Source organism: Theropithecus gelada, chromosome 8, assembly GCF_003255815.1.
Source record: "Theropithecus gelada isolate Dixy chromosome 8, Tgel_1.0, whole genome shotgun sequence".
NCBI classification, from domain to species: Eukaryota; Metazoa; Chordata; class Mammalia; order Primates; family Cercopithecidae; genus Theropithecus; species Theropithecus gelada.
In genome coordinates, this window is record NC_037676.1 from 135,721,086 (window position 1) to 136,009,443 (window position 288,358).

The 288,358-nt window shown below is 47.0% G+C and overlaps 1 protein-coding gene, 1 long non-coding RNA gene and 1 other non-coding gene across 4 annotated transcripts; all 3 read right to left on the reverse strand.

Annotated features, from left to right (window-relative positions):
- Positions 1 to 33,484: 33,484 nt before the first annotated feature.
- ST3GAL1 (ST3 beta-galactoside alpha-2,3-sialyltransferase 1) lies at positions 33,485 to 149,850 on the reverse strand. The gene is made up of 10 exons (XM_025394447.1): positions 149,080 to 149,850; positions 124,262 to 124,414; positions 78,140 to 78,194; positions 55,104 to 55,426; positions 54,546 to 54,900; positions 44,834 to 45,030; positions 43,711 to 43,890; positions 42,054 to 42,099; positions 40,518 to 40,637; positions 33,485 to 38,587 (listed from the first exon to the last, which is right to left on the reverse strand). Exons 5-10 carry the CDS (start codon positions 54,849 to 54,851, stop codon positions 38,414 to 38,416), a joined length of 1,023 nt encoding a protein of 340 aa, XP_025250232.1. The 5' UTR covers positions 54,852 to 54,900; positions 55,104 to 55,426; positions 78,140 to 78,194; positions 124,262 to 124,414; positions 149,080 to 149,850; the 3' UTR covers positions 33,485 to 38,413.
- A 70,906-nt stretch (positions 149,851 to 220,756) lies between these two features.
- Positions 220,757 to 220,885, reverse strand: LOC112630877. The gene has a single exon (XR_003121005.1). It is a non-coding gene; the product is annotated as a small nucleolar RNA SNORA40 (small nucleolar RNA).
- A 19,639-nt stretch (positions 220,886 to 240,524) lies between these two features.
- On the reverse strand, positions 240,525 to 262,983 carry LOC112630577. 2 transcript variants are annotated; one of them, XR_003120894.1, is made up of 4 exons: positions 262,886 to 262,983; positions 262,127 to 262,207; positions 241,468 to 241,741; positions 240,525 to 240,698 (listed from the first exon to the last, which is right to left on the reverse strand). It is a non-coding gene; the product is annotated as an uncharacterized LOC112630577 (long non-coding RNA). The 2 variants fall into 2 exon arrangements; XR_003120895.1 differs by lacking the exon at positions 262,127 to 262,207.
- Positions 262,984 to 288,358: the final 25,375 nt, after the last annotated feature.

Sequence of the window (288,358 nt, forward strand, 5' to 3'; positions counted from 1 at the left end):
AGAATTTTTAAAGGCATTCCATTTATTAGTTAATATTCCCTGTGCCATATGAGCCAATGTGATGTTGGATGTTTAAAACGACCAAAACTCAGTTGCTCAATCTTAGGCCATTTTGCCAACTGTACAGTTTTTATTATACCACATCCACAATTTCTGGCAGCTAAATGCTGCATGTGAGAAGATGTTCACTAAATCTTCTGGAACAGCCAACAGTGATTGAAGCCTTTCTACATGCCTCCTATGTGCTCCACACATTGCGTTCAGCTCCTAGAGGCTGAAGGAAGTGATGTCACTGTCACCTGGATAGTAAGTGGCAGGTGGTGACTGGAACACAGGCAGTTTGGCTCAAGAACCCCAGCTCTTAGTCTTGTCCATGAATAAAAGAAAACTAAAAACCTGCATCTCTGTGATCCAGAGACTCACCGGCTGGCTATTTTAGTATCAATTCTGAAGGAGAATCTAGAATGCTCCTAGGTCCTTCCTTAATCCGGGCCCCAGAAGCAAGAATCTCTTTCTTCTCTTCCACATTTTTTCATCTTCTCTTCTCCTTCCTTCCTCACGAGGAAGCCATCAGCACTAAGGAAAACAGGCTTCGTGGGAGCCAAGTGAGCTGGGAGGCAGCTCCCTGAGCCAGCCAGACCACATGGCTGCCTCTTCTTCAAGGCTCCCCTTCTCCTGCCCCATCCAAGCCTCCCATGGAGGAAAGGAGGTGGTAGGGTGCCAAGTCAGCCTCAGGTTCTAGCCAGGTGGGCTGTGGCTTTTCCCAGAAACCTTTGTGCTGTGCCAGATTTTTCTGGAATCTGCCTGCCCACTCTGCCAGGTGAAGTTCCATGCTGCTGCAATGATCTGCCTCCCTGGAACAGGCAGCATGAGGCAGGGTGCTGAGCCCCAGCAGCTCGGGGCAGACTGTCCAGGCTCAGCGGCCAAGGCCCTCTCCAAAGTCAATGCTTGAGGTCTACATCCTTGGCTCCCACGGGCACAAAAGACAGCAAGAGAAAATGTGAATAGTTCATGAATAAATGGAAAAAGCATTTCCCCCACTAGCAGTCAAAGAGACACATTGCTTACCTAGCAAATTCCCAAAGTTAAAAAAAATGCTAATATTCTTCACTCTTGAAGTTCCCGGAACAAATTTCCTGTAATTCAACTTAGCCTTATGTATTCCTTTATAAACTTCTTACCCTCTGAGCCCCTAATTCTACTTCTAGGGACTCATAATAAAAAGAAAAAAACCCAGACATCTGGACAATTATTAATGTTGAAAAATCATGATTGTTGTGTTATTTATAAGAATAGAAAATAAGCAACAACACAAATGTCAAACATCGGGGTGAAATAAATACATGTTGGTAATTCTGTGTGATGCTATGTTAAAGAGACTGACTAGAAAATGAAAGTTTTATAATATGTTGTTAACATAATACATTTTTTCTGATAAAGGATTATGTGAAAATAAGAAGATTCAAATGTGTATATAATATGTGATTCAATAAGAATAGACACACGTGCACATACGTACATATACATGGGTGTACACACACATATTTTTTAAAGAATACATGAAATGTTAAGCATGGTTTTCTCTGTAACTGAGTTGTAATTTTTTTTTTTTTTTTGAGACGGAGTCTCGCTCTGTTGCCCAAGATGGAATGCAGTGATGTGATCTCAGCTCACTGCAAACTCTGCCTCCTGGGTTCAAGCAATTCTCTGCCTCAGCCTCCCGAGTAGCTGGGATTACAGGCGCCTGCCACCACGCCCAGCTAATTTTTGTATTTTTAGTAGAGATTTGGCCAGGCTGGTCTTGAACTCCTGACCTTGTGATCCACCCACCTTCACCTCTCACAGTGCTGGGATTACAGGAATGAGCCACCACGCCAAGCCTGGGTTGTAATTTTTAATTTTCTCCTTATAATTATCTATGTTTTCCAAAATAACATTACATTAAGTTTATGTTACATTTAAATCAGAATAAATATAGGTGTTCTTTGTTTTACCTGCATCTGAGCTATACTGTCTCACTCATTCATTATGTTGATCAAGTGCCTACTATGTGGTAAGCGCTCATAAAATTGGGAGTTACAGAGACAATTAAGGTCTGGTGTGAGTTCCTTCCAGGAGCTCTCAGATTTATGGAGGAGATGAAAGCCGTGGCTGGCCCAGTCACACAGAGCCCTTAGTGAATCAGCTTTTTAAGGAAAGGTCTTAGGATAAAAAACAGGTCTGTCTGTGGAGCTCTACCAACAGCTGCATCTTCAGCAGTCAGCTCCCAGTGTGGCACTGACCTCACCTCAGCACAGGTTTCCAACATGCCTTCCTGGGAAGGACTCCAGGCCTCTCAGGTGGATGGTTATAGTTTTGAAAACAAAGCTGACCAACAATTGGCAAAAGCATTTTCTGGCTCCACTTTTCAGGAGCCTGGTCCCAATTCTGGAGATTCAGATCTGACTCCACAATGGACCCTCACAAACCCCTCCCTTACAATCCACCCCAGGTTGGTCTGGCCTGGCCTCACAGGGCAGCCCCTAGTCTTCCAGGGCACCAGGCTCCTTCCTTCTTCCTTCCAGCCATGAAGACTGTGCTTTTCCAAAAGGTTGGGCCTCACACAGTTGAGAGCACAGTTTTGGAGCCAGAAACCTGAGTTTGAATTTCAGCTTCATCACTCACAAGTTACATGATTTAATAACTGTGCAGATTGCTAAGCTCCCTAAAGCTCAGTTTCCTAATTTGAAACAAGAAGGTAATGAAATGACTCTCAAAGCGCTGGATTGTGAGAGCATTCATCAGATGTGTATCACCAAGTTTTTTATGTGGGTGGGCCTGGTGCAGAGGGGAAGAGGCCGTGCTGGGAAACCACACTCTGCAAAAGAAGAAAAAATCCCTGATTTGTAGCCGTTGCCAATTCTCATGCTGTAAATACTCCCACTCAGGCCAATTTCAAGCTACTGAAGTTTAACTGGTTGGCAAGAGTCCTGTGTATTTGACAATCAGCTTTTGAGATCTCTATAAACATCAGCATACCATTTGACCCAAAAAGACAAGCTTGGTCCTGGTCTTCACGGAGTTCATGATTCAATAGGAGGAAACCAGTTTGTGCCATTTGTGTAATTACTTAATATATACCTGTCTTACCTCTAGCCTAGAAGCTCTGTGATAGCAGGGACAATTTATTTTTTTAAAACACATATTCTCACTATGTTATCCTCAGCCCTAAAAGATTGTATGTAACTTATAATATGTGTTGAATAAATGAATGCCTTTAGTAACAAACATAATGATCAGGAGTTGAGTTAAGAGCTGAGATGAAGAGCCGTATGGTTTGGCTGTGTCCCCACCCAAATCTCATCTTGAACCGTAGCTCCCATAATCCTACATATCAAGGGAGGGACCTGGTGGGAGGTAACTGAATCATGGGGGCAGGTTGTTCCCATGCTGTTCTTGTAATAGTGAATATGTCTCAGGAGATCTTACGGTTTTATAAAGGGAAGTTCCAGCTGGGTGCAGTGGGTCATACCTGTAATCCCAGCGTTTTGGGAGGCTGAGGCAGGTGGATCGCTTGAGGTCAGGAGTTTGAGACCATCCTGGCCAATATGACGAAACATGGTCTCTACTAAAAATACAAAAATTAGCCAGGCATGGTGGTGCATGCTTATACTCCCAGCTACTTGGGAGGCTGAGGTGGGAGAATAACGAATCTGGGAGGCAGATGTTGCAGTGAGCCTAGATAATGCCACTGCACTCCAGCCAGGGCAACAGAGTGAGACCCTGTCTGAATAAATAAATAAGTGAATAAATAGCAGTTCCCCTGCACATGCCGTCTTGCCTGCTGCCATGTAAGACATGCCTTTGCTCCTCCTTTGCCTTCTGCCATGAATGTGAGGCCTCCCCAGCCATGTGGAACTGTGAGTCCATTAAACCTCTTTTTCTTTGTAAAGTCCCCAGTCTCAGATATGTCCTTATAGCAGTATGAAAATGAACTAATACAAAAAGTAATAGGAATAACTATTTGAAATAGTTGGCCTCTTTAAGGAAGAGATATTTAAGGATTAAGTGACACCATATATTTAAAGGATGTAGCACAACGTCCACTATATGGAAAGTGCTTAAGAACTCAATACATGGTACTTAACATTTCCCTTGCTTTGTTCTTTGGACCAAATCTTACCACTATCTCAGCTCAAATGATTTGTCACTTTCTGGCACAGTACCCTCCTACTTCATATCCTCACAATCACCCCCTGTGGACACCCCCACAGTGGTTCTGCCATAGCTTCCTGGAGGTGTCGATGTCTTTTCCTGCCCTTGGCCTTGGTGGTTAAGTCAAGGTTTCTTCACATTCCCACATATGGGCTCTGGAATAATTCTGGCTGCCAGTGCCCAGCATGGACTATGGGGCCTTCTCTCCATCAGGGGTGTTTGGGGAGCCTGAAGACACTGGAGGGAAGACTGTTAGGTTAAAACTGGCATGGTTGAGGTTGCAGGTTGGCTCTGGTTATGAAGAACTGCTCAGATTCCTGGTTAATACCTTGGGCAAGTCCTCATCCCCTAAGGGCTCAGTTTCCTAGTCTGTAGGATGAGGGTTTAGACCCATTCCTGTCTGAGCCTTCTTCCAAGCTTTAACATGTTCCAATTATATGAGTGGATACTCTATGAAGTATCCTTGATGTTTTCAAACTCTCTGGACTTGAAGAATAAGCTGTGAGTCCTCATGACCCATCAGCTCCACTGCTCTCTTGCCCTCATGGCTCCTGGCTCCCCAGTGGTCAGCTGCCCTGGAGTATTCTGGTAGCTCCCTGTGGCTCAGTTGGACCTCGGGCCACTGAGGGTGGCCATCTTTGTCAATTTTTCTTAACATCAGAGGCATTTGAACAGAGTGACTCCATCTTGAATGGGGGCTGGGTAAAATAAGGCTGAGACCTACTGGGCTGCATTCCCAGTAAGTTAGGTATTCTAAGTCACAGGATGAGATTGGAGGTTAGCACAAGAAACAGGTCATAATGACCTTGCTAATAAAACAACTTGCAGTAAAGGAGCTGGCCAAAACCTGCCAAAACCAAGATGGCAAAAAGAGTGACCTCTGGTCATCCTCAGTGCTCACTATACACTAATTATAATGCATTAGCATGCTAAAAGACACTCCCACCAGCGCCATGACAGTTTACAAATGCCATGCAACATCAGGAAATTACCATATGTGGTCTAAAAATGGGGAGGAGCCCTCAATTCCAGGAGTTTCCCACCCCTTTCCCAGAAAACTCATGAATAACCCACCCCTTGTTTAGCATATAATCAAGAAGTAACAATAAGTATCCTTAGGCCAGCAGCTCAAGCTGCTGCTCTGCCTATGGAGTAGCCATTCTTTATTCCTTACTTTCTTAATAAACTTGCTTTCACTTTACTCCATGGACTTGCCCTGAATTCTTCCTTGCACAAGATCCAAAAACCCTCTCTTAGCGTCCAGATTGGGACCCCTTTTCTGGTACCATTAATGCTCCACATGCAGAAGTCCAATTTCTGCTGAGATGCTTCTGCTTATGGGGAGCTCCCTGCCATACAAAATAAAGCTTTCCTTTGTTGGGGGGTGCTCTGAGAGCATGGGCAAAGGCAATGAAGCTGGAGAGAAGAAAAGCGGGCTAACTTCTCACTAAACCCTTAGGAGGTGCCAGTCACCCTGGACACAGCTCTCTGCAAGTCATCTCACCAAATCTTCCTAACAATCTTGGTGTCAGAGGCATTTGAAACAGAGCAACTCCATCTTGAATAGGGGCTGGGTAAAATGAGGCTGAGACCTCCTTGGCTACATTCCCAGACAGTTAAGGCATTCTAAATCACAGGATGAGTGAGATAGGAGGTAGGCACGAGATACAGGTCTTAAAGACCTTGCTGATAAAACAGACTACAGCAAAGTAACCAGCTAAATCCCATCAAAACCAAGAAGGCAATGAGAATGACCTCTGCTTATCCTCACTGCTACATTCCCACCAGTTCCATGACAGTTTACAAATGCCATGGCAACATCAAGAAGTTACCCTATATATATAATAAAAAAAAACCCATAAATATGGGCAACAGCAGCCCTCAGGGCTGCTCTGACTATGGAGCAATGCTTCCTTATTCCTTTTTCTTTTTTCTGAGGTGCAGTTTCACTCTGTTCCCCAAGCTAAAGTGCAGTGGTGCCATCTCCACTCACTGCAACATCTGCCTCCCAGGTTCAAGCGATTCTCCTGCCTCAGCCTCTGGAGTAGCTGGGACTACAGGCTCACACCACCAACTTTTGTATTTTTAGTAGAGATGGGGTCTCACTGTGTTGGCCAGGCTGGCCTCAAACTCCTGACCTCAGGTGATCCGCCCACCTTGGCCTCGCAAAGTGCTGGGATTACAGATGTGAACCACCGCTTTCACTTTCCTCGTCAGACTTGCCCTGAATTCTGTCTTGAGCGAGATCCAAGAACCTTCTCTTGGGGTCTGGATCTGGACCCCTTTCTGGTAACACTGGGAGGCATAACTAATCATCCTCCTTTTAGAGATGAGAACATTGAGGCTCGGAGACACTGGGTCACTTGCTGGAGGATGTACATCAGGGATGCCTGAGCCTGAGCACCTTGCCTCGTGCCACATGCTGATCGGGACGCAAAGCCCAACCTGATCTCACTGGGAATGCACTACTACTCTCACCTTCAGCATGCCCCCAGCCACTCTACACTTCTCTGTTAGAGGCCCTGTGTCTCTGGGAGCCCTTGGGAGAAAACTCTCACCACCTTCATCTACACCCACAGACTCAGAGGAAGATTTTCAATTATTGAATACTTAACTAGTGCTAAAAAAAAAAGAGAAAATCTCTCATGTACTTTGCTCCATTATATCATATATCCCTTAACACAGGTTGTAGAGTTTATGGTTAATAAGTATTCACTGAGTGGACAAAGGCACGTCTCTTGCAGAGATGGAAGTGGAGGCGCTAAGAGGCTGGTTGACATTTCCACCCCACAGCAGATAAGGAAAGCTGGGACTTGAATCCAAGGCTAGCTGGCTCAGGGCTCAGGACCCTGTCCCCAGAGGAAACTACAAGTCCTCAATCATGTCGAATTTACCCCTGCACCCCCATCCCCAACCCTGAGCTCAAAGTCCCCAGGGAGATTAAGGCTAATCAGCTGTGTTTATAAAAGGCAGGTATAGAAGCCTCCAGACCCTGGTTACTCATTACATTGTACTAAATGCTGATATCGCAAACTCTCATATATAGGCCAAAGGGTGGTAAGTCACCAAAAGGCCAAGCCAGACAAACAAGAGCCTTGCTGATTAACCAAGGCCCTGCCTTCTGGGCTTACCAGCTGCCCAGCAGCCATGGAGGGGCCAAAACAACCCCTCTGCCAAGGTGGCCAAGCATCAAAGGCTGGGCTTGTTTGCTAGGCCTCACTCATCAGGAATCTGAAAACCTGGCAGTGGAAAGGAGCCCTTGACGTTGGTGCCAACTCCGAGAGCCTCTTAAAGGCCCCATTGCTGGAGGATTTTAGGAAAGCTGTCCCTGAGTACTGCTTCCTCTGACCCCATGTGGCTTACTGAGGGGAAATGGGGAAATGCGCTTTCCTCCTGCCTTCCTCAGGGACATCTAGAGGGCTTGACTCTCTTCTCTCCCACTGGACTCAGGGTTTCAGCTACCACCACTGCTTTGGTCCTCAGGCTGGATCAAAGTCAGGGGCACTGGTGACATTCTTTGGCACCCCCAAGATAAGCCCACTAGTGTTCTTGGCTTCAAAATTTCCATGAATAATTTTTGTGGAGAAACAGAGACAGGGGAAGAAGAATGACTGCCAGAGGAAACAAACAGCAACTAAAAAAAGCTCTGGATTTTCCCCCAGTCACTGTCTTGGTTGGTGGGTGTGTGAGTTTGCTATGGGGATTGTTGCAAATAACCGCAAACTCGGTGGCTTAAAACAACAAGAATTTGTTATTGTAAAGTTCTGGAGGTCAGAAACCGAAAATGCATCTCCATGGGCTTAAATTGAGGCAGGACTGCATTTGTTCTGGAGGTGCCAGAGGGGAATCCATTTCCTTGCTCCTTCCAGCTTCTGGGGGCTGCCATCATTCTTTGACTCGGGCCCCACATCACTCCATCATTACATCTCCTTATCTGCCTCCCTCTGATAAGGACCCTTGTGATGACATTGGGCCCACTCAGGTAATCGAGGGTAGCATCTCCACCTTGAGATCCTTAATTTAATCACATCTGCAAAACCCCTTTTGCTATGTAGGGTAACCTATTCCCAGGTTCTGGAGATTAGGACATGGGGGCCATTATTTAGCAAATCACAGTGGCTGGAGCTCTCTCTGCAGTGATCATGGACAGACCCTTTGTCCCAAAGGTCACCCAGCTTCCCAATGACCTAAAAGCACAGGCATCCCAGACTTCTTGCTTGGGGCTCTCTCCCCATGGCTCAGGGAGTACGCACTGGAGACCCCTCCTTCAGGAAGGCAGGGTGCACCTTTGGGCCTCCAGGTGGGGAGGTTCTCATGCTGCCAGCCTTTGGGTCTTCAGCAATACCCCTGTGGGCATTTCTCCACCCTTGGATCCTGATGGAGCTTTGGTTTCTGTTCTCAACCACATTTCCTCTCTTGGGCTTGGATCTGAAATCAGACTTGGCTGTGCCAAGGTCATGTGTGATTATAGTCTCCTTCTAACCCTCCATGTCTTCATAGTCATGAAAAAGCCCAGTATTATCTCTTTTTAAGCTGTTGTGAGGATGGATTGAAATGGTGGCCATATAACTCAGATACCTGTGAAGGTTTCCTTGACCCTCAGAATCAGGATATTTGAAAAACACAGCTCAGATACTAGTACTCCCTTGCTTTAAATCCTGCAGTGGCTTCCCATAGCACTTAAAATTAAGACCTAAATGCCCCTCCTGGAGCCTGTGGGAACCTGCATGATCTGACCACTGCCTGCCTCTCTGATCTCACCTCAAATCACCCTCTCTTTGGCTTACCAGACACCAGTCACACTGACCTATTTCTTGTTCCCTGAACACACCAAACTATGATTGTCTTACTCAAGTTTCTGTTGCTATAAAAGAATACCACGGACTGGATAATTTATAAGGAAAAGAGGTTTATTTCTTACAGTTCTGGAGGCTGGGAAGTCCAAGGGCATTGCGCTGGGATCTGGTGAGGGTTATTCCAAAGTAGAAGGCAGAAGGCAGAAGGCAGAAGGGAGATAGGAGGCAAGACAGAGAAAAACAAGGGCCAAACTTTTACACTTACTTCCATGATAGCAACATTAACCTATTCATGAGGGCTAACACTGTCACAGTGGCATCATGTTCCCAACGTAGGAGCTCCTGAGGGACACATTTAAACCATAGCAAAGTCCCACTGCTGAGGTTTGTCCTTGTTTTCCATTGATTCTAGAACACTCTTCCCCAGAAATTTGAATAGCTGTCTAATTCCTCTTCAGATCTCAGCCCAAATCCCACGTCCTCAAACAGTCTTGACCTGGCCACTCAATATGAATTAGTTATCCCAATATGAATTAGTACTCCCAGTCTTGATACCGCCTTTATTTCCTTGATAGCATTTGTCTCATTCCTCCTCCTCCTCCTCCTCCTGGGCACCCTACTGGACCACATTTCAATACTTGTTTGCAGTGAGGTGTTGGTGCCTTTATGAAGATGCCCCAGTCAATGGTATGTGGGTGAGAGTAGTGTGGTGTGTTTTGAGTCCTGGTTTGAAAAAATCTTCCACATTGTCCTCTGTGCTCTCCCTACTCCTGTCTGTAAGGGGCAGGCACAGAGAATTCCGTGAGGACAAAATGTCCTTAGCCAATGGTGGAGTCATGAGATAGTGGAGCCTGTACCCCCACATCAAGCAAGACTTCCTAATAAACCCCCATATTGAGTTTCTGTCTGAGGAAAAAAATACATTTTCATTGTATTAAGCCACTGAGATGTTGCGGGTGTCAGCCAACCTGACATTTTCATTTGTATTATATTTTCTTACTTGTTTATTGCCTGTCTTTTCCTGCTAAAGCAGAACCTCCATGAAGCCAGTCCCTGGCTATTTCTGCCCCTATTGTTGCCTCAGCAACTAACACAGTCTCTGGTGCACAACCAAAGCTTCTTGAATGAATGAATAAACAAAACAGGCTTGACTTCTCTTTCTATATTCTATGGAGATCCAAAGCCCACCCCAAGTGTCTGCTCATTTCTAAGGACTTGGGTTCAAGGGCTCAGGGTTCTGGCACTTTGCTTTTCTTCTTGTCAAATTCATTAATTTTCAGTGTCATTATTCCATCTTTATTTACATTATGATAAGTCAGGCATGAGGCGCCATCCCTTTCTGTGACACACACACACACACACACGCACACGCACACACTGTCACAGCAGCCCAAGGCCTTTGTGTGTGTGCAGGATCCTTGGCTAAAGGTGGAAGGCAGAGGAGAGCCTTCACTCCATAGCTATGTCTACACCTGCAACAACCTATTTCTTGAAATTTGTTTATGTATTTATTTACTGAGACAGGGTCTCACTCTATTACCCAGGCTGGAGTGCAGTGATACCATCACCACTCACTGCGGCCTCAACCTCCTGGGCTCAAGCAATTCTCCCATTTCAGCCTCCTGAGTAGCTGGGACCTCAGGTGTGCACCACCACACCTGGCTAATTTTTTTTTTTCCTTTTGGAGATAGAGTCTCACCACGTTCCCCAGGCTGGTCTCAAACTCCTGGGCTTAAGCAATCCTCCTGTCTCAGCCTCCCAAAGTGTTGGGGTCCTAGGCATGAACAACGATGCTCAGCAATGACCCATTCTTAAATGTCTAGGGCCACCTCTTATCTCGCCCAGGCCGTTTTCACTGTCATTCCTTCCACATTTTGTTCTAATGGTATGCTAGTTTTTTGGTTCTCCTCTTCTTTTTCTGCCTGTCCTCTATCCCAGATTATGCTTTTTGACTCAGCAAAGGTTGCAACCATATATCCCATCTCACATGCTCTTCTACCATATAACCCTGCCCTGTTCCCAACCAGAGTGGCAGTTTCTGCCCCGTCCCTGGGCTATTCAGCCTGAGATGGCTCCACCCAAGCAGGGCATGGAGAGAGTAATTATGTTCCCTGCAAAGCAGCTTCTGCCTCCTCCACTGGACGCTGCTTTTGGAAACCTGAGTTGACAGGTGAGAGGTTCCACTCCCCTGAGCCACAGTCCTGTGAGGAAGTCCTGATCACATGGAGAGGTTGTGATGGATGCTCTAGTCACCAGCCCTGACTGAAGTCCCATCTGTAAAAACTGAAAGTGCCTTTTGATGGCCCGAGCTGCCTGTTGTTGAGTCACCCCAATCGGTTGAGTCTTCCCAGTTGAGGTCCCAGACATCCTGGAGCAGAGGTGAGCCACCTCTGCCATGCACTGTCCCGGTTCTTGACCCACAGAATTCGTGAGCACAATAAAATCGTTGTTTTATGTCACTAAGTTCTAGGGCCTTTGCTCTACAGCAATATAGCAACAGGAATATCTCTTCTCTGCTCTCTGAGAGGCAAAGAAGAAATTCCCTTTATTTTCCTCAGCAGAGCTGTGCAGTCAGTCCTTTCTTTGTCTCAGTCCCTGCCCTCAGGGTCTCACATTCTACCCCAAGTGACTTGTGAAGGTATTTTCTTAAACAAAGCTCAGAGGTGCTCTGATGCCAGCAATTAAGATAGCAAAGTGTTTTATCTCTGCCAAGTTTTTTAGTACTTGGCACATAAGATGCTTAATGAATGTTGGTTTTAAATTCCATATTCTTCTTTGAACTCATGGGGAGTGGGAAGGTGAGTAGAAGGCTGGAATAGGGAATAATGTCAGGATTCCAGAAATATGCATTGGCTCACATTGAACTCAACATCTGTACCAAGTGGGATCCAGCAATCAAAGAGCTTCTACTGAAAGTTTAATGGAGGAAATTTAATCCAGAGAATTAGGTTCAATGGTATTGGAAGAACTGAGAAGCCTTTTATGTAGGGTTGCCAGATAAAATACAGAATTGCCAGTTACATTTGCATTTCAGATAAACAATGATTTTTTTTTACATGAAATTGTATGTCCCATGTAATATTTGGAAATAGGTTTGTTGTTTATCTGAAATGCAAATTTAACTGGACTTCCCATGTTTTTATTTGCTAATTTTGGTAACCCTACTCACAAGGAGGACATTGAGACAACTGAGAGGTTAGAACAGCAGGAAGCTTCCTTTGCTGGGGCTGGAGGATGGGGTGTTAGCATCCCAGGGTTAGTGGAGCTAGAACCCTGCCAGGGGCTGCCTGGCAGAGGCTGGGACCAGGGAGGAGGTGCAGCCACTGCAGAGATGCTGCCTGAAGACCAGCAGGAGGGGAAAATGCCCAAACTCTTTCCTTCCTCCTGCCCTCACCACCCTGTCAGTGTCTCCTGTTGGTTGAACCCAGCCACAAGCCATTGACAGGGAGCTTGGGAAATATAGTTTGCAGAAGTCAGACCTCTGGGACCCAGGCAGAGCAGGACCAGGGCACAGTGTCCATCCTGTAAGTGTCACTATATTTACCAAAAATGTGATATCAGATTTCTATAGTTGTTTATTGAGCTCTCTCAATATTTGTGGCTCCATATTAAGCAAACTCTATTACTTCTCTCAAACCTTAACCAAATGAGGAAGGCACTATTTTTTTTTTTCCATATTTTACAGGTAAGGATGTTGAGTCTCAGATAAACTAAGAAATGTGCCCCAAGGCCGGAAGCAGTGGCTCATGCCTGTAATTCTAGCACTTTGGGAGGCCAGGTCAGGAGTTTGATACCAACCTTGCCAACATGGTGAAACCCTGTCTCTACTAAAAATATAAAAATTAGCTGGGTGTGGTGGCAGGCCCCTGTAATCCCAGCTACTCGGGAAGCTGAAGCAGGAGAATCACTTGAATCCAGGAGGCAGGGGTTGCAGTGAGCCGAGATCACGCCATTGCACTCCAACCTGGGAGACAAGAGTGAAACTCCATCTCAAAAAATAAAAAATAAATAAATAAAAGAAATTTGCCCCAAATCTCACACAAAATGTATATGGTGGGGTCAGGTCTTTGCTGCACCAGCAGGGGGTGCTTCAGCCTGGTGGGCAGGCCAGGGAAGGTCAGAAGTCAGAGAACCGTGGAAAGCATCCATTCATCATAGGCTGCTGGGTCTACAAATGACACTGCCCTGATCCACGGTGCCCATGTGCTTTGGCTGATGCTGTACCTGAAATGCCATCTAACGCTCTCCCTTGTTAAAGGTATTACATTCATTGGCTCTTTCTTTCCAACATTCAAATCATACACGTTGGCAGCCAAGCACGGTAGAAAACGGCAAACTATAGTAAAATAGTTAATAGTTTGAACTCTAGAGTCAGATGTCCAGGTCAAATCTGGATCTATCATTTACTACTACTACTACACTGTCATCACAGAGCAGGGCTCTGTGACACTGAGGGAGGTGGTGAGGGCAGGAGGAAGGAAGGAGTTTGGGCATTTTTCCCTCTTGCTGGTTATTTACTAGCTCTGTGACTCTGGAAAAGATCCTAAAGCTTTCTGGGCCTCTTTTTTTTTTTTTTTTTTTTTTGTTTGTGAGATGGATTATCGCTTTGTCCCCCAGGCTCGAGTTCAGTGGCGCGATGTTGGTTCACTGTAACCTCTGCCTCCTGGGTTCACGCAATTCTCTTGTCTCAGCTTCCAGAGTAGCTGGGATTACAGGCGTACGCCAAAACATCTGGATAATTTTTGTATTTTTGGTAGAGACGGGGCTTCACCATGTTGGCCAGGCTGGCCTCGAACTCCTGACCTCAAGTGATCTGCCTGCCTAGGCCTTCCAAAGTGTTAGGATTACAGGCATGAGTCACCTCACCTGGCCCTTTCTGGGTGTCTTATTCCTCATTTTTTACAGTGCAACTGGTGATGCCAACTATAGTGTCAATGACAATAATGATGATTATGTCTATATGACAGGTAGGCCTGCCAAGGACAGTCACGTAGGTTGATCACCATTCAAGGGTGCCTCTGAATGTCTGGGGCTAGCCACAGCCCTGTCTATAGATGTAAAGGTTCAATAAATTCTTCCATATGAAGTCCTGGCCCAGTGCCTAGTCTGCACCCAACACATATTGGCTATTACGCATGTTACAGAATAATCTAAGTGCAGGATAATGTGTTAAGCATGGGGACACAAAGCTAAAAGTCCTCGTGTGTTGTGTCATGGGGAGATAAGAGGTGGCAGGTACCACACTACTTTAGTGTCTTATACTGAGTTCTAACTTGGGCACTGTCATTAGTCTCAAGGTGGACAGAGGATAGAAGGAACCAGCTGTGACTGAGGGACGAACTGGCATTTCTATTATATTTCAACAAGGAGGAGTTGATCTTGTAGGGAGTGTGGGGAAGGGCATTAGAGGCAGGGAATAGTCAGGACAAAGGCACGCGGCACGGCAGGGACACAAGTAGAGAGAATGGTGAGATGTGGGGCACAACAGGGGTGAGATGAGAAAAGCTGGCAATGTGAGCCACGGAGCTGGGAGAGGTTAGCAAGAGGCAAATATTGTGGATCTCACTAGGCTTATCTGCAGTGGCAGGAAAGAATTCAAAGGTGAGAAGTTGCTTGTGCAGTGGTAGGAAGGGCAGGAGGGAGGAGGCTGGAAGGAATGACTCTGCTGATGCTTTTCTTTACCCCTGGGTACCAACCCTGTTTTCCTCCTACTGCCCCACGCCCTCGTCCACCCTCATCCTTCACTTTGCCACTCCTTGGACCCCTTGCCTTCAGATAGCACCCAAACTGGCAGGTCACTGCATTCTGGAGCTTCCCAGCCCAGCCTGACCCCTTCAAAACGTATGTGAACTCTATTCTCAACCCTCCGTGCCCTGCTGGGGCTCAGGAGAGCATGCTAGGTAATTTAAACAAAGGGGTCCTGGGCATGCGGACTTACTGAGCTCCTTCTCCTACATCAGTTTTGCATTTCAACAGATACCTTCAAAGTCCAACGAAGGACAGCAGTGTTATTTTGTTGGGAGCCCTTGGGTAAGTAACTGCACATCCCTAAATGTGGAGCCGGTGGCCCCTGCTCCCTGGCTCTCTGCAAGAGTCAAAGAAAGCACATACGATGGTGGACACTAAAGTATAAGGGAGAGTCAGAATTCAAGTCTGAAGCAAAGAACCCCAGGGATCTAGGTTGATCCTCCTCCCTACCCCAGGTGGACCTGTCCATGGAAGGCAACTGTCCAAAATTCCCTGACAGGAGCCTTTGGCCTTGGTAGGGTCCCCTCCATCCCACAGAGGAACATGGGCTCCAAATCTTATAGAGGATCAGAACAGGAAAGGCTTTGGGGGACCATGCTGCCCAAACCCCGTATCTTATAAATGGGAGACTTGGGGTCTGAGGAGAAACAGGGTGGTCCTATGGCTTCCCAGTGAGTTGGGATCGATGTGGGAAGGGGTCTCTGAGCTTGACCCCTAGTCCCCTTTTGTTTGCACTCAGCTCCAATCCTTCCATTTATCCATCTACCTTTCCATCCAACTTTAAAAAAGCGATGCCCTTTTCAATTCAACCAACCCTTACTGAGCTCCTACCAGATGCCAGGCACTATGTCAGGCACTGAGAACACAAAGAAAACACACATCTCTAACTAAAAACTCCCCATCACAGGAGGTAGACAGAAACAGAGAAACATTTCTGATGAAATGAGAGCAATAGTTGTCCTGGCAGCTCTGGAAGCCTGATCAGGGATAGAAAGAGGTGACTGGTGCTCCAGCCAAGGCTGGAACAGGCAGGGGATGATTTTCCAATAGACCGGAAGCCTGCTCCCATCCTGGACGAACTAGTCCAGCAGCAGAAATGGAGACAATTGCTGGCAGCAACTAGCTCAGCAGGGCTGGGGGACAGGGCCCTGGGGGAGAAGTTAGGGCCTTTTCACTACAGCTTGGACTTGATTTTGCAGGGGGTTGGGAACTCTGGGAAGAATTCAGCCAGAGGGATAACCTGATCAGCCCTGCTTTTTCCAACACTCCCACCCTCACTGTGTCTACGTGAGCCAGGGCAACGAGACTCCCACTGTCCACGCAATCATGGCCCAGAGTGGCTGTGCACTCTGCATTTTCCACCTTACTTCGGAAAGTAAAGGGAAGCCACATTTATGTAACAGGAAGCCTGATTTCCAGGACGTGCAATACAATCAAAGCTCTATTTGTGGAACAATTCTGTGGGCTCCGATTTCCTTAGAAACTCAAATGGAACCTCTGCCAATGGACAATGGAAGGGCTCAGCTTTTCTCTTTCCCTGTTCCTGTTCTGACCCTTCCTCCTTATTTTCCTCTGATCCTTTCTATTCTAAAGGCCTGCTGCTGGGAATGTGTAACCTGTATCCCCTAGAAGAATTCCCACCCATCGAGAATTCCCATTCCCTGGACAGCTGCCCTGAAACTCAGCCTGCAACAGGCTCCTATCTCCCCAACCTCTGGCCCTGAGGCCCAGCAATGGAGATGCTTGGCCCCTGCATTCTCCCCAAAAGCAGTAAGGGGGCTAGATTTATGTAAGCTTTCTACTGTTACTAATGCCCTGTGAGATTCTGAGCACGTCTTTTAACCACCCTGGGCCAAGGTTTTGACATCCATGAAAAGGGATTATTAACACATCCTCTGCCTGTCTCATAGGGCTCGTTATCAAATCAGAAAATGTATAAAGTTTTAATATAATATTTATATTCATAATATGAATATTATAATAACAGATTCATATTTAATATAATAAATACAAATATCTATTTATTTTTAGTTGTTTTTTAAGTTGAGGTGAAATGTGTATAACATACCATTAGCCATTTGGAAGTGCAGTACTTAGTGGCATTTAGTACATTCACAACGTATAATCACTACTTCTATCTAGCTCCAAAATATCTTCATCCACCCCAAGTATAACCCTGTCCCCACTAAGCAGTCACTCCTCATTCTCCCCACACCCTTCGCTCCCCCAACCCTGGCAACCACTGGTCTGCTTTTTGTCACTATAGATTTATGGATTTTTCATATAAATGGAATCATATGACATGTGACTTTTCCTACCCGGCTTCTTACACTCTGCATAATGTTCTTGAGGCTCCTCCACACTGCAGCGTGCACCAGTACTTCATTCCTGTTTACGGCTGAATAATATTCCGTCTTATGGTACAGTCAGTCCTAAGTATTTGTAGATCCTGTATCTATGGATTCAACCAACCACCGATTGAAAATATTTGAAAAATTTGCATCTGTGCTAAATATGTACAGATGTATTTTCTTGTCATTATGCCCTAAACAATATAGTATAGCAGCTATTTAAATGATATTTACATTGTATTAGGTATTATAAGTAACATAGAGATGATTTAAAGTATACAAGAGGATGTGCATAGGCTACAATATATGCAAATACTACAGCTGTTTATATCAGGGAGTCAAGAATTTGCTAATTTGAGTATCCATGGATTTTGTTTTTATGGATTTTCGTATCCTAGAAGCACTTCCCCACAGAAACTGGGTGATAACTGTATATGCCATAATTTGTTTGTCCATTCTTCTATTGGCCATTTTGATTGTTGCCACATTTTGGCTATTGTGAAAAGAGTACGCGTTTATTTAAGTACCTGTTTCCTATTATTTGGGGTATATGCCTAGGAGTAGAATTGCTGGGTCATATGGGTAACTCTCTGTTTAATGGTCAAACAGAAGCTGCACCATTTTAAATTACCACCAGCAGTGCACCAAGACTCCAATTTCTCCACATCCTCACCAACATTTGTTAGTTTCCGTCTTTTTCACTATAGCTATTTTAGTGGGTGGGAAGCATTACCTCAGTGTAGTTTTGATTTGTATTTTCCTAATGATTAATAATGTTGGACCTCTTTTCAATTGCTTATCAGCCATTTATATATCGTTTTTGGTGAAATGTTTGTTCACACCTTTTGCCCATTTTGAATTTTCTTCTTGTTGTTGAGCTGCAAGAGTTCTTTATGTATTCAGGATATTGGGCCCTTATTAAGTATATGATCTGCAAATATTTTCTCCCATTCTGCAGGTTGACTTTTAAAAATTATTTGTAATAGTAGGTAGAAATAATTTTTTTTTAAGTTGTGTAGTAGTAACTTTTGCATTGCCTCACTTGCTGTTTATTATTTATTTATTTAGGACACTAGCTATGTTCTAGCAACTGTGCTAAGAGCTTTATGTGCCCTTCCCTTCCCTCCCTCCCTCTCTCTCTCTCTCTCTTTCTTGTCTTTCTTTCTATTTCTTTTTCTTTTTTTTGAGACAGCGTCTCACTTTGTCACCCAGGCTGGAGCGCAGTGGCATGATCACGGCTCACTGCAGCCTCAGCCTCCCGGGATCAAGTGATCCTCCTGCTTCAGCCTCCCAAAACACTTACATGCATTTTATAATTTATTCTGGAGGTACAGTCATTTCTACTTTGAAGATGAGGAAATGAAGGAGCAGAAGGGCTTTGCATGTGTTTTTCTGCCTATCTGGACATCCTTCTCTGGCCTCTTCACTTGGCTAACTACTGCTGTCTTCCCATCTCGCCCAGCCCTTCTGTCTCCTTCCCTCAGCCCGGGCTTCCTCTAGCAGCGAGAGGTGCCTTCTGGATCCCTGAGGCATCCTGCCCCTTCCTATCAGGCTTGTTCATTTAATGATATTGTTCCCCCACTAAGCACCCACCAACCCCCCCGCTCCCTGACTGCCAGGACCAAGGGCCTCTCTCTGTGTTCCATAACACCACATTTAGTGCACAGTGGATGTTCAATAAGGTGTATCTCCTAGATAAAAGTGCTCACTGCTGTTGAAGTGGGGATTGGGAAATGTTTCAGTGGGGAGAGTAATGGTTATGAATAACAAGCCAATAAATAAAACCCAAAAAACTGATTACCCTCTATTATTGCAACTCTATTAAAATACACTTGCATATATAAGGAGGGGGGAGGAAGGAACCATCTACTGGTTCCTTCTTAACTCTTAACTCTCCCTCCCTCCAGCCTTTCCCTCCCTTCCCCTCCCATTCCCTCCTCTCCCCTCTCCTCCCCTCCTCTCCTTTTCTCTCCTCTTCTCTTCTCTCTTCTCTCTTTCCTTTCCTTCTTTCCTTTCCTTTCCTTTCCATTCCATTCCCTCCCCTCCCCTTCCCTTCCCTTTTCTCTCTCTCTCTCTCCTTCCTTCCTCTTTTCTTTCTTTCTTTCTTTCTTTCTTTCTTTCTTTCTTTCTTTCTTTCTTTCTTTCTTTCTTTCTTTCTTTCTTCTTTTCTTTCTTTCTCTTTTTTCTTTCTTTTCTTTTCTTTCTTGCTTTCTCCTTCTTTCCTTCCTTTTTTTTTTTTTTTGAGACAGGGTCTCACTCTGTCACCCAGACTGGAGTGCAATGGGATGATCTCAGCTCACCAAAACCTCCGCCTCCTGATTTCAAGTGGTTTTCCTGCCTCAGCCTCCCAAGTCGCTGGGATTCCAGGCATGTGCCACCATGCCCAGCTAATTTTTGTATTTTTAGTAGAGACAGGGTTTCATCATGTTGGCCAGGCTGATCTCGAACTCCTGACCTCAAATGATCCACTTGTCTCAGCCTCCCAAACTGCTGGGATTACAGGTGTGAGAGACCGCGCCTGGCCAGGCCTTTCTATTACAAATTCATTCAGTCCAAACCAGTTCCATTCCTCACACACATTATGCGCCTGAACCAGGCTCTCCCCTCACCTCTGGAGATCCAGGGTGGTCCTGGTTCTGTGGGATCTCCAGGCCATTTGGGGAGATGCAAGCCTCCTCCCTTAATCCCAATACGAGTCAAACTGTCTGGAGAGTGTGAACTGGATAGAACATCATCTGCCTTGTGATTGTGCCCTAATCTCGGTGCTGGGACTTCACAGTGCTCTTCCCTCTGCCTGGCACACTCTCTTCCCTCTTCCGTGCTTGGCTAACTCTTATCTCTCATGTCTCAGCCTAATGGCCTCTTCCTCCTGGAAGTCCTCCATGACTTCTCTAGGCAAGCTCAGGCTCTGTACTCTTCCTTGGTCACTTGTCACACTGTCTTCTGGTGGCTGGTTTGGCCACCTCCATTGGGAGAATGCAAGGATTTTATCAGGGTAGTAAGAACCACCAACAGCTGTCACAGTGCTGAGACCAATGAACTTGGGTGGAATGAATAGCTGTGGTAGCTATCCTCACGTTCTTGTGGGGCATCTGAATCCTCAGGTAAGGGCCAAACCAACGGTTATCTCCTACAAATGTTGCAGCCAAGACTGAGGCACTCATGTGCAGGGAGGTAGTTGGTGGTTGCCAGAGGCAAGTCCCCTTCTTAGTTGACAGCTCTCCAGCCTCCTGTCCACTGTCCTCAAGCCAATGGACTCTTGTCCATCCAGCCCATTCACACAGGCCAGAGTTGAGATCACCTGAATACTGCTGCCCTCACCCCACCCCCTCCACCAGGCCCAGCTCAGGAATCATGCAGCCTATTTCCTCCTCTGCCTCTTCTGTTAGGGGGATGAAATGCTTGCCAACCTCCATGGCATCCCACTACCCTGGATTGCCAAGTCTGGTCACATGTGGGCTCCAGAGAGAAAGAGAAGATGCCAGCTATACCTCCATCCTCTGCTTCTGCCAGAGTTCCTCTATTCCGCTGGAAGACACCTGAGCTTTGAGATCCAGCAGACGTGGTCTTGCTCACAGCCCTGCCACACACTGGCTCTGTGAATTTGGGCAGTTATTGAGCCTTCTGAGTCTTGTTTTCATTTTTCATCTCATGAATAATATCACTGCTGCCACTGCCACCTCCACCACCACCACATTCAATGCTTGCTATGAACCTAGCACCAGCCATTCTTCACTTCATCCTCACAGCAACCCTCTGAGTTCCTATTTCCATCATCAAAGGGAAGGAACAGATATTCACCAAGAGCCTACTATGCACTAAGGCAAGGTACCAAGAACCTCATGCACCGGCACAGGACAGGTAAGACAGAAGATTGCAATGGGCTGGAACAGTGAGAGAAAACCACATGACCTCTTGTGGAGGATGATCTCATAGATTATAGGGATGGATTGAAGGTTGGGAGTTGGGGAAAGAAGGTGGACTCAAGGCAAGTCCCTGTGGCTTAAGCAACTAAGCAATGATGGAGTCTGACCTGGACTGAGATGGGGAGGGTCTGGGGATGTCTCGGCACACTTCCTTCTCCATGTGCAGTGCCGGAACCCTGGCACCTGTAGCCTTGCTCCATCATGGCCTCACTGTAGGATGAGGCGAACAATGCTCTTAGTTGCTATGGAGACTAGAGGTGGTTCCTGGAAGCACCCAGCTCAGTGCTTGGTGGAGCAAGTGCTCACTGGATATTTACGACTCCTGTTGCTCAAGTGTCCCTTCTGGTCCAAGCATGTGCCAAGTTCTGAGGACATCGTATGGAATACAAACTGGATTCGGGTCTTCAGGGGCCCCAGGCTAAGGTTAGAGATGGATGAATACAGAGATACTCCAACCATGTGATAAGAAAACTTGGGATCCTTTAGAAGGTCTCTGTGCTCCTATGAGGAAATCAAGGAAGACTTCCTGGAGGAAATGACATTGAAGCTCAGATCAGAAGGTTGGGCAAACCAATGAGAATGAGAAGAGCACTTTAAGAAATACTGATAGCAGACACTGAGTCCCAGAAGTGAAGCGCAACATGGGTCTCAGGGACTGTTGTGTCGCTGATGGGGCCTGTGGATGTGGTGAGGAAGAAGGTTGGCTGGAACCAGCTCCTGGCTCCCTTTGGAGTTTGGTTTTTACTTTTTCCTCAGTATTAGATAAGAAAGTAATGTCTATCAAGATAAGTAAATTCTTGCATACCTACTAAGTATACACACATTGCTTGTAATCAACCCTTTAAATATCCCTTGAATAAGTTTCCTTATTTTGTAGCTAAGAATATGAAGTATAAGAAAAGATAACAGGACTAACAAGTGATCTGCTGCAAAGCCTTTATATCTGCCACCATGTCACTGTCCTTTAATGAATGTACTGAAGACAGATAAATTCCACTGAAATGTAAGCTTCAAGAGGGCAGAATTTTTGTCTGTTTTATTCACTGCCATATTGCCAACCCTAAAATAGAACCTAGTACACACTCAATAAATATTTGTTGAAGGAATGGATTCGAGAAGTCCATTATCATCTTTTAAACATGTTTTTGTACCTGAGAAAATTATATGTATATTTATATACTTTTATATTTCTACATAAATATATGTATATACTTTTATCATATTTATATATAAATATATAAACATATATAGTGTATAGTTAACATATGCATTACCTCATATCTTTTTGTGTGTGGTGAGAAAAACTAATTCTCTTAGCAATTTTCAACAATACGATACTATGGTTTTTTTTTTTTGTTTTTTTTTTTTTTTTAGGCGGAGTCTCGCTCTGTTGCCCAGGCTGGAGTGCAGTGGCTGGATCTCAGCTCACTGCAAGCTCCGCCTCCCGGGTTTATGCCATTCTCCTGCCACAGCCTCCCGAGTAGCTGGGACTACAGGTGCCCGCCACCTCGCCTGGCTAGTTTTTTGTATTTTTTAGTAGAGACTGGGTTTCACCGTGTTAGCCAGGATGGTCTCGATCTCCTGACCTCGTGATCCGCCCGTCTCGGCCTCCCAAAGTGCTGGGATTACAGGCTTGAGCCACCGCACCCAGCCTATACTATGTTATTAACTATAGTCAGCATATTGTACAATAGATCTTGTAAACTTATTCCTTCTATTCAACAGAAATTTTGTATGTTTTGACCAACACCCCTAGTCAACCTCACCCCTAGTTTCTGATAACCATTCTACTCTTCTATGAATTCAACTTTTTTAGATTCTACATGTGAGTGAGATCATGTGGTATTTGTTTTTCTGTCCCTGGCTTATTTCACTTACCATAATATCCTCTATGTTTATCCATATTGCCATAAATTACAGGATTTCCTTCTTTTTCAAGGCTGACTAGTATTCCACTGTGAATATATACATTTTCTCTGCACATTCACCCACCAATGGACACTTAGGTTAATTCCATATCTTGGCTACTGTGAATAGTGCTGAAATAAAAATGGAAATGCAGATATCTCTTTGAGATCCTGGTTTCATTTCTTTTGGATATATACTCAGTAGTGGTATTTCTGGATCATATGGTAGTTCTATTTTTTGATTTTTTGGGGAACTGTCTTACTATTTTCCGTAATGGCTGTCCTAATTTACATTTCTACCAAGAGTGGGCAAGTCTTGGTCTTTTTCTTGGTGGGGGAGCCAGTGAAAGTTTGAGCGTATGAACAACATAGTCACCGCAGTAAATTAAGTGAGTAGCCCCAGTGTTTAACTCCCTTGTAATGGGGTACAGCTATACCCTTGCCATGGCTTCCTAGTGCAAAGAGAGTCTTTCCTCATCATTGACATTGGGCTTAGCTATCTTTTCTAGTTATCCATTGCTATGTAACAAACTACTCCAAATCTTAGTGGTTCAAAAAAAGAACAAACTAAACCAAAACAAAAAACCAATTGACCCAGCTCACAAACTTGCAATTAGGATAGGTCTTGGTGGGCATGATTCATCTCTGTTCCACATGATAGCAGTTGGAGCAGCTCAACGGGAACTGGAGAATACTCTTCCAACATGGCACCCTCACATGGTTGGTGAGTTGGTATTGGCCTTGATTCCTGTCCATATGGTCCTCTCTGTGGGGCTGCTGGAGTTTCCTTGCACTGTCATGGCCAGGTCTCAAGAGTAAGTGTCCCCAGAAATAGAAGTTGGAAGCTTCCAGACTCTTAAGGCCTGAACCCATAACTGGCATAGGGTTCTCTGCCATTAGTTGAAGGAGTCAAAGGAGCTTGTGCAGATTCAAGGGAATCTGCAGGAGCACTCTTGAGAGGAATGCCAGAGAAGTTATGGCCATCTTTAATCTGTCTCCTCATGTGATTTTCTTCAGCTCCTCTGATTTTAGAGGACATAACATAAAGGCTTAAATGTGCTTTAGCAGTGGGACTTGTCTCCCTGTGCTCCTGCCTTCTGCCGATGTTCTGGACCAAGAGTGATGAGTGGACAAGACCTGGATACCCTTGCAGGCTAAAGGCAAGTGGAAGTGAGCTAAAACCTGGAGCAGAGCCTTCTCAGGTAACTAGTCTCATAGTTTGTTATGCAGCATTACCATGGCAAATAGCTGACAGGTACAATCAGATTTGGGTTTTAGATAGATTCGTTTGTACACTGTGTAGAGAATGGATTGGAATGTGGTAAGATAAGTAGCAGAAAAGGGAATCTGTAGTTAGTAGGTTCTTGATATCATCTCATTGGAAGATAAAAACCTAAGCTAGAGCTGAGGGAAGGGGGTTGGGCAGAAGACTGGGTTTGAGCAATGGAGATTACAGAAGCAGAATGGACAGAGTTTGGCGATGGGACAGCCGTGGGGGAGGAGAGAGAGGGAGCATCCGGGATGGTGAGCTGGCCTCTGCCTGGCATACCAGGGAGGCCAATGTGCCTGAAACAGACACCCATGGAGCAGGAGCAAGGGAGAGGGGAAAACGAGGATGGTGGTGTGGGCCTGTGGTTGTTGAGCACTTTCAGACATCCAAGGGAAGCTATTCAGAAGATTATGGATGTGGGGACTCGAGTAAGGAAAGAGGAAAGTGGGGAGCTGTGGCACCCATGGCCAGGATGAGTGTGGTGTGACTGTGGTTTGTAGAAGTGGGACAAGGATGGAGCCTTGGGGAGTGCAGCTAGTTGAAGGCAGTGTTGAGGGCGGGGGACCTACAAAGTGCTTGAGAAGGAATCGGAGAAGAAAATGGCAAACAAGGACAGAGGCATGTCCTGGAAGTCAATGGAGGACACCTAGCCTCTCCCCTTTTTCTCTCTTTGGTAAACTCCTATTGCACCCTCAGCACCCAGCTTGGTGTGACCACACTCTCTTCTCTGAGCTGCATGAGCACTCGCACTGCTGCCTGCTACACTCCCACCTGGGGCTGCTCAGTGCTCTTGGCCAAAAGAATCTTCTGGCATCTCCTGGTATTCCCTGGACAGGGCTGGCTCCTTGGTGATGAACCAGCTGACGGGGCCACCACTGAAGGGCCTTTGGAGCAAAGCTGAAAGTCTCTGTCCCTACGGCCTTGAGGGGGATGGAGTGCAAATCATCACTAGCCAGGCCTCATATCATTTCAGGCATGTTTCCTCTCCAGGAGCTCGATCTCTGCTTTGGCTAACACAGCATCAGGTATCTTGAAGGCACGTGTAATGGCCGTTTCAGGGATGCTGCAAGGGAATGGTTTGGAATGCAAGCTTTGAGCCTGACTGCCGGGTTCGCATTCGGGGTGACGGCTGCTCAGCCGTGCACGCTGGGCGAGGTGGTCCACCTCTCAGAGCACTTGTTTTCTCTTCTGTAAAACATGCATGTCAGTGAGGCTCCCTGTCCCCACGGTCATGTGAGAAGCAGATGGGTGAGCTCATGCAAACACCGAGAATGGGCTGAAACATGGGACCCACTCAGCAAATGTTAGGTCTCCTTCTATTCAAATAGAATAAACTCTCAAAGGCCTACTAGTCAATCAACAGGATTTTTATTTGCATGCCTACTATGTGCCTGGCATTGTGTTAGGTGCTGGACATTCAGAAGGGAAAAAGAGCACCATTCCATCCTCAGTGAACTTCTTCATAACTATCCTGGGAAGTGAGCAATTAGGCAAAACATTGTAAGACACATTGATTTTTTCCAAGCCCTCCAATGTACAGATTTGGAAACGGAGGCACCAGAAGCCAGTGTAGGTAGGGAAGCAGCCACTTGTCTGCAAGATAGCAAATGGCCTGGATTCATTAGCAGAACCCGCTCTCTTTCCATTATCTCTTCTCTGATGCCCAAGTTGCTGCATAGCATCTCCAAAAAGCAGTTCTCCAGCCTTCGCCTGTGTGGCTCTGAGGACAGAGCTCACTTTCCCATGAGACAGCAGCCCAGCCATCACAGCCTGCAGTGTGAACAGGCTTTTGCAGAAGGAGCCAGAGGTCAGGAGCACACCCAGCTCCTCTCCAGCACACCAGCCTTTCAGACAGCAGGAGGCAGGGATTGAGACTGGGGTGAACAGCCTTGATCCCAGCGCTCCTGTCGCGTGGAGTCTCTGCCGTGGGTCTGCCCTGGCCTGTCCATCCCACTGAGCCTGCAGAATGGAGCACTCAGCCTGTGTTCACTCAGCACTGACAAGGGCAGCACCAGGAGCCTCTCACCAGCTGGCTCCATGGCCAGGCCTGTGACATCGAGGAGAGGCATGAGGAGAACTGGTTAGTGCCCCTCCACTGTTCCAGGGGCTCCGAGGCACCTTCCAGTTTTCTTGCAGCTTTGATTGGACAATGTAGCTGGTTTTGGCTCCAGAGCTGGAATGAAAGCTACAAGTATCGACTCCATGTGGAGAGTTAGGAGCCAACAAGCCACCTTTATGTCCTTTTCCCCTTGTGCAGTGACCTTGAAGGGCACATGCTGAAGTCGAAGTTGGCGCTGTCCCAAGATGAAGACAGCTGGGTGGCCTGAGCCGCCACATGCAGGGCTCATGTAGGATACTGCAGCTTCCATCAGACTTTGACCTGGCAATAAAGAAACCTTTGTTGTTCCATCTTAGGTCGTTGGATTGGGGGGTTTGTCAGTATTGTAGCGGCAGCCTCTTCTGTCCCGGCTGAGGCAGACTCAGACCTGGTTTTTAATCCTGGTTGATCAGTTATGAACTGTGGCTACGGGCGCGTAACTAACAGTCTCTGTGCCTCAGATCTTCCATGCGGACACCACCCCCGTGTCATTCACGGGGGCTGTTGCGAGAATTAAAGGAGAAAATGCGTGTGAAATGTGTGGCACACAGAAAGGACTCAGAAAAGGCTGCCTGCTCTCTTTTCTTAATATACACTATGTCACCTTATACCCATTTATAAATTAAGAAACCGACGTTCAAAGAAGTCAGGTTTTCCCCATTGGTCACACAGCTAAGAAATCACTGGAGAGTCAAGGAGAAGGGGTGGGAGAGGGAGGCCAGGTAGAAACGCCAAGGCGTGGAGGTCTGGACGGGCAGGAGCCGGTCGCCCTTTGAAGCCCTGGGCCGCTGGTCAGACACTCACCCTAGATTGGGGCTTTGACATTTTCCAACTGGACACAGACTTCTTCTCAATCTATTTTCTTAGCTGGATGACAGAGATACAATCTCCTCATCTGGAATGTGTTGTCCTTGTTACTATCTAAGATCAAGTTCTTTTAAGTTTCGGCCTTACACGTGGGCGTGTGGCTTTTCCCTTGAGGTTTTCAGTTTGTGGCTGTTCCCGACCAAACCCCATGTTGAATCCGGTGGAAGGTGGGTCCGTTGCGCCCTCTGGTGGCCACCGTCACCAGGCGCTCTTGGCCCAGGTCCGGATGAACAAACCTGGCCGTCGGGCTGGGCCAGCTCTGTCGCCATGAGCCAGCCATGGGCACTCATCCCCAAAGTGCTTTGCTCTGGAGCAACACCGTCCTCTGTCCCCACACCCCTGGGGAGTATGGCGCACTTGCAATCTTTACCCAGGACTCAGGAACCCTAGCCCTCGCGATTTAAGTTCTGGCTACATCCCTAACTTCTTGGCAAGTCACTTAACCTCCTTGAGTGAGGCTCAGTTTCCTCTTTAAATTCCCCTCTCGGGAGACCAATGGCTCTTGGCAGGATTGTTGCAGGATTAAATGAGCTTAATGGAGGTAAAGCACTCAGCCCACGTTGCTGGCGTGTGAAAGGGAGCCAGCTGCGGTCATTATTCACAAGCCCCTTTTTTTCATGGGAGTTGCGGCTGTCTGGCTGCCTGCCCGTCCCCCCGTTAACTCTCACCCTCTGGTGGCAGAGACCTTCTCTTGCCCATCTCTGTATCTCCAGCCCCCGTGGCCCTCAGTGCGTATTTGCCAAGTGAAATATACACATAAAGCACGTTCGCTTATCACAGTCCTGTGAGGCAGATACACCCGGAATCACTGTTCCTGGTTTGCAGAGAGGGTCTGTCCGTGAACCCCGGTCTTTGACTGCTGGGGCCCGTGGCTGTCCATGGGTGTCCATGACCCAGTCATACCCTCCCCTTGGGTGGCCGACAAAGGGAAGAAATCTTCCAGCCACCTGCAAATCTATGCAAGCGATTGTTCCCTATTTTGGACACAGCTTCAGGAAAGCCCATCCCAAACTTACAAAAGTGGGAGGAAAGTTCTCAGAGCGTTTAGGTGCCCATCGGAAGCTGGGCCTGGATATCTGAATGTGAAAAAGTCCGCAGGACATACCACTTCCCATGGCAATTGGCTCTACGGAGACACCCTCCCCAGGGCTCAGAAGAGAGCGTTCTGATATCTGCCTAGGGTACCCTGTATGCCAGGAGGTGACCAGCACCATGGCATCCCAGGGAGTCACCAGCCTGTGAAGGGGCAGGCTCTTGCCTGACCAGCGCAATGAACCTGGGGGCTCTGTCCCCTGCCAACATCCCAGCCCACAGCTCTCTTATTCGGCTCCGGCAGCAGTGCTGGGGCGAGATCTGCATCTTCCGGGGCCTACGTGGGTGTTTAGGACCTTTCTTTGCCACACGCTGCTCTGAATTTCCTGTTGCCAGCACCCACCATCTTGCTGCCTGCATTCCCTCACTCATGGCGGGCTTTGCACATCAGTGAGGGTTTTTCTTCCCAACCTGTGCCCTTATCTGGCATGACTCTGGTGTCCCTGTGGAGCTCACGTGCAGCCCCTGCCCTCCGAGACCCTGGATGTCTTGCACCGCCTCTCCCTGGGCCCCGCTTCATCACTAGGAACTGCGCCATCTTGAAACCGCTGTTCGCACTCCTTGTGCCCAGGTTGCCCAGACTCTCAGCCCCCAGGTGGTTCCTGGGAAGACCCTGTGTCCTAACACCCACAGGAATCCGCTCACGGGGTCTGCATCTTCTCCTGCCTTTCCTCTTTCACTCAGCTTCCACCCCCACATGCAGGCCAGCAGCCCACCTCCATCCCTGCACCCAGGCAGCAGCTGAGTAAAGGCACCTGACTGCACAGGTGGGGCCCTCTAGACGCATCCTCTCTAGCATCAACCCAGCCCTCCACGCCAGCTGCCTGTCCTCATAGTCATTTACTCTGATGACCCACAGTCCATGGGAAAACGTGCCTCAATTGTTCTCTCCTCCTGTCTTCGCCTCAGCTCAGCATTTAATCTCCCCAACTCTAGGGGAAAAGGAAGCTATCAGATGGCAATGACCTCAGCTTTGTGCCGCTAAAGCTGTCTGCCTCTGCCTGGGTCCCCACCCCGGCACCTCACCATCCTCTTGTGATGGAGGCGGGGGTCCCTCCATGCCATGTCCCTCTCGAGAGCCCTGCTCCCTCCTTCTCTCTGCTGCATCTTCCTCTCTCTACTGGCTCCTTCTGGACAGCATTTAAGTCCGCTGCAGTCTCTGCTGCTAGTCAAAACATCCTCCCTCAAATATGTGACCTTCTCCTTTAACCCTGTGCCCGCCCTGCACGGCCCTTCCCTCTTGGCACACTGCTAGAGTGCCCTACTCGCTACTTATACACGGGTCTTCGTAGCTCTTAGGCGATTCCCGCCTAGTTTCCACCTCCATCCCAAAGAGAGCCTGCTCTCACCCAGGTCATGCATGGTGACACTTCACCACCTCTGGGGACAGGCATCACCAGGGCGAGGCCTCAGTCTCCTTGAAGTGACCTTGCTATAGCCTCAGAGGCACCGCGATGCCACAGACCTGTGGCCTCCCTGGCTGCTGCTTCTAACCTCCTTTCCTGTATTTTGCTCCTTGGACCATCTCATTCAATTCCCTGCAGGCCACATCCAAACCCAGGGCTTCGTGATCTATAGCCTGACGAGGCCCAGAGTTCTGTCTCCAAGTGGCTGGGGTCTTAGGGCCTCAATCCCATTACCCTCAGTATGGGCTCTGAGCTAATGGAGGGATTGATTCGGGAACCACCTGCAGCTGTGTTCTGAGTCAAGCTGAATTGGAACATGTGGCTTAGAATTGCAGCAAAATATCCCTCTTCATTATCTCATCCAATTGAACTGACTTTCTGTATCCAAACACAGCCTCCCCTTTGTGGCAGCCCCATCAGCCTGGAAGGTGAGCCACGTGCAGCCAGGTGGGGGCCCAGAAAACAGGAAGTCTCTGCTTTTCAGAGCTCAGCTGAGAGGTGGCTGCGCTGAGGGCCCCAGGGTCCGATCAGTCAGCTGAGTCTTTTCCACCTGCAGGAGGTGCATGTCCGAGGGAAACAGAGGAGGGCAGAGCTGCCATCCTTGGAGGGCTTAGGGTGACACCTCTACAGGAGTCTTAGGCAGTTGGGGAGAGGGAGAAATTGGTTCCCTGCACCAAGCTCTTGACCACCATCTGCGGCCCGCTACTCCATGTCCCCTACTTGGCAGACATGGGTCATTAGTCTACCCCTTACAGCAACCTTTCAGGGCAGGTATTATTATTACTTCTATATTTTGAGGGAGGAAAGTAAGGCTCAGAGGCCAAGTCTCTTACCTGCCTGAGGTGCCTCACCCTATGAAATGGCGGCAGTGTTCGTGTGAGCAGGTGAATCAGCTTGGGCTACAATTAAAAAAATACCATAAGTCAGTGACTTAAACAGAAATGTACTTTCTTGCAGTTCTGGAGGTTGGAAGTCTGGGGTCAGGGAGCCAGCGTGGCGGGGTTCTCATGAGGCCCCTCCTCCTGGCCGCTGACAGCTGCCTTTCACTGCAGCCTCACATGGTAAAGAAGTCTGTGGGTCTCTTCTAGGGTGCAAACCTTATCATAAGAGCCCCCATCACTTCATCAAACCCTAATTACCTCCCAAAGGCCCCGTCTCCAAATACCACCCCAACAGGGTCTTAGGGCTTCAACATATGCATGGGTGGGGGTGACACAATTCCGTCTATAGCAGTAGGATTGGAGTCAAGCACTCACAAGATACTGGAGGATACGGGCACGTAACAGCCGGCATCTCTGAGAAGCAGGTAACCTGGAATATGCCGAATTATGGAGACCTCAAGTTTCAGCTGCAAATGACCAGGAGGTCTTTGACTCTGACACGTGGAGGAAGCTTCACCTGGTTCTTCAGGAAAGGATGGGCCCAGGGCAGGCATCAGACGGAGGGAGGGGGCAGGGCAGATAGCTGCATTGTTACCATCATTTCTATAGAGAATGTCATCAGGGTGATATCCCACAGGTGTTTGAACATGACCCCCAGAGTCCTTGAATGAAGCAACTGAAGCAGACAGGGGCTGGCCCTTCCCCAGCAGATGAGGAAGGTCTGGAGAATCACAGACATTTCCTGTCCAGGTCCGCTAGAGCATCGGCCTCCTGGACTTGCCTCAGATAGCCTCTGTCCCCTAGTAGGAGAGGAGCCTCTGAGGGTACAATTTCTTTTTGTGGCATGAGGAACTTCAGTGAATCCTGTGTGAATAAGCCAGCTGCCAGAGGCATTGGGAGGACAAGCGGGGAGGCCCCTATGACTGGACGCTGGAAGACAGGGCCCTCCCCACCCCCTACCCTGCTAGGTGATGCTGTGGTCAGGGAGGACGGCTGCACCTGGGAGGTGCTCACTCACAGTCAGGGGCAAAGTGGCAGCCTCTGAGGCTCACCCCTGGTCACTGTGGACCATCGACAACCAGAAAGAAAAGAAAAACGAGGGGGCATGGGTGGGAAATACCAGCCATGGCTGAATGTAGAGAATGAGCCAACAGGGCTACCACACTCTCCTTTCAATCCCTGTGCACATTAAACATCCTGGGAGAGTGAAGAGGAAGTGGAAAATTCCACCTAGGAACTTCTTTTTAGTCCCCTCGCTTTTTGTGGATGGCCAACCGTGCGTTTGGAGCAGCCTGGCGGGTATTCCTAGGACGTCCCAGGGCTTCCAGGCCAAATCCTGGGAGGATCTGCATTTGGGGGAGGGGTGGGAATGCAGGGGCAGATGGGCCTTGACTCTGCTCCCAGCATCCAGGCAGGTGCCGGGGCGTCCTGGAGGAATGCCTTTAGGCCCTCAGGGCTCTCCAAGGAGGGCCCTGACGATTTCTTTCCCTGGCCATGGGCTCTAGCCTGAGGCCAGGGTGTGATGTGCAGGACAGGGCGGCCAGGCACTGGAGTCCCGCAGAGCTGGTCTGGAAAAGTGGGCGGTGGGGCCGACTGCAGCATGGCACCACCTCGTGGCCACTGGTCCACATTGCAGCTGTGATGTGAGGCCAACCAGTAGCGAATTTGGGAGAGGCTGTATCTTCCATAGAATGGAGGGGTGGGAGCATGTATTAGCGCCAGGTGACAGCAGGGCCCTGCAGGGAGAGGACAGAGAAGTGATGGGACGAGGAGGAAAGGGAAGTCTAGAGTTGAGGAAACAATTTAGAGAAGATACAGGGGCAGCATGAAGGCCCGTGGCAGGGGGCAGGAGCAGGACAGAGGCATGGGGGGAGGGAGGGAATCAGACCGGGTTCCCCAGCAGAACCTTGCTGTTCATTTCAGTCTTGCAGACAGCTCCTTCTCTGCTCCTGTGTCTGATGTACTAATAACTAACATTTGTTGTTGTAAGCCTTTTGCGTAGGTTAACTCATTTAATTCTCTACGTGTATGTATACAGAGGTATTACATCATACCAAACTTACCCATCATGAGATCAGGCAGAGAGGTTAAGTTACTTGCTCAGACTCACACAGCTAATAGGTGGGACCCAGGGTGGCCTGGCTGCAGAGCCTCTGTGTGAATCTTTGCCCCATCCTTCCTCTGGGGACTGCCCTCAGAAGGTCCCCATAGACAGTGTCTCAAATATCTCAGGAAACATCCTTGCTAAGCACAGAGTGACAGGGAGGCAGCAGGGCAGACAGGAGGCCCAGAACTGGAGAGAGACGCCTTGCTGTGAACCCACCTCCGCCCTCAGTCATGCACCAGCCTGCAGGGCTGTTCTGAGAGTTAAAGATCACGCCTAGGGAGGTATTGTGTGCCATACAAACTGGGAGGCCTGGTTACTGTTTATACCGATTTTATCTTACAGGCTCCCAACACTGGGTTTCTGAATCTGTTTTTTTTTAAAGGGAGATTAGTGCCAACTTTGGACCAAACTCATGCCCACCCCTGGGTGTGCCTGTCTCTGTGGGGGAGGACAGACTCTAGGCCAGCCCATATCAGGCCCTGGCCAAGGTGAATTTACTCAGCAAACGTTCAAGCAGGTGGTGCATGTCTACTGGGCCTCTTGAGATGCTTTTGTTTTTAATCTCACATCCCCTCTGATGGCCAGTGTTGTCACGCCCATTTGACACATGCGGCAGGCAGCGGAGGTTCAGAGAAGGTAGGTGACTCGCCAGTCACACAGCAGGGCACGGCACTCCTGGGCTTGAGAAGAGGCCTCTCCAAGGCCTATGCTGGGGCTCTCCTCTGTATTCTGAAATCTGGCCATTCAGTAGTGGTGACGCCAACCCAGTAGGCCCTCTGAGCTGGAGGGTTGAAGGCAGCGCAAATGCCTGACCCTTGTAGAAAAACAACACACACCCCCAAACGATAAAATAGCTCTTTATTTATTCACTTTGATTTGGATCATTGGAAATATTAAACAATAAATAAAACAGAGCGGGGGCTGAGGAAAGCAGGATCTTGCTAACGTTATTTGAATGCATCCCAACCAGTGCTCAGCTGCGCAACGACATGGAGAGAGGCGAAGGGGAATAGAAAGCAAATTTTAAAACACCAACAGCCAAACACACAAGACTGCACACAAGAAAAAGTGCTCAAGAAACTTTGGCTTTGAAGGGAATTCAGTGAAGGGAAGCGATTGCGCAGGAGTAAGGGAAGGAACCCGCGATCACCCTAAGGGGCGGGGGGCTTAAGGGGGAAGCCCTGACACAGGCTAGGGTTAAAGCTGACGTCCCCCAGCTCAGGACGTGCAACCAATGGCAGTTTTGTACTAGGAAGAAGCTGAGTGATGAGGCTGGATGATGGGATCGCCTGATGGGCTGGGAGGGAGAATAGGAGGTGTAAAGGTGGCTCACCGCCCATAGGAAATTCAGTGCTCTTTTGGTAAGAAAAAAAAAAGTCGGTAATGCCCTGATCCTGAAAAGCTGTGAGATGCTGCCTTGCCTGTCTCTGCCTTTTCTTCTAAGTCTTCCTCTTTTTCTTTGCACAAGTGTCAGGGAGCACCCCAGAGGTGCAGGAGCTGGTGTTTTCATGACAAACAAAAATGGGGAGGCTGACTCTATCTCAAAACTGGCTAGCCCAGTTCACAGGGCAGGATAATCCTGATGGCATGTAGCCACATTTGCTGCAAACCAGATGTCCACGATGGATATAATGATACCCCTGGGGCTCTTCTCAGGGGCAAGGACAGGTGCTGGTTCCTGATGGCACATGGCTGGTGTGCAGTCATCTTTAGCTGGACAGTGGCCCCTTGAGGCTTGGGCTTCCCTGCACACAGCATTTTTGATCCTAGCCAGGGGAGGGAGAGAGAGTTCTTTTGGTTTCCTTTTTATTTATTTTCAGACTACTTCAAAGCAAACATACCAGTTCAAAATGTTCTTTGTGGTGTTAATCCACCTTTGCCAGGAGGCCAGAGTCACATCCAGGTAGGACTGGCCTCTAGCACCACCTTCTGGCCACGGCAGAGAATGGGATTCCATCAAAGCCTCCCAACCAGCCCTTTCCCTAAAGAATCACCCAGATCTTAACTGCCCTCTCTACCTTCTTTATGTTTTTTCCCCCTATTTTACGTTCTATTTTCTCATATCTGGCTTTTCTCTCTAAGCCTAACCAAATGCTTTGCTGAATGATGTTTGGAAAAGCCAGAGTTTTAAAAGGCATTCATCCATTTATGAACTTTCTTCCAGCCCAGGATCCCTGCAGAGAACCAGAGGTTATAACTGTGTCCTCCTTTCTCCCCTAAAAGGTGGCTGAGGGCAGGGGAGGTGCATGTAGCTCCAGCTAGAGCAAATCAGTGCCCTGACTCACTGGGGAGACCCAGGGGGCTGGGATGTTGCTGACACCTCATGGGCCACTTCGTCAGCCTATCTTTGCAGCTTCAGGTTCAGCGCTGGGTGCTGCAGGCAGGGACCCCTCTGTTCTCTGCTTGAACGCAGGGCCAGTCTCCAAGGAACTCTCTGTCTGCAGAGTAGAAAGAGTTGTGGGCTGGGATTCAGGGGCCTGCGGGAGCCCCCGGCACTACGTGCCTGCCACGAGTGCTCGTCGTACTCCTACTGACAGCATGCATACTGCCCTTTGGCTAATACACACTCTGTCTAATTCCCAGCCACCTTCACCCCAGGGATGAGTTCCAGTTGGTTTAAGCCAAACTGGTGCATTTAATTCTGGCTGCAACAACTGGCTTTTATTCCATTAAGTGCCCATTGCTAAGCCAATGAAACATAAGAGCTATCTGCTATGGGAAAGAGAAATGTGGTCTCCTGCACTGGAGGGCATGAGAGGCCACCCAGGCAGCCTGCGGACAGAGCTCGGTGCTGAGAGAGCCCAGGAGAGTCAGACGCCTCCATTCTGGTTACACTTTTTCCAGACGCTGAATGGAGACTTGCTGGGAAAGCCCGCCTCCGGACAATTTCAACATAGCGCCGGTAACACCCTTTTTCTGCTCAAACTCTGACTTGTGCTATCTGTCCCAGACAGTTCACGACTGCCCGTCACTTCCCTCCTTCACACTCCACCAGGAAAAGGCCACACCTCCCTACACAGCAGCAGCCTTTTAGGAAATGTGCTCAACAGGAAAAGTGGTTTTTCTGATTAAACATCAGTAACTAGAGTCAACAATCACTGTCCTCTCCCATGCCTGTCACACTCCACTCCCCACCCAGCTGCAATGTGGCCTTGATTTTCTCATCAGTATAATGGCAAAGCTGGATTTGGAGGCTGGAAGAGATCTCACAGCTTGACCATCCTAGTGGGAGACGGGGAGACCAGACGGAGACCAGGCCATCGACCCAGGCAGCATGTGGCTCAGACACAGACGCCTCTTCATGTTGAGGGACCTATTCCTGCACAGCAAAACCCAGAGAAGTTGATTGCTCAGCCCGAGCCTGCCATCCCTGTATAGACTCAGCTTTTAGGAGAAAGGGAAGAGTTCAGGAGATAGCAACACTCTCTGTTTCAGTGTCTGATGATCTGGAGTCTGCCCCTGGAGTCACTCAGCCACTCAACAAACATTTGCTGAGTTCTTCACCTCATATATGGCTGTGAACTCTGCCCTTCGAGGCTGTATGTTCTGAATGACGACTCAGCGATTTACCAGCCTTTCTCAGAAAAAAAAAAAATCTTAAAATTTTGGAGGATTTTAAAGCTGAAACAGGTTTTCTGTTTAACACATTCCCCATTCTGAACCTTTGAGAATCTGATAAAAGCTATAGACCCTCTCTCCAGAAAAATGCTCATAAGTAGAGATTCAGGGAAAAAACCAAACTTGGCATGCAACTTCCGGGGACTCTTGTGAATGGCCTGAAGCCACCTGTGACCCATCACTGATGTCCCCAAGCTCCTCCCTCCCTGTGTGCAGAGGGGGCTCCCCCGCGCCTGGGAGCACAGGCCCCACGCCTCCGTCACGCTCCACCAGGAAAAAGTCACGCCTCCTCAAAGCAGCAGCGGCCTTTTCAGGGATATCTTCAACAAGAAAAGTGGTTTTCCTGCTTAAACATTAGTAACTGGAGCCAACAATCACTGGTTCCCACATTTCTGTTACTCTCCACTCCCCACCCAGCAGCAGTAAGGTTTCACAGAGTTTTGGAGACTCCTAGCCTGAGAATAAATCCAAGTCCACAATGAGGAAGAAGGAAGGTTGGGTTGGAACGGGAGGATGCTGAGGACATTCCACAAACCATCCAAGCCCTAGATATCCCCAACATCCCACGTCTGAGGACTCCTACAGACCCCCCTTAAACACACCCCCGTTTCCCAGCTACTGGGTGAGGCAAGCTTCATTAAAACACCAGGACCACCAACAGAGCCAGGGTGCAACAATGTCAGTTGAATAAAAAAAGAATCAATAAATAATCAGGAAGGCTAACAAGGAAAGGAGAACAGCTGGGGAGTAAGAAGATGAGGTATGTGGCAGTCACCATTCCTGGGATATCCTTGGCCCAGACCCCCAGTGACAGCCCCAAGATGGCCAGCAGGGACTTGACCCTGAGCTCAGGCCCTCGGGGAAAATGCTGCTGGCAGCCTCCCGTGTGGCTTTGGAGGTTGCGGGCACCCTATTGAAGAGTCTGAGAATGAGAATGTACGTTCCATTCTGACGCGCTGCTGGGTGCTGTTGAATATCCTCAGAGCTTTGTTCCAATTCAGGTGCTGGCTCAGGAAACCAGAAAAGATGTTCCCAGCCAGAGAGCAAGCAGGGCCGCTGGTGGGGGTCCCTTTTCCCAAGTAAGGGCTTTTGTTTCATTTCAGCCCATGCATGCTTTTCTTTCCCAAATACAAAGGCACATGGAAGTGGTCAGATCCGCTCTTGCCACGATTAGAACCACGAGATGGACTACTCAAAGGAACATCTGCTTGGGAAGAGGTATCTGCAGGAGTCAGAAACACGGCGCCAAGTTTGGGGATTTTTTCTTTTCCTTTTTTTTTTTTTTGTCAGAGACAGGGTCTCACTCTGTTGCCCAGGCTGGAGTGCAGTGGTGTGATCACAGCTCACTGCAGCCTCAAACTTCTGGGCACAAGAGATCTTCCCTCCTCAACCTCCCTAGTAGCTGGGGCTACAAGTGTGTGCCACCATGCCTGGCTAATTTTTTTAAATCTTTAATTTTTGTAGAGACAGGAGTCTCACTATGTTGCTCAGACTGGTCTTGAACTCCTGGGCTCAAGTGATCCTCCTGCCTCGGCCTCCCAAAGTGTTGGGATTACAGGTGTGAGCCACGGCACCTGGCCTCCAGTTTCTGTGAAAATCTTTGGGGTAGGAGCCTCTGGTGGCTCATAAATGAGTTCTGGGAAGAAGATGACAGGGTTGTCACGCCAAGCGAGAGGCCGGGCTTCGTGCAAAGAAGGGCAGCATCTTGCCCCGGGTGCCAACAGCGCCTGGCATGTCTCTGTGCTAGACATAATCGCCACTCAAGTCTCTGCCCATCTTCCTGGGAAACTGTCCTGTCTCTCAGAATATAGGCGTCTTCCACATTTGTTCCCCAAGCTCGCTCCAGGAGCTAAAATGATTTTAGTGTGTGGAGGTTGAACCTTTCCCAGCGCCTCCCCAGCTCTGGGGCAGCGGTGGGGGGATGCTGTCCCCACTCAAGACAGGTTCCGAGACATGCTCTGCCACTCTGGCAGAGCTTAGTGACCTTGCTGAATAGATGCTGCCAATGGCTGGGTGCAAGAGGCTGCGAGCGGTGCCTGGGCACACACCTGAGGCTGCCCCTCCAAGCTCCGGGATGGAACGGCTCCGGCAAGATGCTGGGGCTGGAAACGCAGAGGTGTGACAGTGCGTCCATCCTCAACCCTTCACTGCGTCATCTCCCCTTGAAGATCCGGATTTTATTGATGGAGGCCAAGGTGGCCGTCACGTTAGACTCGAAGTCCGCATCGTGCACCCCCGTCTTGCGAAAAGCTCCCGCGGAAGGGTTGTTTTCCCAGTAGTGGTGCCAGTTCCCTTTGCTGTCTGCCCCGAAGCCGTACAGGTCCACCTGTGGGGGCAAAGCAAAGATGAGAACCAGACAGCAGGGCTGCTGGTGGCACCTCTGAGAAAGGAAGCCTGTAGGCGTTCCTGGAATCCCACAGGACCATAAACAGCATTTCCAAGGACTCAGACTAACCCTTCATTAAAACCCTTCTCTACATTCCTGGAACTCTCAGAGGCTTGGTGAAGCAAATGCAAGTTAAGTAAAGCTCAAGTCCAATGCCAGAAGCACCCTGAGAGATGACTGCATGTGGGTGGTCTCGGAGCCCGGGTCTTACCTCTGCAGCAAGGGCAACCTATTCTTCCAGAATCGAGGAGCTACAGAGGGAGGCAATAGGAAGGAGGCCATGGAATGGAAGAGAGTGGAAGGAAAGCAGGGCTTTGGGGCCAAGCAAACTGCCCCAAATCCCAGCTCTGCCACTCCATGATGCTCTGGGCATGTGAAATCACTTGTTTGAGCCTCACTTTCCTCATCTGGAAAATGGGTCCAAGAATCACAATTGCAATGAGGCAGAGGGCAGGGCTGATCCCTTTCTTCTCTGCGGCCAACATTCATCTGGACCAGGCGCCCTCGTGGCCACTAGGCCAGGCCTTTCACATACATGACAAACGCTGTGCATTTATTCTGAGCCCAGCACCCTACTGGCTGTGTTGAAGTTCAGGCAGAGCTTGATCAGATGCCAGCTAGGCAGCTGCTGGGGGAAGCAGCCTTGGGGCTTACAGCTTCTTGGAGTCACTGACTGAGCGATGCTTGTTGGAACTGGGGCTAAATTCAGGGCTCCCACAGCACAGAGGAGGGAGGGGCTGATGCCCTGAGAAGTCAGAGGAAGCTCTTCAGAGGAGGTGGCATGTGGGTCGAGTCTTAGAAAATCAGTACAAGATGACTGGAAGGAATCGCATGGAGGGGTTTCCAGGGAGAGGATGTGCTATATGCACTGCAGCGTGGAAGACAGATTGGAGGGGTGGGGACAAAGAGGGGACAGCGGACAGCTCCATGCCATATGTGGCTTTCTAAGGAAATGCAACATGGACGTGGGCCTGCTCCAGGGCAGGGACATTAGGGCCAAACAGGTGGGAATGATGGGAGAAAGGGCTCTGAGCAGAAACCCAAGCAAGGGTCTGGGACCAGCTGGCTGGAGGTGGGTGGGGTGCGGAAATGACAGGGGCACCCACGTTGCAACCTGGGAACACCAGGGCAGGGCTGAGCCTGGGGACCTGCCTTGCAGTGCCTCTGACCCCTTCCTGGGATTTCCACCAGGCACCAGGCAGGGTGGGGCTGGGGCTGGGCTGGACGAGACAAGAAGGGCCCTGCCTGAACCCAGGGTCAGGGAGGAAGTGGGGGCTGTGTGACCCGCCCTCCTGCTCCTCTTCCTGGGGCGGCAGCAAGCCTCTCAGAGCATCCGTGGAAACCCGAACACAGCCTGGTAGACGGCGAAGGACGTCAGAAGGGAAATGCATGCTTCTCGAGATCACTGGTTCTCAATGTCGGCAGACAGTGGAACCCATGGGGGCCTGGCTCCATTAATTCTGGAAAAATTGGGCCAGGATGTGGCCTGGGTGCTGGAACTTAGACCCACAGATGATTCTAAGGAGTAAGTGGGATTGAGAACCGCAGCCTTAGACAATTCTCACTATGAGAATCCGCTCCTGTATCCGGAATCTGCTGCTTGATCCAAGCTTCCACTGCCATGGTCCTGGGCACTCACACAGAATGTGCCAGAACTCTTGCTCCTGAGAACTTTCTCATAGAGCACTGTTACTCACTGCAACACCCTGGGAGACACACGTTGCAAGCCCTGACATAGAGACAGAATCCGAGCTTCTGGAAGAGGCAGGCTAGGTCTACCTGCCCTCCCTCTCCCTGCCCTCCCTCAGGAACACAGGACGGTGAGCTCTGTCCTCCGGGCAGCCCTGCGGGCAGGGGGAGGGTGGCATACCTCATCGCAGACATGCATTGAGAAGATGACCGAGAGGATGCCGGTAGATGGGTACCGCCCGTGCCCTTGCAGCCAGTTGTCAAACACATACTTGATGAAGGCTGGGTGGTAGATCAGGATCTGCGGGGATGGGAAGACATGGCCCTTAGTGAGTTCCGGTGGGCAAAGGACATGGAGTGCCTATCAGACACACACACTGTTGCGGCCATGGAGGCACAGCCATGAGCCTGACGGATACCCCTGCACTCGTGGGCTTCCACGCTCGTGGGAAAGATGGACACTCATCCACATGAGTAAGAGACAGAGGTGCTGAGCTAATAAGTGCTATGGACAGCAATGATGCAGAGGAGGGCCCTACAGGACGGTGTGAGGAGGATCGCTGAGCTGACACACAGAAAAACCCAAGGAGGCCAAGGAGTGAGACAGGAGACTGCTCAGGAGAAGGGGGCCCCAGGGAACAGCGTGAGGTGGGACCAGACACTGTCAATGAGTGAAGACGTAAGCACCAAGCCACCTGATGATGGCTGGAATCATCGCCAATCCTTAAAATGATCTCATGTCCCAGGTTTCCCTCTCCTCCTGCTACAGATAAGAAAACTGAAGCCCAGAGAGGCTAAGTGACCTGCCCCATGTCACGCAGCCGGCAGTAGCTGAGCTGGGAGGGGGCCGGTATCAGGCTTGGCCTTGGTTCCTCACCCAAAGCCGGCCTTGAGGATAATGAAAGGGACTTCTCAGGCAGGAGAGGGCGTGCATGTCCAGAAAGCCAAACTCCAGCCCCTTGGAATGGACTGGAAGGGTGGATTCTGTGGACCTCTGGTAAACCATTCACCTCTCAGTGTGGCCTCCTACCATCTCTAGGAGGCTGTCCTTTCCACCAACGCCACCCTGTAGAGACCCATAAGTGGCCTTTTCCCTGAGGCAGCACAGCCCACTGCAAAGGGCAAGATGCTGGAGGCACAGGAAGTCTTCAATTCTACCCTTATCCAGAACTAGCTGTGTGTCTCTGGGCAAGTTTCCTGACCTCTCTGAGCCTATCTAAGTTTGATAGCGTATGCAAAAGGCCAGTGTGGTAGGCACCTCACTTCCCTCCTTCTTCTGCCCTTTGCCCATCTCTTGACCAGCCTCATGCCAGGGGCCTGCTGGGGAAGATGCAGACATGGAAAGAGACGAGAGGCAGGAGGTGAGGCCTGGCTTTGAGAGGAATTCACAAACCACAGCGTGCATAGGGGTCCCTGGAGAACATGTTAAAACCAGAATGCGGGGCGGCCAGGGTTTCTGATCAGTAGGTTCGAGACGGGCCTGAGGATGTGCATCTGTGACAAGTTCCCGGGTGATGCTGCTGGCCCGGGGGACCCCGCTTTGAGAATCTCTCCCAGTGTTTGACCTCTTCCCCCAGGGGGCTAGCTAAGTGGGAGATGCTACCTCCAGCAGCCTGGGGATCTGGGGGCTGTCTTGCAACTCAATGCTGTACCTGAGAGCAGAGCCTTAGATGAGGAAACCTGAACTTAGAACAAAGGGGCTGGGGCTTCCACTCACCTTATCCTGTTTCACTCTGATCTTTGCAGGAACCGGGACATAGGTGCTGCAGTTGGAGAAAGAGAAGCTGGTTAACGGGGCAGGGGACAGGCCCAGGAACCTGGGCACGCAGCTCTGGGGGTAGTGACTAGAGAATGAAGCAGGCGTAGCCTCTCCTGCCCCCCACACCTTCCCTCAGGGACCCCCACCTCCCTACCCCAGCCACAGAAACCCCCTGCCCACAGCAATCCCCGATAGACACCAGAGAGCGGCCTTGTCTAATTTGAGGACATTCTGCTGGGTTTTGACCCCTATTCCCCAAAAAGGTGAGGAGGACTTGCTCCAAGCACAGCCTTAAGGAATGGAGTGGGGGCCGTGGTGCCTCCACCTCTCAGGGCCAGGGCACCCCTGCTGAGCTGGGGCACTGGCTGGTGAGACCCGCGGCTGCCCCTTCCTCAGCTGGGCGGTTGCATGTACCCCGAGTGCAGAGGTGTCAAAGCTGGTCCCACGGGTGCGATTCCTGCTCCCAGAGGAGACTGCAGCTGAGCCACATCCAGACCTGGCTCCCACCCCGCCCCACCCTGGTCTGCCTCCCTCACCCCTAGTCTCCTGCACCCACATCCCGGGGCTGGCTCTGTTCCTAGAAAACCTGGCCGAAGACAAGACGGCTTGTGGAAATCTGGACATCAAAGCACTTCCCTTCAGTCAGGGTTAGAGGAAAGCACAGGCTCTGTGTGGGGTTCAACCCCGGGCAAGGTGCTTGGCCGAGCTCCAGAGTCCTCACTGGGAGAATGGAGCAAACGATAACGGCTATTGTGAGGATTAATTGAGATAACATGTGCCAAGTGCCATGTGCGGTGCCTGCTCAGAAAACTAGGTTCCTGATTGTCAGGGAAGCCACAGCTGCCTTGCTCAGCACTGCCTGCCCTGGGGAGGGGCCCAGGTTGCACCTGTACTCCCCATCCCTCATATCTTTTTTTTTTTTTTTTTTTTTTTTTTGAGACAGAGTCTTGCTCTGTTGCCCAGGCTGGAGTGCAGTGGCGTAATCTCGGCTCACTGCAAGCTCCGCCTCCCGGGTTCACGCCATTCTCCTGCCTCAGCCTCCCGAGTAGCTGGGACTACAGGCGCCCGCCGCTGCGCCCGGCTAATTTTTTCTATTTTTAGTAGAGACGGGGTTTCACCATGGTCTCGATCTCCTGACCTTGTGATCCACCCGCCTCAGCCTCCCAAAGTGCTGGGATTACAGGCGTGAGCCACCGCGCCCGGCCACCATCCCTCATATCTTAGGAACCCTCACCTGGCCAGGCTCACGTAAGTTTGAAAAGCAAGGTGCTGTTATTTGTCAGGCTGCACTTCAGAAATAAAGGGAGGCAGAACTCATATGTACCGACCCTTTCTAGTGGCGGCCCCTCTTCCCGAAGAGTCTCCGGGGTGCGTGGGGGTCCCTCCGGGCATTGTTAGCAAGAGGACACTAAAGCTTGTGGTTCGTTAAGTGATGGGGAAGGAAGAGTTGGAACAGTCGGGGAGGCAGCCACAGGAACTGGGCTTGTGTGTGCCAAAGGAAGCTGGGGGAGGGGAGGCACCCCGGTGGAGGCACAGCAGGACCACGGCAGGGCTGGGGGACAGGGTGTCACTGCAGGGGGCGGAGCAGTGAGGCGGGGCCACAGGGGGGACTCACTGGGAAATGGTGCCCGTGGTGGTGGCGCTCACCACCCACTCCAAGTCGATGGTCTTGAAGGGCACCAGGATCATGCTGACATTATCTCCCAGCTCCCGGAAGCTCTCAGGGTACACCAGATGGTGGGTGGTCTTCGTCCCAACATCAGCCTCAAATCCTGCCGTGGGCGCCTTGTTCATCCTGGGAGAGAAGGGGAGAAAGTTGAGTCTTGTAGCATGGGCACATGTTCTCAGCGAGCCTGAGCTCTCCGAGAGAGACAGTGAGCCTCCAGTGTGACCTCAGGGGTGTCATCTGCCTTCCCCGGGCCTCCTCCTTTTCATCTGTAAAATAGAGACAATGAAGACACAGCGAGAAGGCTTCTGCTATTTTTCTCTCTTTTGTGACCTCAAGGGAGTCTAACCATCACCACCGCTGCCCGCCTGTCACAGACAATCTCATCCAAAGGCTATTTCCACAGCCCTAGTTTTGCAGTCAAGGAAAACTGACTCTGATCCTTACCATGGACTTTCCCATGGGACACCTGGTACACTGAGGCTCCGAGAGGCAGGTAAGTGGTCTAAGGACTAAAGTCAGGAATCACAGACAGCAGAGACTATTCTAGAAGGCTGCTGGGGACGGCCAGCCCCCACCCCCGCACTTCTCAGCATGCAGCACTTATGAGTGGTGTGGTGGGAACGGCAAGAGACCCAGGACAGACTTGGGGTATCTTCCTGGAATATCTATTTCACTTGGGGACAGGGAAAAACACATTTTACATAAAAGATGTGGTTTTATTATGGCCTAGATTACAAAATGGGGATGAATTTTAAAGATTTAAGAGTCCTCACATTAATTTTGCTCTCTCCCCAGGCCTCCATGTGGCAAGCTTCCAACAACGGGGGAACTCCTGTGTATGGCTTCCTCTGCACGCAGAGGCCCTTCTAGTCCATTCCCGTCCTGCAATAATGCAGAGGTGGGGAATCTGAGGCCTAGGGGGTGCAGTGTGGAGCCTGGGGTCCCTAGGTAAGTCCAGAGACACCAGGACTGAACCTTGCCTTCCTGAACCTGAGCCAAGATGCTTCCTATAGCTCCAAGGGGCCTCTGGGTGCAGCACAGTGGGCTTGGGAGAGGGTGTGGCACTCACCGGAGCACAAAGTCGTGCCTGTCTATCTCAGGCCCATAAGAAGACTCCCTCAGGTTGCCTGAGTTGCCCACGACGGCACAGCGCCGGCAGCCCACCGACCTCTTCTCCAGCATGGGGTCCACATTCCCAGGCACCACTCTGAATAGCTCCTTGATGGTGTCGTTCAAGTTATTAGGCTTCTTCTCCCGCTGGAGCCTCTGTGGGCGGAGGACAGAAGGTGGTCAACCTGGCTTTGTGGCCCCAGCTTCCTGGCAGCAGAGCCCTTGAGCTACCTGCTGTTGTTTACTGGGGCCTCCTGTTCACCCTTCTCTCTGCTGGGTCCCTGGAGATGGAGGCGGCTCACACACAGACACCTCCACTTCCTCCTTCAAGGAGACTAAGGGTTACTCTGGAAGTAAAGAGATTATTCATGTATTCTGCAAGTGTTTACTGAGCACCTACTATGTGCCAGGTACTGCTGAAGCCACTTGGGTGATCCAACCACACCTGGCCTCAGAGGCCCCTCCAACTCCACATGCCATCAGCGTTTCTCCAACCTGCTCTTCCCTGGGGGCTCCCCTCTCTCTAAAAGGCCCTCCATCCCTCTACGTGTCACCGCTGCTTGAAAGATAGAAAAATAGCAGGAGTCTTCTAGCTGTGTCTTACTCCCACCCTGCTCAGACACCAGGGCCCAGGGGCTATGTGCTCTCGCTCAAACCTTAACAAGAAGAGCGAGGAGTAGGTGGAAATGCCAGTTCTCCAGCCCCAGCCAGGGATGAGGGACAGAGCAGTAGGGACGTCTGCCATCTCTCCTGCCTGACCCTCAGTTCCCCTGGCCCCAGGACTGTTGGGTTCCAGTCAGACTGAAGAATCAGCAGTTTGCTGGATGCACAAGGCCTCTGTGATCTGCCTAGCAAATCATTTTCATCTTCTTTTAAAGACCTAGCCCAGGCCAGGTGCAGTGGCTCAAGCCTGGAATCCCAGCACTTTGGGAGACCAAGGCAGGTGGGTTGTGAAGTTAGGAGTTTGAGACCAGCCTGGCCAATATGGTGAAACCCCATCTCTACTAAAAATACAAAAAAGCCAGGCATGGTGGTGCACGCCTGTAGTCCCAGCTACTTGGGAGGCTGAGGAGAGAGAATTGCTTGAACCCGGAAGGCGGAGGTTGCAGTGAGCCAAGATCGCGCCACTGCACTCCAGCCTGGGTGACAGAGAGAGACTCCAACTCAAAAAAAAAAAAAAAGAAAGAAAGAAAAAAGAAAAAAGACCTAGCTCGAGGGTCAGCTGCTCGCAGGCTGAACACTAGTTTTATTCCCAGGGTGACTAAATATCCTTATTTGCCCAGGTTAAGGGGTTTCTCTAGATGCAGGACTCTCAGTGCTAAAACCAGGATGACTTGGTTTCCCTGTTGGCCCACGCTGCACGCCCAGGCTGGCCCACCGCCTCAGGTGGAGCTCTGGCCACACTGTGTAGTGATGCCTGTTGGTGCCTCAGCCTTCCTCACCTGTCCCCATGCCACAGTGCTGTGTCATTTCACTGTGGGCGAGGTGGGATGCTCTGCGGCCAGAGAGGTAAGCAACACATCCCAGATACAAACCAGGATTTGAACCCAGGCTACTAGAAACCCACCTGCAGGTTTCTCCCACAACACAACCCTGACTCTGGCTCTTGGAATCTTAGCCTTTGGAAAGCCTGGACCCTGGGTTTTTTGGTAGGGGTGGTAAGCTGTGGGGCGGTTCCCATCAGCTACTCCAGGCCCCAGAGGCAAGGAGTGGCTGGGAGAGGAGGAAGTGACCAGCAGTGGCTTTGGCCACTATCCAGAAGATAAGTGACCTGGGCATATGTAGGGAGATCCCGGGGCACCCAGTCCCCACTGCAATGGAAGGAATCAGATGCCCCAAGGGGAGGCACGCAAGCAGAACCAGATTGCTCTTCCAGTTAAACCCAGGCAGCCTCTCCTCTGGCTTAAGACCATTAAACACGTCATGGGAAGCAGCACAATCTGGACCACACTTCACACCCACTGCTACAGTTATAAGTAAAAGTGCAAAACAACAAGTCGGTGAGAATGTGGAGAAAATGGAACTCCTGCATTGCTGGTGGGGATGTAAAACCGTGCAGCTGAGGTAAAAAAACAGGTGGTCTTTCAAAAGGTAAGACAGAACAGCCATGTGGCCTGCCAGCTCCACTCCTACGTATACACCCCCAGAAACTGAAAGCAGGGTCTCAAGCAGATATTGGTATACCCATGTTCAAAGCAGCATTATTCATAATAGATAAAAGGTGGGAGCAACCCAGTCTCCAGTGATGGATGAATAAACAAACATAAGATGTTCTAGACACATGATGGGACATTATTAGCTATAAAAAGAAAAAAGTTCAAAATAGTTACAACATGGATGGACCCTGAAAATACTAATATTATGATTAGGGAAAGAAGCCAGACACAGAAAGACAAAGATTATCTGATTCCACTTATGTGAGTTACCTGGAGTAATCAAATTCATAGAGACAGAGAGTGGCAGGGTGGCTGTCAGGTGCTGGGAGGAGGAGGTGGTGGTAAGGGGAAGTTACCATTTAATGGGGACAGAGTTTTTGCTTGGGATGACAAAAATCTGCTAGTTATGGTTATAGATAGTGGTGATGGTTACACACGCTGTGAATGTATTTAATGCCACTGAATTGTACACATACAAGTGGTTAAAATAAATATTATGAATACGTTGTCAACACACACAAATGCGATATCCAGATAAAATGCCTGCTTCTGATGGAACTGCCCAGGGCGGCCCCATGATCCTGAATGTGCGGAAAACGCCCCAGGAGGCTTGCTAAGGCACAGATCTGACTCAGGAGGTTTGAGCTGGCCCCGAAATCCTGCATTTCTAACAGACTCCTGGGCGATGCTGCGCCAGGGCTGGTGGGGGGACCACACTCAGAGCCCCAGGGTACAGGACCACAGCCAGACTCCCCTGCAGGAAACTCCACGGAGGTCTCCAACCAGCAAGGGCTGCTGTGCCCCCCAGACTTGTGAGGATGTGCCCAGGCCCACAGGATGGCCTTCCATCATGCCGCTACTTTGATTTGGGAGCCTGGCACCGTGTATCCATCATGCAGTGACATTTACTGAGTGCCTACGGGGTGCCACAGAGGTCCGAGAAGCCAGGACTCAAGGTCGGCCGTGGATGTGTGTGAGGAGCATGTTGCATGCTTCACACAGCACCACATCATCTCGCTGGACTCTTACTGACTGACTTTAATGACTCATTTAAGAAAAATTTATTTATTTATTTATTTGAGATGGAGTCTCACTCTATCGCCCAGGCTGGAATGCAGTGGTACTATTTCGGCTCACTGCAACCTCCACCTCCTGGGTTCAAGGGATTCTCCTGCCTCAGCCTCCCAAGTAGCTGGGATTACAGGTGCATACCACTGTGCCTGGCTAATTTTTATATTTTTAGTAGAGACGGGGTTTCACCATGTTCACCAGGCTGGTCTCGAACTCCTGACCTCAGGTGATCCACCCGCCTCCGCCTCCCAAAGTGCTGGGATTACAGGTGTGAGCCACCACACCTGGCCAAAAAATAAAAATAAATTTATTTGAAAAGGAAACCTCTCATCTCTACCACAAGTAGAAAGCAAGAATTACCTGGCAGAAGTAAAATGGTAGTTGTACAATGCAATGAAAACTAAGCTACTGTATTCGGTTCCAGCTCTACCCTGCTGCCTGCCCAGGCAAACTCTCCTCTCCCTTAGAACAAGGCTCACAAGCCCTGACAAGGTGCAAAGTAAGACACCAGGCCAAACTGAAGCCCCAGCACTGCAGAGACAGGCGGAAAGGAGGGACGGCAGGAATGACCTCCGGGCTCTGTGATGCGACTTTCTCTAATGCCCTGCCTCACCTAACATCACAAGCCCCACACTTCAGAAATCTTGGATCCGTTCCAATCTTTCACTGGCAAAAGGGGAAACGGAGGCCCAGGCCCTGGAAAGGGCTCACCTGAGGTCATCGAGTGAGTGCAGGGCCAGGTAGAACTCAGATGGGAAACTGGCTCTTTCTCTAGATTATCATCCTAAGTCCTCCCCGTACCAGCTGAGATGGAGCGGCAGGTTACTCCATGTAGCGTCACTGTTTTGGGAAAGAAAGATTCTGGTTTTCTCTGCCTTTTGTCAGTGACAATAAAAGTATGACAGTGCTGGCCAGGCGCAGTGGCTCACGCCTGTAATCCCAACACTTTGGGAGGCCAAGGCGGGCGGGTCACCTGAGGTCGGGAGTTCGAGACCGGCCTGACCAACATGGAGAAACCTGGTCTCTACTAAAACTACAAAATTAGTTGGGGGTGGTGGCGCATGCCTGTAATCCCAGCTACTCGGGAGACTGAGGCAGGAGAATCACTTGAACCTGGGAGGCAGAAGTTGTGGCGAGCCGAGATCACGCCATTGCACTCCAGCCTGGGCAACAAGAGTGAAACTCCATGTCAAAAAAAAAAAAAAAAAAAAAGGTATGACAGTGCTACTGATATGAACACAGGACAGAGTGTTTGGAAGTTCAGAGACACGCCCTCCCCAGCCTTCCTGGCTAATTTCCAAGTATATGTCTCTGTATACAATCAGCGCTCAATCAATGCCTGCCGCCTGGTGGTCTGAGCTCCTTAGGGAAGCATGGGGCCTCGGGTCGGCTTCCCTGGAAGCAGGGACTGAGGTGCGGATGCAGGTGTCCATGGTGGGTGCCATCTGGAGAGGGATGAGGAGTAAGGCAGGAGAAGGAAGGAGGATTTCCATGGAGTCAAGCACTACAGGCTGGGGGCGAGGGTGGGCGAGGCGAGTGAGGAGTCAGGCAAGTGGGGTAAGAAAGCCCACTCATGCCCAGGGGCATAGCCCAAGAGCGGGCATCTCCGTGAAGCTGGAGCCCTGGGTGCCTCAACTCACCCTGCACTTGGGCATGATCCATGGGAACTCTGGAGCGTGCACTGTGGCAGAGTTTGTCCTGTCTTGAGGCACGATGGCTGGAAGTCGTCCCTATCCACAGGCCACACCTGTCCCGAGAGTGTTGGGAAGAGGTACCCGCACTCCCTTCCCACCCTCCTTCCTCCTTCCATGGCCAATGAACGATGCATCACCTTCTGAGAAGCCTCCCTTGGACCCTGGAAATATCAGTCTCTGGCCTTCCACACATGGCTGGCACCACTGGCGCCTCACCGCAGGCCTCGTTCCAATCCCCAGCTGCTGTTGGTTTCCCTGGCCCCTTTGGCATTCAAGCAGCAGACACAAGCATGCCAGGTAGTACAGGCTCAAGATATGTCTACTGAATAAGTGAATGACAGCTGCTAAAGCTAACACACATTCATTCATTCAGCTCATCACAACAGAGCCCCTACCACATCCTTGGTGCCGTGTGGATGGACAGGTTAGCGCAGGGACAGGCGGTGCTTAGAAAGGGCTCGTGCAGGACTCCGATGGCTCACCCTGGGTGGAAGCGTGTGTTCTATGGTTGCTCTATGCAGGGCTCTGTGCTGAGAACCTGATAATTCTCACTGAGTTGCTATAATGGTTCTATGAGAAAGGTGATCTTATAGACCCATTTTATGGGTGAGGAAACTGAAGCTTACAGAGGTGAAGTGAGTTTCCCAGGACGAAGACAGTTTGAATATCCTGCGTCTGACCCCAGACCACCATGTCCTTTAATTAGAAGGGGATCTGACTGTGCCCTTCGACAGTGGGTGACCCAGTAAGTGCAAAGTGAGGACAATGAAATAGCTACACCCTCGTGGCGGTGGGGGTGGTGACGGCGAGGCAGTGGTACCTGGATAGCTGGGTCCAGGACCTGGCCAGAGTTGGTGCTAGGTGCCAGGTGGACAGTATGATGGTATTATTTTGCATTTGGGCACTGAGCATGGATGTCTGGGATGGGAAGATGCCTTAGGAGGGCAGGGGGTGGAAACCAGGGGAGGATCGCACTCTTTCTGTCCCTTGAGAATGTTCCCTGTGTATCACAGAATGGTTTCCCAAGTTGGGAGCAAGTAGAGAAGGCAGAGTCAGAATTCAACATAGCTTGTCTCCGAATTGGACATGGGGACTGGGGAAGAAGGGATCCCTGTTCCTGGATATCTGGGACAGAGACCCGAGGAGAGGGTCACAGGGGTCAGTAGGTCCAGCCTGGGATGGTGGTGTAGTCTCTTCACTTGCAGGGCAGGGCACAGGGCTGATTTGTAAACTCAACTCAACTCAACTCAACTCAACTCAACTCAACTCAAAGAGTGAGCCCCGGTGACTGCTCCTGTGTCCCTCTTCCTGCCAGGGCTGGGACGAGGTGGAATTGTGATGCCCACTTGACTGATGAGGACTATGAAGCTCAGGGCAGGATGGGAGCTCGGGACCTCACATTCTCACCTAAGACTCTTCCAGCTCCCTCAACAGTATGGGGGGAAACCGCCCCTATGATTAATTATCTCCCACCGGGTCCCTCCCAAAACATGTGGGATTTGTGGGAGCTACAATTCAAGATGAGATTTGGGTGAGGACACAGCCAAACCATATCAGGACCCAAGTCCAGTTCTGTTCATGAACTGGTCCTGCCTGCAGGGGGGCCTTTAAGCAAAGCAATGGCGCAGCCAGGAACTCCCAGGATGGCTTTGATGTCAAATATTCCCTGCCTCTATCCCGATTCTTTATTCAAAGCATGTAGTCTCTGTATTATCTGTACATTTTTTAGAATCCCAAAGCTCTAAAGCCCCGCTCCTTTCTGTTGATTTCCAGAGGATGAAGCCCCATTCCTTCCAAGTGGCTACCCTGGGATCAGTCACCAGAGGCTAAACTTCAGAAAAAGACTGCAGAGAAGGGCTGCAGGTAGGGGAGGACATCTGGTAAACAGGGAACAACTAAGTGGAAATATATTCAGCCTTAATTAATACTGAAAACAAAACAAAACACGTAAGTTCAGTAATACTTGCCCATTAAACCAACAAAAGTAAATACAATTGTTAAAACTAATGATTGCAGGGTTGTAGAGAACCTGGTGAAATAGCTTATTCCTCCATGTAACAGGAAGGAACCTGAGACGCAGTGAGATGAAGAGCTTCTTCACAGTCACTCCTGATGGGACCTACAAAGTCTGGGACAAAACCCAGGAACCCTGATGCCAGGCCTCAGTTCCTAAGTCTACATGATAGCCTGTGTTCTTTGAAGACACATAGGTTATATCCAAAAGCTGATGTTTTTCCCTTATGCCTTTTTAACCCCCCTGGGCCACATCAGCCTAAGTTTTAGAAACCGCCCTCCCCAAGAAGAAAGATCCATACTGTCTTGGTGATGCTCTCTAATGACAGTTTTTAATACGGTACTTCCAGAGGCTGGATTTGATGTTCTCTTTTGCAAAAGTCACCTAACTTTTCTGAGTTTGTTTCCTTATCTGTAAAATGAGGACAAAGGCCTCCAAGTTTCTCCTTTACCTGCCGATGTGTAAGGTCCCTTCCTGTTTGGTTTATATCCAGGCTGTGTGGCACCCTGTTTGTCCCCAAAGGCCTTTGTAAACAGAATCCCATGGTGACACTGAGTATCACAGACTCCAGGCTCTGAAGAGGAAGTTTGGACTTAATGTGGTCCCAGCAACGCTGCTACAGGGGGAATCAGATCCAGAGAGGACATGGGATGTACGTGAAGCCACCTCTGCCATCAATGTGTCATTTTCCCAACCCTGCTGGTTCTCAAGGGAGGGCAATTTTGTGCATGCATGTGCCCCCCCCGCCTCCAACACACACCCCACCTGGGACACCTGACAATGTCTGGAGACTTCTGGCTATCACAACTTGGGGATGGGGCACTCCTAGCATTTAGCAGGTAGAGGCCAGGGATGCTGCTAAACATCCTGCAATGCACGGGGCAGCCCGTGTGGCTAAGGCTGATCCAGGCCCACAAGTCCATAGCGCCGAGGCTGAGAGTAGACCCTAATCCTTACCATGCCTGGCTCACCACCTCCTTCCCTAGAGCCTTGGATCTCTGAAAGGAAAAGGCCCTACCTGCCTGGTTCTCTGTCACCTCCCCAGAGCCCACCCCAGGACCTGCACACAGTGGTGCTCAACACAGATCAGCAAACCGGGACTCAGCCAGGTCTTCAGAAGCACAGCCCAGGACTTTCGACCCTTCTCAGTCTCACGCATGTTTTCTGTTCATTTCAAATAGACCTTCCTCCAGAATCTACCTGGATAACCTCTCTGAATCCTTCATGATGAGCCTGGCCATCACCTCCTGTGGGAAGCCGTCTGTGATAACCCCAGGCTTCAAGGGGAGTTGGACACGGAGACCACAGCTCCTGCGCCCACTTCCTGTGCAGCACCTATCACCCTGGCTTGAGTGTGTCTGTTTTCCCTTCTCTCCCCATCACTCCTGCAACCCAAGAAAGGACTCTACCTTTTCCATCTCCATGTAGTGATGCTTGGCATATAGTAGATGCTCAATAAATAAGACATGAACACCTATATCTTGCTCTTCTTCAATCTATTTTGCATTGAACAATGGGAATGACCTTTCAAATGACACGATCAGATCATGAAACTCCCTGATAAAAATTCTACAGTGACTTCCTGTTGCACTTACAAGAAATCCCAGAGTCCTCTCCCGGGTCTTGCCGACTCTCAGGCCTCGTCTCACTGCACCTCGCAAATTCACAGTCCCCCAGCCTCCACTCCCCAACACATCCAGCAGAGGCCACCCTGGGGCTCCTGCACCCGCTGTCCCAGACATCTGCAGTGCATGGTCCTGCTCTTCTCATAGCTGCTGCCTTCTCTGCCTGTGGGTCTCAACTTGAGTCCTGCTGTCTCAGAGACCTCCCTGGCGACCCCATTGACAGAAGCCCCCTCTAAGTTTCTATGATAAACCTCATTTGCTCTCTCTTCAAAGCACTGCTATGTGAGCCTACCTTGTTTATTTCCTATCTTCCCCTCCCAGTCAGAATAAAATTCCATGAGAATAAGGATCTCTCTCTCTTTTTGCATTTCAATAGCTGTAGTGGGTGAAATAGTGGCTCCCAAAGAGAGATGTTCAAGTGCAAGTCACTGGAATCTGTGAGCATGACATTTGGAGAAAGGGCCTCTGCGGGTGAAATTGTTGAGGATCTCTGCATGAGATCATCCTGGATTAGGGTGGGCCCTAAACCTGATGACAGGTGTCCTCATAGGAAAAGGAGAGGGACATGTGAGATATAAGGCGACACAGGGAGGAAGGCCCTATGGAAGTGGAGGCAGAGGCTGGACTGTTGCAGCTCTGAGCCCAGGAACACTCAGCACTGCCAGCAGCCGGCAGGAGCCAGGAGCGAGCCTGGGGCGGCTTCCCCCTCAGAGCCTTCAGGAAGAGCCAAGCCTGCCCATAATTTGATTTCAGATTTCTGGCCTCCAGAGCAGCGAGAGGATGCACTTCTGGTGTTTTGAGCCATGAAGCATGCAGAAATTTTCTATGGCAGCCACAGGAAACTAAAGCCGTGCTTCCTGCTCCTAGATATAATAGATCCTCAATAAATACTGTTGGACAATAATCTGAATCCTACTAACTGCCTCGCAGGGCCCCAGGTGTACACGGGGACTGAGCATTAACTCTGGGAGCACCTCACTCTCATTACCAGACCCCTACCCTCAGCCCAGACACCCACTCTCAGCCCAGGCCCCCTACCCTCATCCAGATCCCCACTCTCAGTCCACACCCCAACTCTCAGCCCAGACCCCACTCTCAGGCAGCATCTCACCAGCCACCATCGGTAGGTGTCGTCCTCCAGGAGCGCATTCTGGGCGGTCAGCAGCGGCTGCACAGTCTGGTTGAACCTCTCGTCGAACCAGACCGAGAGCTTGCGCTGCCCGATGCAGTGGGTGCAGGTGCAGGGCCTGTGCTTGATCAGCCTCTTCAGGTTCTCGGAGAGCTCCAGGACCATCTGCTTGGGGAACCAGGTGGTGGCCACCATGGTGTGGGAGTAGTTCAGGAAGAAGGAGGTGAGGAAGATGAAGAGCACGAGGAAGGTGAGCACCTTCAGGGTCCTCTTCCGCAGGGTCACCATCTTCGCAGCCCTGATGGCGGCCTCCCACGATGGGTAGCAGAACTCCCTCCTAAGAGAGGAGAAAAATGGAAGAAAAATCCCAGAGGTGGAGGCTCAATCAGAAGGGATGGCGGGAATTCCAAGGGAGGACACAAGGGCCGCTAAGGTCGACTTCACTCCCGCTGGGGGATGACCCCCCACTGTGTCCCAGACACCGCTGTGTGGTAGACCAAGGCCATTCGTGACATGTTGGCTTTGCTTGCATATATTTACCTTTTCAGAAAATAAAGTAGCCTATTCTTCTGCGATCCTTAAAGAGCTGATAATGTCTCCTGATCAAGCTTTAACCAGTGATTTCCTTTCCCATCCAAACAAGATAAGGGGTCATTAATCGCTGTGACAGTCCAGGGTCCCTCAGGAGCAAGGACCTCGAAGGAAGGGTCTTGGTATAGCGGGGAGGGAAGCTGTCTCTGCTGTCCTCCTCCAACTGTGGTTTCTGATGATCCTTAATTAGGGCTTTTTCTTTCTCATGCTGTCGCCAGAGACACGGTGGGTAGGCAACCAGCTTGATGAAGGCACAGAAGGTTGTCTGTCATCTGCAAAGAAAAGGAGGAAGAAAACAGGGTGAGATTCTGTGATCCTGCTATAAAAAATGTTTCTCTCCACATCTCCACCAGGATGCATTCCGTGGTCTTCCTTCTGGTGTCATGCCAACCTGGCAGGTGGCTCCGGATGGTTTATCTACCTTTGTGAGCCTCAGTGCGTGCATACAATGGATGTTATCATCTCTTTGCAAGGTTACTATGGGATGCAGAAAGTGTCCCCTCCATACTTCCAACAACAAGAACCTAGCACACGGACACACTCAACAAACGTTTGTAAAAGAGCTCATGACGCATGTAGGTACAATATACCCAGGGATTGTTAAATACATGTTATTTGCTTTCTCTCTACTTCATTCTCTTCCAGATTTTGGATTTCAGCAACAAGCACAACAACAATGGTATGCTTAGAGAGTGACCCAGGGTTCCTTTTACCCGGGCCATTCAAGCTCTGCCAACTGGCCTTACTTCCATAGAAGGGGCTTTAGACGGTCCAAGTTCAAGCTCTGATTTCCCATCTGTGGAGCCTTGGGAAAGTTATTCAACCTTCCTGACCCTCAGTTTCTTCTTTTGTAAAGTGGGATATTAACACCCCTACTTATAGAATGGTTATGAAGATAAGATAATATGATGTATGCTGGGCTTCTGGTATCTATTAGGCCATTGCTGAACTTTAATTTTCCTTCTTCAGTCGGGCGCGGTGGCTCACGCCTGTAATCCCAGCACTCTGGGAGGCCGAGGCAGGCGGATCAGAGGTCAGGAGATCGAGACCATCCTGGTTAACACGGTGAAACCCTATCCCTACTAAAAAAAAAAGCAAAAATTATCCGGGCATGGTGGCGAGTACCTGCAGTCCCAGCTACTTGGGAGGCTGAGGCAGGAGAATCCCTTGAACCTGGGAGGCAGAGCTTGCAGTGAGCCGAGATTGCACCACTGCACTCCAGCCTGGGCAACAGTGCAAGACTCCATCTCAAAAAAAAAAAAATTCCTTCTTCAGCACATGAATGAATCAATATTCTTTGATGATCCACTAAGAGCTGAGAGCATGAGATACTCATGCATACATATCTCTTCAGATAATCCTCGGAATATACTGCCAGCTAGATACTAGTTTCCCTTTTTGTCTTGAAGAAACTCTCAGAGTTTCTCAGAAGAAACTGAGACTCTCCCAAAGGAGAGTGTCTCAGAAGAAACTGAGACTCAAAGAGGTTAGATGACTTGCCTAAAGAAAGGAAGGAGCAGGATCTGAGTCCAAATCCACAGTCCTCTGATTCCTTGCATCTGGAGGGGTTAGGGTTAGGGTTACTATGGTCCCCTCTTAAGGGACCAAGAACAGGGGGTTAGAGGGCTCTACCCTGGAGCAGACACCTGTCTTGTTAATTGTTCTTCAGATTACTACAGCTGGAGGGATATAGAGCAAGGGGGGAATATTCTTTTGAGGAAAGTAAACGGGTACCTCTCAAATGCCCATCAGAGACCCCCCTGGCTCTCACTGACACCCTGGGATTTCTGTATGATACAACTGCGGTTACACCTCTGCCCTGGAGCATGGTCTCTTTGGTCTTTGCTTGGAATGCTGAAGAATGGAAGGAATCTGATCAATTCCTCCCCATCCTCAAGGTGTAGATCGCCAATAAGCAGGGTATTTTTTTTTTTCCAGGAAAATTAAAGAGTTGAAAGGAGATTGATAACCTTTTGGTAGAAAGGGGGGCACCTCAAAAAACCATATTAAATCCACAGTGCCTTTCTGGAGACATCCAGGGTCCAAGATACATAGGGTGCAACCCTCTACAGCTTCCAGAAGTAGAAGCCCAACGTACGGAGGATAAGGTCAGAGCTCTGCAGCTCAGTTGGCAATGTCATTTTTATCCGGCCCCTGCTCCAATTTTCACTTTTCATGAGAATCTAGATTTTGTTTATAACCTAGTGGTGTCCACAGGTGTCCCATCCAATTCTCTCCCCACCTGCCCCCATCAAGGAGCAGTCCTGTAATTTGAGTAAGAAAAACTTCTGCACCATCACAGGTAGGCTCACAATTCACTTGACTGGCAGAGGGTTCCCACCTCTTACCCCAGTAATTGATCCAGGGATGGGCATATGCCTTAATTCATCCAGTCCAGCTTCTGTAGTGAGGGAAGAAACTCTTTTGCTCTGGTTGGCTTGTTGTTGACATGTGGAACATCCTGCTGGCTATTTTGCTAGCTTGTGTAGAAGAGACTAGAGCTGAACAACCTGAACAAATGGTGCTAAATCCTTGATCCTGCTCAACCTGCAGCCCCACCCTCATCTTGACTTTTCAGATACATGAGGGGATGCGTCCCCTTCATGGGATAAAGGAGATTATTTGTAACGTCAAGCAACATGACTGACCCACAGGTCACAGTTGCTCCTACCTCTGTGCCCCCGCTCAGGCTGTTCCCACTGCCCAGAAAACCACCCCCACCCTGCATGGCCCATGGTTCTTACTTATTCTCTAGGGCTCAGCTGGTGCCGACTCCTGGAGGAAGCCCTGTCCACTCCTGGAGTGAGTTAGGGGCCTCTCCTGGCTCCCCAGGGTCCTGGCTGCACTCTGTCTGCACTCTTCACACATATGTCTCCTCCCTGGACGGGGAGCAACGTGAGGATGGAAACTCAGCCTCACGATGGCAGTGACCCTGTCACCCGTGCACACACTCAATGCTCAGTGGAGGCTTGGGTCATGAAGGAACCCAGAAATGAATGGAGGGAAACAAAACAGCCAACAGTCCAGAGGGAGATCTGAGAAAGAAAGCACAGACTCCGAGTCAGATTTCCATTCTCAGCAGCCTGTCCCACTCTACTCACTGTGTGACCACGAACAAGTCACCTAGCCCTTCCGAACCATCCCTTCAATGGGAAAAAGGGATTGATAACACAAATTCTGCTAATTTCTCAGGGCTGCCAGCCCGTCAAGGTTGTCCATTCATCTCATTCATCGACTGCATATTTGCTGGTCCTTGCATTCTCCAGGCCCTGGACAAGGTGGCTGGGGTACATCGTAAAGGGATCTAAGGTAGGGGCCTCCCAGGCATCAATAGGGCCCCAGATCCTTTGGAACAAAGGAGGCCAGTATGCCTGGATCAGACACAGGCTGGAGGAGAGGAGTGGGTGGGGGGTGAAAGGGAATCTGGGCATGCAGCTGGGGTGAGAGTGCGTTGGGCCAGAGAAGCCACAGTCAAGACTAAGTTTTCTCTGGGTTAGCAGGTTTCTCTGGAAACCCGCTGGTGGGGCTGAGCAGAGGAATGCCATGGTCTTATTACATTAGCCTTTACAATGAACAGGGCCTAGGGCACCCTCGCCCTTAGTGTTTCTGCACCCCTAATGCCAGGGCAGAGATGAGTTCCCTGAAATAGATGACTGTTGAACCGTGTTGATCAAACAAGGCTATGGATGAGAGGTCATGTTTCCTACAATGCCCTGCCTCTGCATGAGAGATATGAATGCTCTAGGCTGCTGCTAGGGGTTGGATGAGAGGCAGGGCAGAGAGCAAGGTTGTGCTGCACAGGCTGTGGGACTGTGACAGCCTCCTCTCCTCTGGGGCATCCTGCAGCCACACCTCCAAGGCCAGGGTACTCCCCATAACCATCAGAGGCTTCCGAGCTGGTATCATTTAGTGCTTTCCAAAGCCCTAGATAAAACTGCAATGGAAAAGCAAGAACGCCGCCCCACCCCTTCCCTGGCTGCAGGGAAGAAACAGGACTGCATGTCTTCTCTGTGCTCTAGCAAGTGTGGGGCAGCCCGCAGGCATGGGGGAATGCCAGCCCTGGCTCCCAGAAATGAAACCTGGGTCAAGACGCCACAGACCAAAGATCTGTGCATGCCAAGTGTGTGGTGAGGGAGGCCTGGCCTCCCAGAACAAGGAGAAAGAAGAGAGGGAGCAGGGAAGGATGGGGAAGGAGGGAAGCTGGCTTCCTGTCCTCTGCCAAATGGCAGTCATTTCCCAGCCACATGCTCAATACGAGGAGGCATGAAGCACCTGCACACAACAGAGCTTAGTGGGGTCACCAGCACAAGACTGACAAATGTCAGCACACTTTTGAGGACTGGAAAGTAAGAATTTCCATACGGAGAGTACCTAATGAAAATAAACTCCTCTGGCAATGGGGAGTTGAGGGGCAATGACCAGAGACTGAGAGAATTGTGTGGAACTCCTGCAAACACGGATGAATGAACCGCATGGAGTTTTGAACCTGTAGTAAATACCCGCTGAACGAGATGGTAGTAAATACCCATCACAGGCTGGGATGCCCTCCCAGCCCTTCACACAGCCCCTGGTACTATGGTCACCAGAGAACAGGTATGCCTGAGTGAACTGTGCAGGCTGTTGGCAAAGTTGACACTTTCAATGCAGAGTGGCCACAACTTTCCCCATGTAATCCCCAAGCCACCTACCTACGGGAAAGGTGGGTAACCCTTAGGCTTGTCTCCCTGAAACCGAGAGAAGGCAAGTGACTTATCCAAGGTCACACAGCAAAATGGTGGCAAAGCCAGACTCCTGCCTTCTCCTGTGGCTTTCTATGTAGCCATGGCTCATCGTTCAATTCCATCAATACCTGCTCTTATCTGCCCTATCTCCCCCATTCCCTTTCTGATAACTTCTTTGGACTTGGTTTACTGTCGTCCCTCCAGCCTCTTATGTTGGGTACTACCTTGTTTACCTTCCCTTCTTGCTGTGCCTACTGTATTTGAATTATGTATTCAGTTCTTCATTTCAGTGGTGTCTTTTAGTTCTGGAATTTCCACCTAATTTTTTGACAGGTTCTACTTTGCTGGTGAATTTTTCCATCTTGTCATCTATCTTTGTGCAATTATTCACCACAGCCATCTTAAAGCCCACATTGGATATCCTGTGATACTTGGATAACATGGGTCTATTTCTATTGTCTATTTTCTCGGTTGCTCTGTCTTTCTTTGGTTATTTGGTTCTGTCCTTGGCAGGCCTGGTTGCTGTTTGTATTGTATATGACAAAAATGTAGAGGCTCTGGATGAGGCTGTCCTCCTTCAAAGAGGACTGGTTGTCTCCTGACCAGCAGGTACAGAAGGGGCACATTACTCTGTTCTAACTGTGGCTGTGTTTCACTTTTCATGAAGACTGGTCTACTTCTGGTTTACTCTTACCCCTGGGGCATAGCCATTCTCAACAGGTAAACTGAGATGCTTATCAGGGTGACTCTTCCTTACAGGCTCCTATCTCCAATTTCTGTCTCCCCTGTAATATGGGATCACCATAAGCTTAGCTTAACTTTTTAGCCTTCCATTTTTGTTGTTGTTGTTGTTGTTACTGTGTTTTTGGTTTTGAGATAGAGTCTCACTCTGTTGCCCAGGCTGGAGTGCAGTGGTGTGATCTTGGCTCACTATAACCTCTACCTCCTGGGTTCAAGTGATTCTCCTGCCTCAGCCTCCTAAGTAGCTGGGACTATGGGCACACGCCACTGTGCCTGGCTAATTTTTGTATTTTTAGTAGAGGCGAGGTTTCTCCATGTTGGTCAGGCTGGTCTTGAACTCTCGACCTCAGGTGATCCACCTACCTTGGCCTCCCAAAGTGCTGGGATTATAGGCATGAGCCACCATGGCCAGCCTTTTCAGCTTTTCATCTGCTGTTTTCTGCTTGGTTTCTTAGACTCTGGACCCATGAAACTTAAGTGCTGGCAAATGCCTTGAAAGGAAAATTTTAAAAGGCACAGAGCACACGTTCTTTTCTTTGTGGTTCTTTTTGCTCTAGGTTCTTGGTTCCCTGGGTTTTGGTTGACTTAGTAGTCCTGAACTCACTGACTCCCTCTACCTACCTACCTATCTCTGTTTTGCTTCCCCACCTTGTGAGACTGCCAAACACTCTGAACTGTTGCTCTTTGCTCGTCCTCTGAACCCTCTGCAAAAATCAGCACACCTTGTGCAGGAAAGGAACAGGGAATATTGGGTTTCCCCCAACTTATTTCCTTTCTCTTGGGGGTCTTCACACCTCAAGTCCTGGCTGCTTTAGTTGTTCTCTAATGCCTTCAAAGAGCTGGATTTCAAGTTTTTCCAGCTTTTATAGTTCTCAGTGGGAGAAAAGATCTGGTACAAGCTTCTGCCATTGCCCAAAGTAGAAGTACAGCATCTTTCCTTTGCCTTTCCATGTTCCTGTTCTTGGATTGGTTGCCTGTATGTGTCAGCGGCTTGGCAAATTCAGAGAAGAGGGTGGGGCCAGAGAGGCCTCAGAGGTGCTGAGGCAAACCTCCTCACACCAGCCAAGTGCACAGATGGTGGGAGGAAGAGGCAGATTTGCAGGCTGGAAAGTTGCAACTGCAGCCGTGGCAGCCACCACCCCCTTGCCCCACCCAAGGGGCCCCACTGCATCTGCTTTCACTTTATGTCAGAACATCCTGCTCCCAGGCCAGCTCTGCACGGACAGCGAGGATGACTTCCAGTGCAACACATCCGGGGACTTGCCATTATTGAAAAACAGATCCTCCCGTGGGCTTTGGGATCCTGGCCGGCTGGCTTCATGTATGGGCACAGGGTGGGACCAAGTAAGACCTAACCAGTAAATCTTGGATACTTAAAGGCCCTCAAACCTTCCAGTAAGAAGAATGACTCCTTTCTGAACTGCTCTCTGGCCCCGGCCTGGTCACTGGATGCTTGGAACCCATTTATTCTTGTTTTGTGAAGAATTTCCTAGTGGATCATGGCCAACAGTTGTCTGAACAACAAAAACAACAACAACAAAGGCACAGACAGACCTGCATTCAAATCCTGACTCTTCCCATTCCTGGATGTGTGTTCATGGGCAAGGCACTTGCCCTCTCTGATCCTCAATTCCTGAATCTACAAAATAGGATTAAAAATGCTCACACAGGCCAGGCATGGTGGCTCACGCCTGTAATCCCAGCACTTTGGGAGGCCGAGGTGGGTGGATCACCTGAGGTCAGGAGTTCGAGACCAGGCTGGCCAACATGGTGAAACTCTGTGTCTACTAAAAATACAAAAATTAGCCGGGTGTGGTGGGTGCCTGTAATCCCAGCTACTTGGGAGGCTGAGGCAGGACAATCACTTGAACCTGAGAAGTGAAGGTTGTAGTAAGCCCAGATCGCACCACTGCACTCCAGCCTGGCTGACAAAGTAAGACTTCGTCTCAAACAAACAAACAAAACTGCTAACACGAAGGGTTGCTGTGAGATAAAAGGCCTTGCACAAAAGTGACCAGCTCAGTTCCTGCCACAGCGTAGATGACCACAAAGGTCAATTCTGTCTCTCCCCACTAAGCTTCAAGGTCCTCATTTGTAAACAAAAAGGAGAAAGTCCAGCAGAACCCTTAGTCCGTCCCACTGGCAGGGTTATTTAAAACCAAATGAAATCAGGCATCAAATCATGCAAACCAGTGGTATTACACAAATGATGATTCTCGCTGAATTCATTATTTGTGTGAATTCCTTGATGTGCTGAACAGCTAAATCTTCATGCTTTCTACTCCTGTGGCCAAGACCTCCCAGGACCGGCAGGAAGGAGCTCCTAACATACTAGGGGAAAGGTCAGGGTTCCCAGGGGCTCCCAGACCCAGAGGACTCTGCAAAAGCCATGCCTCAGGTCAGGAGGCAGCTGTCCCAGAGCCCTATGTACAGAGTCAGGCCCACCTGAGTTTGCAACCAGCTTTGACCTTCCCGAGGAAAAGGTTCCTCAAAGTTGCTCTGATATCTCCAATTTTCCACTCTCCAATCAGTCTTTTTTCCCACATGCTTGGAAACGCAGATGCATTGTCTTCTAAAGCATCCACGATTTACACATCCGCAGGAAAGCCTGGCCACCCTCACAGCCTCCGACTGCCAGTCTTGAATTGGGGGTCATCTCATTTGTTTTGCATTGTTTTTTATAGTTTGCCAAAACAGTCACAGCTGCCATCCATTTGACCCTTTCAGCAGCCCCACTCACTGGGTGGTGAACAGAATACGGGTATTGGGGGGTCAGCCAGATCTGGGTTTGAATCCTGAATCTCCGACCTCCTAGCCGAGAGGTCTTGGGTAGGGACTTCATCTACCTCATCGGGCTCAGGGCCTGCACCAGCAAGATGGGGGAAAATCACATCTCTTCAAAGGGACACATGAGGATTAAGTACATAAATGCTTCACATTTAACAGATGCTCAATACATGGGAGTTACCTTCACTGTCAACTTGCAGACAAGGAAACTGAGGCTGACAGAGGGCAGGTGCCTGGATTGAGTTAAAACAACCAGATGGCAGAGCCAACTTGGACCAGGTCTTTTGTATCTTTGGGATCAATGTCTAAACGTTTCTTTCCTCCCTCCTTCCTTCCCTCCTTTCCTACATACTCTGTGCTCAGCACGGGTCCCCAGGAAGAAGATGCAGTCCCTGGAAGCTGAGTGTGTGGAACTTCCATATGGAACTCTCCCAGTGCAGTCCCTTGTGCCCCTGTGTTATTACAAGGGGGTGTGTCTGACCTCCACTTTAATCCCTCATTCAGAGAATCCGCCTAATAAGAAACCTGGGCCAAGTGAGTCAGAGCTAGAGGCGCCTGGTTAGAAGCCTTGCTGGGCTTTAGCAAGCCCATCCCTGCCCCAGGATTCCTGCCACCTGTCCATCCCCCTGCAGCTAAGGGGTACTCCTGGCCTGATACCGCTGACCCTGGGTGATGAGGCCTTCTCTTTGCTGATATCCTTAACCCTCCCTGCTCCCTGGGTATTACACACAGGGAATTGTGATGGGAGACTGTTCAGAAACATTTAAGAACTCAGCAAACTTGTAGCTATCATCAACGAATAAGGCTAGAAACTAGAGTGGTATCTGCAAGCCACACGGCTCAAATACCCTATTGAGAGTTGCATCAATCCTGCCTGCATTTGAGGGTTCTCAGGGCACCCTGTTTCTTGTTGCAGCAGGGGTTCCTATGCTGGCCACTGTCTACAGGAGTGAGGGCTTGTTCCCACCCGCTGTGTGCTTCCCCTGACTGCAGGAGCTGGAAGCCTGGGAACTACATTTCCCAGCATCCCTGTCCACAGCGCTCTGGAAATGGTTGAGATCTGAGCAGTGATAGTTGGGATGGCAGGTGGGCGAGGCAAGAGCCTTCCTCCCTCCAGCAGTGGTAGAAGCTGCTGTGTGGCTGCCCCAGAATCTGGACTCCAGAACCTGCCTTCTTCCACTTCCAGGCAGTGGGGCAGCTGCAGATTCTGTCCTGACTTCCTGAAGTTTCGTGGCCTATGGGCCTCAACCTGAAGCATTGCAGCCCAAACCCTGGAGGGCCCCCATTCTCACTGCCCTTCTCAGAACTTTATAAGCACTTGGATCCCTGAATCAAATCCTTACGCTTCAAGCTGCTGCCTCACTTCATTCCACAGATGTGGAAGCTGAGCTCAGAAATGGGAAGGGACTTTTCCAAGGATACACGGGAAAAGTGCACCAGGGCTAAAGAAAACCAGATGCCCAAGTCCTAAGACACGCTTGACTCCTTAGATAGAACCTGCTGTATTCTGCAGGCCAGCTGCCCTGGGGTGGGTGTTCTTCCCATTCCCAGGGCCAGGATCTTAGGAGGTGTCATGGGATGCAACTGAAAAGAGAGAGAGGGTGGAGCTTTGGGGAGGAGAGAAGGTCAGGAGTTGGTTTAGCTGTTGCCACAAGGGGTCGAGGTCTGTTTGCGGTGACCCCCAGGAAGTTACATGGGCTGCTGAGCTTCAAGTTCCTCATCTATAAAGCGGGGGTTAGAAACCATCCCTACTTGAGGTGACTGCATAGAGCAGTAATGTGTCAACACTGAGGACACCTACCATCACCTTTGTCTTTTCTACACCCTGTTCTAAGCACAATACCGGTGCACATTGGCTGGGCCCACAACAAGCTCCCGATGAGGGTACTGGGTATTATCTCCAGCTTTCAGAGCTGGGACAGAGGCCTGCAGTGGTCAAGCCACCTACCCAAGGCCCTCGGCCGGTAGGTGTAAAGTCAGGATTATGGCCAGTGCAGAATCCCAACTTCACACCTGCTGGTATGAAGTGGATGGTGCCAGGCTGAGGTCCGCCCCTGCCCTGGGCCTCCTTGGTGTCTGAGCTGTGGAAGAGGGACCAGCCTATCCCCACTCCATGGTGGCAGTGCGAGTACTGGGCGGGCTTTGCGTGTGACGCAGCTCAGGACCTGGCAGGGGCAAGCGTGAGCCTTCCTTTCCCTTGTTTTGTTTTCTCCTTGCAGCTCAGCTCCACCCGCTGAGTCATCCCCTGAAGCTGGCAGCTGTGCTCTCATGGCCGAGCCAGGCCTGGACCCACTCGATGCCGCTCTCCTCCCCCGGGTCAGGAAGGATCAGCCGTGAGGGAAGCCAGACCCATTTCCCTCCAGAGAACATCATCCAAGAGAAACAGGACCACAGTAAGGTGAGGCCTGAGAGCAGGCCCTGGCCACTGCAAGGTAAACAGGTGATGACAAGCTCCCTGTCAATGGCAGGACTGGCGTAGACATTCCTCTCTTTCTATCGATTAAAAAAATCAGTCTCAAATGAAGCCAGTCAGCAACTGTGCTGCCCTGAGGCTGCCTGCGCCTCCCAGGAGAGGAGGGAACACCCACCCCAAGCCCCTGGGGACAGCAGCCATGGAGCACAGCGTGACTGGGGCCACCTCAGGAGCCAAGGCCAGTCAGCTCTTCATCTGTAAAATGCGACAATGATCCCAGCCCCTGCTCACCTAGACTCGGCTAATTGAACAAATTAATGAATATTGGTTAGTCCTGAGAGTCCCTGTCTTTCTTTCTTTCTTTTTTCTTTTTCTTTTTTTTTTTTTTTGAGATGGAGTCTCGTTCTGTCACCCAGACTGGAGTACAGTGGCGTGATCTCGGCTCACCATAACCTCTGCCTCCCGGGTTCAAGCGATTCTCCTGCCTCGCCCTCCCGCGTAGCTGGAAGTACAGATGTACACCACTGTGCCTGGCTCATTTTTGTATTTTCAGCAGAGACGTGGTTTCACTATGTTGGCCAGGCTGGTCTCGAACTCCTGACCTTGTGATCTGTCCACCTCTGCCTCCCAAAGTGCTGGGATTACAGGCGTGAGCCACCGTGCCGTACAATCATGTTACTAATAATCTTGAATATTTAACACACATTGGAAACAATACTATTGGGGGGTGTGTGTATATATATGTATATATATATATATATATGTATATATATATATATATATATATATATATGGTGCTTAGAACAATTCCCGACCATCACAAAAGAATATTCAACATTAATATTAATATTAGGAAAATGTCACCTACCCGGGATCATCATTCCTCTGAGAAATTCAGAACTGCATATGTGTGTGTGTGGATAGTGGCTGGCGGGGTTGAAAATGAAGAAGAAATGGCATGTGTGAGTTTCACACCTACTACATGCAGACACTTGACATACAGCATCTCACTTTGTCTTGGCAACATCTCTGACCTGGACACTGCCAAGCCCCTTTGTGGATTCTCTCTCTTGCTTTCATTCTTTCATTTGACAGTTACTCACTGGGCACCAGCTGTCTAGCAGTTACTGTTAAGTGCTGAACAAAACAATGGTTAGACAAAGTAGAATGGCCAGGTGCGGTGGCTCATGCCTGTAATCCCAGCACTTTGGGAGGCTGAGGAGTGTGGATCCCTTGAGGTGAGGAGTTTGAGACCAGCCTGGTCAATATGGTGAAACTCCATCTCTAAAACTAAAAAAAATTAGCTGGGTGTGGTGGCGGATGCCTGTAGTCCCAGCTACTCAGGAGGCTGAGGCAGAAGAATTGCTTGAACCCGGGAGGCAAAGGTTGCAGTGAGCCGAGATTGTGCCACTGCATTCTAGCCTGGGCAACAGAGCGAGACTTGGTTGAAAAAAAAAAACAAGAGAGAGAAAAATAGAATGATTTTCATCCTTGCTCACTGAAAACAACATCACAGGGGAGGACAGAGGCTGAGATTATTAAGGAATCACACAAAAGACTAGCTGTGATGGTTAGATTTATCAGCAGGCATGTGGCTTGTACCTGTCATCCCAGCTATGTGGAGCCTGAGGCAGGAGGATCACTTGAGCCCGGGAATTCAAGGCTGCAATGAGCTATGATCATACTCCAGCCTGGGGGAGTGAGACTTATCTCTAAGCAAATAAATAAATGTAATGAGCCAGCTTGGCTAGGCCATGGTGTCCAGGAGTTTGGTCAGACACTCTAGGTGTTTCAGGGAAGGTAGCATGCAGATGTGGTTAAGCTCCACAATCAGTTAACTTTAAGTAAAGGAGATGAATGTAGGTGGGCCTCATCCAGTCAGTTGAAGGCCTGAAGGGCAAAAACTGAGGTTCCCTGGAAAAGAAGAAATTCTGCCTCAAGATTGTAACAGAGAAATCAAGTCCTGCCTGAGATTCCAGCCCTCTGGCTTGCCCACCAGGTTTTGAACCTGGCAGCCTCCACAGCTGCCTGAGCCAGTTCCGAAAGTTGAATCTCTTAACATGCATACACAAATATGGGATAGGCTCTGCTCTCCTGGAGAGCCCTGACTGGCAGCCTTCAGTGCCACAAAGCAGAGGGCATGGGACGGACAGGCGGGTGTCTGGGGGAAGTGGTAGTGACTGAGGGTCCACAGGGTGGACAGGTGATTGGGCAGTGAGTGTGACAGCCTGCCAGGCAGGGGAAGCTACAGGTGTGAAGGGCTGTGGGGACAGTAGGTGAGTCCAAGGAACTGAAAGAAACAAAGTCAAGTGGATTTGTAAGACTGCAACAGCGCTGGCAGGCAGGGGTGGGCCAGGCAAGATCTGGTGGCCCGATGAGGTCTGGACAACCTTCTGGGAGCCACATGAAGCCCTGGAGGAAGGCCAGAGGGAGAGACGGGACTGGGGACAGGCAGTGACTGCCTTGGTGCCCTCCCTGTTGGACAACCAAGGGCTGGTGGTCTCTTGCTTCTGTCGAATGGCCCCATCCACACATTAGCTGTGTCCTGGGGGTTTCAGTAAGTCTCTGTCCTCTTGTCCCTTCAGCCCTAGGGTTGGAAACAGCCCCACCATTTCCAGTCCCAGGGATTGCACCATATTTGCTGTTTCCCACACCACACTATGACTTTGTGAATAACCTTTCAACTCAGCTCCCCTCCACTGCCCACTTTTAATGCACCATCTGTGTCCTGCCAGCACCGTGACCAGTCCAGGTGACCCCACAGACCTAACTCCAAGGGGCACAGCTGACAATGTTCTCTAAGCAATGAGTGCCCCAGGAGCTGTGCTCTACAGAAAGCCATGCCTCCAGCCCCACCCCGGAGACCCCTCTGAGGCGCTGGCCACCTCAGAGGATTTGCAAGAAGCGCATGAGTCAGCTGGATGCCCTGAGCTCTGGCCTCGCCTCCACCTTGGGTAGCTGCTCTCGCTAGAATCTGCCCAAACTCTGCTCCAGCTGCTGCTGGGGCACTCACCCATGGGGAGATTTCATCATCAGGCTCATGACACTGATAGGGTCTTTGGCAGGGATGGCACCAGGGGAACCATTGCACCACTCAGCCAAGCTCAACACATTCCAGGTCCGACCAGGGGGACACCCCAAGCACCCTGTCCCCTAGGCTCCCTGATGACAGCACCAGGCCCTCCCACAGAAATGTAGTCAACACCAGTAGAGCCAGAGGGCAAGGTCCCCTTAGCCCACCCAACGCTGCTCCAATCAGTGCCTGTGGCTTGACCACTGCCCACTCCCTGCCCACTCCCAGGCCCCTCTGGGAGTTTGATCTGCTGGGTCCTCTCCTGTTGTTCTCCGACTGCTGCCGGGCTTAAATATCAAAGAATCCTCATTGTTTGATAATTCTGCAGACAAAAGCCCATGGAATATCTCTAACTCGATCTAGCGGCCTCTGGTCCGCTCTCCTTCTCCCTATCTCCTGCCTCCCCACCTTATCTGTGCGTGCCTGACCCATCCGTAGCTAACACATTTCTTTTGTGCGGATGCCTGGCTAAAGTCCCCAGGGGCTCTTTGGGCAGGCATTTGTTCTTTGGGCAGAGAAGGAAGTTGGGCTTTGAGAGACTACGCAGTATTTTAGGGACTAGCTAGAGTACAGTTCCAGGTCCTATGAGGGAGGTGACGCCATAATCCCATTTTACAGAAGGGGATGATGAGGCCCTTGGGCATCAGTAGCTTACTCCAAGTCATGTGGGTAGGAAGGGGTGAGGGCTGATTCCTGAGCCTGCTCTTCCATGCTTCACTTCTGTACCTCTCACCCAGCTATCCAAGCATGCTTGCGATGCTGCAAGAACATAGCTGGCGGCATGCGTATCTTCACTGCTAGATAGCGAAGCCACAGACTAGGCCGGCTCCAGGATCCAGCCCAGGGCAGTTCACACATAGAAATCTGCTCGTGAGGGACCAGTGCCTCCCAGGACATGACGCCAAGGGCCGTAGCGATCCACAAGTGGCAGGTGAATGACAACCAAAGGGACAAGGAAGGCTGTGTAAGGCAGGTGGCCATGGAGGCAGGAGGCTTAGCACTGACAGAGGAGGGCAGAAGGGGAGGGTAAACCAGGCCTGTGCCCAAAAAAGCACATGGTGGTGATGATGGAGACATCGGTATGTTTCAGCAAACAGGATGCCCTTCAGAGTGGCTGCTGTGGGTGGAGTTGGATCATGGAAGTCCTGAGGAACACGGACTTGGGGACTGAAGGCAAGGGGGAGCCCGGCTGGCTTGTGAGCAACAGACAGCAGTGACTGCAACTGGCACATGGTGGCTGAACTGGAGAGGGGTGCACGGGACACCCTGTGGGAGTTGAGAGAGTGGCCCAGTCTCCATGGCAGTGACTTGGGAAGCCTGTTTCCTTTGGAGCCTCTGTTTCCCTGCTCCTTTCTGCATCGACGCCTGCCCATTTCCCCCACAGCCCAGCAGTGCCAGCAGGTTGGGAGAACCCTTCGATGTGCTTCCAAATCTTCCTCTTTGCACCTTGGTGCCTCCTGTTTGTTCCTTTGCTGGGGAACTTGGGGGAAATAAAAAGATTCCCCTGAAGCACAAATAGTGGCTCAGAGTAGGCAGTGTGGAGAAGTGCCCCAGAGAAACACGATTAACCAGGATTAGGATCACATGAGAAGGAGGCGAATATGTTTTCATATTCACAGCCTCACAAAAAGAATTTAAATCCACAAATCTTCTTATGTGTGTGGATTGAGGAGTGCTAAATTTGGAGTCCCAGGACATCCAAATGACATTAGAAGCGTGTAATGTGGCTAGGAATTCAAGCGGTTGCACCATAGGGCACTCAGGCTCACACCTGTCCCAGAACAAAGGATTTCTCCCCATTTGGGTGGTGCAGGAGGCTGATAAAAAAGAGACAATTCAGAGCTCCTAATGCCCCTTGCACCTGCCCTCAGGCATCTGTCGCTGGTTCTCAAACCCTCAGCATAAAGGAAGGGCTGGGGGTGTGGCCGCTCTGGAGCTGAGATTCACAGTCTGACATGTGGCTTAAAGAGGCCCCCTCCTCCCTAGTCCCTGACTTCGTGGAAATATTTTAACGCTACTGATTTTCAGGGGCATCCAGGAGGCGCCTGAGGGAGCCGAGGGGGGCAACCTCTAGCGGTGTTCACAACGGGGATTAAGATCACATTATAAACCCAGCTGCGGCGATGGCAAGGCGCGCAGCACCCTCCAGGGTTCTGGGATGGGTGGGAACGTCAGGCGACAGCAGGCATTTGGCATGAACCATCCCATCCCCAGACACTGAAGGTTGGAGGGGTGTCACGGTGTCCAGTTGGATCACAGGACTAACTGCCCTGGCCCAGGCCCAGCTGCACACCCATCCCTGGGCCTCAGAGGAGAGGAAGGGTAGCTCTCATCAGAAAGGGCCCAGCAGTCAGGAAAGGAGGGAGACCTTGCCCTCTTGACAAGGGACTGCCAAGCTGTCCACCGGGAGGACCGAGAGCTGTCCACGGGTGGCTGGAGCAGATGGGCAAGGATGGGCACCACGGGTCCAGGGCATGTTCATAGCAGCTGAAGCGTGGCAGTCCTGGTGAGGCTCGGGATGGAAGATACGAGAGGACACTGGGCAGCTTGGGCCTGCAGAGGCCCAGCAAGCAGGTGGGAGAGCAGGGGCCCGTTCTGAACAGGAGGCATTCCCAGAGCCTGTCCCTGGGGGACAGGAGGTGTGGACTATGGAGAGAGTGAGATACTAGTATTGATGTCTCCCCAAGTGTGGCCTCAGCTCACGAGTCCTGGAGATGGCTGGGGAAGAAAGCACTGGGTCCTGTCCCTAAAGTGCACCAAGTCTGCACCAGGCACCAAGTCAGCACTTCTCTCAGGTTGTTTGTTTGACCTCAACAGCTTTACCAAGGGGGTGATATGTTCTCTTTCAAAGTGAAGAAATGGGGCTAGGCGTGGTGGCTCATGCCTGTAATCCCAGCACTTTGGGAGGCTGCGGCGGGTGGATCACTTGAGGTCAGGAGTTCGAGACCAGGCTGGCCAACATGGTGAAACCCTGTCTCTACTAAAAATACAAAATTATCTGGGCGTGGTGGCACATGCCTATAATCTCAGATACTTGGGAGGCTGAGGCATGAGAATTGCTTGAACCCGGGAGGTGGAGGTTGCAGTGAGCCGAGATCGTAGCACTGCACTTCAGCCTGGGTGACAGAGTGCAACTCTGTCTCAAAAAAATAGAATAAGATAAAAGGTGATCCAAGCAGCCCGGCTCCAGAGGCCCAGCTCTTCATTCTAAGAATCTACCTTTCAGCCTCAGCTGGTCTCTCTGGATGGCGCCCATGCCCCACCTGGGGGAGCGTTCATGCGGCAGGGGGAGTTCACCTCCGCTCAGCCCTACTCTGCCCACCCTCCCCACAAAGTGATCACGAGTCCTCCTCACCCTCTGTCCAATGAGGAGGCAACTCTGGCAGGAGAGGTAAAGGGAGCTATGCTGAATGACTGCTGGGAATGTCCAAACACCCTCATGGCCAGAGGTGCAGGAGGCAGCTCTGTCCCAGTTCTATCTGAGCTGGTCACCAAGTGGGCATCCAACGCTGGGAGTGTGCCTCCCATCCCACGCTGCAGTCCCTTCCGGGACCTCCCGGGGGTGGGAGGACTGGACGCCTTGTCCCCAGCTGCCCATTAGAAGGCCTCCCACATAGGGAACACAGCATTTTAAAAACGTCTTGTTCTGCTCAACTTTAAAACACACAAGTGCCATTTTATCTCCTCCCACAATGCAGCGACAAGAGGCGGGCCTTGCCAAGGCCGGCTGTACTGCTTAGGTCTTTGGGAGAAATGAAGACTGGAAAGGCACAAGGTCTAGGGACGGGGATGGCAGAATGTGCCCAGCACTGGCTAGAGACTGCCATCTGAATTCCAGCTCTAAAGCTTGGCCAGCTGGCTGAGCATCCTGGGGTGGGTAGAGGGTGCACATGAGTTTGCACGTGGGGGACACTGCGTATAAGCCTCAGCTCCCTTCAGATGTACAGCATGGGGCAGGAGGAAGAAACGTGATCGAAAGAAAAACCACCCTGGCTGGGCGCGGTGGCTCACGCCTGTAATCCCAGCACTTTGGGAGGCCCAGGCAGGTGGACCACGAGGTCAGGAGTTTGAGACCAGCCTGGCCAATACGGTGAAACCCCATTTCTACTAGAAAAATAAAAAATTAGCTAGGCGTGGTGGCACACACCTGTAGTCCCACCTACTCGGGAGGCTGAGGCAGGAGAATCACTTGAACCTGGGAGGTGGAGGTTGCAGTGAGCTAAGATTACGCCACTACACACCAGCCTGGGCATCAGAGCAAGACTCTGTATCAGGAAAAAAAGAAAAAAAGAAAAAAAGAAAAAAAGAGGCCGCCCTGGCTATTTTCTCTTGCCCCTCTGGGTTCTGACTCTTTTCACCTTCTTCTCTCTGCTCGTCCCCTAAATGACCAACACCATCCTTTATCCAGGAAGATACTGGCAGGCAAACTTTGCAAGCATGTCTGAGAGTGGTGTGTTGTGCACCAGAGCTACATAGAAACATTAATAGCTTCTCAGTGAAGAAAGGGGATCATCAGAAACCTAGAAGGATAAATTATTAGGAAGAATTTGCTGTTTCTTATTAACTCAGAGAATAAGTCTTCAGATTCAATTTCTATTTACAAGGCCCCACAATATGCCTGGGAAGCAATGTTCTCCCTATTTTGCAGGTAAGACGTGGAGGCTGAGAGAGAATAAGAGCCTTCTGATACGCTGTGTTCTGGAATCTGTTCCAAGAATCTCATTCCTATTTGTTGACTGAGGCTCAGCTTCTGAAAGTATTGACTGAGCTATCATTCCCCTTCAAACTCAGAAGAGTTCGTTCTGAGCTCAGGCTTTGTGCACAAAAGCAGTCAGATCTTTCCCACTTTACAACACTCCAGACCCAGGAATCTCACATCTTCTGCCAGGATCCATGAAACACTAACAGGCTAACTTGTTAGTAGCAGCAGGATAAAAGCAAATCCCAGACCTTGCAGCCTCTCCCAGCCTCCTCTATGCCATTTTCTCCTCCTGCCCCCACCTACCTGAAGCCTCCAGTGGGTTCTCTCCATACCCACAATGCAATCCAAGGCTCTCATCAAGGCCTGCAAGATCCTACATGAACTGGTCCCTGCCTACTCTCTGATTCCATTTTCCATGCCTTTTCCTTATTCACTCTGCAGAGTTGCATCATCTTCCACGCTATCCCTCAAGCAGGCCAAGCATAGGACCTACACACAGGCTATCTGTTCTGCCCAGAATGCTCTTCCCACAGGTAGTAACGTCATTCCTTTACTCAATTCAGGATGCTGGGTCAAATGGCAAATCCTTGCAGAAACTGCCCCTGAACCATGATATGTATCGGTCTCTGCATTTTTCCCTCTATTCTTTTATTTTTTTTATTTTTTTGAGATAGAGTCTCGCTCCGTCGCCCAGGCTGGAGTGCAGTGGCATGATCTTGGCTCACTGCAACCTCCACCTCCTGGGTTCAAGCGATTTTCCTCCTTCAGCCTCCCGAGTAGCTGGGACTACAGGTGTGTCCCACCACGCCCAGCTAATTTTTTGTATTTTTAGTAGAGACAGGGTTTCACCATGTTAGCCAAGATGGTCTCCATCTCCTGACCTCGTGATCTGCCTGCCTCGGCCTCCCAAAGTGCTGGGATTACAGGCATGAGCCACACACATGACTGACATTGCATACTTACATATAGCTGAAAGGATTCCCCGAGCAACTAAGTTTCTTGAACTCAAGGGCTTTCTTAGTTCCCTACTGTATTCCCAGAGGAGTGACCCTACACTCTCTTTCACAATCACCTGGAAAGTAGGCATTATCCCCACTTTATAGAAGAGGAAACTGAGGCTGAGAAGTCCAGTGATTGCAATTTACCCAATTTAACACTTAGTTAAATTGTTAGAGGTAGGATTCAGATCCAGATATGTGCAATGCTAATGCATTGTTTGCAGACATTCCTCCATGAGTTTCTTGCATTCCTACACATCTTGCTGGGTAGACAAAGAATGCAAGGCTCTGACTGCTCTGTACCTGGCTTGCATTTGCAGCAACCAATCCTGAGACATGCGGTAATGTCTCCCTCTGGGACAAAAAGCTGGCTTGCTCGCTGTCTGTCACAAGATGGTGGATCCCCCAAGCTTGGTGTTCCTGTCCTATATCGTAACCCATTGCATGTGCAGGCATCTATATGGGCCCTCCGCATGCCCACTATGGCACTTAGGGGGTGAAGGGGAGCCGACACAAAAGCTCACGCCGCTTTTGAACTGCGAATAATAAAGTCAAGAACTCTCTGGGTTTTACCGAATAGAGAAAGTGGTCATGTTGCGCCTGAACTTCTGTGGAGGGCACGTGCTGTGTCTTATTTAGCCTTAGTACTCTCGGTATGTGCCCCTGGCCCCAGGCCCCTCTTAAGCACTTGTTTAATTGACAGGCAGACACATGGATTACCCAATGGTGCTGAATGATAATGGGCTTGCTGGTCAACCACTGAGCTGCCTGCTCCTTGGAGGGAAGCTGCAGGGCTGGGCTCCGAGTCACACAGCACAGGCGTTTCTTGAGCCTTCCTTACAAGGACTCTTCAGGAGCTTACAGGCCAGAAACCAGACAGAATTGCTTTCTGAGTATTATTTTTCCAGCTGAGTAAGATGCAGTTAATGGAAGGCTTAATAAATACTTCTGAGCCCTGTGGAAACAGAGACATTCTGCTGCTTCTGGAAATGAGTTTCTGGTTCTGCAGCCACAGGTCTCAGGTCAAGGAGAGGTGAGAATGGGCGGAAGCTCTGGTCTAAATGTCCAAGACAGGATCACCAACGTACTGCCCCCCTTTCTAGGACATCTCTTTGCTAAGAGCCAGAGGTCTACAGAATCAAAGGGGAGCTGACAGAAGCCCAGTTCCCATGCCTGGCTGCTACCTGCCTTAGAGGCAAAAAGGTTGGTTGTAGCGTTTCCAGACCACAGGAACATACAGATGACCACACCTTTCTGTTCCATTTTCAGAGTCTCCAGGAGGGGGCGAGACTTGCCCAAGGTTGTACACTGGCCGAGGTGGCACTCAGATGAAACTACAGCACATGAAGAGGCACCTGGCCCTGCTGTGGAGCCCAGGGGTCTGGTTCCTAGAGAGCCTGGAGCCTCAGAGCAACTTTCCTGGGACGGGGACCAGAGCCTCTGCCGGCCGTAATGGGCTCAATCCTGAACGCTGGTGTGTGGATGCTCTGGGATTGTCCAGGCCACGGCACCCAACGGGGATGGGGCTATTTTTCCCAAATACCACCCCTCTTTCGAGTTCTTGGACCCAGGAGCCCTTCTTTTTTATCAACTGATAAATCTATGTGAGCAAAATCAAAACAGAAAACAAAGTCAGAGAGAACCTGGGGCCCCTAACTCCTCAGCATGTCTCTTCCAGCACACCCAGCCCCACGAACCGCTCCCCCAGGAACTCGGCTGGTGCTAACACCACCCTGTGATGAAGGAGGGACCTGAGTCCGCACACAGGGGCCTAAGCCTAATGGCTGTGCCCAGACAGAGGTCCGGAGGTCTGTCAGCCACTGCACCCCCACCCAGCCACTGTCTGCCTGCTGCACCTCCCTCCCTGAGCTCAGCACAAGGTCGGCAGTGTAGTTTCCAAAACTATTTCTTCTCCTATTTCTGTGGTTTTTGAATCTGGGTTCCTGCTCTGCCTGGAAAGACAGGCCTGACATAGTGGACTGCAGTGTGCTGAGAACTCACAGCTCTAGTTAAAGAAGGTATTTTGAGAATACATACAAAGCAAGAAGATGAAACCATTGCAAGCTTCATCAAAGACAGAAATTGTGCAAAGAGGATTAAGGACTAAGACAAGTAGTTTCCTATTATACACCTTTCTTCTGCCCCATGCAATTTTGTTTGATTTTTCTTGCTACACAACCCCCATCCCACTGCCACACTCCTGCAGACACTTGGAGGTGACTAAGGAAGGGATACTAGAGGTGAGCAGCCGCTGTGATGGTGGTGGGGGGTGGGGTAGCAAACACCCAGAGAATCAAACTCAAAGAGCGTGATGGTACACCAAGCATACTCTCTGCCTCAGGGCCTTTGCACCTGCTGTTCCCTCTACCAATACTGTTCCTACCCCAGAATTCATATGGCTTGCTCACCCACTGCATTCACGGTTCTGTCCAAATGCTTCTCCTTGGAGAAGCCTAGCCTGATCACCCTAAAATAGCATCGCTGTCTGTGCCACTTGTTCTGTGGCATTCCCCTTCACAGCCTTCATGAGGAACTAGCACTTGACAGTGGACTGAATGTCTGTCTCTCTGTCTTCCCCCACCAGGAGGCAGGCAGTTCAACCGACTCCCTGACTGTTGTGTGCCTGCTGGGAGCAGCAGTAGGCCCTCAATGAGTATGTGTGGACTGCAGGGACAGCGAGCTGTGAAACAGCAAAGCACTCAGCACTCAGGGAGCAAAGATTCATTCTGATTTGTGCCTCCCAAGAGGTGAGGGTGTGGTTGGTTCTGGGCCTCAGTGTCCTCATCTGGAAAATGGGATGATTGTAACGGAACTTCCAATGAGCCCTGCCCATGAACAGCCAGTGCCACTGTCCGGCTAGGTCAGGTGCCCTCTGATCTGTGAACTTTGTGTTTGGAGGGTTTTTTTGTTTTGTTTTGTTTTTGTTTTTTCCCCTAGCTGAGCTCTGCTTGCCCCTGACTGAGCAGACCAACTATCCTCAAAGAAGGGAAGGTAGAACTCAGCCCACAGACTTCCTTTGGCTTTTGCAAAAACAACAAAACCAAAAATACTACAAACCACACCGTGTAACTATGCAACCATCCAGAGTGGTGCTGAGTGAGACTGAGTCCTGCCTGCCGGGCTCCTCTGTGGTTGAGGCAGAACGTGAGGCACACAGCACACGAAGAGGCACCTGGGCCCTGCTGTGGGGTTCCAGGGGTCTGGTTCCTAGAGATCCTGGGGCCTCGGAGCAACCCTCCTGGGAGAATGGACCCAGGACCCTGCTGGCCACAGTGGGCTCGATCCTGAACCCGGGTGTGCTGAAGCTCCGGGTTTGTCCCAGCCACGGCACCCACTGGGAATGGGACTGTTTTTCTCAAACACCACCACCCTTCTGAATTCTTGGACCCAGGGGCCCTCTCCTTTCAACCCAGGAATCTGTGTGAGCACCATCAAAACAGAAAACAAAGTCGCAGGTCTCCCCATTTTAAGGCAAAGAAAGCAAGGCAATTTAGAGCACAGGTTCTGGAGTGAAAGAGAGCTGGGTTTGAATCCCAGCTCTGCCACTTACCGGCTGTGTGACCTCAATGGAGTCTCTTAACTTCTCTGAGCCTCAGTTTCTTCATCTGAAAAATAGAAGAAAATACTCAGGACACTGAGCATGGGGAGAGGGCGTGAGGATCGGTGAGACAGTTTCTGTCCCTGCTTGGCTCAGATATACACAGTAAATGCTAAGTGCTCACATGAAGCCTCTGAGCCCTATCAAGGCACTCAGTGTGGGGAAAGAAGATAGTCACTTAAGGAGCACTGGACGGGAGCCAGGGGACCTTCGTGCAGAAGCTTCCTGTCCCAAACTGCAAACAGAAAGCTCTGAGCTGCATGAGCTCTAAGACCACTTCCTGTTGTAAAAATACTAAATTTGGAGAGCCTGCCCCAAAGAGTTTTAACCAACGTGCAAAACACCGAAATGGGGGAGGAATGAGTCAAAGAGGGCCAGGACAAGCGGATCTTGCTCAAACCCTGAAGGATAAGGACAGGTGGAGTAAACAGAAAGTGAGAGGATGGCACATCCTTTTTCTGGGACCTGCTGTGTGCCCGGCACTGGGTTAAGGCCTTTCACATCCATTATTTAGCCTCATGACAGTCCCTTGGGGTAGCTCCAGCCTCGCCATCACACCCAGAGTGAAACCAAAGCTCGGAGGTCGAGCAGCTTGGTGGACTAAGGGGGGCAAGGGCAGAATGGGGACTGGAACCCAGGTCTGCAGGTCAAAGGCTGTTTTCACCCACCCCCAACCCCAGGGAAGTGTGTGCACTCACAACAGGGCTGGGGGCAGCTCACAGATCTCACTGGGCCGGGGCGGGAGGTAGTTCTGAGTCTGGCATATTCTTCTAACTGGCAGGAAACAGACAGCTAGGCATTTTGTGAAGGAACAGAGAGACGTGAACCTAAGACTCAAGATCAGAGAAGTGGTGTTGCCATTGCTGTAATTTTTTTCCTAAATCCTGAATGAGAAGTGGGTGCTCAGTAGGGGGCAATAACAAATGATAATCATGCCCTACCCACGGCTGGCAGTAGCTTCGGTCACAGCTGCTTTTGCGCCTGTCACCTGTAATGCACTTTTCCACCAGGGACAGGGATAAAAAGAACTTCCTGAGCTGTTAAGACTGCCTGGGCCTCAATCTCACCCTCTCCCCACAGTGTGCCCATGCCCCATCAATAATGGATGAGTCGGAGGCCTTCAGACATTAATATCACACCGAGAGGCCCACGGGGGCCTGAAGGAGGGAGCAGGTGCCCAGGGAGGGGCTGCCTTGCCTCTGACTCTCTAGAGAAACAACACGAAAGGGATATTTTTAGTTTAATTAAAAGTAAGTACTTTTCAGAACAAGCAACACCTGCTCTTTGTGTCCTTTTCCCCAACAGTGCAGGGAAGGTTGTAGGGAGGAGACACAGCTTGACATAATTGATGTCACCTGGGTCTGAGGGCAGTGATGAGGGTCGGGGGCTATGGAGCAAGACAGCCTGGGTCCAATTCCCAGCCCTGTCATTCACTGGCGGTACATCCTGCCCGGAGTCACTTAACCTCGCTGTGCCTCAGTTTCCTCATCTGTAAAGAAAAAGAATAATAGCGCCCACCTCCTAGGGTTGCCAAGAAGATTAAGAGGGTCAATGAATATGAAGTGCTTAAAGCATTCCTGGCCTGTCAGCAATGCTCCCTAAGGGCTGAGCTATCATCATCTTCATCATCATCATCACCTTCTACTCTGGGCCAGATGCTGCACATCTCACAGAAGGTATCTTTGTTCCTGTTTCCCTGATGAGGAAGTTGAGACTGAGAGGGTCAAAAATGCACTGCATCAGTCATCATACAAATAACGAATTAGCAACGAGCTGGGAGGACGCCAAAACTTTCACCTGGTGCTCTCCTTCCCAACGCTGCCGGGCTGAGCCACACCAGGCAAGGGGACTTGGACAGGCTTGGCTGTCCCCACGGCCTTTAATCTGTCCCTCCTCAGCTAACAGAGCTCTCTACTAAACAAACAGCCTCAGACATCGTTCTTTCTAAGCAAGGCCAGATGTGGGAAAGGTAACACGAGCGAGGATAGAAAAATCCACGCAGGCTTTCTCAGTGTTGCCACGGAATCCCAAGAGGTCGCCCCAAGCCTGGGTGGTTCTGTGTCTGTGGGTAGCTACTCAAGAGCAGGAAAACACTCACTCAGTGAAGGATGAGGACGGGTGGGGTAAACAGAAAGTGAGAGGATGGCACATCTTTTTTCTGGGACCTGCTGTGTGCCTGGCACTGGGTTAAGGCCTTTCACATCCATTATTTAGCCCCATGGCAGTCCTTTGGGGTAGCTCCAGCCTCGCCATCACCCACAGAAGGAAACCGAAGCTCGGAGGTCGAGCAGCTCGGTGGACTAAGGGGAGCAAGGGCAGAATGGGGACTGGAACCCAGGTCTGCAGGTCAAAGGCTGTTCTCACCCACCCCCATTCCCAAGGAAGTGTGTGCACTTAGGCATAACCCAGAAACTGCCCCAGACACAGGCAGCGAGAGTAACTTCTCCTATGCCTGTCCAGCCTGGCCCTATCTGGCGGGGTCATTAGGTGCTGTCTTAAGGTGGGGAGCAGTAGCTGTGGGAGGGGGTTTGGAGAATTACTGTCCATTTGGAATCTATAAGAACATTTCTGTAAAAGAAACAATCTCTCTGGCTGAGTGCAGTGGCTCAGCCTGTAATCCCAGCACTTTGGAAGGTCAAGGTGGGCGGATCACTTGAGGTCAGGAGTTCAAAGACCAGCTTGGCCAATATGGTGAAACCCTGTCTCAACTAAAAATACAAAAATGAGCTAGGTGTGGTGGCAGGCACCTGTAATCCCAGCTACTTGGGAGGCTGAGGCAGGAGAATCGCTTGAACCTGGGAAGCAGAGGTTGCAGGGAGGCGAAGGTTGCAGAGAGCCAAGATTGCGCCACTGTGCTCCAACCTGGGTCATAAGAGCGAAACTCCATCTCAAGAAAACAACAACAACAACAACAACAAAAACCCAATCTCTAGCACTTTGGCTCTGAGCACTACCCAATACTTAGGAATAGCCACAAAAGGCATGGGGAAATGAAATCTGCTGAGATTTCGTGGACAAAACAAGCTTTGTCTTAATGAGATGCATCCTGGCTGGCAGAAGACGGTGGCTTGACCAAAGTCACCAAGCAGGTCAGCAACACAGCAGCGAGTGCAGCCCAGGGCACCTCAAACCCTGCGTGCCTTCTGTCAACTGCCTCAGGATTCGCTGGGGGACACAAGCATCCATTTCCTGGTCACCTCATTTATGCCAGGAATTGGGAGAGGTTGCAAAGGACAAAGAAAGCAAATGAGGCATTATCATTGCAGGGAATGCCCAATCATGATACTGTGGGGCCTGCTACCACCAGGGCACTAAGAGCAGCCTAGCTCTTATTCAGTGCTTGCCTGTAGGCCAGACACTATCCTAACCCATTTAAATCATCACAACAGCCCTGCAGAACTGGCCCTTGCTATGGACTGAACTGTCCCCCACACCCCCACCAAATTCATATGTTGATGCCTTAACCCTCAAGATGACTGTATTTGGAGATAAGACCTTTAGGAAGATAATAAGGTTAAATGAGATCATAATGGTGGGGCCACAATCTGCTAGAACTGATGTTCCTATTAAAAAAAAAAAAAAAAAAAAAAGAGGTGCCAGACAGCACTCTCACCATATGCACAGAAGAAAGTCATGTGAGGACAAATTAGAAGGCAGCCATTTGCAACAGAAAGAGAGCCCTCATCAGAAACCAACCCTGAAGACACCTTGATCTTGGGCTTCCAGCTTACAGATATGTGAGAAAATAAATTTCTGTCGTTTAAGCCACCAAGTTTGTGATATTTTGTTATGGTAGCTCTAGCAAATTAATGCAGGACTATAACTATCATCCCCATTTTGCGGATGAGAAAGCTGAGGCACAGTGTGGTCAAGCACTTTGCTGAAGGCCATATGACCACAACTATTAAGTGACAGAGATAGGAGTCAGACCCAGGCATCTGTCTGCAGAGCCCAGTGCGGCCCAGCCAACTGTATTATGCAACTATTTATTCCCCTTCTAGCACCCTCCACCTCTCACTGTGGGAGGACAGACAATATCCCTCCCTGCTCCACTGATATTGGGCTTGGCCACGTCACTTGCTTTGGTCGACAGAGTATGTGCGGTTCTAACATGTGCCATCTCTGAGCAGAAAGCTGAAATTTGACTACGTAGTTCTTTCAGTTCTGGTTAGAGGACAGCATGTCCTGGTTAGCGACTACCTTCACCCTTGACCTTAAACTGAGAAAATTCACAGAGCTTTGCTGAGCCACAGCTGACCTGCAGGTTACCCACAGCATTTTCACTTGTAATGAACAAGAAATAAACATTTGTTGCAAGTCACTGAGCTTGGAAGATTTTGTTACGCAGCAAAGCTGACAAACACAGAGTTCCTTTTGCAAGCATTCTATCTCCCCCCAACAAACGTTTGATTTGTAAGAACTGAGTAGATGGTGGGGAGATCCGACTCCCACTCAGGCTCTGCCATTTTGCAGCTCAGTGGCCATGGATAAGCCATTTCATCTCTGAACTTCAGTTTTCTCATCTGCAAAACAGGGATAATGAGCATACCCACGTCCTGGGGCTGCTGTAAGGATTCAGTGAGAGGTGGTAAGAGTTCTCAGCACAGTGCCTGTAATGATTAGGATCCACTGTCTGCTCCCTCTCTGCCCCATCCCTGACACCCCTCCTTGAAGACCCTCCCTCCCTCCTTTCCTTCCTCCCTCCGTCCAGCCCCCCACTCCCTGGTTGCCTGGAGAACCTCCACCCTAGCTGGGCCAATTGTTCTTCGATCAATTGTTTTTCTTTATCTGTGTCTTTAACCTGCAGGGACTCTTCTGCCTGGGTTTTACAAATGGAAAGTACATCGCAGCTCCACCCTAGGCCTTATCCTTAACAAGGACTTTCTGATTTCCTGAATCTCTCCAGATGTAGTGAAAGCAGGTAGATGTCAAGTGTATGGGAACTACATGGCATTTCCTAAAAATAACTGAATGAGAGTGCAGAGAAAAACATGCCCACCTTTCAAGGCAGCGATGGCGGCACTGTGAATTATGTTTATGATGAGGTAATGTATCAGGGCTGAAGATAGAGGAGTTTGGATTAGAATCAAATGCTGCTATTTCAGCACAGCCTTACAGTCGGTGCTCCCTCAGCCAGGCAGTGTGCAACGTCTACACTGTACATGGAGAGGAGGGAAGGCTGATCCTGCTCAGGGAGGTGGCAGGAAGTAGGCTGGGAGGAGCAGAACGTCACTGAGTTCCTGTGAAGTGAAGGCTGGGCTCTCCTGGCCCGGAGAGCCACTGAAGCCCAGAATGGAAGGTAGGGTGGGAGGGCAACTGGAGAGTCTGACTCCTCTCCCCCTCCTCCAGTCCTGCATCACAGATGAGAAACTAAGACCTGGAAAAGGGGAGTGTCTTCCCCAAGGTCATGTAGCCAGCCAGCCTCAGAATTTGGACTAGAACCCAGTCTCCTGAGACCTGCTCAGGCATCATTCCATCGCCTCCTGCTCAGTTAGAAGGAAATGAGATTCCTCCCTCTTGCTGGCTCGGAAGGCAAATGTCAAGTTTCTCTACTCTTGTGGGTGGATTTACCAAAACTCAATCCAATCCAATCAGCTTTTCTTTGAGTCATTTCAAAACATCTCCCCTTTCTGGGAAAGAATCAAGCCCATTCACCCACTCCCTGGGGCCTGGAATTGAAAGTGGGTAGTGAAGTGGGAAGTCAATCCCAGGCATAAAATAATAGCTGCTTGTTTCTGGTTTAGTTTTTTGAGTTCTTATTTGTTGGTTTGTTTTTCCCCCAACTCCTGAGATAGGCCATGTTGGGGAAGAGTGGCCATGGGAAGGTACAGACTCTGCCCTCAAGAGCTGTCAGTGAAGAGTATGAGATAGGACCTTCTATGATCGAGAAGAGACAGGGGAGTTCAGCACAGGTTGGGCTACGCAAGGAAGGCTTCGGGGAGGAGGTCAGCCTGGCAACTCTTCTGGAAAATCGGAAGAAGATGACAAGGCAGAAGAGAAAAGGAATTCCAGTTTTGGAGGGTAAAGTTTTGAAAAGGAGTGAGGAGGACACACATTCCAGGTTTCTGTTTTTTGGGGGAACAAGGGGGAAGTAGAAAGAGTTGGTATTGGGTAGGAGAATCCACGATCTCAAAGTTCAGGAAGCTGGGTGGGAGTGAGCCTCAATTTCTTCACCTGCTAAACAGAAAAGACAGGCTAACTCTGCAGACATCTGGGGGTGGTCAATGATGTAATACATGTGAAACATCCCAGAACAGTCACTGCAGACAATTGGGAGTTGCAGTATCCAATGCAGCATCATGGCTGACAGACAATTCTTTATGGGTCTCTTGCACTTCCGTGTGTCTTGCAAGCAGAAGCACAGGGAGGTTTCTTTTCTGAACTACCTTTTTAAGGAGGCACAGAGCATAGAACATAGAGACAGTGTCTCCTTCCAGAGCAGGGCTCAGATGTGCTCACCCTCCAGGATCATGAAGATAATGCCTCCCTCCAAGAGAAAAGTTGAGTAGGTTCACTTGCAGACCATTATTGTAAAAGATTGAGGTTCCTCATCTATGAAGCAAGCCCATGAGACTTGGGGTACAAGTAGAAATGATGCAAACGTGAAACTTAGGCTGCCTGCTGTGCTGGAGTAAAGTCTTTTGACTCTAATCCAGGAAGCTGCTATCTTTTGTCAGCATCTGCCAGCAAGCTAATCTGTTGGCTTGCAAATAGGGTGACATCTCAGATCTGTCACAGTTCTTTATGTCTACTAGCCTCATGTGGCTATTTCTTTTTTTTTCTTTTCTTTTCTTTTCTTTCTTTCTTTTTCTTTTTTTTTTTTTTTTTTGAGATGGAGTTTCACTCTTGTCGCCCAGGATGGAGTGCAGTGGTGCAATCTTGGCTCACTGCAATCTCCAACTCCTGGGTTCAAGCGATTCTCCTGCCTCAGTCTCCTGAGTAGCTGGGATTACAGGCACATGCCACCATGCCCGGCTAAGTTTTGTATTTTTAGTGCAGACAGGGTTTCGCCATGTTGGCCAGGCTAGCCTCGAACTCCTGACCTCGCAGCTCGCCCACCTCGGCCTCCCAAAGTGCTGGAATTACAGGTGTGAGCCACCGCGCTCACCCGCTATTTCTAATTAAACTTATATTTTAAATTTAAAATACAAGTCCTCAGTTGCACTCATTAATTAACTAATTAATGCCACTAATTAAATTAATTGAATTAATTAAAATTGAATATAATTTAAAGAACAGTTCCTCAGTTGCACCAGCTAAATTTTAAGTGCTTAACAGCCTCATGTGGCTAGCAGCTACTGACCTGGGCAGTACCAACATACAGCATTTCCATCACTGGGAAAGTTCTATTGGAGAGTGCTGACCGAGAAGTAGAGAGCACAGGGTCTGGGCCAGACTGACTTGCATTAATCCTTGTTCTATTCCTCACTGGCTTTGAGACTTTGAATAGGTTATTGTACCTCACTGAGTTCCAATTTTTCATCTGTAAGATGAGAACAACAGGACTGACCTGATGGGGTCCTCGTGAGGCTCACACAAGACAACACATACAAAGTGATCTGCCCATCTTGGGCATGTGGCATGGCTCCCTAAATAAGAACAAATATTTTTAGGTATTGAGCAAATAAATGGCAGACCTCCTTTGTATTACAGTGGGAGATGGTGATGGGCAACCTTGAAAGATAGGATTGGTTGGAAGAAACTTGGCAAACTGCGGCTGGGCACGGTGGCTCATGTCTGTAATCCCAACACTTTGGGAGGCTGAGGTGGGCAGATCACCTGAGGTCAGGAGTTTGAGACCAGCCTGTCCAACATGGTGAAACCCCCGTCTCTACTTAAAATACAAAAATTAGCTGGGCGTGGTGATATGCATCTGTAATCCCAGCTACTCAGGAGGCTGAGGCAGGAGAATTGCCGAACCTGGGAGGCGAAGGTTGCAGTGAGCCAAGATTGTGCCATTGCACTCCAGCTTGGGGGACAAGAGTGAGACTTGGTCTCAAAAAAAAAAAAAAAAAAAAAGAAACCTGGGCCAGGTACAGTGGCTCATGCCTTAATCCCAACACTTTGGGAGTCCGAGGTGGGTGGGTCACAAGATCAGAGGATGGAGACCATCCTGGCTAACATGGTGAAACCCTGTCTCTACTAAAAAAAAATTACAATAAATAAATAAATAAATAGAAATAAAGAAACTTGGCAAACTGCAGAGGGATCTCAAAACCCAGGCCTACAAGTTGGGCCTTGACCCAGAGATATTTGGGAGTCTCAGAAGATTATAGGCAGCGGGAAGGAAAGACGGGAATCCAAGAATTCCACATAAGAAACGTGTTCTAGACTCTGGAGTCCAGGTAATTTGGTGTTTGAATCAGATGCCAGGTGACAGTAGGGAAGACCAATGAGTGAGCTTCCTTGCTGTTGGGGAAAGATGCACATTCTCAAATCCACTACTCATCAGTAGGGGAAACCATAGGATAGGGTTCCTTAACTTCCCTCTTCGCTCCCTGAATTCCTGCAGTGCTTGCTGGGGCTGCCTGGAGAAAGAGAAAGAACAGGAAGGCACAGTCTCCTGATGCGTCCTCTCCCCGACCCACGCCCATGGAGATGGTGGGGAAGAGCACAGGCTTTGGCCCAGGAGGTTGGCTTTGAGTCCTGGCACTGCCATTCCTAGCTGTGCGGTGCCGGGAAGGGATTTCACCTCGGCCAGCCACGGCTTCCACCTTGCAGGCACGGGCATTACAAGGCCCATTTCTCGGGGTTGCTGGGAAAGTTAGACGAGATAATATAGGCCAAGTTTCTTGAAGAGTTCCTGGCACATTGTAGGGACATGAAGAAAAGAAGACTTATTGTGCGTTTCTTCTCCAGGCTGGCCCAGAGGACGAGCAGGAAACCTGAGCGGCGTGGAGGGCAGGGGATGGTAATCAAGAACCGCTGGACTTTCCTTAGGTAGCAAATTACGCCCAGTGACCCTCGGAGCCACTTCACCTGGAAAGGCAGGTTTCAGGTTTTCATTTCCTTAGCTGGGGTCAGGCTACCTGGAAGGTGCTGGGTCCCTGCAGGGTAGATGCTGCTGGCACTCTGCCCAGGGGCCTCTTCTGGCTGGGCCACCACCCCTCAGCTGCTGTGACTATTGGTTGCTGACAGCTTGCAGCTGTCCCTTGATCCAGAGAACTGCCTCTGGCCACACAGGAGCTGCCTCCCCTGGGAGGTGCCCACCCTCTCACCCCCCACACCCTAGGCAGCCCACAGACAATGACGGAGGGACACGGGGTTACACAAGATTGGCCTCCTTTGCCTTTTCCTTCGGTTTCCCCTGCTGATGGTCAGTACTAGAGTTGAAAAAAAATGCACCTTTCCCCAACAGCATGGAAGCATGCTCATTTCTCTTCCCTACTGCCACCTACAGTCTGAGTCAAACACCAAACCACCTGGACTCCAGAGTCCAGAACACGTTTTCTTATGTGGAATTCTCGGATTTCTGTCTTTCCTTCCTGCTGCCTATAATCTTCTGAGGCTCCCAAATGTCCCTGGGTCCAGGCCAAACTTTTAGGTTTGTGGGACAGTCTCATGGTGCAGTTTGTGCTCTGGGATTGGCCATAGGATCTAGCTGGGAGTATATCCCTGCTCAGCAGCTCCCCTGCATAGCCCTGTGTCCCCCATCCTTTCCCTAGAACACTTCCTCTGCAATCTGCGTGCACGGAGTCCCAGACTCAGGCTCTGCAGGGAGGAAACTGAGGGCCCTGTTTGAGGCTGTTCTCCGCAGTGACTGTGAGGAAGAGACAACCTCAGAAGCAGGGCACTCACTTAAATTCAGAGACCTTCTTCAAGAGCCGGGAGGATCCTCAATAACCACTGGGTCCAGACTCTTGGCTTTTGTGAGGAACCAGAGCTATTGGTCATTTAGTAGAGACTTGTTAGGTCCCTAGAATGTTCCAGGCTCTCTTTGGGATACTGAAGATACAATGAGGAGTGATATATATAGTCCCTCTCTCTGAAAGCTTGTGTATCATACAAAACAGTGCAGATAATGGTAAATGCTTTTGCACAAAACCCCATGGGACTTGGAGGCAAGCAGAAACGACACAAGTATGAAACTCAAGCCGGCTGCCCACTGTGCTGTGAGTAATGAAGTCCCTCGTCTCTGATCCAGGAAGCTCCTGTCTTCTGCCAGCATCTGTCAGCAGGCTAATTTGTCAGCTTGCAAATAGGGAGACATCTCAGGCTTGTCACAGTTCTTTACAGTTACCAGCCTCATGTGGCTATTTCCAATTAAAATTAAATTTTAAGTTTAAAATGCAGTTCCTCAGATGCACTCATTAATTAACTAATTAGTGTTCCTAACTAAATTAGCTAATCAATTAAAATAATTCGCTAATTAACTAAAATTGAATGAAATTTAAAGCACAGTTCTTCAGTGGCACCAGCCAAATTTCAAGTGCCTAGTAGTCTCATGCAGTGAGAGGCTACTGAACTGGACAGTACAGATATTGAACATTTCCATCACTGGGAAAGTTCTATCAGAGAATACTGGTTGTACAGTTGAGGCACAGGGTCTAGGGCCAGACAGAAGTGGGCTCTACCCTTGCGTTTCACTTGCTTCGAGACTCTGAGTGAACTATGGAGCCTCTCTAAGGTTCGTCGGTAAAATGAGAACAGGACTGACTTCACAAGGCTCCTGTGAGGATCACAGGACACCACTGCAAATGACAGGGCATGGGGCACCGGGGGACCGTGAGACTGAACTCCTGAGTGAGCTGCTTGCAAACACCAGGTGAGGAGAGTGGAGCTCAGGTGGAGGGACATGCCAGTGGGAGATCACAGGGTGGAAAGGAGCTGGTGGTATTCAGCCAGTGTGGGGAGTAAAAGGGATAATTTTACAGGATGAGGTCAGTGAGGGAAGCAGGGCAGATCATGTCCCTCTGGAGGGCAGTGACTGTAACCCAGCAAATTAGTGAAGGAGGGTCAGGCGCCGTGGCTCACGCCTGTAATCCCAGTCCTTTGGAAGGACAAGGCGGGTGGATCAACTGAGGTCTGGAGTTCGAGACCAGCCTGGCCAACATGGTGAAACTCCATCTCTACTAAAAATAAACAAAATTAGCTGGGCCTGGTGGCACATGCCTGTAATCCCAGCTACTCGGGTGGCTGAGGCAGGAGAATCACTTGAACCCAGAAGGCAGAGGTTGCAGTGAGCCAATATCACGCCATTGCACTCCAGCCTGGGCAGCAAGAGTGAAACTCCATCTCAAAAAAAAAAAAAAAAAAAAAAGCAATGGAGAATGGCTCTTCACACTTCTCGTCTCTGGAAACTTCCCCTGGTTTCCTGCTGTCCCTGAGAAACTGCATCACACACCTGTATTCAGTGGACTTCCCAGGTTAGGTCTTTCAAAAAAGAGATTTCAACACCTGAAGATGAATCCTCGGGAATAAGCCAATTAGTGACCTTTTGAACACCAGCTCCACTTCCCAAAGTGCTTCTCTGGGCACAATGTGCGGGCAACTATCAGATACGAGGCCAATAAATACGCCATCTCCCCTTCACCTCACACCTGCGGAACACAGGCTACAGGAGGCTCAGAGAATACCTGCTGAACATCGTTAGAGAGGAACTGCGGCAGAGAGACCTTTCAGAGATAGTCTGCACCTATCTGAAGAGAGCAGGTCCACTACGTACACACCGGGCAATTCTAAACCAGTGCTGAAGCATTTGGACCCTCAGACTTCTCCTCTGTAAAATAGGAATGCAAGTAAAAATGAGAGTGGATTGAAAATTTCAGTTTAAAATACAGTTCTTCAGTTGCACTAATTAACTAATTAATGCCACTAATTAAATTAGCTAATTAATTAAAATAATTAGCTAATTAATTAAAATGGAATAAAATTTAAAGCACCATTCCTCAGTTGCACCAGCCTAATTTCAAGTGGACTCACAAACTCCATGCACTCTGAGCAGTGTCTGGTCTTCTCATCATTACTGACAGTCTCACATGCCTGGACCCAGGGGTCCTCCTGTACCCCGTGGTGGCCACCACAAGCTGAGAATAGCAGAGACTCAGAGCAAACTCCATCATGGGGGAAGGACAGGGAATTAAGCAGGCGACTGCGACGGCCAATCTTTGGCTCTTTTTTCCTAAGTCCTCACACTGTATGATTCACGCAAATAACCAGTGACCTTTTCAAATAGGATTTAAATGATAAACAGAAGTGCTCATAGCCATAGCAGATAGAGGGCAAAGAAATGAAAACGTCGCCATTTTCCTTCTTTAAATCTCCAGCATTATTATCTAGCGCCTGAATTAAATCCTTGTGATACACTTGCACATTTTGGCAGTAAATATTCATCTCAGGGGTTTTAAAAGATCAACAAACACATTTTGAAAATTCTTATCAAGCCAAAGCTTGCTAAGGACAGAAAAGCAAGGTTATCTGGGCTTGGGGGCTTTAATTAACAGTGCTTATGGGGAGGTAGATAGGCATTAAATCTGCAGTTCTTACAAAAGTAGCAAAAGTTAGTGTAATGGAATTGTTCCAGCACATCTAATAACAGAAAGGTGGTTGTATTTATTGAACACCTACTATGTGACTGGCACTTGGCCTACAATAGCTAACATTTCCCAACTACGTAGATGTGCACTGTTTCAGACACCTGATGTGGATTAAGCCATTCGATCTTCCAAACAATCTATTATTAGGTGCCTTATCATCCCCCCATATTTACACAAGCACAAAGAAGTGAAGTCGCTTGTTCCAGGCTACACAGCTAGTAGGCAGCAAAGTCAGTCACCCAAACCTAGGTCACCAGGCTCTGGAGTGATGCCAACGTGTCACACCAATACATACTAGCTAAGTTGTCTCACTGCACCTTCACTAGAGACGCTTCCAGTCACATGTTTCCAGTCAGGGTTCTCTAGAGGGACAGGACTAATAGGATAGATGTATATATAAAAGGGAGTTTATTAAGGAGAAGGCCAGGCACGGTGGCTCACACCTGTAATCCCAGCACTTTGGGAGGCCGAGGTGGGTGGATCATGAGGCCAAGAGATTGAGACCATTCTGGCCAACATGGTGAAAGCCCATCTCTACTAAAAATACAAAACATTAGCCGAGTGTGGTGGCAGGTGCCTGTAATCCCAGCTACTTGGGAGGTTGAGGCAGGAGGATCGCTTGAACCTGGGAGGCAGAGGTTGCAGGGAGCTGAGAATGCACCACTGCACTCCAGCCTGGCGACAGAGTGGGACGCTGTCTCAAAACAAAAACAAAAACAAACATTAAGAATTGACTCACACCATCACAAGGTAAAGTCCCATGATAGGCCGTCTGCAAGTTGAAAAGCAAGGAAACTAGTGGCGGATCAGTATGAGTCCCAAAACCTCAAAAGGACGGAAGCCGACAGCACAGCCTTCAGTCTGTGGCCAAAGGCCCAAGAGTCCCTGGCAAACCACTGGTGTAAATCCAACAGTCCAAAAGCTGAAGACCTTGGAGTCCGATGTTCGAGGACAGGAAGCATCCCGCACAGGAGAAAGATGGGGGCGAGAAGACTCAGCCAATCTACCAGTCTAGTCCTTCCATGTTCCTCTGCCTGCTTTTATCCTGGCCACGCTGGCAGCTGATTAGAGGGTGCCCATTCAGATTGAGGGTGTGTCTGCCTCTCCCAGTCCACTGACTCAAAGGTTAATCTCCTTTGGGAACACTCTCAAAGACACATCCAGGAACAATACTTTTTATCATTCAATCAAATGAGTTGACATTCAATATTAAGTTAAGCATCACAGATACCATCATTTCGGAGGCCACTGAAAGGTGAAGGGCCTGTCCCAGGTCCCATGGCCAGCTGTGAGTCTGTGAGTCTACACAGGGTTGGTCCAGGCCCAAGCCTGTTTCTCCAGTATGTCATGAGAGCAACCAAGATAAGGGTTGGGAGGAGAAGGGGAGAACACCCATCTGACCCTCTCACACTCAGAAAACCCTTTGCAAAACCAGCTGGATGTTTTAGTTTATCATTCAAAGTTACAGGATAGGAAAGTTATATCTTAAATACAGCACTGGGTTTCAGAACATCTGTGAAACAGCATTAAAAGAAAAGGGTAGAGGAGCTAAGTGTAAAATTCACATGTGATTCCTTAAGATCAGACCTGACAATCCAGTCCCTGGGAGGGCCCAGATTAGAGGGGAGGAAGGGGCCTGATGGTTTCCATAGAAGGAAGCTGAGGGGTTTCACTTGGGGTCTCACTGGGACTAACAAAGACCAGGTGGTTGGCTGAACACGTCTCTCAAGACACAATTGAGCCCAGTGTCCTCTGAGAACACAGTCATCAAGGTCAGCAGAGAGAATAAGGATCAGAGGAGAGGCACAGGATCAGGGGACGCCCCTTGGAGTGCCACCCCCACCCCGACCCTGCTGAAGAGCTCCCCCAGGCCCGGATGCCTCGGCTTTCCCTCGTGACTTTGCCCCTGCCTGCAGCAGTGCTCACTCTCGCCTCTTCTCCTGGGGAGTAAAGACCTACGGAGATCCAAGGCGATGCTAGTACATCTTCTGTCAGCACTCATCACTGCTTATTACACTTATACCACTTTTGAGGACTTTTCCTCTTCTCTAGTTTTTTGTTTTTCTTTCATTTAATTTTGGAGTAGGGAAGTCCTCCCATATTTACATAGAAGAAAAGACTGAACACATAAGAAATGTGAACGTCTGTGTACACAGTGTCCACGGCTGCTTTCATGCTCCAATGGCACAGTCAAACAGATGGAAGTGAGAAGGCATGGCTCTCAAAGCCTAAAATATTTATTATCTGATTCTTTCTAGAAAAAGGTTTTGGCTGGGCGTGATGGCTCACACCTGTAATCCCAGTACTTTGGGAGGCTGAGGCGGGTGGATCACGACGTCAGGAGTTTAAGACCTGCCTGGCTAACATGGTGAAACCCCGTCTCTACTAAAAATACAAAAATAAAAATAGCCAGGCATGGTGGCTCGCACCTATAATCCCAGCTACTCGGGGGGCTGAGGTAGAAGAATTGCTTGAACCCGGGAGGTGGAGGTTGTAGTGAGCTGAGATCACACCACTGCACTCTAGCCTGGGTAACAGAGCAAGACCATCTCAGAAAAAAAAAGAAAAAATAAAAAAGAAAAAAAATTGGATTCCTGTGCTAAAAGACTAAATGCCCTGAATGACAGTGCAAAATAAATGGCAAACCAAGCGTCTTTTCAGCCCATGTCGGATGCCTGGCTAATATCCATAATAAACGCAAAGAGCTCTTGCAAAATGATCATCACAAATGCACACAACACAAATTTTTAAAAATAGTAGATAAAAGGCAAATCAATATTGAAGAAATGCACATGACCAATAGACTACAAAGAGTATTTCTACTTCACTAATAATCAAAGTGACACAGACAACAAAGATGTGTCCTTTCTTACTCATGGGGATCTAAGATTAACACCAACGACCCACCCCTAGTTCATTCTTCATAGGACCATTTCCCACCCAGCGCAGCGAGCTCCCTGGCCACAGGCAGTGGGCACTATTCATTTTGGCTTTAGGATCACTGCAGGAGCTCAGAGTGGACCAGTGTCACAGCTATTTGCTCCCGTCATATCTCCAGCAAGGAGCCTGGGGTGGGAACTCCTTCCATGCCATGGAAGAGAATGGAACAGGCAGGAATCAAGAGGGTGAGGGTGGGCTGGGGTTGCCCTGCTCCCAAAGGATCCTGTGCTCCCATCTCACCGCCACCAGTCCTTTCCTGGGGAGCACCTCTCCTCCACCGCATGCTCTCCTTGTGGGATGGTAAACACACAGGCCTCCCTCCCACAACAGAAGCAAGGGCTTCCTAGAAGCTCCTCATGCTCCTGCGTTCTCAGGCAATGAGATTCCATCCTGGGCCTTGACTTCTGAGCAAATGAGCAAGGCTACAAGGAAGGGGGTGTTCTGCAATCCTGGGGCACTAGGTGGGGAGGGTCAGGGTCCAGACATTATATGGGTCTGCCTGCTAAGACCCTTGAGATCTTCTGGGTTCCTGGTTTTTCCCATCCAGGGTTCTAGGCCTTCAATTCAATCCTGTGGGGCACTCACAGCTTCCAAAGCAGGAGGGAAGCAACACCACACAATTCCATGTGCCGTCCCCCAGCCCCCACTCCCCTGGCAGAGGCCAAGCCCTCTGGAAAGTCCATCTCCCTCTCACTGCCCAGACAAACTCTACTCGTATTTCACAGCCCAGATGACCTGCCCCTCCCTTCTTGATGGTGTCTTTGGAGTGATCCAACTCCCCCACCCTCTGCCAGCTTCTTCATTTTCTGGACCTCTCTGCTGTCCCATCATGGTCCTGGCCTTAGTGGAAAGGCCTGCCTCTGAGGACGAGGTCCCCATTGCCATCTTGCAGGAGAGCTCACTCCCATGCCATGCCAGGCAGCCAGGCCTCCTGGGTCCTCACCCTGCTCCTGGCAGGACTTTGGCCTCCCCTCTGCTTTGTCCTCCTGCTGTCTCCCTTACACTGTTTCAGTCATGTCAGCTCCTGATGTAGTCTGGATATTTGTCCCCTCCAAATCTCACCTTAAAATGTGATCCCCAGTATTGGAGGTGGGGCCCTGTGGGAGGCATCTGGGTCACGGGGAGCAAATCCTCATGAATGGCTTGGCGTTGTCCTTAGGGTAATGAGTGAGTTCTCACTCTGCTAGATCTCAAGGGTTATCATTGTTAAAAAGAGCCCCTACGAATGTAGTTTTGACCCAATACGCTCTGGCCACGTCCCCTTTTTCATAAAGTTTTCTCTAGTAGCCATGACATTTCTCCTCTTTGAAATCTTCCTACTATTACCCTTACCATGAGTTTTTCAGAGAGGCAACCTAAAATTAATAATTAGCGCAGCTCTTATACTAATTATTATTTTAATCCTAGGCCTAGCCTATGAGTGAGTCCAAAAGAGGTTAGAACGAATTGAATTGGTAATTAGTTAAACCAAAACAAATGATTTCAACCCATTAGATTATGATAAATCATAACTACCAAATGCCCTCTATTTATATAAATATATGTTAGCTTTTATTATGTCTTTTTTTGGGGGTGGGGGTGGGGGATGGTGTCTTGCTCTGTCACCCAGGCTGGAATGCAGTGCAGTGGTGCGATCTCGGCTCACTGCAACCTCCGCCTCCAGTCTCCCAGGTTTAAGTGATTCTCCTGCCTTAGTCTCCCAAGTAGCTGGGACTACAGGCACCCATCACCATGCCCAGCTAAATTTTGTACTTTTACTAGAGATGGAGTTTCTACTAAACCCACCAGGCTGGTCTTGAACTCCTGACCTCAGGTGATCCGCCCACCTTGGCCTCCCAAAGTGCTGGGATTATAGGCACGAGCCATTGCGTTGGGCCTTATTATGTCTTTAATGCGGGTAAGTCTACTGATCCTCCCTGCTATGCCTAGAAGGTATAATTTTATCAATATTTATTATGAGCACTCTTCCCTCTCTCTTGCCCCCTCTCCCTCCATGGGGCATGCCAGCTCCCCTTCTTCTTCTGCCACAACTTGAAGCTTCCTGAGGTCCTCACAAAAAGCAGATGCCAGTGCCATGCTTTTTGTACAGCCTGCAGAACTGTGAGCCAAATAAACCTCATTTATTTATAAATTAGTCACCCTCATGCATTCCTCTATAGCAACGCAAGAATGGACTAATAAATCCCCATCCGTTCTTCACTCTCCAAGCTCATTCTTGCCCCAGGGCCTCTGCACCTGCTGAATTTTCTGGCTCCCTCCTATCATTCCTGTTCCAGCGCAAATGTCATCCTTCAAGGAGGAGGAATATGAGGCCAAAACCAGTTTACATTTCTCTAGCTATTTTTTTTGGCAATTGAGATCCATCCATTCAACCAGAGTCTCACAATAGCTCTGTAAGGCTGGCAGGGCAGCAATGATAAAAGTGGCCAGCCCAATGTCACAGATAAGATACTGCCAGCTGGGAGTGTTTACGACCCTCATAACTCTAAGCCCAGGTTCGTTTCCTAAGTCATGTGCCCGATCACAAAGAAGAATCAACATCCCTCACTGATTATGAGATTTTATAGGCAGGCTCTCTAAGAACACCAAGTCAAGGGTAAGAGGAATGTCCTTCAATCAGACTCCAGGCATCCAGCTGGAAGGACCCTTCAGGAAGAGATAGAGTTGATCTCTGCTCACCGCAGCCTTTGCCTCCAGCCTCATGTTAGTTAAGCAAACACACAAACCACTTTCCCTGGGCAGAAGTAACACCTTGGCAGCTTCCTGCCTACTGGCATGACAGCTGTTTTCCTGCTGGTTGGCAGCAGGCTAGAATTTGCCCTGTGCCAAGTTCCTGGTTAGGACTTTACTGAAACCATTACGGGGACGTTTTCAGTAACACGGTGGCTGGACAGTCCCATGGATAAGGGCCAGCAAGCTCCAGTCCGTCTCTGGATTCTACTGTTCCAAGCTATGTGACCTTGAGCAAGTCCCTTTACTCCTCTAAGCTTTAGTCCCTGCCTTGAATAAAGGTGCTGGGGAAGAGCCCACCAAGCTGGTGGATAACTCACCCAGACTTGTGCACTTTTTTATTTTTATTTTTATTTTGAGAGAGTCTCATTCTGTTGCCCAGGCTGGAGTGCAGTGGTGCAATCTTGGTTCACTGCAACCTCTGCCTCCTGGGTTCAAGCAATTCTCCTGCCTCGGCCTCTCAAGTAGCTGGGACTACAGGTGCGTGCCAACCCGCTGGGCTAATTTTGTATTTTTAGTAAAGACAGGGTTTCACCACGTTGGTCAGGCTGGTCTTGAACGCCTGACCTCAAGTGATCTGCCTGCTTTGGCCTCCCCAAGTGCTGGGATTACAGGCGTGAGCCACCGCGCCTGGCCCAGACTTGTGTACTTTGTGTCCATCATGGTCACTAACTCCCTAGGGACTTCTGGAAAGTCCTTAACTGCTGAGCCTCAGTTTTCCAGCCTGTCAAGTATTGGGCTAAATCAGGTATGAAAACAGTTGCCCCACAGGCACATTCTGTCTGTACCGTAGAGCACAACGAAACTTTGAATTAGGTGCAACAATAATCAGAAAGTTTTACATAAAAATCTAGAGTTCTGGCTACCTTTGAAAAAGGAGGGGAAGATCCAGGAACCCTGGGCTCACATTACCCATAGAACCATCTCGCAGAGCTGAGCAGCAGCCATCTCCTTTGGCTGGCACCTAGTCAGTTTTACAATTCGCTGCAGACCCCACTGCTCTCTACTGTCTTGCCCAGATGTTTCAACCCATTTGTGTTACCCACGTGGCCCCTGGGGATATATGAAACTGATTCCTGGGCTGAGTGTTCCAACAGTCACCTCTGTTCCTACTGTGCATGACCTGTCTGATATTCACATACCACCAGATGCTGCCTGCCATCCCCTGGGGTAGTCAGTGGAGAGGTGACCAGCTTGAGGGTGGGTCCTGCAGGGCTGCCTTCCACTGCACTGCTAAGGGAGAGGACCTGCCTCTGTCAGGATTCCAATCCCCCAGTCAGAACAAAGATGGCAGCCTCCAAAATGCACCAATCAGCCACCAGCCGTGTGACGCTCTCTGCCGCAGCTGCAGCCTCCTGTAATTACCTGCCCCTTGTAATAATTAATTTCATTTAGAAATCTTAGAAAGGATCCTGCAAGGAGAATTTTTTCCTTGATAATTTCCTGATCAGAGAATTTCAGGGTTGGAAAAGACTTTTAAAAGGGCATCTGGACCAACCCCTCATTTGATGCTTACATCTCCTCCAGCGAGACTGACATACCAATTGGCCAAGGACTTCAGGTTTGCTCAGCGCTGCTGGAAGCTGGGAATACAAAAATGCAGCAAACACAGCCCCACCCAGGAGGCCTCCCTAGGCTTGGAGGCTGGTCAGGTAAACATAGTCACAAGGAAGGACTGCAAGGACTCTAAAACCCAAAAGCTACCATTTGCTCAGCCATACTATGCGCTAAACACTTTGAATAAATTATCCCACCTAATTCTCAAGAAAAGTCTTCCAGGAGGTGCTATTTTTAATCCCCAGCTTGCAAGTAAGGATCTGAGGCTCAGAGAGATTAAGGCCCTTGGTTAAGGCCACAGAGCCTGTAGGTGCTGGAGCAGACTCTGATCCCAGCAGTGCAAGGCTCTGGAGGAGAATTTGTAAACATGACCTCAGCCTGCTATTGACAGGGGCAGCCCGTGGAGGGAAGAGAGGAGGCTGAGATTACAGCCTCTTGGAGGTGCAAATGTCTATGTGAAATTCTGAAGGGTAAGCAGAAGAGACATGGAGGTCAGGGTGGGGTAGGGAAAGGGAGGACAGAGGGGCCTGGTGAGGGCAGGCAGGGCAGGCATGAAGGTCTAGGGCCTCAATAGCAATCAGAAATGCAAACGAAAATAGAATGAGACATCCTTGACACCTACTAGCCTGGCAAAAATTAGAAGGCACTGTGATGCCAAATGTTGATAGGCCATGTGCAGACACGCCCTGCCAGTGAAGTGTGGACTCATTAGCCACACTAGGTACCCCTGGTAGTACAGGGGCAAGTTACACACAGGCACACCCTAGGCCCCAGCAATTCCATTCCTGGGTAAATACTAGAGCTGTGCAAACTATTGAGCAAATTCCAGAATGTTCTTATGTATGTTAAAGGAAGATAAATTATGGTTCAGAAAGAATTTAAAATAGCATGGGGGAAATGCTCTATTATAATGTCAAGCTGGCATGAGTGAGGAAATAAATGGGACAACAGCGGTCACCTTATCCATAACAGAATTACCTGGGAGGTGTCCGAGAGATACATGCCAGGCACACATTAAGAACTCAGTAAAGCAGGCCGGGCTCGGGAGCTCACGCCTGTAATCCCAGCACTTTGGGAGGCCGAGATGGGTAGATCACTTGAGGTCAGGAGTTTGAGACCAACCTGACCAACATAGTGAAACCCCATGTCTACTAAAAAAAAAAAAAAAATACAAACATTAGGGGGGCATGATGGCACTTGCCTGTAATCTTAGCTACTAGGGAGGCTGAGGCATGAGAATCGCTGGAACCTAGGAGGCAGAAGCTGCAATGAGCTGAGATTGCACCACTGCACTCCAGCCTGAGTGAAAGAGTGAGACTCTGTCTCAAAAACAAAACAAAATAAACAAAAAGAACCCAGTAAAGGAATGCGGGCAAGTATTGTTACTTCCAAGCATCATATTTTGGGACTTCTGAGCAGGTCTTTACAATCTTCCCCACTCATCATTCTTTCAGCCCATGCATATTTATTGAGCAGCTGTAATGGACCAGGTAATGTTTTGGGGGGCTAAGGCTACAGCAGAGAACAAAACAGACGAAGAGAGCTGAAATTCTAGGGGAGGCAGAGACTATGCAAAGAAATGAGTGTGTAGAGCTCAGCTGATAGAGAGGAACGCAGAGGAGGGGCTGGAGCCGGGGACAGCTCGCAGCGGGGTGTGGTATGCACAGCCCCTGCCCACATGCTGCTTGGTATATACTCCATGGTGAATTCCATCTTGCTGGAGGCAGCCCCCCTTCTGGCACCACAGAAGTTTCTGCGTCTTGACACTTCTGCCTTCAAAATGCTCCTAGTTCCGCTTTCAAGTGAAACAGTTTAGATCATCAAGACTCCTAGAGCTTCTCACAAGTCACCATGAAAAGATGTTGGGTATGGGCCAACCTAGGACCTTTCCTGAGTCAGGAGCTCATGGGTTTGGACCCCTGTTCAGCAGAAACATGAGCCCTGGCAGGGAAGCGGGTCTCTGGCAGCCCACCCCACTACAGCCTCCAAGTCTAAAACAAAAGGACATTTGCTTGAGGCATCAAAAGCCTCAAAAAGTGCTCTCTGCTTCCACCGCATACATAATTCCCCTTTTAGGAATCTATTCCAGGAAATAGCTCAATGTGCAGTTTTGTGCCCAAAGATGTTTATCATGTTTTTTGTGGGTTTTTTTATTTTTATTTTTATTTTTTAGACAGATTCTCGCTTTGTCATCAAGGCTGAAGTGCTATGGTATGATCCCAGCTCACTGCAACCTCCGCCTCCCAGGTTCAGGCAGTTCTCTTGCCTCAGCCTCCTGAGTAGCTGGGATTACAGGTGTGTACCACCACACCCAGCTAATTTTTGTTTTTATGGGTTTTTTTTTGTTTTGAGACAGAGTCTTGCTCTGTCACCCACGCTAGAGTGCAGTGGTGTGATCTCGGCTCACTGCAACCTCCGCCTCTTGGGTTCAAGCGATTCTCTGCCTCAACCTCCCGAGTAGCTGGGATTACAGGCACCTGCCACCATGCCCAGCTAATTTTTGTATTTTTATTAGAGAAGGGGTTTCACCATGTTGGCCAGGCTTGTCTCGAACTCCTGACCTTGTGATCCACCCACCTCGGCCTCCCAAAGTGCTGGAATTACAGGTCTGAACTACTGCCCCGGCCTATCACGTTATTTTTAATAGCAAAATGTTAGAGAGCTCCTCCTGCATGCTCTACATTAAGGAAATCATTAGATAAATCATGATATGTTAAAATATCTGTTACAGGACAGAAATTTTCAATCATTAATAATGCTCATGAAGAATTTTAAATAACATGCAGGAATATCTACTACACTGTTAAATTGGAAACGAAAACAGAAAAGAATTTCAGAATCATAATTCCGATTTTAGTATACGTAAACCTAGAGGAATGAAAATCTCGTGAAAGAAAACAGTATGAACTACTGAGATAGGTACTTTCTGGGAGAGACGGTTTCGGTAGGTTTTTCTGTTTCTGTTTTGGGCCTTTATACTTTTCTCTGTTTTCAGGATTTGTTTCAATGGTCATGGGCTACTTTTCTGATTCTAAAATGAAACTTCCAAACTTCCAAACAAAACAAAACAAAAAACCTTAAAAATGGTGGTGCCTTTACAGTCTTCTCCAGCAACCTAACTCTGGGCGGAAGGCCTCCCAGAAGTCTGATGTGATCACTCCCCAGCGCTATACAGAATGGGGAAGCCATCTAAGATTTAAAATTCTATTTCTAAAGCCTATGCCCAAAGCAGAGAAAAAATAGGAAGCAATATAGAAAACTAGCAAGAAGGAAAGTTCAGAGGAGATAGAAAAACACAGACCCAGCAACATTTTTTAAAAATCTTTAAAAAAAAATTGCAAATGGCTTCCCTGGAATGGGGGCTCAGGACACTGCCCCTGGCTCCCCAGGCACAGAAGGTTCCCTGCCTTACTTCAGAGCCCCATCACAGGCACAGTGTGGTTTGACCTCTACCTCTCTGGAAATGTTTTCCAATTCTAAGTCATAGCTGAGGGTCTGAGGCTCAGAGAGGTCAACTCACTTGCCTGAGGCCGCACAGCCTGTGTGGGGCAGAACAGTAAGTGGGACCTTAAGCCTTCTGATCTGACTCTCAGAGTACTTTACCCTGTACCCCAGCTGGTCCAGGGTGCTGAGGTGCTGGCACAGAAAAGCCTACGTTCATATCCAGCAGAGTCACCTGGTGGCCACAGGGTCTTGCTAGTTAACCCTGAGAGCCTGGGTTGCATCCAAAAACTGAAGGCAAACATAACGCTGGCCTAAGGGGCAAAGTGTTAAGCACGTGGCACTCCACAAGCACACACTAATTACTGTTGTTATTTTGCTACCACTATCCTCCCTGGAGTACAATCCTTCTCTGGACTCCTGGTGTGCCCCCAACACCCTCACCAGGCAAGGGAAGGGGCTCGTCTCACTGTCTTTGTCCTCAGAGCCTAGGACAGAGAAGGTGCTGAGAGCACTGGGGGGAAGAGACAGGGATGAAATCCCTCAAGGAGAGACAGCCTTGCTGGGGGAAGACATTCAGCACCGTGTTTCTAAACTGCATGGAGTTTCTGGACAACTGTGCTCAATCACTTCTAACTTCAAACAGATGGGGCTGTGCTCTGTCACTCCCACCTGCCCCAGGGTGCTGGCGAGCAGCAAGGGGCCTCTCCCTTCTACCCTGCTGAGAGGGGAGCTGCATGGCTTCTGGGAGCAGGGGAAGTGGGTCCTCACTCTTTTGTGGGGGGTTGCTAAGTCTCCCAAACACCACAGAGCACATGGGAGACTGGAGGGTCCAGGTCTTGATTCACAGACACTGCCACACCCCCATGCATGCCTCTGTCCTAGCGTAAGTCACAGAGATGTGGAGCTGTTGCTTTCTCCACCCCCAGAAGCAGTACAAAGACTCCACAGCCAAACCACCTCAGCCTCAATCTGGCTCTGCCCACTCTTTGCTGGACACCCTCAGGCAAGTAACTCAACCTCTCTGTGCCTTCATTTCTTCCTCTGTAAAGTGAAGATGGTGATGCTTAAACTGGCAGCTACTTCAAAGGGGCACTGCAAGGATGCATCAGGAGTTCCTGCAGATCATTTAGAAGGGTCTTATTACAGATGGAATGGCCACTTGTCCTGCTCTGTGACAAAGCAAAGTCAACTCTCATGAGACTCTCAGGACCTCCCTGAAGGCCTGCAAGAGGTCAGCACCATCCCTAGGTAGCAGATTTATGACCAATTGAGAAATGTCTGTTGAGCTTCTTGCTGGCAAACAAGTACAAATGGGCTGGCAGAAGGCTGGGTATGGGAGCCACAGGAGATGAGGCTAGGGGTCTCTATCCCAGGTCCTCGTCTCTTGAAGTGGGAGTGTATTTTTTCACGCTCTGGATGTTGTGACATGCTTTAGCCAATAGAATGTGGGAAGAAGTGCCAAGGTGCCAGTTCACAACCATAACCATAAGAGCTTTGTGTACCTGTCCTTTGGGGAGCTTCTGACCTCCATTATGAGAAAAACATGCTTCAGGCAGCCTGTGACCCTCCAGTCAGGGCCAACTCAACTCACAGACTAAGCCAGAACCACCACATGTGACCCACAGACCCATGAGATCTAAATGAATGCTCTTATGCCATTTCATGGTTTCTTTACACAGCAAAAACTGACTGACACACTCTCACTGCTCAATTGCTCCTATACCTTGACTCTGGCTGGCCCTCTCAGCTCAAGCAAAGCCTGGAACAATAATTTAAAAACCTGCCTCTTAAGTTTTTAATGAAGACTGAATGAGCTATTATTACCCCAATTTTTCAGATGAAAATGTGAAACACAAAGGAGTTAAGAACTTGTCCAAGGTCTCCCAGCTAGAAAGTGGCAGAGCCAGGACACAAACCCAGGCATTGTCCCCTAGAGAGAGAGCTCTCAGCAACCAGGCAACACTACAGCCCCAGGTGAGACCAGCATTTTGCAGGTGAGCAGATTCTGATGTCACAGGATCCTTGGGTATCACTTTGCCAGCCAGAAACCTCTGTGGCTAGCAGCGCCTTCTACCTGAGTATTGCTCATGCCTGCTGGGCTCATTTCGCCCACTCGGCCCAGTAGGTTGTGCTTAGCTTATGCTACCAGCCTAGATCACACACCTGGTAAGGGCAAGCCAGGCATGGAGCAGCAAGGGGTGTTTGGGTAAGCTAGCAGAGGGTCCAGCCACTGTGCACAGCCAGGCATGCTGGTTGCTGCAACAGGCAGTTCTGGGTACTGGCACAGGTGCCAGCTCCGTGTGAGGCTGCGGCTGGACCAGATGTACCACACACGGCTTCTGCTGCAGGCACCCATTTCTGGACCCGTATCTGGATAAAGAAGCAAGAAAGCTGCCACATTCCTAAGTAACACATCTAGAAACGTTCCAGGGGAACATGGTGGCACCCAGAAGCTTGGAGACATCAGGAACTGTGGAGCCCCAAAGAGGTTGTCACAGCCCTGGCTTGGGGAGCCCCTAGATCTGGACTCCCCAAAGGGCCACAGCTCTTCTCTCCTTCTTGTCACCTGCAATGTGGTGAATTGGGGGAGGAGGGTGTGTTTCAGCCCTGTTTGTGTTACAGCACTTACAGTCCCACCATTTGGCGGATCCTGAGTTCTTGTCCCATGTCCAGGAAGAATGAGGCACGCAGACAACTGGAGGGTGAGCAAGGCAGAGAGGAGCGTCATTGAGTGACAGAACAGCTTTCAGGAGACCTGCAGTGGGTAGCTCCTTTCACAGGCAGGTTGTCCCAATGAATGTCTAGCTCTTGGCAGAGGAGACACATAGTGGGTAGTTCCTTTCTGCAGTTAGGTCATCCCAAAGAGTCAAGGAGACCGAGAGTGGGTAGCTTCTTCCTGCAGCTGGTATTCCTGACACCTGCATGTCTGGATGAGTCCAGGGTTTTTATGGGCTCAGATGGGCGGAAGTGCATGCCAACTGGTCCACGGGCGGCCATGGGTGGGCTTGGATAAAGCACCATAAGTTCTTACTCTAGGCCATGGACTCCCCCCAGAACTGGCAGCCTGACCCGCAGGCTTCAGACTGTCCCTGGGTTGAAGGTGGTGTTTCACCTGGGACCTGCCCCTTTCCACCCAGGAGCCTGTCTGCCTCCTGCCACCATCAACATGGCATCCAGAGCACCCAGGCTGTGTGTGCTGAGGGATGTCTGCCCTCAGTCTCCTCTTGGCTTCCCTCCTGTGCCTGTCGGTGACCAAAGTCTGGAGGGGGCCAAGGTGGCAGGGGTCTGGCATGTCAGCACCACCCAGTGTGCATGCACACCCAGCTGGGTTGCGACAGCACTCAGACTCAGCTTCAACTTTGTTCTAAAAATCAGAGTGGGCACTGGGAGTGGTGAGATGCCAGGGAGCAGGAGAAGGCAATTACAAGCCTTCACGACAGTGGGGCTTCCTGGGCCCCTGAGAGCAGCAGGATCCCTCAGTCCAGAGCTGTGGCTAGGTAGCTGCAGCTGTGCCTGGGAGCTCAGGGCTCCTGCCCTGCCAACTTGGTAGAAGGCGGGGTTGCCACCTGTTCCTGGCCCCTGCCAGCTCTGTGGAGCACGTAGCCCCAGCTACACCTCCCCTGCTGCAGCTGGCATCCCCACAGCAGCTGCTCCAGACAGGCCACCGCTGCCATCACTGACAATTCTTTCAGCTCACAAAGGGAGCCATGAATTAGGAAAGTTGGGTCAGGCTCCAGGCAGCCTGCATTCAGGCAAGCTCAAGAGCTGAGGATGCCCACCTTTGCAAACACGGCAACTCTACCCATCCCTGTGTCTCCTGGACACTAGAGCCCCCAACCTCTGCTATTATTCTACCACACTCATTCCCCAGCCAGAGTCTGGGGCCTGGGCTCCTGCAGATAATTCTATATCAAAAAGAGGGGAAGTAGAAAAGTTCATGAAGACTCCTAAGTCTCTCCAACCACCCAGGGCCACAAAATCCATGTAGAGGCCTCATGAAGGGTTTTGTCTATTCGAATAGTTTACTCTAACCAGCCAGCATCTTTCTTTTGATCTAGATGTCTGTCTCCATAGAAAAGGGCATCCATTGAGGGTCAGGGACCTAATGGCTTGTGGGTTCCTGAGATACAATTATGTGTAAGAGAGAAACAAAGAAAATGTTGAGACTTTTAGGCAACAGAGAAACCACTGTAAAAGCCTGTAATTACAGGGCAAGAAGAAAAAAGAGTGCTGCCACAGTGCCTGGGGTAGAAATAGCCCAACGTTCCTTCCTGGATGGACCTAGAATGTTGCACCAGGTGACGTCAGAGTGGTTGCTTAGAAGAGAGGTCATTGGATGCAGTTTTCCAGCTGAGTACAGTGGGTGGGGTACACTGTTGTTCCTGGGGCAGAATGGGCGAGAGAGCTGTGGGGAGAAATGAGGAAGCAGGACAGGAAACCACATTTGCTGAAGGCCAAGGGCTGTGACAGGCAGGCACTGAGACATATCACTGCACTCAGCTCTTGGAACAACTCAGCCAAGTCAGGCCTTGTACCCCTAGTCACCAAATGACAAAACAGAGGGTCAGAGAGGTGAGGAGACCTGCCCAAGCTCACCTGATTCCTGATCTGACTGATTCCAGGCCCAGGGCACCCATCCATGCTAACGAAGGTGCAAGTTTGTACTGTCACTTCTCTGTGAAGGGGCTGGTCTTTCACAAAGGATAAGATGAGAGGTTGTTCTGCTCTGTGGGGAGGGGAGGCAGAGAGAAAGAGAGGAGAGACTTGCCTCTGTTTGCCTACAGGTGCCAAGCCAAAAGAGGGGCTTGGGCTTGTGGAGAAAGCATTGAGTTGGAAATCGACTCACGTAGCTTCAACTCTTTCCTCTACTAATGCCATGTGATCTTGGGCCAGTTACTTTAGTTCTCTGTGCAACAGTGTTGGCATCGGGAGTAAAGGGGTTGAGGTGGTGGGGTGAGAAGTGTCCACTCTTGGTCCCTGCAGGTCTGAATCCTTTACACTGCATGTCAGTTTGAATAATGATGGTTATGAGCAAGGACCCTGGAATCAGATTGCTGGGTTCAAATCCCAACTTTGCCCTAAGCTACAGTGTGACCTCAGGCAAGTTGCATATTGTGACTCAGTTTACCCTGTGTAAAATGAGGATAATGATACTATTCACCACCCAGGTTGCCATGACAATTAAATGAGATCATGTGTGTGCAACCGTCAGAATAGCACTTGGCTCATCCTAGGCACGGGGGAAACGTATGCCAGGACTCAGCCCATGGCCCATGCAGAGCCAGAAAAGATCTGCAGGAAGCAAGGAATAGCTCGCTTGCTGGTAAGTCCCATGCTGCAAAGTCTCCACCTGCCCCAGCTCACATCATAGCTCCTTGAAGTCAATTCAGATGGGCTCTGGCGACCCCAGGGAACTGAGGCCACCCCCATTGAGAGCTCATTAAAATCACCAGAAATGGGCTGGGCGTGGTGGCTCATGCCTATAATCCCACCACTGTGGGAGGCCAAGGTGGGCAGATTGAGGTCAAGAGATTAAGAACATCTTGGCCAACATGGTGAAAACCCAACTCTACTTAAAAAACAACTACAACAACAAAAAGCAACAATTAGCTGGGTGTGGTGGCCCACACCTGTAGCACCAGCTACTCGGGAGGTTGAGGCAGGAGAATTGCTTGAACCTGGGAGGCAGAGGTTGAAGTGAGCCAAGATCGCGCCACTGCACTTCAGCCTGGTGACACAGCGAGACCCTGTCTCAAAAAAAAAAAAAAAAAAAAAAAAAAAAAAAAATTACCCAGAAATGGTGCACTTGGAGAAGCCTATTTAGTTTCACTTCCAGGGCCCCCAGAGACCACAGCAAGCCCTTTGCCAGCATTTTGTGCCTGCAGGGAAGGAGCAGGGCCTAGCCTAGATTGCTAAGCTCAGTACCCATAGAATTTCCATTCACTTGCTCATTGATTTATTCACACATCCTGGGTGCCTACTCTGTGTCAGGCGCTGTGCTAGGCATTGAGGACACAATGCTGACTGCAGGACAGTCTGTGCCCTGGAAGAGTCTCTGTTCAGTGATGGGAACACTAGTAATTAGTAATTAGTGAGTACATTGAGCTATACAAGCTGTTTCCCTCTATGGCCTACACTGAGTCAAGACCAGGGTCACTGAACGACAGCTCACGGGTCAAATCTGGCCTTGCCACCTATTTTTGTAAATGAAGTTTTATGGAACACAAATACATTCATTCATTTATGTTTTGTCTATGGCTGCTTTGTGCTACAACAGCAAATGTGAATAGTCATGAGAGATACGATTTGGCCCACAAAACTTAAAATAGTTACGACCTGGCCCTTTACGGAAAACATTTGCTGACCCTGGAGCTAGGGTATATTAGGGCTCCAAGGGCAGGACCACATTTCCCCTCTCCACCCCAGGGCCTAGCATTCACAGTCCAATGTATCCAGATGAAAACGTGTCACAAGACAGAGGGCATCAGCTTCCTAATGGAGATGGTCCTTCCAATGAGTTAGCAAGGGCCAGTAAATGCACTTGCTGGATGAATAAATAGAAAAGTGGCATTTCTGGTAAAGGAATCAGCCTGTGCTAAGACACATGGGGCTCTGCAACTAACAAGCTAGTACAGGAACGCAGCACGGGTGGGACAAAGCGAACCAGCGGTTGACCGAGCAGAGCGTACACGGGAGATTCACAGACAGCTAGGCAGGGCCAGGCATACAGGACTCGCTGGCAAACCCCTGTGGTGATGGGTCCTCCCACCGACGGGACAGGCTTTCTAGCCCTCTTGCCATAGTGCTCAAGGTGACGCAGATGGAGGCCGACTGGGTTCTCGCCCTGGGGAATTTGGCATCTAGTGGAGGAATGTGTCAGGCAAATGCCAGACAGAAAGTGGGCAACAGAGGATGCGGCAGTTCTAATGAAGGAGAGAGACAGGTCTTAGGAGCTTAGAGGTTGAAGGTGCTGCTACCAAACAAATGTACAAGGTCATAAAACTCAGGACCTGCCGGCTGTCCCTTATGGTGGGATGGAAAATTGAAAGGCCCAGCTAACAGGGGAGGCAGACAGGCAGACAGATGAACACCCACCTGAAGGTGAGGACGCTAGGCGAGAGCTGACATAGAACATCAGGGGACCCAGAAGAGGGGTTCCAGGACCCATGGTGGGCTCTAGGGTAGATGCCCAGAGAAGCCTAGGAAGTCAACAACAGGAAGTCACTGCAGTCCAGCAAGGGGCAGTGTCACCTTGGAGGCATGCCATATCACCAAAGGTCAACAAGAACCCCTCTGGTCTGGCCGCCCCTTTCGCATCTCACTTGACCACTAGCCCCTCATGCACTGCCCAGGCTCCCGGACTCTCAGTTCCCTGACTCACCAGGCACAGCTCTGTATCCCCCATTCGAGGGCTGTCCCCCAGACCCACGTGGACAAGGTTCTCGCCTTCCTCAAATCTGTTCATCTTTCTCTTCTCGGTGTTGCTGACCCCGGGCCCCTCTGCTGCCAGCGCTCCCCAGCCCCCTGCCCACTCTTTTCTAGTACCTGTCCTCCTACGCATCATGAAATCTCTAATTTGTGACCTTTGTTATTTATCAGGAGTCTCCCCGACTGAACCGTAGGTTTCGCAAGGAATGTTTGCTTGTGAGTTTATGGAAGTGTCTCCAGCACTCTGAACGCTGCCCGGCCCTTGTAGGCATTCCACTGACATTTGATAATTGAATTAATGAATAAACTAGAGCAGGGGGGTGACATGGTGGGTCTCGTCCTATTCAGAATGCCTTCCAGGTGAGCGTCACGCTGAGAACCTCGCCGCACAGCACGCACTCAGAGGAAAAGGAGCCGGTGTCCTGATGCCTTCTTTCATTTTATTTATTTATTTATTTATTTATTTATTTATTTATTTATTTATTTTCAAGACGGAGTTTTGCTCTTGCTGCCCAGGCTAAAGTGCAACGGCACCATCTCGGGTCACTGCAACCTCCCACCTCCTAGGTACAAGCAATTCTCCTGTCTCAGCCTCCCAAGTAGCTGGGATTATAGGCATGTGCCACCACGCTCACTTAATTTTGTTTAGTAGAGACAGGGTTTCACCATATTAGGCAGGCTGGTCGTGAACTCCTGACCTCAGGTGATCCACCCGCCTTGGCCTCCCAAAGTGCTGGGATCACAGGCATGTGCCACTGCTCCCAGTCCCCGATGCCTTCTTAGCATACTCCAATGCTGTGCTCAGATCACTGACGCCAAGGCTTTTTGTTGTTGTTGTTCTTGAACCTATGAGCATTTTCAAAGACTAAGGGAATGTACATGCCTTTGTAAAGCTCACATGGAGAGCTTCCAGACAAAAAGTATTTCGGGAAAAGCATCCCGTGTGAGAGGAGGAGCTGCCTGAGGTTTCTGGGGACTTCCTGGGGCCAGCATCATGGGTTCCTTCTTTGATTTCTGTGGTGCCTGGAGCCAGATGTTCTCCATCAGGCAGCCAAATGAAGACAGCTGCTTCATCAGACAAAGGGAAGGAAAGAAGATGAGGAGTGTGGTCCGGAGTTGTCAGAAAGCCCTTAATCCGGAGCTCTGGTGCCACAAAGAGGTGAGAGCAGGGGTCTGCAGACTCCTTGAGCCCCAACAGCTGACCTGGATCTGGACTCCCATGTTTATGATTATGCTCTGCAGCACCCCAAACAGGGCAGCGGCTGTCCCCCGCTCTTAGTAGGTGATAGAAAAGCTGCCTTAAGAAATGGCTCTTACATATTCATATTTTTAGAAATAATGTGAAATGGATGACTTGCTATAGTAACATCTGTGATTTTTCAGTTGGTTTTAGTATATGCAATAAATATATAGCATAAATATACATGAATATATAGTACACACACATATATACTCACATATATAGTATATACATGTTATGTATGTGTACATATATACATATGTATGTATATAGTATGTATGTATGTGATACGTGTGTGTAGCTATAGATACATAACCTGTATAGCATTTAATATGTACCTGACTGTTCTAAGAGCTTTAAAATATTAACTAAAGTAACTCTTACAATAATCCTATGAGTAGGTACTATTATCCCACTTTATAGAGGATGTGAGGTGCAGAGAAGTGAAATCTCTTGTCTATGGTAACTCAACGGGCTGCAAGTGGATCTGGGATGCAATTCCTCCCAAACACCTCCCTGACCCCAGGCAGCCTGCTTGAAAAGCCATGTTCTTCTCCAATGAAAACACATGGACACAGGGAGGGGAACAACACACACCAGGGCCAGTCAGGGGGTGAGGGGAGGGAGAGCATTAGGACAAATAACTAATGCATGCTTAAAACCTAGATGACAGGTTGACAGGTGCAGCAAACCACCATGTCACATGTATACCTATGTAACAAACCTACACATTCTGCCCTTGTATCCCAGAACTTAAAAATTAAAAAAAAAAAAAAAAAGGCATGTTCTTAACCACTGTACTGAGGTTCTTAAAACTATGTTTCAGGGATCTCTGTGGGTCATTGAGATCCTTCTGGGGAATTCACGATGTCAAAGCCATTTTCATAATGAGACGAAGGCTTCATTTACTCTTTCACTCTCATTCTCTCCTGCATGTACAGTAGAGCTCCCCAGAGACAAATGACATCTGATTTCACAAAAGACTGAATACAGAGGCAGAGATGAAAACCCAGCTGTTTTCCTTTAAGCCAGATAGTAAAGGGATCTGTAAAATAATACCACTCTTCTTATTTTTTGTTGTTGTTGTTTGTTTGGGTAAGTAGTTATTTTTTCATGAAAATGTCATTTATGGGATGGGCACAGTGGCTCACACCTGTAATCTCAGAACTCTGGGAGGCTGAGGCAGGTGGATCACCTGAAGTCAGGAGTTCGAGACCAGCCTGGCCAACATGGTGAAATCCCCATCTCTACTAAAAATACAAAAATTAGGCAGGTGCGGTGGCGGGCACCTGTAAGCCCAGTTATGGCAGGAGAATCGCTTGTACCTGGGAGGAGGAGGTTGCAGTGAGCCAAGATTGTGCCACTGCACTCCAGCCTGGGTAACAGCAACACTCTGTCTTAAAAAAATAAAAAAAAAAAAAAGTCATTTATGTTACCATAAGATAGATTCATTATTATTTTTCCAATGAAGTACTAAATAAATATTTAAATAATTCCTCAATTTTAATATCAAATATGACACATATTAACAGATAAAAGCCATGACATCAAAAGCTACTTGTGACCAATCAATAGTAATCGCGTGGAAGGATCATCCTCCAGAGTGAAAACTTTGGGGCGGCTCGTGTGACGCCATGCTCTGCTGTTCCTCAGTACTGAACGTCCAGTGGTGTTCTGAGGAGGACACGTTTAGCAATTTACCAGAACTGTTCTCTCTGCCCTTGTGCAGGAGCTAGAGCATCCTTAGAGTCCGCAGGACAGCCACATGCCCCTCCCCAGTGTGGAGGGGTGACATTTGAGGATGGGAAGCATAGCTTTGGAGGGCGATCTTCTGCTTCACTCCTTCTCTCACCCTTTCCCATAGTCATTCATTCAAACCACTAAGGCACTAATTAAGTGCTGGGCTGGAGCTGAAGGAGTAGCTGTAAATTAATTTGTCTTTCTTGACTATGTTTCCTTCAGAGGAATTACTCAGGGGCCATGGTTCTCTGAATTTCTACTGGATGCTGGAATTCCGGGAATCCCTGGATTTCCATGGAATGTGGGTCTTCTAGTCCCCCCCGCCACCCCCCACAGCCCAATGGCAGTCTGAATTCCATGGAGACCCATAGAATTCCAAACCTCAGAGTTGTGTAAAATTCCTTAAGTCTGTGGCACCCTGGGGACTACAGAGAATGACGTGCAGGTGTTGCAGACAGCCAGGATCTCTTGATCCTTGTCTGTGCTATTTTTCCCCTGTGAATTACCAACACTCTAATTTTTCAAAGGGACTTGATGTGACTCATGGGCTCCAGTGCAGGCATGGGCTCTAGAGCAGCCTACACACAGATGTTAAGAGCTCACCCCGCTCCCCACTGACTCACTGTACATTAGCCCCCAAGAAATGAGAGGCATGAGAGTGGGCTTTCTCTACTATCAGGAGCGAGTTCCTCTGTCTGAACTTCCTGTCTTTTCATCCTTGTGTCCATCCCTCCCAGCTCCTCATTCCTCCCTGACCTGCACTCTGCGCTCCACTGGAGGCAGACCCACATGCCCGTTGAACAATCCCACCGTGGCTGTATCCTGGCCTTTGCACTGGTCCCTGTCCCAGGCTCAATAGGGATCCCCTTCCAGCTCTTGTTCCCCCCATCTCCCTTCCACTCCTCATTTCACAGCAAAGTCACAATGAGTAATAGGTGGCAAGAACCTTCAAGGCATTTTCAGTATCTCTCTCCTGAGAACTTATTGCAAGGACATAGTTCAAACGACAGAAAATGCTAAAGGCGACACGGTGGTGTTTGTGATGATGATGATGACATACACTAATATGCAAATATGCAGCAACAGGGAGAGATGAGTACTCTTGATGAAATATTAACACAATACAACCATATAGCACAACTGTTGGGGAAATTCCGGAACACTCCCTGAGTGACCTCTCCTTTACCAAAGTACTGCGGATTCAATGGGGAAAAGGACAGGCCCCACCTCCAAGGAGGTTCCAGTTAGATGACTGACCATCTGTTGAGGTTGCAAAGTGCAGAAAGCCAATTCCACCCTATTCAACCAACAGAATAAGCAAATCATCTCAGACCCAAAGGCCTTCCCTTCTTCCTCTTTTTCTGACAGCCAATCCTCCAGCACAAAGGATATTTTTAGAGACTGTGAGAAAGTGTTTACATGAATGCCATTTCTTCATTGCCATTGAGCAAAACGGTGAACTGACTTCCCCACACAGGCACTGAATATAGGACATAGCACAAATGCTTGCCAAATGGATTTCAGACTCACTGGCTTTGGGTTCACTTGCGTCTTCTTCCTCCTCTACCCCGTGCCATCCATATCAGAAAGGGTGTAGGATATTTTGACAGGATGTGTCTGCATAAGTTAATTGGAGGCAGAGAGAGCTGCAAACAGCAGGTGTTCTGTATTCTGGCCTGCATGGAACGCAGATAAGGCGTGGACCGGAAAGTTAAAGGACCAGGAGCCTACAGATATGGGGTCCGCCCATTTCCAGTTCTCCAAAGGCTGGAGGCAAGTCGGAGGAGCTAAAGAAGAGACAAGTAATCCCCACGGGGGCCCAGGCATGTGTCCAGGCCAGTAGCATGGCCAGCTAGCTGGACATCATATCTATCAAACCAGCACCTGGGCTGGCTCTCTGTGGCTGAGACAAATGGACACACTACACCAGCCGTCAGAGCACCAGTCTCGGTGCTGGTGAGGGAAAGGCATGCCTGGCCCAGAGGGTGCTCTCTGAATCCAATGAAGAATGAAGCATAGACTACCACTGCTCAAGGGGCTTCCAGTGCAGCAGGGGAAACGCACAGGTACACGGGCCCTTCTTCACAAGACAGTGTGGTCAGTGAAAGGAAGGCAGACACAGGCAGGGGGTTTAAGGGCTGCCGAAGGACAAGCCCTACAGCTGAGAATGGAGTGGAAATAGGGGGGCGGAGTTCCAGAAGAGACAACTCTAGAGCTGAGTGTGAAGAAGGGAGGGCTCCCCAGGAAAGCAAGAGAAGGGCATTCCAGGTAGAGAAGAGCACATGCAAACCTCACAGACCAAGTCCTGCAGACATGGCAGGTATTTCATTTGGGGTGATGATCACAGACTAGAGCTACATTATATCTGTATCTATATCTATATCTATATCTATATCTATATCTATATCTATATCCATAGCCACATCTTTAGCTTCATATTCTCTATAGAATACTGGCCGTTAGAGATTGCTGCGTCTAGCAGGGTTCTAAGCACTTTCACGTACATAGGCATACTTCACTTCATCCTGCTTCACAGATGCTGCGTTGTTATTTTGTTGTTGTTGTCTTTACTAACTGGAGGTTTGTGGCAGCCCTGTGTTGAGCAAGTCTACTGGTGCCATTTTTCCAATAGCACGTGCTCATTCCATTAGCATTTTTTAGCAAGAAAGTATTTTTTAATTTGTTTTGTTTTTTTAGAAATAGGATCTCGCTCTGTCAAGCTCTGATCATAGCTCCCTGCAGGCTTGAACTTGTGGCCTCAGTTTCCCAAGTGACTAGGATTACAGATGCACATGCACCACCACTCCTGGCTAATGTTTTAACATTTTTTGTAAAGGGCAAATCTCGCTATGTTGCCCAAGCTGGTTTGGAACTCCTGGCCTCAAGCGATCTGCCCACCCCAGCCTCCCAAAGTGCTAGGAGTGTAAGCCAGCATGCCCGGCCAAAAAAGAATTTTTAAATTAAGGTATGTACATTGTTGTTTTAGGCATAATGCTACTGCACACTTCACAGACTACAGTACAGTATAGTATAAATATAACTTTTGTATGCACTGGGAATCCAAAACAATTTGTGTGACTTGCTTTACTACAATCCTCACTTTATTCCAGCGGCCTGGAACCAAGCCTGAAATATCTCCAAGGCACGCCTGAATTAACTCATGCAATCCTGGAGGTTGGTGCTGTTGTTATCTGTTATGTCCATTTTGCAGATGAGGAAACTGAGATCAAGAGAAGATACTGTATCCAGGGTTGCAAAAGAAGCAGAACCCAAGTCATCTGTATTCAGGGTCCACACTGTGAAGATGACTCTGTGATTAGCAGAAGGTGGGGTGGGACAGGGAGAGCACAGATGAGGCTGGGGATTTTGATGGGGCCCTGACCATGGTAAGCCTTGTCCTTCCTGCAATGTGGACTCTGTTCCAGGATAGTAAGGGTCATGGGTATTGAAAGGAGGAAGGACATACCCAGATGCCCTTCAGGAACAAAGGTTATCTGTAAATGCCCAAACGCTTATAGCTGGGCATGACTAGAAGAAAAATTAGCCTTTTGAGAAGGGATCAATCTAGAAGCACATAGAAAATTTCCATCCTTCTGATGGCCCTTCTCTTCTTGGGACATTGGTATTGTAAAGGCCTCTGGGCCTGGCCACAGTGGTTCACCATGGAAAGCCCCTTCTTTCTGGGAAGAGTGTCTCTGCTGCAGCCAGACAGCCTTCCGAGCCAGCAAGGTGGCAGGCCTGGCTCCTGTTCTTGCAGCTCACTCATGTCCTGCCACAGGCTCATTTATCACGGGCTCAGCGAGGAACCATAGTGATAAATGCACCTGTCAATTACTCAGCCTTCATGATGGGCCAGACACCGTACCCAGCTTTTTGAGTCCTCGTGTCATTTAGTCCTCACAGAACTCTCCCAAGTGGGTACTGTTAGTATTTCCTTTTTTTTACAGATGGGGAAACCAAGTCTCAGAAAGTGTTATTCCTACCTGTTTTGTAAAATCTCTCAAACCCTGCCTATCCTCTGCTCTCAAACCCTAACGGTCAACACAGAACCCTTCTGTGCCCACACGTATAGGAATTCTTCCCCACACACCACGCAGTGGACACCAGCTGGGTGTCCTCCAATTTAATTCCGACACCATCTACCTGGAGACAGTGTCAGATCCCACAGGTTGAGAGATCAGTTCCCCAGACTGACCCCCAACTCCTACCCCAAACACAAGTCTCAAGTCTGGTTTTCTGCAACTTCTGACCAACTGGCTTCAAATTGGGTTCCTATGACCCCCTTTCCAGGTTCGATTAATTTGCTGGAATTAATTTCCTGGAACTCAGGAAAACATATTTACTGGTGCAAATGATACACAGAGAGATGCGTGGGGGGATGTATGCGGGAAGGGGTGTGCTACCCTCCAGGAAGCTCCAGTGCTCAGCTATCTGGAAGCTCTTCCAACCCAGTCTTCTGGGGTTTTATGGAAGCTTCCTGATGTCAGCATTCCTTCTCCCAGGGTACAGGGCAGGACCCTCTCTGGGGAGGATCTCAAGACCCACAATCAGAAAGTCAGGGAAAGATTAGAGTCCTGTATTAGGGCAGGGGAAGGAAGGCAGGAGAACGTTGGAGAGATCCTGTGTCGTGAGGCCTGCCACACCCAATATTATCACAAAAGGCTGTAACAAGGGCTATAAAACAATCAGCCAGGAACTGTGGAGAAAACCCAATAATCATCCTAACACCACACCGCCCAAGCTCCAACGGCTGGAGAAAAGCAACCGGGAGGGGTGCCAGGCTTGCAGAACGCCAGGCCCATTCTCTGGAACCCTCTATAGCTTGCACATCCCTGCAGCATCCATCTCCCCTGGGGGCCGGGATTGGCCCCCACTGAATCAAGAAAACAAGGCCCTGCATGAATGAAGGTCACGAGGCTGGCAAGCAGCAGAGACATCTGGAATCTTGTTCCTACAAACACAGGGCCCGGCTGTCTTGGATCTTTGAGCGCCCAGGGAGGGCACTTCCTGGTGCTGGCTGCCATGGTTTCAGCTGTCCGGTGCCTGACCTTTCTAGAAGATGGTAATGATGAGAGTTGTGACTGCAAAGCCTCTAGCCAACAACTGAGAAGAGCTACACTCTGATGTCCGGAAGGTCTGTGCGTCTTCTGGTCCATTTTACCCATGAGACAATAGCAGCAGGGAGGGGCTGCATCTGAGGGCACGGGGGAACCATGGAGGGCTTCCGAAAGATCTCTCTAGTGAAAGCTGGAGGGAGAAAGTATAGGCAGAAAGAGCAAACAGCAGGCCAGACTAAGTTCCATGACAGCAGAAACCATGTTTTTGTTTTTTGCTGCTGTGTCCCCAGTACTCAGCATGTCAAAGGCATTGAATTAAAAGCTACTGAATGGCCGGGCATGCTGGCTCATGTCTGTAATCCCATCACTTCGGGAGGCCGAGGCGGGGGGATCCTGAGGTCAGGAGTTCAAGACTGGCCTGGCCAACATGGTGAAACCCCATCTCTACTACAAATATAAAAATTAGCCAGGTGTGGTGGCGGGAGCCTGTAATCCCAATTACTTGGGAGGCTGAGGCAGGGAGAATCGCTTGAACTGGAAGGCGGAGGTTGCAATGAGCTGAGATCACACCATTGCTCTCCAGCCTGGGAGACAGTGCAAGACTCCATCTCAAAAATAATAAATAAATAAAACCTACTGAATGCATGCGTGAGTAAGTGAGTCTGTTATAGCTGTCCAGGAGAGGATGCAAAAGGCTGAGGGAATTCAAGCACTGTTAGCACTTGGTATTCCTTTCTCTGTGCATATGTAATTAGACACCCCACCTTCACACCAGAAATCAGAGCATTCCACCGTGCTGGTTGTGTGGCTCAAATAAGTATTATTCCATTCTGCGGCTGTACTGGATTTAGCCTATCTCCTAATCTTGACATTGCAGGTATTTCCAGCATATTGCTTAAAAGCATTAGGCAGTGAGGATGATGGGGAGGCAGCAAGTGGACTGGGCTCTGGAGACACTGTAAGCCTTCAAAGCGCAGCCCTCCGACTTAGCTGTGTGATTGTAAGTTACTTAACTAGTCTGTGCCTGGGTTTCATCATCAGTAAAAAAGAGAAATGACAGCAGCTGGCTGCCAGGGAGGCTGTGGGGTGAATCTATGTGTGGGGGGTTGTTAGAAAGGCATAAGAGCCACAGTCAGCCCTGCGAAAGTGCTCACAAACACTCTACCAGCCCCAGGACTCCTGAGCTCAGCTGATTCCTAAGAATGCAGTCCCTGATGTGGGATCACAGGTCAGCCTGCAGAACTGCAAGGAAAGTGCCTTCGAAAACCCCAGCAGAAACAAGAAGAACAAAGTTCTTTAGCCCTATTCCCTGAGCCCAAGAACAAGGACTCAGAAGATCCAGAAGGCAAGTAAGTTCACTGTACCATGGAGCACCAGGATTCCCACCACCAGCTCCCCTTGTGGTCAGCTCATCCGGCAGGCAGCAGGTAACAGAAGGCACTCACTGACACTGTAGCTTGCAAACCAGGCAAAGACCCAGAGCACGAGCACGTCCAGGAAGCTGACGTGCCAGTCCCTGGGCTGCACCCCACTTATCTAGGACTTGCATTTTATTTTAACGTCCTAACTTTGTATTATTTTTCCTTAAAGAAAACTCCCAAATTGTATAAGCTTCAGGAACCAAAGAACCAGAACTGCACCTAAACATACCACTGATTTATTAATTGATCTGTTTCTCCCATTAAATTATTATCATCGGGCAGTTACGGTGGCTCATACGTGAAATCCCAACATGTTGGGAGGCTGAGGCTGGGGAATTGCTCGAGCCCAGTAGTTCCAGACCAGCCTGGGCGGCATAGCAAAACATCATCTCTACAAAAAATTAAAAAATTAGCCAGGCGTGGTGACGCACGCTCTTATTCCAGCAACCCAGGAGGCTGAGGCAGGAGGATCGCTTGATCCTAGAAGGTCAAGGCTGCAGTGAGTCGTGATGGCACAACTGTACTCCAGCCTGGGTGCCAGAGTGAGACTCTATCTCAAAATAAATACATAAATAAAATAAGGAAATAAATAAGTTATTAACATCTTGAGGATGTAGCTCTCATCTTATTGTTTTACCTCCAGTGCTCAGTCAAGTGCCAGTGAGCTGGAAGGCACTCAGTAAGTATTTGCTAAATGAATGAATGAGTAAGAAAAAAAGAAAAACAGCCTGAATGAGAACCTCCCTCCCTCTTCACTTCACTCATGCAACTTGGATCCATCCTCAAAATCACCCTCTACACATTCATCCGCTAATCCTTCTCTCCCCATCAGCCTTTCAGATACTCCAGAGTGCTCCCAAGTCTCCTCTCCCCTCCCACCCCAAACAACCCCCATTTCTGCCACTGTTGCTTTTAAAGGTTATCAGCAACGGAAATTCCAACAGCTCCTTGCTGCTGCCCATCAGAATATTGAATGACAGACAGGATGTCCTCTTATCTAATCAGAGTACCCTGGCCTACAGTTGGTCTCTGGGCCAGCTGATAACGTTTTTTTGTTGTTGGAGGAAATGCTTTAGCTCCCAGGGAGAGTGTCCCCCCATGTGGCACTGCCCAGAAGGAAAACAGGCCTGGTTCTCTGGGGGGAGGCCACAGTCCCCTGAAGAAAACTGAATCAGTCCCTGCGTGTCCTTTGATCAACAGCCCCTGTTCTCCTTCTCACCTCCCTATTTTTCTTTCCTGTCTGCCATGTGACTTGGTTCTAGAAACATTTCCTGGAAGAGACACTCCTTGACCACCACATCCATGCTGTGCCCTGCCCTGGGACCTCCTGCCCCTGCCCATACCATATATATATATATATATATATATATATATTTTTTTTTTTTTTTTACCCTGTATCTCTTCCTCTTTCTCACCCCTAGCTAGGATCTTTGTCTGATTAGAGCAGTGCCTGGCACAGAAGCAGCTCAGAAATGTTTGTCAATGCCTGCCTGAAACCAGCATTTATCTGGTGCACATTCTGCATCTTTGCTGGGAGCTAGAGACAAAAACGTGTTTAAGTTAAGGCTTCCACACTGAAGCAGCTCTCCCAAGAAACCACCCTGCAAGAGAAGAAATGTTCCCTCTGCAGAGAGGCCCGGTTCTGTAATCACATTCTCAACCTGATCAATGTCTTCACAAGGACAAGACAGCAGTCCTGCATCCCCCACAGAAACTCTCACTCCCACATGCAACACACACCACCACGTGCATCTACACACACCTCCTAACAGGACTCCATCTGAGAGATGCAGACCATACACATGGTCCACATGTTTGGCTGGCCTGCACTGTGACAAATGCTGTCAGCAGGGACAAATGCTACCCCAGTCTTCTGCTCTTGTTTTTGTCCTGAGACAAAGGTTTCTCCCTAGGCCCTTTGATCAAAAGCTGAGGGACAAACAGGTGCTCCCTATAAGCTTGCCACTTTACCAACTGGATAACTTTGCACAAGTTAATTAGCTTTTCAGAGTCTTGGTTTGCTCATCTGTACTTGGGTCACTGAGTTGATGTCAGAAGTAACAGAGAGGGAAAGGGTCTAAAACTGGGCCTGAACATGGTTTAATAAATGTAGCTGGTGGTAGCGTTGAGAGTGAAAGTAGAATGACTGTTCAGCATCATTCAGATAGACATGAATTTCCAGAATGTCCTAGCACCATTAGTGTGAACTCCTGGTGATTTTAATAGATAGATAGGTCAATTCGAAAATGATCTGAATGATGTGTGGATGTACATGTGGATGTGCATATGTATGTATAGAAATGTGCTTCTCTGTGTGATACACCCGCCCCCCCCCACCCCCCCCCCCCGTTATGTCTGCCCAGAGGGCCTAGGGGCAATGCTACCCCAGGAACAATAAGCACACCTAGTGGTAGATCTTGGTTTCTAAACACCATTTCCCACGAAAAGGAACCAAGGCTCCCATGTTGATTCCACCACTGAGGTGAGGAGAGTAGAAGATGAGGCTAGAATACCTTGCTGTGACAACAAGGCAGCAAGTGCTCAAATTATGATGGAGAAATGTTAGAGACACAGGAGCCAGGCCCTAGCGGACAGATTTGGGGCAATGTAAATATCAAAATAACTGATGATCACAAAAGACTGCAACCTATTGAATAAAATTAAAATCCATGAGTCCACACTGATATAAAGAAAGGAAGGGCTGGGCATGGTGGCTTACACCTGTAATCCCAGAACTTTGGGAGGCCAAGGCAGGCAGATCACTTGAGGTAAAGAGCTGGAGACCAGCCTGGCCAACATGGTGAAACCCCATCTCTACCAAAAGTACAAAAATTAGCTGGGCATGGTGGTGCATGCCCATAATCCCAGATACTCAGGAGGCAGACGCAGGAAAACTGCTTGAACCTGGGAGATAGAGGTTGCAGTGGGCAAAGACCAAGACTGCACCACTGCACTCCAGCCTGGGTGAGAGTGACTCCTCTGTCTCAAAAAATAAATAAATAAACAAATAAATGATGAACGGAGGAAGAAAATTTCTTCTTTATAGTAGGAAACCAACTAATAAATGAAAAAGAAACAGTGAAATTAGAAAAATCACCATTTGGCAACTATGATAATAATAAATCTATTCAGGCAAGAATCATCAAAAGATGCTAAAACTAATGACTGATAGACTGAGGACTAATCAGATATCTACACAATCTCAGAACTTCTCGCCATAAGATGCTTATTAATGGCAAAGGTGAAACAGTAACTTTGCAGTGGAGACACCTGGAAGACACCACCTTAACTGAGAGCTCCAAGCTAACATCACCAGTAATGGGAGACAGCCACACTGGTGCCTCTTGATACAATGCACTGAAAAGGACACATCAGCTGTGGGTTAGTCCTGCCAACCTAATCACAAGGAAACATCAGAAAAGCCAAAATTGAGCGCATTCTATCAAATAACTGGCCTGAACTTGTCAAAAAGGCTAACGTGCTGAAATACGAGATTAAGAAAGTTTTCCAAGAAAGACACACGCCAACGGGCTTTTCTTTTGCCATAAAGGAATTTATCGGGGGCAACTGGTGAAATCTGAATGAGAAATCAGAAGGTTAGATAATAGTCAAATTAACGTTAAGTTTCTGACTTAGAAAGTTGTATTCTAAGATACAAGTTTCTGATTTCAGAAAAAAATGTAGAGAAAAAAGAAAAAATGAACATGATAAAATGCGAACATTTGAAAACCTGGACAAAGGGAGTCCAGGAATTTGTTGGCTGTTCTTATAACTTTTCTATACATTTGCAATCATATAAAAATAAAACAATTGAAAAAAATTACAAATGGAAATGAATGCTCTGGTTTCACGAGATTGAGAAAAAATCAATATATTAGTGCATTGTATGTGCCCAATAATTTAAAGCTATAATAATTATTATTAGTAATAATGATAATAATTATTAGTAGAACAGTGCACCTGGCACATAATAAGCTGGAAATGGACAAAAAATATTATCACTGTTAACATCATCACCATCATCATCATTCTTGATATGCTTGATTCTAAGAAATAACTAAAAAATTAATACTATTATTTGTATTACTTATAATTACTTTGTATCTGCATTAAACTCCATGGTTTGAAGGTTTGTTATAGAAATGCCTGCTTAAAACGCATCCAGCACTCCTCTGTAATGGTGAGGTGTTTGAAGACCAACCAAAAGAAAGAGGCAGGAGGCCATTTTCAAATCTAGATGTGCAGAATACATATCAATTGGATCTTTTCTCATCAATGAGTCTCTGCTTTGTTCTTGCTTGTGCTTGGGTAACCCAAACATAAGAAAGCCCAACTTCTAAATGCCAAACGTGGGGCCTTTGCCCAGACCTGTTGGACATCTAAAGTCTCTTCTCTCTTCTTTCTTGGGTCCCTTCCATACAAACTGTGCATCTCAATGATCAGCCCTTGTTATCCCCACTTGCATTGGTTTACGCACCAAGCAGAACCTCCTGTTATGCCCCCAATCTTGTCCCATCTAAGATGGTGAGCTAGCTCCAGGTCCAAGGCTCTCCCCCACCTGTCTATCGTATAGAACTGTCTGTGTTCAGCACAATTCTGAGATGTGGTATATTCCCAAGCATCATTACTTTGTTCAACATGTTCTTTCAAAGTAAACCTATGACCATATCCAGGAACCATATTGTCTTTTGTCTCCATTCTTCCTCATTCTTCTAAGACTCACACATGCCACATTTTCCACTCATTTTCTTCCTCTCCTTGTTTCTTATCGCTCTTGCCCATACATTTACCCCTTGAGAATGTGGAAGCCATTGCTTCTTCCCCTTTAAAGGAGGCCCCACATGGCCCCTGACCTACCTGGGACCCCAGAAGGGCTCAAGCTCACATCCATATCTACTTGTGTAAATAAAACAAATAAACCCCAAGGCCCAAGTGGATTTGTTTTACATGGAGTCACAAACAGACACCACAAGATGCCTCCCAAAGAAATGTTAAAAGCTACTCCATTCTTATCTAGAGAGAAAGAGTGAGAGAGTGCACACGAGAGAGAGAGAGAGGCCCTTGCCAGTAATCATATAGAAAACAGCTATACACACTCATAGACATCAGCCTTCCTTCTCCTTCTGCAATGATTGCAATTATGCCCAAGCTGGGTTAGAGACCAGCAGAATGAAGTGACACATCCCAGGTGATCTCAATTTTTCCCAAGCTAACTCTGCACTGATAAAAATGTCCTCTATCTGCACTGTCCATGGGTACCCATAAGCAACGTGTGGCTACTAAGCACATGAAATGTGATGTGACTGTGCCCTGAATTCTTCATATTATTTCATTTTAATTAAAATTTCCATATCCCCATATGGAGTGGCTCTGTGTGGACAGCTCAGCTGTAGAACAGAGGTTGCAACACCTTTTCTGTTAAGGACCAGGGAACAAATACGTCAGACTTTGCAGCCACACAATCTCTATGGTAATGACTCAGTCAGGCTGCTGCAGTGTGAAAACAGCCGTACATGACACCTGAACAAATGAGCGTGGTGGGTCACCAGCGAAGCTTTATTTACAAAGGCAGGCTGGGCCAGGCTTGTCCCGTAGGCCACAGTTTGCTGACACTTGCTCTAGGACACACCAGAGTGTCGTGCCAGGCCTTCTTCGGGATGACAGGCACTTGTCATCAAAGGATGATCTGAATTCAGGTTTTTACTTACCAGTGTTCATGAGAGTTCAGAAAACTCTCCCTTTAAGAAAAAGAAAGGCTGCTAGATACTAACAATCTGCATCTTTCTCCTGAGGGATACTGTATTCCCCTGCCATGGGAACTCCTCTTAATGGCATGTTTCTGGACAAGCAGGACATGTTTCAGACACCAAGAAATAGGAGAACATCTTCCACATCCTCCATGTAACATAATCAATGGAAAACAAAACAAAACAGAAAAGGCAGCACATCTCACTTGTGCTGTGGACAGATTAGTCACTTACCTCCACAGGCTGAGTGACCGTCCATCTCTGGTCCCCAAATGGAATTGTCCTGACCCAAGCTCAATGGGTTTGCTCACTGCAGCTCTTGGGGATGTTAATTTCCTCTCATTCGCATTTCCAGTTCAGGAAGATGAAATCTGAAAATGGTACCGGCTGGAGGGGAAGAGGAGAAAAGTTTAGGTCAGTTTTGGCACTTAGTCCATCCTCTGCCTTTTTAGGATGACTCAAGATAATGAAAAGATATTCACCCACTTAATCTATTCACTCATCCAATTATTTATATAGCACTATCTGTTAAACAAACACCTATTCTGTTCCAGGCACAGAGCCACACACCAGGACAGGAAGGTGAGTAACTCACAACTCCTCTCCTCAGGGAGTTCAGACCGGGAGAAAACAGAAAAATACACAAACAACTCAGGAAAATGTAATACAGGGGGCTTGGGCACCTGTAATCTCAGCACTTTGGGAGACCAAGGCGGGCAGATCACTTGAAGTCAGGAGTTCGTGACCAGCCTGGCCAACATGGTGAAACCTCATCTCTACTAAAAATACAAAAATTAGCTGGGCATGGCGTCGCACGCCTGTAGTCCCAGCTACTTGGGAGGCTGAGGCAGGAGAATCGCTTGAACCTGGGAGGTGGAGGTTACAGTGAACTGAGATCGCACCACTGCACTCCAGTCAGGGAGACGGAGAGAGACTCCATCAAAAAAAAAAAAGGACAAATGACCAACTCCGTCTGGAAGAAGAATTTGAAGAGGAGATGATATTTTTAGCTGCTCCCTGAACGAAGCACTAGTGAGGTGCTGTTTAGTAAAAACACAAAACATGGGGAAAGGAAAAATAAATATGTAAGATACGAATGTGAAAGTGTGACATCGGGGTTAGGATAAATCAGCCTGAGGCCAGATAGGAAAGGGCTTCTGAAGACTTCATCTGGCTGGGCGCGGTGGCTCATGCCTGTAATCCCAGCACTTTGGGAGGCCAAGGCGGGTGGATCACTTGAGGTCAGGAGTTCGAAACCAGCCTGGCCAACATGGTGAAACCTCGTCTCTACTAAAAATACAAAAATTAGCCAGGTGTGGTGGCACATGGCACATGCCTATAGTCCCAGAGACTCAGGAGTCTTAGGCAGGAGAATTGCTTGAACCTGAGAGATGAGGTTGCAGTGAGCTGAGATCACACCACTGTACTCCAGCCTGGGTGACAGCGAAACTCTGTCTCAAAAAAAAAAAAAGAAAGAAAGAAAAAGAAGACTTCATCTGACACTAAGAATAGCACAGAAACCCTCAACTCTTACTGGGCCCCAAGCACTGAGAGACGTGCAGACACTCAGTTTTCTCTTTAGATCCTCTCATGAAATCACTGAGGTGGTCCCAAGGATGATTCCCATTTTAAGGATGGGCAGCTGAGGCTTTGAGACCTGACGAGTAAACCTGTTCAGTAGGACAAAAGCAGTACGTGGCAGGGAACAGACCACACAGAAAACATCCCCATTCAGTCTGGTTGTGAAGTCTCCCTCATAACCATTGCTGTAGAAATGGCCCCAATTTGTGCAGGCCACCTGCATACACACTCTGCAGTGTGGCTTTGCCCCCCCGCCCCCCAGCATGAGGGGGAATCAAAGTTTGGCCACAAGACTTGCTTTAGCCAATGGCACAATAGCAAAGGTGACATAAATAAAGACTTTAAAAGTGCTTATGTCTGAAAGTTCCTCTCTCTTGCTGCTGGGAATCATTCTTTTTTTTTGCGGGGGAAGGGGGGGAGATGGATCTCACTCAGTTGCCCAGGCTGGAGGGGCCGTGGCATGACAACCACCCACTGCAGCCTTGACCTCCCAGGCTCAAGCGATCCTCCCTCTAAGCCTCCTGAGTAGCTGGAACTACAGTCTCATGCTACCACACCAGGCTAATTATTTTTATTTTTTGTAGGGTCTTGCTGTGTTGCCATGGTTGGTCTCAAGTTCCTGGGCATGAGTCATGCCATGCCAGCTGCTGCTGGAAATCATTCTGCTGTCACATTGGCAAGCCTGAGGTAGCCCCCGGAGGATAACAGACAATGTGTGGAGAGAGGCTGAGGCACCCCAGCTCAGCCTCCAGATGTGTGGATGGGCCAGCACAGGCAATCAGCCTAACACTCACTGTGCAGACCAGATCATCAACCCACAGAAATCATAAATGTCTGCTATTTTTAGGCACTGGGGTTTGGGGCTGTTTGTTATACAGAGAAAGCTGACTGATACAACCACTGAGGTATCTTTACACCCCTGGCAATGGCAACACATGAGGATAAACATGTGTGTTAGGAAGAAAGTTCAGTCCCTGTCGAGTTGGTGATTACGAAGAGATAATGAGGGCCAGAAGGCAGGGCCCTGGGCCAAAGGAGGAGTGGGAGATTCAAGAGCTCTTTTAGAGGGAGGAACAACAGCATTTAGTGACTGTCTAAGCCCAGAGTTGTCTAAAGGCATTTGCCTGGCTCTGGAAACCAACCATGTGTGGTGTTGACTATAAGCAGATTATATTTGGCACCTGCTGATGGGGGCAGGATGTTACATAGAAGATACATGAACGTGACCAGAGTCAGCACAGTTAGGGGTCAGGGTCTGGGAAAGCTACAGGAACGAAACTCTTTCTTTTCAGAAACGAGAATTAAGGCACAAAGATCACTGCCACAGCCTCCTAGCCAGTCTTAAAATAGCCATCGCCTCTAATGCCAACTCCCGCTCTTGGCAGCAGCCAGGGGGATCCTTGTAAATTGTAACTCAGGCCTCCCTCCCTTGCATCACTGGCTCACACCTTCCCCATTCCCTCTGTACTTTCTACTCACCCTTCAGATTTCAGTGTAAACACCACTTCCCAGAGACATCTTTGCTGACTCTGGGGACGAGGCTGGGCACAGCCCCTCTATATTTTCAGTGTTCCTTGCATTGTGACAAAGCATTATCACCAACATGTTAACTCCATAAGGGCAAGGGCATGTCTGCCCCACATACCACTGTGTCCTTGCCACCCGGCACACCACTTGGCATGTGGGAGAAAGTCTATTCCTATTTCTTGAAGGAGAGAGTGACCAAAACAATATAGGTATCACACTTTTAAGATGTTTTCTTGGCCACACCCCCTTCCAGTACCCATGGCTTCATTCTTGTGTTTCTTCATTCATTCCTTTTTTTTTTTTTTTTTTTTTGAGATGCAGTCTCACTCTGTCACCCAGGCTGAAGTGCAGTGGCGCAATCTCAGCTCACTGCAAGCTCTGCCTCCCGGGTTCATGCCATTCTCCTGCCTCAGCCTCCCAAATAGCTGGGACTACAGGCGCCCGCTACCACGCCAGGCTAATTTTTTGTATTTTTAGTAGAGACGGGGTTTTACCGTGGTCTTGATCTCCGGATCTCATGATCCACCTGCCTCAGCCTCCTAAAGTGCTGGGATTACAGGCATGAGCCACCACGCCCAGCCTTCATTCTTCCATTTAGCAAGAATTTACTAAGCACCAGGCATCACCTCAATCCCATCATTGGTTGCTCTCACTAGACCGAGCCGTCAGAGGTGGGGAAGGGGAGCTGTTATTTTACTTGACACTAGGTTTCCCCACTCTCACCCCCACTGGCTATCCTATGGGTGTAGGAGGCACTAAATAATGACCAGTGAATCCATGAATAAATGGGTGAACAGGCAGATCAGTCTCAGATAATCCAGCAGGGTGTGGCTGATTTATAAGTCTGCAGAAGCTCATTACTGAGTCTGGGCCTTCTGTATGTTACATCTTACTAAATAGTCGAGAATCCTTGTAATATAAAAATCTGCATGTATATATGCCTATGTCAGGATATACGCTGTAACTGTTCTACGCCGTAAGATATAAGGGGGTAATGCATGAATCAGATTAAACATGGAGCCCTGCTCTGAATGAAGTCTCTGACTCCACAGCCTGGCACCTGTGGCCAACTGTGATCTTCAATTAAAGCCTAAGACTCTACTTGAAGCAATGCATAACATCCTGAACCAAATCTTCCATCAGTCTTAGGTTGGCTTTGAAAAAAATACGTTGGCAATTGCATTGGATTCCAAATTCCAACGGACAAGTTTGCGACCTGGAGGCTTATCTTAAAAACTAGAATTCGCTGGGCACGGTGGCTCACGCCTGTAATCCCAACACTTTGGGAGGCTGAGGTGGGCAAATCATCTGAGGTCGGGAGTTCGAGACCAACCTGACCAACATGGAGAAACCCCGTCTCTACTAAAAATACAAAATTAGTTGGGCGTGGTGGTGTATGTCTGTAATCCCAGCTACTCAGGAGGCTGAGGCAGGAGAATCACTTGAACCGGGAGGCAGAGGTTGTGGTGAGCCGAGATCCTGCCACTGCACTTCAGCCTGGGCAACAAGAGTGAAACTCCATCTCAAAAAAAAAAAAAAAAAAAAAGGCAAAAACAAACAAACCAAAACTAGAACTGCATCCCATGGGGGACTCACCTTCCGCAGCCTCAGTTTTTCAGCTTCTCTAATATAGGACTAGGGTGTTAAATGCAGAGGAAAGGCAATTATTCCACTGTCTTTCTGCCCCAGATCCCAGGAACAGCCTGACAGCTCCTCAGAGTTTGCTTGCCTTTTGGTTTTAACAGGAGCCTTGGAAATCTTTTCTGAAAGCCATGTCCCAGTTCTCTTCTCACTCATGCTCTGCTGTCATGCCTCTTTCTATATTGAGTCCCTATTTCCCCACCCTTCCAAGATTGCTTCCAATTAAGAGCAAGAGCTAAACTCTTACCGCTGAAACATCTGTGAAGCATGTTCATACACACGAGCCATACAAGAAAGACAAATCAGAAAGTGTCCCCATTTTTGGAGAGGTTCAGAAAAGCTTATGTGACTCTCCAAGACCACAAATGAGGAAACCAAGGCCCAGAGAAGTGGCTCCTCCATGACACAGCTTGAGAGCTGTGCAGCTGGACAGTGGGCAGAGGGCCTTAGACCCAGGGTTCAGTGTTCTTCCCGATACCAGGCAAACTACTATCATCCTATTCCAGCCCATTTATCCCTTTCATTTCCATCCATCCAACTGGTAGCCACTAGCACCAATCTAGGAGCTAAGCAGGGAACTGCTGGGCTTAAACCAAGAGACCTGGAAGCAAGAAAAATGTCTACCTTCTCCAGCTACAGCACAGATTAGGACAAATTCCACTCCAACAAATCATGGTTATGTTCTCATTCCTCCTGTTCTGAACCCATAAATCATTATTTCTTGGCCCATATTCGTACTTCCACCATCCACAGCCCCCTCATGCCACCGGAGGCTCCTTTCTACTCTACAATATAATACAATAACTCTCACAAGAGAGTGTGTTCTCCAATTTTGTGTCTTCTTGGAGCAGAGCAGCAAACTAGAAGTAACGCTGGATATCACTCCTGGAGGAGCAGGCCCAGTTTGCTTAATAAATCATAGCTTTTCCTCTCCATGCAAACAATCATCTGGATAACTGTTACCACTGGGTCTGGCTGAATACTATTGCTGCATTTTTAAATTATAGGGATCTTTTCTGAGGCCTGTGGGCATGACATGTTCCATGCAAAACAGTGTGGCCTGCTTTTAGATGTGCCCCCAGGGGGAGACTGGTCAAGTCAAGCTGTGCAATTTTAGAAAAACAGCCTTTCGATGACTAACGCCTGTAATCAGAACACTTTGGGAGGCCGAGGCAGGTGGATCACGAGGCGAAGAGATCAAGACCATCCTGGCCAACATGGTGAAACCCCCTCTCTACTAAAAATACAAAAATTAGCTAGGTGTGATGGCCTGCACCTGTAGTCCCAGTTACTCAGGAGGCTGAGGCAGGAGAGTCGCTTGAACCTGGGAGGCAGAGGTTGCAGTGAGCTAAGATCCTGCCACTGCACTCCAGCCTGGTGACACAGTGAGACAGACAGAAGGAAGGAAGGAAGGAAGGAAGGAAGGAAGGAAGGAAGGAAGGAAGGGAGGGAGGAAGGAAAGGAAAGAAAGAGAAAGAAAGCCTTTCTCTGAGTTTTACTTTACTCATTGGTAAAACCGAACTGTCTCTGCTTCAACTACTTTGCAGGGCTCTGCTAAGAAGTAAGTGAATACAAAACAACATGAAATCACTTTGATACTAGTAGTAGCAATAACAGATAACACTTAAACTAGCATAACAGATAACATTTTTTAAGTACTTATGGGCATTTGCTAAACTAAGCCCTTTATACTCAAAAGCTCAGTTAATCTTCACAATGGTCCTTGGATGTGTGTACTATGATTTTCATCATTTTGAAGGTGAGTAAATGGAGGCTTGAGGAGATTAGGTAACTTGCTGAAGGTCATAAGACTGATAAAGGTTGGAGCCTGAATGATTAACTAATTCCTAACTCTACTGTAGTGTAAAGTCTGGGACTAACACAGTTTACTTCCCATCAGCATTTACTGAGCCTTGGCCTGGGCTGTGCCAAGCACTGTGTTCTGCCCTGCTGGGGACAACAGTACACTTTGGGCTCTGCCCTAGAAAAGCCCACTGCATGGGGAGAGAGAATACAGGTCCATCAGCCTGTGTGTCCAGGGAAGGCTCTGTGTTCCGGACCACTCTGTGTCCTGGGCAGGCTCATGAATGTGCAAGTAAGTGGTTTCTTAATCTAGATTCCCACCCAGGACATGATACTGACGGAGAATGAGATCAAGACGGAGACAGTTTAGCCAGATCAGTTGGCAAACGGGACAGTTGTCCCGGAAGTAGAAAAGTGCAAGAGCAGACACAGAAGCTGAGTGAGGAATGGTGAGAGGACCTAGAAACATCTGGTGTGAGTGCTGGAAGGCCCTCAGCAGAGCTGTTGGCTGGGCTGCATAATGATAACCAGGTTTCCGGTAGAAATTCTGGGTGTGTGAACCAGGAATGACATGGCTCATGCCAGCATGTGAGCAAACTGAGCAGGGAAGCTCAAAGGGTGGGTCCTCTTTGGGTGCGGTGGCACCTCCCACTGTGGAGACCCAGGGACTCCGGAGGCCAACTCGGCTGATCTGAAAGTAAGAATGAGAAGAAGTTTGGGCAGGAAGCGCATGCACTTGTTAGACTGGGAAAGCTGTTCTCACTTTTAACCTCTCTCTCTGAAAGGGGCTGAACACACGGGATCCCTCATAATGAAGTGCCTTTCTGAATTTGAAGGCTAACCACTGAGGTCTGGCTGCTTTGCTGGAAGAGCTATTATCATCAACAATAGCAACCATGGGTTGAATACGGACAATGAGGCCAATAGCATGCAAAGCATCTCATGTGCATGATTTCATTCAAGCTTCACAGCAGTCCTCTGGGGCTGGTAGTTTTACCCCCATTTCACAGATGTGGAAATTAAGATTCTGAAAGAGTATAATTTGCCCAGGGCCACACAGCTAGAAATTGGCAGAGATGAGACTCAAAGCCAGGTCTGTCTTGAACACAATATCCCTTTGTGCTCAAAGGGATATTGAGTTCAAATGCAGAGACGGCACCAGGATTGACATGACCTTGAAGCACACACTATCCAACCCCCTGCGCGCACCAGTTCATGACCCCCCTGTTTGCATAAAAAGCCCTCCCTGCTCCACTCTGCTCTGCTGTTAACAGCTCTTAGCACCACATGGGCTGTGAGCAGACTCAGTGGGGCCAGAATGTGAGCAGAACTGAGACAACCAACTTCTGGCTCTCTCCACCTTCAACCCCAGGGTGAGTTCCTGTACCCCAGCATCCAAATCCCTAGATCCCAGCTCCTGTTTCGCCAGCCTTGCCTGTGTGCCTCTGGAAGCCTCAGTTTCCTCATCTGTAATGTGGAAATGCTGATGATGATGGTCATGAAGAAGACAGATGAGGAAGAGCGGTTCACTTTGCCTGCTGTTCATAAGGGACAAACACAATAATGACTCGGCCAATGGCTATGCCATCGACTGACCAGAGTCTTGGACAAGTTATCTCATCACTCAGTACCTGAGTCTCCTCTTTTGGTGATGGGGATAATAAAAGTCCCTGACCTCATAGGGTTATGAGGTTATGAGACTGAATTAGAAAATGTACACAGGAGCTCAGAACAGTGCCTGGTATGCTTGTTGAGAAGTGGTAGCGAGTATCCTTTCTGTTATCATCATTTGAGGCACTTAGTAAAGCATGGAACACTCAGAAAACATCAGCTGTGATTAGGATCATGCAGTGAAAAGGTCCACAGGCAACCTGTGCCATCTTCGGGGATCTATCTTAGGACTAAATTAGAGATGGCCAACAGCCTGGACACCAGGTTCCTAGAACAAAGTTTGCAACATAGGTTGGGGAAATCTAAGAGGCCCCACAGTGAGGGTCCAGAAGGATCCAGTGAGCAGGGTGCTAAGGGGGCCAGGAGCAAGAGACACACGGGAGAAGAGTACAGGGAGGTACCTGGGGCCTTATTGCTTCTGCAGACTCCATGCACTGAGCCTCTGAAACTGGGGCCCGTCAACAAGATCCACCCAATCAGGGCTGTACAGCGGCTTCTGATTCTCATCAAAGGTGGAGGGTTTCTGTCTTTAGGGAATAGGGAACAATGCTCCTCCTTGTTGAGCTCCTACTATGTGCCAGGCACTATTCCAAAATTTAATTTTGCAACCTGAGCATGAGTCAAATGCTAGACCCATTTTCCAAATCTGCAATCACCTGCCCAAAGTCACCAGGCTACTCTGGAAGACACCTGAATGCACATGACCATCTGCTGCTCTCTGGCTGCCCCAATCCCATGCTCCCTTGCAGCAGATGACATGAATGAACCACGTTTACACTGCAGCGGTGGGGGTGGATCCATTCCAGTGACCCTCTGACAACGGCGTTCTAAAATTCTACACTCGACAGTGGGATGTAGGGGTGTAGGCAGATGAGGGGCTGAAGGCTGGAGAGTGAGAACTATGAATCAAAGGAGATGGCCCCTTTCCAAAGGGGCTGAGGATGTCAAGAAGGCTAGGACCGCACTGACTGCCCATGACCAGGTCAGCATGAGTGAGCTCTCCTGGGCCACCACCTCCTCCTCCTCTCCACACCTGCTACTGCCAGTCTGATTCAGATTGGAGAAACTTTAACTGAATACCTACTTTCCTCCCAAGTGCTGGTCCAGCCATCTACTTGGGGTTTTTTTTCTTTTCTTTTCTTTTCTTTTTCTTTTTCTTTCTTTTTTTTTTTTTTTTTTTTTGAGTTGGAGTCTTGCTCTGTCGCCAGGGCGGAGTGCAGTGGCACGATCTCGGCTCACTGCAACCTCCGCCTCCTGGATTCAAGCGATTCTCATGCCTCAGCCACCTGAGCACCTGGAATTACAGGCACACACCACCATATTCAGTCATATTTTTGTATTTTTAGTAGAGGCGGGGTTTCACCATGTTGGCCAGGATGGTCTCGATCTCCTGACCTCGTGATCTGCCAGTCACAGCCTCCCAAAGTGCTGGGATTACAGGTGTGAGCCACTGCACCTGGCCTGTTTTTTTTTTAAATCTCAACTCTCACCCGGGAAGAAGATGAGTTGGTGTCACCCCCAGAGCACAAGGGGTGACACTAAGCTCGGATGTGGAAGTCACTTGCCCCAGATCTCACCACTGATCAACAGCGGGCCTGGTGACTCCAGAGCCTGTCTTCTCCCCCTGGCCTGGGCCTCCTGGACAGGAGACACCCCCTTGGCCTTGCTCTTGGGTGGACTGAATTTGCTTTCAGAGGAGTGAGATGCTGGCAGGCTGTACAGCTGTCCTCTAGGCCAGAATGTATTATTCTGTCTGCTCAGAGTTGCGTTCCTTTCTCGGATCTGGGAGGAATTGTGAAACAGGGACCTGTTTGCCTTCTATACAACCTCAGCTAATGAAGGCTGCATAGCTATGTACTTTTGAACAAGATTTTTAGGATGAAGAAAAACAAGAAGGGAGGGAGAAAAAGAAGGAACAAAAACAGGAAGGAAGAGAAGGGAGAATGAAAACTATTAGCCATGGAAACCCTGGACCCAAGGACATGGCTGACATCATATAAAGTCTGTCCCTGGCAAATGTGACCCAGAGTGCCACCACTAACTGTCCTATTTATAGCCCTTTGAAATATGGTGTGGTGGAGGGGGGACATTTTGTTCTTTTGGCCTCTTAGATGATAAAACTAAGTGGAGGGAAGTGGGAGGGAGGTTGGCAGCAGTGCTATTAATGCAGGCAGGGAGACCAGATACACTGGGTCTCGAGCCTTTTACGATGTGCATGCGTGTGTTAGAAGGAAACATTGTGACACAGTGGAAAGGGGTACGTGACAACCCCCCAACTTGACCCTCCCAACCTGGGGGACCTTCAGGCAATGGCCAACTTCAGCGAGCCTGCCTTCTCAGCTGTAAAACACTGATGGCACTAGTGAGCTCAAAGCCTGATTAGACAGCGAATGGGTCTAGAATGACCAGTATGTGGTATTTCCTGGGCAGAACCTCAGGAAGAAAAAGAGGGAAGGCAGATGCCAGAATTCACAAAAGACAATACAAGCTTGCTCACAGGGAGGTCTAAAGGGAGAGAGGAGACTGTGCAGTGTAAACACAGTGGAAATCATCTAGCCAACCAAGGCCTGGCACAATGGGGTCCTCATAGGATACCTGGTACCCACGGTCCAGGCTGCTCTTCCTCCCTGTTCTAGTGCAGGAGGGCACAGGAGCATGTTCTCTGGGGTATCCTGAGCAGCCCAAGATGAGAGGAGAACTGAGAGGTAATATAGGTCTTGGCAGTATCGCCCCATGGGCTGGCCTCCCATCCAGGTTCTGCCTAATGATGGGCTGAGCCGTCGCACCAGCTAGGCCCCGTCTGAGCTATCTTCTCAGCTGTAAAATAAAGAGGCCAGGGTCTGACTCACACCTGTAATCCCAGCACTTTGGGAGGCCGAGGCAGGTGGATCACGAGGTCAAGAGTTTGAGACCAGCCTGACCAACATGGTGAAACTCCGTCTCTACTAAAAATACAAAACTTAGCCGGGTGTGGTGGGGCATGCCTGTAATCCCAGCTACTCAGGAGGCTGAGGCAGGAAAATCACTTGAACCCAGAAGGTGGAGGTTGTAATGAGCTCAGGAGGCTGAGGCAGGAGAATCGCTTGAACCCGGGAGGCAGAGGTTGCAGTGAGCTGAGATTGTGCCACTGCACTCCAGCCTGGGCAACAGAGTGAGACTTTGCCTTAAAAAAAAAAAAAAAAAAGAGGCTGGGGTCTTGAGGTCCCTCTCATGGCTAAAATCTTAGGTATGTCTCTTCTGCCTCTGATGTCCTGCAATGATACCCTAGCTTCAGAGCCCAACTTTCCCATCCTTAAATTCAGATAGCTCCTGAGAGCACCACTCTGCCACCTGCTCTAGGAAGCTCTCTTTGGTTGGAAGCTTTGAATGAGAAAGAGCCTTCTAAACCACAAAGCTGCCCAGAGGTCAAACGCCACTGTGTGAGGCAGAGAGCTCCCTACCACAGGGAGTGATCAAGCAGGTACAGGATAACCACCAGGTAGAGTCTCAGTGAGGAAAACCGCTGCTCGAGGGAGGTGGAACAAGAATGTAATTGATGATGATGATACGTTGCCCACAACATATCTTTAACAAGGACTCTTCTGAGCACGGTCCAAGTGTTAACTCATTGAATGTTTATTTACTACCTCCTGGGAGGTAGGTACTATTATTATCCAGATTTTATGGATGAGGAAAGGGAAGTACAGGGAGGTTCAGCAACTTGCTGAAGGACACGCACTTAGGCAGTGGCAGAGCTAATACATTTATTGAGTAAATCAAGGAATCAATGAATGACTCAGTAGATTGAAGAAGGTTGAACAAGGTCACTGCTAAGGCTCTTTGCAAATGCTAAGATTTTATAATTCTTTGACACTATTAAAGTGTGCAACCTCTGTAACTAATTATTCAACCAACATACCATACCCCCGCCCTCCCACAAATAATGGTGACTAAAGTTAATGACACCATGGCTCAGAGAAAAAGAGAAAACCTCCTTTACTCCATCCGGGGTAGGTTCCTGACAATACAGAAATATTCTGATATTCAAAACTGTCTCCACAGCCAGTATATTTTTTTCTCCTTATTTGGATTTCTGACATTGCATAAATATCAGTTTAATGCATAAAATCCTATACCGCAGGTCTTCCAATAATGCCATTTCATTCAACATCATTTCATTATAACATTGATGAGAAGAAGATGGATTCCTGGCTGGGACGACTGTGTATGTGGAGTTTGCAAGTTTTCCCCATGTCCTTGTAGGTCTTCTCCAGGTACTCCGGTTTCCCACACCCCAAAAAGCTGTGCATGTCAGGTGAACTGATGTCTTTATATGGTCCCAGGGCAAGAGAGTGTGGTTTTGTGTGTGTGTGCGCGCATGTCCTAAGCCACTGGGACAGGCTGTGGCCACCTGTGATGCTGTTTGGGGCCTTCATTTAGAAGTTTGGTGATGTTTTTATGAACAGAAATACACCAGAGAAACTGAACTCTGGTTTATATCAATTACCCTATGGTGAAATCAGGTTTCAGATGTCGTTTCCCTTAAACTCACGATTTCCAAGGACCTATCAATGTCATTAAGTGAGGACTCACTGTGGTCCAAGGATCATGTTTGCTGAGCTCAGTTTGTTCCAGGTCACAGGGAGAAACAGAAAAATAGCAGCAGGCCTTTGGTTGGAACCAATTCTTCAACGCATTCTGAAAGGTGTGTTTTCCATTCGAAGCTTCTATCAGGCGGTAAAAGAAAGAACAATGGTACTGTCTGCCTAATCTCTCCCTTTCATTTTAATTTTCTTTTTTTGCCAAAAGACTGAATTTTAAAACGTAAGATTATGTTTTAGAAACAACCAGTAATACACCTCACAAAGACATTCCTGTTCGTGGCAGCTAATATGTTTCCTGAGCAACGGTCTTTATTCATCAAATTCTCCACCAGGTGGTAGGATTAACAGCGTTTTCAAGTAAGAAGAACGACAACAAACCTTTCTCTCCATTGTGAAGATGTTATTAAAAGGGAATTTTCCAAGGTTGCAACAGCGACGCTGACCATTCCTTTTACGTGAAGCAGGCTGCCTCCAAGAGGCTCCCATCTAGCTAAGTGATTGCAAACTTCACACTCAGCCTTCCTGCTCAGTCCTTTCTCCAACCCCCCAGTAGGCTCAAAGTGGCTCACTGCCTCCCTCAATCCCCAAACACCTTGGGGCTCTTGGAATTCACTCTATACCAACAAGTCACAAAGATGAGTTCTTGCAAGCAGCCATGCAAGGACAGACGTGGAGCAGTTAAAAGGATACAAAAGTACAGATAGGAGGAATAGGTTCTAGTGTTCTGTGGCACTGCAGGGTGGCTACAGTTAACAAGAATTTATAGTATATTTTCAAATAGCTAGAAGAAAGGATTTTGAACGTTTCCAACACAAATGATGAATGTGTGAGGTGATGGATATGCAAATTACCTTGATTTGATCACTCTACATTGCATGTATGGAAACTCACTATGTACCCCATAAATATGTACAATTACTAGATGCCAGTTTTATTAAAAAAAACACACACACTGAAATACCATCACTCCCATCAGCATGACAACTTACAACAGAAAAAATATTTGCATTTCATGTGTATTATCTATTGCTGTGTAATAAATTATGACAAATTTAGCAGCTTACTGGAAAAAAAAGCCAGTCTGTAATAGGCTAAATAAACCCACGGACCCACCCCAGTGATGGTGAATCGGGGAGAAGACTCAGAGCCTCAGCCTTCGGGAGAATGAAGCTGCTGGTGTGAGACCTGGAAAGCACTAGGTGGAGAAAAGTCAGGAACTCCTGCCCAAAAGGATATTACAGGGCATAGGTTCATGGTCACCAGAGGACACACGTGGTCACAGCACATCTCATGGGCTGGGCTAGGGGCCAGGCAGCTGGTGTGACCAGTTTCCTATCTGAACCTTAGAGAAGCTGCCCTTCCCTTCCAGGGTCCCCACTGAGCCAGGGATATAGGATGACCTGGGAATTACATCGCATGGGGCCTGAGGTCTCAGGCTTCGGAAAGAAATGGTGCGCTTATAAATCCTGGTTCTGCCACTTTCTAGCTAAGTGACCTCTGTTAAGTGACTTAACCTCTCTAAACGTTGGTTTCCACACCTATAAACTGGGATTAGGGAAAAGTGGAAACATACACTTTACAGAGAGTCACTGTAAAGACTAGGCTCCCATATCAAACGAGTGAGAAACTCTAATGAAGTAAAGTAGGCAATCCAGCCCAGCCCAGGTGGAGGGCAGACAGCACCCAGACAGCCTGTCACGTAGAATGCATAAACTCTTAAAGTTTTCTAGAAAATACAATCAATTGAAATTATTTTCTGTGAAGCCTTACTCAAGGTTTGCCCAGAGCCATCTTTTTGCTTGCTGCCAGTTAATCAGTTTGCCCCAAAAAATATGCAAGCAAGATACCCTGTCACCAAACTGTCTGCAGGATTTTCCTCCCCTCTGGCCTCTGTTGCTTGACTTTGATTCCAACTCCTTAGAAGCTGATTTCCACCTCTGCAAGAACAGGATTTACGTGCAAAATAACTAAATAATGAGCAAACCACCCAACTACATGTCTCTGAGTGCCGTGAATTCCTTGAGCTTTGTGGAGGTTCCACTGAGACACACGTACCTGGGTCTCACCATCAGAACCCTCCACTGCCTTCCCTGTCTCACAGGTAGCAACTGAGCTCTCTGACTTCCTAATGCTAAAGCTGGTTCTTGGCCAAATGAGCTTCTGGTGCCGGTTCACTCCTATTTCACATGAACTGTAAATGGTGGTTGCAGTGGTTGTGTTATGTTAGATTGTTGTGATGATAATTTGGGCTCCATCAGCTGACTCTAGGATCTAATGAGGATGTAGAGACTTAGATTTATGTTGTTGTTTTTGCCACTGTTCTCACGCTCAGTCAAGGAGGGAGCACGGGGGTGAGGTGGAGGCTGTAAGGTACTGGGGTGCCGGGAATGAAGCGAGGTAGCTCTACCAGGGCTGGAGGCCTAGATCTGCCATTTCCCAGACACTCGAGCAGATGTTGATCAAGTCACCTCACTCCGCTGTGTGCCTCTCTACAGGTCAGAGTGGCAAGGGTGATTGATGGAGGTTCTAAAGGCATAAACTAAGGACAAGTGTGACAGAACTGCAAGGTTGGTGAAGGTCTGGGCTTATTCCTACCAAGAGTGATCCACAGTGGCATATACCTGTAGTCCCAGCTACTCAGGAGGCTGAGGTGGGAGCTCAGCAGGCGGAAGTTGCAGTGAGCCAAGATCACATACTGCACTCCAGCTTGGGCAACAGAGCGAGACCCTGTCTCCAAAAATAAAAATAAAAAAAAGAAAGACCCACCAAGTATAAATGATAATTTCAGACACACAGATCTGGAGGCAGGGCCCCATGTGACATTCGCCAGTAAGTCACTGCTCCCCTCTGAATCCACATCTTTTTTTTTTTTTTTTGAGACAGAGTCTCATTCTGTCACCAGGTTGGAGTGCAGTGGCAGGATCTCGGCTCACTGCAACCTCCACCTCTGGGGTTCAAGTGATTCTCCTAACTCAGCCTCCCAAGTAGCTGGGATTACAGGCACACACCACCATGCCCAGCTAATTTTTGTACTTTTAGTAGAGACGGGGTTTCACCACGTTGGCCAGGGTGGTCTTGATCTCTTGATCTCGTGATCTGGCCACCTCGGCCTCCCGAAGGGCTGGGATTACAGGCATGAGCTACCAGGCCTGGCCTGAATCCACATCTTTATCTACAAAATCAGGAAGACCCTCAGAAGAGCTGAACTGAGGGCCAACTCAGGTCAGGGCTGTAGATGCTGGTGTCTGTGAAGGTCGCTGGGTTGGTTCAGGTGTCTGAGCTCTTGACCACTGAGAGTTCTTTGCCCTTGTTAGGGCTCCAGTGCCTTAAAGGCAGGGAAGGAGAATAGAGTCGTTTAATACTTGGCCAAATTCAGGGGATTTATTTTGGGCTCCAGTCTAGTCTTCTAAGGATCTAACAAAAGGGTTTTGTTGTTGTTGGTTTTTTTCTTTTTTTTTTTTTCCCCACCGGGCCTTTTATTTCCAAAAAAGTAAATGCCCAATTAGATAGATTTTTGTTTTTTATGTGGAATTGTTTTAGGCTTTTTGAGCTTGAAACAATATTTTGGAGTCATTCCACCCTCTCAGCTAGAGAAAGTAGCTGGTTTGCTTTGGTTGGGGTTTACTGGTTGGGTTTTTCTCAAGAGCTCTGTGCTAAGTAAATATGCATGAAGGGACTTTTTAGCTACTCTGGTGTTTTAGTTCACTGTGGATTCAAATGGATTTTTTTTTTAATGTAGCAAAATCTATTACAGTGCTATCTATTGGGTTTGATCTTTTCTTTTTTTAATGTAGCTAATGAAATTCAGAGAAAGTACTTTATTTGCACACTCTAATGTGTACTTTCCAAAAGTCATTTGTAACCCTCTTTTTAATTCTGCCAAATACTTTGGAGCTAATGTTCTTTTCTTCTCAGCTTTTCTGAATTATTGCAAGTAATTTTTAAGTCATATTTTATACTCCCTTAAGGGCTATAGAATCATACATGATTAGATAGGCTTTGTTTAATAAAAATTATAGAAGGCCATTGTTTTGGATTAAGTTTCTGCACTAGGCCCCAACAGGGCACACTGAAAATCAAAATAGAGTTACCCACGCTAAAGTTCCTGGTCCCTAAACCCAAACTGAGGGGGGATAGGTAGTCAAAAACGGAACCATATCCTCGAGATGTGGCAACCATGGCACAGCAACCTCAGGGTCAACATGAGAAGCCACAGCATTCACACTATAGCCCAGTTTATTCAAGCCAAGTTAGCTCCAGTAAGGAATTTCCCCCGTAAGAGGATGCACATTTTGATTTTACCTGTCCTCAGACTGAATATTTGCTCATTATAATAGCAAAAAAACACACCCCTGGTTGGAGATTTCAGATGTTAATGAGACATGTGACATATGAGCAAGCACGTACGGCTGCCGCACACGTGCACCCCAAGGACCACCCAGAACATGCGTACTAGTAGCGCCTCTTCCCGCCTCCTTGTGAATAACCGCGTAAGGCTCTCATCAAGGGAGTCTCCCCAGTAAGTCAATCCTGTCCCGTCCTCACGAACAGCCCGCCCTGAATCCTCAGTCAGAGTGTACTGTCTGTTCTGCATGTCACTTTCAGAATACCCTGCCTCTTTTGCAATAGACGGCTCCATGCTGCATCTCCTTTGCCGTGTGTCTCTTGTTTAATTTCTTTTAAACTAAGGAGACAAGAACCGAGGTTTTACAACAGCCATCGACAAAACTAAGTTGTCATCTCACTTCCTGAGAAATCAGGAGACAGTCAATTTCCCAAATAGGCGGGATTAAACTGTCAACTGGTATGATCATGAAGTTCCCTCAGCTCTAATCCTTCTGCAGCCTAAAGTAACCGGATGTTAACTAATCAGTTATTTTTCTAGCGTTCTCTCTAAATGTAATGAATACACACTTTGTTGCTTCTGGTTTCTTCAGTCCTGTTTATAAAGCCAACCTCCTCTGCTCAGCTCACTGGAAAACTTATTCTGTTTTGTGGAACAAAGTGTTGCTCAATTCTAGAATCACAATAAAGCCAATTTAGGTCTTTAAATTTCTTGTCATTCTGTCCTTTGGCACTTTCATGTGTTTTAAAGAGAAAATACACACACACACACACACACACACACACACACTCACACACAGTCAGAAGAAACGACCCAAACATCGTCAGAATAATTGGAAGAAAGAAACTTTTAACCTAAAAATATTCAAATCATATTATTTGAATGCTGAATAGGTTAAAAGGCCATGTTGGAGTACCACTCACCCCCACACCACCCTGTCTAAATCTTGACCTTCTCAGGAATCAAAACTAACATTTGTTGAGAGACCTTTACTGAATAAACCTGTTTAGTTTTCACATCAACTGTACAAAGTGTGACCTCATGACAGAAGAGGAAGCTGAGACATAGAAAAGGTCAGTAATTCGATCATGAAGTAATAAACCTCTGATTGAAACCCAGGCAAACCTTAACACTTAAACTATTCTGCTTCTCATTAAGATGCTACTGATAACAATTTAAAGGTCTTCACAATGTCTTACAACGGATGTTCTTACTTTACTAGGGCTGATAAGATACAATGGGTTAAAATGTGGGTTCCCACCAGCTGTGTGACCTTAGGCAAGGGGGTTACCTTCCAGTTCCTGGGCATCCTACCTGCCAACTGGTAATCTTGTGACTACCCCCTCTCCACCCCCGGCTGTTGCAGATTCAAATGAGATGACAGCTCTGTGTGTGTGTGTGTGTGTGTGTGTGTGTGTGTCCTCAATCTGCCCTCCAGGCCTGCTCCTAATCCACCTCCACCTTGTCCTGACCTGGGGGGCTCCATCAAGGAGCTCCCTGCCTTTGGCCGTTGGGTAGGCTCAGAACTTGGTGCCACAGAATTGCACAGGGCAGGCCAGAGGAGAGCAAGATTGCAGGGTTGGTCTGCCTGGCTCCTGTCCTGCCAAGTTGAGGAGGGGGCCTGTGGTCTCTCTCTTCCAGAGGCTTCTGGCAACTACTGCGATGCTCTCCCGGTTCCCCTAGCCCATTCCCCGCCGCGCCACTTCTCCTGGGGGTGGTAACTGGGCCCAGGTGTTAGAGCATCCCTTGCTGACTTCTCTGAACCAGGGCACCATCTCTGTAGGCACACCTTTATTCAGACCCTCCATTCAATGCTTCCTGCCGAACTCCAGAATGATAAGATGTTCAAAATACTTGGCACTACTGGGTATACATTAAACTATAAAAAGTAGATGCTGCTAAAATTCTTATCAATAAGGCAGGTTCCTGTGCTTCATTTTGTGGGGTCCTCCTAACTCTCCTGTAATAGAGGGAGTGGGAATTTATACTACCATCTCCCAGCTGAGGAAACAGAGGGTCAAAGAGGTTAAACAATGTGCCCAAGGTCCCCAGCCTGGAGCAGATGGGACAGGGCCAGGGCCCAGGAGTTCTGTGTCCTTGGCCAGCAGTTTCCCTGCAGGAATTCCCCTGACTCTTTAGAAAACACCTCAACTGCAGAGCCCTCTCTAACAGTTGTCCCAGGTGGGAACCACAATAGCGTCCACTGCAGGTGCCTTGAACTTTGACACAAGTCCCATCCCTGCTGGCCAGCCAGGCCACACAGGAAGGGCTCCCGCCAGGTGGCCAGGGTTCATGATGCTGGGCACCTCAACCACCTTATGCTACCCCCTACCTCCCTCGTGTGTCCCTGCTCCTGGTAACAGTGCTTTGGGTGGCTTCTTAGGCCAGGGCTCTGGCTAACGAGTCATTCTGTGTCCTGCCCTAGGGACGAAGAAGCCAGAAGTTTGACATAACCCATAGGAATGAGAGGAGCATGCTGCCCCAACACAGTCATTAGGCCTTGCTGCTTCCAGGCGGATCATTCACAAACCATCTTACCTTAAAATCAGCCTCCTCCTACTTCAAAAGTGCTTTTCCAGGCGTTTTCCAGAACTTGCTGCCTTCAGTCAACTCCTCCATTTCCCGCAGGCTCTGTCCTGAGGAGTGCCCCAAGCGATCACTTTCTCTTATACACAGACTTAATGCAACTGGAGTCAGGGAGGCTCTGGGACTCCTGCACACACAACTCTCCCACAAGAATCCTCTCCCTTAATCCTCCTGGCGTCCCCTGCATCCCCTGCATTGCAGGGGGCGATCACCCACATGCACCTCAAACCTGGCTCACGGAAATGCAGGGACTTGCTCCATCTCACCCAGCCAGCCTGGATAGTAGCGTCCCCCTGAAAACCTGGGCGCTTTCTCCTACCTGCCACCCGCCATGCCATTTAAACCCACCCTCCCAAATCAGCTATGAAAATCTGAGATAAAGTACACGGACGAGCATTAAACATAAAGCACTAAGTTCTTTTTTTTTTTTTTTAAGGCTAATGCAAAGCAGCCACTCTCTGTTTTATACACGGGCATTCCAACGCTTGGAGGCTCTCGTGGTGTAGAAACTTGCAGCCTGGCTGCGAGGCAACAATTCCTCCCACACAAACAAACCAGAGATCAGGACCTACGGAGGGAAAAGAGGCCAAAGCATTGAACCTCTAAAATTCCCAATTCCCTTACCTCTTCAGAACCATGTGGAACAGGATTACAGCCAATCTATTTATTTTACTTTATTATTATTATTATTATTTTGCACACACAGGGTACATGACGCTTTGATATTCAATGTATTCAAGAAGATACCTTTGCTCTTTTGCAGTCTGACTCATCCATCTCTAGAACACCCTTCTGTGGGTCCCTCAAAGTGGAGGGACCCTTTCCCTTCTCCGTTCCCATTTTGCTTAGCACCTGTGTATTTCTACACGCAGCCTGACTGGGTATGTCCTTGTCCCCCTCCCCAGGGCACTGTGATCTCTGGGACAGCAAGGAACAAGGACCGAGTATTCTTTCCTCTCTGTATCTCAGCATTTTGCATGGTGCTCCTGGAAGGTAATAAGTTCCCAGTAAATGTTGGCTCAACTGAAATCAAAACCCAACCACCACCAATAACAAGACCAAATAAACAATAAAACCCCAGATTTTACAGTTCATTGACTTCCCCTCTGAGCCTCAATATTTTTGCATTAAAGCAAAAGGGTTGACCAAAGCGATTTCTAAGGTCATGTTCAGCTTGTAGATGGGAAGCAAAACAGGCGCTGGTGAGATTACTGGGGTTCTTTCTGCAATATGCACCAATTTGGGAGCCCCCACAAATGGCACCCTGGCTCTGTCAGGTTTCAGACCTCAGAGTCTGAAACTTCTGAGACTCCTTTCAAAAATCTAGTGTTGAGAACTGCTAGAAAATTACTTTGCCAAGGGGGTGTGGGCTCTGAATGGTCCTGGCCATTCTTTGAGAAGGGAGATGCCCTTGGCATGGGGTAGTAGACAGTCCAGCTGCCCCAAGCCAGGGCTGTCTGTGATACCAGGAGGGTTTTGAGGGTGATGCTGGCTGAAGCAAACATAAATGAGGTGGTGGCTGTCTTCACAAAGAGAAGCTTTTAATGGACCCACAGTGACGGGCAGCAGAACTCTAAAGCTTCGTTTTTTGTTTTTGTTTTTTTTTTTTTTGAGACGGAGTCTCGCTCTGTTGCCCAGGCTGGAGTGCCATGGCACGATCTCGGCTCACTGCAATCTCCACCTCCCGGGTTCAAACGATTCTCCTGCCTCAGCCTCCTGAGTAGCTGGGACTACAGGCACCCACCACTATGCCTGGCTAATTTTTGTATTTTTAGTAGAGGCAGGGTTTCATCATGTTGGCCAGCTGGTCTCAAACTTCTGATCTCAAATGATCCATCCACCTCGGCCTCTCAAAGTGCTGGGATTACAGGCATGAGCCAGTGCGCCCAGCCAAGCCTCTCATTTTGAGAGTGAAACTAAGATCCAGACCCGAGTTGCAAAGTAACTCAGCGCTGCCACTGGAACTCAAATGCAGGCTCTCACGGGGCCCCAGTCTGGGCTCCTGTGACCAAATTAGAGCAGAAGAGAGCTCTCAGCTCCTCAGGTGTGCCAGCAGGGATGCTGAAGTTTCCACACAGGCTACACAGCTGAACGAAGCTGCATGTAAGTCTTATTCTAGAATTCTTTGTGACCGGGCCAGCTCTTCCATCGGCCTGTGGAGTGTGTGCACACAGGCATGCAGAACTCACTGGAAAGCTTTACAAGATGACTGGCGGATTTTATTTTTCGCTTTCCTGGTTGCTTTTTGTGATGTAGGAGGGGCCTAGAGTGAGGGTTAATGTTTAGATCCCTGGCCAAAGCTCTACCCAAATATAAACCCTTTGAGTCAGCAACCTTCTACACAGGAACTGACTCAAGCAAGGTTAACTGATCAGAAGGCTCAGAGTCACACATGGGAGAGGGCTCCTCCTTGGGCAATGTCAACTGCCTGCCTTTGGGTGGTGTCCTGGCTTGGGGGCTGCTTGGTGGGGAGGGGAGACAGAGATCTACCTCAGCCCCAAAGACCCAGGACCTAGAAGGACTCTTTCCTGTCAAGCTCACAGACGACTTCATCCCCATAAGAAAGGCTTCCAGATCAGTGACAGCCAATTCTGTGAGTGCCATCAGGGAAGTGGGGCAGCACAGCCCTGTCCACAGTCATCAGGAAGGCTGCTCAGAAGGCAGTTTCCGCCTGCTGCTGCAGAGCTTCGAGGAACAGACTCCATACCCCCTAAGAAACCCTCTGCCATCACTTCTAGCAACACTTCCTGTTTTTCTCTCTCACCCTGGGTGGGGTGCTGTGGCCTCCCAGCCAGGGAGGTAGGCCACGAAGGCCCTGCTCAAGCCCAGGCCCTGGCCTTGCCCAATCGCACCCCAAACAGCAAATGCCGATCCAGAAAAATGCAGGGAAGGCAAATTTCACGGTTTGTGGGATTTTGAAAAGGCAGGAGAAGGAGCACTCTATTCATTCTTTATTTAGCAAAAAGCGTACGATGGAACTTTTTCCCCTAGACCTGAAGTCAAGGTATACACATACACACATATAGAGTATGAACTACCTATATATACACACATTCACTTAATTACATGTATTATAGCCACACGCTGTCTATTCTGCAGAACGTATTTTGGAGAATGTATTATTAGCCTCATTTTGCAGATATGGAAACTGAGACGCCGAGAGGTTAAGTCTGGTGACCAAAGAAAGAGAGACTGGAGACCAGAAGAGACCGCATGCTGTACCCAGACATTTGCAGAGGCGGGGGGACACGGAGTGGCAAACTCTGTCAGTCATTTCAGCCAACCATGGGATTTCAGAAAACAGCCGGCAGGGGTCCTAATGTTTGGGGCAGGAAGGGGAGGTGGGGGAAGGCACTGTGAGGGACTCCAGCACTGGGCGCCCCTTCCCCACCGCAGAGACAAGCGGCAGTTTCCATAGCAGCCGGCAGGGGGCAGTGCACCTTGCCTTTTCGAAGCCTCCGGGCGCTTGGGCAGCGCCCGGGAAAGAAAACCAGGAGGCTCCGCCCGCAGCTTCTAGGAACAGGCAAGTTGAGCCCCGCACGTAGTAGGTGCTCCAGGCACGTCTAGAAGCCCAAAGGGCTTGACAGATACATTTGAACTCCATTTTAGAGACTGGAAGGGAAGAAGGGGGCGTCCCGGCTCCTGCCAGCACCTTCCACCTTGGGGCCTTGTCAGTGAACACAGTGTTAGCACCTACGACGTGCCAGGCACCCTGGCTACTACTGGAAAACCCGGCTCCCCTCTCACCCCGTTTTCCTCGTTGGCGAGTCGGCCTCGCCTCCTCCTCCTATCTCTTCCTCTCACCACACACACCCAGCCGCAGAGCGGGGGTGGGCGCTCGCTGTCTCCCTGGAGAACCAGCTCGTCGCAAACTTGCGGGGCTTGGGGACCCGCGAGGGGGAGAAGTCGGGAGAGGCCAGGGGTGCCCGGAAACAATCACGAGAAAGCCGGGCGAATGCCTGATGCAGCGACGCGGCGAGCCAGTCACTGCCCCCAGGGTCACGGCTGTCTCCCTCTGCGGGACTCGCCCGGCCCACGGGACGCAGTGACCTGCCCAACCCCCACCCCCTTGCGCGCTTCTGGGCGCGCACGTGTCCCCTAGCGGAACGCACCACCGAGCCCCGCTTGTGGTACGGCCGGCGAGGACCCTCGCGTAGGAGGGAAGGGCGAGTCGGGGCTCCAGGCGACGAGCAGAGCCAGACGATACCCACACGCTTCCTGGGAGACCTGGCTGCAAGGCCACGCTAAGGCGCGCTCCGGAGTCTCTGTGCTAAGCCGGGGCGCAAGCTCAACCCCCATCTCAAGTTCAGCCGCGCTTCCTCCCGCAAGGTCACGCTTAAACACTCGCGCAGAGAAAGGAGGAGCGGAAAGTTGCGCCACCGTCCCCATTTCAAACTAACTGTACCCTGACCAGGGCGCCTCGCCCCAGTGTCACCGCTGTCCGTCCCCGCGCGCTCCCAGAAGGGGTGGCCCTGCCCCCACGCAGGTCACATACACGACAGACACAGGCAAGTTGCTAACTTTTGTCATATTATTTCTCGGGAGCTGCGGCGCCTCAGGGGGTTGGGGCGGATTCGGAGTTTCGAGTTTGCCACTAACACTACTTGGGCCGTGCTCCCCTTGGCCCACCGGCGTCCCCCACTGTCCGCCACGCCGCGTTCAGCTCTCTTGTCCCGGGTGCCAACTTCACCCCCAGATCCGGAGCAGTGTGCGCTGAAGGCGTCCCCGGGGCGCTACCCACCTCCCAGGTCTTCGCCTGCTCGCAGCGGATTGGGGGACTCGATCCGGATACTGTCCCACGGCCGCTCCTCCAGAACACTGGCGGCCTCCGCGGTGTCCCAGCCTGTGACCCCAAATCCGCTCGAGAGCGCCTGAGCCCGGCCACCCAGCGAGATCTCCTCCCACGGGCGGCCCCAGCGGGGGAGATTCCAGCCCGGTGCCGGGTGCAATGTCACTGGGGTTGCTTTCGGGAATCGCTGCCCGGGACTTGGCGTAGGTTCCCCGCAGAGCTCCAGGCAGCTCCTCCAGTGTCGGCCAAAGACCCCTAAGCCCGAACCTCAACCCCGACCTTCTTCCTCTCCCAAAGCCCCGGGTGGTCGCCGCGGCTAAGGAAGGAGTCTCACTATGAATCCTAGGGTCTTCAGTCCCAGCTCCGCAGTCACACCCTCCTAGTCCCCTCCCCATCCCTTCAGTTCCCGGGTCCAGACAATCAACCCTCCACTCCGAGAATCCACAGGAAACTGCCCGAGCCCCAACTCCGGCGGACGCAGCCCCCGCGCACCCCGAGCAGGGTTCGCCTCCGCGCGCGCACTCACCACGGCTGGAGACACGCTGGAGTTTCCGGGATTTGGGCATGAGGGGGTTCGGAGGAGAATAAAGGGGTGTGGGTGTCCCAGACACTCGCCCCCTTCCCAGCTCACATCGTCTCTTCCTTCTCTCTCCGCTCCTCTTCTTCCTCCTCCTCCTCCTCCCTCCGGTCTAGGGCTCTTTGTCTTTGCAAAGTGTCGAAACTGTCTGGCATAGTGGGTTCCGCCGGCGGAGGCTGGAGCCGGGGAAGCGAGGAGGCGGGGTGAGGGTGGGAGAGGGCTCGGGAACACCTTCCCCCGGGTGTAACGGGAGTGAAAGGCGGGGCGACCAAGGAGCGGCCGCCTTTCCAGGCCGGCCGGGGCCGGGAGCCAGGGCGCTCCAGAGCCCAGTCAGCGCCTCCCCTGAGCGCGGCCCTCCCCTTCCTCCGCCCAGTGCCCGCCCCTCCCGACCCGGCGCCTCCGTTCGGCCCCGCCCCCGCCCCCCCCGGCTCGGCTTTCCCTTAGCTCCGGGCTTCCTGCAAGCCGAATTTAGCTCTGCCAAGCCACGTGGACCGCAGCGGGCTCGGCAGAGGCCGAGCCTGGGAGACGCCGGAGGCGGCGGCGGCGGCGGCGGCGGCGCGGGGACCTGATCGGCGCCCCGAGAGGAGCCCCCCGCTCCCCGACGCCGCCCTCAAGCTGGCGGGGCTAAGGAAGAGCGCCCGGGCGGGCCGGGAGCCACTGGGGTCCGTTTCAGGAAGAAGACAGGCACGCACCGAGAGGATGGCACTGCCCAGAAGAATTCGAGTCGGGGGCACGGTGGGGAGAAGGGGCCGATCCCCTGCTGGCGACCTGGCAGAGCCACCCATTTCCTCTAAGGGCGCGGGACTCGAGGTGGGATTTAGGGAGGGGGAAGGGAGGAGCGTGGGCTGGAGGACTTTTGCGGCCAGAACCTCGTTCAGAGCCACAGAGCTGGGCGCTGCGGCCGGCCCTGGTCCCGGCCCCGACCTGCCACCGCTTTTTCCTTCCAGATGCGGAGGCTGCGGCTGGGGCTTCGGGTTTGCGGATTAAGCTTGCAGTTATTTAGCCCTCCCTTTTTTACAGGGAAGCGGGGGCGGTGGAGACTTATTTTGCTGAATGGCAGAGTGCAGGGCTTTGATGCTAAATGCTGTACACAAGTCATGTAAATCTGGTTTTACGGTTCTTAGCCGCTTACTGAGACTACCTCTTTCGCAACTTTTCGGAGGAATGTTAGAGGAAAGAGGCACAGTTGGCACAGTTTGGCTTTAGGGTCATTGCATCCTTCCAGCGCCCCTTGCTCCAGCTGGAGAGAGATCAGCCTTTTGCAGTGGAAGGGGAGAGTCCCTCGGCCTTTGTTTCATCAGAGGACTGCTGTAGTACAGGGATTCAGGCCAGGGCCCGCATGGCCAGACTTCTTGGTTCAAATCCTGCACTGCCACTCAACGTATGTTTGAGCTTGGGCTAGTGACTGAACCTCCCAGCCTAGGTGGCTCTGTGCCTCGGTGTCTTCATCTGTGAGAACCGACCTAAGAAGTGTCTGTCTGATAAAGCTGTTGTGATCAGTTAGTGAATTCGTACACATAGAACCTTTGGAACTGTCTTTGACATGTAGTAAGTCAACTGTGTAGATGGTGGGTTTCTCCAGTGCCAGGTCCCTGCCCATAGCAGGAAGATGACCTGCCTTAGAGGATGGGGGCTAGGGTGTTTGGGAAATCTTCAGGGACTTGGGAGAGAAAAGGAGAAATATTCAGGGATGAGAAAAGTAGAAGAGAAACCAGCTTTTAAAAGGAGGAGGAGAGAGAATGAGAAAAATAACTACTAGAAAGGAAAGGAAAAGATGAATAGCCTTTTAGGAGATTCTGGACCTGCTCGGAGACCTCTTGCGTGACGCCCTTGGTTTTTGATAGAATTCTAGAGAAGGGGTGAGCGCTTTTGTCTGCCTGGACACATCCTGTGGGCTTTTCTCTTTCTGAAACTCGGGTCAAGGTGTTCCCTGCATCTACAAACTGCTTGTGTGCATGGGAGGAGGAGAGCAGAGAGTTCTACTTGCATCAGCTACTGTCCCCTCCAGCAGCAGCGTCTTCCAGCAAGGAAGAGCTTCTAACATGCACCAGACTTTTAGCTTTGGCTGGAAATATCATCTGGGCCAATAAAGAGTTTTTGGATGAAATAACAAAAGTGTTGTTTATTGTATAGATCAAATAATGTATGGGAACATATTTGAAAAATAGAAAATGCTATACTCATATTAGACTACACTAGTATATCCTAGTAGATTCTATGGAAAGAGGATCAGATTTGGCAAGTAATGAGCCCCAGGTCATCCAGCTGTTTCACTTTGCAGCCAAGAACCAAAAGCAGCTCAGTTTTAGCTGAGTTCTTACTGTACGTATTATATGTGCAATACTGGCAGTGCAGTAGTTTTGTTTATACCAGCATCACCACAAACACGTGAGTAATGCATTGAGCTGATGTTCTGGTCACTAGGCACAGGAGTTTTTCAGCTACATTAGTGTATTGTGAGACCACTGTCTTTTATGCATGTGGTCCATCATTGACCGAAATGTCATCCAATGCATGACTATATATATGAATAGTGTAGATTGTATGGGTTCTGCCAAATAGTTCTGCTAACTCAAATGCCCACCAACATTCTCAGGGTTGGAGGGAGGCTTCAGGACCATGTCTTGGAAGTTCTCCTGGATGACTCTATAGTGAGATGGAAATTCCTTATTAATTGACATTATGGTGAAACACACATAAATCACCACCTTATTTGAATAAAAGGTTGTACATCAGATGCATCTTTAGCCGATCTCTGAAGGGTTAACCTGGGCAAGGCCTTTTCTGAAAGCCCCACTTTCTTTCTGTTATGTTTCTTCCCAGGTAACAGGGACAGCCTCTCCCTCTCCATTTTTTTTCCTGAGTTGTGACATTCCATGCAAGTAGCACTCTTAACACCCCCTTTTAAGACCCCTTCCAGGGGTTGTATGTCAGAAGTGTGTGCATGCATTTCTCTTTGTCACCCTGAGTGTATCTCCCATCACATCCTGCCAGAGAACAAGGAGTCACGGTCATTACTGGGAGTGTCTGCACAGCGGGTCCCTGGGGAGCCCTGACATTGATTTACTGCATGCTGCCACCTCCTACCTTTTTGGAGCACCAGCAAAGCTCTCAGTAATGATGGTTAAGGAAATTGATTTCATCCTTTCCCTACCCCCCTTTCTTGGCACAGCAGAGTGGAAAGATCCTAATGGGTTCTGATCCCATTCGGGTGATTGTGCAGAAAAGAAAAGGGCTGCCTCACTTGTGAGAGATGAGTTCAGAGGTGCTGGGCACAGCACATGGTGTTTTGTGTTTCAGACAGTGTTTTCCTTAGGGCTCTTGGGACTGTGAGGAACTCACTCAAGTTTCCTTAGAAAAAAGAGTTTTAATGTAGAGATGTGCCGACTGAAGCTGAAAACAAGCTGGAAGGAGAGAGAGCCCATCTCTGTGTCTCTGTCTCCCTCCTGGCCCCACCACTGCCCGCCCTCCCCCTCTCTGCTCTGTTCTCTCTCTGCCCACAGGCTTTCTCTGTTAAATCCTGGGGTCTGTTCTGGAGTTTTCTGCATGTTTATGGCCCCAGCCTTTCTGCATCCTGGCAATTGTGGAAACAATCTTTTCAGCTTCACTTCCCATGTGGTTCCACCAGGTGTTTTAGTTTTTCCAGGAGAGGAATCTCACTGACAGGCCTCATCTACAGAGTCATGAATCACCAATCCAACACTGAATGGACTGCCCAGGCAGGCTGAGCCCACCTCATGAATGACCATGCAGAAGGACAGTCCTCCAGGAGATGTTGCATTAGAGGGAATGTAGGAGACATGGTCCTGACTCTGAGAATCTTGGCAGACATTCGAGGTAGCAAAACTATTTGGCAGAACCCAGCTACATTTTTCACATGTACAGTTGTGCATTGCATAATGACGTTTTGGTCAACAAAGGAATGCGCATATGACGGTGGTCCCCTGTGATGGCACCGATAAATTCCTGTCACCTAGTGGTGTAGCTGGCATAACATCAACTCATCGCATTACTCATGTGTTTGTGGTGATGGTGGTATAAACAAACTTACTGCACCGCCAGTGTGGCGAGCACAATATGTACAGTACATAATACTTGATAATGATAATAAACAGCTATGTTACAGGCTTATATATTTACTGTACTATACTTTCAATCATTTTAGAGTGTGCTTCTTCTGCTTATAAAAACCAAGAGTTTACTGTAAAACAGTATTCTGTGTCATACCGGCAGTAGCCTTATTCATCTCATTTTTTTCCTGATTGCATCATTTTCTCTTGTGCTTGATTTAATCTCATGCTGTTTTGTTCCTCATGGTCCCTAAGCATACAGAATCCATAGCTAATGTTGCCAAAGAGAAGCCACATTGAGTGATTGTATTAGTCCATTGTCACACTGCTAAGAAGGACATGATTGACACTGGGTAGTTTACAAAGGAAAGAGGTTTAATAGACTTAGAGTTCAGCATGACTTGGGAGGCCTCAGGAAACTTACAATCACCACCGATGGGGAAGCAAACACATCCTTCTTCACAAGGCAGCAGGAGAGAAAAGAATGAGTGCCCGGTGAAGGGAGAAGCCCCTTATAAAACCAGATCTCATGAGAACTCACTATCATGAGAACAGGACGGAGGAAACTGCCCCTATGATTCAATTATCTCCACCTTGTCCTTCCCGTGACACATGGGGATTATGGGAACTAGCAATTCAAGATGAGATTTGGGTGGGGACACAACCAAACCATATCAGTGATTGAGCTGGAAATGAAATTAAAAGTGATTAAAGACCACGGAGGTGGAAAATTGGTGATGGTTATTGCTCGCCAGGCAGGTAGGTCGCATTCCATCGTAGCTACAATCTTGGAGAAAAAGAACAAAGTGACAAAAGTTGAAACTATCTGCTTCATTGAAGGCAATGGGACTATCAACAATTTAAGAAGGGCCTATACTAGATATAGAGACATTTCCTATGACCCAGATTGAAGACTAGACTGACACACAAGTGTATCCCACCCAGCCCCATGATGATCCCAGCCAAAACAGAAAGTTTGTGATGTTGAAAGAAAAGGCTGGATTTGACTAGGATGTTGAATTTACTGCTAGCTTTGGGTGGTTTAAACGACTGAAGAATCATTCTTTATTATATAATATGAAAGTGAGTGGTGAGTCTGTGAGTGCTGATGTGAAGGCAGCTGAAGAATTTTTGGAAACTGCAGATAAGCTGACTGGAGGAAATTTACTTGCCAGAGCAAATCTTCAATATGGATGAAACCTCCTTATTCTGGAAAGGGATGCCTGAAATGACTTTTATCTATAAGGAAGCCAAGTCAATGTCAGGTTTCAAGGCTTTGATGGACAGGGTAACAGTCTTGCATGGGGGAAATGGTACAGGCTACTAGTTGAATCCTTTGTGATCTGACCCAGTGAGAACCCCAGGGCCTTCAAGCATAGCACTAAGCATATACTGCTCGTGGGCTACAGGAGTAGTGAGAAGTCATAGTGGATGCAGCTCCTTTTCCAGGGTGCTGTCCTGCATTGCTGTACCAGTGAAAGGAAAAGCACTGTTTGAAGAATGATCCATCTTTCAAGATTTTACTTATTGTTGATAATGCTCCCACATGTCCTCTTTTTTACTGGTGATCTTCATCCCAATATCAAAGTGATATTTCTTCCTCCGGGTACCACCTCTTTCATCCACACAATGGATCAAGGAGTTATAGCAGCTTTTAAGTTCTACTACCTGAGGAGGGAGGACTTTTGCCTGGTGCTATACTGCAGTGGAGGAAGACACTGAGAAGACTGATGAAATTCTGAGCAGCATCAAGAACCTTGTTTAGGCTTGGAGGATGTCGCTAAGGACTGTAGGAATGGCACTTGGAAGATGACACGCAAGAGGTTTGTGAATAACTTCAAAGGATTTGCCAAGGATGAGGAAGTTGCAAAAATCAAGAAGGCTGTGGTTGAGATGGCCAACAACTTTAACCTGGGTATGGATGAGGATGACATTGAGTAATTCCTAGAGGGAGTTCCTGAGGAATTGACTAATGGGTTGCTTTTGGAACTGGAATAGGAGTGCATAGCTGAAGAAGAGGTAAAAGGAAAAGAAAGTGCAGGAGAAAGGAAAAAAGAACTCCGAAGAACAGTCACAGCGAAGGGTGTAGCAGAAGTTTTTTCAGACTCCAACAAGCTCCTTATGAAGTCTGAAAACATTGGCACCAAAACTGAAAGGTTTTCACTAATAGACAGGAAAGTTCATGGTGCATTATCTGCCTACAAGCAAATCCAGGATTCAAAAAACACCCTTTGAGGTGGAGCTTCAAAGCACAAAAAAAAAAAAAAAAAAAAGAAAAAAGAAGCAAACCAAGCAAACCACCATGGACATAGTAGTGAGTCTATTAGTGATGGGGATACATTCTGAAGAATGCATTGTTAGGCAATTTCATCCTCATCCCTGTGCCAGCGTCATAGTGTACTTACACAAATCTAGATGGTAAAACCTACTGCGCACCTGGGCTATATGGTTTAGCCCATTCCTCGAAGGCTGCAAACCTGTACAGCATGTTATTGTACTGAATACTGTAGGCAGTCGTCAAAACCTGTACAGCATGTTATTGTACTGAATACTGTAGGCAGTCGTCACTCCATGGTAGGTATGTATCTAAATGTATCTAGACATAGGAAAGGTACCATAGAAAAACGTCATAAAAGATAAAACCAGTATGCCTGTATAGGCCACTTACCACAAGTGGAGCATGTGTTACTGGAAGTCGTTCTAGGTTGAGTCAGTGAGTGAGTGGTGAGTGAATGTGAAAGCCTAGGACATTGCCATATACTATTGTAGACTTTATGAACACTGTACACTTGGGCTACACTGAATTTATAAAAATGTGTCTTTCTTCAATAGTAAATTAACTGTAGCTTATTGTTACTTTTTGTACTGTATACACTTTAACTTTTTTGACTTTTTTATAATAATGCTTAGCTTAAAATAAGACATTTTGAACAGCTGCACTAAAAATATTTTCATTTTCTTTCTTTTTTTTTTTTTTTCTGTGATGGAGTTTCGCTCCTTCGCCCAGGCTGGAGTGCAGTGGCATCATCTTGGCTCACTGCAAGATGAGGCATCTTCAATCACTTGAACCGTCCCCCAGGTTCAAGTGATTATCCTTCCTCAGCCTCCCGAGTAGCTGGGATTATAGGTGTACACCACCACAACTGGCTAATTTTTGTATTTTTAGTAGAGTCAAGGTTTTGCCATGTTGGCCAGGCTGGTCTTGAACTCCTGATTTCAGGTGATCCACCCGCCTCAGCCTCTCAAAGTGCTAGGATTACAAGCATGAGCCACTGCACCCGGCTTAAAACTATTTTCTTTATATCCTTATTTCACAAGCTTTTTCCTATTTACAGATTATTTATTTATTTACGTTTTAAACTTTTTTGTTAAAAATTAAAACACAAATACCCACTTCAGCTTAGGCCCACACAGCGTCAGTCTTCAATATCACTCTCTTTCACTGCATATCTTGAACCACAGGAAGGTCTTTAAGGGCAGTAACATGCATGGAGTTGCCATCCCCCAAGGTAACCGTGCCTTTCCCTGGAACACATCCTGAAGGTCCTGCCTGAGGCTGTATTACAGTGAACTCTGTGAGGTTTGCATAACCATGAAATTGCCTAATGACGCTTTTCTTTCTTTTTTTTTTTTTTTTTTTTTTGAGACGGAGTCTGGCTCTGTCACCCAGGCTGGAGTGCAGTGGCCGGATCTCAGCTCACTGTAAGCTCCAAGTAGCTGGGACTACAGGCGCCCACCACGTCGCCTGGCTAGTTTTTTGTACTTTTTTTAGTAGAGATGGGGTTTCACTGTGTTAGCCAGGATGGTCTCGATCTCCTGACCTCGTGATCCGCCCATCTCCGCCTCCCAAAGTGCTGGGATTACAGGCTTGAGCCACCGCGCCCGGCCATAATGACGCTTTTCTTGGAATGTATCTCTGTCATTAAGCCACTCCTGAGGGTCTTAGACCGGAAATCTATGCTAAGCCATCTGATTAGTTTCAGTCCATCCTACCCACCCTAATCTCTTTGTCAAAAATCAACTCATGAATGAGTAGCTTTAATCCCTACTTGGACCACCAAGATAAAGAGATAAATATATTGAGTCTCCTAGGAAAAAAGTTTCTAAGAGTAAGCCCTGAATATAGCTTATTTCTAAGTGGACATGAACAAAAGATCATTTTTAACACAGTTGCTCTAGGAGGCATCTTTGTGCCCATGAAGAAAGCCACATAAAATATTAGGTTCAGAGTCCTAATCACACAATACATGAAGTCTGTTCTGGACTTTCTGTTTCATGAGTCAATAAAATTATTATCTTACTCCACTTTAAGTCACAGTTCTGTTACTTGCAACAAAACACTTGATAATGACAGTCAGATTAATTTCCCTGAAGCCCCTCTCCTTCCCTCAAGTCATTTCCAAGCTCAAAACCCTTAAAACGTTTGTGACGTCCCATTGCCTAGGGATGTAAGTCTGAATTTCTGAGTCTAGCAATTAAGACCCTCCTTGGTGTGGTCCCAATGTATGTTTCTCACTTGTTTCTTTCCAATGCTCCTCTTTACAAACACTCTACTAGCAGGCATGACTCGGCCCAGAAGCTCTGGTTAACTTGTATGTTAAGTTCTTAAAATCAACATAGATCTCTATCTTGCTGGACTGGTGAAGCCCCCAAGATATACAGAAGTCCAGAGAGCTAATGCAGGGCCTGGTGTGAGGGAACTCTGACTCCTGGCAATCCTCACTGCTTCTGCAGTGCCTCCCACTGTCCTAGGCTGCGAGATCCATAAGAATCATGGTTCCTAAGCTTCCTCACGATAGGGTCCAGCTAGCCCAGATATATGTATTTCCTAGGATAGCCATAACCAACTACTACAAACTGTGTGGCCAGAAATAGCAGAAATATATTTTCTCACAGTTCAGGAGGCTACAATGAAGGTGTTGCAAAAGTTGGTTCCTACTGGAGACTCAGAGAGAAACTGTTCCATGCTTTTCTATATGACCTCATCTCAACTTGTTTAACCGATTACATCTGCAAAGACCCTATTTCCAAATAAGGTCAAAATCTGAAGATCCTGGTGAGCATGAATATTTCAGGGACATTATTCAACCCACTAAACCAGGGACACCGACATCTCCATGCCCACCTCTGGAGCAGATAGCTTCCATTCTCTGTAGCTCCAGCTGACGGCCAGCCCTGGAAACCCTTTTCATCCTTTTCTTTCTGGTGTTCTCAGAAGCAGACTCCTGTCCCCTTTTTTCATGTAAATGGATTTAAGTTTGATTTCCAAAAAGCTAGACCTTCAGTAACTTCTAATTTTCCCTAAGGTAGCAGTCCTTGAGGCAAGGAAACATTAAGGGCCTGACTGCAGGCTTGAAATGGGGGAAATGGGAATCTATAGTGGACAAAAACCACAAATGAATATTTGAAGTGTCCTGCCATACCTATTGCACCTGCATTCCACACATATCAGTTAATGGAACACCCATCATTCCTTCTAGAAGAGCCACCACCTGGCTTTGCATATGGACCACGAGTTCCCTGGAAGGCTGTCCACCACCTGAATCCCCTCCTGTCTAATGTGCACAGCTCTTCCTGAGGCAGCGGGGGCAGTGAGGGTGGGTAGTGGAAGGGCTGCCCCCACATGAGGCCTTTGCTATTGGCCCTGTACAGCCCTCATCCCTTCTGCTTATCCCTACTGGGTCTCCCTTAAAATCTGTCACCACTTTGCACCTTTGCAGTTACATGCTTATTAGGCTCTGTTTCCTGTTTGATGGACAGATCCTGAAGGAGAGGTGCAATCCTGCCTTCTTTCATTCATTCATTCAGCAGAAATTTTTTGAGCATCTACTCTGTGCCAGATACTGTGCTAAGTGCTGAAGCCATGCAGATGGACATGACATAGTTCCTTGTCTCAGGGAATCCACAGTGTGATGGGGGACTGACAAACTTCCAGTTAGTTCTCCACATTTGGGCAGTGCTGTGACACGGTAACAAGTGGGTGTGGTAAGACCTCTGGGGTCAGGTTCCCTGGGCTTTCGCTGAGAACTGACTGTGCAAGCCTAGTGTGTGTGGTGCCTCCCTAAGCCAGCAGAACCCTGAGAGCCAGAGTCTGGCTCTGTTTTGAGGGCAGTCAGAAGCTCTCAGAGAATTTTACATGGTGAGCGTTGGCAGATTTGCATGCTAGGCAGACACCTCAGGCAGCCTTGTGGCCATATGTCCAGACGAGAAGCAATGAGACCATAATTTCAATCATCTAAGAGCTGCCAGGGCTCTGACCTAAGGACGTGGCAGAGGCCTAAAAAGAGGTAGACGAGTTTCAAAGAAGGTGAAATAGATAGATCACAACCATTTCGATCAGGGGCAGGAGGAGAAGGAAAAAGCTTGTATTTCTGTTTTCCATGAGAGCAAGCAGTGGCATTGCTAATTACACTGCCCCCTAGCATCCATCTCTTACTTCTTTCTGGCGACAGAATTATTTTTGTTTTGTTTTTGTTTTGTTTTAAACATGCTTGTGGTATCTGGAGAGGTAGCATCCATCTAGTATGGCAAAACTAGCATGAGAAATATGGGGTTAAAAGATAGAAAGCTCTTTGATCCTTGAAGGCATTCTTGAGCATTGGAATTGATGCCAGCAGTATCCTATCTGGTGATCTTTTCTCTGTTTTGTGAAAGAAAACATGCAACAATGTCTGGGCTGGGTGGCTCATGCCTGTAATCCCAGCACTTTGGGAGGCCGAACGCGGGTGGATCACTTAAGGTCAGGAGTTCGAGACTAGCCTGGCCAACATGATGAAACCCCATCTCTACTAAAAATACAAAAATTAGCCAGGCATGGTGGCAGATGCCTGTAACCCCAGCTACTTGGGAGGCTGAGGCAGGAGATTCGCTTGAACCCAGGAGGTGGAGATTACAATGAGCTGAGATCCTGCCACTGCACTCCAGCTTGGGTGATAGAGCGAGACTCTGTCTAAAACAAAAAGAAAGAAAGAAAGAGAGAGAGAGAGAGACAGAAAGAGAAGGAAGGAAGGAAGGAAGGAAGGAAGGAAGGAAGGAAGGAAGGAAAGAAGGAAGGAAGGAAGGAGGGAGGGAAGGAAGGAAAGAAGGAAGGAAGGAAGGAAGGAAGGAAGGAAGGAAGGAAGGAAGGAAGGAAGGAAGGAAGGAAGAGCAAGCAAGCAACAATACTCAGCCCTAGTCCTAGTCCTTCAAGATATCATATGGAAGTTTCTTGTTACTTGCAACCCAAGTACAACCCTCACCGACACTCAGTGGATGGTGACAATCTCCAGAATGGGGCATCTGCCAGGATGGAGGAGAGGAGGCAGTATCATTTTTATTTGTCACAGTACTTTCTGTGCACCATTTAGTTGCAACTGGTTCTAGATACTAATCCTGCCTGACAAACCATCCCAAAATTCAGAGACATGTAACTAATATTTCATTATAATCATGGAATCTGTAGGTCATAAATTTGGATAATATTCAGCAGGGATAACATGTCTCTGCCCCACCATATCTGGGAAGACTTGAAGCTGAGGGTAACTCACAGGAGTCACCTAGAGGCTTCTTCACTCATGTATGTAGGATCAGGAATGAGCTGACTTGAGGGCTGGACGCAGCAGGGACTGCCCACTGGAGCATGTCCATGTGGCCTCTCCACATGCCTTGGGCTCTTTGCAGCAAGGGGGCTAGACTGTGAGAGTGAGATTCCCTGGGGAACCAGGGGGAAGCCACGTACCTCTTGTGGCCTAGCTCCAAAAGTAAGGTAGCTTCACTTCATTGAACTGTATTCCTTTTGATGGGGAGAATGGCAAGAGTCTGTGGCCACGTTTTAGAAAGTCACATACAGTTACAGGCAGCTGCATTTTCAGGAGTTGGGGGCCAGACTGTATTCACAGCCAACAGACGGAGGTGGAGCCAGATGTGGAGGAGATTGCCTGGGAATATTGCAGAAAACGAAAAGAGGGCCAAGGCTGGGGCCCTGCCGACATGGTGATTCACAGGAAAGGCTAATGGAATGAATAATTCATTCAAGAACATGACTTTATACAGCGAATTCTCCAGGTCAGTGATTCTTTAGTCAGACCCAAGTAAGAGGATCTCAGTTGGTTGAGTCTCTAGTTACCTTTTGGAGTCAGACAGAAAACCCTTAGAATTCTGCTTCTCAAAACTTAACGTGCACCAGAGCCACTTCAGGTGGCTTATTCTAAATATAAACCCCCGAACCCCTTTTCCAAGAAATTCTCATTCAGTGGATGTTGAGATCTGAATGTTTTTGTCCCACTGCAATTCATATGTTTACACCTGATTACCAGTGCAATAATATTAACGTGGAGCTTTTAGGAGTTGAGGAAATCGTGAGGGCAGAATGGAATTACTTCATATTACCTCATTAATTCATATTACCTCATACACGAGGCCCACGGAAGCTCTTTTACCCATTCCCGGTGTGAGGACACAGCTGGAAGGTGCCATCTATGAAGCAGAGAACAGGTATTCACCAGACACCAAATAAGTTGGCATCTTGACCTTGGACATCCCAGCCTCCAGAACTGCTGGCAGGACATTTCTGTTGTTTAGAAATTACCCAGTCTAAGGTAGTTTTTTTAGAGCAGCGCAAACAGACTAAAACAGGAGACCTGCAGTGCAGTCCAGGAATCTGTCTGTTTAAAACAAGTGCCTTCTGTCATGACTGAAGAGGCTGGGCCGACCACACTCACAGACAGTCCAGTCCTCAGCCACCCATGCATAAATCCCAAAGGGACAAGGCAGTCTTTTTGCTAAGATGTTCTGGCTTCAAGTCCTCTCTCTGCTGCTTTGCAGCCACCTGATTCTGACGGTTTCCCTCTCTGACATCAATGTTCTCATCAGTACAATGAGAAGGTTAAGTTAGATCAGGATTTTCCAACTATCCTCTATGGAACCTGAGGGGTTCCACATTGGACACCCATCTGCATCAATCAATTTAGCACGTATTCATTGAATGTTTGCTGGATGTCCGTCCCTGGACTAGATGGTGGGCATGAAGTGGCATACCAGATGGGCACTGCGTGTGCTTCAGAGGGCTGACATTGTAGGAGAGAAGTCCAGGAATTACAAAATCAATGAATAATTATCATTATGGGGCTGGGTGCAGTGGCACATGCCTGTAATCCTAGTACTTTGGGAGGCTGAGGCTGGTGGATCGCCTGAGGTCAGGAGTTCAAGACCAGCCTGGCCAACATGGTGAAACCCCGTCATTACAAAATACAAATATTAGCCAGGCATAGTGGCAGGCATCATAATCCCAGCTACTCAGGAGACTGTGGCAGGAGAATTACTTGAACCTGGGAGGTGGAGGCTGCAGTGAGCTAAGATTGTGCCACTGCACTCCAGCCTGGGTGACAGAATGAGACTCTGTCTCAAAATAATCATCATCATCATCATTATGAAAGATGCTTCAAAGGAGAAGCACTAGGAGCTATGAGAAAAGGTAAGAAAGGTGAGAGACAATGAATGTCTTCATTCATTTCTGCTGCTATAACGAAAGTATCCTAGACTGGGTCGTTTATAAACAACGTGTTTATTTTTCACAGTTCTGGAGGCTGCGAAGTACAAGATCCAGGTGATGACAAACTCATTGTCTGGCAAGGGGCTACTTTCTGGATCACAGAATGTGTCATCTAGGTGTCCTTACACAGTGGAAGAGATGAAAGAGACAGACTCTGGGTCCTCATATGGTGTAAGGGACATAGGGGCACACTCACTCTCTAAAGTCCTTTTGTAAGGGCACTGATCCCATCCAGGAGGCACCACCTTTATGGCCTATTCACGTTCCAGAGGCCCCACCTCATAGTACCATCACCTTGGGTTTCAAGTTCCGATGTGTGAAATTTACTAAGACACACATTCAAAGCAAAGTAGCAGATAAAGATAGCTGAAATTGTGTGTCTGGGTGTGTGTGTGTGATTCTGCTTGGGTTGCCATTTGGACAAACTGTTCTCAGGATGGAAAACACTGGCTTAGGTCCTCTCTAAGGGCTCTTACAACTGGAAATCTTGCAACTCAACATCATAGTCCTTCTGTGATTTTACCTCTAAGTAAAGTCATTTAGTCAGAATGTAATTACTGGATTTTAAATCTGTCTAAGACCCCAAGGTTACCACTTTCATTCTTGAAAATAAATTATGGGGCTCTTTAGGGATCAAAAATGTTCTATATCATACTTTGATGGCATTTGAAAATTAGCACTTTAACCTGGGAGATTGAGTGAGAGATCAGACAAGGAAAACTGAAATGCAGCCCTGCCTGGTGCAGGAAGCTGCAGAGCACAGAGGATGGGGATGAGGACTCTGGGCTCAGACATGTGTGGTTGAGCAGCTCACCAGATGTGCTAGTCAAGTGATTTACATTTTTTTTTTTTTTTTTGAGATGGAGTCTCCCTCTGTTACCCAGGCTGGAGGGCAGTGGCGCGATCTCAGCTCACTGAAACCTCTCCCTCCCAGGTTCAAGCAATTCTCCTGCCTCAGCCTCTTGAATAGCTAGAATTACAGGCATGCACCACCATGCCCAGCTAATTTTTGTGTTTTTAGTAGAGAGAGGGTTTCACCATGTTGGTCAGGCTGGTCTCAAATTCCTGACCACAAATGATCCATCTGCCTCGGTTTCCCAAAGTGGTTTATGCTTTTACAGGCATAAACCACCATGGCCCCCCCCCGAGTGATTTATATATATATTTTTTGAGATGGAGTTTCACTCTGTCACTCAGGCTAGAGTGCAGTGGTCTAATCTTGGCTCACTGCAACCTCCGCCTCCTGGGCCCAGTTGATTCTCTGGCCCCAGCCTCGTGAGTAGCTAGGATCACAGGCATGTGCCACCACGCCTGGCTAATTTTTGTATTTTTAGTGGAGATGGGTTTCACCATGTTGGACAGGCTGGTCTGGAGCTCCTGACCTCAAGTGATCCATCCACCTAAGCCTCCTAAAATGCTGGTATTATAGGTGTGAGTCACCGCGTCTGGTGGTGATTTACATTTCTGAGTCTTCGGATTTACAACTGCAGAATGGGCATCGTGGTACCGGCCTCAGTCATTTTAAGGAAGATTATATAGAAAAAGTTACTAGCTCAGTGCCAGACAGTAAGCGCTCAATAAAGGATGGTTATTACTAATTTTAGTATCTTTCTTATATGCATTATGCTTGTCAACATATCTGCAAATGTTTTATAAAGGAGAATGGAAAATTACATCATTTGAGAGTTGCCAAGTATCAGAAATCTGCCAGGCCAACTGCAAATCTCTGGGGAAGAAAGCCCTGTGATTCTTTTTAACGTATGTGCCCGGCTGGGTGTGGTGGCCCACGCCTGTAATCCCAGCACTTTGGGAGGCCAAGGTGGGCAGATCACGAGGTCAGAAGATCGAGACCATCCTGGCTAACATGGTGAAAGCCTGTCTCTACTAAAAGTACAAAATTACCTGGGCGTGGTGGCACACACCGGTAGTCCTAGCTACTCGGGAGGCTGAGGCAGGAGAATCATTGAACCTGGGAGTCAGAGGTTGCAGTGATCTGAGATCGTGCCACTGTACTCCAGCCTGGTGACAGAGCAAGACTCCGTCTCAAAAAAACAAAAAACAAAACAAAAACAATATGTGCCCATGGTGATAGCCTTAAAATTTTGAGCTTGTCCCGTCCCTTTATTTTTTGCAAGGGAGAGCAGGTTATTTTTCCCAGTTGAAACCAAGCATGAATATCCAAATTTTGGATATAAGATTTCCATGCTCAAAAAGAATGAAGTTGACATTCACATATGTTGTTGAAAAATAAAAGAGGGCTGGGCACGGTGACTCACACCTGTAATCCCAGCACTTTGGGAGGCTGAGGCAAGCAGATCACCCGAGGTCAGGAGTTTATGACTAGCCTGGACAACATGGTAAAACCCCGTCTCTACTAAAAATATAAAAATGAGCCAGGCGTGGTGGTGCGAGCCTGTAGGCTCAGCTGCTGAGGCAGTAGAATTGCTTGAACCCGGGAGGCGGAGGTTGCAGTGAGCCAAGGTCGTGCCACTGCACTCAAATCTGGGTGACAGAGTGAGACTCTGTCTCCAAAAAAGAAATAGAAAAGAAGCCTGGAAAAAGAATTATATGGATGTCTTATAGTTTAATAGGTTAACTTTCTTTGAGACTAAACCTTCAAATCTTTTCCTTTTCCTTTTTTTTTTTTTTTTTTGATAGTTAAAACCATACAGAGAAAGTCCAAGCCAAGCCAAGCCAAGGAGAACTTCTATCGCTTAGTGGTTTGTGGAATGAAGCTGCCTGTAGGAACTTGGGCAAGATGTTTAGCCTTAGCTTTCTTTTTTTCTTTTTTTTTTTTTTTGAGATGGAGTTTTGCTCTTTTTGCCCAGGCTGGAGTGCAATGGTGCCATCTTGGCTCACTGCAGCCTCTGCCTCCCAGGTTCAAGCGATTCTCCTGTCTCAGCCTCCCAAATAGCTGGAATTACAGGTGCCCACCGCCACGCCCAGCTAATTTTGTATTTTTAGCAGAGACGGGGTTTTACTGGGTTTCACTATGTTGGCCAGGCTGTTCTCAAATTCCTGATCTCAGGTTATCCGCCCGCTTCAGCCTCCCAAAGTGCTGGGATTACAGGTGTGAGCCACTGTGCCTGGCCTGTCTTAGCTTTCTTGTCTTTAAAATGGAGATGATGCTAGAATGAATCTTCTAAGACTGTTGCAAAATTCAATAAGGTGATGTATTAAATGAGCCAGGGACAAAGTAAGTGCTCAGTAAGTTAGTCAACTTACTGAAAATAGCTATTGCTATTTTTAAGTATATGATTTACCAAATATTCTGGTGTTGACTTACAAATTTTGAACTGCAAACTATATATGATATATAATAATGTTAGCTTCTTGCCTTGAATGATCTACATTTAATGATTCTGGAGGCAACTAAATCTATCTTGAAGTTACATTGGAAGCTATGTCCCCAGTTCTAGGAGATGTGATATCCTGCCACTGATTCTGGATATCAATAAGGTAAAACCATTTAAGTCATTAAGGTGCCTTAGGACTGTGTTCTATGGCCAGACATGGGGAGAAGGCTGAATTGTATCAAGCAGCCAAACAGCTCACTAGTGAACAATCCTGTGGGGAGTGGGAGCAAAGTCTCAGAATGTCATCTCTACAAATCATGTGCTAGTGTCTGCAGTCATTAGGATTAAGTTTTGCTGCAGAAAATTCAAAGTAAGAGTGGCTTAATTAGATAGAAGTTAATATAGTCCTTTTATAAGTCTTCGTGGACAAGGCTGGTATGGCATTCTACAGTTCCAGGGACCTAGGGTTCATCCACCTTGTTGTTTTGCAATAGTAAATAATAAATACTATTCATCCCCAAGTTTACCTCATAGTCCAAAGTTGGCTGCTGCAGCTCCAGCAATCAAATCTTTATTCCAGGCATTCAGAAAGAGAGAGAAGAACATGATCTTTACCTTTCATGGCAATTTTACATATTACTCACAACACTACTTCTTACAATTCATCCCTCAGTCTTCTTCTAGTTGCCTAGTTGCAAGCAATGCTGGTACATCTAGCCTTTATCCCGGGAACACATGTGCTGAGGGGAACTGGCATTTAGGGGACAATTAGCAGTCTGTGCTTCAGGGTAAAAGTAGTTGGCTTACTAAACTTAGATCAGGCCACGGATGCAAAAACTAGTTTCATCTATAATGTGTGGATTTGGAGTTTCTTGTTGCCATAGTAACTAGAAGTAACTAGAGAGAAGACTGAGTATGCCCAACTGTGATGAAGAAAAAGTTATTCTTACACCTTGGACCTTGTGTCCTAGCAGAAAATCTCAGCCTGATAGATCATGAGTTCAGAATGAAACTTTCTTGTGATGTTAAACACAACTTGTTTATCTTTTCATGCTGGGAAAGTTTAGAATTAATTATATAGAGAGATTAGAAAGTAAATCACAGAAATAACACTGTACAGGAAATCAGCTTATGTTTGGTATTTGAGTTCTGTGTAATTTTTTAGAAAAGTTTTTGACATATTTGTAACTGAGTAGTAATTTGATTTAGACATGTTTTTTCATTGAAAAAATTTAAGGAAAATATTAGAAAAATTACTATGTTTGATTGTTTAAAAGAACTCAAGAGTCTTTCTACCTGTAAGCCTAGTTATTACTTTACCAGATTTTGGCTGGGTGTGGTAGTGCATGCCTGTAATCCCAGCACTTTGGGAGGCTGATGTGGGAGGATCATCTGAGGTCAGGAGTTCGAGATCAGCCTGGCCAACACGGTGAAACCCTGTCTCTACTAAATATACAAAAATTAGCAAGGCATGGTGGCGTGCACCTGTAGCTACTCAGGAGGCTGAGGCACGAGAATTGCTTGGACCCGGGAGGCAGAGGTTGCAGTGAGCTGAGATTGTGCCACTGCACTCCAGCCTGGGTGAGAGAGTGAGACTTTGTCTCAAAAAAAAAACAAAACAAAAACAAAAGAAACCAAAAAACAAAACAAAAAACAGATACAGGGTCTCACTCTGTCTCCCAGGCTGGAGTGCAGTGGTGCAAACAAGGCTCGCCGAAGCCTTGAACTCCTGGGCTCAAGTGATCCTCCCATCTCAGCCTCCTGAGTAGCTGGGATCACAGGTGAGTGCCATCGTGCCCGGCTAATTTTGTAGAATTTTTTGTAGATGTGGGTCTTACCATGTTGCCCAGACTGGTCTTGAACTCATGGGCTCAAGCAATTCTCCCATCGTGACCTCCTAAAGTGTTGGAATTACAGGCATGAGCCACTGTGCCTATCTGTTGAACCAGATGTTTTGACTACCTTTGCTTGTTATATCATTTTAAACGTTGGGGGCAATTTAATGAATTTAGTTGTTACCTGAACTCATTGCATAAAGTTAGCTAAGTTTATTTCAACATTGACCAAGATACCTCTTGCAAGTAATGGTTAAAGCATCGTCTATGTTTAAATGAATTTGCAAATTGAAGTTAAAACCTGAGGAAAAGTGGATTTTTTATTATTTTCATGTTAATACATTTTTAGAAACCAACCTTAAATATTTTTTCTGTATGTAAAAGCTGCCCTCATAGATAATAATATATTTAAATTCACACTGACAACTTCACTTTTATCTTTATTTGTTTATAAACAAACTAAAAGGGCTCTGGAGATAATTTCTTTAGTCTCTATTAGGGGAACTCTTACTTCTTTATTTGTTTGTTGTTCCAAAATGAATCTAGGCTGGACATGGTAGCTCACACCTGTAATCCCAGCACTTTGAGAGGCCGAGGCAGGTGGATCATCTGAGGTCAGAAGTTCGAGACCAGCCTGGCCAACACGGTGAAACCCCCTCTCTACTGAAAATACGAAAATTATCAGGGAGTAGTGGTGACTGCTTGTAGTCTCAGCTACTCGGGAGGCTGAGGCAGGATAATCGCTTTAACCTAGGTGGTGGAGGTTGCAGCGAGCCAAGATTGCACCACTGCACTCCATTCTGGGTAACAGAGCAAGACTCCATCTCAAAAATAAATAAAGTACATCTAATGTGAAATATTGTGTTTAGCTTTTGTTTTGAGAAGTGACCCTCACCAATTCCAAGTAAATTTGGGAAACTTGTCAGGCAAGAGACTCACCTTCCTCAGTTGCAGGGTGGCAGGTGTCCCCAGCCAGGTACATCCCCCATGCCACTTTCTTGAAGAGCCTGTGCTTTATTTCTTTCTACCTAGATCACTAGTCTTTACCTTCTCGCTTCCAGTTTTTAGCATAGTAGTAAGAAGTACTGATTCAGAAACCAGATTTTGTGAGTTCAAATCACAGCTCTGCTGCTTCTTCACTGTGTGACCTTGGGTTTGTTACTTAACTTCTCTGAGTCTCAGTTTTCTCATCTATAAAATCGGGATCATAATAGTATCCTCTGTCTAGTATTTTTGTAAGAGTAAGTTAATACGTGTAAAACTCTTAGAGTAACAACTGGTACACAGGAGATGCTCAATATATGCTTATTATTATTGTTATTATTATTTATCATTACTTTTTTATTATTAAGACCTAGTTGCTGAGGTTTTCTTTCAATTCTGTAAATGAAACAACATCTTTCCATTGAATTCTTTTTGCATCTTTTTTTTTTTTTTAACTAGGGTTGATTTCTTTTCCTTGTAAGCAAAGTCTTCTGGGTGTAGCAAGCCTAGTATAAAAGAAGGTGTCCTCGGTGCAGGAAGGAAAAGCCCTGGCCTCACCTCATTGACCTCCCTTTACCTGCTGCAGTTTGAGATCACGGATTAGGGACCACCAACTAACACAGTTCAAGACCCACTGGCTTCAATTATGCTAAGAGGTCCTTCTTGGTTTACAGGCTCTGACTTCCTTCTCCAGTTACCTCTGTGGGCCTGGGCCACAGGGTCATGTGCAGAAGAGTGACTTCACACACTGGACAAATAGCCAAGGAGGACCTATGATGTTCACCAGAATTGCTTATTAAAACAAGGAACTAAACTCATAATTTTATAATATATTCAACAAGGGCCAATTTAAAAAGAAGGAAGGGGGAGACAAGGAGAACAGCACCAGCACCATCACCTCCTCCTCCGGACTACCTAGGAGCTGTGACGCAATCGCAGCTTATTGCAGCCTCAACCTTAGAGGCTGAAACGATCCTCCCACCTTAGCCTCCCCAGTAGCTGGGACCACAGCTAGTGTTGCAGTTTAACATGTTCTTGTATGACCCCTCTCGTCTGTGGACTGAAGCTGACAACTCCTCAGCAGGATGCTCACAGACCTCCATGGACTGCCCTTGCCACCTCTCCACCTCAAATCTTGCTCCTCTTCTCTCCTCCTCCCCTCAGATTTCATGTTCCAGCAACACCAGCCTCCTACTACATCCTATCGATTCCATGTTCTCTCATGCCTCCACATCTTATGCATTTCCTTCCCTTCTTGCTCTCTTGGCCAATTGACATTGCACACTTGTCCTCAAGCCTCAGCTTCCGTGCTATTTTTCCTGGAAACTATCCCTGACTTCTCCAGGCCTGCCATTGAACTGCTTCCTCTACTGCCCATTGCACCTGGTACATAACTCCATTTTTACAAGCAGTAGATGTGACGTCCTTGAGAACAGACTGCCAACCTAGTCCCTGACACAGACCCAGTGGTCTTGAATATTTCCTGAATGTAATCTTCCCCAGACCACACTGTTCCTCTCTGATGTGCTTTTCTTTCCTGGGCCTGGGTGGTAGAGCATTATTCTAGCTGACTTGCTTGTTGGTGTAAGTATTGGTTTGATTTCTGCATCTCCTCTTAAAGGGATGCTCCATGAGGACACAGACTGTCTTACTTTTTTTTAATAGCTGGTTCCCCAGTGCCTAACGTGAGTGACTTAAGAAGATGCTCAAATGAACCTGATTTAACTAGAATAGCAAATTTATCCACTCACATGTTTGCATATCTCTGTAAATGCAGGCCCACTGTGGCCTTCAATAAAAAGGCAATCTCAGCCAAATAGATGGGCTGTCATGTTCTGCTCGCCCCAGCATGAGGGGCTGTCTGAGCTATCCCTGGAAGTAGAAGCCTGTTACTTGAAATCTGTAGATGCCAGGGTTTGGTGTCAAGGTGAAATGATTCTGATACCCGTGAGCAATGTATCTGGTACTGTGATACCAAGGTGAAAAGAAAGCTTGTCAATGCCACCCTGGGGACAGTGTGACAGTGTCAAAACAAACTCACAGCAAATGCCATTAGCTTGGACTGAAGGAACATGATAGGATGCGCACAGAAACAGGGCCCGAGGCAGAGAGATGACATTATGGGTGTGCGGCTCTCTTGCTCAGTCCCCGCACCCGTGACCTCTCAGGATCTTCCCCTTCCAAACCGACAGAGGAAGTCAAAGGCTCTGAAATTCTCCCATGGCAGTTCTTCCATGAAGGTGACAAAATCAACCATAGATAGTTTATTTTATGCAATTGTTTCTCTAATAAAATATGAAGTTTTTATGATAACAGACAGCATCTTGCAAAAAACAAAACTAATTAAAAAATTCACTTATGTATCCAAAATCATTAGGGAAGCTGCAACAGTCACATGGAGTCCTGGCCTGGGTACCCACCATGTGTCACATTTAACACACAGCCTGGCAGGCAGGGAAACAAACAAGTGGATTCTAATCCAAATGGTATTTTCCCTCTGGCATTTGTGGGTTTTTTTGTTTTGTTTTGTTTTGTTTGGTTTTGATACAGTCTTGCCTGTCATGTGGGAAGATACGCAGTGGTTCGGTCATGACTACAGCCTCCAACTCCTGGGCTCAGGCAATCTTCCTGCCTCGGCCTCCTGAGTAGCTGGGACCACAGGCATTGCCACCATGCCAAACTCATTTTTGTATCTGATGCAGAGATGGGGTCTCCCTATGTTGTCCATGTTGGCTGGTCTCAAACTTCTGGCCTCAAGGGATCCTCCTGTCTCAGCCTCCCAAAGTGCTGATCTTACTTTGAGCCACTGCACCCAGCCTGTGTGTTATTCTTTATTCAGACCCTTACAACATAGCACAAATATTAATCCATCTCATTTCACACATCTGCCCCAGACCATTCGGTAATGGTCACCCTTTTTATTGTGATTTATCAAATATGCAGAAGGGTACCCTTTTCACGATCTAAAAATTACCAAGAATGCAACTAGCCTCGCTATTTACATCTTCAACACCAAAGCTTAGGTATCCCCAGTCTTACTTAATCATTGCACTCTGTGCTGCAAAAAGGGCTTTTGACTCAACCAGATACAAGTTTATATCCTAACCCTTCAGTTCACTCTGCACCATGGACAAGCCACTTTACCTCTCTGATCCTTCTTTTTCTCATCTGTAAATTACAGGAGAACGCACCACAATGTCACAGAGCTCTCGCGAGGATTAATTATAGCATAATATTTCTAACCTAGAGACCATTTGTATATAAGCTCTTCAGACTATTCCTGTGCCACAAAGGGGCTGAATTTATGTTTGTGCCTGGGTTATCCTTAGAATATCAAGGGTCAGAACTGACAGATACTTGAACACTACTAATTCAGACCTGTCATTTTATTGCTGAAGAAACTGTGGCCCAGAGAAACTCACTGACTTCCTCAGAGTACTGCCTATTAATTCAAGCGAGTTATTTGTTGATTTGTACATTTAATGAAGACATAGATAATACTTACAATGTATCAGACAGTGTTCTAGGTGTTTTACAAATATTAGCACTTTTAAAATGCACAGAAACCCTATGCCATTTAGGGTTATTATTCACACTTTGTCGATGAGGAAGCTGAATGTTAAGTAACTTGCCCAATTACAGGTTTGTAATTATTAAGAGGGATACACACCCAGGCAGTTGTCTCCAAATTCTGTGCATTGAACTGGTCTCCTCTCCTGTAATACTCACCATACCTCTTCAATATCCATTGACACAATCTCCCTGAAACAATCCTCCTGCTTTAGCTTCCTCAATAACTGGGACCACAGGTGTGCGCCACCACACTGCTATTTTTTAATTTTTTTATAGAGATGGGGTCTCCCTATATTGTCCAGGCTGACCTTAAACTCCTGGTCTCAAGCTATCCTCCTGCCTTGGTCTCCCTAAATGCTGGGATCACAAGCATGAGCCACCTCACCTGGCCATGTACTCAGTTTATAACCCAATGTCCCTGCTTGAAGATGGGATCAATGGATAATAAATACACCCTGCTTTGCCTTATTGTGAAAGAGGTTAACTAATTATTCAAGATATTAGGTAAGTTTTGATAAAATGTATTATAAGAATAATGGTCATTTATTAAGCACTTCTTAGTTCCCAGAGACTGTGCTAGGTGCTGTATCAGAATGGTTAGAATTTTTTATGCACTTCCTATATTCCAGGCATTTCTCAATGTGGGGCGGCATGTGTGACCCATGCAACCCTCGAGACAGTCCTGGGAGACGGATTTTCGTGAATATCTCCATTTTGCAGAGGAGATAAATGAGGACCAGAGAAGTTCAGTAACTTGCCCCACACCACACAACTGGTGGGAGGTGGAACTGTGGTTACAGACCAGGCACTTGCTCTAGAATTTGACTTCTATACTTCTCCTCCTTGCTTTTTAAGACTCATGAGGATCCAAATTTGGCCCCCGTGCTGTCAAGTTGCAATCCTGCCTGAAGGACAAAGTGCAAACTCTTTGTAGAATGTACTACCCAGCCAGCCTCCCCAGCCCCACCACCCCTGTCCACCTTCTGCCCCCTCTGCCTGTGTCAGAAAAATTGTAATCCAACTCCTGGATCTGCTACATTCTAATTCTATGACTCTGAACAGTCATTTTCACCTATCTGAGCCTCTGTCTCCTTATCTGCAGAAGGAGCAAAATCCCTTTCTTTACAAGGGTCTTTCGAAGAGCAACAGGCATTGTGTGGATAACCCCTAACTCAGTTCCAAGAACACAGAGGAGTTTAGCCAATACCCGTTTTCTTCCCTTTCCTCTCCTGAACTTCTGAACTTGCAGTGAGATTACTTTGTTGTAACGTATCTGTCTGCCTTCCAAATGCCCCCAGCCAAAATGCTTCTCTGCACTTTGCACATGCCAGGAAAGTGAGCACACTCTTATATTTATCAGGTTGTGTGTCTGTCCTTTACTAGGGTTATTTGAGGTGAAGCTTCCTGTTTTACCCCTTCGTGACTGACTGCCCCATAGCCAACATAGTTTCCAAGAGATACAGGAGCTTAATAGCTAATGCCTGTTGAATGAAGTAGGAAACAACTGAAGACAATATGTTCTAGTCCATAATAGCAGCTCAGTAATTACTTGGTGGCTGGGATTTGACTCGATTAGATGTGAGCATGCCTGGATTGATCTCTAGGAGAACACAGTTGAGATGGATTGTTTTTTAGCTTTTCCTTGCTCGGTTCAACAAACATGGTATTACCAACCACAATGAGGCTGAAGTGGGCACAGGCAGGGGCTGATGAATGACACGCAGTCCTGCTCTAATTTCTGCACTTATTGTACCAATTCTTCCAAACCCCTGCACAGATTAGCCACTTGAGGAGCATTTTAAATGAATACACATTTGTCCATGTCCTTTGACCAGACTAACAGCTCAGCAGAAAAAACAACCAGGCAGTCTCTAAGATAAAAGGGATTTGGGGCTGGGTGCAGTGGCTCACGCCTGTAATTCCAACACTTTGGGAGGCCGAGGCAGGCAGATTACCTGAGGTCAGGAGTTTGAGACCAGCCATGGCCAACATGGAGAAACTCTGTCTCTACTAAAAATACAAAATTAGCTGGACATGGTGGTGCATGCCTGTAATCCCAGCTACTCGGGAGGCTGAGGCAGGAGAATTGCTTGAACCCAGGAGGTGGAGGTTGCGGTGAGCCGAGATGATGCCATTGCACTCCAGCCTGGGCAACAAGAGCAAAACTCCATCTAAAAAACAACACCACCACCAACAAAAAGGTATTTGGGGTGTTTGCTTTTTGCATTAACCTCTCTCTCTCCTCTCTCTCTTCTCTCTCTCTCTCTCTCACACACACACACACACACGCAACACACACACGCAACACACAACACACGTAGTGGTTTTCCAGGTTGGAGTGAATGATCTCATTTCCTCTCTCTCACACACACACACACAAAATACACACACATGCAACACACACACACACAACACACACAGTGGTTTTCCAGGTTTAAGAGTGAATTATCTCATTTTAAGTAGCATGGAAACAGTAGGGCCTGCTTCAGCCTTCCAGCTAGGGTTTTTGAATAGTTTTATGACAGCTTAACAAAGGTGTGCAATGGAGTATTTTACAGGAAGCAGGAAGAAGGGGCCCTGCCCGTCCTTCCATGATGTGTTCAAGCAGCTGGCGCAGGGAGAAGTGGGACGTGAAGACTCTCTGGATGGAGTGCACCCTCCTGTTCCAACAGCCAGCCTGTCAACCCATTCATGAGCAGACAATGGCATCCACATCAATTAGCATGATGAGCAGGCGAGGCAGGGAGGGGGAGGAAGGTGACAGAGCCTGATGTACCCCCTCCATTGTGACCAATGGTGGACAGATGATTCCATGGAATGGAACTTCACTTGAATCAATTTCAGGTAAAGAAGTGGATTTTCCAGCAGACTGTCTGAGCTTGCATGTTCAAGTGGCAGAACTGAGTCCCCTCCTCTATGAAGCTGTCAATCATTCCACACAGGAGAGCATGGCGATGGGATCAGACAATGCGTGAAACGGCCTATGGTAGAAAGGCACATGGCAGGGACCTTTCTCCTTTGCATGACTGATGCAGCGTGCACAAATCTTCAGTGGAGAGCTCAATGCATTTTTACACGTGTCTGTATCTACATAAAGAAAAGTCTCCTCAATCACATTATGTGACGTTCCCAGCACTCTACGCCGCTCCACTCTAGAAATGCTGACCTCAAGTGATCCACCTCGGCCTCCCAAAGTGCTGGGATTACAGATGTGAGTCACCGCGCCCAGACACTCTGGGAATTCTTAATGTAGGTGTCCCTCTCTTTTTTCCCTTTCCCCCGTCTCTCCAATAAACATTACCCCCTTCCCTTATACTCTCTTTTTCTAACTCCTCACTTACAAGGATACAAAAGACCTTAACATGTAGCACTACATTAGAAAATAGAAGTTGACTAGAAAATTACCACAATGTGTTGCTGCTCTTGCTGCTATTGTTATTTTCATCAGGCCTGTGTTGAGTATAGTCGTAAATACTATGACTGCTGTTTATAAAGAACTTGGAAGTCTTCCGACCCCAAGGAATTTGAGTTTCCAAGGAGTCATAAAGACATGACACCATCTTGTGGCCCAGTCATTGTTTGTGATGCTGAGGACAGAGCCCTGGAGTCAGCTCTCCCTGTCCTGTTTCCTGTATTTCTAGGAACCCCCTCAGAGGCTGCAGGGCTGGGAGGGAGGACTGCCACGAGTAAGGGTTCTCTGAGCGATGCCACTAACAAACCGTGGGGCCTTGAACAGGTTGGTTTGCCTCCTGGAGTCTCAGCCTTCTCATCCATAAAACAGAGGGAGCAATGCTTGCTTTGTCTTTTTTGTGTGCTTTAAAGGTAAGATGCCTTATTTCTCCAGACCCTTTAGGCTTGGCTCCCTCTAAATCCTCAGTCAGAGAGTCTGAGCATTGCTGGCTTCTATAAATTCTTTAGGCATTTAGGAAAAGGTGCATCTGCTGGGTGGGGCACAACTTGGGATGCGGTGGCTATTTTCAGAGAAAAAAAGTCCCACTTGCTTTGGGCAGGTGTAGCGCTGCACCTACCAGGGCACACAATTTGATCACAAGAGAGTGGGCTGGGTTTTGCCCTTACTCATTGTCCCCTTTGTGTGGTGAGCACCCTGCAGAACTGTTTGCAATGACTCTGCACAGAGCTGGCTGTTGCCTCAGTACATTTGCATTTTTTGAGTCCTTGCTCTGACTGTGCCACTTTAAGATCCAGGTCAGATGGAACCTTGTTGGTAAAGTCTTATTGACTGTGCCTGGAAAGCTCTGTTGGAGGGCCTCCCCATCTGCCGGCCCCTCCAACTTCCCTGATGCCTGCACATGCCTCTGCCATGCTGTTGTGGACTTCTGCTCCATGCTTCTCCTCACCATCTCACGAGCTTGTGAGGATGAAGAATGTGCCTGCTGCTTCTTTATGTTTCCTTTTATACCAAGCACAGCACCTGGCTTTTGATCATGCTCAGAAAATATCAGAGAGATGAAGGAAGGAAAGAAGGAAGGGAGGGAGACAGGGAGAAAAGGCGGAAGGAAAGAAAGAAGGGATAGAGGGAGAGAGAGAAGAGAAAACGGAGACCCCAATGGACTCGCCTATGCTTCTTCTATCACATTTGAGCTGTAGCGTGTGATGCACAGGCCTGATCTCTGCAGCCTGTTCTCCAGCCACTAGCTTGACCTTGAAGGGCAGGGAGTAGATCTCCCTCATCCTGGCATTCTCATAGCACTTGGGACCACACCTAGCATGTGGGTGGGGCCCCACCAATGATAATTGAGTTGAGATCAATGGGGTTGAGGAAGTAAGCTGCAAAGCCTACTCCCCAGACCCTATTTGTCTTCCAGCATCCCAACGCGTGCCCCAGCCAGCACCAGGGCAGCGCACACTGGCAGCAGCCCCCAGTTCTCTCCCTGCTCTTAACTCCTGCCTTGACCCAGACAGACCATTTTCACTCCGGACCTGCCTGACCTCAGCCTCCCTGACAAGGCCACAGGTTTGGATCTCCTTCCGTGTGTAGAGTGGCCCCTTGGCATTTGTGGATATTCCTTTCTAGGTTTTGATTCTTTGTAGAATCAATTCAGAAGACATATAATAAGGTAATTTGTTTAGAGCACTGATACTCAATCCAGGCTCAGCAGGTCCTTAGTTTTGTGACCCTGATCAAGTTATTTACACTTCCTAAGGTTCAGTTTTTCTCATCTGCTATAAAATGGTATCTCATGGGGTTAGTGTGAAGACTAAACAACGTTATCCATAAAGGCTCCCAACATGTGTGCCTGTGATATGGATGGGCCCTTCCTATGTTTATTCTTTAACTTGGAGTCAGCAATAATTTTCCTCAATGGAAAGATAGTAATTTAGCCTTCGTTGTCCACATATGGTCTCTGCTTCACATATATATTCATATATAAACAATTCTTTAACAATGTAAAATTCATTCTCAGTTTGTGGATCATTAAAATATACATCTATGTCATGGGTAAATTTGGTTAGTGCACTGCTATTTGCCAACACTGCTGATGTCATGTGTTAGAAATTGCATCAACTGTTTACAGGAGTCATTTATTTTTTTATTTTTTTCAGTTGTCCTTTGTTGAATTTTATGCAGGAAGCACACTAACATTTTTTTTAATTGTTTTGTTTTTAAAAGTTGAGAGATTCATGGTATTTGTTGACATGATCCTCAGTGATTTGCTCTCTGATGAAAATACATGCTCCTTTTATTTAATATCTGTATGTGCCAGACATTGGTTTAGGTTGGGTACTATAACAGAAACACCATAGATGGGGTGGCTTAAACGACAAACATTTATTTCTCACAGTTCTGGAGACTGTGAAGTCCAAGATGAGGACGCCGGCAGATTTGGTGTCTGATGAGGGACTACATCCTGGTTCATATGTCTTCTTTGCCCCTATGTCCTTACGAGATGGAAGGTGCAGGAAAGCTCTCTGGGATCTCTTCTTATAAATGCACTAATGTCATTCATAAGCGCTCCACCCTCGTGACCTAATCACCTCCCAAAGATCCCACCGTTTAATAACATCATTTTGGAGGTTAGGATTTCAACATAAGAATTTGGGGGCAGAGCATGAACATTCAGTTCATAACAGGCATAGTGTCCAGTATTTTACTTGCATTACCTAATTTAACCCTCTGAAGCTGGCATCATATCCTCATTTTATAGATGAGGCCAGAAAGGCTCAGAGAGAATGAATAATTTACCCAATGTCACCTAATAACTGGCAGAGCTGATCTCATGGTTGGTCCTGACCTACCAGCTGGCCCACCCTATTCCCCATCTAGATATGAGAGGAAGATGCTGTTTAGTATTTCCTGCTTAGATTCGGAGCCAGGCACCTCTTCTCTCTATGAGTCTCAGCCCTGCAAAGCTGAGAACAAGGGTCTGAAAAGGAGCTTCATCAAGTCCAGAAAATCCTCAAAGAATAGAAAGCATCAAGGATTAAGCCAGTGCTGGATCCCAAAGTTGCCTAGGGAATCAGAGGCTGCACACAGCTGTCGTGCCTGTGGGATGAGGGCAGGGAGCCAAGGCCACTGCAGGGGGCAGAGAGGACTTTGGAGGAGATGCCATTTGGGTTGTTGCATAAGCTTCCACGTGGTTTAGGGTCAATGTAAGACAGAAATTCAAATAAACCAGTGATAGCGGAAAGAAGAGGGGCATTTTATGTAATACATGTCAGAAATGATAACTAAATAAATACAGTACCGCAAGTGTAATATTGATTTCGTTGGGAGAGCAGAACATTTTGTCTTGCCAGAGGTACTGAGATCAGCCATTGGCTGATAAGCAAAGCACTTTATAAGCTCTTCTCTTCAGATGATATTTTTAAAAGTCTGGAGTAGTCTGTGGATGGATCAGGATGCAAAGCTCAATTATGATGATCACTGTTATTATTATCTTTATTTCTAAAAACAAAAGTTCTTAAAAGTCTAAAATGACACCCCATAGATGCATGTTTCCTAAAATGTGTGTGCACATGGATCACCCAGGGATCTTGTTAAATGTAGTTGCTTATTCAGTTGACCTAGCATGGACCTGATTCTGCACTTCTTTTTCTTTTTTTTTTTTTTTTTGAGACGGAGTCTCACTCTGTCGCCCAGGCTGGAGTGCAGTGGCACTATCTCGGCTCACTGCAAGCTCCGCCTCCTGGATTTGCGCAGTTCTCCTGTCTCAGCCTCCCGAGTCGTGAGTAGCTGGGACTACAGGTGCCCGCCACCACGCCCGGCTAATTTTTTGTATTTTTAGTAGAGACGGAGTTTCACCGTGGAAGCTAGGATGGTCTCCATCTCCTGAATTCGTGATCTGCCCACCTCGTCTCCCAAAGTGCTGGGATTACAGGCGTGAGCCACCGCGCCCGGCCTGACTCTGCATTTCCAACCAGCTCCCAGGGCACACAGTGCAGCTGGTCCACAGATCACACTTTGAGTAACGAGGCTATCTTTTTTTTTTTCTTTTTGAGATGGAGTTATGCGCTGTCGCCTGTGTTGGAGTGCCGTGGCACAATCTTGGCTCACTGCAACCTTTGCCTCCCAGGTTCAAGCAATTTTCCTGCCTCAGCCTCCCGAGTAGCTGGGATACCAGACATGCACCACCACACCTGGCTAATTTTTTGTGTTTTTAGTACAGATGGGGTTTCACCATGTTGGCTAGGCTGGTCTCAAACTCCTGACCTCAGGTGATCTGCCTGCCTCGGCCTCCAAAAGTGCTAGAATTACAGGCTTGAGTCACCATGACTGGCCTCAGTAACACGACTTTCTAAGCCAATTGTACATGGAGGTTGCCCCTGCTTTTAAATAACTTCTAGGATTCACTGAGGGTCACTGTTGATTTGTCTGTGACTCTGTTGTAGCAGAAAGAATCCAAGGCTATGGGTCAGAGGAGTCCAAATCTTGGTCTGAATCCGTCCCTTAGTTATAACAGGGCCTTTGGCAAGTTATTTCAGCTCTGAGTCTCAGTTTACTCACCTGTAAAGTACAGGAGATAAATACTTATTCCACAGGGAATAAGCTGGGCAGGTTAAAGGAGATGATGTATGTGGAGACACCTGGCACCTGGTAGATGATCCAGACGTGCTCTTTATCCCTATATCTGCTCAAGACAAGCCCTCACTCCACATGTCACCAGGGCGCCCTGGGAGCCACAGGCTGGAGCCCTAAGCTGCCTGTGCTCCATTGTTTCTCCCGGATAGGCTTTTCAGTCTGTGCTTGAGTGTTGGGAAAAGCAGTTATTTTTCCAACATCTGTTCAAGTCCCTTCCTCAGCCCAAGACATTCCTCTCTTTCTCCCCCACCTTGTCCCTTCTCTCCTTTATCTTGCTGTCACCTGCATCCCACATGGTTGCCCCCAGTTCCCTGCCTCTAAGATTCTGTTTAGAGATTTGCCCTCTTTTTTTTTTTTTTTTTTTTGTTTATATATATATATATATATATATATATAACTTTAAGTTCTAGGGTACATATGCACAACGTGCAGGTTTGTTACATATGCATACTTGTGCCATGTTGGTGTGCTGCACCCATCATCACACACCGGGGCCTATTATGGGGAGGGGGGAAGGGGGAGGGATTGCATTGGGAGTTATACCTGATTTGCCCTCTTTTAAGAGCAGTGCCTTTCCAAGCCCCTCCTGTGCAGCTTCATAGAAGCATCTAGAATGGGGATCACCCCACTTCCCATCCTCCAGCTGAGAGGGAAGAAACAGCCGTGGGAGCCCCAATCCCTTGCCTGGGACTGTCTGTTCACCCAGGCCCAAGGCCTCATGACCCACTGCTCAGTGCTCATCAGGCACAAGCTCCTGCCGTGGCCCTGTCAGTGGCTGCTGGGTTATACCAGGAGTGACCTCGATCTGCTGCCAGAGGGCCTGAGTTTAAATATCAGCCCGGGGGACACCAAAGGCACACCAGCAACTAAGGAGACATAGACATAGTGGACTTCAAGATGAAAAACTTTGGGGCATCAAAAAACACTATCAAGAAAGTAAAAGACAACCCCCAGAAGGGGGGGTAATATTTGCAAATCATCTTTCTGGTAGATGTCTAGTATCCCAAATATATAAAGAACCCTTACAATTCAACAACAAAGAAAACAAACAATCATTTTTAAAAATGGGTAAAGGTCTTGAATTGACATTTCTCCAAAGCGGGTATGCAAATGGCCAATAATCGCATGAAAAGATGCTCAACATCCTTAGACATTAGGGAAATGCAAGTTAAAACCACAGTGACATCCCACTTCCCTTCCAATACTATGAACACACACACACACTCAGACATACACACACTCTCACACACACACACAATAGCAAGTGTTGGCATGAATCTGGAGAAACTGGAACCCTCATATGCTGCTGGTGGTAATGTAAAAGGGTGCAGCCAGTGTGGACAACTGTTTGGCAGTTCCTCAAAAAATTAAACATAAGATTATCCTGTGACCCAGCAATTCCACTCCAAATACATACTCAAAAGAACCAAAAACAGGTACTGAAAGAGACCCATGCACATCAATGCTCATGATAGCATAATTCACAATCCACAAAGGCAGAACACAGATTGCTGGTTGCCAGGGACTACAGGAGGAGGGAAGAGGCAGTCGCTGCTTAGTGGGTATGAGGTTTTATTTTGGGAGTGATGAAGGTATTTGGAACTAGATAGAGGTAGTGGTTGTACAACATTGTGAGTGTACTAAATACCATTTTCAAAAGGTTAATTTTATATTAACCAATTGTATACTTTCAAATGGCTAATTTTATATAAATCAATTATACTATACTTTCCAATGGTTAATTTTATATTAATCAATTGTATTATACTTTCAAATGGTTAATTTTTTTCCTTTTCTATTTTCTTCTTTCTCTCTTTCTTTCTCTCTCTCCCTCTCTTTCTTTCTTTCCTTCCTTCCTTCCTTCCTTCCTTCCTTCCTTCCTTCCTTCCTTCCTTCCTTCCTTCCTTCCTTCCTTCTTTGAGACGGAGTCTCACTCTGTCACTCAGGCTGGAGTGCAGTGGCTCCATTTTGGCTCACTGCAACCTCTGCCTCCTGGATTCAAGCAATTCTCCTGCCTCAGCCTTCCCAGTAGCTGGGACTACAGGTGTGTGCCACCACGCTTGGCTAATTTTTTTGTATTTTTAGTAGAGACAGTGTTCCACCATGTTGGCCAGGCTGGTCTCAAACTCCCTACCTCAGGTGATTGACCCACCTCGGCCTCCCAAAGTGCTGGGATCATAGGTATGAGCCACTGTGCCTGGCTGGTTAATTTTATATTATATGAATTTCATCTTAATGGAAAAAAATGTATCACAAGAACTAAAAGACACTCACAAATGCTCTTTTGTCATTAAAAAAAACTCTGAAAGTGTCTGACTGTGGTTTGGAGCGAGTCCCTTTGTTCCTCTGAGTCATGTGCCTTGTTGTGTAAGATGGAAATGCTTTTCCTCTGCCTAGCTGAACTGCTTTGACGATTAGATAAGGGAACACCTGATATCGGACCCTAAAACAAAATTTTCAATAAGAAAGTAAAAAGATGTCAAATGCCCACTAATATCAGTTGGAATTCAGCCCCCTCTCCTTTCTTTTAAAATATACCCTCCTTCTCCTTTGTTTTAAAATACATTTTGCTCACTCTCATGTATATCATCGCTTAATTATGCCTTCCCTGCCACTTGTGCTTTAAGCATTCATCCCTAACTATAAATCTTTATCACAAATCTTTATCATAAATCCCACAAAGAGAGAGAGAATCTTCATATTCTTCCTCCAAGCCTCTTGGTGCCTAACCCAGCACCAACCACACAATCATAATGGTATTGCCTTTTTTGGGTGCTTTTAGTGTGCTGGGTCCCACGCTAAGCACTTTATCCACAGTGTATTTTATTAAATTCTTGCAATCATCTATGAGGTAGGTATTCCCACGCCCAGTGTACTGATAGGAAAACAAGGTCAGAAGGTGAGGGGTTCCCCCAGAGTCCTGCAGCTGGTGGATGACAGAGCCAGCATCCACATTAACATCTGCCTGATTCCAAAGCCAGAATCCCCGGATCACATCACAAGGACTTAAAAAAATCAAGATTAAGAAATTTGTTTCCACAATTGGATATGAGCTTTGAGAGAATCTTGGTGGAAAGGAAAGTCAGCAGGATGACATAGAAAGACACTTGTCTGTTGGAAAATGTAGATTCTTTTTTTTTTTTTTTTTTATTTTGAGACAGGGGGTCTCACTCTGTTACTCAAGCTGAGTGTTGTGGCACAATCACCACTCACTTCAGCCTTGACTTCCTGGGCTCAGGCAATTCTCTTGCTTTAGCTTCCTGGGTAGTTGGGACTACAGGTGCACACCACCACACCCAGCAAATTTTTGGTTATTTGTAGAGACAGAGTCTCACTATGTTGCCCAGGTTGGTCTCAAACTTCTGAACTCAAGCAATCCTCCCACCTCAGCTTCCCAAAGTGCTGGGATTACAGGCGTGAGCAACAGCTCCTGGTCCCAGAAAATGTAGATTCGGATCCACAACTGCCATTTTGTTTTTTGGGCTTCAGTTTTCCCATGTGTTCAAAGGGAGGCTGGATTGGTCATTCAGTTGCTGTGATGGTATGAGGACCTGAAGGAGACTCACTACCTAAGAGTGACAATTTCAATCTTCCCTGTCTTTTTTTTTTTTTTTTTTTTGCAGGGGTCGGGAGAGGGATTCTCAATTTTTTTTTCAAGGGGAAACTATAGAAAGTCATTTCAGTCTTTGAGAAATGGCCCCACTCCCATACAGTCACCTAACTTGTCAGACAAGAATTATGATAAGATCTCCTCAATTCACAGTGGCTGGGTCTTCAGGGAGGTCCACATTTGTGCTCCACCCAGCAGGTTTGTAGTGGGTGTGGTGAGCTGCCCAAGGCCCCTTCAGGAAGACTCTTGGCCTTCAGCTGCTGAGAGAGTTGCCAGCCACAAACTCATAGCCGAATCCTCCCGACCAGGAATTCCTGGTGGTTGAAGGGAGCTGCCTCCCCTGAGGTCATGCTTCTGTCCCCAGGCTGTCTGAATGCAATGACAGGTCTGAGTAGGGGCGCAGAGCCAGGTCCCCTGTCCCCAATTCAGCCCAACCCCGCAGGACCATTCATACCCAGAGCTCCCCGAGGAGTTGACTTCGCAGCTCAGCTCTTCCTCCTACTTAACCTGACTTCCTCCCACCCTACAAACGCTGATGGGATCCACTCCCTCACACCTCTCTTCAACCCACATCTCTACCCATGCTTGCTTCCCAGGGAACCTGAGGTCGGACAGTGGTGTTCTGGTTCCTTCTGTGCTATGGATGAAGAAAGAGGGACCACACAGTGATTTCACTTGCCTCAGGTTACAGGTTTGTAAATACCCCTTCCCTGAGAGGTGTGGTTGCCCCTAGTTTAGGGGAAAGACAGGTGTTGAAGTCCATCAACATGGCTACCTACCCTTTATCAGACAGCTAGGGCACCCCTTTCTCATGATGTAGGGACCCCTACCCTATTGAGAGACAGGACTAGCTGGATTTCCTAGGCTGACTAAGAATCCCTAAGCCTAGCTGGGAAGGTTACCGCATCCACCTTTAAACACGGGGCTTGCAACTTAGCCCACATTGGACCAATCAGGTAGTGAAGAGAGCTCACTAAAATGCTAATTAGGCAAAAACAGGAGGTAAAGAAATAGCCAGTCATCTATTGCCTGAGAGCACAGCAGGAGGGACAATGACCAGGATATAAACCCAGGCATTTGAGTCGGCAAATGGCTACCCTCTTTGGGTTCCCTCCCTTTGTATGGGAGGTCTGTTTTCACTCTATTAAATCTTGCAACTGCACTCTCCTCTGGTTTGTATTTGTTACGGCTGGTCTTATAGCTCAAACTGGGCTTTTGCTCACAGTCCATCCCTGTTGTTTGCCGCCATTGCAGACCTGCCACTGACTTCCATCCCTCCGGATCTGGCAGGGTGTCTGCTGTGCTCCTGATCCAGGGAGGTGCCCATTGCTGCTCCCGATCGGGCTAAAGGCTTGCCATTGTTCCTGCACAGCTAAGTGCCCGGGTTCGTCCTAATAGAACTGAACACTAGTCACTGGGTTCCACGGTTCTCTTCTGTGACCCACGGCTTCTAATAGAGCTATAACACTCATCGCACGGCCCAAGATTCCATTCCTCGGAATCCATGAGGTCAGCGAACATGAGGTTTGCCTCCATCTTGGAAGTGGCCTGCCACCATTTTGGAAGTGGCCACTGCCATCTTGGGAGCTCTGGGAGCAAGGACCCCCGATAACACTATTGCTATCCATGTCTTCACAATGTGTTAACATTGTCAGTTTATGGATCAGTCTCCCTGGTCTGTGAGCGCAGGGACTGAGTTTTGTTCAGTCTAACCCATGCTCAACACATCTGGAACAACCTCCCAACACCTTCCCATGACACACAGGGCCATCTATGTCCTGGCCGTTGACCCCTCTTGAGTCTCGTTTCCTGACATTCCCTCTGCTGGGTCCGACCCACAGACCCTACCCCAACGAGGAATGAACAAATGCACTCAGACACAGTTATTCAGTGAAAGAGCGGGCTAGGGGACCGGGCCACTCACAGACACCGAGGAGGGTGCAGTAAAGAGTCAGAAGCCGTGACCCTGACAAGCCAGTGCTGCAGGCATTTATTCAGTATAGATTTAATGACAAAGACCCTGAGTCAACACACTTGTGGGCAATTCACATGGTCCCCTCCCCTCTGCCCCCTTCCAAGAGAGTAGTCCTGCACTTGGAGATTAAAGGCCAGGTTCCAAGGCCTAAGCAAACCAACTTATCTAGATCAGTTTCTTTACATCCCCTTGTTGTCTAACCTATGCTTTCAGGCGCCGAACAAGAGAATCTGGCTGCCTTCAGCCAAATCTTTTCCCGAAGCTTTTGTAAAACCTTCCAGCCTTCCAAGAAAAAAGGTTTACATCTTCCTACAATTTTTCCCACACCCTGGCTGATCTCCTACACCTCTGCTTTAGTCCCTGACCTCCACATTTGCACTACACAGAGTGACTTCCGTTGATGCCACCAACAACTTGTAACTACTGAGCCTCAACCACTGATCTTGGAGCAGAGGATGACCTAGGTCTTGTCCCAGAGCAGTTCACCACAGAGGGAGAGGTAGACACATGAACAGACAAGTACTCCAAACTGGTAGTGGATTCCATTGTGCGAGAAGGCATGGGGTGCTAGGAAACATAAAGGGGGTCATTTCACTGCATGTTGGGTCATTCTTGCCCTCACAGAACTTACACTACACAGGTGGAGCCCACTCACAAGGAAGTGGGTTAAGTCAAACAATCAGAAGATTTGCCGTAATACCTTAGGGTACAGAAGGAACATGGTGCTCCAAGGGTGACCCCAGGCTTCTGAGTTGCAGCATCCTTTCCAGCCCTGTTGCTTTGCATATACTGTTCCCCTCACATTAAGACTCTTTGCCCTTGACTTGGTGAACTCCTACTGACCTCTCAAGATCAATCAAAGTCATTTCCCATGTTGATCTTTCTCTGGGCCTCCCAGAAAGCATCCACCGCTCCTCTCTGGGTGACTCTTCATCTTGTTATAGAAACGTCTGGATTAAAGGCCTGGGAGTATTGCATTTGGTATTTCATTCTCTGTGAACTTCTCCAAGGGAGACTGGTCATCTCTGTTTTCGAAGCACTGAGCATATGTCCTAGTGCAGGGTTGAACTATGGGCCATGTCAGGCCCTTCGTCTGTTTTTATAAATGAAGCCTCATTGGAACATGGACACACCCTTATTGCCTGTGGCTACTTTCATGCTCAAACAGCAATGATGTTGAGCACTTACAACAGAGACCCTGTGACCCACAAAACCTAAAACATTAGACGGGCGTGGTGTCTCACTCCTTAATCCCAGCACTTTGGGAGGCTGAAGCAGGTGGATCACGAGGTCAAGAGATCAAGACTATCCTGGCCAACATAATGAAACCCCATCTCTACTAAAAATACAAAAAAAATTAGCCAGGTGTGGTGGCACACACCTGTAGTCCCAGCTACTTGGGAGGCTGAGGTAGGAGAATCACTTGAACCCGGGAGGCGGAGGTTGCAGTGAGCTGAGATTGAACCACTGCACTCCAGCCTGGTGACGAGCGAGACTCCGTCTCAAAAAAACAAAAACAAAAACAAAAAACAAAACAAAACAAAAAACACCCCAAATATTTGCTATTTGGCTCTGTTTTAGAAGAATAGTTTGCCAACCCCCGCCTTAGAACATTATAAATGGTCAGTTGATGTTCACTCAAATAAACACATAGGAATGGATAGATGAATAACAGAGACTACTGTTTTCCTGAATCAGATCAATGCATTCAAATGAAGAAGTAGAGTTGGTCGGGCAGTGGGTGGAAAATCAGATACAATCCTGCCAACTCTAGGGGAAAAAGTGCTTAACATCCTTCACCATCTCCTTCCTTATCTTCCTCATCTTCTGTTCAGCCTTCTTGAAGTAATATCAAGTTCCAAGGCACGAATGGTGATTTTAATCTATAAATCAGATCTAGCTTGGCTTAGAATTTCTCAAAAACACCTTTCTTTCCTTAGGCTTCAGGCCAGAGGCAGAGAGTGAGGGGTTGTTGATAGTTGCTCTTATAGCTAAGCATGGACAAGGGAAGGACAGTGGCATTCCCTGAGCATCTGCCACACACCTGGGATATTACATATGTCATTGCACATGGTCACAGTATTCCCAGGTGGCAGAAATGATAACTTCATATGAAAGCTGAGGCAGCTGAGGCTCAGAGGAGCAAGATGACTTTCCAAACACGATACTGCTAAACAGACCCAGATTTTCCTGAATTCAAAACCCGGCTTTTTGCACTGTAGTACTTTATGGTTGAGCAGGTATTACTCCAAGTATGTCCGGGGGTGCAGTTAGAGTGGATAGTTTGGGGTATGAGGGCAGCCTTCCCTGTACCCCACCTTTCTGCTACCTGGGTATAATAGAGCCCTGCTTCCTTGGATCCTAAGAGGCTGCCTCTGCTCTGGTTGAGAACAAGTTCAACTGATGCTTAGTTCATTGATATTTTAGCTGAGATGTAGCCCCCACTGTTGGGTCACATCGGTGACCACGGACTAGGCAGCGCAATCTGAGTAGAAGAAAGGAGGTGGGCTGGGTGTGGTGGCTCACGCCTATAATCTCAGCACTTTGGGAGGCCAAGGCAGGTGGATCAGGAGTTCAAGACCAGCCTGGCCAACATGGTGAAGCCCTATCTCTACTAAAAATACAAAAAGCAGCCGAGTGTGGTGGTGCACATCTGTAATCTCAGCTACTTGGGAGGCTGAGGCAGGAGAATCGCTTGAACCTAGGAAGGGGAGGTTGCAGTGAGCCAAGATCACTCCATTGCACTCTGGCCTGGGCAACTAGAGTGAAAACTACATCTAAAAAAAAAAAAGAGAAAAAAAAAAAGAAATGAGGTGGCACACGAGCTGTCAGAGGATGAGGAGCAGTGGGGAGACTCAGATCTCAACTGGAACATCTATGACACAGAGCAGGCACTAGATTTCCCTTGTTTGGAAGAGCTCTGCCTTCCAGTGTACTGCAGTCTTTCCCAGGTAGGGGTCGGGGAGGCTCTGGGAATGGGATGGAGTAGGCAGCTCAATGGCACAGGAAGCTGGCCACGTGAGTTTTCACACAAAATGTGATCTGACTGGGGCTTCTATTTGTTCAGCAAAAGTGTAAAAATAACAAATTGTGTTTGTAAAAAGCAATAATAAACAGAAAGAACAAGTGAGTGCCTATGATAGGGATATGCACCACCTCTGGGATGGCTGACCACACCTCCCCAGCTCCATAGCAGTCGCATTCTGACTCTGTCCACACTGTGCAGGACACTGGGCTGGAAAGCACATGTTTGCATGTTATCTGGGGAGTGGTTCTCAAACTTCTCTGTGCATTACAGTCACTTGGAAGGAGGGAAAAATCTAAAAATGTTCATCCCCAGATCCTACCTTAGATCAATTCAGCCCACATCTCAGGGCATGAACTTCTCGTTTGATTTCCACATGAGTCTACCAAGCAGCTGAACTTTGAGAATGAGTGATATTATATCAACTGGCTTTCATAACAGTCCTGAGATGGTTATTTTTATGTATCAACTTGACTAGGCCAAGGGGTGGCCAGATTAAACATTATTTCTTGTGTGTCAATGAGGGTGTTTCAGATGAGATCAGCATTTGGATTGGACTCTGTAAAGTAGATTGCCTTCCCTAATGTGGGCTTCATCGAATCTGTCGAGGGCCTGAGTAATTAAAGGTGAAGGAAGGAGGTACTTCCCTCTTTTTCAGCCACATTGCCTGAATTGGGTCATCTCTTTCATCGTCTTGTATCCTCAGACTGGCATATACACCATAAACTCCATTGGTTCTCCCGCCTTCAGACTTGGGCTGAATGACACCACTGTCTTTCTCGGGTCTCTACCTTGCAGATGGCAGACAGTGGGACTTCTCAGCCACCATAATTGTGTGAGTCAATTCTTCATAACACATCTCCACATATCCTATTGGTTCTGTGTTTCTGGAGAGCTGTGACTAACACACCCTCCAAGAACAGGTTTTCTTCTAATTTGGGAAGCTTGGTTGGATTCAGCCCTGGTAGCCTTTTTGCCCAGCTTGCCTCTGAAGTTGGGTTGAGGACATGGTGAGGACACTAGGTGACATTGATACAGTGTCAGAGTGGCTGGGGATGGTGGTGTCGTGGTGTCGTGTGAGTGAGCATGTCTTACACTGCAAAGTACGGCTGTGGCATGCCCAAGGCAGTAGGATGGGGATAATTTGGATTTCATAGGATGAAATGAGATCATGTGTGTATAGTGCCTAGGGTATTACCTGGAAAGTAGTAACAAAACAACAGTCATGAGAAGCACCACCACCATCATCACCACCACCACCCCAACATCTACTATTTTTCTCTGCTTACCACCTGGCTTTGTACTTTACCTGGATATTTTCATTTAATCCTCCCACCACCTTTAATCCTCCCACAACCCTAATAGTGCCCCAATTAGGCACTATTAGTCTTATTTTACAGATGAATAAGTGGAAGTGCAGACGCCGAAGGAGACCACCTGGTGCAGCTCCACTCTAGGGCTGTGCGCCAAACCCTGCCTCCCCAGGTAGCTACAAACCTGGGTCCAGTGGAAACAGCTGAAGTTGGACAATAAGTGCAATCCAGGAGAGAGTCAGGATCCCAAGTCTCCAGGATTACACTCTCCCTTTTCCTAGTAAGACTGAAAAGGGGAGAATAACATTCTCTGTTTTGGAGGGGACTCTCAGATGATTTCTATCCAGCAAGGAACATTTTAATATGAAGGACCAAACAGAGTCTTGAAGCAAGATCAAATGATGGAGGAAAATGAGAGGATGAAGTTTAAAGAGCAAGCTGAAGGTCTGGCACATCTCCTTAACTGGAAGACAAGCGGGAGAGATTTAATTTTAAAAATGTTACAATCGCCACGTATGTTGGCTCAAGCCTGTAATCCTAGCATTTTGGGAGGCCAAGATGGGGGTATTCCTGGAACTCAGGAGTTGGAGATTAGCCTAGGCAACATAATGAGACCCTGTCTCTACAAAATTTTGGTTAAAAAAAATTAGCTGGGCATAGTGGTGCATGCCTGTAGTCCTAGCTACTCAAGAGGCTGAGGTGGAAGGATCGCTTGAGCCAAGAGTTTTAGGATGCAGTGAGCAATGATCACACCACTGCACTCTAGCCTGGGCGATAGAGATGACACTGTCTCGAAAGAAAGATTACAATCATCTGTCCTGATAGATATCAGAATGAGAAAGCTCAGAAGGCCTTTCAGAGGATAAGATCTGGAGCAGTGGAGATGGCTGAGGACTGCGGAGGGGCTGAGGTGTGCAGATGGGTGGATTTGCAGGGACTTTTCACTTTGTTTTTTACTGGGGTGTGACCCTGTGCCAATGCCTTGGTCTCCCAGAGGAGGATGAGGTGAGATTACACACATGACCCTCATGGCACATAAATAAATGTCTATCAAATCTGAGTCCTCAGTCGTAGCTGATAGGATGGACTTAGCAGGGGAAAGGAGTAACTCTGAAAGGGTTCACTTGCAGAGTTGAGGATCTGCCAGGGTTGTCCTTTTGGGCACTTGTTCTATGTTAAGCATCTTTTGGAGTGTCATCTAATTCTCTTAACTTCTTGGATGAAAATTCCATTTGTATGCAATCAGTGCATGTGCATGCACACCCAAATTGGTAAATGCACACCCAAATTGGTAAAAGCACACCCAAATTGGTAGAGCCATGGTGAGGTGTGGAGGTGAGAATTAGAGGTAAATCCATTTCAACTATCCCATTTTATTGATGGGGAAATGAAGCCTGGAGAAGAGAGGTTTCCAGAGTGCCCCATAGCAGGATTAGGATTTAGGCTTTGTGATGCCTTTGTTTTGGCTAAGAGAAAGGGAAAAAAGGGAGGCAATGTTTGGTTCAGATCCATCCTACTCTTTCCTGGCTTTGTAACCTCAGGCAAGTTACTGAACCTCTCCGTGCCTCTGCTTTCTCATCCAATTCATAGAGAATAACAGTGTCAAATTAATGGAATCATGGTACGTTTAACTCTTGTACTTACACATTCAGAGACAGACACCACAAATCCATAGGTAAGTATAGAATGCATCTAACAATCCAAGTGTATCAGACTGTACACCAACTATACATCATGGTTATATACTTTTTAGAAGAAATGGTTAGGAGCAGAGCCCTTGGTATCAAAGTGACACAGATGCAAGCCCCAGCTGTGTAAACTTGAATAAAGACCTTCCTGTTTCTGACCTGCAGTTTCCTCAACTGTGGACTTCCTGATTGAGAAGAGTAAAGATGCAATCTGCTGATAGAGTCCCAGCACAGGGCCTTACGTGTTAGACAGCACTTGCTGCAATGACACGACTCAGCAGAGAAGTCATTGCTTGTCATGGCGATTCTGAGGGGGGCACATGCTTCTTTCTTGCATGTAAGGGAGGGGATGGGCAGCTCTGTCATACCAGCACCATTTGGTTTATTTGTTTGGTTTCAGCATTTTGCATTTTGGTTCAACATAGTTTTTAATTGCACAAAACATTACAAGTATTGCTTTATACAGTCAATATTTACTTGTCATCCCCAGTGTTCTTTTATCAAACTCTTATTTTCATGTTTCTCCCTGGGATTGCTTTCCTCTTATGTGGTGAACACTCTATTTTTTGTCTCTTTCTGTTTCAGTTTGCCCAAAAATATTTTGTCTTCTTCATTTTCAAAGGATACCTTTACTGCCTCTATAGGATTCTAGTTGGCAGTTATTTCCTTTTTTGCAACTGAAAGATGTCATTCCATTGTCTTCTAGCTCATATTGTTTCTGTTAAAAGTAAGCTATTAGTCCTATTGGTATTCCTTTGAAGGGAATCTCTCTGTTCATCTTCTTTTTCCCCTCTTCCTCCCTCAAGTTCACAGTTCACTGGCCCTTCTTTCCCTCCCTTCCACCCTCCCTCCCTCTCTCTCTTTCTTCCTCCCTCACTCCCTTCCTCCCTTCCTTTCTTTCTCTCTCTGTCTTTAAATAAAAATAAAGTATAATATACATACAGAAAAGTGCACCTAACCTGAGTGTATAAATAGCTTAATGAACTTTCACAAGCTGAACACACTCATGAAATCAGCAAACCAATAAATATACAGATGGTGACCCATGCCTCCAGAAGTACATTCCATCCTTAACTACCCCCAACACTCATTTTCAACACCATCACTACGGATTTATTTATTTCTTTTTCTGTACTTTATACACATTGAATCAGGCAGACTCTTGTGTTGGCTTCTTTTGCCATACATCATGTTTGTGAGGTTTCTTCACAAATCTGATGTGTATAGTTGCAGAGCTGTGTCCTCAGTGCTCTGTAATATTCCATGATGGGAAGGGTCCACAATTGATCCATTTGTCCATTCTACAGTGAATGGGCATTTGGATATTTCCACCAGAAGCTGTGCTGGTATGAGTATCTTAGTGCATGTCTTGGATAAACATAGCTAGGAGCAGAATTGCTGATCAAAGTTTACATGTGTATTCAACCTTTGTAGGTACTGCCAAACAGTTGCGGAAAGGGGTTATGGTTTCCATCTTCAGTTACCAACAGATCCATCTGTTTCTTACCTTCCTGAGACTAGGTAACTTTGTATTTTATATTTAAATCATTCTGGAGGGTGCAGCATCCTTTTCTGAGCTTAGCACAGACACCCTTATTGGACTGGAAACCACAAGTTCACAGACCATTGCAGACCAGAAACCAGAGGTGTGAGGCAGGAAGCAGAGGCAGGAAGAGCGCACCTGACAGCTGTAGACCCTGAGGCCAGATAAAGCATTATGATTTCCATTTTAAAGATGAAGAAAGAGAGGCCTAGAGAGCTGGAGTGACATGCCTAAGGCCACAATGCTGCTAGGAGACAGGATCTGGATTAGACTACATTTTTACCAGAAGTAAAGCCCCAGTCATACCTCACTGAACACTCACCTGCTCTCTTTGACTTCTGGTGCACACCCTGCTGTCTGCTGCTTCTGAACTCCTCTGCCTGTTTTGAAGATCTAGGCTCCTGGCTTTTTTTTTTTTTTTTTTTTTTTGAGACAGAGTCTCACTCTGCCACCCAGGTTGGAGTGCAGTGGCTCGATCTCGGCTCACTGCCACCTCTGCCATCCTGGTTCAAGTGATTCTCCTGCCTTAGCCTCCCAAGTAGCTGGGATTACAGGCTCCTGCCATCGTGCCTGGCGAATTTTTGTATTTTTAGTATGGACAGGGTTTCATCATCTTTGCCAGGCTGGTCTTGAACTCCTGACCTTGTGATCCACCCGCCTCGGCCTCCCAAAATGCTGGGATTACAGGCATGAGCCACTGTGCCCGGCTGCTCCTGGCCCCTTTGCACAAAAAAAATAAGTGACAGCAAGTAGGTAAAATGTGGTTGTCTATTTTATTCCTACACTAAATTGCATGTGAGAAGACTGAGGCTCAAAGGGATGAACTGATTTGCCCATGTTAATGTAGCTAGTGGGTGGCCAAGCAGACTCCAGGCCTATTAAGCTCCCTGCCACCTTGCCTGTTTACCTCAGTGGCTTCCAGGGCAGTTCTGAGAAAAGCAGAAGGCAGATTTCTGTTTTATTTTCTTGGCATGAGTTAATGTTTGTCTTGAGCCATAAGGTGAGGACTGTTTCCAAATGGGGTATACGTGCATACACACATGTGTTTGTGTATGTGGGTGTGCGTGTGTGTGTGTGTGTAAAGACAGCATTGTTGAAGTGGTCCCAGCATGTCAGACACAACTATTCATCTTTATTTTGCTGTCTAAACCGTCACCAAAGTAGGTTTTGACTACAGGACCCTGTTCCATGTTTTGCAAATGAACTGGTGATAGATATAAATAAATGTGTGTGTATTGGAGGGTGGGGAGGGGGGCGCACACACAAACACTCATGCAGGCTTTACCAATGGCCCTGTCTTGAGCATGAATAGGTTAAGAATAAAAGCATTCATTACTCAGGGTGCTGCCTGGAATTCTGGAATGTTAGGAAATATGTTTACAGTTTACTCCTAGGTCCTGGATAGAACCCAGAAATGGGGGCAGGCAAAGAAACCTGGCTTGTGGTGAATTTCTTTCCACTTACCCACCCATCCATCCTGCAAACATTCACTGAGTACTCATATTCACCATACACTGAGCTGGGTGCTGGGGTATGAAGATCAGTCATACATAGTCCTGGTCTTTGCAGAGATTTGGAGTGATGAATATCAAAACATCTGTGTGAGAAGTGCCCTGACTGTGTACATGCACAATGGAAACTCCACGAGGACAGGCAGGGGCCTTACCTTTCCGGCTCACCTGTGTCTCTCATACCTGGCATAGTCCTGGGGACACAGGAGGCCCTCATAAATTTGTTGTGTGGTGAGTGTGAGGATGGCACCGTGTTGACTTAGGGAATCAGGGAGTGGAGGGAAGTTAGCTAATACAGAAGCCTATGGGCTAATAAGCTTAAGTAATAAGAAGCTGGGTACTCATTCATTCATCTATCCATCCATTCATTCACTCTTCATACCCTCAGATATTAACTGAGCCATTTGCTCTTGTGGTGCTCCTCACCCAGCAGGGAGAATCAGTGATGACTAAATTGCAACACAACTTGGAAAATGCTGCACCAAGGACAGTGTGAGGTATGGAACTCCAGAGGAAGCAGGGCCAGAAGTCCAAGGGAGGGTGTAAGGCTCCCTAGAGCAGGTGGCATTTGAGCTGGCCTTTGAGGGCAATGGCAGTTTGTAGGTTTTCAAAGGGAGTGGTGTGAAGATGTCAGTGGGATTGGGGGACCATGGAAGGGGAGCTTCCTGAACCCTGAAGATCCCAAGTTTGGTGAAACTGACAGCACATCCCAACACTGCCGTATGTGTGGATGAGCTTTACAAACTGTGAAGCACCCTGTGAATAATCAATGCAGGCTAAGCAGAGTAATAATAATTTGAATACCTGTAAATTTTGGCACCATAAGGTGTTGGCTCTGAAAGGAAGCATTACCACTCTTGACACTGCAGCCAGACACAGAGCTTGATGTCAGGCAGTGGGAATGGGGCTGCAGTGCGGGGTAGGAGTGGGTGATTCATTGGATTTCAGTGGGAAGGAGGTGGCGTGAGGCAGAGCCTGAGGTATCTGACTGGATGGTTGTGGGAAACACAGATCCATGCCCTGAAAGACAGAGAGGGTGGGAGAAGGCTCATGGTGATGTGACCTGCCTGGGCTCCCAAGACCCTCCTGACTTGCATGGAAACACTGAAATTAATTTCCCACAAAGTCAGGCTTAATGCTTGTCACTTTATTTATTTTTTAATGTTTTCTTTGAAATGGAGTCTCACTTTGTCACCCAGGCTGGGGTACAATGGCACAATCTCGGTTCACCTGCAACTTTCGCCTCCCGGGTTCAAGCGATTCTCCTGCCTCAGCCTTCTGAGGAGCTGGAATTGCAGGCATGCACCACCATGCCTGGCTAATTTTTGTATTTTTAGTAGAGATGGAGTTTTACCATGTTGGTCAGGCTGGTCTCGAACTCCCGACTTCAGGTGATCTGCCCGCCTTGGCCTCCCAAAGTGCTGGGATGACAGGGGTGAGCCACTGTGCCCGGCCCGCTTGTCATCTTTAAAAGGAAAAACATACTGCGGTTAATGTTGCAGGGACTAATTTCAACTTTACTTGGAAGCATCAGCTCCTAAGATGTCAGAATTGACCCTCACAGAGCATCCTAATGAAAGACCACCCAAAAGAGGGCGTCCATGTGTTCGATGTCGGTGCCAGAAGGGCTTGCCTTTGAAGTTGTTTCTACCACCTCTTTTCCTGTGACAGTAGGCTGGCTACCTCATCTCCTCTTCCATATCTTGATGTGGAAAATGGGGAGGCTCACCCCAGTCTTTGTGGTAAGGATTTGATGAGATGGTAACTGTCATGTGTTTTAATAACATGGTCAGCTCGTCTTGGCTCAGAAAAATATTTCCTCTTCTAATTACTTATTGTGGTGGGTATTAGATTTCTGACCCATCCCTTCCCCCTCCTGAAGAGACCCAGAGGGAAAATAGAGTGGCTTTTCAAAGCTACGCAGCCTCTTAGTGGAAGAGTGAGGTTTTGGTCTCAGGTGACCCTGTTCCCAGCTCTAAATTCCTACTTCTCAGGTGCCTCCTTGGGTCTCCTTCCTAGCAGCTGCTTCCTTCTTCCAACTATATCCTTCCCATAAAGGATCAAAGCCTCCAAAGAAGCCCCTGGAGAAGGGAACAGTCTCCAGGTGGCCTTCAGGATTTCTGCAGTGGGTTTCTTTGTGGAATTTCAGAGCAGGAGATGTAAACAGCAGCAACACAACCAGCTTGACCAAGAGGCTGTTTGGGCCAGGGCGAGGATTGGTTTCACAAGGTCCTTCTACAAACACTACCAGTCAACACAAGAAAAAAAAATTAACTATTTGTTTTATTTACCCAGTAAAAATAGGCACTTTAAAAAGTCCCCCTTGGCCAGTGCAGAGGCTCACGCCTGTAATTCCAGCACTTTGGGACACCAAGGCAGGTGGATCACCTGAGGTCAGGAGTTCGAGACCAGCCTGGCCAACATGGCGAGACCCCGTATTTACTAAAAATACAAACAAACACTTAGCTGGGCGTGGTGGTACAGTAGCTATAGTCCCAGCTACTCGGGAGGCTGAGGGCAGGAGAAGTGCTTGAACCTGGGAGATGGAGGTTGTGGTGAGAGGAGATCATGCCATTGTACTCCAGCCTGGACGACAGAGTGAGACTCTGTCTTAAAAAAAAAAAAAAAGGTGGGGACACCTTGCTGAAAATTGCATTCACATCCAAGTCTCGACCCTCAGACAACAAGCATAGGGCTGAGTACACCCACATTCACCCACATTTGTGGTATAGGTACAGGGAAGTAGTAGTGAAGAGTGTAGCTTCCTAGACAGCCTGGGGTCAAGTCTAGACAGTGACCTTGAAGCAGTTGACTCAGTCTAGATTTCAATGTCCTAACCCGAAGGTAGGGACCTCATAGGTTATTCTGAGAATTAAATCAATGAAAATCATGGCTCTTAGGCTGACAGTAGAAGCCAGGAAGCAAGTAGAAGGAGGTGCTGGATTAGGTCATCCAGAATTTTAAGATAAAGATCAAGTCCTATTCACCAAAACACCAAAGTGATGCAGATCTGGACCAATTCCTACTGCACAGGGTTGCTGTGAGGGCAAGAAGTTAGTGCACAAGCATGCACTTTGCTAACTGTAAAATGCTCTACAAATACCGAAATAAGGTCAGAGCTTGTGCTTGGGACCATTTTTATGGAGTTGTTCTTCTTATTCTGGAGGCTGTGTTTCTGGTTCATGTTTTCTGGTTTCCAGGACCATCCTGACTTCTAACAGAAACCCAGTTTCCCCCAGGGCTTGGCCCAGTTTGTGGCATATTGATGAAGTTCCCCAAGGGTTTGCTGAATTTCATGTGTCTGCTGGGTGGGACTAGATTTTCTAGGACTCTGGGTCCTTCACACTCTATGTGGGGTGGAACTCCATTATGTTAATTGCTACTGTTTCTGCTAATGATATACACATGTGCACAATGCTTTGCCAGCTTCGGTATTTTTAAAATATTCACTAATATTATTATCTGCCAAGGGGATCCCAAATGTCATCTACCCTTTCTAGGGAAAGAAAATAGATGGTTATCTGTTTGCAATATTCTTCATCTAGCATTTTAAATACGCAGCTTGCCATGTTTTTGGAAGGAAATGCAAATGAAACCATCTCCAGGAATAATTTTCTCTCCCTAAATCTCCACATTTACACAAAGTCCTTCAATTAAACCTGAAATCAAATTATGTTCTCCTTGAGTGGTCATTTTAATATTTGCAGGTTTCCTGGGATAGGAGATTAGGAGGCAAACTGATTGTGTGAGCCGTCTTCTGCCTCCAGAGACTCTCTTGAACATCAGCACGGTTCCATCAGGGGCCTGGAGCAAAGCGTAGCCGCACGCTTGGTCCTTCTCCTTCCTGTGTCTCCTCCTGGCAACTCTGACCCAGACGCAGTCTCTTTCTTTAAATATTGTAGCCCAAACAGCAGCTGACTCCTAGAACGCACTCTATCTTTAACCTCTCTGCCCTTGTTTCCTGCCATTCCCTGTATCGGGGCCACTCTCTCCTCACCTGTCCGTTCATGCTCCTCTAGGACCCTGAGCAAGGCACCTCTCTCTCATCTCCCCAGGATCCATCCTTGGGTCTCTGATCAGAGGATCTTAATTTTCCCCTGGGGTGCCACCTCTCCCACGCTTTCTAAGGTGCCACATGCTCCGGCCCCGCCTTCCCACCCCCGTCTGACATGCTCTTCTCCTGGTCACTCACTTGGGTCAAGCTAGGGGACTCTTTGCTGCTCCTGAAAGCTGTCAGGCCCTTGCTCTCTCAGGACCTTAAAAATGGGTCTTCCTGGCCAGGTGCTGTGACTTACGTCTGTAATCCCAGCACCTTGGGAGGCCGAGGCAGGTGAATCACCTGAGGTCAGGAGTTTGAGACCAGCCTGGCCAACTTGGTGAAACCTTGTCTCAAATAAAAATGCAGAAATGAGCTAGGCATAGTGGTGGGCGCCTGTAGTCCCAGCTACTTGGGAGGCTGAGGCAGGAGAATTGCTTGAACCTAGGAGGCAGAGGTTGTGGTGAGCTGAGATGGTACCACTGCACTCCAGCCTTGGCCACAAGAGCAAAACTCCACCTTAAAAAACAAAACAAAACAAAACAAAAAACAAACAAAAAAACAACTTCCCTCCTCTGTTACATTTTCTCTTATCCCAGAGAGTCACTTGGCTCAGGCCTCAGCCCCTTCAGCTTCTGTACGAATGGTGTCTCCTTCTTAGTGAGACCATCCTCAACTCCCCTTGTTAATACAGCAGCCTAGGCCCCTCTCCCAGCACTGCACCCCCATTCCTTGGTTTATTTCCCCGAGTGCTTGTGCTTCGTGCATCCGCTCCAATATGTCTTTTACTCGTTTGTAAGCTCCCCGAGGGCAGAGAATTCTATTCTTTTTGTCCTGGTGCCCCCTCTTCTCTCATGGCAGTGGTTGGTTCACAATATTCCTTAATGAATGTTTGGGAATAAGTGTCACTAGGAAAGGTTGGCACAACCTCTTCCCCATTCCTCTGACTGCAAGGATGGGCGCATGGCCCAGGCCTACCCCAGCCAACACCTCCTACCCCTGCATGAAAGGAAAATATCTTGGCCCCTCAACATCACTAAGGAAAACTCAAGCTGGAAACTGCTTAGGACAAATCTGCCTCCCATTCTGTTCAAAGTCACTCCTCTGCTCACTGAGATAGATGCACATCTGATATGCCTGCTTTGAAAAGGCTAAACAGAAGCTCAAAAGAATGTAACAGTTTGTGTCTCTCCTATCTGTGACCTGAAGCTCCCTCCCGCTGTAAGTCTTCCTGCTTTCCTTTCAAGTTGTCCCGCCTTTCCAGACTGAACCAATGTAACCTTACATGTATAGATTGACGTCTCATGTCTCCCTCAGATGCAGAAAACCAGGCTTTGCCCTGACCACCCTGGGCACAGGTCATAGGGACTCCCTGAGGCTGTGTCACAGCTGCGTCCTCAGCCTTGGCAAAAATAAATTTTTTAAATTAACTGAGACCTGTCTCAGATTTTCTGGGTTCACACTTGCTAGTAGCAGGGATTGGCCCAGGGAGACACAAGACCTAAGCCAGGCCAAAGACAGTGGGCCCAGGACTACTCCTGGAGCTACTGGGAAATACGCTCTTTTCTTCTCTGGAGTTGCTGGAGGCTCTGGGGGCTGCTTGACCACTATTTAGGGAAATGTGCTCAAGCCTAAAGCTTGGTGAGAGCAAAAGCCAAGCCAGGAGGTGGAGAGAGAGCTGCCCCGGGGCCTGCGAATGAAGGGGCCTATCCCTTGGCCAGGTTCCCTGGGTCCATCCATGCCTGAGACTCTACCTTTGGACTTGTTTACTTGGGTCAATAAATTCCTTTTTTTCATTTAAGCCAAGTTGAGTCCGGATAAGTCCCTCGCAACAGAAAGGGTCTTGACTAGTTTCAGGTAAAATGCTTCCTCCCTGGGGGAAGCTCTTCTCCCTTCCTGGAATATGAGGAGCTCATTCTTCCTCCTCTGTCTTCCCACTGTGTATCTCTCCTTGAGGGCTCTCATTATCGTATTGTAGTTTATAATTGGCTGATTGTGCTGCAGTTTGTGATTGACCTATCTGACTCCCCACCAGTTTGGGCGTTCCTTGATGGCTGGAACCTTACGGGAGTCATTTCTAGATGTTTCATGTTTTGAGACAGTCAAGCTCATAGATGAAGCCCAATAAATATTTTTTGAACAGTTGAGTGAATGAAATCAACTTGTTCCATTCCTCAGGGCAAGCTTTATTCAGGGGTTCATCTATTTTCAAACATATCTGCCCCAAACACCTTCTTGGTGATGAGCCTCAGACTCCTCCAATCTTGATGTGTTCCCAAGTGTGTGGCCTCTTAAAGAGCTGATCAGAGCCAGCTGAGATAGCTGCTTAATTCTCTGCCTGATGCCAGCCCACGTCCTATAGAAAAGTGGCATTTCACACAGAGTAAGTTCAGCAAACTGAGCCCTGCAGTAAGTTAGACATTTCTTTTGATTAAAAAATACCTTTCATTACAAACACACAGAGGCCAGGGGTGAGTTTACGTTTTTAATAAGTTGTTCCATGTTCTGAATCTGATTTTATTTCTCAAAGTGGACTGAAAGGAAAATTGGGGATTGGGAAATAATCTATTAATATTTGTCCATGTGGCCAAAGGGGAGTAGGTGGGAGTGAGAGTGGGTAATGTTTGGTGGTTTGGTGGGTGCAGCATGCCCCTAAATCATAGATCAGTGAGCCCCCAGGGGAAGGGGATTGCTGGCTTATTTTGAACAATGGAGCAATGGGCAGCTTCTGGACTGGAAGCTGCCTGTGCCTTCTCTATTCTCCCACCATCCATTTTTCTTTAGTCACTAGGGTGCTTTGTGCAAATTCTGAACTTTATCACTCAATAATTCCCTGGTCCTGCAGGCAATCCAGCCCTATGTGTTTAATGTGGCCTGTATGGCCCTCACCACCTCTCCAGCCTCATGTTGCTCATCCTCTCTGGGTACCGGCTCTGTGCCTGAGCGTCCCCTGCTCCCTTCCACCTTAGGGTCCTAGCTCCGTCTGAAGATTTTCTCACTCCATTGACTAACACCTATTCATCTTTGGATTTCCTCTCAAACGTCTCTTTTGCAGAGAACCCTTCTGTCCTTCTAGACTCATGAAACACAGAGAACCCTTCCGTCCTTCTAGACTCATGAAACAGTTTTCTTTCTACAGCATTTGTAGAGTTACTGCAGCTAGTCATATACATTCGTGTATACATTGGTTGATTGTTATCAATCTCCCTCACTATGGGAACAGGGGGAGTGTCTGTTGAATTATTGTCATTGCTGTTTCTCTGCTGCGTCTGTCCCAGTGTTTATCACAGGACGTGACACGCAGTAGGTCCTGCCAAGTATTTGCTATGTGATGAGTGGATGCGGCCTGGAGCTCTGGGTCTGGGGCAGGGGTGGCCCACACCTGGATGGACAATCATCTGTGGGTACTCTCTGCCGGTGGACAGCGGCACAGGGATGGGATGAGCAGATGATGGTAAGGAAAATTCCCTCCGTTTTTGAAAAACACACAGACAATGAGGGTGAGAGTAGGGATAGGGCTGAGGTGGGGGTATCAAGCTGATTTCCACTTTTCTTTTCTTCTTTTCTGTTCTGTTCTTTCCTTTTTTTATTTTTATTTTTAATTTTTGAGGCAGATTCTTACTCTGTTGCTCAGCCTGCAGTGCAGTGGCACAATCTTGGCTCATTGCAGCCTCAGACTCCCCAGGTTCCAGCGATTCTGCTGCCTCAGCCACCTGAGTAGCTGGGATTATAGATATCCCCAACCACGCCTGGCTAATTTTTTTTTTTTTTTTTTTTTTTTTTTACGTAGTATTGCTCTGTCTCCCAGGCTGGAGTGCAGTGGCATGATCTTGACTCACTGCAGCCTCCACCTCCCAAGTTCCAGCAGTTCTCCTGCCTCAGCCTCCTGGGTAACTGGGATTACAGGCTTGTGCCCCTACACCTGGCTAATTTTTGTATATTTAGTAGAGACAGGGTTTCACCATGTTGGCCAGGCTGGTCTTGAACTCCTGGCCTCAGATGATCCACCTGCCTCAGTCTCCCAAAGTGCTGGATTGCAAGTATGAGCCACCACACCCGGCCTGATTTTTATATTTTTAGTAGAGATGGAGGTTTCACCATGTTGGCCAGGCTGGTCTTGAACTCCTGACCTCAGATGATCCACCAGCCTCGGCCTCCCAAAGTGCTGGGATAACAGGTGTGAGCCACTGCACTTGGCCAATTTTCACCTTTCTTTTTCTTTTTTTTTTTTTTTTGGAGGGGGGTGGGTGGGGAGGGTGGAGTTTCGCTCTTGTCACCCAGGCTAGAGTGCAATTGCTCGATCTCAGCTCACTGCAACCTCCGCCTCCTGGGTTCAAGGGATTCTCCTGCCTCAGCCTACCAAGTAGCTGGGATTACGGGCATGCACCACCACACCTGGCTAATTTGTGTATTTTTAGTAGAAACGGTTTCACCATGTTGGCCAGGCTGGTCTCAAACTCCTGACCTCAGGTGATCCACTTGTCTTGGCCTCCCAAAGTGCTCAGATTACAGGTGTGAGCCACTGTACCTGGCCAATTTTCACCTTTCTTAAGGACCCACATCCCAGAACCTGCTACATTACTGTGAGGAATCACACGGAATCATGCATGCACATAACTTAGAGTCAAATCTTTTTTTTTTTTTTTTTTTTTTTTTTGAGATAGAGTTTCACTCTTGTCACCCAGGCTGGAGTGCAATGGCACGATCTTGGCTCACTGCAACTTCTGCCTCCTGGGTTCAAGCAATTCTCCTGTCTCAGTCTCCCAAGTGGCTGGGATTACAGGCACCTGCCACCACACCCAGCTAATTTTTGTATTTTTTAGTAGAGACGGGTTTCAGCATGTTGGCCAGGCTGGTCCTGAACTCCTGACCTCAGGTGATCCACCTGCCTAGGCCTCCCAATGTGCTGAGATTGCAGGCGGGAGTCACCATGCCAAGCCGAGTCAAATCATTTGTATCCACTAACTCTAAATAAATATATAGGTAGAAATAATGCATATATGCATGCTTCTATAATTTATTTCTACTAACTAGACATAGACAGTATTTGCATCTGTTGAAAATAGGTAAATTATTTGTTTTCTTAAATTATAGATGGCATATTTATGACAAGCACATATAAATTGTGAGTGCACATTATAAATATATAATCCTGTCTGCAGACATTTACGAGCTGTATGCCGTGTGCCAAGCTTTGTGCTAAGCACTTTACAGTCATTATTTCATTTTATCTTCATTGCTGTCCCGTGGAGAAGATAAAATGCACTGGCTTTCAGCTTTCTCTTTTTAAAATAGAACCTATTTTAAAAATAAAATACAGCACAGAAACTTCAACATATAGAAGAGACAGAAGCTTTGCAGCATCCTGGAGATGCTCTCAGCATTCCTGCCTCCATCTCTACCCTACCCTCCAAGCCAAAGAGGCAGAGGCAAGAGGACTGGATTACTGGGCTAAGATGCTCACCCGTTTCCAGCTGTGTGACCTGGGGCAAGTTGCTTAAATCTCTGAGCCCCAGTTTCCTTGCCTCTAAAAATCCCCAAACATTAATTACGATAATACAATTAGATAATGTATTAAAAATAAGAAAAACCTTCTAACTCAGTGACTGGCACATAGTGAGTACAAAATATTTGTTATCTGAATTTCCTTCTACCTTAGGTTGGCTTCCCCAGAAGCAGATCCTGAAATAAGGAATGCGAAAGTGCTGCATTAGGAAGTGCGCACCTGAAAACACTGGTGTGGTTGTGGGGCAGTGGGCTTGTGTAGGGGAGGAGACCAAGCAAGGTTGTGATGTCAAGCAAAGGCCCATGGAGGGTGATTTTGGCTCAACCCCTCAGAGGAGCTCGGGAAACGGTGTAGGTCATACTTCAGAGCTGCCCTAGGCAGGGGCCAAGGAGCTGCAGCATTGATATTCCGCACCCATCAACTCAAGGCTGTTCCCAGGGACTCTGCCCATTGCACTGACCCCCAGAGCGGGTTCCAGCTGCTTCAGAGCAGCCTTTTATCAAAGTGAGGGAGTGATGTGGGTTCTGTTGGGAGTTAAATGCACTAGGAGCCACATGCCTTGGATGGTCAGATTTCCCTGGGTGAGGTGGACAGGGTTCTGACTAATGACCCCCACAGAGTCCTAATATATGATGATCTGCAGAAGTCTCTGGAACCATTTAGAAGAAGGGCTTTCTTCATCATCTCTGCCATTACTGGACCAAATCCAAGTGCCAAGTACAATCCGAGCCCTCCTTACTGTGGATTCGCCCCTTGGTGTCTGGCAGCTCCTTCTCATTGGAGGCTCATGTGGCAACACAGTGAAAGACCCAGTATCTCTGGGTACCAGGGTGCCTCTGCACAAAGCACTAGCCCTAGGGCACTGGAGATACGTCTGTACTTTTTGCTGTAGATTAGAATCAGGAGGGTGCATTTCTCCAAAGTTACCTGGAGGACAGTGACCAGACACACTCCAGGACTAAGCACATGGAGGCAGCCCTTTCCCAAGGGCTCACTTCATGCCTTTTCCTTGGATATCACTCAGTCCTCTCATCTTCACACTAGCTCCAGGAGGCATTTTGTTCTTTTCATTCCCATTTTCCAGATGGAGATACTGAGACTCAGAGGCTCTGCAACTTTAAGGTCTCAGAGTTAGTTACTGCTAGAACAAGAATTTCAACCCCAATCTTTCAGACTTCCCCTCACCACTCTGCCCTTCAATTAACCTAAGAGATTTGGGAGCCAGGAGGAAGACTCTGACATTGCTAATTAGAGAGATACTATAGGGACTATAACAAATCTGGAGAATGAACTCTAAGATCACCAAGTGGTGCCCCTGGAACTTGTCCAGCTGCCCAAATATGGAAGAGAATGAGACTTCAAGGAGGGATGATCCCTTCTGTCTATGGAATTAACCTATGTTAATTTATTTCCTGCTAAATTTCAAGCTGCAGTACAGAAGCTTTAATTAACACTCAGAACCAAGGATGTGTCCAATGGGACCGTCCTGAGAACGTGTGCACACAAGCTCATCTCTAAACTCATCCCTAATACTAATTAGCCCCACAAGTTCTCCAAGGGCCTTGTCTGCTAATTTGGAACCTGGCGATGAGCTCTATCTCTGCCTAGCCTTGGAGATCAAGGACACAAATCTCTTCATCTCCGTTATCAATGTCATGCCAATGGCCCAAGGGGACCATGGAATCATTAATGACTCCCCATTGGTTGGCAGAGCAACTTGAAGCCCTTCACAAAGCGACTCTGCCCGGTTTGCTCCTCCACATCCAACTGTGACATAATGGGGTTGGTTCCGTGGACAACACTGCTGTAGTCTGGTAAGGACATTGGTCTCACCCCCTAACATGCTGACCTTGGATGGAAATGTACGTTCTCGAGCCTTTGAACACAAAGATGAACACAAGAACACTTCAGAAGAGTGTGGGGCTGGCAGTTGGGAAGCCCAAGACCTTTTCCCAGCAGCACCAGATTTTTTCCTGTGGAGTTTGTCATTACTTCTCTGCATCCCAGTTGCCTTAGCTGTAAAAGGGGGCTGTAATTCTTACAAAACCCTTGTCCCAGGATCTACAACACTTAGAAAAGTGCCAGACACATCGTAAGCATAAAAAATAAAAATAAAAAATACTAAAGTTAACCCTTGATGTTAAGATTCTCCTATCTCGGCCTCCGAGTTCCCCCTCATCCCCACTGCAGGGACCACGACCAATGTTTGTGCACCAAGACATGCCGTGTCAATGCTCCCAGACCACAGTGGCCACTGCCTCAGAGGTCTTCTCTATCATCTCTTGCTGCCTGCCTCTCAAACTGCATTGTGATGTCTTTCAAAAATCAATCTAATAATGCCACTCTCATTACTTGGAAGTTTATCCCCGGTCCAGGTCTCCCTATAAGACTCAGCCTAACCTAACCTGTGACTGCCTCTCGCCTCATTTCTCTTTTTGTTTTTTGGAGATGGAGTCTTGCTCTGTGACCCAGGCTGCAGTGCAATGGTGCAATCTGGGCTCACTGCAACCTCAGCCTCCTGGGTTCAAGAGATTCTCCTGCCTCAGCCTCTGGAGTAGCTGGGATTACAGGTGCTCACCACCACAGCCGGCTATTTTTTTTGTATTTTTAGTAGAGATGGGGTTTTGCCAATTTGGCCAGGCTAGTCTCGAACTCCTAATCTCAAGTGATCTGCCTGCCTCTGCCTCCGAAAGTGCAGGGATTACAGGCATGAGCCACCATGCCCAGCCCTCTCACCTCATTTCTGATTGCACTCCGCTCGGCTCATGCTTCTGTTGCGGCACTGTGCTCCTTGCTCTTCTAGGAGCTGTGAGCATGCCTCTGCCTCAGGGTCTTGCCTCTGCCTTCCCCTCCTCCTGGAACCTTCTCACAGTTATAGCGTTGCTCATTCATTTCCTTCATCTCTCAGTTTAAAGCTGACTTCATTTGAGAGGGTACCTGAATCATGTTCACAAGACCGGACAGGATGAACAGGAGGTTCAAAATCATGGCTTAAAATAATAGTTGAAGGGCTGGGTATGGTGGCTTAGCCTGTAATTGCAGCACTTCAGGAGGCCAAGGTGGGAGGATCACGAGGTTAGGAGATCAAGACCATCCTAGATAACACAGTGAATCCCTATCTCTACTAAAAATACAGAAAATAAGCCAGGTGTGGTGGCGCGCACCTGTAGTCCCAGCTACTCGGAAGGCTTAGGCAAGAGAATCGCTTGAACCCAGGAGGCGGAGGTTGCAGCGAGCCGAGAATGCGTCACTGCACTCCAGCCTGGGCGACAGAGGGAGACACTGTCTCAAAAAAAATCAGAAAAGCAAAAAAAAAAAAAAACACAAACAAAACAAAAATGGTTGAAGAACAAGGGCAGTTTAGCCCAGGGAAGAGGCACTGGGGGATTGGGAGACAGGACTGAGTTGGAATCATCATGCTTCTTAGGGGCTGTCTTGGAAAAACAGCAGGCTTGCTTTGTGAGGAAATTTGGGGAGAACAAGGACGAAGAGTAGACACCACAGGGAGATAGTCACATCTTTAAGGTAACACTGGGAGAGAACATTATCCCCGTCAGACCTGTCTGCAGCTGGGTTGAACAGCTTCAGGATATTTGAAAGTGGAGGCTGAAGAACAACTGGGCGAGAGAATTCAGCTATTCTAGTTGGAGGATGGAGTGTTTGTACGTGGATGTAGGTACTGAATTTGGTAAAATTCCAAACTGGAGCTTCTGGGCTTCTTCACTGTTTTCCTAGGCATTTTGTCTCTGGAAGCCCTTGGTGAGACTGCCAATGACCCTGGGAGGGGGCAGGTTTCTTGGCCAGGATCAGACCTTTGAACTTCACATGCTGCTGAGACTGGGGAAGTGGGTGCAGCCTCCTTTATTCTCTAAGACAATGGCCCTTCTACACTTATTAAAAGGCATCAAAATATTTTGTTTCAGGTTTCTCAAACATGTCAAAGACAGGAAACCCTGTGATCTAGGGCACTGCACTGCCCCAGTCTGTCTCCCATGACCTCCCATGGCATTTTGCTTCGAGGTCTATCTGAGGAATTGGTGCAACGTACTGTAAGGATGTATTTGACCCCTCCAAAAAATGAGTTAATGAGTTTTTTATTTTTTGTTTTTATGAGATGGAGTCTCACTCTGTCACCCAGGCTGGAGTGCAGTGGTATGATCTCGGCTCACTGCAACCTCAGCCTCCTGGGTTCAAGTGATTCTCCTGCCTCAGCCTCCCTAGTAGCTAGGATTACAGGCGCCACTACCATGCCTGGCAATTTTTTTTGTATTTTTAGTAGAGATGGGGTTTTGCCAGTTTGGTTAGGCTGGTTTCGAACTCCTCACCTCAGGTGATCCACCTGCCTCTGCCTCTGAAAGTGCAGGGATTACAAGCATGAGCCACCACGCCCGGCCCTCTCACCTCATTTCTGATTGCACTCCGCTTGGCTCATGCTTCTGTTGCGGCACTGTGCTCCTTGCTGTTCTAGGAGCTGTGAGCATGCCTCTGCCTCAGGGTTTTGCCTCTGCCTTCCCCTCCTCCTGGAACCCTTCTCACAGTTATAGCGTTGCTCATTCAGTTCTTTCATCACTCAGTTTAAAGCTGACTTCATTTGAGAGGGTACCTGAAATATGTTCACAAGACAGGTTAGGTTGACCAGGAGGTTCAAAATCATGGTTTAAAAGAACAAGGGCAGTTTAGTCCAGGGAAGAGGCACCTGGGCATTGGGGGACAGGACTGAGTTGGAATCGTCATGCTTCTTAGGGGCTATCGTGGAAAAACAGCAGTCTTGCTTTGTGAGGAAGTTTGGGGAGAACAAGGACGAACAGCTAGACACCACAGGGAGATAGTCACATCTTTAAGGTAACAGTGGGAGAGAATATTATCCCCATCAGACCGGGCCAGAGCTGGGTTGAGCAGCCTTGAAAGTGGAGGCTGAGGAACCATCGGGCAAGAGAATTCAGCTATTCCAGTTGAAGGGCAGAGTGTTTGTACCCGGATGTAGGTACTGAATTTGGTAAAATTCCAAACTGGAGCTTCTGGGCTTCTTCACTGTTTTCCTAGGCATTTTGTCTCTGGAAGCCCTTGGTGAGACTGCCAATGACCCTGGGAGGGGGCAGGTTTCTTGGCCAGGATCAGACCTTTGAACTTCACATGCTGCTGAGACTGGGGAAGTGGGTGCAGCCTCCTTTATTCTCTAAGACAATGGCCCTTCTATACTTATTAAAAGGAATCAAAATATTTTGTTTCAGGTTTGTCAAACATGTCAAAGACAGGAAAACCTGTGATCTAGGGCACTGCACTGCCCCGGTCTCTCTCCCATGACCTCCCATGGCATTTTGCTTTGACGTCTATCTTGGTAATTGGTAGAATGTACTGTAAGGATGTATTTGACCCCTCCAAAAAACCAGTTAATGATTTTTTTAAATTTTTAAATTTTTAATTTTTTTTTGAGATGGAGTTTCACTCTGTTGCTCAGGCTATAGTGCAGTGGTATGATCTCACCTCAGCCTCCCGGGTTCAAGCAATTCTCCTGCCTAAGCCTCCCGAGCAGCTGGGATTACAGGTGCATGCCACCATGCCCGGCTAATGTTTTGTATTTTTAGTAGAGATGGGGTTTAACCACATTGGCCAGGCTGGTCTTGAACTCCTGACCTCAGGTGGTCCACCCATCTCGGCCTCCCAAAGTGCAGGTGTTGGGATTACAGGCATGAGCCACCGTGCCCAGCCCCCCAAATGAGTTTTTGTGTGTGTAGAGTTTATGTTGTCTTTATTTCTGTATCCCCAGTTGAGTTCAATGTGTGTGTGTATGTGTGTGTGTGTGTGTGAGAGAGAGAGAGAGAGAGAGAGTTGGGGGGTGAGGGGATGGTTTATTCAATCTGTGTGCAGATTGAATAAACCAGATGACATTTAAATGATAATCATGATGCAACTTTTCAACCTTAGACAGTTTTGGTTACTGTCCTCTGACTGTGGATGAAAATGATAGACCAATAATTTCTTTTTACTCAAAGGAAAATTAGCAGACATTCCTGCATTGCTTTAGTTTTTCACTTCGAAATTTGAGACTTCAAAATTTGAGAGTTGTGGTGATTCCAGTCACACATATTTACTAGAACTCTCAGCTGCCTTGGTGCTAAATCTTCTCTTTTCTCGTGGCTTGGGTTGGCTTTGGAGTGCAGCCTGCAGTGGCAAATGGGAGTGTGGTGACTTCTGCTTCTGTTCCATCTCTCTGCCTGGTCTGCTCTTTTCCTTCTCTATGGCTAGTTCTGATGTGCCATAGAAAGTACAAACAGACCTATCAAAAAAGTCTCCCTAGAGCCATCCTAGTTATAAACTAGCTTTGTCCACTCGGGCCTGGCTGTTGCTCCAAAGAACGGGCTCTTCCTCCTGTGGGCTCTGGACGGCCCTCCAGGACCTCCCTGCTCCCCCCTGAGCCAGGCAGATGGGCTCCTGAATCCCCTTCTTTGGCCACCAGGTGCTCACCTGCAGCTTCTTGTTCCTCCTCTTCCTACCCTCCACCGAGAAGGATCTGAGGCTATTCTAAGCTGCCTGCTATAGCCCACGTTTTGCAGAGTCACTGTCTGACCACGGTGTGCACTTAGGCCCCTGCCTGTCTATGAGCGAACATACTCCAAAGAAGCAGCACACTCATGGCCCCCAGGGCAGCTGGTCATCTTCTTCAATCACTTAGGCAGAAGTCAGACCTAGTTTATCTTATTCCACAGGATAGAATGGAACAGGTCCTTGCAAGCCCTCTTGAAGCCCCTCTTTCTGGAGCAGGGGTGGAAGGTAGCACCCTGCGCAGTGGAAGGGATAGGGGATCTCACCTTATGGACTCACATCACTCTCTCCAGAGGTTTCTCCACCACTCTCTTTTTAGTTTCTTTCTCACCTTGATGTTTCCCACTGAGGGATCCAAAGAGCAGTAGAACAGGCTTTCCTTCATTCTTTTTGTAAATTTTGCAGCCGCCTGTGTTGGTGTGGGCTTTTCCCCACACCTCCTGGGGGATTCTGTTGGCCTAGTCCAGGCACGGTGTTTAAATTGTGGCAGGAAGAGTACCATTGGAACAGCCTGTTGCTTGTATGATCCACCATGTGTCAGGCTCTGGGGAGTGAACAGGGCTGAAAAGGGGAATGAGGCCAGGCTTGTGCTCTGGAGGAGTGCTTAATCTGGTGGGTGGAGGGAGGGAGAGGGACAGAGAGAGACAGAGACAGAGTGCTTCCGTCAGCCCGTATTTACTGAGTGCCTACAGACGTCAGGTATGATGCTAGGTCCTCAACAAGCACAGGTGAAGAAAATGGGCATGGTCTTCGGCATTACATATAACATTGTAAGGTCCAGAGGGCATGCAAGGGAGAGCAGTAAAGCGGAGGGTAGAGAGGTGAGGGGGCTGGGGAGCAGAGCACTTATGTTCTTGTGGGTGATTGTCAAGGACTTTGGCTTTCACCATGATAGGGAGCCATTGGAGGGTTGAAAGGTGTATCATGATCTGATCTATAATTCAGAAGGGTCATTGTGGCCGCTGTGCCCTCATAGGGGCACAGGGCAGAAGCAGTGAGACCAGTTTGGGGGCTAATGGAGCAACACTGTGGAGCAACGTGTGAATGATAGGAATGATGAGAAGCGGTCAGCTACGGGGTTTATTTGAAAGTACAGCCAACATTTGCTAATGGATTCCATGTAAAGGGTGACTTCAGGTCTTTGGACCAAACTCCAAAAGAATGAAATTGTGGGAAGAGGAAGTTGGGAGAAGGATGGGAAATCAGAAATTTTTGGACAGGTAAAGTTTGAGATGTTTTTTATCCAGTCCAGTGGAGATATTTGTGTGCAAGAGAGATATCAGACCTCTCCACAATAAAGCTGGGGGAGTCATCAAGGGATAGATGATATTCTTTATTATCATTATCGGTCATTATCTTGAGGTGCTGACCTCAGAGGTGCACGTAGAAAGAGAAGAAGTCTGGGGAATAAGCCTTGGTCATTCCAGTGTTTGTTGGTGGCTGACATGGGGAAGAACTGGCAAGCGAGAAGTCAGTGGAGGAGGAGGACACACCAGAGCCATGTCCTAGAAGCCAAATGAAGAAAGGGTTTCACCAGGAAGCAGTGATTAATTTATCAAACGTGGCTGGTACAATGAAATATAACAAGCCTGAGGCATAACTGTTGGATATAGCAATGTGCAGGCGATTGGTGTCCTTGACAATGGTTCTTTTGTTGGATTAGTGGAGACAGAATTAGGGTTGGTTGGAGTTAAATAGAGAATGAAAAAATGGTGAATGTAGACAATTCTTTCCAAGAGGGGGAAGGGAGATGCATGGTCAAGAGAGAATATTTGAAAGATAAAAATATAATACAGCTGATTAAAATAATAATGCAAAAGAGAAAGATGAGAATGGAGAGAAGATAGGATGTAGGAGAAGAACTAGCTTTATATAGGAACATACAGAGTCGTAGAGTTTGGGAGTATAGGTGCAGGGAGGTACATGAGGTAGTGGAACTACGTGGAATTTATCTTCTAATTGCCAAACTTTCTCAGCAAAGTAGCAAGAAGAGGGTAAAAGTGGAGAGAATTTTTGGAAGTCTGAGAAGAGAGCAGCCATGGAGTAGTCTAAAATAGTAGGAGATTGGATTGATGCAAGAAAGGCAGAAAGATAGCTGCATAGCCTTAAAGACTCACTTGAGATTGGTGATCAGGTTGTGATTAATTTAAAATCAACATTGTTTTGGGTTTTCTTCCAGTGAAAGACTGTTGTTTGGGTTTAGGCAGAGAGTGGGAGTAGTGAGGATTTAACAAAAATTGGAGTTTTTCCAGGAAAGTACAACAACAAAGAAAAGGGCAGGGGAGATAAAGGTGTATGAAAGAGATGATTATAATGGTGCTCTGCGACATCTATGCTAGGCTGGAGGGAAGTGGCGGTGTGAGTGGGGTGGGGGACAACAAAAATATGGTAGAGTCAATGGATTACATGGTTGTGTTGAGGCCAAGGACTTATAGTTAATGTACTATATGGCAGATGGACTGCAAATAAGAGAGGTGGTGGTCTGAGAGAGAAATTCTTGAGGTTGGAATTCTGGAGGGGCTACAGTCACTATAATGGCAAGGTCTAGGAGTGAGTAGGAGGTAATAGAGGAAGTCAAGTTCAAAGGCCATAGCCATTGCCTGGGAAAACTGTGGTGGTGGCTTGAGTTGAAATGGCAAAAGAAGATGGAGAAAAGCATATGGTGATGAACATTTCAATATGATCACGGGACTCCACGCAGCACAGCATTTTCAAGAACTCCAGAGTCTGATCGCTTGGGTTCTTTTCCTGGCTCCATCATTTACAAGCTCTGTGATCTTGGGTAAATTATCTCCAAATGTGATGTAGGTGAACAATAACACCTACCTCATGCCCGTGTCATGAGAAGTAAATAAGTTTATACAGGCAAAGTACTTGGAGTAATTAATAGCTGGTAATAATCTGTAATTCCTAGGCCTGGCCCCCTATTGTGGATCTCCATGGCCTGGCCTATAGCAGAGGTTCTACAGGAGCACTACCTGTTCCCCTGGGGACTTATATCCTAAGAACGACTGGTATTTTAAGCAAAAAAATGACATGGGACGAGTTAGGTTTTATAAAGGTGACTATTCACTGCAAGGAGAATGGTTTATTTCAAATTTCAGATGAAAGAAGGGCTTGAGATTTCAATGTTCATTGAAGCGGGACAAGCATTGTAATGTGTGTAGAAATGGGCCTATAGGTAAGAGAAGGTGCTCCTTGTTACATTACTCAAGGTCCTTCAGAGTTGCCACCCTGCCACCCCGCTTTTCCTGGTAGCTGGATCTCCAGCCACTGCCTCTGCTCAGCATTAGGCACAATTCCCCGAGCCAAACTCACACCTTGGTTTATGGGAGACCTCTCAACCCTTTCGCTGGCCATACTCTTATTCATCCTTCAAAACTCAGTTCTCAGCCCATCTGTGTAGACTTCCCTCGTGTCCAAAGCTTGAATAGTTCCCACTTGCTCTCTTCGTTAGGATATCCAAACTGGTTATATTTGCTGTATTTATAAAGGTAGGTAGCATAAGACTTAAGATTTTCCTCTTTTAGGGATAAAATTGACCCCTAAAACTCACTGGCCACTTTACTCTTTAGCCTTGGAGGAATCAAGCTTCCATATTTGTTCAGAGAACACAATGGTTGATTCTTGTGGTGTACATACCCCATGGTCTTTTCGAGATCATGGCGGAAAATATTGACTCTCTTTTTGTTTCAGTGTTTTTCTCAGTCTTTGGAGGATTGAAGACAGTTAGTAGGCCAACAGCAGGGCTCTTATCTGGAAGCCTCTGTCAGATTTCCCACTGAGGCCTAAGGCTGAGAACCATTTTTTTTTCCTTCATGCTTCAAGTTGGGAGTGATTTGTGTCTGCTGTCTATAGCTCTCAAAGACCTGTGGGTACTGTTTCTCAAAAAATAAAAAAATCACGTTATTTCAACAGGGAGAACATGCAGAGCTGGCGCAGATTCAGCTAGATTATCTTCGAAATCTTATGCTAACCTGCTGTTGGCGTTTCCAAGAGAGAGTGTGGGAGTAGCCTGAGACCCGACCCTCTTCCCAGGAATATATTGCGGTTATGCTCAGACTTCAGGTCCCACTGCAGAAGCCCTGGGTAGCAAATGCCCAGTTGTAGATAAAACCCTAAGGGTCTTTCCTCCTTCAAATAGATGTGGTGGAGGAGTGGTGGTGGCTTGAGATTTACTAGGACTTTTGAAACCAAGGAACTTCCCTAAGCAGAGGGCTGGATTCTGGGGGTAATGTTTGAATGCTGTCTAGAGAGAATAGAGGGGCTGCAGGAGAACCTTTTGGGGACTCCTCATGGTTTTTTTTTTTTTTTTTCAGATGGAGTTTCGCTCTTGTTGCCCAGGCTGGGGTGCAACGGTGTAATCTTAGCTCACCGCAACCTCCGCCTCCTGGGTTCAAGCAGTTCTCCTGCCTCAGCCTCCCAAGTAGCTGGGATTACAGGCATGCTCCACCATGCCCGGCAAAGTTTTGTATTTTTAGTAGAGACGAGGTTTTACCATGTCGGTCAGGCTGGTCTTGAACTCCCGACCTCAGGTGATCTGCCCGCCTTGGCCTCCCAAAGTTCTGGGATTACAGGTGTGAGCCACTGCACCCGGCCCCTCATGTCTCTTTCTGCTTTATTCTTTATTTGTTAAATGCTAGCATTTAGAAAACTGTGGTAAAATCCACATAACACAAAATTTACCATCTTAACCATCTCTAAGTATCCAGTTCAGTGGTATTAAGTGCATCCACATTACTGTGCAACTGTCACCACCACCTTATATAAATGAAATCACATATTTGTCCTTTTGTGACTGGCTGATTCCACTTAGCATGATGTCCTCAAGGTTCATGCACGTTGTAGCAGGTGTCTGAACTTCCTTCCTTTTTGAAGGCTGAGTAATATTCCATTGTATATACATCCCACATTTTGTTTATTCATTCATCCATCCATGAACACTTGGGCTATGTTCACATTTTGGCCATTGTGAATAGTGCTGCTGTGAATACAGGCATATTTTACTCTTTATTATAAAAGAATAAAAATTAGACCTATTCCTAGTGGGGAGATACATCTGACTTTGCCAAATGTGTAAAACTGGCCTCTGAGAAGGACTCAACATGGAGGGTTGAGGATGGTTCTAATCCTAGAGCCTTCCTGCCCCAACCTGAGAGTGACCTTGGAAAAAATGGCTCCCTGCATGCTGTATGGGTGTGGGAGAGAGTTCTGGAAGGCTGGACCATGAGGGCTACAACGTGCAGTGAACTGTCCATGACCAAGCACAGTAAGCTGGAGGGAAGAACCCGTGACCACTCCAGTGCACTCCAGTAGCCCCCTGGGGACTCTGTGCTCCCTGCAGAGTGGCAGAGGAGGGTACTGGGCAGTGGCCAGATGGAAGACAGAGGTGTAGCCAGGCAGCCTGTGTCAGTGTCCTGGCTATGCTGTCTGCTGCCATCAGGACAGCTTGCTCACATGTTTAGCTCTCTTTTTCCTCATTTGTAAACAGGGATGATGATCTCAGTGCCCCACTCACCGGGTGGCTGTTAGAATGAAATGTGACAACATATGTAAGGTAATTAGCATAACGTCTGGGTCAGAGGACAATCTCAGTAAATATTCACTGTTTTTGTCATTATTATTTCCCTCTTCTTTGAAGCTGGAGACTCCAGGATTCGCTGTACCCTTTGGAAAGATTAATCAGCCCTGGCCTGTTAGGCATCTTCTAGGAGCTGGGGGAATAGACAGAGAGCCAAGTGGGTTTTTTCATGAGCAGCTTAGAACTACTGATTGACTAAGTCAACACTTTTCTAGCAGGCAGTGATGGGCATATTAGTGCACGCTGGTGGTGCTGCATCATCACTTTTTGCTAGTGTTTTTTTTTTTTTTTTTTTTTTTTTTTTTTTTTTTTTCACAGTGTCTCGCTCTTGTCACCCAGGGTGAAGTGCAGTGGTCCAAGCTCTGCTCACTGCAAACTCCGCCTCCCAGGTTCAAGAGATTCTCCTGTCTCAGCCTCCCAAGAAGGTGGGATTATAGATGTTTGCCACCACGCCTGGCTAATTTTTGTATTTTTAGTAGAGACAGGGTTTCACCATGTTGGCCAGGCTAGTCTAGATCTCCTGACATCAAGTAATCTGGCCTCCTAGGCCTCCCAAAGTGCTGGGATTACAGGTGTGAGCCACCGCACCTGGCTGCCTATGAGTGTTCCCCCCCCCAACGCCCCGACAGTGGTCCCTTGAGGGCAGGACCTGAATTTTATTCATCTTGTGCCCTTTGTGCCCAGGACAGAGCTGGCCACAAAATGGGCAGCAAGTTACGCTCAAGGACTTCGGGGTTTGGCCTTGTGCTTTCTGCGAGTCTTGCCCTCACCTGGATGTGGCCTCTGTGGGAAGAGCAGGCAGGCCCCAGTGAACATCAGCAGTGCGTTTTCCCAGAAGAAACTCCTCAGCTGCAGGCCTCTCATAAATGAGAGAGGAAGACTCCATGGGTTTAGAGATTGGGGCCTCGGGGATGATTTTACAAAATTCTGAAATGTTTCGGGGATGGAATCTTCTCAGGATGGTTCATGGGGTCGGGAACACCTGGAACAGGGCCTAGATCTGGACATCCCGTCGTGGAAGAGCCTGTTGCATTCTGTCCTGTCCATGCCCAGGGATTTCTGTGTCCCTCTCCTAGAAGCAGGGCCAGCCCCGGCTGCTGTCCAGCGAGGCCACTCCTGACACCTGTTGTGTTTGCCCAGCAGTGAGTGGGGAGCGACGGTTTTTGTTCTTAGGCAGACACAAATGGGCCCTGTGTGCAAGGCCAGATTGGCCTGAGGCCCGGGCTAACTTTCCAGCACCATTTCCCCCTCTGTCCACGTGTCTTAGAGTTAGGCCCAACCTGAGTTCAGTTCCCAGCTTTGTTTTCATCACAGGTCAACTAGCCTCTCTATACCTTATTCTTCACCTGAAAAAAAAAAAAAAAAAAAAACCCAAAGGCTTTTACTACCCTCCCAAGGCTGCTGTGAGGACCAGATGGGAGAAGCTAACCAAAGCACAGACCTCAGGGTCTACACCACAGACAAAGGGCTGGGTGGTTTCCTTCCCTTTCTCAGCTCCCAGCACAAAATGTGTCTCAGTACACAATCGGCTCTTGTGCGTCTCCTGCTGGACTCAAGCTGCTCCCTCCCTCCAGGACCTGCGTCTCCCATCTCCCCTAGAGAAACTGTGCTGAGTCTCAAGCTCCAGTCCCTCTGTACAGCCTTCTGTGCCCAGCCCAAGCAGAACTGATGGTTCCCTTCTTTGTGGCCTGGGCCTTTGGTAGACTCAACAGAATAAGATTTCCCTGCAGGTCTAAAATCTGGCATTTTCTGTATTGCTAGGATTTCCAGAGTTAAGGCATTTTTAACTGCCACACTGCCCAAGAGTACTAAAACCTTCTTTAAGCATATGAGATAGATATTTGCACACCAGTGTATACACACAAATGCAAGTCAATATTTTAAGACATTATTTCCAGTACGGGTTCTATAAATGACAAACATTCACCTCTCCTGGTGAGGAACACCCATCTGTACTATCAGACTGTTATTCGTAGCTCAGCAGAACACACACATCCTTGTGTGTCACTCATCAAAGCAAATTTCCTGTCCTTTCTTTTTTTCTGACATTACTAAACTATGATTTATGATAATAAAATACGCATTTTTCTATTGTGTAAGAATTTGGATGAAATCCCAGTGTGGAGAACAAAGATCAATCTGAACCCTGACGTTCAGAAGAGAAGTGCAGGCCCCACATATGGAAGGCAGAAGGGGCTGGTGCATGGCGGTACCTTCCTACAGTGCAGGTAGGAGGAGGCCAGTGACTCATGAAGGAAGTTCCAAGAGGTCAAGAGGTATTGGGGTGGGAGATCCAGAGTTGGGCTCTAAGAGAACTTCCCTAGAGATAGGAGGAGGAGGAGAAAGGCAGTTGAGCACCATCAGGGTGGATGCTTGTGAGCTTCTGTACACCGGGTTGTGAGAGCGTGGAGTACTGGAGAACCTGGCACATGTCCCAGGGTCCTGGGGCAAACATGGAACACAGGCAGCTGGCACCTCTCACCTGGAGAAGGGAGAGGTGGGAGGTAAGCGGAGCTGTGAGGAGACAAGGGGTGTGTTGTGTGAGCTGTATGAGGTAAGGACAGATAGATGGGTTTCCTGTGCAGCCTACTCAAAAGTGCTGCCCGCTAGGTGTGTGGAACCCACAGGAAGGTAGCTGCAGGCAGACTGGCCAAGTCAGAAGCTGAATGCAGGTTCTCAAGTGTCAGGACATGGTTTGGTGCAGGGATGCTTGTCAGCATCTCTAGAGAACCAGTTCAAAGGGCAGCAACTGTGAGTCTGACAAGCAGACACCCACTGCGCCAGCTAAGTGGAGAGACTTTTGTCTCTTCTGTCTTTCATCCTCGTTCCTCTTAGTTCCTGACACTGGAGGGCCCAGAGGCAGCAGACAGAGTGGGAGCCACAGCTAGGGGAGTGCCCAAACCCACTTGTCCCTGGCCTCTTGCTGCTGGTTCCCAAGGCAGAGGGCAGCCCGACCGATGCGATTTGCATGAGATAGAAGTTTAAGTATTACTCTTAAGTAATATTTTTTATCTTTTTTTTAAAATTTAAAGTCAATAACTTTTTACTGAAGGAATTCTATGTTGTGGTTTCTTCCACTGTACATCCAGGTCACTTTAGATCCTCTAAAGAACTGGAGTCAAAAGATTTATCTTCAAGTTAGCCCTTTTTAATGAAACTGAGGCTTACTTTAATCCAGTTGTCCTGTCAGTCCATAGTTCTTCTATTTTGGCTTCTTTCATCTCCTTTTAATATGGAAATACTGATGAAGACTTCAAAATTCATTAAGAATCTTTGGGATCTAATTTCTTCAACCAATTTACTTTAGAGTCATTTTTACTGTAGGTGGTGGATCTTCCTGGTTCTCAATTTGACACCCTCTCTTAACATGAATGAGTTCAAATCATATTCATTCCTAAGCGATCACATTCAAGAATAGTACAGATGTGTGGAATATGCCTATACCTTTAGCTCCAGACATCATGTTCTCAAGATTAAAGCCTTTAAAACAAAAAACCATCATATGTATCAAGTCAACAAGAAATTGGAATACAAAATTAACATAGCTGAGGAGTTCCCTTGTATCCCATGCTGTTTAACTATTTATTCTACAGTCCTAGAATCAATCTTTTTTTTTTTTTTTTTTTAAATTAAGAGACAGGGCCTGTCTTTGTTACTCAGACTTGAGAACAGTGGTGCCATCAAAGCTCTGTGCAGCCTCCAACTCCTGGGCTCAATCCTCTTGCCTCAGCCTCCCCTTCCTGAGTAGCTACAACTATAGGCACATGCCCTAATACCCAGATAATTTTTAAATTTTTGTGGAGATGAGGTGTTTGTTACTTTCTTGTCCAGGCTGTTTTTGAACTCCTGGCTTCAAGCAAAACTCCCACCTCGGTGTGGGGATTGCAGGCATGAGCCACTGTGCCTGTCCTGGAACCAACCTTTATTGCTATCAATACTCCCACCAGTTAACTGTGTCAGGTATCATAATTTCCCTTCTTATATGTATTAAAACTCATACTGAACAATGAGTTCTGGGTTGCAAAGAAGATTTATTTTTTGCTCTTATCAGTAAGTCTTTGTCCACATGTTAAACAAAAACAAATACATAAGTGTAGAAGTAATATTTAAATATTACTCATCAAAGTACATTTCCTGTCCTTTTTTCCTAAAATTACTAAAATATGATTTATGATAACAAAATACTATTTTTCTACTGTGTTAGAATTTGGATGAAATCCCAGTATGGAGAACAAAGATCGATCAGAACTCTGACATTCAGGCTGGGCACAGTGGCTTACGCCTGTAATCCCAGCACTTTGGGAGGCTGAGGTAGTCGAATCACTTGAGGTCAGGAGTTCAAAACCAGCCTAGCCAACATGGTGAAACCCCGTCTCTACTAAAAATACAAAAATTAGCTGGGTGTGGTGGACACATACCTGTAATCCCTGCTACCTGGGAGGCTAAGGCAGGAGAATTGTTTGAACCTGGGAGGAGGAGGTTGCAGTGAGCCAAGATTGCGCCACTGCACTCCTGCCTGGGTGACAGAGTGAGACACTGTCTAAAAAAAAAAAAAAAAAAGAGCCCTGACACCCTGACATTCAGAAGAAAAGTGCAGGCCCCACCCATGGAAGGCAGAAGGGTCTGTTCCCTGGTGGTGTCTTCCTATAGCACAGACAGGAGGAGAACAGTGACTCATGGGCGAGTCTCTGAAACATGACTCTTAAGTAATACTTAAACTTCCACCCCATGCAAATTGAGCCAAGTCAGTCAGGCTGCCCTCTGACTCAGATGTTGTTCCTGAAGGGGAGCTCGAAGCCATGGTTTCTGCTGGAGCTGTCACTCGTGGGTGGGGAGAGGAGTGATGACAGACTGCATCCGAAGAAGTCTATTTTGTAATTGTACCTTACCAAATTCAGCCATTCAACAGAATCATTACCAAAATGTAGACCAGAAGAGCGTCCACCCTGAGTGAGTCTACTCTTTGGATGCAGTTTTAGGCTCTGGGATATTCAAATATTATAAAGTATGCATTTTTTTTCATGCCCTCCTGAAACACGACTTTGGCGATTCCAGTGTGCTATGTGGATGTGAGAAGGACAAGTGAGCTGACAAGTGAGGGGGAGATGGGACCTCAAACAGCAGGAAGAGCTCCTGGATGCCGTCAGGGCAGAGGGCTCTGAGTCACAGAAGACAGGTCCCTAGTCAAACCTGGATTGGTCAGGGGAGGCTTCTTGGAAGAGTAGATTTCTAAGTTGATTTCCCTCCCACAGAAAGGATTTATTCAGGAAGAGAACAGAGCACACGCATAGACCTGGAGGTAAGAAAGCCACAGGGTTTGGGGGAAGTGTCCCACATGGCTGGAACGTGAAGTGAAAGTGGAAAGGAGTGGGAGGGGCAGGAGTGGTGAGCTGGGGGTGGGCTCCAGGTCTACCCAGTCCTTCTTCAGCATTCCACCTCCTGGTGGCAGGTCCTTTCTACTGGAGACAGACTGAAGAAGGTACTTGACAAGGCCAGATTGCATTGCCAAAAGAACACTCCAGCAACAATGGGTGGTGTGGGATGGGAAGCGAAGAGGCAGTGAGGCTAATTCTGGAGAGTGGAAAACAAGATAGGCCACAGCTGCAATAATCCAGGAAGGAGAAAGGGCCTGAACTAAGGAGGTAATAATGGGCACAGAATAGATGAGGTCGGGAAGTAGGCATTACTTATCGCATTTACAGAGAAGAAAAGTGGTTTTTGGAGAAAATAGCAAACTTATTCACAGTCACACCATTAAATTAGATTATTTTATTCTTATTCCTTTGGTCTTTGGAGAGAAGGGTGTAGAAAAAAATAATCAAAGAGGCAGAAAGGAACTGAAAGGAAAAATAAATACAATTTCATCAACAGAAGCGTGAATTCATCAGTACATCCACAGGTTTATTGAGAGACTTCTCTGTGTGTCATAACAAAATAGGGGAGATCAGTGCATGTAAAACTAAACCCAGTCTTTGGCTAATCCCATTTCTGACTCAATCTCCTCAACTACCTAAGATTTAATTATTATTTTTAAGTTGTCCTATTTCTGTCCTAATAAAGAGGGCAATGTTGTCTGTGCAAAGGATTTTTTTTTTTTTTTTTTTTGACAGAGTCTTGCTCTGTTACCCAGGTTGGAGAGCAATGGTACAATCTCAGCTCACTGCAACCTCCGCCTCCTGGGTTCAAGCAATTCTCTTGTCTCAGCCTCCTGAGTAGCTGGGACTACAGGTGGCTGCCACCATGCCTGGCTAATTTCCATACTTAGAGTAGAGACAGAGTTTCACCTTTTTGGTCAGGCTGGTCTTGAACTCCTGATCTCAGGTGATGCACCCGCCTCGGTCTCCCAAAGTGCTGGGATTACAGACGTGAGCCACCACACCCGGGCTGTGCAAAAGTTTAACATAAATGAGTTTCCCTGTAGAAATAGAAAGTCCCTCTCCCCAGGGGTCTTCAGATGATTATGAATTATAAAATTCTGATATTCCCTTGACTCTAGAATCTTTTTTTTTTTTTCCCTAGAGAGTAAGATATTTGGAGATAAGCTTCTGGAGTAGCAGGCTGGATGTAAGGATGGAAGCCGCTATTCATTTTGCTAGTCATTACTTTTTAATCTCAATATACTTGCACTTCTAATTGGCATCATAAAATGTCTCTGGAGACAGAGAAGCCCAAAACACTTACTAGCTATCATTGTCCTGGATACAAAATAATAAGCTGAAAAAAACTTGTTTAAAAAATATTCTTTTCTTTAAGTGGTAAAGTCCATTAAAATACATGGAAAGGAGCTGTCATTTAATACACACCATCTATGAGCCAGATGTATTGCATATATTGCTCTGAAAATGATTCTCAAAACAGGATTCTAAGGGAGACAATATTGCTCCCGTTTTGAAAGGACAAAATTGAGGCTCAAGAGATTTGAGTGACATACTCAGAGTCAAGCTGTTGTAAAGTAGACCAATGTGACCCCAGAGCAAATGCTCTACTCGTGACACTCTACTCATTTCCGACCAGGGCCACTGTCACATGGTAGGTTGTTGGTTTATGTGTTTAGCAGTACTGGAGAAATCTAGGTAGGATGCAAGGAAGGAGCCACTGGTCATTAAATGGTAGAATGGATAGATAAGTTATAGATGGTTAGTGTCATTTAGACATTCGTCTGCCAAGCCTCATGTTGAATTGTGATCCCTAGTATTGAAGGTGGGGCCTAAAGAGGTGTTTGGGTTGTGGGGGTGGATACCTCATGAATGTCTTGGTGCTGTCCTCTTGGTAATAAGTTGCTTTACTAGTTCCTGCAAGAGATGGTGGTTAAAAAGAGCCTGGCACCTCCGCATCCCTTGACCCTTGCTTCCTCTCTCACCATGTGATTTTTGCACAGCCAGCTCCCCTTCCTCTTCCACCATGAGTGGAAGCAGCTGGAGGCCCTCACCAGAAGCAGATGCCAGTGCCATGCTTCTTGTACAACCTGAAGAACTGAGTCAAATAAACCTCTTTTCTTTATCAATTATCCAGCCTCAAGTATTCCTTTATAGCAATGCAAAATGAACTAAGACAATAGCCTTTGCTTATTATTTTGATTATAACTACAGGTGTTTGCCACAGCTATTTCCTTGCTAAAAGTTTTGTACCGTTGTGTTGTTTTACTGGTATATCTCTATCATTATAATAATTAATAATGTGCTAGACATTGTAATATTAACAATTACAAAGATTTTTTTGTAATCTGGAAAAGACGGTCTCTTTCTATTGTAACAAACTCTTTAAAGCAGGTATTATAGTTTCATCGAAATAATAAGGAACCTGAATCTCAGAGATGCCAACTGATTTGGCCAGGGCCACACCGTTTGAATACAACTCTCTATTCTGGGAGCTTATGTCTTTTGCAATGTCAAAAGAAACTGAGTGTGAACTTTCCTCCCATGATGGCAGGAAGACGAATGAAATAACCCATTAGTTGTCCTTTAAGCCTTTGTTCTCTAAAAGTAAGATGGTGGCAGTCCAGTGACAGTTTCCAAATCATAAAATTATGTCTAAAGATCAGACATGGACCTGAGTTACCAGAGCAGAACCTGAGTGGGATACTGATGTTAGGAGTGAGAATCCAAGGAAGCAACTTCTTGTAACTTTTCTCCACTTAAAGATGACTCTTATAGCCTTCTCATAGAGGAACACCCTCTTCTGCAGGTCGGAAGGGCCTTCACCTCCCTCAGTGCTGGCCCAAGGTCCGTGGTCAACAAGAAGCCTCTCTTTTCCTGACTTCCCACCTCCTGCGGTGGCCAGCCCTATCAAGTCCAAGTTGAGATGACTGGGTCCAGCCTGCTCTTCTGCCCCTTGCCCCACCCCGTCACTGCCCTAGTTCAGCTTCATGTTCCTCCTTAAGCCTCTGACACACTAACTTATCTTCCCCAAGCTGCCACACTCATCCTTTTTAATAGAGTGTTTTTAGTCTTATATTCAATAAATACACACTCATTCTAGAAAATCTGGAAGGTACCCCAAAAATCATTTCAAAGGAAAAAACAAAATCAGATTTTGGATAATTTCCTTCCAATTATTATGACAGGAACATCGTTGTGATAGCTAGAATTATAAGTTATCAGTTGCTTCTAGGGCAGGAGGCCACTGGAGCCCAGAGAAATAGGAGCTAAGAGGAGGAAGGCAGATGAGAAACCGAGTCATCCTTCCCCACCTCCCCCACCCACAGGGAATCAAGACGTGAGGCATTATAGTTAAATGTTTTCTTCTATGTACAGCCAGAGTGTCCCTAAAACCAGAATAAACTCTCAGTGGAAGACTATTATTGGTTCAAAATATTTTCTTGAATCCATCCATGCAAGAAGACTGTACTTCCCACTGATACAACGTTTGACCATGTGATTTGCTTTGGCCAAGTCAAATTTAAGTGCAATTAGTATGTATCAACCCTAGTGGATATTTTAAAATTTTCTCTTTTTCTTCCCACTGTCATGAGGCAGGTTTGGGCTGGATAGGGGCTGCTCCTTAGTCCTGGAATAAAGAGGTATGGAGCAGAGATGTTGCCCATGTGCATGTTGAGATGAATGTGATTGCAAGCAAAAGACAAAATCTTAGTTGCTGCAATCCACCAAGCTTCTGGGGGTCATTTGTTCCTTCAGCATAAGCCTAAGCTAACTGATACACCTCTGTTGATGGCTGAGTCAGTCATGCAAAGTGGTTACCCTCAGAAGATCTAAAAGCCAAGGACTAAGAACATTAAAAATAAAACATTAGTATTATGCAGTTCAAGCAGACATGGTGGTGGTGGTGATGATACAGGAGTAAAACATGCTAGGAGAGAGCTGCTCTTATTAAAGAGGTGGTTACTTTAAAGAGGACTAAGAAGATGAGATACACCATTAACAATGTGAGCCACCATTTATATGGTGTTTCCCGTGTGCCAACAGCCCTGCACAGTGAGATTACAGGCACTATATCATTTGATCCTTCCCCAAGTTCTAGAAGGGGGATGTCCATGATGAGCAACATTTTAAAGCTCTGGAAATTGAAGCTTAGGGAAGTTAGTAACTGACACACTCATGTAACTCATACACAGTAGAGCAGTAATTTGTGTCCAGGTCTCTCTGACTCCAGCATCTACCTACTCATAAGGGTTGGATTCCTGGTCAGGTTACCTGCAGGGATGCCCATTAAATGGTAGCTCCTGACCAGGACCTTGTGGGGAAGGAGGTCACAGCGGGCAAGGTTTGTTAGAGCAAATTTCTCTACTGGCCTGCCCAGAAAGCACTGGTTGTCCATCTTTCATTCTGAGAGAAACCCCTCAAAGCAAAGTTTGGTGGGTTTGTCACAGTTGCCAAGGCCTAGCTCTGAACTACAGGAGAGGCAAGAAGCTCCAGAAATTTAAATGATATCCACTCATGTTCTCAAGATATTTTTGAGATTGTAAAAGGAAATCATATCTATGAATTATAATCAGTTGGAGTGTGAGTGGAAGGAATCCAACTGGAGCTTGCTTTTGCAAGAGAGAGAGAGAGAAAGAGAGAGAGAGAGAGAGTTACTGGGAAGCTACCGAGGCAGTTCCCAGAACCAGGGATGGGAATATGGCAGGACTTGGGAACAGGAACATCAGAAGCCAAAGCCTGAAAAACAGCGGGATTCTTTCTAACCTACTCTTGGCGCTGCTTCTTTGGAAAATAGCTTCTTTCTTTTCTGTTTCAGCCTCACCCAGCTGCCATCAGCTCTCAAACTCTCACACCTCATATTTCAACCACCTGGAAAGGGTGGTCTCAGTTTCTTTTCCAGAAACCCTGTGGAAAAGACTTCGATGTGGTGCAATCTGATTCAGGGGTCCATATCTACGTGGTGGACAGTAGCCTGGCATGTGGTCATGTTGCATACGTGGCAGTGTTTATGTTACTGAGCTCATGAAGTGGAAGGTTCCAAATGAATAGCTGAGGACGGGGCGGGCAACTCCATAAAGGTTCAATTGACATGTGCACCAGAGACTATTTGGACCAAACAGAAAATAATTTGAGCCAAACCCAAAGAATCCTGTCTTCCAGAGGCAACAAACTAGAATATCCTAGTATGTTTCTTTATTATTACTATTATTAATTTTTTATTATTTGAGGCTGAGTCTCGCTGTGTCTCCCAGGCTGGAGTACAGTGGTGCAATCTCAGCTCACTTGCAACCTCTGCCTCCTGGGCTCAAGCGATCCTGCCTCAGCCACCTGAGTAGCTGGGATTACAGGCGCCTGCCACCACGCCCAGCTAATTTTTGTATTTTTAGTTAGAGATGGGGTTTCCCGTATCGGTCAGGCTGGTCTCGAACTCCTGACCTCATGATCCATCCACTTCGGCCTCCCAAAGTGCTGGGATTACAGGGGTGAGCCACCGTGCCCGGACTATTATATTTTTTGAGTACAGTGTTGTACTACATGGTTGAAACTGTATGGCATATACTAAGTTAAAGCATAGTTAGCAGAGACAAATTCTAGGCCTTAGGTTGAAGATGACATGAAGAAGGTTTCACTGTCAGAGGCTATTCAGCACCAAGGGGTTCATTTGTTTTTCCAATTAAAAACCAGACTCAAAGCACAATGTAAAAACTCAGTACGTCAGTGATAAGTTTAAAGTCGCAGCGCATTGGCTTATGCCAAGGGATCACTTTAACACAATGAACTTAGCATGCTCTTCCCCTGGCCAATTCTTTGTTGCTCTCAGCTAAAATCCTAAGTTCTCGACACGGCAAACATGGTCTTTTGTCACCTTGCCCTTAAGCCCTGCTTTGGTCTGAAACTCTAGGCAGATTCATCTGACTGAAGCGTGCTCACTGATTCGTTGACTTACTTATTCATTCATCACACATTTATTAAGATAGGCAATGCAGATACAGAAATGAGTAAGACTTCTTTTTGCTTGAGAAGCTCACAGCCTAACAGGGAAGGAAAATGAGTAATCAGGAAATATCTGCAAGGTGACAAATACCAGGATAAAGGAAAGCCCAGGGTGCTTGCAGCCATGCAAACCCTTGAAGAACTTGCAGGGGTTTTCAGTGGGGAAGTGAAAAAGGTGTAATTGTAGTTGCCTCACAGAGCAATAGCTAGTATATATATCACAGTCTTTTGCTGTTCCAATTTTTCCAGGAAACTGGCACCAAAACTTTAGTGCCAACTCCCCTATGGGCTGGCCCTCCTCTTTGCTGTCCATTTCTACAGTGTCCTCAGTCCCCAGTAGAGGAAGTGTCATGGAAGAAAGGAGCATCTTTGCTTCATAGTCACTGTCACCCTCTGCTCTCCTGGGCCTGCTCCAGCTCGTGCTGCCCACAGGGTTGGCGTCAACCCGACTGTTTCCTTCAGCCCGCCCCTTGCAACCCTGCACCCCATTTTCAATGCTCACCAATATTGCTACATGTAATGAGTCAGGCCTGCCTGCCACACTCCTGGGCTGTTATGCCATTGTCAAAATTGACATCTCACATTTCCAGTTGTTGAGTTGGCTTCTGCGTGTGTAATTGCAAAAAAGATCTTCCTCCTTTTGGGTTCACTGCTGATTTAATCCTAGAGTCACAATAAGAAAATGAGTCCAGTCAGTGAAATTAATTTTGGAGAACATTTAGTGCCTCTGCCGAGGTGTTTGTGCAGAGATCTTTCTGAGTGTAGCAGAGAAAAGAGACTCCTGATTCTCAGATTGAGTGGTTAAGTCTCCGAGTCAGGCAGGTTCCTGGACTTCAGCATTAGGTGGGAGTGTGGGTGCATGGTCTATCTTTGGATGTGTGCACATCTCTTTGTGTCCATGCATGTGTGTGCAGGTATGCTTACATAGATACCTGTGGACCTGAGGACTGGCTTGCATGTAGGTGATTCTGCACGCACAAGGGATTTAGGAAGGCGAGAATTCATTCACTCATACATTTATTTACCAGCAGCAAAAGTATATTGGACGTCTACTCTGTACCAGGTTTTATGTTTAGGTGTTGGGGATTTAAAAATGAGTAACTTGAGATTTCTACCCTCAAGCAACACACAGTCAAGAGCAGGGTTTCTCAGCTTAGCACTATTGACATTTTGGATCAGTGAATCCTTTGTTGGGGACGGGGTTTGTTTTGGGCACTATAGGATGCTTACCAGCATTCCAACTCTCTACCCACTTCACACAAGTAGGAAACCAACCCCCTACCCTGCAGTTGTGACTATCAGAAATGCCCGTTAGAGAATCCCAAATGTCATCTAGGGGGCAAAATCACCCCCAGTTGTGAAGCACTGTTATAAAAAATGTTGAAGCAGGTAAGTTTGATAAGGTAAAGGGAGTCAGGTTTAAAGGAGATCTTCACTGATGCTTGGGAGCTAAGAGGAGAGGGGGTAAAGAAGCATGGGAAGGTTGAAAAGGAAGATAGTATCATCACAGGTGACTATAGCCAATTGGCAAGCCAAGCTCCAGACACAGGGTTCCTCTGTAGATGGTAGGACAGGACAAGATGGGATGGAACAGCGCTGGGCCTGAGTAAAGACAGAGCGGAGTTGCTCACTTGGCATAGGGTAGGGCCCATCTCATGGAAACTCAAATATCAGGTGTTCGCATCCAAGGTGGGTCCTGGAGTGGGGTGTGAGCGCAGGGCACATGGAGAAGAAGGGAATGAATTCACATTATGCAATCACAGGAGAAGGAAAACCAGAGAGGGAAGGGAACCCCGCTGTTCTTCTGAGATGGACTTCAAGTGAGCTTCAAGGGGATGGATAGGTATGCTTTTGGCCATCATCTGACAGTGTTGTCGCGCACAACACCTGCATGGCCTCCACTGATGAGTGGAAAGCACGTGGCTCTTAGGAGGTGGCCATTAAGCCAGAGGTGGGTGATATACTTTGGCTATTTGTCCCCACCCAAGTTTCTTGTTGAATTGTAATCTCCAGTATTGGAGGTGGATTCTGGTGTGAGGCGTTTGGGTCATGGGGGTGGATCCCTCATGAACGGCTTGAGCCATCCCTTTTGTGATAAGTGGGCTCTCACTCTGAGTTCACACGAGATCTGGTTGTTTAAGTCTGTGTCACCTTCCCCCACACTCTCTCTAGCTTGCTCCTGCTTCTGCCTTGTGACATGCCTATTCCCCCTTTGTCTTCCACCATGATTGAAAACTTGATGAGGCTTCACCAGAAACTGAACAGACACCAGCACCATGCTTCCTGTACAGCCTGCAGAGCCATGAACCAATTAAACTTCTTTTCTTTATAAATTACCCAGTTGCAGGTATAGCAATGTGAGAACAAACCAATACGATGGGGCTGAGCAGATTCCAAATCTCCCAGCCTGGATGCTGGTGGAGATTTCTGCTTCCATGTGCGAACTGTGAGATAAGGATTGCCTGATGACGGAGGGCTGGAGAATTGCCATCACGGCCTGCTGCGTATTCATCCTCTGCTTGGGGCCACAGAGTTGCTATTTTAGGTTCTCTGTCTGCCTCCCATCTGTTTCCACCCGGAAGGCTGCAGGGCGACCCCTCCCCATTGCTTCCTGAGAGTGCTTCCTGTTTTCTAAATGCTCTGGCAATGACATCACACCAGGGTGGTTTGATCTCAGGCCCATGAAGGTCACACCAATGGCAGAGGTCACATCAACTGGGGGCTGGGGCAGGTGTCACCTGTCAGTCACTGGGGGAAAAAGGTGGGTCCTTGGAAGGAGCCCAGCAGGCAGAAAGGACTGGATTTCCTCAGTTTTGATTTTTCTCTTTTTAACATGAAGATGTCTGTGGTTACAAAAAGAAGGTAATGCATGACTCCTCCCCGTGCCCCCAGTTGTGAGTGGGCCCCATCTACTTGAAACACCACTTTTGATTTATATTCCATAGATGGGTTTGGATGAGTGCAGGTGAATTCCTCAAGAAGATCCCACGGACTTAGAGGAAAAGTTCCCCTTCCTTATCCCAAAGTCCCAGTGCTCTTATGGGCAGGTGAGGTAGGTCTAAGGTCCGTGCTGGGGGCTCCGTGAGGGTTCTAGTGGGCGGTCGGTTCTGGGGAAAACTGCCCCCTTGGAGCTGCTAAGAGCTGCACAGTTCACTCTGCTCAGAGCAACAAAGCGGGAGGACCCCATAGGCCTGGGAGATATACACACAGTCTGTGCAGGGCAGAGGGCAATGTGGCCCCCATGTCTGTCTGCCTACCTGGGACCAAAACTGTGCCTGGCACATAGCAGATGCCCAGATGACGTGACAACGTTGCACTAGACAGAACCAACTGATCTAGTCTAATCCAAGTCACTAACCCCTTGTGTAGTCTTGGAAGAGCCTCATTGTTCCCAGCTGTAAAGTGGGGATCTTACTAACATCAACCTTGGACTGTTTTAAAGATTAAATGAGAAATGGACATAGACAATCTTTATGAACTTTAACAAAAGATTAGAAAGCTGCCTCTCAGTTGCTACTGTGCACCTCTTCCAAATGTTAATTTAGAGTCTGAACATGCCAGTTTCCCCACGGGAATTGCTCAATTCTAATAGTTTTCTCTGCTCTACAAACATACATTATCTGCCTAGGGCCTGGTAAAGCTATTTTCATCTTGAATGAAAAAAGTTAGAGCTTGTAAATATTTTAATTTTTTTCTGAAGTGGCCTTTGTGTTAATATGGGTTGTTCTGAATGTATTAGAATGTCAGTATCTGGAGACAACGTATGGAAAGGGAACAAGCTGGTAGGGAGGGAGCAGAATTTGTTTTTCGCAAGTCAGACTGTTTAGTTCCCTGGTATTCTCCTTAGTTATTGGCTAACAACATTTTCACATCTCCAGTATGTCCTAACAATACTTGAGGGAATCAGGGCTCTAGTTTTAGGCTCTCCTGAGGCTGAAATGCAGGTGGTTAAGGAGGGAATCAGAGGGTATATTGCAGCTTCTTCTTGCTGCTGTAACAAATGACCATGAACTTAGTGGTTTGAAAGACACAAATTCATCTTTTTACAGTCCTGCAGGGGAAAAATCTAAAATCATGGTGTGGGCAGAGCCACATTCCTCCTGGATGCTTTAGGGGCAAATCTGCTTCCTTCCTTTTTCCGGCCTCTAGGGGCAGCCTGTCTTCCTTGGCTCATGGCCACGTCACTCTAACTTTATTTCTGTTTCTCTGACTTTGGCCCTCCTGCTTCCTTCTTATAAGGTCCTTTGTGATGACACTGGGCCTATCCAGATAATCCAGGGTAATTTCCTATTTGCAAAGTCCCTTTGTGTTATGTACTGAACGCTTGTGCTCCCTCAATATCCGTATGTTGAAGCCGTAACCCTCAATGTGATGGTCTTTGGAGATGGGGCCTGTAGGAGGGTTAGTGTTTACACTGGATCATGAGAGTGGGCCCTCACAAGGGGATTAGTGGCCTTGTGATAGCAAGCACAGAAAGAAGACCACGTAAGGATGCAACAAGAGGAGAGCCAGCCATCTGCAAGCCAGGAACAGAGGGCTCTGGTGGGTGGTCAGTTACAGGGAAACCTGCCCTCTTGGAGTTGCTGAGAGATGGACAGTTCACTCCGCTCAGAGCAACAAAGAAGCAGGACCCCATAGGGCTGGGAGATACACGCAGTCTGTGCAGAGCAGAGGGCCACATGGTCTTTATATCTGTCCCCCTACGTGGGACCAGAACTGTGCCTGGCATATACCAGGTGCCTAGACAGCTTTGCATTAAATGGAGCCAGCCGATCTTGTCTAATCCAAGTCACTAACCCCTTGTGTAATCTTGGAAGAGCCTCACTGTTCCCATCTCTAAAGTGGGCATCTTTTTTTTTTTTTCCAATCGATATTTTATTTATAAGCTTTATAGTAAATGCATTGCCTAAATTCAGTTGAATTTCAATCCTTAAATGCTAAATATATATTTTTATTGGTATCTACTACAACCAACCTGAGGTCGATAAACCCAAAAAGCAGAACCTTATTTCTGTGAGTAAATAATCTTCAAAAGCTTCAGGGATACTGATTTTGCTGAAAAAAATCTTACAAAAAAGAAAAATAAAACAGGTTGATAGAATTAGTAAAAAATTGTATACAGACTTTTTAAAACTATAAAAGAGTATCATGAACAGCCATACACCAATAATTTTGAAACTTATATTAAACACATTAATTTTGGGAAAAAATGTGAAAAGCCAATACTGACACAAGAAACAAAAAACTTAAATGCATAAACCTATGAAATACATTGAAATTAAATATACAACATCCTCTCTCTCCCCTCTAAAAACAAAAAGTGGGCATCTTAATAACATCAACCTTGAACTATTGCTACGAGAAACTGAGTCAGCTGGCACCTTGACCTTGGACTTTCCAGGCTCCAGAACTAAGAAAAAACAAATTTGTTTTTAAGCCACCCAGTCCACAGTGTGTTGTTAAGGCAGCCTGAGCAGACTAAGACACCATGGAAAGCCACATAGTCACAGGTTCTGATGAGGCATTAGGACATGTACATCTTCAGGTGGCCTTTATTCAACCTCCCACGGGGCATCGCTTGGGCAGGTAGCCTGGCCCAGAGAAGCTTCTCCCAGCATTAAAGTGGGAGGTCTCAGGCTGATCCGCACTAACGGGGATCTCACTTCACCACATCTTGCTTCTATCCCTGGCCTCCATGTCTCTGCAAAGAGTCTCAGAGACAAAGAAGTCCTTGTTCATTCTTCTGCTCACTGAGGTGGAAACCCACATGCCTGGGAGATGCTTGGTTTGTGCGGGGCAGAGAGACACACGGTCTTCATCCCTGTGTCCTCTCCAACCCCAGGACCAAAACTGTGCCTGACACATACCAGGTTCTCAGACTCCCACCAGGTTGGAGTCAGGCACAGGCTATGAGGTGAATCCTCTGAGGGCTCCAGTGTAAAATTTGGGGGCCGGGTACTCTCATACTCCACCCCCACCCAGCTCTTGCCATCTTTCCATCGTTCACTTATTCATATATTTATCTGATGGATATCATTGGGTGCCTACTCTGTACTAAGCACTCTTCTAGGGGCTACAGATACATCAGTGAACTAACCAGGTGAATAATAAATGTCTGTGCCATAAGCACACGTATCAGTGACAGCCCCCACTTTGAAGTTCTTAGCTCCTCTCATCACCAAGAAATGGAGACTGATGAAAAAGGCACAAAAAAAAAAGAAAAAAAAAAGAAAAAAAGAAAGAAAAAGAAAAGAAAGAAAGAAAACATAAAAAGAAAAAAGCCAAACAGTTCTTTGTTTCCCAAGGTCTGCTTGCAACTCGGGCCACCAATCCTCTTCCACACAGACCCAGCTTCCTGAACCCTCAACGCTTCCTGCGGAGAGCTCATTCTAACCCACAAACCTGACCCTGCTGGATCCTTGCCTCAAAGGCTCCCCATCATGGGCAGCACAGAGTCTGCAGTCCTGGGTAAAGTCAAGGTCGCCATGGCTGAACCTCTGCTTCCCTCCTGAGGCCCCCACTTCTGACTCATTTTTCTGCATCCCCATGGCACCTCATATTTTATCTCCGCTATGGCACCTCTCCTTCAGCAACACCGGGACTCTGAACTGCTGATACAGAAAGAGCGCTCCAGGACTGTCCTCAGCATCTGTGCTCACATCCTCTGGCAGGTTTCTCCTACCAAGCTGCTGGGCTGTGGAAGGTTCACCTGACCCCCGAGTTAGGGTCCTGGTTTGCTGCATCATGGGCTTCATCAGGGGCTGAGTTTGCTGGTGAATAGTCCTTGATGCCATGGGGTCTGGAGTCAGCAAGACCTAATATGTAGACCAGATTCCATTCCTGACTGTCTCAGATGGACAAACCACTTCAACTTCTTCACCTAGGAAAAGGGAATGATGATCCCCATCTCTAATGAACCTTAGGGACACTGGATCCAGCCACGTTTTCTATTTTTAAGCAAATGAGGTCAATTTCCTCATCTCTGCAATGGGAAGCATGAAAGAGCTCTTGGGATGAAAGGAGCTAATATGAACACAAGGCGGGACACATGGAAGGTGCTCCATAGATGAAAGTTATGATTGCATAATTATGTTTGTTGATCTCATGGATGTTCTGTATTTTGCCATTTATCTGAGACTCTACAAGCAAAGTGTTCAGCGGCCACAGCAGAAACTACTCTGGTTGTGCCTGAAATAACAAGACAATCTCCCTGTGTCTGAGTTAGCACTGGTTATATGCATATTTGTCTTTTTATATTTCTGCAAACTCTGAGTGAAGAGACGGATTTCTTTCTCAGATAGCATCTAAACAACCACCTGGTAGCCAGAATTTGCCCAATTTGAGCTCATCAAACACATTCATTCTCAGGATCCTTTTCCATTTGAATTCAACTGTCATTTACAGACACCCTCCGGTGCTCGGGGCTCTTTGGTAGACTTTGCATGCCACGTGGATTTCACACTGATGACCGCCGGCGGGTCAGGTGTTAGTCTCATCATCTGACAGGGGAGGAAATGGAGCCATGGACAGATGCTCATTCCACCAGGGCTGGTCTTCCAGAGATGAGTGAGGGCAGAGACACGGCCCGGGGAGACTGCAGACAGGCATCGCTGGGTAAAATCCTTTGCTGCTCTTTGTCTGATGTCAGAAACACAGAAGCCTTCATCAGGGGCCAACAAGAGCATATTTTCCGGGTAGGAGAGTGATTTTGGTCTTCTCACTTCTACAACTGCATAAAATGCATCTGTTTCCTCACCTTGGTGATCGTGGTTTTCATTTCTTCTTTGAAAATTCTTCTGGAGCAATAGCTATTTGATAAGATTCATTGCTGAAATGAAAACTCCAAGGAGGTGAAATTAGAAAATATCTTCTGAGCTAGAGTGGAGTTTCTTGCAGTAGAGCTGGCCTGCTGGGGTTTAGTGGATGAGGATGAGGAAGGGACACGGTGGAGACCCCCAGCTCCATTCACAGCTGGCATTGGCACAGAGTCCTTGGCCTCCCTGCCACACACACACACACACACACACACGCACACACACACACAATCTTACGAAAGTTGCATTTTCATCCCTCCTATTCTCAGGCTTTTGTTTTGAGAGATGATGGGAGGCCATAGTTGTACACAGATAGCAACTGTCTTGAAACAAAGACACTGTAAAATCCTGAGCAGAGAAATGGTGGCTGACCTTTAGAAGAAGGGAAGAGGCATGAGCAGAGCGAAGCCTCTAGAAGTGGGTGGGTGGATAGATCAGTAGAAATTGAAGAGCATAGGCTCTCAAGCTGGACTTGCAGGTTTGGGTCCTGCTGCTCACCTCTCTAGAGGTATGACCTTGGGAAAGGTACTTACCTTTCTGTGTCTCAGTGAACTCATCTGTGAAATGGGGTTAACGATAATAGCATCTGACTCATCACATTACGGAGGACTGAATATGAGAAAGTTTAGAAAAAGGAACCTGTTTAAAGCAATGCCTGACATATAGCAAGTGTCAAGAAAATGTGAACTCTTATTACAAGTGAATTAACGTATCTAAGTAAAGCTGACAAGAGCAAAGAACACTGAGGCCTAGAAGGGTTTGTCGTTTGTGTAGTTTCAAGATGACTCTTGAAAGAATATCTATGATACATCTCCACTTCTGGACAGTCAGAGGGAGGATGTAGGAGGGGTATATTATTCTATTTCCATAATGCTGTAAAGAACTGTCAACGGCTGAATAATTTACAAAGAAAAGAGAGGTTTAATTGACTCACAGTTCAGCACGGCTGCGGAGGCCTCAGGAAACTTACAATCATGGTGGAAGGGGAAGAGGAAGCAAGGCACTTTCTTCATAAGGCGGCATAAAGGAGAAATGCCAAGCAAAACGGGGAAGAACCCCTTATAAAAACATCAGATCTCATGATAACTCACTCACTATCATGAGAAGAGCATGGGGGAAACCGCCCCCATGATTCTATTACCTCCACCTGGTCTTTCCCTTAACACAAGGGAATTATGGGAATTATGGAGGTTATAGGGATTATAATTCAAGATGAGATTTTGGGTGGGGACACAACTAAACCGTATCAAGGTGGGACGTGGAGTCTGCCTCCAGGGACTTTGCCTACATGAGAGGAAAGGTCAAGTGTAGCCCAGGTGGAGAGGATAAGGTGTCGAAGTTTTTTTAGCATACTCTAGACTGGTATAAAATGGGGCCCAAATCCTGGCATTCATAACAGTATGTTATTTAGAGTGGGAAGGGGCCTTTGCCAGCCTTTAATCCAGCTTCTTCTTGTTTTCTATTTTAGAGCTGAGGAGATAGACTCAGAGGTGCTAAGGGACTTGCGCAGAGACACAAAGCTTGTGGATGGTCACAGGCAGCATGTGGGCCCTGGGTATCTCCTCTCCCAGAGCACACGATTCTTGAGCTGAACCTCAGATTTTCCCTCCTCCATTACCAACCCCATGGGCTTTGGGGCACCTGCACCACAGGTGCAGAGGCAGTTCCCACAAGGCCTAAGGACCATATGCCTAATGAAGACATGGTGCTTGAAAAGTCAGTGATCTTTCCCTCCTCAACTAATTATGAATATCAGAAAAACTTAAGTACAGTCCTGGCTAGAAACCATAAATAAACCCATTTTCCTGATGCTCCTTCCCTCTGGGTTATTTTATTATTGAGATGCATTTGGTTACTGAGCAAGAAACAGACAAACAGAAAGACTTTCTTCTCTTCCATGAAGGCCCTTCCTGCTTTAATTCTCAAATTTGGTAGTGAATTCTCAGTGGGTGGGTTCTGAGAGTGGGTATTGCCGTGGTCAGGTAGGAGGGAGACACATGGTTTGGAGTGTGTGTGTTGGGGGTAGTCCTGCGTGGCCAGGTGAGGAGGACAAGTCTCTGCGCCACATTGCAGGGCGGATCCTTAGGCTGAGATGACCCTCCTGGTCCCCAGGTTGAACCTCAGATTCCTCCTTCACCACCAGCCCCACAGGCTTTGGGGCCCTGGCACCACAGTGTGTGGAGGTGGTCCCCCCGAGGCCTGAGGACCACATTCCGAAATTAAGACTCAAGCTGCGTGGGAAGGACTAGGGCTGCCTGGAAGGACAGCTCTGCATTTCTGAACAGCTCTTCTGCAGCTGCAATCCCCTGCAAGGCTGCCCTCTGAGCAGCCACCTCATGCGGCAAGGGCGTGGGACAGGTGGGCCCTCTACACATCACGCCCTGTCCCTCTCTGTCTTCATTCTGACCTTCTTGATTATTCTGACCTTCTTAGTTATCTGACCTTCTTGGTTATTTGATTTTTATTTCTCTCCCTCTCCTTTTCATGCTTATTTTTGCCCTTAATATGGGATGCTCCTCAATATTAGGACTGTGGAATTGGTTTTCTGTGATGGGGTTCCCCAAGCTCCAAAAAAGAGGTCATAAAGTTACTCAGAAGAGGCAAATATGTGATTCCAGAATGTAGGGCTTTATAGGAAAAAAGAACGAGGGTGGCTGAAGTCCTTGAATGCAAAGATGAATGCCTTCATATATAAATTAAATTACATTAAAAATAAAATAAATTTTAAATGTTACATTTAAATAGTTACATTTCTATGTAACTAAAATGTGATTACTTTAAAATTCATGGATATATATTAATAAAAATTTTTAAGACAATAACGATAGACTACAGGTAACCAGAGTGTCAATAGAATTTTCTGTGCCTGAAAATTGCAAGAAAAATAAAAAGCAATTACACATGGAATACCCATTTAGCATCCTTTGTGCCCCGAAAGTCCAGGAGCTTCCCCTTCTGAGGCCTGGAGGAGGTGTTCACAAATGCTGTTTGTAGAAATCAACATTGTTCTTTACCAAGTATTTCTGCCCTCTGGGAAGACTGTATTTTTTTTTTTTTTTTTGAAATAGGGTCTCACTTTGTCACCCAAGCTAGTGGGCAGTGGTGTCATCTTGGCTCACTGCAGCCTTGACCTCCAGGTTCAAGCGATCTTCCTGTCTTAGTCCCCCAAGTAGCTGGGACTACATGTGTATGCCACCACATCCGGCTAATTTTTGTATATTTTGTAGACATGGGGTTTCTCCATGTTGCCCAGGCTGGTCTCCAACTCCCGGGCTCAAGTGATCTGCCTGCCTTGGCCTCTCAAAGTGCTGGGATTACAGGCATGAGCCACCGTGCCAGGCCAGATTGTATTTTTTAACCTTTAGGTGTGGCCATGTGATGGGTGTTTGCCAATGACAAGCAAGCAAAAGTGAGATGTGTTACACCTGGCCGGTGAGCAATTTGCCAACTCTTCCCCCTGCAATCATGGTCATGAATCTGACAGGGGCTGCCCTATCAGCCTGGTCCTGGAGGGAAGACAGCATGGAGCACAGCCATTAATGGGCAGCCAACCTAAGCGGGAAGTAAAAGTCGGTGGCTTTAGGTCACTGAGATGTTGCATTATTTGTTACACAGCACAACCTCTTTTATTCAGACGGATACAAAATACTATGATGTTTGTGTAGACACAAGACTCTTATTTTATGTGTCTGGTTCTTGACCATATATCTGTCATCTTTTATCTGTCATCTTTTTGATTTCCCTCTGCTCTACCTTCTAGAGATCATTGCCTGTTCATGGTCTGGAGGCTCTCAACACAAATTTTCCTCCTTTCTGCAGCATTTCAGGGAAAGCAGGCTGCAGGATGAGAGTGTGTTTTGCTTCCTTTCTGTCCCAAGATCTCATTGCAAAAAATCTCTACTCTGGCTCTGGCCCCAATCCCCTCACTGCTATTGTGTCAGTATGTTTTGTGAGTGTCCTCCCCTCTAAACACTTGACCCACAGCATTGTTGAAAGTAAGTATGGAGAAGTAAAGGTGAATGGATTATAATTTCCTTGGATGGGAGTTTGAGGTTGCAAAGGGATTGCCGTCGTTTGGTCTCGTCTCGTCTCTTCTCTTCTCTTCTCTTCTCTTCTCTTCTCTTCTCTTCTCTTCTCTTCTTTTTTTTGAGATGGAGTCTCACTCTGTTGCCCAGGCTGGAGTGCAGTGGCACGATCTCAGCTCACTGCAACCTTCGCCTCCCGGGTTCACGCCATTCTCCTGCCTCAGCCCCCTGTGTAGCCGGGACTACAGGTGCCCGCCACCATGCCTGGCTAATTTTTGTATTTTCAGTAGAGACAGGGTTTCACCATATTAGCCAGGATGATCTCAATCTCCTGACCTTGTGATCCACCCACCTCAGTCTCCCAAAGTGCTGGGATTACAGGCGTGAGACACCGCGCCCAGCCTGTACCACTCAGTTTAAGTAGATACTTGCTTCTTCTTGAAATCATGTTCAAAATCACCTCGGCCTCCTGGGATTACCATAGTTTCTTAATTTCCTAGAGATATAAATTTTTCAGGGACCTGTTGTTTCCAGAGTTAAGTTGATTAATGCACCTTTTAACCAATCAATGTTGTTCTGGTTGAATCATGGATATAGAGAGTCAGCACCAACAATTCGGTAGGTTTCGTGCCAACACTGGGGCACTTTAGTGAGAGGGCACCATGGGTTCCAGAGATAGTGTCCTAGCTGGGGTCCTCCTGAAATCAGAAGGAGCTGGGATGAGGACTTCTACCTAGATGGTTTATTTGGCAGGTTATCAAGGAGTGAGGAAGCAGGGAAGAAGGGAACACCAGTGCCAGGTGTGTTACTGAGGATGCTGCTGTAGGCTGTGGAGTGTGGTTTCTCCAGGGCTGTCTGCGAAACACTCAGGATGCTGCTGGTAAGTGTCAGCAGGGAGGGAAGGAGGCTTTTGGTTCCCACCTTGCCTCCTTAATTGAGGGCAGCCCCAGGGCTGCTTACACCCCTGTAGGTCTGATCTATGCTTGTACATATAGGCTGGAGGAACATCACTGTAGGAGCAGCGCCCTTCCAATGGCAGAGAAAGCAGGGCCATGTTGTGCATGTTTGAGGTAAGATGCTACTAGCACCAGGGGAGCAGAAGCCTCCCAGAAACATCCACACCAGTGGCAACCATCGTCAAAGGTGAGGCAGAGAATGACAGTCACAGTCACAGTGACAGTCATGTCTGCTTCCACATTGTGATGTGATTTGCAATAAAACATGTGTACACGGTAGTATTGAACATGCTTGTATTCCTGGAAAAGCAAGCTGACTGTCAGTTCTGTTGCCAATGTGCATGGATATGGGTGAGGTGATGTGGGATGTGGGTGGGGTGATGCGTGCTATCTAGAAGGTGGCAAATCTACCTTACCTTTCATAAGGAAGTCATCAGATCCTGAATGTTTATGACTGGAGAAACTGAGGGAATGCAATAAACTTTCCAGGCACTATGTTCTTGGCACTTACCTGAGGACAACCCTGCTCCCATTTGGCCTGGATTTAGGGTCCCTTCCTCCTCCATGGTTCCTTTAGGCCGTGTTGTGCGTCAGTACGACCTGCACATGAACTCCAGAGGAAAGGCCTGCCCAGGATGTTGCTGCTGTTCTGGTACAGAAACAACTGGATGCCCTTAAACGCACATGCCTTTCCACGTAATGTCTTGGCAACACGGAAATGAGCGCTCAGAATTGCCGCTGGCAGGGGTGCTGCTGGGTTCGTGTTTCTTTATGCAATGTGCCATCTGTAGGAGAGAAATTGATTTTTTTAAAATAAACGGGCTTTGTGTAAAATGTATACATATGTATGGTGCCATTATTAGGCTTTGCAAATGCCTTTCTCCCACTGAAGAATTGCCAGCGCGCAGGGCTCCTCCACTGCGGATACACAGGCACTCACCACTGGGGTTTGCATGAGGAAGGAGGCAGGAAGTTTGTGACCCCTTTCACCACCTTCTGAACCCATGAGCCTTAGAGAAGGGAGGACGCTGGGTGGCCATCTTACCTGAGAAGCATTTAATGGGACTTTTCCAGGCAGGGAAAGAGCAGTGAATGCTGTTCTGCTCTTGGACAAAGGCAGACATAACCTGGAACATTGATACTGATATGGGCACTGGGCCGGGTGCAGTGGCTCATGCCTGTAATCCCAGCAGCTTGGGAGGCTGAGGCGGGAGGATCACTTGATGTCAGGGATTCGAGACTAGCCTGACCAACATGGTGAAACCTCATCTCTACTAAAAATGCAAAAAAATGTGGCGTGGTGCCACATGCCTGTAATCCCAGCTACTTGGGAGGCTGAGGCAGGAGAATCGCTTGAACCTGGGAGGCAGAGGTTGCAGTGAGCCAAGATCATGCCACTGCATTCCAGCCTGGGCAACAGATATCTATGTATCTATAGATATAGATATAGATATAGATATAGATATAGATATAGATATAGATATGGGCACTTGGGGCATCTGGGATCAAAACAGAAATGATACCTTAACATATTGGGGTCTTCATTGACCATAACTACAACATGGGTTATTAGCATGATGTGACTGCTTACAAAAGTGGAGTAGCAGAATTCTAAGATGACCCCTGTGATGGTGACTTTCATGTGTCCACTCAGCTAGGCTATATAGTACCCAGTCATTTAATTGAAACCTAATCCAGGTGCACTGGGCAGGTATTTTGCAGATGCGGTTGACTTTAAGGAATACAGATTACCCTTGATAATGAGGGTGGGCCTCATCCAATTCCTTGCAGGCCGTAAAAGCAAACACTGAGGTTTCCCAGAAAGAAAGAAATTCTGCCTCAAGACTTCAGCATCAACTCCTGCCTGAGTTCCTAGCCTGCTACCAAGCCCTGCAGACTTCAGATTTGCCAGGCCCATAGTCATGTGAGCCAATTCCTTAAAATAAATCTCTCAACATCTATATATCTATACATAGAAAAATAGAGTATATGTCTTAATAGATATATCTAAATCTATGTCTCTCTATATAATCCACACTCATTACTTCAAATCACTTTCCCTGAATATTTGTTTCCAGCCCAGACATCTATCTGATGCTCTCAATCAGGGGTCAGCACGCAGTGACCCTCTAGCCAAATCCAGCCTGTCACCACCTTGGTAAATCAGTTTGGCTGGAACACAGCCACATTCAATGGCTTACGCATCCTCTGTGACTGCGTTCTAGCTGCAACAGTGGAGGTGAGTAGTTGTAGCAAGGATTGTACAACCCACAAAACCAAAAACATCCTCTCCTTGGCCATTTTCACAGTTTGCTGACCTCTATTCTAGACCCAAATATCCAACTTCTCTGTGCAATTTACATGGCCTTCCCATAAGACCACAAACCTGTATAAGACCAACTAGCTTCTTTCTCTTTCTCGGTCTCAGGGACAGCATCTCCCTCCACCACTTGTCCAGACCTGAAGCCCTATAGTTGTCTTTGACTTTCTCTGCATCTCCCCACAACCCAACACCCAATACTACATACAGTCCAACAAATCCAGTCTCCTGAGTAGCCAGCCCTTGGATATCTTCCCCAGCACCCTGCACTCTCCCTAGGCCCTCTTGAACTGCCTGTGACAGCCTTCACAATATCTTCTGGCTCCTTCCTCAGCCTGGTCCCCTCTCGTACTGCCATCAGTGGCTCTTCCTGGAAACAAAACAAAACAACCAAGAGCATCTTCTTGTCTCATTACAAAAGACTTCGATGAGACATGGTTTAGAAGTCTAGCTTCTCATTGTCCTCTCCGAGGCCATCCCTTCCTGGTCTCTCCTTCCTGCTAGAGATCCTCCCCAACGCTGTCCAGCACAGCCCTCTGTTCCAGCTTTGGCCATTCTCTCTCCGTTTCCAGGATCTGCCATGTTCCTGCTGAACTCCGAGATTTGCACATCCTGCTTCCTCCCTGTGTTCTGCTCTCAGCTCTCGCTTTGTGGGTAGACTCCAAGGGAACCTCAGTCTCTCTGGGGGCATTGATTTCTTTTTCTGGGGAACTTCCCATGTTCCTCTAGGTTTGGTTCCTGTCTTGGGCTTTTCTTGTCAAAGATTTTACACCCCATGTTGTAACTTCCAATTCTCTGCCTGCGTCCTCCAGTAGTGCATCATCTCCACCAGGCCGGGGTTCATCTGTTTGCTTGCTGTGGTATCTACAGTCATTTTTTGAGTAAATGAAAGGGTGAGCAGATAGGGGTTGGTCCTGCCCAGCTTCTGAGAGGCAGAGGGAAGGACCGTTTCCATATCACCAAAGCACAGAGGAGCTCAGTTGTTCTCCACGGGAGGAGGTGACAGGACAATAGTGAAGTAGACAGACATGTGGCTTCTGTGCCTGGGGAGAGGCCCAGTAAGATGGGGGAACTCCCTCTTCCTCCTCCCACTCTGGAATCTTCAGGAGCAGAGGCTCCTGTTTCTGATCAGATTGATAATCTCTTCGGTCTCCTCCCTTCCTCTTCCCTCCCCTTCATCTTCTCTTCTTCCCCACTTCTCATTTCCCTCTTCTTTCTCTCCACTCCATCTCTCCCTTCTCCCTGTCCCCCTCTGATTTTCCCATTTCCCATTCCCTTCCATTTGTTTCTCACCTCTCTTCTTATTTCTTGCCTTCTTCCCCTCTTCCTTTCCCTCTTCTATTCTCTCTTTCCTCTTCTACTTCTCCCACAGGTGGCCAGTGCTGAAACATGTCATCCCACTACTATGTAACCTTTAGCAGTTTTGTCTGCTTTAAACAATTTTAACCCAAGTTAATAACCTTGTGTCACATTTATGTTGAGCCCTCGCATGTGGCAGGCGTGTGCTGAGCCATTGACATGCTGACATGTGTTGCCTAATGACATTCACAGTATTCGTTTGAAGTGGATATTATTATTTACAGATGAGCAAATTGCATCACCTGTGATTCAGTAGGTGCAAGACTCTGTGGAGAATGAAAATAAATGATTTAATACACGGTCTACGGCTTTTGTAGCACTCCATTGGTGTCTAAGATAGATTCTAAGAAGGGGTGCATGCCTTAAGCATGTATCCTGCTGTGCCCTCCCCACCTTTTCTGCTGTTTGCTTTTTTCCTCACTCACATCATGGGTCTTGCAGCTTTGACTGCTAGATTCTCATGAGAAAGCTCCAGCCCCAACCTCTGCACTAGATACTTTTGGGAATGCATTTTTTTTTTTTTTTTTTTAATGAGATAGGGCCTCACTCTGTTGCTCAGGCTAAAGTGCAGTGGCACGATCTTGGCTCACTGCAACCTCCGCTCTGAGCTCAAGCGATCCCTTCTCCTCAGCGTCCTAAGTAGCTGGAACCACAGATGTACGTCCCCACACCCAGCTAAGATTTTGTAGTTTTGGTAGACACAGGGTTTCATCATGTTGCCCAGGCTGCTCTCAAATTCCTGAGCTCAAGCGATCTGCCTACCTCGGCATCCCAAAATGTTGGGATTACAGGCGTGAGCCACCGCACCCAGCTGGGAATGCATATTCTCTCTAGTTTTGTGGAGTTTCTGTAAGACATCCCCATTCCTTTTTAGAATGAGGGGCATGACAGAATCAATAAATGAGTAAAACAGTCATCTAAGCACCCAGAGTGCAAGGCATGATGCTGACACTCGGGGCTGGGCTGGAGAGAAGTCCATGCCTGCCGCTTGCCGAAGTGTAAGCTGGTGGTCATTTCCCAGCTCCAAGCCCCATTTCTACAAGTTGCACAGCATTGCTTCTCAGCAGATTGGTCAGAGGATTAAAGACCTGGTCAAGTGCCTGGTGCTATCTGGCATTTGGTTGGTTTTCAGTTAACATTAGTGCCTCTTTAATAATTATTCTGTTATCGGTTTTCCTTGAGTCTTCTGTTGGCCAATTCCAGCTAATCAAAGGCACTGCTAAAGTTTAAGTTAATGAAATCATGATCATATTGTAGCTTTTTACCCACTTGCCAACAAACACCTTATTGAGGACAAGCTGACTCTGGGCCATGTTGAGGTAAAAAGCAGCCTTGGGTTTACCCAGTGGATTCCCTTGTGACATCAGACAGATAGACTAAAGGAGCAATTACCACTGGACACCTCCGCACTGTGCTGAGGATGGCTTTCAATAAGCCGGCAGCTGCTGCACTCCCATTAGTTAATGTCACCGTTCCTGCATTTATTCTGAATGATAATTGCAGTACGTACCAATGTGTATTTTTAACTGCTCCTCTTAAAAAAAAAAATGGAAAGAATGTCGTTCTCTTTCTACAGAGGCTCAGCTGCAGCATTGTTGCCCCAATAAAGGAAAATAAAAGAAAAAAAAATAACATGGAACAATCCTGCCGTGGCCAGTGGCCAAGTGAAACCTCAGGCTCTCAGCCTGAAGGGAAAATAATGTAGCCAGGTGTTTGGAACCAGTCTTAGCAGTGTGCGGTGTGTATGTGTAGGGCATAGTGTTTGTGAGGCCATACACATTCCAAGAATAATTGCTCTGGGTTGTTTACAGTGAATAGTGGTCTTCACACATATCCTCTTGGACCCCTGTTTTGTTTTTTTGTTTTTATAAAAATTTTTGTAAAGAATGAGGGAGGCTGAGCACGGTGGCTCATGCCTGTAATCCCAGCATTTTAGAAGGCCGAGGCAGGCAGATCACCTGAGGTCAGGAGTTCGAGACCAGCCTGGCCAATGTGGTGAAACCCCATCACCACTAAAAGCACAAAACTTAGCTGGGTGTGGTGGTGGGTGCCTGTAATCCCAGCTACTCAGGAGGCTGAGGCAGGAGACTTGCTTAAACCTAGGAGGCAGAGGTTGCAGTGAGCAGAGATCATGCAACTGCACTCCATCCTGGGCAACAGAGAGAGACTCCATTTCAAAACAAAACAAAAAAAAGGAGTGAGTGAATTACAAGCTATAAGGAAATGGCCATGAAACAGGCAGCTAAAGTTTTGGTGATCTGTTTATTTTTATTTTTATATTACCTGAAAATTTGTATTTTGTAACATTTTTAGATTTATAGCAAAGTTGCAAACATACCCTTTACCTAGCTTACCCTAATGCTAACATTTTACATAACCATGGTGCAACTATGACAACTAAGAAATTAATAGTGGTCTAGTACCCTGAGCTAACAGACTTCATTTTGTTGGTACCTATTATTTCACTGATGTCCTCTTCCTCAACGGGATCAAATTCAATCCAGAATTGCACATTGCATTTAGTTGTCATACCTATGCAGTCTCTTCTGATCCAAGGGCTTCTTAATCTTTTTCTTTGATTCTCTAAAGAGTTTCAAAGACTATTAGTCAAGTGGTTTGTAGAATGTCCCCCTGTTTGAACTGGTCTGATTAGATTGGGGTTATAGATTTTTTAGAAAAATATCATGGAGGTGAAGTGTTTTTCCGGTTGCATGTAAATGGGTATGTGATAGCAAGCAAGATAACTTATCACTGGTGATGTTAACCTTAACCAATGTAGTGTCCACTTGGTTTCTATATTTTCATTTCTGTATCTCATTCTTTGGAAACAAGTTACTAAGCCTAGCCCAGAATCAAAAGGAAAGGAATTGAGCTCTGTCTCGTGGATATGTATGTGATACATTATTTGGAATTCTTCTGAAAGGAAGATTTGGGGAGCCTGGCCTTAAAGATGGATCTGTCAGTATGCGATTTTGGGCCCATAACTCAACCTCTCTTAGTGTAAGATTTTTCTTCTAAAAAAAGAGAAGTTTCACAAAGATGCATTCCATGGTGTGGCCAGCTTGAATGCCCAGTGCTTAACCTGTTGTTAGGGTGACAGATTCTGAAATTAGAAAGATGAAGCTTTAGATTTCAGGTCCACCACTTGCACACATGCCTTTAGATAAGTTTCTTAAACTCTGTAACATTCAGGTGCCTTGTCTATAAAATGGAATGAAACTGATAGGGAGATATCACCCATAAGGCACTTAGCACAGAACTTTGTGTGTAGGGACACACAAGTTCCAGCTGCTATTTTGACCAAATAGCAGCTCAGTTGTACACTAGTCTAAGGCAGTGTTTAATGGTATCCAACGACTGTATAGAATTAGTTCTCTTCTTATGATATTGAAAAGTATTTTAGGACTTTTTCCAGCCTTGCAGAAACATGGTATCTATAGTAGTAGCATGACAACACCAACCTTAGCTTAACCTCTGACTTTTATACAATTACAGTTTTGGCAAAGTCAACAGAGCCCATCTTGAATGTCAGATGGAACACATGGCTTTGGGTCAGCCCAACCACTGAGCCACAGAACATTTTCGTCAGTGCCTCAGTTTCTTCATCTGCCAAATAAGCGTGACTATTGTAGCTCCTAGCACAGTGACCACCACGTGGTGAAGATTCATTCCTGAGCTCAATAGCTGGCCCACCCGTCGTAAACTGCTTATTGCAGAAGAATAGGTGGGCACACAGCCATTAACTCTCAGAAGGCTGTGTTGTGCTGAGCCACTGTTAGCCTCAGTGGGAAAAGCAGCAAGTTCAAGCAGCTGAAGAAAGGACCCAGAGCCAGCAAATGAGACAAGGGGTTTCATTAGAGGCTTATGTATGGGAGAGGGAGTCCAGTGGTGGTGGACTGGGCAGGAGAACTGCCTTATGTACAGAAAAGATGCAGTGGCAGTGACTGGGAAAAGATAACCTCATGGCCCAGTGGTGGTGAGCTGAGCAGGAAAACCACAACCACCCACAAATAATATGCAGTTTATATATGATTTTCACTTAACATTTGATATGGTTTGGGTCTGTGTCCCCACCCAAATCTCATTTTGATTTGTACTCCCATAATTCCTGCTTGTTGTGAGAGGGACCTAGTGGGAGATAATTGAATTCTGGGGGCAGTTTCTCCTATACTGTTCTCATGGTAGGGAATGAGTCTCACGAGATCTGATGGTCTGACAAGGGGAAACCCATTTCGCTTAGCTCTCATTCTCTCTCTTGCCACCACCATATAAGAAGTGCCTTCCGCCTTCCTCCATGATTGTGAGGCCTCTCTAGCCATGTGAAACTGCAAGTCCATTAAACCTCTTTCTTTTGTAAATTGCCCAGTCTTGGGTATGTCTTTATCAGCAATGTGAAAACAGACTAATATCCTCCCCATAATGACCTCTGCTTGGCAACCTTCATTTAACCCCAAACTCAGGACCTTAATCTCCTGTACGGAACTATGTTCCATGAGCTGGGGCAGTGTGGGGGCTCAGATATTTACCATAGATTAGGAACAAATGAATCTCCAGGTTAGTCAGTTCCGGATTCCCTAGCTTGGAGCACCCATGCAAGTGCATCTGCCATGCAGGATCATTGTAAGGGTATGCTTAAATGATTGCTATCAGATACATTTACCCTGCAAGTGCAAAGTCTCATGACACCCAAAGTGGATGAGATTATGGTAGTGGTTTTATTACAGACAAAATGGTTGGTTTGCATAACAGAAACAGACAATGAGGGACTTCAAAGGTGATTATCATTTCCCTGTGAAAAAATAAAGGTACGAAGGTGACTAATGTTAGGTAATTAATGGAAAAAAAGGAAATCATCTAATGAGAATGGTTAAGAGCCTCTATTTCACAAGTTATTTAGTAACAATCAGCTAATAACAAGAAGTGAAGCAACACAGGGAACACTCATGATAAATTGTTTGGTGTAAATAATAATAAGAACATGACATATGTATTAGTTCATACTTGCACTGCCATAAAGAAATACCTGAGTAATTTACAAAGAAAAGAGCTTTAATTGACTGACGGTTCTGCTAACTATACAGGAAGCATGACTGGGGAGGCCTCAGGAAACTAACAATCATGGCAGAAGGTGAAGGGGATGCAAGCGCGCCTTCCATGGCCAAAGCAGGAGGAAGAGAGGGGCTGGGAGGTGCTACACATCTGTAAACAACCAGATCTTCTAATAACTCACTGGTTGTCATGAGAACACCACCAAAGGGGAAATCTGCCCCCAAGACCCAATCACTTCCCAACGGGCCCCTCCTCCAATATTGAGGATTACAATTTTATTTATTGTTTGTTTATTTATTTATTTGAGACAGAGTCTTGCTCTGTTGCCCAGGCTGGAGTGCAGTGGTGCAATCTCAGCTCACTGTAGCCCCTGTCTTCTGGGTTCAAGTGATTCTCCTGCCTCAGTCTCATGAGTAGCTGGGATTAGGCACGCACCACCATGCCCAGCTAATTTTTGTATTTTTAGTGGAGAAAGGGTTTCACCATGTTGTCCAGGCTAGTCTCAACCTCCTGACCTCAAGTGATCTGCCTGCCTCAGCCTCCCAAAGTGCTGCGATACAGGCATGAGCCACCATGCCCCACTGAGGATTACAAGTTGACATGAGATTTGGGTGGAGACACAGATCCAAATCACATATCAACCTGCATACCTGTAGGGAGACCCCCTGAAACTATTGCTACAGAATAAAATAAAAGGGGAGATATAGGGAGACACCTGAAACTATTGCTATGGAATAAAAGATGAAATGCTCCTGATTATTGTAAATACAAAATTGCATGCAGGATTGTGTAAAGACAATGCTGGTTGGACTGCCAGAATGAGCCAACAGCAGGTGATGTGCTTCCCCCTTCAGAGAACCTGTGAACGGACGTGCAGTCAGGGAGGTTTCACATCACCAAGATTCCTATCCCAGAAAAGCAAATGTTCATAGCTCTGGAAATGGAATGTGACCCTCCTGGAGAGCCTATAAACGGACGCATTGGGGGACACCTGTCCATATGGATAAGATAGGGCTATAAATGCCCTCATCTAGCCATGGCTCTTCTAGGCCTCTTTAGGGTAAAGGCATACTCCCTTCTGACAATTTCTGGTCTAACCCGTTGTCTAGCTTCACGTCCTGTTTCTACGGATTGTTTGTAACCAGCTTTTGCTGCAACTGTTAGTGCTGATTAACATCTTGCTAATCATAGACTATGGAAAGACTGCATTTCTGTTTTAAGGCTCTGTTAGAAATTACTGATGCACACACTATATCGTAAATTCTTACCTCTGTATACTGTACTTCTGCATACACATGTTATGTTAAAGAATTACTTCATCCCATGTGACCATCTCACCTCATAATCAAATGACCCTAAATCCCTCACTAACCTACCCCCACCCTCACTAAACTTAATAATTGCTGCTATATCCAGTGCATTGTTGGCACCATGGGACCAGAAGGTGGTGATACCCCTGGACCCAGCTTTCACTATCTTGTGTATGTCTATTATTTCTTGACCTGCCGATCCGCCTGGGAACAAAGAGAGAACCCCGTTGCATTGTGGGCTGCTGGCCAGATCCCACAATACATACCATGCTTGGGACTGTGAAAATACATGAGTATGTAGACAGATTCTACAACGGAATGTGTAGAAGTGAAAGTATCCTTCTGTTAAGACAAATAAAACGTAATTTGGTAAAAGTTAAACAAACCTTTTATTTTAAGTTTCCAAACAAATCTTCCAAGTTAAGAAAAACAGAAATAAATGCAATCCACATTTCTCACTGTTTTGGAATAAATAGATGGATATTTGTTCTGTACACCTGCTCCACATAAATATTTTCCCAATTTCCCTCTTCCCATATATGCCCCTCAAAGCTCCTCCATAAAATTAATACAGTCAACAGAATTGTTTGTAAAAGACAAAGAGAAACAATTTCAGGACTCTGTACAAGGAGGGAAAGATAAAGCTTTTTTTCGTTTTTTTCTTTTCATTCTTCAGTAGCTTGTTAGAGTCTCAGAACCTGTGTTATTGAAACCCCAGGGTGACGAGCATTAAGGTGAATCTATTGCCAAGCCTGAGTCCTTTAATGAGTGCATTGATCAGAGAAGAGAGGCAAGAAAGCAGAGTCCGGTGACACCTGAATGAATATAAATTTAGCCCCAATTGAAGTTCCTCCACAGTCGGCCTGCTCCATGCTGACAGTGTTATCGAGAGGAGAGAAAAGCAATTTTGGTCTTCAGTCTTGATTCTCTTCATGCTGTTGGCAGTTTTTAAGAAGAACAAGTTATGACTATTTTACTTCTAAAAAGCAGTGGGAACTTGTCAAAGATTTCCTCCCTGGAAGTGACAATTGAGAATGCGTCTACTTGGTGCTGCTCTTGAATCTGAAATCAATCCGATAGACTGGAGAAAGAAGTACTTTCCAACTGGTTGAATTGTCAGGAAATTGGTCAGGCTGCCTCAGCAGGAAGTGAGCACCCCATCATGGGAAGAGTGCAAACAGGAGCAGGCTGGCCAGTTGGCAGGACGTTTCCGAGGGGTTCACGCATGTAAAGGAGGCCTGCAGGGAGGTGGAGGGCTTGATACTGAGTCATCTTAAAGATGATGCCAATGTTAGCCTTCTATCATTCTAGACAACCAGCCAGCAAAATGATAGGGATCACAGGTTTTTGGAATTAGACAGATGGATTTTTAGATTGTGGCTTCTCTCTTGTGTGACATTGGGCAACTTACTGTCCCAGTCTTTACATAAAGACTCTGTCTCTCTGTAAGTCAAATGGGGATGGAACTATTACCTAACTCATAGGTCTGGAGACTTTAAATCAGGTAATGCCTGAGTATAGACTGCTCATCTCAGTACTTGGCGTATAACCTGTTCTCAGTGAATGTTCTTATGATTAGGATTGCCCAGTGATTTGTCTTCAGATTCAACTTTGTATATTGAGCGCTTTTTGGATGCTTGACATTTTTGCCCCTGTTATCTTACGTAAAATCCTCAACCACCTTGAGAGGTATGGCTGTTTAACTTCACTTTCCAGAAGAAGACATGGAGGTTCAGGGAGGCTCAGTGACACATTCAAGGCCACACCGCTCCCTCAAGTAACTGTTTCTTGTTTCCTGAGTTATCATACCTAAGGTGCCCAGCACTAGGTCTAGCACCTAGCAGGAGCTGGAAAAAGTGAGGGTCTCCGAGGACTCAACTCCACTCTGTTCGCACAACTCTGCCCTGAGATGCCATCTCTTGCTCATCTGCTTCCTGCATGTTCGAGCCCCTGACTCTCCTCTCTTCTCTCCCCTTCCCCTGCCTTCAGACTTTGGCACATCAGTGCCTTTTGATTTCTGTAGCCTCTTCAAAAGTATTTTTGACACAAACAATAGTCCTGGCTTCTGCTTTTCCGAGAGGCATCAGCACAATCCGAGCAGACACTGGTGACTCATTTTGATCATCGTCTTTAAGCAATTCACTCTGTGAGCCCGGACTTGACAGGCCTCACTGTGCCGTGAAATCTAATACTATTTTTATGCCTTTTAATCTATCTTTTAACAGCCTCCTTGTTTAGAACTCTGCGCCCTGGATTCACGGAAAGCACGTTTCTGGCAGTGGTGAGGACAAACTTGGCCTGTCTTAATCAAAGGCTCGGGGAGACCCAGTCTGGGGTCCTTACCCAATCTTCAACTCTCCTAATGCCTTCCCCCACTGCTTCCTTTTATAATGGCCTCAGCAGGAACCTTCCTGGCTACTTGACAGAGGCGCTGGCTGGCTTCTTCCATCTTAATAACTGCCGAGCTCTCCAAAGGAGGAGGTTGTCAAAATGTTTCTAAAGTGCCAGAGTTGTTCCATTGAGTCACTGTCATTGGAAAGTCATTATGGAAATACATTTTCTGGGTGAATGTCAGGGAAGGGGCTAGTCACTTCCTTCTGAAAGCCTTCCTAGATAGCCCCAGGCCAAGTGATAGGCTTCTCTCCCGAGTTCTTTAAGAACTGAGTGCGTATCTTTGTGCTTATATTTTATTTAATGTGACAAGCGTTCATGAGGGATTTACATGAAGCATTCTATCATATTTGTTTAAGTGTCTTTCTTCTGGACTATACCGTAAGTTTCTTTGTCTTATTAGGAATTTAGGGTGGGGACGCAGCATACTGATCCCAAAAGTCACTTCTGCTCTCTGGAGATCCAGACCAAGAGAAGTGCACATACAAGAATGAAAGCCAAGGCTGGGCATGGTGGCTCACGCCTGGAATCCCAGCACTTTGGGAGGCCGAGGCGGGTTGATTACAGGGTCAGGAGTACGAGACCAGCCTGACCAACATAGTAAAATCCTGTCTCTACTAAAAATACAAAACATTAGCCGGGCGTGGTGGCGAGCGCCTGTAATCCCAGCTATTTGGATGGCTGAGGCAGGAGAATCGCCTGAACCTGGGAGGTGGACGTTGCAGTGAGCCAAGATTGTGCCACTGCACTCATCCCAGGTGACAGTGAGAGACTCTGTCTCAAAAAAAAAAAAAAAAAAAAAGAAAGCCATACAGGAAGCAAACACTTTTCATTTATAGAATCACTGGGAAAACAATGTGTATTGTTTACTGCTGAGATTTCTGGGAAAATGGAGCTGGAGAGTGGAATGGAGGCTTGGGTCCTATGAGGATTCTTCGACTTCCCCTGGTACCTAACCCTGGAGCCCATGTGCTCTTGGTCAGGTCCCAAGAGGGATCTCGAGACCCTCAACACTACCACTGAAGTGGATGAAGGTCAAACAGAACCCCATGGGGCAAGCATAGGACCAGGAAATGAAAGAGAAGGAGAGGCCGGGCGCGGTGGCTCAAGCCTGTAATCCTAGCACTTTGGGAGGCCGAGATGGGCGGATCACAAGGTCAGGAGATCGAGACCAGCCTGGCTAATACGGTGAAACCCCGTCTCTACTAAAAAAATACAAAAAAAAAACTAGCCGGATGAGGTGGCGGGCGCCTGTAGTCCCAGCTACTCGGGAGGCTGAGGCAGGAGAATGGCGTAGACCCAGGAGGCGGAGCTTGCAGTGAGCTGAGATGCGGCCACTGCACTCCAGCCTGGGCGACAGAGTGAGACTCCGTCTCAAAAAAAAAAAAAAAAAAAAGAGAGAGAAGGAGAGGCTCCAGGCCTGGACTTAAGGCTTTCAGTTGGCATGTTTTTCTGAAAGCACTTAAAAGCTACCAACTGTTTAAATCATGGTCAGCTTTCACTTCCAGCCATAATGAAGTAACAGGGACTGAAATTATCCTCCCACTTTAGACAACTAATCATGTGGACAAAATATTTGAAATAACAGTATTCATACACTAGAAAACAGGCAGTGCAGGACAGTAATCCTTGAGAAAAAAGAACAAATGGGGCAAGTTCTAGGAATACTTCTCTCTTTTGCCTGGAGAGAGTTTCCAGGCTGCAGTGCAAGAAGCAGCAGCTCAGACTGAGTCCAGTGGTCTCCCTAAGTTTAGGAGGCAGGACTGAGAATTTAGGGAGGCCAATGTGGCTGGGATTCTTTCAGCATTGTTCCTGAGAGGAGCAAGCTTCTCAGAAAAAGAGCTTTGGAGTTTTGTGGAAGAGTCGTTTTTGAGTCTTTAGCTGAGTACTAATCAGCACATGCACTAAAGAAAACTGCCTGAGGCCAGGAAGGAAAAACAAAACAAAACAAAAAACAAACAAACAAACAAAACACCTGGAAGGAGTAGACAGAAAAATTTCTAGAGCCATACAGGACTGGGAATAATTCATATTCCTGACAGCCATTGTAAGATGCCTCATATGGCAAAGGGCATCAGCTTAAGTATTCAAAAGCGGATTGTTTTATTGATGGGGACGGATTAGTTTGTGTCTGCCTAGCAAAGCATAGACATAGGCCTTGAGAAGATCAGTTTTTTCCCAACTACCTTAATTGTACCCAAGAACAAATCTGAAGAATACTTACAGGAATACAGAAAAAATGTAATGCCCCAAAATTAAAAGTCACCAATATCTAGCATCCTACCAAACAGCACTAGATACTCAAAGAAGAAAAATATAACCCACAATAAAGATTTAAAAACCAATCCATAGAAACAGACATTAGTTAAATGACACAGATAATCTAATTAGTACATATGGAAATTAAAACAGCTATTATAAATACATTCTTTATATTTAAGAAGATAGAAGAAAACATGAGCATGTTAAATGGATGTGTAAAAGATATGACAAAGATCCAAATCAGGCTTCTAGAGATAAAAAATGCCTGAGATGTAAAATGCATGAGATACCACTAATAGCTAATTAGAGGCTACAGAGGAAAAGATTAGTGAACTTGAAAAAAAAAAGCAGTAGAAAACATTTAAAATAAAACAGAAAAAATACTGAAAATAAAGTGAACATTGATGTGCATTATCCCATCAGTGTGCCATGGGGTAATTTCACAAGGTCTAAGATATGTGTAATTGGAGTCCCAGAGAAAAAGGGGAAGGGAAGGATATTCAAAGAAGTCTGTTCAAAATTTTTCCAAATTTGATAAAAACTATAAACCCCTAAATCTAAGAAGCCCAGAGAACTCTCCAAGCTGAAGAAACTTGAAGAAAATGACACCAGTGCACATTGTAATCAATTTTCTTAAAACGGATATAAACAGAATATCATAAAAGTATCCAGGAAAAGTAAATGCATTATGTACAGGGAAACAACAATGAGAATGATGACAAACTTTTTGTTGGCAGCAACACACACCAGAAGACAATGGGGCAACCTCTTTAAAATACTTAACAAAAAGACAAAATACTTAGAATTCTATACTCAGCAAAAGTGTCTTTCAAAAATGAAGGTCAAATGCAGACAAATAAGAGGAAACTCGTGTTTAGATATACATTTTAGAAGGGTCACTCTGTTCACAGGATGAAGAATACATAGGCAGGAAAGACTCAAGGGAAGAGAATATTTTAATGCTCTCGATATGAGATAATGAGAGCCTAAGTTAAGACAGTTATTGTAGGAATAAAGAAAGAGATGAGTTGAGAGATATAGACTGTTGTTTGCCTGGGAAATATTACTCTTCCTTCAAAGCACATTTTGAACAGCAGAAATTGTGACTTCTTCGTCTCTGATTCCTCAGGACACAGAGTAAGCACACTGGTGGCTCTTAGAAAATATCATTTCAATTCTAGTCGCCTTTCTTTGTGCTGACTCTTGTCTATACCACTCAGGTTATTTATTTATTTTTTTTTTGAGATGGAGTTTTGCTCTTGTTGTCCAGGCTAGAGTGCAAGGGCACGATTTTGACTCATTGCAACCTCCGCCTCCCGGGTTCAAGCGATTCTCCTGCCTCAGCCTTCCTGAGTAGCTGGGATTATAGGCATACATCACCATGCCCAGCTAATTTTGTATTTTTAGTAGAGATGGGGTTTCTACATGTTGCTCGGGCTGGTCTGGAACTCCTCTCCTCAGGTGATCCACTCTCCTCTGCCTCCCAAAGTGCTGGGATTACAGGTATGAGCCACCGTGCCCAGCCTGTACCACTCAGTTTATCTAGATACTTGCTTCTTCTTGCAATCGAGTTGGCCATATATTTATAAATAACAATAGTACAACCAAAATTATTAATCTTGAAATGCAAGTTTGTTTTGAAATCTTGCTCTATAGTAAATGCCATGAGATATACTTGCCAATCTTTTCTTCTAGTTTTCTGTGTTTTCCTCTACAAAGCAACCTGAATTAATTTTAAAATGCTAATTAAATTGGATACTAGAATAGGGTAAAAAATAAGCAAGATTCAAAGATCTAAATTAATTTTCAGTTTGTAGTATATATTTCAAAATGAAGTAAGTCCATGCTTTTTCGATAATAAAAATTCCTACCATTTATGTAGTAAACATAACACTACTGAATTAAAATTATTATAGTAGTAATTAGATTATTCTTTCTGGACTAAGGATGACTACTAATGCATTAATATAGTTGTTCAACAAAGAGAATGAGAGTATTACCAATAATTATCTACTTATCCTTGAAGGTTCTGCTCAAATGCCCCCACAGCTTTCCCTGATTCCTCTAGATAGAGAGGACTGCCTATTATTCTTGCTTCTATTATATTGTGTACATATTTTTATGTTTTTCCTCAGCTTGAACTCTCTTCTCCAATCCCTTAGTGAGCTACTACTCATTTTATTTTTAGTTTAGAAGTTCCTTTTTCCAAAAAGCCTTCCCTGAATTCTCATGCCTGTGATGTCCCTTCTTTGTCTCTCATTGACCTAGATACTTTTCCTGGCATAGACATTACTTAGCTTTGTAATTCCCTCTCTACGTGCCTGACCCTTCTCTCCACACTGCAAATACGATGAAGGAAGAGACCATATTTCTCATGGTCACATGGATCTCAATGCCCATTAGAATTCTTGGCACTTAGTAGGTTCATTTTTGAATGAATACTTGTGTCTAAATTATCCTAGATCCTCAATTTGTAATGTGCATAGTACTTGGCACACGATAGTTACTCAATAAATAAGTGTTGGTTAGACTGATTTAAAGCAAAGTCCTTGCTTATACAATCTGGTGAAAGACATAGATACTTAAATAGACCACAATACAACTAAGAGTGTGCCAAACACCAAAAGAATAATTCATTATAATTGGAAGCTTTGGAAGTATAATACAAGATTGATGTTCTTAACGAATGGACATGATGGTTAAAGAGGGAACTCTTGGCACACAAAACATCATAGCACAGCAGTATAACTTGCAGTGCAATGTATGTGAGGACTGGTGAGCAGTTCTGTGTGATCACAGCATAGACTGCTCCAATGCCTGAGGCTGGGGTTGGATGAGGAAGCTGTGGGAGCTGGGGCTGGGTTAGATCCAATTTTACCACTTTCTTTTGCAAAAGAGTTATCTGGGTGCACAAGTAATAAAACCTTGGAAAGAAATATATATTTAGTGTCAACTTTTGTGGGAGCCTTTGTATGTATTATTTTACTTCATACAACAATCTTATGAGAGATTATACATTTTGTAGAAGGGGAAATTGAGGCTCAGAAAGTTAAAAGAAGCTGCCCAAGTTGACCCAGGTAAGTGGTATTAAATAGAGCCGGGATTTTAGACAGCACTATCTGGTTAAACCAGTAACAATGTTTATAGAATTATGACTATATAAATATAGGTCCCTGCTAAGCTAAGTAGTGCACAGTTAGATCAACTTTTTCCTTCAAATTTTTGTTTTACTTGGAGTTAATAATTGCCTTGATTTTCTATTGTTTATTTTCTACTTGCCTATTATTATCTTTTTTAGTGTTTCCACCTTCCGTCATATGCCTGTAAATAGCTCTTCAAATATTTAACCACAGTTATAAGCTTTCAGTTGTATTTATTTATTTCTTTATTTTGACATGGAGTCTTGCTCTATTGCCCAGGCTGGAGTGCAGTGGCATGATATCGGCTCACTGCAACCTCCACCTCCCGGGTTCAAGTGATTCTCCTGCCTCAGTCTCCCGAGTAGCTGGGATTACAGGCACTTGCCACCACGCCTGGCTAATTTTTGTATTTTTAGTAGAGATGCGGTTTCGCCAGGTTGACCAGGCTTATCTCCAACTCCTGACCTCAGGTGATCAACCCACCTAGGCCTCTCAAGGTGCCGGGATTACAGGCATGAGTCACTATGCCTGGCTTGGTTTTATTTTTACGGTATTTAAAACCTGCCTCCTGCATCATGTTTTTCTTTCAGTCTGCATAGATCACTTTTTCAACTTGATACACAATGGCCATTCTTTTGCTAATGTTGCTCTCCTCAGTTGAATCCTCTGTCTCTTTGATCCTGGGTCTCTCTTTTCTATTACCTTCATCTCAGTAAGTGCCTCCTTCAGTACTTCCTAAGAAAGGAAATGTAGAAGGCCATTTTACATTTATTGTTATTATTATTATCATTATCATTATTATAGTGTTGGCAAGTCTGAAACTGCTGTCATTTCCTTGGAGTTGATTGATAATATATTTCCAGGTTGGTAAATCATACCACGGATTGGCTCACCCGACAGCCACTTCATCCTGCCTTTTCTGTGCTTTCCTATAATTTAGAGTCTGAAAAGTTAAAAATGTATTTCACAGGCTTCTGGTCATGATGCAGTAGCTGGGACTAGATTATCGCTCCTGCCGTAAACAAATACAAAACTGGATAAAAATGTGGGATAACTATTTTCAGGCAGTGGGCAGTAGGTAATGCAAATCTGCAATTCTTGAGTGAAGGGAAACTTCTGAGATGAATCTTGTGAGTATCCAGCTCTGTGCTTAGAACAATTTCCTGGTTGCAGCACAATAAGCTGGAGTCCAAACAGAGAGCATGGCCTCAGTGAGCTGACCAAACAGAGATCACAGTTAAGAGTTATGGGCTTGAGACAGATGGAATCCTCAAGGTAGGCCTTGAGTAGAGGAATCTCTGTGGAAAGGGGATTCCATGAATTGATGGAGAATCCCTGAGAGTCTGTGGCTGAATTTTAGTTGTACATGTACAGGACAAACCATCCAGCCTTACCATATAGCACATACTATGCTGTTAAGAGCAGAACACAGATACCAGAAGTCAAGAAGTTCTTGGAAGGAGAAGTGCAAGGGAAGTTGGAGTTCTTGCCCTGCCAGAGTGGAGACACCTCCTTAATCCATCATTAATACCCTAGCATCTAGCTGAGACTCCAGAAAGCTTGTGTCTTAACAATAGGGATCATAGCATGGAACTGGCCTAACCAAGGTCACAGAAAAGATCTCTAGAAAATAATGAGTTTAGTGTTTGGTCCCTTCAGGTTAGAGAGGTTTGGAAAATACCTTGAGCTTTTCACAGACTTGAATGAAGGAAGTGTTAAACCAAGCATCTAAAAGTTCCAGTGATTAACCAGTAATTGAATGACTTGTTAATTTGATAGGACAATACTGAAGCCAGAGTCTCTTCAATGTCTTTTCTACAATATTCAGCATTCAACGCAAATTTCAGTAGATAGACAAAGAAATAGAAACGTATGATCCATAGTAAAAAACAAGAAAAAATCAAAACAAAATAAAACAGTCAACAGGAACCAAATCTAAAATAATGCACATGTTGTACTAAGAAAAGACTTGAAAAATACTCTTGTAAAGATGTTTAAATAAAAAAATTTGATTTTAATTAGTGAGCAAATAAAAAAATCAATAGAAAAATGTAGACTATAAAATTAAATAGTGTCTGATTGCAGTGGTTCATGCCTATAATCCCAGCACTTTGGGAGGCTGAGGCAGGTGGATCACAAGGTCAGGAGATCAAGACCATCCTAGCCAACATAGTGAAACCCCATCTCTACTAAAATACAAAAATTAGCTGGGTGTGGTGGCGGGTGACTGTAATCCCAGCTACTTAGGAGGCTGAGGCGGGAGAATTGCTTGAACCTGGGAGGCAGAGGTTGTAGTGAGCTGAGATTGCGCCATTGTACTCCAGCCTAGGCGATAAGAGCAAAACTCCATCTAAAAAAAAAAAAAAAAGAAAGAAAAAAATAGAAATTCTATAACTGAAACAAATGAACAGAAATAAAAAGTTTACTGAACAGGTCTAATAGAAGATTGGAAATGGCAGAAGAAAAAGTCAGTGAACTTGATCATAGATAATAAAAATTGCTCAATTAGAAGGAAAGGATAAAAGATTGAATAACGTTTAAAAGAACCCCAGTGCTCTGTGTGAAAATAGCAAGTAGTCTAAACATCAGCACTAAGAGAGAAGCTGGTAAACAAAATGCAAAGAAAATATTTGGCCTGACACAGTGGCTCACACCTGTAATCCCAGAACTTTGGGAGGCTGAGGTGAGTGGATCATTTGAGTGGTCAGGAGTTCAAGACCAGCCTGACCAACTTGGTGAAACCCCGTCTCTACTAAAAATACAAAAAACTTAGCCAGGCACAGTGGTACAGGTCTATAGTCCCAGCTACTAGAGAGTCTGAGACAGGAGAATTGCTTGAACTTGGGAGGCAGAGGTTGCAGTGAGCTGAGATTGTACCACTGCATTCCAACCTGGGTGACAGAGTGAGATTCTGTCTCAAAAAAAAAAAAAAAAAAAAAAATTAAAGAAACAAAGAAACCATAGTCTCTAATTCCCCAAATTTGATGATTTATAGGTCCAAGCAGTTAAACAAACATCAAAACCTGATAAATACAAGGAGTTTCATCTAGTAGTATGATAATCAAACGATTGAGAAACAGAGATAAGGAAAACATCATGAAAGCAGCCAGAGCAAACAGACACGTTATGTGTAGGGGACAAGCATAAGAATTATTGCTGACTTGTTGTCAGAAACAATGGAGGCCAGAAGATAATGGAATAACATCTTTGAAGTGCTGAATGAGAAAAGCAATAACCAAACCAAACTGTCAATACAGAATTCTGTATCCAACAAAAATATCCTTTGAACAAGGGTGCAATAAAGGCATTTTCAGTTAAATTAAAATTTAGTGATTTTACCTCCATCAGACTTGTAGTACAAGAAATGCTAAAGCAAGTCCTTCAGGTCAAAGAGATGTAATATTCTATAGATGTTCAAATCTACAAAAGAAAATAAAAAGCACCAGAGATAGTAAATAAGTAGATAAATATAAAAGACTGTTTTCTCATTTCTTGTAACTCACATAAAACACAACTGACTATTTAAAGCACAAACGAAAACACCAAAAAGTGGGGTATTACAATTATATCCTGAATTTAGCCATGAAGTAATAAGAAGACAAATTCTGATGTTCATCCTAAAAGACAAATGATGTGGAATTTTCAGAAAGACCAATATCTTGAAAATGCAGAAAGGTAAGAGAACCATTTTTCGTTAAAGGAGAATAAAATGACATGAGAATCAAATGCAACTCATAACCCCTAATTGGATCATGGCTCAAACACACAGATACATACATGTGTACATGTGCATGTGCACCCAGAAGAAACAAGACTTAATTGGATGATTAATGGAATTTGATTTGAATATGGACAACATGTCAGATAATATTATTGTTCAAATAATTATCCAGTGTGATCATTGTACTGTGGTTATGTAGGAAAATGTCTAGTTGTTAAGAGATTCGTATTGCTGTGTAATTAGTGGTCAAAATGCCATGACTGGTGATTACAGTTTGCCTTCAAATGGTTTAGGGGAAAAAAAAGGTAAAATATCAGAAAATGCTGTCACAGCTATAGAAGCTCACTGCTCCAATTTCCCTTTAAGAAAGCACTTACCAGTCAGTTGCAGAGTGTAGTCACCTGGAAGTTTCTAGTCATTAGGTCCTTCAGGATCCAATTGTGCTTTGGAGCTGAGGCCACAGTCTTCCCCAGCAGTGCCCAGCCAGTGACTGATCAATGCATGATACCAGCTGTGCAGTGGGAAATCTTTGCTCTGGAGCTCCCTGTTAGGTCGGCTGAGACCTTGTCAGATCCTTATCATAGTCTGAGACACTCCCTGTCAGTGCTACTTCAATTTCCTTGATGTCTCATAGACTCTCCTCTGGCATCCTAATTCAGTCTCATCATTAGTGTCCCTCCAACTGGCATAATCAGTGACTCCAATTGAGGACTATATAGATGGGCATTATCTTACTCTTTCAACTTTAGTATGGTTTGAAATTTTCACAATAATAAAAAGTTAAAAGTCATAATACAACAAGAAGAAGCACTTCCTTGTAGCTAGGGTTACTGAGTAATTTGGGTTTTATCGATCAGAATTATTCACGTGAACCTTGAAACAGGACCGAAGTTAACTGCATGATAATCCATTTTTAATAAAATGGGTTCTTTATATTTTTCCCCCTATAAAAACTTTTAGAATCATGTCGTTATTACTTGTAGTTTTGAAATTTCATGACAAGGCAACTTCTTATTCATTATGTTGAGTGCTCAGTGGGCCCTTTCGTTTATTATACTTGTTACTGGATGTGCATGCCTTTCAGGTATGGAAATTTCCCTGTCTTATATCTTTGACAATTTCACCTTATTCTTCTTTTAGCTCATTTTGGAAGACCATATGTCGAACCTCTTGGTTTAATCTTCTAAATTTTGATTTATTTTAGTCTTTTTTCTCTCTTTTTTCTTGTTATGCTTTCTGAGAGTTTATTTTCTTTTTGCATGTTTTAATATAAACTTTATGAATTGCATATTGTGATACTGTGATGTTATTTACAGAAGGATAAATATCCTTATACTTTTCTTCTTCTTATTATTATTTTTATTATACTTTAAGTTCTAGGGTACATGTACACAATGTGCAGATTTGTTACATATGTACACATGTGCCATGTTGGTATGCTGCACCCATTAACTCGTCATTTACATGAGGTATATCTCCTAATGCTATCGCTATCCCCTCCCCCTACCCCATGACAGGCCCTGGTGTGTGATGTTCCCCATCCTGTGTCCAAGTGTTCTCATTGTTCAATTCCCACCTATGCGTGAGAACATGCGGGGTTTGGTTTTCTGTCCTTGTGGTAATTTGCTGAGAATGATGGTTTCCAGCTTCATCCATGTCCCTACAAAGGACATGAACTCATCCTTTTTTATGGCTGCATAGTATTCCATGGTGTATATGTGCCACATTTTCTTAATCCAGGCTGTCATTGATGGACATTTGGGTTGGTTCCAAGTCTTTGCTATTGTGAATAGTGCCACAATAAACATATGTGTGCATGTGTCTTTATAGCAGCGTGATTTATAATCCTTTGGGTATATACCCAGTAATGGGATGGCTGGGGCAAATGGTATTTCTAGTTCTAGATCCTTGAGGAATCACCACACTGTCTTCCACAATGGTTGAACTAGTTTACAGTCCCACCAACAGTGTAAAACTGTTCCTATTTCTCCACATCCTCTCCAGCACCTGTTGTTTCCTGACTTTTGAATGATCGCCATTCTAACTGGTGTGAGATGGTATCTCATTGTGGTTTTGATTTGCATTTCTCTGATGGCCAGTGATGATGAGCATTTTTTCATGTGTCTGTTGCCTGCATAAATGTCTTCTTTTGAGAAATAGCTGTTCATATCCTTTGCCCATGTTTTGATGAGGTTGTTTGATTTTTTCTTATAATTTGTTTAAGTTCTTTGTAGGTTCTGGATATTAGCCCTTTATCAGATGGGTAGATTGCAAAAATTTTCTCCCATTCTGTAGGTTGCCTATTCACTCTGATGGTAGTTTCTTTTGCTGTGCAGAAGCTCTTTAGTTTAATTAGATCCCATTAGTCAATTTTGGCTTTTGTTGCCATTGCTTTTGGTGTTTTAGACATGAAGTCCTTGCCCATGCCTATGGTCTGAATGGTATTGCCTAGGTTTTCTTCTAGGGTTTTTATTCCATGCTCATGGATAGGAAGAATCAATATCGTGAAAATGGCCATACTGTCCAAGGTAATTTATAGATTCAATGCCATCCCCATCAAGCTACCAATGACTTTCTTCTTCACCGAACTGGAAAATACTACTTTAAAGTTCACATGGAACCAAAAAAGAGCCCACATTGCCAAGACAATCCTAAACCAAAAAGAACAAAGCTGGAGGCATCACGCTACCTGGCTTCAAACTATACTACAAGGCTACAGGAGCCAAAACAGCATGGTACTGGTACCAAAACAGAGATATAGACCAATGGAACAGAACAGAGCCCTCAGAAATAATACCACACATCTACAACCATCTGATCTTTGACAAACCAGACAAAAACAAGAAATGGGGAAAGGATTCCCTATTTAATAAATGGTGCTGGGAAAACTGGCTAGCCATATGTAGAAAGCTGAAACTGGATCCCTTCCTAACACCTTATACAAAAATTAATTCAATATGGATTAAAGACTTAAATGTAAGAGGTTTTTTGTTTTTTGTTTTTTTTTAAACTTTCAGGCGTTCTATGCTTTTCCCTAGATTTTATTTTTTCTTCTTTTCATGTTTAATTGCTGAAGACTTTTTTTTGTTTTGTTTTTCATTTGTTTCTTTTTTGTTGCTAACTATTCTTTTTGGACAGATATCATATCTTCTCTTATTCTTTTGGAGGTAAAAATGAATTTTAGAAAATTTTTCTTCCATCTCCTGTATTAACTTCATTTCTTCTGACTCTGTCCTTCCACTGCTTGTTTTTGTCTGTCTTTTAAAGTTTGGAAGCTTTCTTTAATGATTTATGATTTCTGGTTTCCATGTCCCAAGTATGAAGTGAGTGAATCATAAAAAGATTATTGTGAGCTGTTTACTGGTAGACAGAACTTATGGATTATTGGGTTTCATTTCAGGAGGATTATGTGTGAGCTGAGTTTTTTATTGAGTGAAACTGAAACACCAGTATCTGACAATTACTAGTTTCTTACTAACAGAACTAAGGATTATTAACTTTTAGACGCCTCTGTTTGCTCATAGAAACAATAGTAATAATAACAGTACTTATCTTTTAAGATGAAGATAAAATGAATGAATGAATGTAAAATGCTTAGAAAAATGCTTGGCACAGAGTCAAGCACTATAGTAGTTGCCCCTTCTCTGAGGCTTCACTTTCTGTGGTCTCAGTTACTGTTGGTCAACTGTGGTCAGAAAATATTAAATGGAAAACTCCAGAAATAAACAATTCCTGTTTTAAACTATGCGCCATGCTGAGTAGAGTGAGGAAATCTCGCACTGCCTGTCTCCATCCTGCCTTGGACGTGAATCATTCTGCCCTGTGTCTCCACACTGTAGATGCTGCCCGTCATAGAGTCACTTTGGAGCTGTCTCAGTTACCATATTAACTGTTGCAGTATTGCCAATGCTTGTGTTCAAGTCACCATTACATTACTTAAGAATTGCCTCAGAGTGCAAGAGTAGTGATGCTGGCAATTCAGATATGCCAAAGAGAAATTGTAAAATGATTTTTTTTTTCTTTTCTTTTCTTTTCTTTTTTTTTTTTTTTTTTTGAGACAGAGTTTCACTCTGTCGCCCAGGCTGGAGTGCAGTGGCATGATCTTGGCTCACTGCAAGCTCCGCCTCCTGGGTTCACACCATTCTCCTGCCTCAGCCTCCCAAGTAGCTGGGACTATAGGCACCTGCCACCATGCCCAGCTAATTTTTTGCATTTTTCGTAGAGACGAGGTTTCACTGTGTTAGCCAGTAAAGTGATTTTTAAGTAAAAAGGTAACCTTGGTATTCCTTGGTTAGGGTTTGGTAGCAACTGTAGTTTCAGGCATCCTCTGGGGGGCTTAGACTGCATCCCCCATAGACAAAGGGGGATTATTGCATATAAATATTTTTCATCATCATCATTGTCATCATCATCGTTCTTGTTGCAGTGTTGTTTCTTACTAAAAAAATCCTTCAGTATGCTACTGGGTGGTATAAACTTGGTTGCTGGCATTCTGAGAACAAGGCAGGAGTGGTGTCATCAAATCCTCCTAATTCTGTTTGATCCCTTATCGCTCCTTTCCACTGTCCTGGTGTGTTGAGTCTGAGAACCCTTCAGTTCAATTTGTGTGGAAGATACACCCACGTGCGCGCACTGGTGTGGCTGTCTGCCTGGCTGCATGGGATCAGTAGGAATTGGGTGGATGAGTGTCTACCTGCTTTGCATATGGACTTCCAGCCAATTCCAGCCTCAGCCTTGCTCCTACCTTCCTAAGTACCCAGCGCTTTGCATGAGGGCCTTTCGGAGCTTCTGCAGGGTGATTTGACTCATTTCTCATTGTTCTGTTCTACTGTTGCTGTATCTGTTTTTCCACTTTTCATCTCTCTCTCTCTACCATAACCTGAAGACAACAGTCATCTTATTTCATATGAATCCTGAAAGAATTACTTGAGGTTGCACCGGTGAGAAGCCTGGCATTGTGCTTGCCATATGATCACTGATAATCGGTGGGGTCTGTTTTCCTTCCCTCCCGTCTTCCCTCCTTCTCCTCCTCTTCCTTCTTTCTCTCCTTTTTATCTTTCCTCCTCCCTAGCATTATGCATTCATATGCTTCAACTACCCCAGGCTGCTTTCAGGACAGCAGTTTGTAATTACTGCAGCATGGTGTATAGTGTCTGTGGCAAATTTATTTCCTCTCATATTTCTTGTAAGTGTTGCTGATGCAGAATGAATGTCTCAAATCACTCAGAAGGAAACAAATAGGATGGAAAACCTGCTGGTAATAAGGTTGGATCATGAGGCATGCACGCTGAAAACAATTGCTCCCTTCTTTGTCTTAAGCTGTGCAGCCCATTAGAGGCTTGTCTGGGGAGATAACAATCTGCCCTCTCCTGGAGGTCTGCTTTTTTCCTAGAAAGGCTTGGTCTTGAGCTGAAAGGAAGATGGGAGGATTAGAACCCTGACCTTAGTCAATGGCCTCCTTCTACAAAGTGCTTTAGAAATGAAAGGGAACTTGGAGAGGATTGAATGTGTAGGGAGAGAGGCTGGATCCTGAGACTGGAGTTGACTTTTTTCAAGGCCAAAGCAGTTCGTGGCTGAGCCTGGACTAGAATCTGGGTCACACCTGGTCCAGGTTTCTTCTGGGTTCAAGAAACAGCCCATTCCTGTTTCCTTTCCTCCTTCTTCTCCAGCCTGTGATGGTTTCTAGCATCCAGCCAGTTGGTTTTGGTTCTGTTTTTATTTTAAATTAATTAGCTCAGCCAATATTTATGGTGCATTTCATGGTGCCAGGCATCATTCTGGGCACTGGAGACACAGATGAATAGGACTCTGTCTCTCCTCTCAAATTGCTCCCAGGTGGTCAGGAAGATTGATACTGAACAGGCATTTTCAATTCTGTATGGCTGGGGTCAGAATACAGGGTAGGCTGGGGGCAACAGGGAAAATAACCCCTGAGCCTTTTCAGGGGCTTCCAAGAGTTTCTGGGAAAGGTGCTGCTTGAACTAAATTTTAAGGAGAAAAGAGAATAGAGCTTGTCAAAAAAGAGTCAGGAAAGAAGAGGGGGAGGAAGCCAGTCTCAGTGGGAAAAGAACTTGTGTGTGATGATACAGTGGTATTTCAACTCATGTAACCTGGGCCTAAAGCCCAAGCCCGCTCCTCTTGACCACACAGCCTTCTGGGCTAAAGGCCATGCTGGTCTGGGAGCGAATGTCCTTCTCAGGGCAAGATAGAGCCAGGACATCTAACACTTAACGTTCAAAATCTCTCCACCTTCAGGAGTGACTGCACCCCAAAGACTAGACCCTTCATTCCCCAAACACTGTCCTCTTATCATCACAGCAGTACCATGGGATAACAGTTATGGAGTGACTCATCCAGGGTCTAAGGTTCATGCTTCTCTCTTTCCTCCTGTTCAGCTTCCTCAGGGGGGCCATGGCAGGATGGTAACCAGAGAAATGGCACCTAGATGTGCAGGGCTTCTTAGAAGGTGCCCCCAGAGCTCACAAAGTACATTCATACACCTGGAATCCTCCTTGGGCAAGTATGCATGGGATAATAACAACCTTTCACTGGACACTCACCTGGGCCAGGTAATGAGAAAGTCTTTTATATTCTGTTTTCATTTGCTGAATCTTCCTTCCAGCATTCACAAAACAAGTGGATTTTATCATCCCTGTCTCCTAGCTGAGGAAGTGGAGGGTCAGATAGTTTATGAAACCTTCTCAAAGTCGCACAGCAAGTAAGCTGGAATCAAAACGCAAACCGGGTCTACTTGACTCCAGAGACTTCACTCTGGAAAACCAAGAAAGAAACAAACTCTGTGAGCAAAAGTGTCTCTGGGATTTCACAGGGATCAGCGTAAAACCCCAGATTCAGTCTTGTAAAACCCCAGATTCAGTCTTGTAAAACCCATTGGCTTTAAAATAGATAGAAGAGAAGTGGCTTAGAGACAGATCATGTGACCAGTAACTGAGGCTTTATTTGACCACATGAGGGTGTGCCCCAGATCCTCAAAGCCACACTAAGAGCAGTTGGTGAGTGGGTGGCCACCAAGAGACTAGAAGTGGCATTGGGCTGACCTCGGTCCAGTCCCTACTTATGCATGCAGAGCTTGAGAGGTCTCTGATGATGGAATAGGCTGCCTGTGAGCAAGTGAGTCCCTGGCACTGGAGGTATGCAGGGATGCATGCTTATCAAAGAAATTGTAAAGGAGACTCCTGCCCTGGATAGGAGGTCGCTGAGCAGGTAAAGTGAAGCCCAGAGAGAGGAAGGAACTGTCCAGAGGGTCCACGGTGCATTGAGGGCAGGACCAGATCTCTGCCGGCAGAGTCTTAGAGGCATCATGAACATGGAGGAAAGTGACATGAAGGTCACTCGTGACCTGAGTCACCACTTGAATTAACAGCTTTGCATATTCTACCTAGTGTTTTCTGGCCCAGGCCAAGGCCTCAGATTTGCAAAGTAGGGGGTGGACATTGTTAGGCAGTAGGGGGTTGGAATTCCCTTTTGCAGGTCGGGCTGTGTGAGCCATAAATATTTGTCATAGAAACCCTGGATTTACAGGGACAAAGAGCCCTGAGAACAGGAACAAATGGACTCAAGGCCCATAACTCCCCTCCATCAATCTTTACTTCTGGATTGTGCAAGACTCTGGCTATTGCATAAAACGGCTCCTGGCAGCCTCCAGTGATGGACAGGGGTAGCGATAAGAGGCATATTTCTGGGAAGAAAGAATGTGCTTGGCCTGGCAGGATGGGGTCGAGGGAGTTGTTAGACAGGGGGCCCAGATATAAAACAGACCCCACACACAGAGATATGTGGACAAGGCACTCCAGCGTCCAATTTGGGATGGGAGGCAAAGATTGGCCAAACTAACTCCAAGAGAGGGCAATTTGGAAGGGGCAGGAGTTGTAGCATTGTTTCTTCTCGGTATTGTAATAATTGTATTTTCAGCTGCCACTTTTTATGGAATCAACAGCAAACTTAATTTCTTTTTGGAAAACGGTTTCCCATTGGAGAATTATGCATGAAGGTACTTACCCTCCATATGCAAAGGGCGGGCTCAGACTTGAAATTAGACCTAGTAGGGAATCTCTTGGGGCTTTGCATCTTGACAAAATAAGACAAAAACAGAAAGAACGAGAAGAAGACAATCAACCACAGCTGGTTGCATGCATCTTAGAAGCAATCCCCTGCTACCTGAGAGCTCTTAAAGGACTGCAGTGAACAGAAAATGCAGCTCTTACCTGGCTTGAAACATAAATGTATTGGCTCAAATAGCTAAAAATTCCAGACATAGATGTTGAGTTGGGGTTTGGTTTTTCCCTTCCATCGTCTCTTGACTGAGCCTCCTATGACATTGGCTCCATTATCTACACAGGTATTGCGTTCATGGTGGCAAAATGGTTGCAGTAGCTCCTTCCTGCATCCTTCCAGTATCAGACCTCGTGGAAAAGGGCAAATGCAGGGTTACTGGACTAGGGTTAAATTGTCTGCCCTCTGTCTTGAGTCAGCTGCTCTTCCTTGAACCCATCACTGAAGCCAGGAAGAAGGATTGTACCAATTTTTTTAGACAGAGAGCTTATGCTGCAGCCCAGGCATGGGGGTAAAGTCAGCACCACCAGAACCATGTGGATGGAGAACAGTGGGTAGATGGATCCACAAGTGACAGTTGAGGGCTGCTGGAATTACTAGTGTGAGAGAATTACAACAGGCAGCAAAAAAAAATCAACAAAAGTCCATTGTAGGCTGGGCAGGTGGCTCATCTACAATCCCAGCACTTTGGGAGGCCAAGGCAGGAGGATGGTTTGAGACCAGGAGTTTGAGACCAGCCTGGCCAACATGGCAAGACCCCATGTCTATGAGAAATACAAAAATTAGCCAAAACATGGTGTCACATGCCTGTAATCTCAGCTACTTGGGTGGCTGAGGCACAAGAATCATTTGAATCTGGGAGGCAGAGGTTTCAGTGAGCCAAGGTTGCACCACTGCACTCCAGCCTGGGCGACAGAGTGAAACTCTGTCTCAGAAAAAAAAAAAAAAAAAAAAGCATATTGTACTTTCCGATATATTCCTTCTCCTTTTAAGTTAGTCATAGTCAATTGTACTTTCCAATATATTCCAATTCCAATTCCAATATTTTTTGTATGTTAGCTAAGATCAGTTTCTGTTCCTTATACTCAAAGAACCCTGAATAATAAATGAAACTTGAGCTTTGTAAGCTTGGGTGGAGATTTGACCCTGTGTCATGGAAACAATAATTGCTGTCCCATAACAAGTGCATCTCTAAAATCTTGGCTTATCTGGGAAGCAACATTACTCAACAGTTTCCTAACTGGTGTTAACATGGGGTTAAAATACTTTGGCACCAACAGACACCCTCCCATGGCTTTCAGTTAAAATAAGAGAAGAAGATACACACCGGAAACCCATCCCAGCCAGAGCTCTCTGATTGACAGAATCTGAGTCTTAGAGTCTAAAAGAAATTAGTATGAATTCTGACTTTCTCATACTCAAGCCATGAGACTTTAGGTAGGTCACTTAATCTCCCCAAGCCTAAATTTCCCCCTCTGTAAAGTGTGGACGATAAGAGTCCTTGCTTTGTCAGGGTGATTGTGACGATTAAATGAGAAATGATGTATGAAGTGCTTGGCACATTGCATAACCCATGGAAACAATTCTTTTTTTGTTTTTTTTTTTTGAGATGGAGTCTTGTTCTGTCACCCAGGCTGGAGTGCAGTGGTGTGATCTCAGCTCACTGCAAGCTCCGTTTCCCAGGTTCATGCCATTCTCCTGCTTCAGCCTCCTGAGTAGCTGGGACTACAGGCACCCATCACCATGCCCAGCTAATTTTTTGTATTTTCAGTAGAGATGGTGTTTCACCATGTTAGCCAGGATGGTCTTGATCTCCTGATCTCGTGATCCACCTGCCTTGGCTCCCAAAGTGCTGGGATTACAGGCATGAGCCGTCGCGCCTGGCTGGAAACAATTCTTAATCCATCAGGCATGCTATTACCATCATCACTGTATTAGTTTCCTCTTGCTGCTGTAAAAAATGAATACCAAGGCAGTGACTCAAGACAACACAAATATATTGTCTTATAGTTCTGTTGTTCAGAAGTCCTAATGGGTCCCACTGGGCTAAAAATAAGGTGTCAGCCTGGCTGGGTTCCTCCTGGAGGCTCTAGGAAAAAAAATCAATTTTCTTGTATTGTCCACCTTCTAGAGGCCACCCATGTTCCCTGGCTCAGGTTCCCCTTTTCCCTCTTAAAGCCGGCAATGTTGCACCTCCCTGACTTGGCTTCTGTTGTGATGCCTCTTTCTCCGACCACAACTGGGAAAAGTTCTCCACTTTTAAGGATTCCTGAGGTTAGAGTGGGTCCACCTCGATAACCTAGCCTGATCTCCAATCTCAAGGCCCTTAACCTTAATCACATCTGCAAAGTCACTTTTGTCAGGTCCGTAACATATTCACAGGATCAAATGACTAGAAAGTGGACATCTTTGGGGGTCATTCTGCCTAACACACACATCGTTACTATCTTCGTCTTCATTATTGTCAGTACAAAGAAGCTGGATTACCCAGAACCATGCATAGTTTGCATATTGCATGACTATAAAAGAGTATTTTATAGAATATGATGAAATCTAGCAGACGTAGTTATAAAGGAATGACAAGAGGACAATTTACTTGGCAAGGTGGCCAGTGGGCAAGACTGAGAAACTGGTTGCAGTGACAGGAATCATATTTCTGAACCAAAAGCAAAACATCAAAAGGCCATGGTCTGACAAATGTGAATACTTAAGTGGACATTAGGTGAGCATACTGGGAAGACGTAAGAGGGGAGGTGGTCACAGTTGTAGAAGCAGATTTTGGAGTGATCCCATTAAAATAAACTTAAAGGCTACTATGCCAAAGGGCCAATTTAACAAATGGAAGAAATAATTATCTTTCAAAATGTCAGACCTCAAGGAGAAAGGTTTGTGACAAATTAAGAGTGTGGAATTTAAATATTTTACACTAATAACCAGTGTTTCATTCCTCAATAGTGACTCATTTTTGTCTCTCTCTCTCCATACCAACCCCATCTCTCTCACACAGACACACATGCTCCCTAGTACCCATGCCTTGGGAAATGAGAGGACTCAGCCTCAATTTATGAAACTCAGATAACATGGGAGGCACATCAACCAGAAGTGTATCCAAGGGCCATTTCCTTGAGAATTTCAGAAAGAATCTGGGAATGTTATAAACATGGTTGATGCTTTGAGAACCCAGGTTCTAGTCTGGATGAAGTCTTGGCATGTTCTTAGAGTTACCTGGGGCTCCAAGCTTTGGTGGTTGGGAGGCTTTCACTGTGACAAGCATCACTGCTGAAATCAGTCTGTGGGCTAGGCCTCTTCATTCACTTGGTATCTGGGAAAGGAGGAGAAGAGTGGCTTCCTGCCATTTGTCCAATCCAATGCTACATACTTGTCTAGAGTCAAATATGCAGAAGTCATTCTAGACCCTGGAATAGGAGGTGAGCAAAGCAGACTAAATCCCTATGCACAGGGGCTTATTTTCTACTGTCCATCTCTCCTTGGTAAAGTTCTACTCACCTTTGAGACTGACCATGGAAACCACATCAGTCATTCATGCATGAACACATTCCTATATCCCGTCAACATCTCTTACAAACCTACCATGCTAGACACTGAACCTTGCAGAGGTGTGAGAAAGTCTTTCCCCCAGAAGCTCAAGTGCAGAAGATGAGAGGTGAGGAGTAAAGATGTACACACATGGTGCCATGTGTGCTAGGAGTATAGATTGGCCAACCCCAGACCAAGGACAGAGGTGTCCTCAGAGGAGGTCTCCCTGGGGAAGAAGGTCAGGAACAGCATCCCCAGGGGATAACTGGGTCAGGGTGGAGTGGGGTTGGTGCTGTGGAAGCCCTCAGTGTGGGACGGCTCATGCAGTTTCAGGGAAGCCTGGGAATCCAGGTAGGTGGAAGAGCAGAATGGGCGGGCGGGGGGGATGTGGGTGACAGGGAGAGCTAGAGAGTGGCAGGCAGCTACCGGGGGCCCTGTGGCCACATTGCAAGTGTTCTTTGGGGTCAGAAGGCCTGGGGGGTGTGAAAACTGCCTGCCATGGTGACCCCCACACCAATGGTTATGCATTATGACAGTTTGACCACAAAAAAGTACCCCATGTATCCCCCGATCTGTTTCAGGAAACGGTTAGCCACAGAAACCCTTCGCCCTAATATTGAACAATCCTTCCTCTTTTGAAACTGAGGAGCTGCTTGCCTGCCCTTGCAGCTAAGGGTGGCTGAATCTACCTGAGGACCTATTAGGATGTCTCCTCACAGCTAAAAATCCTGCCTTAATAGTATACTCGTCAATCCAAGATTACCTCAGTATTTCCTGTTTTTATTCTATAAAACTGACTCTCCTTTCTAACACCTTTGAACCCCTGCTGAAATGAAGGTGACAGCAGGCTACCCCCTTGCTGCAATTTTATGGATAAATGACATTTGTTTATTTGATCTCAGATGCAGTGTGGTCTTTGGCACTAGAAAGTGTGACATGGAAGATTCCATCACGATGAGAATACCGCTTACTGAGGGTTTGCAATGGGCCACTGATCAGCACTTCACATAATCTGCACAAAATCTCCCATTAAGTAAGTACTCTTGCCTTCCTCAGCATCGTCTTCCCTTTATAGGTAAAGGAAGTAAGGTACAGAGATGAGAATGAGCTTGCCCGAAGTCACGCAGCTGGTAACTGATGAAAATGGGGTTTGAAGCTAGGCAGCCTGGCTCAAGATTCTGCACTTTTCCCTACTATACGAGGTGGTTCTAGTACCAGCGAGGTTTTTCTTCACATTTTTGAGGGCCCATGGCAGTTTTTGAATTTGGAAATGATGCGCGAGAATTTAGACCTCTGATGGACTGCTTCACCATTCCTGAGGGATGATTGGGTGAGGGTGGGGAGGCTGACGGGGGTGGTCCAGACACGAAGCCCAGGCAGACGCCCCTGAACCAGGGCAGCGTCCTGGTTCACAATCTGATGCTCTAAGCTGCAGCGGCAGCCGGGATGGAGGCAAGTGTGAGCCATGAGAGACCTTATCCAACAGGCTGACACTTTTCCAGGCTGGAGTCTTTAATTCCAACCACAGAACTTGGAATGACAGATGGGTAGGGCAGATAGCATTTTATAGAAGATGAAGAAACTGAGGTCAAGGGTGGGTCACTTGCCTAGAGTCACTCAGCAAACTTGTGGAACCAGATTCCAAGGGTTCACTGGCTCTCGGTTGTGGACCTGGAGGGAAGGTATAGCCCCAGACACAAAGCCGGAGTCCCAGGACACACCTGTTGCTTCTGCCTGTGGGGTGTCTGAGCAGCTCATGCTGTATCCTACCTGCACCTCATTACAACAGTTCCTGAAAGGGACACTGGAGTTAGGGTTTGAAAGGCACATTTATATGAAGTGTCACTTGGTCTTCAGGACAAATGCAAAACCTGGATTGTGATTTCTGTTTCGTGGATGTGGTTTAGGGGTTAAGTGATAAACCCAAGGAGACGCAGCTGGTAGATGGAGCAGCTAGGTCCAGTTTTTGGCTTCGAAGTCGAGAGGGCATTGACTGCAAGAACTGCCTTCATTATCCACTCACCTCATTAAGAGCATTGGCAAGACTGTGAAATTGACCCTAAGCATGTGCGTGCTTTCTTTAAAACATAACTTGAAGGGTAAGTGTAAAGATTCACAATGCACTGGAAAGTGGGGGTGAGCTCAGCAGGGCCTTTTCTGATATTCTGAGAGGTCATTTAAATCTTGTCTGGTCTGTTTCCAGGCCCTGAAAGGCACCAGGCTTGCTTTGACTGGCTGCCCTCAGAGTGTATGAAGATGAGAGTGTTATTAGAATCCAAAGTCACTCATTGGCCAGTGCTGGTAAACTAAAATCCGAAATGTGTGCAAAATGCGTTATCTCTTTGGAGAAAGTGACATCTCATCTGAGTGCCTTGGGCCCCTGCAGGATGTTATCTGCTGAGAAGAAATCACACATGCCAGGTTATCTGTCTTCAGGTGATTTCTTCGAAGTGTGGCGGCACCTCCCTTGATGACTGCTGGGGGGTATAATGAATCACCCACTTGCGGGAGAAGGCTGAAGAATTTGCTTTACCAGAGATACAGAAGTGGAGGGAATGCACAGGTATTGAAGTGTGTGTGCATGCATATGTGAATTTACATGCTTTGCATGCCCCTGTGTGCACGCATGTGTGCATTTGTGTGTGCACAAGTGCACTGATGTACACACATGTGCATCTCCAGCCCTGCTGAGGTCTCATGGAGGGGCGGATCAAGACAGTTCCTTAGAGACGACTACTAGCAAGGCTTTTGTGGAGGTGGCCTGGCCCTGGGAAGCTTAGAGCATCAGATTGTGAAGCAACATTTTACATAATGACTCTAGGAAGGATTGTGGGATAATGGAAGGAATACCGATCCAGGAAGCAAGGCACTGAGCCCTGTCTCTGCCCCCAGCCTGCTGGGCGACTTCAGGAGACTCATCAGCCTCCTGAGCCTCATTTTCCCCACATGTGAAGCTGTAAAACCCAAACTCCTTGCCAAAGTGTTCCAGGTCTGTAGTAGGTGCTGCAGTGTGTGACTCTCCTTCGGGACTGAGCCCCCTGTCTCCCAGCTGCTGGAGTGGGTGCTCCTCAGAAACGAAGAGTCCTTCATCCAAGGTCCTCCCATCTCTAGGGAGCAGCCAGCTGGGGACACACCGGTGCATGTGTCAGGCCCAGTTCCTGGCCTGATACCTCTGCAGGCCATCCCAGCTCCATGCTCCCTGAGGGACTGGCAGAAACCTCTCTTGTGAATGCACGGCAGCCTGGCTTCTCTGCTAGACTTCTACTTCCCTTTGACTCCCTTTCAAACGGACGGTCCCAAGAGCACTGCCCGATCACACCCCTGCCTACAGACTTTCATCTCAGGAGATCCCAGAACAACACCCCAGTGGTCTGCGCCTCTGTGATGGCCCCTCCTCCACCGTCCCTCACTCTCGTCATCAAAGCACACTCCAGCCTCAGGGCCTTTGCACCTTCCTTCTGTAGAAAACCCTTCCCCCTACCCTTTGTAGATGACTTCCTACCATTTAAATCTCAGCGAAATGGTCATGTCCTCAGTAAGGCCTTCCCTGACCACCCCATCGAGGATTCCTCCATCAATTAATCTGAATACATCACTGTTTTATTTTTTCTCAAGGCCTTTATCACTCCCTGATGTTAGGTTTGTTAATTATGCAGTTGTTTATTTTCTGTCACCCGCTCCTTTGAAATGAAAGTTCCCTGAGCACAGGATCTGCAGCTTGGCTCTCTGCCCCATCCGCAGTGCCAGCAAGTGAACCTGGAACAAGGTAAGCCCTTGACAAATATGTGTAGAGTGAATGGGAGACAAGGTGGTACCAGACAGGGTCCTTAACCTAGGATTTGGGATATCCACACACTTGGATGGTGCATTAAGTGTAACAGATGGCTACAAGTTGTGTGGCTTAAAGCAACAGGGACTTATCCTCGCACTGTTCTAGTGGCCAGAGTCCTAAATGAAGGCATTGGCAGGGCTGTGCTCTCTCCAAAGGCTTGCAGGAAGAACACCTTGCCGAGCTTCTTGTGGCTACAGGTGTTCCTTGGCTTCCTTGGCCACATCATTCCTTTTTTTTCCTTTTCTTTTTTAATCTTTTTTTGTTTGTTTGTTTTTTGAGAGGGAGTCTTGCTCTGTCACCCAGGCTGGAGTGCAGTGGCACAATCTTGGCTTATTGCAACCTCCCCCTCCTGGGTTCAAGCAATTCTCTTGTCTCAACCTCCCGAGTAGCTGGGATTGCAGGCGTGCACCACCATACTCGGCTAATTTTTCTTTGTAATTTTAGTAGAGATGGGGTTTCATCTTGTTACCCAGGCTGGTCTCAAACTCCTGACCTCTTGATCTGCCTGCCTTGGCCTCCCAAAGTACTGGGATTACAGGCGTGAGCCACCACGCCCGGCCACATCATTCCAATTTCTGTCTTGCTGGTCACATTGTCTCCATATTCACATGGCCTTTTCCTGTTCTCTGTATCTTCCCTTTCATCTCTCATAACAACACTTGTCATTGGATTTAGGGCCCACCTGGGTAATCCAGGATGCTCTCATCTCCAGAGCCTCAACTTACTTGTCTGCAAAGACCACATTTTTTCCCCCAAGAAGCTTACATTCATTGATTCCAGAGATTAGGAGATGGACATACTGGTGGTGGGGCCACCGTTTGACCTATTAGAGGCAAGAATAAAAATCCATCTTCATTTTGCCTAAGTTTTAACCAGTATTTAGGATTTGCTTCAATTGTGAATATAGGCACAAAGCAGAGTCCCCTCAGCGGTGTCTATGAATTTGTCATTAGTTGATATCACAGAGATTTTTGCCATAGGAGAAAAAGATGCTCATCATTTTCATAAACACAGCCCTTATCAGACTCCCCATTAGTTCTTATTATAGAATCTGTTACTAGAGAGCCCATATATTGTCCTTTTACCAATTTCTTTTTAAACTAGTTTGAAAGGTTGGGCATGGTGGCTCATGCCTGTAATCTGAGCACTTTGGGAAACCAAAGTAGGTGGATCACTTGAGGCCGAAAGTTTGAGTCTAGCCTGAGCAATGTAGCAACACCCTGCCTCTACGAAAAATTTTAAAAAGTTAGCTGAACATGGTGGTGTGTGCCTGTAGTCCCAGCTACTTGGGAGGCTGAGGTGTGAGGATCACTTGAGCCCAGGAGTTTGAGGCTGCAATGAACTATGATCATGGCACTGCACTCCAACCTGGGCCACAGAGTGAGACCCTGTCTCAAAAAAAGGAAAAATTGAATAAAATAAAAATAAATAAACTATTTTGATGAGCATATTGCAGTTTAATTGGGAGCTCTGTGTTCCTGTGTATTTTGTTTCATGCATTTACAAACATTATTCTGCGAAGGGATCCACGGGTGTTTTGAGAAAGCCAGGGGAGGCTAAGAGCCTCTGGATGGAGGCTGTCAGAGGTGTTTTGGGTTTCTTTTCTTAACCTTCACAGGTTGGGCCATTTTTTTTTTATCATATAGTTTACTATTGATGTTTTTTTCTTTTTGATCAGTAGTAACACTATCAGAGGCAAGACAGTGAACTCTGCCTCTGCGGTCAGTACTGAGACCCAAGAGCTGGGCTTTGAGAGAGGAAATGCTCAGTGCTATGATTCCTTGCATCTCTCAAAGATGTTTCCTGTCATCACATGATGTTGACAGAGCACAGGGTGGCAGACCATATGGAAAGGGCTTTGAGATCCACAGTTGTGATGGACTTGTCTCTCCATTAACTGTGAGAATTATGTTAAAGCTGGACCTATACCAGGTCAGCATTGCTATCTTGCCTGCAAAACAGATTAGATGACACTCAAGACCTATGTCTCTCTACCCAGAGATTATTGCTCAGCCTGACGTATTTTGATGACACAGATGCTAAGCTTTGTATTTTATGTTTATTATATTTTGAGAAAAAATCTCTGCCACCCAGGCTGGAGTGCAGTGGTACATTCAAAGCTCACTGCAGCCTCAACCTCCCAGGCTCAAGTGATCCTCCCACTTCACCCTCCATTGTAGCTAGGACTACAGTTTCACGCCACCATACCTGGCTAATTTATTTTTGTTTTTGTAGAGAGGAAGGTCTCACTATGTTGCCTAGGCTGGTCTCAAACTCCTGGACTCAAGTGATCCTCCCTCCTCAGCCTCCCAAAGTGTTGGGATTATAGGTGGGAGCCACTGCACCTGCCTTGGATGTTAAATTTTAAAGAGGAACTAGATAACATGATTTCAAATAAGAGTCTCATACCTGTTGCCCTTGTGTTTGCACATGAATCCAACTTGAACTTGTGTCATGTAGGCATCTGCCTGTTCAAAGCCACCTGGGAAAAGAATTTACATTGGACTTGAAGTGAGGTGCATCAGCTGCCAAGGACACCACTAAAATATCAGTCTCAGCTCCATTATAGGTGAAGTGGACAAACAAACCGCTGATTCTTCCTACCATACAGGGTCCTGGGGGGCTGGAATGAGAGAGTGAATCATTATAGCTTCCACTGTAGTGGTCCATCGTCCTGCTTATTCCTTGTGGATGAGCTTGATTGTGCTCAAGTGTTAACCCCACCTTTGGAAGGGGTGACCCTCCTTCCATGGTACTCATAGTAATTTATTTTCCCTTGTTGGGTCTTGAGTTAGGTAGGACCATGTGACATAGCCCCAGAGGAGGAGATATGAAGGGAATTCTGCTTGGATGCTTCTGTGAAGGTATTCCTGGTTTTCCAAAAAGTAAGATAGTAATTCTCCTCTCTTTGCTTTTGGACAGGTTGCACAAGGACGGCTCTGAAAGCCGTCTCAAAACCATGAGGGCAGCATGGCCCACTTGCTGAAGATGGCACAGTGGAAAGGTGAAGTCTCAGGGCTCAGACGAGATTGTGAGCTGGCGAACTAACACAGGAGCCTTCTTTCCCCAAGTTCCTTGTCCTATGAGGTTATACCAGTGACTGTTTACGCCATTTTTAGTTGAAGGTTCTTCTGCTTGCAACCCCAAGCATTCTAACTGACATGAAAGGTCTGCTGTAGTCATGAGCAGATTGCGGCAGTATATTTTGATAGTCTAGGTGGAGAAACCTTAGTGCAAGGGTTTCATGATAGCGGTTCTGCCTCTCTAAGGATATTCCCCTTCACTTCTGGATTTATAGCTGTGATCCGGATACTGAGTACACCCTCATCCCAGTGGTACTATCTCAACAGGCTGCATGGAGAGTAATGGAAAAAGATACCACCTTGACCAAACTGACTTTGACCCCTGGAGCTCTCACAGTATTTCGGGGGCTGTGAAGGGCAGACCTACCTGTGTTTCCATCAGGCCCCAGTTTCCTCATTACTTTGCTTAGCTTCCAAGCTGAGATCATTATTAATTAATACACTTATAGTTATTAATATATGGTGACATTAATTAACTACAGTCTATTAAATGCCCCCTGTGTGTCTGGTCTGATGCTACATGTTGTGCTGCATTTTCTCATTGATCCTCCCAACAAGCCAAGAAGATGAGTTTTGCTATGCATGTTTTACAAGAAAGAACGCAAGGTTCAGATAATTCATTAATGTGCCCAAAGGCCCCCATTCTGATTGGAAATCAGCAGAGGTAGGATATCACCTCGCAATTCACCCTGGTTCCACTTCTCTAAGAGGAGTTTTTGCAGAGGGAAGCATCTGTTTTAGATTTGCACCAGTTCTTGGCTTGTTCTGGTGATAAAGAAGAAACAACATTAACCTTGATGTCAAGAACCTGGGATTGAATCCTGGTCAGTGTACTGAGGCAATGCTGGGGAGAGGGGGAGGTGTCGTGGCGTGGATTGATTTTTTTTCTCCTCTGAGTCTTAGTTGTTTTTTATTCTCTAAAAGGGATAGTAGTCCTTAAACTCTAGGTAATTTATTGTCAAAGGAAATAACAAATGTGAAATTGTCCAGGTACAGTACAATAGGTACCAAAACCCTCTGTTAAGTTCATTCATTTATTCACTCTTCACTCATCCCTTATATCAACTTCTGGGTCTGCAAGATGCAGCATGTAAACACCATGGTAGTGACCTTGAACACTCTGGTAGGAGTCATTCTCCATCACCTACCAGCTGTGAAATGGTGGGCAGTGCAAGTAACCTTAGTAGGTCTCACGTTCCCTTCTGTTAAAAAAGCGTTTCTTTTGTGACAGCTACACTGTCATCATTTTAAATGTGTGAACTCATTAAATCTTCTCAATAGCCTTCAAAGTCGGCATATAATTATCTCCTATTACAGATGAGGAAATTGAAGTACAGGGAAGTTAAAAACAGCCATGTCGGCCAGGCGTGGTGGCTCACACCTGTAATCCCAGAACTTTGGGGGCCTGAGGCGGGTGGACCACAAGGTCAGGAGATCGAGACCATCCTGGCTAACACGGTGAAACCCTGTCTCTACTAAAAAATACAAAAAATTAGCTGGGCATGGTGATGGGCGCCTGTAGTCCCAGCTACTCGAGAGGGTGAGGCAGGAGAATGGCATGGACCCGGCAGGCGGAGCTTGCAATGAGCTGAGATTGTGCCACTGCACTCCAGCCTGGGCGACAGTGCGAGACTCCATCTCCAAACAAACAAACAAACAAACAAACAAAAAACTTGGCCATGTCACATGGCTGGTGAATGCTGGAATTGGAAGCTGATCCCATAAAATTGTATGGTAGGACTCACGGTCCTGTCCGCTATTTCTCCTCCTAGAGGTACTGTGAGAAACAGATGTCAATTGCATGCAAAAGTGTGGCTAGCACATAAGAAGCAGTCCAAAAATGTCAGCTTATCATGTCAGTGAGATAGTGTGATGGTCACATAAACAAGTTCTGGGACTGGATTACCTGGGTTCTACCCCAGCTCCATTGCTAAGATGTACAAAATCTTGGACAAGAATTTCATTGTCCTTATTAGCAAAAGACAAAGAACAAGAAAATTCTACATCTAAAGGTTTTGAGAGGATTTATCAAGCTAGCACAGGGAAAGTATTAGAACAGATCCTGGAATATTTTAAATGCATTCTGAGCATTGGTTTTTATTTAAAACCTCTTGCCGTGTTGGTTTTATTTAAAACCTCTACCTGAGCCACAGCTGTGAGTGCTCATGCTGCAGATCTTATTCACCATTGTCTTCTTGCATCTCAAAGCTTAGTACTCAGCACAGAGTCCAGGTGGAGGTGCTTAATAGAAATAGGTTGATCTGAATATAGCCTGCGATGCTTTGGGTACTATTACCTCTTTGTGGCATGGACATTCATAGAACCTGTGCATTAACTGAGTCCTTCCTGAGTGAGTCACTCACATAACAGGCTCCAGTGGGACAGATAAATGCCAAGCAGCTTGGTATGAGAAGGGAGGGGTTGGAGTGGAGAAGCCTGGGACCATGAGCCCTTTCATATTTCTTTTTGCTCTGACGTTGAAGGCATTTGTAATTCGCCTGTACATTCATTCAATCATCCACGGTCGGGAGCGTCCATTTCTGTTTATTTCCTCAAGAGAGGCAAAGCTGAACATTTAATTGCTCCTTTCTTCCTTCATCTCTCTGAAAATGGAGAACCTTTAGTCATGTGGGCATAGAACACACTTCATCCTTTGTCTCAGGGAGAAGCCAGGTTACCCATCCTAAAACTCCCTCTTCTCTCATTCCTGTTCTCAGTGGCTTCTTTCAACTTGACCTCTCAAATCTCTCTAATATGCCCCTTTCCTCACATGTGCACACCCTTGCCACCTGGCCACTGGTTTCCTGCAGCAGGCCTCTCTTCCTGCCTTCCAGTACTGCCTTTGGTCTGGACTCTTGTAATCCATTCTCCATCCTGTGGCCAGAGCAATCTTTCTAGATATGATCATCTCAATTCCCCGTTTGACATGCTTCGATGGCTTCTGTCTACTGGCTTCTACCTGAAAGCATTGAGCAAACAGATGCACCCTGTGCCCTCATGGAGCTGGTGGCTAGTCTGTGCTCATTGTCCACAGCTGTGACCGTTTTCGCCATTCACACATTGGGGCACTTTGAGTGTGGACATAGGGAAGGCTTACCTAGTCTGTCTAGTTGGGATAAATAACAAGGTGCCTTGGGAGTTGCCATGTGAGCTAAATGCTGATGACTAGGAGAAGTTGACCAGACTCTGCAGGGCATACCAGGGAGAGGGGGAAAAACCAGCACTAGGACAAATGGATATGGGGAACCTGCCTCTGGGTTGGCTCCTACAGGACTTGTACATGTTGTCACTTGAATGATGGTCACTTGCTTGTTTGTGAGCATCTGTTTTCTGCCCTGTCCCCAGAGTTTCCTGAGGCCAGAGGCCCTGTCTTCTGTTATTCCACATCCTCAGTGCTTAGTGGACACTCAAGAAATATTACTGTCAGTGGGAGACTAAATAAAGAAGGGAATAGTCTCTCTTCATTGTTTGTGTGAAGACTCCTCCTGCTGCCCCACCTCTCACTGTTGTTGTTGCCTTTCCTGTTCAGAAATGTATTGAATCTCTCATTTCTTCCAGGTTGGCCCAAGATACACCTCTTTTGAGTTAGATACAGAGAATTCAGTGGCAGCACCTGCAGGTAGACACAAAATTCTGCAAATGCCACTCTTTGAAGATTACATGCCTGCACTCCCTGTCCATCTGCCTTTCAAGAAAATGTGTAGTTAGAGGTCCATGAAGCAGCAGGTGTGGGGGGTGTGTATATGTGGTGTGAGTGTGTGCATGTGGTGTGTGATATATGCATGTGTTTGTGACTCAACATGGTTCAGTGGAAGTTATATTCCTACCTTTGGATTCAGGCTGTAAGTTCTAATCACCTACATGGTCATTTATTGCTATGTCATCACTTGACCTCTTGGATCCTCAGTTTCCTTATCAGTAAAATAAGCATAAGTGTCCCCTTGGAAAGACTGTTATGAGGATTAGATATACTGCGTTTAAAGCACCTGATATCTAAGGTTTTGATTAATTCCACTTCTCAACTCACCTGTTACAATGCTCAGGGGTTCATCCCATGCTAATGAAGGGCATTGACAGCTTCAGGTTTGAACATATGAGCTAGACCTGGCCAGGGACCCTTTGAGCCAAGACAAGGACAGACATGAGCCATGGACTCTTGATCCAGCAGCATCCTAGAGAAGCCATAATGTTCAGCCTGATTTTTTTCTGAATGGGCCTTGGGGAGGGGCTGGCAGAATTCAGCCTAATGGAATATACATTAGGTGGTTGAATCTGCTTGTCTTCATTGGGCCCTGTCCAGCACTGAAATTTCTGAAGCTGAAGTCATGGAGGAGACCTCCAAGGAATATGGGCAGCTCCACCCTTTCCCAAACTCACACTTTCCTTCAGGCCCTGACCAGTATCCAAGGGGAGGCTAAGAATCAAAATAGCCCACTTTTTATCATGTGTCCATTAAGTCCCAGACATTGAAATGGGCACTCTGCATGTGCTATTTAATTCAGTCCTCGAAGGCAGTGACTCTCAACTGGGGGTGATTTTGCCCCCCAGAGGACACTTTTCAATATCTAGAGACATGCTGATTAACAAAAACCACATGATGATCTCAATAAATGCAGAAAAAGCATTTGACAAAATCTGTAAACTGTCATTATGAAAAAGGTCAACAAATTAGAAATAGCAGTTTCTCAACTTGATCAAGTTTGTCTATGAAAGCCTCACAGATAATGCCCTACTTAATGGTTTTAAAAACTGAAAGCTTCTCCCTTGAGATCTAGAAGAAGGATATTTACTGTCACTACTTCTATTTAACCTCTAATATGTTAGAGGTCTGGCCAGGGTAATGAGGCCAAAAGAAGAAAAATTAAATAAAAACAAAAATGAATAAAATATACTCAGATTGGAAAGGCTGGTGAGGAGGGGAAAATGCAGTGACTGCCTTGTGTCTACAGCCTGACATCTGAGTTGTCTTTGGAGTTGCCGACATCTGAGGGGAAGCTCAGCAGACTCTAGAACCCCAGGAGTGCTCTCACCTCTCCTTCCATCCCCACCAGCTTCCAGGAAACTTTGGGGTACATGGACCTGGGAAGCCATATGTGGAGCCACATACCAAAACACTCATTCCTGCAATGTGAGATACTTGGTTTCTACCTCTCTCCAGACACTATGCTAGACCCAAGAAATACAGACATGAGTGAAATGTGGTGCCTGCCCTAAAGAAGTGTCCCATGTAGCAAAGGAGAAAGAGCCTGATTAAACCAGTGCAGATATGGTGTAGTCCATGAGGGAAGCATATGTAAGGAAGTCTTCCTGGAGGAGGCACTTGGGATGTGCCAAAAAGTGTAGATTTATTTACCAGGCAGAAAGAGTGCATGAAAAAAATCATGAAAATGTAAAAATCATTAGATCTCTTGATCCAAATATTGCTGTCTCTCCCTACTCTGTAAGCTAGGGTATGATTGCATTCCCATGCCTCTCCAAACTTGCTTTGGTCAACGGAAAGTTGAATGAAGTGATTAAGAGATAGAAAATGGTTTGCCATGGTCTTTTCTTCTTGCTGTGACGACAGAAGAAAGCTTTATCAGTTTGAGTCATAGAGTGACTACAATGAACAGATATTTCCCCCACAACTCCTGCTCCCAGTTGCAACTTTGGGCATGTAGAGTAAAATTTAGGGGATGTTTGTCTTTGCAGCATAACTTAGCTCACCCTGACTAAAACATAAAGGCATCACCAAGGGCAGTAGAAAGAGCACAAGAAGGCCGGACATGGTGGCTCACGCCTGTAATCCTAGCACTTTGGGAGGCTGAGGCAGGTGGATCACGTGAGGTTGAGAGTTTGAGATCAGCCTGGCCAATAAGTTGAAACCCCATCTCTACTAAAAATACAAAAATTAGCTGGGTGTGGTGGTGGGTGCCTATAATCCCAGCTACCTGGGAGGCTGAGACAGGAGAATTGCTTGAACCTGGGAGGCAGAGGTTACAGTGAGCCAAGATCATGCCACTGCATTCCAGCCTGGGTGACAGAGCGAGAATCCCTCTCAAAATAAGTAAATAGATAAATAAATAAATAAATAGCACAAGAAAATACCTGGAGGTGAGAAATAGCCTCTTGGATATGAAAAACTCTAAAAGCTTAGTATGGCCATTGTATGAAGTATGACACAGGAAAATGGAGACATGACAGGGCAGAATCTGGAGGTTCTGTTATGCTTTACAGAGGAGCTGTGTTGTTTTTATTTTCCTGTAAGCAATGGGGAGATATTAAGAGTTGCATTTTGAAAAAAACAAAAATCACCCTAGCTGCAATGTGGAGAATGGACCTCCTGGGGAGAATAAACCTCAATGCAAGGAGACTCAGGAGAAGCCTGTTTTAACCCTACAGGTGCAAGGAGAAGGGAGCCTGCATGAGGCCCACAACATAGGGATGGAGGAGTGGGGACACGCAGACAGAGAATTCAACAGGATGGAATCTGCAGGACTTGGTGGCTGACTGTATATAAGAATGCGGGAGAAGAAAGAGAGTGGTCTCACTCCAAAGCCTGTGCTCTTTCCACTCACTTAGCTAGTTTTCTTTGGATAAATGCTTTTGCATTATCACCTAATTTAATCCTCAAAATAGTCTTCCAATTTAGGTTGAGCAAATTTATTTCGACTTTACAGATGAAGAAACTGAGTCTCAGAGAGGTGACAGAATGGGTTACTTTAAAATCACATTTCTCAAGTGTCCAAATAGCCAATCTGTTCTTTCTCTAAATTTCTGACCTCAGTCACTTAGATATTTTAGGGGTGGAAGTAGATTTTGAGGGGGCAGTAGTAGCAAGAAGAGAGGACTGGTAGTGGGCAGGGCTGTTGCTTTTTAGCCATGGTTACCTCGTTGATTAATCTATGAATGTTCAGGCATATGTTACACACATAAAAAACAGTGTGCTCAAAGGAAGCCTCATACACCAAAGTCTGGATTTACAAGACTCAAATGAGTGATTGTTATTCCATTGTTCAAGGCTTTTGTTTTTTCCCTCCTTACTCTATCAAAGTATTCCTCGTAGGGTTTCTTAAAAGAGCAATTTCAGTCTCCCAGGATGCTTTTAAAATGCAATTTATTGCCCACATTTTATTAGCATTCCACTGCTTAGTAATGCAGTCCATGTTTAAAATGGCATGTATCCACTCATAGAATTGTGCCAGCCTGAGATGTCATTAGCTGGGTATTTCCAGTTGTCTTCACGGTTGTTTTAAACAAAGACACAGTGAGTAGAGTCAGCTGTATAATTTAAAGTGGCCCAGTTTCCCCGAATCAAACTCAGGGTAAAGCACTCTATGGAACTC

Coding starts and splice junctions, on each gene's coding strand:
- ST3GAL1 (XM_025394447.1), bottom strand. CDS start 54,851: ATGGTGACCCTGCGGAAGAGGACCCTGAAGGTGCTCACCTTCCTCGTG. Junction 45,031..54,545: donor ACACCTACCGATGGTGGCTG/GTGAGATGCTGC, acceptor CTCCGCCCACAG/AGGCTCCAGCGGGAGAAGAA. Junction 42,100..43,710: donor ACCACGGGCACCATTTCCCA/GTGAGTCCCCCC, acceptor CTCCAACTGCAG/CACCTATGTCCCGGTTCCTG.